General features: G+C 38.0%; 1 protein-coding gene across 1 annotated transcript; it reads left to right on the top strand.

Annotated features, from left to right (window-relative positions):
* Window positions 1-70692: 70692 nt before the first annotated feature.
* SPRED1 (sprouty related EVH1 domain containing 1) lies at window positions 70693-188200 on the top strand (the record flags this gene model as incomplete). The annotated part of the gene is made up of 7 exons (XM_079699539.1): window positions 70693-70724; window positions 120406-120580; window positions 143231-143399; window positions 145766-145815; window positions 161922-162074; window positions 185354-185455; window positions 187550-188200. The coding sequence occupies 7 exons, from the start codon at window positions 70693-70695 to the stop codon at window positions 188198-188200; spliced, it is 1332 nt and encodes a 443-aa protein (XP_079555665.1).
* Window positions 188201-288358: the final 100158 nt, after the last annotated feature.

Genomic DNA, 288358 nt, shown 5'->3' with positions numbered 1-288358 from the left:
TGTGTGTGTATGTGCATCTTTCTGTGTATATTCCTTTTTCATCTGACTTCCTACTAAATGAAGATTTCACATAAGTGACTTTTTCATATAACAAAAACTTACTCCTTCAGGTACTCAAACATTGTTATTTTAATGTAATCACCATTAACAGACTATAGTAAAATACTATAGTCTCTTTAGTAAAATAAATTTAGTAAAATACTATAGATTTTTCTATATTTTTAAACAAAGTATGCTAAACTTTAACATTTGCTTTATGATTCCAGATTATGATTATTAAGGATTGTTCAATATTTGTACAAGGCAACCTAGTGCAACAGAAAGATTATTAGATTAAGAATCACAATGAGGGCTTCCCTGGTGGCGCAGTGGTTGAGAGTCCGCCTGCCGATGCAGGGGACACGGGTTCGTGCCCCGGTCCAGGAAGATCCCACATGCTGCAGAGCGCCTGGGCCCGTGAGCCATGGCCACTGAGCCTGTGCGTCTGGAGCCTGTGCTCTGCAACGGGAGAGGCCACAACAGTGAGAGGCCCGCGTATCGAAAAAACAAAAAAAAACTTCACAATGACTTCATCAAGTTCTTCAACTTCTCTGACACACACTCCTCATCTGTAAAATGGGAACAATATCTTCCCTGGATTTCTCAATGTTTATGATAAATGTTAAATTATATAACATTTGTAAACGTTATCAATCAACTATTGAATAGAAGAATATAGATACTAAAATAAAGGACTTTTTAGACCAAGAAGTATTATGCAACTCTGATTTTGATGTTTTTGTGTTTATTGTATATAAATCATGATCCCCCAAAACAGTTAGATTTTGTTTAAAGTTACAGTAAATAGATTCTAAGTAAATGGACTCTCCTATGGAAAAAAAATTTACTTTTGATCAATGGTTTTTATAATACCCATATTTAGTATATGGAGTTCTCTTTTTGCTTATTTTTTCCTTCTTTGCTCTGTCTCTCTGGTTAGTTGAGTTTGCTAGATGAGGGAACTCTGAATAACTGAAGTTTTATATATATTCTGTATATCTTTTCTTAGCACGAAAGCAAATGTCATGAATGCTTTACTTAATACAATATTCCCATGTTGATTGTCTCTGAAAATATCAGTAGCTGTAAAAATATGGCCAATACTGAGCGACACAGAGTGGTCAGCATGGGCACTGATCATAGCCATCATGGTTAAGTTTCCCAAGTATTTGGGAAAAGTACTACATCAATACCTTTCTAATATTATCATCAGGCTTTACTACACTGATTTCTAAGAAAACATAGTTCAACCAGCCACATTACTAAACAGAGTGGATAGTACTGGGGGCACTCTCTACAGAGCTGTTGTGTAAAGCAATGTCTCTCCTCGAGAGAAGACTTTCAACCTCACCTTCCCAATTCCATCACAGAACAAAAAGAACAACTGAGCTATGGAGGCTACAGGCTCCAAATTTGACAGAGATTTTTTAAAAATAAAATTTATTTTTTAAAAACTTTAGATTTATGGAAAAAATGTGACGATGGTACAGAGAGTTCTCATATACCCACACCCAGTCTCCCCTATTACAGACACTTTACATTACTATGGTATGTTTATTACAATTAGTGAATCAATATGGATATATTATTGTAAGTTCATACCTGATTCCCATCTTTTCAGTTTTTACCCACTGTCCTTTTCCTGTTCTAGGATCTCATCCAGCTCTCCACACTACATTTTGGGGTCATGCCTCTTTGGCCTCTCGTGGCTGTGGCAGTTTGTCAGACGTTCCTTATATTTGATGACCTTGATAGTTTGCTGAGTACTGGTCAAATATTTTGTAGAGTGAGTCTGACAGAGATTTTGAAAGTTATTTCAGGGCAACACCTAAAGTAGTAGTTTCTAAACAGTGAACTGTGGCCCAGGACATCAGAATCAGCTGGAAAACTTATTGCTCATTCTGACCTCATATACTGAAGATGAAATGTAGGTATTTGTACTTTAAACAATACATCCAAGTGGTTTTCCTGAGCAGGTCATTTTTGAGAATCACTGGTCAAAATTGGATGCCTGAGGGTGCCTAGAACTCTGCATTATCTCACTGTTGGTAGAATGTTCCACAGAGAGGCCCAGGATTCTGCCATTCTCCCACCCCAACCTAGAGGGGTGGGATAGGGAGGGTGACAGGGAGATGCAAGAGGGAGGGGATATGGGGATGTATGTATACGAATAGCTGATTCACTTTGTTATACAGCAGAAGCTAACACACCATTGTAAAGCAATTATACTCCAATAAAGATGTTAAAAAAAAAAAAAGAACTAGTGCTCTGATTTTCATCCCTTCAGCAAGTATATACCAAGCTCCTACCACACGCAATGTGGTGGTGCCAGTTTTACAGCAGAATAAAGCAGATATGGCCTCTTACATCACTAAGCTTAAAATCCTGTGGTAAGAGGAGGGGAGGCAGTATATGAAGCAAATAATCGACAGATCTCTATATATCATGGGTGTTATAAAGGAAAACAGGATGTTTGAGACAGTATAACTAGTGCTTCAATATTGATGAGTATGGGAGTGGTCAGAGAAGCCCTCTGTTGAGAAATGACATTCAATTTGAGATTTAAATAATGGGTACCAGTCAGTGGTTTGGGCACTCCAAGAGCTGTTAACAGCGGGTACACGAAACCTACAGAGGCAAGGAGTTTCACTTCTTGGACATGATTGTTCTCAGACTGTAGTTTCAGGTCCACTGAACAGTGTGCCTTAAAGCAGCTTAGGAAAATAACAGTCAAAATCAGGAGGGAGTCCCCATGACTGGTGGGGGTCCATTAGGAGATCCCATTCCTGCTTGTTCATTTATTTATTACCTGTTTTCAATCTGGGGTTCTAGTAATCAGCTTTTACATAGTTTGACCTAAAACAGTGGTTCTCAATCTTGGCGGTACATTGGATCCTCCTGGGGAGCCTAAAAAACAAACAAACAAAAAACCAATGGCTTGGCCTCACTCCTAGAAATTCTGATTTAATTGGTCTGGAGTATAGTCTGAACATGAGGATTTTCTAAAGCTCCCCAGATGATTCTAACATGTAAACAATTTTGAGAATCACTATTTCAAGAAAAAAAAAGCTGAATTGATCAACGAGGAAAGTCAATGAAATAGTTAAAAATAATCTGTGTGTTTTGCATCTCTCTGTTGGAAAACAAAGAACAGCTGGTAAAATCGAACCATAGGTGACTAAGATTAACGATGGCCTCACTGGCTCTCTACTTCACATATAGATGACCCTCTTTGGCACTCGATTTGTTTGTATGATGCAATCCTTTACGCCTAGGGCTTAGTGTGCTGGGCTGAGGAAAAAGATGTAAATGCAGGCTAAGAATATCTTGTCCCTCAGAAAATTTGAAGTCCACTGGAAATATATAACTAATACCACAAAATAATAAAATAGAGTGTAGGAATTAACTGAGACAACAGAAGTTCAAGAGGTGGAAACAAGCTACACTGAGGCTGGGCAGATCGAAAGAGACAAGAGGATGTGGGTCTTAAGTGATCTTGGGAGCATGAAAAGGAGTAAACCCAGGCAAGGAAGAAGGAATAACAATCATAGAAAAAAGAGAATAAGGGGGCTTCCCTGGTGGCGCAGTGGTTAAGAATCCACCTGCCAATGCAGGAGACACAGGTTCGAGCTCTGGTCCAGGAAGATCCCACATGCCACGGAGCAACTAGGCCCGTGTGCTACAACTACTGAAGCCCGCGCACCTAAAGCCTGTGCTTCACAACAAGAGAAGCCACCACAATGAGAAACCCACGCACCGCAACGAAGAGTAGCCCTCGCTCTCCGCAACTAGAGAAAAGCCCATGGGCAGCAATGAAGACCCAATGCAGCGTAAAATAAATAAACAAAATAAAATAAATTTTAAAAAAAATTAAAAAAATAAAAAATAAAAATAAATAAAAAAAGAGAATAAGGAAGAGACCTGCCTTATTGCCCCCAGGGCGGGAGTTGGGAGTAGGAAGAAATCAGCTCTCTCTCTAGTTGAAGTTGGCCAATAACCAGTAGCCATTATTACATCTTGCTTTTCAGAGAACACTTCTTGGGCATCTCCCCTCATAGTGAAGAGGACTGATTCTGTTTTTCCATTTTCCTCCATCAGAAAAGGGACTAATCTTTGATTTCTGAATGCTTTGATGTGAACTGACAGATTTCACAAATTTTAGTTCCTCCCAGGTCCTCCAGTCCTCCTGTCATAGGTAGATAAAATAGCGTTTCATATTTTTTTTTTTTTAGCGTTTCATATTTTAATGGTATATTTTGATCACTCAGGTACAAGTGTACCTACAGAGAAATCAAATCACAGCTATACCGTATTATGTCTTTACTAAGTGCCAGGCACGGTGAGAAGCACTGCACATACAGTATTTTATTTAATTTTCTCAACATTTCATTAGGAAACTATTATCCCCATTTTTTCAGATGAAAATCATAAAGTTCAGAGGAGGTAAGTAATTTGCCCAAGTTCACACAGTAAGTGGTAGAGTCTAGACTTGTGCCATGTCTACCTTATTCTAAAGTTTAACTTGTAGGTACTTCCTTTTACAAAGTTTATAACAGCCAAGAAATTAAGATTCTTGATAATTACTTTACTACACTTAAGACCTCATGATTACCGCGCAGCAGAACCACCTGTGATACTTTTTTTTTTTTTTTTTTTTTTTTGCGGTACACGGGCCTCTCACTGTATGGCCTCTCTCGTGGCGGAGCACAGGCTCCGGACGCGCAGGCTCACGGGCCCAGCTGCTCCACGGCATGTGGGATCTTCCCAGACTGGGGCACGAACCCATGTCCCCTGCATCGGCAGGCGGACTCTCAACCACTGCGCCACCAGGGAAGCCCTGTGATACATTTTTAAACTGTAGAGCTTGGATCCCACCTTGGAACTACTGAATGAGAATATCCAGGGCAGAGCCTGGAAATCTGTAATATTCTCTAAGCCCCACAGGTGTTTATGATGTGCAGCCTGGATGGAGAGCAATGATCCTATTTAGTGGCAAGAGCTGGGAAACGTGTGTGGCCTAGATGCTACTTCCTTTGCTTAAATGCAGGTCTGCATAAGGCTCCTCACCTAGAAATAAGTGTAGCCTCTTTCTATTCAAACCACTAGAAACAACCATAATAAGGAAAACAGTGATGGTGATAATTAATAGAAGCAAGTTTGAGAAGACACTGTACCTTGGAGGAGCTCAACCAATCCCAAATTCAGGGAAATTATGAAATGTCACTATTTTTAGTCAGCAATGGGATTGTTGCATTCTTCCAAAAAATATATTAAAACATACTATACTAGCACTGTTGTTTATGGTTTGCAGATGTGCTTCTGGAGCTGAAGCCTGTTTAAGATGAATACAGTTGCTGGCTTTGGTCATTTCAGCATATATATATATATATATATATATATATATATTTTATATATACACACAGTGGGATTTATTAAGCCAAAAAAAGGAATGGCATTTTGTTACATGCTATAACATGGATGAACCTTGAAAACACTATGTTTAGTGAAATAAGCCAGACATAGAAGGACAAATATTGTAGATTCCACTTACACGAGGTACCTAGAATAGGCAAATTCATAGAGACAGAAAATAGAATAGAGGTTACTAAGGGCTGGTGGGAGGGAAAATGGGGTTGTTACTGTTTGATGTTTACAGAGTTTTTGTTGAGGATGATGAAAAAGTTTTGGTTACAGACAGTAGTGATGGTTACACAACACTGTGACTATTTAATGCCACTGAACTCAGCATATATTTTTTGCAACCTTAGAAATTATTTTATTTAAGTACTAAGAAAGGTCAGATTTGAGCATCATCAAATAATGGCAGTCTTGTTCATCGTGATCTCAATGGCTTTAGATGTTTTTACAACCAGCATGTGGTTACTTTAGGCAGAGGGGTTTTGGATAACCACAGCAGGCTATGAGAACCAAAGTGGAGAGTATTTGGAAATAAAGTGGGATACATAAGTTTGGGTCAATCCTTCATCCTTTCGGGGAGCAACAATTAATATCCATGTTATTCAGAGGACCATTCTGAAATAATTATACTTAAAACTAAATTTTCTTTCTTTGGGGGCAAAAGACTATCACTCAAGTGCTGTCTATTGTGAAATGAGACCTGTAAAAGAAACTCAGCATTCTTTCATCATCCTTAAGAACTGAGGCACAAAGTAGAAGGCAAAAATGAAACTAAGCTTCACAAGATTTATAAAGCATCTATCAGTCATTTGCTTGATTGTGGCATATTTGAAACTCTGTACTAATACGTTGTTTCATAAGCAATTGAAAACTACCAAGAAATGTTTTTGTGTTGAGTTGTTTGACATTCCCTAGGTATAAATGCAAGAGAATATAAGTGATAAGTCAACTTCTGGAGGTAGGAGGTTTACCTATCATTAGATCTTATGTAACAACTTATAACTGCCTAGGCTTTCAAAAATAGACAAGGACATAGCAATTAAAGAGCAGTTTTGGAACACATAAACTCACTCCAAGCAATAAAATTAAGGCCATAAATTTATTCGCCTACCAGCCCCTGCATATTCATTTGTTGTTACAAATGGTTTAATATAAACAGGGAGGACAAACTACATAACATCCCCACATTCTGTGATTCCCTAGGAAGTGGCAATTATCAGTGGAAATTAACAGAGAGAGAAAGTGGAAGAGAGCAATTAACATCATAATTTCTCTTTATCAAATCCGAATTGCAACAGATTTTTTTAGTGGCTAGTTTTATACAATTAGAACCCTCTGCCGTTTGATGAGAACACATTGTTGGAACTTATTCTTAGAGCAATCTTACCTAGCAGAAACATCTCCAAAGCATCAACTGAAAAATAGACTTGTACTTAACAGAGAAAAACCTAGAATAGCAAGGTATGTAGAACAGTTTTACATAAATACCTTTGAAATCATAGGTTTACAGTTATCTACCAAATACTGGTGGCAATTCTGAAAGCACTGCTGCTGGATAGAGGATCCACCGCTTCAAACATCGTTACACCAAGACCCACTCTTCTCAGCAGTGATTCTTTGCTCTGAGTAAATAGAACAGACTCACTTTGCAAAGGTGAAGAAAGGTAAAAGGCCAAATGACATAACCGTTTTTAAAGTGAATTCCCCATTTTACATCTTAGTTCTAGATTTATAGAATCATAAAACGTTCCATCTGGAAAGAACCTTGAAGATCATCCAGCAACCCGTTCATTTTACAGGTGAGGAAACTCAGACCCAGAGGACTTAAGTGGCTAGTTCAAGGCCATATTTCTAGTTCACTGCTGAACCACTAGGTATATCATCAGTGCCCCAGCTTATTAGAGAGAAAGAGACAGATTTCCCTCTCACATTCTACCAACTAGAAATTCTTTGAGGTTAACAACTAGTTCTTTTTTTTTTTTTGGAAGGCACTAAACCCATTGGTCATTCCCATATTAATGTCTTGAGTGCTTTAGACAGGCAACATCTAGATGTTTCCGTGAAAGTGTGAAAGGGAGGTTTGTTTGCACCTATGTGGAGGGGAGCAGAGAGACTCTATCCCACAGGAATGTAGGAGGTTTGCTGAACTTGCCATCATATTTTAAAATGTCTGTCCCTAGGTCCTAACTTACTACTTGTATGACTTTAAGAAAGTTACTTGATGTCCCTATGCCTCAATTTTCTCATTTAACCAGGATAATAACAACTACTTCCAAGGTTGGTATAAAATTAGATTTCAGGTTGTTAATTCTGAAAATACCAAGGAAAATGCCTGGCATTTAGTAGGTGCTCATTAAACATTAGTTCTCTTTATTTTTCTTTTCATTCACCATTACCTCTGCCAGAAAGGTCTAATAAAATCAAAGTGGTTTTTAGATCCCTGGGCTTAAACTTCCTTATCCATAAAATAGAGATAAGATAGCCTACTTCATGGGGTCCTTGTGAAGATAGAACATGATAATGTCTATGAACGTGCTTTGTAAAGTATACGCTATTATACACATAGGGGATTGAGGCTGTAATTGTTATGATCCACACCCCAGTACTCCAGACTCAACACTATGTTTTCCAATCGGCTTCAAACACCTTCATTCATCTCTCCCCTCCAAGTACCTGACCCTCTTCCTCCAATTCCTAACTTGCCTTTTTCTCTTGGTCAAATGAACAGTTGCTCAGTCTTTGCTGTATGCTGGGATGCATAACAAAGCCCAGACTCCCTACTCTACCCAACTCCTTTTCAGTGTATGTGTATTATCTCATTTGGCACTCACCACACATTGTTAGCCATCTTTTTGTACTTATATATTTGGATTCCTCTACTAGATTTCTGTACTCTTCAAGGAAAAATAATACGTTTTTTTGTTTTTGTTTGGGTTTTTTTTTTTTTTGCAGACTCACAAGTCTAGCAGAGTACTTTGATCTGAGAAGGTTTCACAATACCTATCTGTTGAGTGATCAACAGATTACAGTATTGAATTTGGTCAATAACTTTGTTTTAGTTACTCTACTTATATTAAAAATTACCAGAGGAAATTCCCTGTGGTCCAGTGGTTCGGACTCTGCACTCTCACTGCAGGGGCCCAGGTTTGATCCCTGGTGGGGGAACTAAGATCCTGCTAGCTATGTGGTACAGACAAAAATAAAAATAAAAATAGTTTTAAAAAAAACCCCAGAAAACTTAGTGGAGTAAAACAACCATTTATTATGCTTGTGAATTCTGTAGGTCAGGAATTTGGAGAGGGCACAGAGGGAATGGTTCGTCTCTGTTCCTAGGTGGCTGACACTAAAAGGCTTAAAGGCTGGAGGCTATAATCATCTGAAGATTATTTGCTCACAATTAATGGTAGCTGTCCCTGGGAACTTAATAGGAGCCATTGACTGGAACACACATACATGGTCTCTTCACATGAACTGGGCTTCTTCACAATATTGTGCCTGCAAAAAAGAGTCAGGCAGAAGCTGTGTCTTTCATACCACCCAGCTTCAGAAGTCACACAGCATCACTTCTGTCATATTCTACTGGTCAGAGAAGTCACCAGAGCACCTAGGTTCAAGAGGAGGGGAAGGTTCACCTCTAATCGGGTTCTAAAGGAACATGTAAGAGTAGAAATGCCACTGTACCCATTTTGGGGGGAAATGTAATCTGACACAAACGTTTATTTTTCTAATGAACTAACACCAAGTTTTTCTGTGTTTTAAATTTAAGGGGCTGTCTTACTTAAGTCTCTAAATAGATGACCAGAAATCTAGAGGTGATTTGTTTTACAAATTGAGAAAGCAAGGCATGGAAAAGACGTGAGCATAGTGAGCATGGGTCCAAACAGCCCTCTCCATTGCTGATTAACTGGATATTCAGGGCAACAGAATCATTAGTTACTACTTAGGTAATACGTAAGTAGTCCCATATTTGGCATTGGGTTTGAGCTGCTTTTTCTCCCCCAAAAGATGCCTTATCCTTGTTGATACCACAGAGTTGGCTCCCTGATTGATTTCCCTGCCCTGAGAGCTGACTCTTTCCTTGGCTGAAATAACAATCTATTTCTGATGCTGTCATACTCAATAGCTTACCTGTGATTGCATGGCTAAGGAAGAGTAGAAGACTGTTTTTCAAGTTTATATGTTCTTTACTTTTCTATAAGAGGTTCAGGTCTCCCTATTATCAACACTTATCCACCCCTAACCACAAAAAAACAAAGAAAAACAAACAAACATGGATAATGTGGCAAATAAAGGCATTACAGTCCACAGAGTATGAAAAACTAACCTTCAGACATCTATTATCATAACAGTGAAGCAGGCTTCTCTAAGAAAGGTGCACAATAGAAGTTTAGTACAGAAAACTTGTTCTCTTCCAAGACATGCAGCAGGCAAAACTATGAGACAGTAAAGTTTGTATTTTGCCCTTCCTCCCCATGCATTTACACGTGCACACACACACACACACACACACCTCCTGTTAGTTCTCATTCCTACTCTGTCCACACTTAACAGCACAGACTACTATGATAGCTACTCACCCTGTTCTTCTGGTCTGCTAAGAAGGTTTCTTTAATATTCTCCATATAAAAAACTACATGATCTTCTAGGTTGTTCACCCCCCTTCTGAGAGTCCTGAAGCCAATTTGTTCTACTGGTCATGATTAATTGGTTAATTAGTTATTCCTTCCAGTTAAACTATTTGTTATTAAGATCTTCTGGGGAAGATCCTTGGACTGCAAAAAACAGTAACAAGAATCAGCACTACTTAGAAAAAGCCTTAAAAGAGTGAAAATCTTTTGACCTACCAATTAGACTTCTGGGAATATATGCCAGGTAAATAATTGAACCCAAAGATGTGTGTAATGTAGATGTTTACCACCATGTTACTTATCATAATGAAAATTTAGAAATAATCTGAATATCTAAAAGTAGGGGAATGGTTAAATACAGTAGAGCATATCCAATTAGTGAAATAATGGCAAGGAATTCACATAATGGGATAATATACAAATCTTTAAAACAATAAATTAAATATATATTTATTGGTGTGGAAATTCTTTGATAATATATTATGAAATATAAAAAGTAGTTATATAGCATAATATAGAGAGCCATCTGGTCTTTGTAAATATATTTTTCTTATGTATAAAATTTTTCATATGCATATTCTTCCAGGAAAACCCAGGAAGGATATCTACCAAAATGTGTTATAAAGCCTCTGGCAGATGTTTTGGGATTATTTTAATTTTTATTATTTTTGCTTATTTGAATTTTCTACTTTTACCCAATGATGAGTAATACTTATATTTCTTTTACAGTTAAATAAGTTAAAAATTAGAGGTAAGTCAGTAGAAAATGTATTTTAACCAAATAGAGTTTTCCACTTTCGATCAAATATAGCATGTACACATTGGTGTATTTAAAACTGATAACCAACAAGGACCTACTGTGTAGCACAGGGAACTCTGCTCAATATTCTGTAATAGCCTAAATGGGAAAAGAATTTGAAAAAGAATAGATACATGTACACGTATCTGTAACTGAATCACTTTGCTGTACACCTGAAACTAACACAACATTGCTAATCAACTATACTCCAATATAAAATAAAATTTTTAAAAAAATTTTGTCCCATAATCAGCCATCCATTCTGTCCATGGGTAGTCTAAGTTTTAAGGAGCAGTAGGTAATTATTTTATCAAAGTATATCAAGGACACAAATCTTACAGCTCAATACATGTATTACAGTAGGTAATTATCTTAAAATGAAAATGGAGATCAATATCTGTACCTATAACAAAGGATAAATAAGAAGTAGAAATTCAGGTGTCAAGGTGATGTCTCTCCATTCCCCAAGTTCAATCAAAGTCACATGAAGGGACTGCCAGCTAGGGAGTCAACACACTAGGGAGCAATCAACCTTTGCTGCTAAGTAATGAGTGGGAGAACATTGTACTTACAGAAATTTTCTCAGGAAGAGTGAAATATGTGGCTTAAAGAAATACTTGGATAAGGCAAGCACTAGGATGCGGTGTGAGGCCTCCCAAGGGGAATGTTTAAGGCCCATTTTCTAAGGAGGTGGGTCAAGTTAACTTCAGGGTGTCTGATTGCTGAATGGTGTATGTGAATTCAGGAACAGCACTAAAGTGCTTGGACCTTAAAAGAATAGGCCTAGCTCTGCTTCCAGTGGTCTTTCTTCTACGCTTTCCCCCTGTAGTGCTCAGACTCTCCTGCACATAAATATTTAAATATTTAAAGAAAGTTGATTTGTAGGGGTGCCAAAGTTTTAGTCTGCCCGGGACACTCATTTGCTTCATTTCAATTCTGAATCCAGCATATAAATTCTCAGGACTCAAGTCTCACCAACAGTACTGGAACTTCTCCCTCCAAATGGCATCTTCATAGGACTAAATTTATAGCCGTTAAGAGATGTGCTATAAAAACGCCTTAAAGATAAACAACAAGGTCCTACTGTATATAGCTCAGGGAACTATATTCAATATCTTATAATAACCTATAATGGAAAAGAATCTGAAAAATGATATATATATATACACATATATATGTAACTGAATCACTTTACATCTGAAACACTAAATCAACTATACTTCAATAAAAAATAAATAACAACAACAAAACTTTTAAAGAATTCTCATTAATAAGACTTTTGATACCAGAGTGTAAGAGGATATGCTACATTCTCTCATCTTGTATTATATTCTCCCCTCTTGTTTCTTTGAATTGTCCAAATTATATTCCCTTAATATTTTGGTTCTCTATAAATAAAATTTAGGTAATATTATTAGAATTACTAGAAATATTCCCCTTTGGAAATGGTACAGTACTCCGTACATTCATTGGTTGAACATATTCTACATGAGTTCAAAGGAGTTATAGACAAGTCAGTTGATGACAGCCTGTCTGGTAGGTATAGTGGCAGAAAGATACATGGCACATGGAGTGTCGTGGGAAGAGAGGATGACCACCTGAAACACTGGAGAGCGTGCATGCTAAAAGAAGAGGTGACCACTAGACAAAAGAGGAGGAAAGATCATGTCCCACAGCAACATCTACTTGAGCAGTTTCCCAAAGTTTGTTCTATAGAGTAGCAGTTCAAAGGGATGCTAGTAGGTAATCATCAATAAAAGGGTCTGTGAAAAAAACGTTTAAAAAACACTGTGTTAAGCATCAGACCAACCCCAAATGAAGAATGTACTATTAAAAATAAAGGAGAGGGGGCTTCCCTGGTGTCGCAGTGGTTGAGAATCTGCCTGCTAATGCAGGGGACACGGGTTCGAGCCCTGGTCTGGGAGGATCCCACATGCTGTGGAGCGGCTAAGCCCGTGCGCCACAACTACTGAGCCTGCGCATCTGGAGCCTGTGCTCCGCAACAAGAGAGGCCGCGATAGTGAGAGGCCCGCGCACCGCGATGAAGAGTGGCCCCCGCTTGCCACAACTAGAGAAAGCTCTCGCACAGAAACGAAGACCCAACACAGCAACAATAAGTAAATAAATTAATAAACTCCTACCCCCAACATCTTCTTAAAAAAATAATAAATAAAATAAAGGAGAGGGAAGACCACTGGTCAAAAATGTCAATGCCATAAAAGACTAAAAAAGGCAGTCGTGGCAGTCAGAGCGATGTGCCCATCAGATCTCCTGTCAAGAAAGAACCTTCTGCAAGGAATGGAGTTGGCTTCCAGCCTCCAGCGGCCACAGCTCTGAATCAGCCCTAATGTTTATGCTGAGACCACACTCCCTATAGGCTGTTCCCAATAATGACTGAGCAAGGAAGCAGAACTACAGCTGGGCCAGTTCTGCCCAGTGTAGGACTCCTCTAATGGGAAACCTTTGCTCTGGAGCTGCCAATGGACCTTGTGACAGATCTTTTATCTTGTATCTTCTTTTCTTTTTTAGTTTTTTTTTTTATTTATTTTATTCAAGACCAAAAGACAACCCTCAGAATGGGAGACAATATTTGCAAATGAAGCAACTGACAAAGGATTAATCTCCAAAATTTACAAGCAGCTCATGCAGCTCACTAACAGAAAAACAAACAACCCAATCCAAAAATTGGCAGAAGACCTAAATAGACATTTCTCCAAAGAAGATATACAGATTGCCAACAAACGCATGAAAGAATGCTCAACATCATTAATCATTAGAGAAATGCAAATCAAAACTACAATGAGATATCATCTCACACTGGTCAGAATGGCCATCATCAAAAAATCTAGAAACAATAAATGCTGGAGAGGATGTGGAGAAAAGGGAACCCTCTTGCACTGTTGATGGGAATGCAAATTGATACAGCCACTATGGAGAACAGTATGGAGGTTCCTTAAAAAACTAAAAATAGAATTACCATATGACCCAGCAATCCCACTACTGGGCATATACCCTGAAAAAACCATAATTCAAAAAGAGTCACGTACCAAAATATTCATTGCAGCTCTATTTACAATAGCCAGGACATGGAAGCAATCTAAGTGTCCATCAACAGATGAATGGATAAAGAAGATGTGGCACATATATACAATGGAGTAGTACTCAGCCATCAAAAGAAACGAAATTGAGTTATTTGTAGTGAGGTGGATGGACCTAGAGTCTGTCAGACAGAGTGAAGTAAGTCAGAAAGAGAAAAACAAATACCGTATGCTAACATATATATATGGAATCTAAGAAAAAAAAAAAAGGTCATGAAAAACCTAGGGGTAAGATGGGAATAAAGACACAGACCTACTAGAGAATGGACTTGAGGATATGGGGAGGAGGAAGGGTAAGCTGTGACAAAGTGAGAGAGTGGCATGGACATATATACACTACCAAACGTAAAACAGATAGCTAGTGGGAAGCAGCCGCATAGCACAGGGAGAGCAGCTTGGTGGTTTGTGACCACCTAGAGGGGTGGGATAGAGAGGGTGGAAGGGAGGGAGATGCAAGAGGGAAGAGATATGGGAACATATGTATATGTATAACTGATTCACTTTGTTATAAAGCAGAAACTAACACACCATTGTAAAGCAATTATACTCCAATAGAGATGTTAAAAAAATTTTATTGAAGTATAGTTGATTTACAATGTTGTGTTAATTTCTGCTGTACAGCAAAATGATTCAGTTACACATATATATACATTCTTTTTCATATTCTTTTCCAATATGGTTTATCACAGGATATTGAATAGAGTTCCCTGTGCTACACAGTAGGACCTTGTCGTTTATCCATCCAATATATAATAGTTTGTATCTGCTAATCCCAAACTCCCAATCTATCCCTCCCCCACTGCCCTCCCCCTTGGCAACCACCAGTCTATTCTCTATGTCTGTCGGTTTCTGTTTCATAGATAAGTTCGTGTCATATTTTATAATAGATTCCATATATAAGTGTTATCATGTGGTATTTATCTTTCTCTGTCTGACTTACTTTACTTAGTATGATAATCTGTAGGTCCATCCATTATTTCATTCTTTTTTATGGCTTAGTATTCCATTGTATATATTACCACATCTTCTTTATCCATTCATCTGTTGATGGACATTTAGGTTGTTTCCATGTCTTGGCTATTGTGAATAGTGCTGCTGTGAATATTGGGGTCCATGTATCTTTTCAAATTATAGTTTTGTCCAGATATACACCCAGGAGTGGGATTGCTGGATCATATGGCAACTCTATTTTTAGTTTCTTGAGGAATCTCCAGACTGTTTTCCATAGTGGCTGCACCAATTTACATTCCCACCAACAATATAGGAAGGTTCCCTTTTCTCCACACCCTCTCCAGCATTTGTTATTTGTAGATTTTTTAATGATGGCCATTCTGACCAGTGTGTCCTCTTGTATCTTCTGTATCTTGACTATGGTGATGGCTACACCAATCCATACATGTGATAAAATTGTATAGAGCTAAACACACATACACAAATAGGTATATGTGAGACTGGAGAAATCCGAATAAGGTCTGCAGATTGTATCAGTGTCCATTTCCTGGTTGTGCTATTGTGCAGGTTATGGGTGAAGGGTATACAGGATCTCTCTGTATTATTTCTTCCAACTGCATGCAAAACTGCAATTGTCTCAGAATTAAAAGTTCTCGTAGATACACTCTAATCTTTCCTAATGTGTTAACATTTACCTTTCCCAAGGAATAGATATGCATTTTAATGGCATCTAATGGAGGCAATGCCTTTATCCAGAAAAGCAGTTCCAATAGCTGGCTGCCTTTAAGTATCTAGGATAGACCCAGGGGAAAGATATTTTTATGCAGGCAAGTCTTTCGGTAATGTTCACATCTCACGACATCGGTAGCTGCCTACTCCACCTACTCCATCTCCCTTCAGTGGATTGAAACTGAAAGTTCGTTCTTATTCATGAGGAGCTGTGCTTAGCCTTGTTCAACTAGGTAACAATCTACATACATTTCTCTGGGTTATAGCGCAAAACTTAAGAACACTTTTATTCTAACTTTTTCCCTTTTTGAAGGTGAAAGAAGAGGTCTATTCTTGAAATGTATGGCTAGGACCTCAAAGCATGAGAAATTAAAAAGCCAAACTCAAATGGGTATATAAAAGCTTCCTCCCTCACCCTCCTCTCAGCCACTATGGAGGAGTAAAAGCCTTTTTTTTCCCTGTTGACCATCAATCAACAAATATTTACAACCTTTTCAACAAGCTTTTTCAACCATTACTAGATCATTAGAGAAGACTTCAAACTCCCTGGCCCTTTAAAGGCTTTAGGGATTTAGCTGCAGAAAGATGAAACCATACACAGTTAATGGAGCTCCCACTCTGCTCCATACTTCAACCGCAGGTAGCTTTTAAGAATCAATTTGTGGTTCTGGATAAACGGGGCTGCACTAGAATGGGAACCCCGAAAAGAAGCAACTGAAAAAGGAGATAAGCAATTAGAAATTATTTTAACAATTATTGTTAGAATACTACTCAATTATATTAGACCTCTTTAAATGAAAAAAAAAAGGATGTTAAGCTATAAAATAAACATTCTTCACTACTTGTGCTTTGTATTTGAATAATTGAAAATGCTCTGCAATTAGGGCATTTAGTAATTTGCCTTTGTAAATAACCTGTGGGCCAAGATGATAAATGATCTACTTAGAACGCTGATTTTATTCACTTCCCTGCATGTCTTTCAATGCCTCAGCAGGTTAGAAATGTTGTACTTACTTGCAAGATTGCATTTATTCTTTCAGCAAATCATGAATTGCAAAACTGAGCACTTCCAACCTCACAGAGTAGGGGAGGTGGTATATGGCAACTCTCTGTACTAGCTACTCAATTTTCTGTAAACTTAAAACTTTTCTAAAAAATAAAATCTGTTAATTAAAAACAGAACAAAAACCTCATAAGGAACCAGAGTTAAGGTTAAAAATATATCTGAATAATTTCCTTATGTTGTGTACTGATATTCTGGATTCCTCCCCTTTCAAGCAAATGTCACAAAAGCCACCTGCTCCCATCTCCCTTTCCCAAAGGGAAGAAAGGAGGGCAGACCTGCGTGGTTCTTAGGGACCTCACACCTCAGGAGGAGAGCTGGGCGGGAGTAGCTGACGTGGGAGGCAAGAAGAGAAGAGTCCCTAAGAGAGACCCTTGCCCGGAGGGTCAGTCATCCTCCACGCCTTCTGTAGCAGAGAAAATGGCCACATCTGCTGGAAATAAAAAAGAGGAAAGCATTCTGTGTTAGCACGTGGAATGTTTAGGCATGGGAGACGGGGCAGACAAGACTGGCATACAGTCTGTGGCCAGTGGCTGGGTCAGGAAACACTGGTGTTGCGAGACACAGAGAAGAAATGTGTAGGAGAGCCTGCAGGTCCTAGGGCACTCATTCCCCAGGGATTCCCCTCCGCTGTCTGAGCAGAGGGAAGGATGGACTGAGTTGGTAGTTCCCGCAGGGCACGGGCAAGGGGAACAGAAAATCAATTTGCTGCAGTAGGACATCCCAGCTCTATCCCATGACTGGTATGGCTGGAGGGAAATCCCTGTTATGTAAGTAATCTCTGAAATGATTCACTAAATCATGCAGTGTTGTTAAAATGCTGCATCCTTTGTAATAACAATTCCCATTAATTTTTTTTAAAGTACACTTACTTTAAGAGAGTCAGATGATGCCACCCATTTCAGAAAGAGTAAAAAATGGGAAGGCTCTGCCATGTTGCAGTTTCTTCACTTTCCAATCCCAAAAAGACTTTTCAGAAACATCAAACCAATTAGACTTAAAATCCTGAGACTCCTGCCTCTGCTATACACACTTTACATGGCCTTGGGCGAGAAGGTTCACTCCAAAGTCTCCTTTTTAAGTCTATAAAATGAGGATAATGTCTTCCCAGGAGCAGCCACCACATCCAAAGTGACACTGGTGACACTTTATCAACTCTGTCAATACATACAGAATGCTAAACTGCATAGGGTACAACTTAGGATGTGAGATGCCAGGATCTAATACACAACCTCAGACTTTTAGAATGCTTCACATGGACTTCTCAGAAATGTCAGTTAATTCCCTTTCCCCAATCCTAAAAAGCCTAGAGGGGTATATAGCATGGTAATTTCCTATCGTGGGTCAACATGGAGGAAGCAACATCTGGGGGTTTCCACAGCTCTTTTACAGTTCAAGGGCATAGAGATAACACTGGAATTCCCAGCAGCAGCCTCAGTAGTAGAGTTTCAGGATTATAGATGGTGCATGTGCAGAATTGCCATAAACCTTTGAGGTATAAGAAGGGTTTCCAGATCCAGACATAGCAGTGTGGATTGCTAGCCTCTATTGTACTTTCCCAGATAAAGTTAGGATAACAAATAATGCCAAAGTTGTAGACCAAACTCCAGGCTTCACTCTTCTCAGTACTCCCTGCTGTGCCCAAGAGATGGATTATGGCTTCCAAATAGTCTTGTCCTGGTGCCTTTCAATGAACCCCAGCTCACCCACACAAATACATGCTACAGTCACATGGAACACCTGCCAGCCACAGGAATTTGGAATTTGTCTAGACCATTTCCCTTAAAGAGAGGAAGAAATTTCCCCAAGGTCACACAACCAGGAGCAGGCAAAACTGGGATTCAAATTAAGTTTACCAAACTGTAGAGATGGTGATCACTGCTACCCGCGGCTCTAAGTGCTCCTTTAAAGGAAAAACAATGCTGCCAATTTGGTTTGACAGGTGACCTGGTCCAGGGTAAGAGCACTAGTGTTCAAGAGGCTAATAATAAAACACACAAAGAATCTCAGGCTCAGGTGGCTCTGTCAATTTCAAGTGTTGTCATTATTTTATCTGCCAGGATTCATCTCTGCCCACATCTCATATTGTACAGGTTGCCAGTTCTTAAACAGTATTGAAGTCACTTAATGTGTATTTTGCGTTTGCTGTGTTCACTGCAGTTTACTGAGTACTATGTGGAATTAAAAGAGGAATGAAACATCTTTCTGGTCCTCTAGCAACTCAACTGGGGACTGGGGGTGGGAGTGCAGATATGGAGAATAAAACAAAAACGCAAATGTCTGTTATTCAGCCCAAAGTAAGATAAATGCCAAGAAAGAAAAACCAAGTCCTGTGGAAGCACAGGTATTACCAAAATGATTTTTCCTAGAGTACCTGAAGTTCTTTGCCATCAAGTTAACCCTAAGCTCACCTCATAATGTGTCTATCAATTTACTTTGCCTCAGTAGAAGTTGCCTGAAAAAGTCTTAACTTGCTGTTGCCATAAGTCCCTCCTTCTATTTTTATAATAGAGAAGCAAAATTCTCCTCTGTTGTTGGTTTTTTTTTCCCCTGAGCATTCTTAACATGTTAGGACTTAGTTCTGATCTTTTTGAGAACAGCATAATTGGTAGGAATGTGATCAAGGGCCCTATTCACTAGGAATGTACACACAATTTACATGGCCAAATTATGTCGGTTTCGGGGACATGTTCTCTAGTCACGTAGAAGCAGCTTGAAGATTAATGCACACCTAGGGAGGGTGGGAGGGAGGCTCAAGAGGGAGGGGATATGGGGATATATGTATACATATAACTGATCCACTTTGTTATACAGCAGAAATTAACACAACATTGTAAAGCAATTATACTCCAATAAAGATATTAAAAAAAAAGATTAATGCACACCAAAAAAATATTCTTTTTTTTCCCCCTCAGATTGTTGCAGCAATATAGTGAGGCCATTCTCTCTGCCGGGCTTGTGTCAGCACTTCCCATCTAACCCTGTTTTTTCAAGTCTTTCAGACTTGGCTGTGAAACTGCCCTGTGGGTCTGAAATTCAGGAGACAGTATTGTAAGGCCGTTTTGATTAGATTTTTGCAAGTCTCCCTGTCTGAGCTGTCTGCTTATTACATGATAACCAAGGAAGGTTGCACAATTCTTAAGCTGTTGTTTCTAAAATGAAATGGGATTATCTACCTGACAACCAGGACTGAGTTTAGTATTGCTATTCAGGAACCAATTAAAATCAATTGCTTTGATCCTTTAGAATTATATCTAAAACACTTTTGAGTTGTGTAAAAATTTGAGATATGTGATTTTAATCTCCATTTTTATGAAACATGAAGATATTATACTTTTTTTTGTGTGTGTGTGGTACGCGGGCCTCTCACTGTTGTGGCCTCGCCTGTTGTGGAGCACAGGCTCCGGACGCGCAGGCCCAGCGGCCATGGCTCACGGGCCCAGCTGCTCCACAGCATGTGGGATCTTCCCGGCCCGGGGCATGAACCCGTGTCCCCTGCATCGGCAGGCGGACACCCAACCACTGCGCCACCAGGGAAACCCGAAGATACTATACATTTTGTCTGATTCTCTCCTTCTGCGATTTTTATCACCCTCTAAAATCTGGAACTAAAGAAATTCTTCACATGCTTACTCTCACCTTCAAGTGATATGCTTCACTCTGATGCCTGATTATTGAGAGGCAATAGGTACCCCGATTTCCAGACAATTACTCTGTTTGTTTCCAATCTAAAACACACAGATTTCTCATTTCTCTTAGTGGTGTCAAGAATTGGGGTGTGTCAATAGCCCGGAGCTGGAAACAACCTAAGTGTCCATCATCGGATGAATGGATAAAGAAGATGTGGCACATATATACAATGGAATATTACTCAGCCATAAAAAGGAACGAAACTGAGCTATTTGTAATGAGGTGGATAGACCTAGAGTCTGTCATACAGAGTGAAGTAAGTCAGAAAGAGAAAGACAAATACCGTATGCTAACACATATATATGGAATTTAAAAAAAAAAAATGTCATGAAGAACCTAGGGGTAAAACGGGAATAAAGACACAGACCTACTTGAGAATGGACTTGAGGATATGGGGAAGGGGAAGGGTAAGCTGTGACAAAGGGAAAGAGAGGCATGGACATATATACACTACCAAACGTAAGGTAGATAGATAGTGGGAAGCAGCCGCAGAGCACAGGGAGATCAGCTCGGTGCTTTGTGACCGCCTGGAGGGGTGGGATGGGGAGGGTGGGAGGGAGGGAGATGCATGAGGGAGGGGATGTGGGAACAGATGTATATGTATGACTGATTCACTTTGTTATAAAGCAGAAACTAATAAAAAAAAAAAAGACAAAAAAAAAAAAAAGAAAACAAGGGCAAAAAAAAAACAAAAAAAACAAACAAAAAAAGAATTGGGGTGTGTTTCTAGAGATGAAGCAATAAGGGAAGTTCACAGATCGGAGTGTTTCCTTTAAATCATTTTGCCCTTGGTTTCTGCAGGCTGCTGAGAAAGGCAGATTGGTGTGGTGGAAAGTGCAGGAGCTCTGAGTCAACAGACCTAGGGTGGAATATCAGTTTTACCACCGTGTGACCAAGGGCATATTAATGGGCTTTAGTCCCCTCAACTACTAATCTGTGAAAATAACACTCCATTTATAAGGGGTTCAAGTGGTTAGGATTCACTCATGTATTCAATAAATATTGGGGGGGGGGTTTCTATGTGCCAAGCACATAAACATTGGAACTGCAGATACAGTCCCCACCCTGGTGAAGTCTACAGTCAGGTAGACAAGCTTGAATCTGATAATGACCTAAATAAAAGTAAAAATGTAGAATTACCAAATGATAAGTACTACAAAGGAAAGGTACGTGCTGCTTTGAGAGCATATCAACCTCATCCAGGGAACCAGGGAGTCTTCCTTAAATGATTGATGTTGAGTGAAGTCTGAAGGATGAGGAAGCATTAGTTAAGCAGAGTTGGGGGTACTTGGGGGGAGTTGTGTTCCAGGCAGAGAGCTCAACATGTGCAAAGGCCTTGCAACGAGAGAGAGAGAGAGAGAGAGAAAGAGATTTTAAATAATTGGTTCATACAATTGTGGAAGCTTGGCAAATCCAAAATCTGTAGGGAAGGCCCAGAGTAGAGTTGCTGTTTGAGTCCAAAGGCCACCTGTTGACAGAATTCCCTCTTCTTTGGGGAGGTTAGTGTTTTTTTCTATTAAGGCCTTCAACTGATTGGATGAGACCCACCCACATTATGGAGGGTGATCTGCTTTATTCAACATCTACAGACTTAAATGTTGATGTCATCTAAAAAGCATCTTTACAGAAACATCTGAAATAATTTTTGAGCAAATATCTGGGTACCATGGTCTAGTCAAGTTGACACATAAAATTAACCATCAAAAGTGCCTACTGGGACAGGTGAATGAGTGAGGTTTTGATCCTTCTGGTTTTTGAAGAGTAAAATGCTTAATCCTAGTATCCTTGGGATCTACTCCCAAGTGTATTTATTTCCATAGATTCTCATGGCATCTCTGTGCTGGGGTGCCAGCTCAATCGAGACAGTTTCTGAACAGACAAGCAAAGTTTTAGAAGAGACACAATGGGCTTTGTGTTCCCCAGGATTCCCACCTACCACAGGCCCCAAATGTCCCACGTTCCAGAGTGGGGTGGTGAGATGTTCCAGGAAGAGGTATAGCTGAGGGACCTCCCCTCTTAAGAGTCTCCCACCTTGGAAGATTAAGGCAAGAACTGTTTAGCTTGTCAAGGAAATTCCCTAAGGAAAATATTAACTTTAAAACTTCACAGTTTCGACAAGGAAGTTATAAAGACCAACATCTAAGAGCTAAGACTCTTCCCCCACATTCTCATTAAAAAAGAAAAGGAAGGAAAAAAAAAAAAAGACTTCTCATAAGTAGCTTCCCTGTGATACTTTCGTGCTTGTGTGAAGAAATTGGAGTTATGCATTATAGTTTAACCACACTGACTGCGTTTGTGATACCAAGTCATAATTTCCCCATGGCATTAGCATTTGACTTTTTAATTCACAAAACCCCTCCCTTCTGCTCATGAGGAAAAAAACGGCAGGCTCTGTTTTTTTGTTCATATATCCCCTTATTCAAGAAGGTAAACAAGAGGTAAAAGTCAGAGAATTCAGAGGGTATTAGGGACTCTCTGAAGACATTCCATCTAATGCCACACCCATTTTTTGTTTTCTTTTTTTCTTTCTTTGTCTTTTTATCATTCAAAGAGGGGCAGCATATTTAATAAAGGGAAGAGAAAGTCTTCAGTGTTAAGAATCATTCTGCAGACCGGCTGATTTTTAGTTTCACTCTAGATAGAACAAAAGACAATGGGCTTAGACGTAGCCTAAGTGATTGGAGTTATGGGGATCTGTATGATATTGAGAGAAATGCAAACGAAAAGGGGTGTCTGAGACAGATTGTGGACTCTGCTTCCTGAAAAGATCAGAGTGATGATAGACCAGGATTTTCCACACCAGTAATATGAGGACACACCGGTGCATTAAACATCTTATCAGTGTGTCTCAGGAAGGATTTTTGCCTCACATACCCCAGGAGCCAGTGGCCCCAGATCTGTTACTGTTCAGAACCCCCAAACTCTTTCCTTCTTTCTATTACCCTCTCAATTCAAAACACAGCCAGAACTTTGAAGAAACAAAAATGGTTTGAACGGCCTGCTCTGAGGTGTGTCCTCACCCCAACAGCCAGCACCACTAGTATCACTTAGATTTCCTTTCTATAACATACATGATAACAAAACAAAACACAAAGACTCATCTATGTTGACACGTACCATATAACTACACACACCAACTTAAAGATATATATAAATGGCAAATTGTTCTAAATAATGTTCTATAACTTTTTTCTCTATGTGTAAAAATATACTGATTTTCTTTTACCAAACAAAGTGATAAATTGCTCTTTTAGAGAGCTACAGTATTTCCACCAGATTAGTCGGTTATTTAGAAGTTCAGACAACCTGAAATTTGCAGAGTCTTCATCACCAAGTACCATCTTTACTTTAGGAACTAGCTAACGCCAACTTAGACCACTGTAGACAGCAAATCTCTGTTCTTCTATAGAGGTTGAACTAAGCAGAAGCAAAGAAACCAACCAGACTTAAGGGAATAGAAAGGCAAAGGAAGAAAAAAGGGAGGTGAACTACTTATGGGACCACTTTTTTTCAATCCCGTGGTTTATCACAGTAAATACTTGTCAAAGGACAAACATTTCATTCACCCCCATCCCTCCCCCATCACAGCTTTCCTTTTTTTCCTTCCCTTAATGAAACACCGCCAATCAATTTTTATCCATGACTGTCAGCTCTTATTTCCACACCCTCCTCACGTTGTAGAAGTAAACCCTGGCCACTTCAGAAATGTGTAAATTCAACATAGAATGGTTATGTATGATACAGACCACGTCTTACTAGGATGATGTGATGTTGCTCTACCTGAAGTTCGGATAGGATGCTCTAATTGTAAATAATATGTCAAGGTCCTCCTATGTATATAGTTTAAACTGAGTTCGATTTAAAAGGTATTTCCGAATCCTGGCATATTTGTTTTAACAAGTTTACACTTGTTTGTAAGAATTGAGAAAATTTTATTACCTTGTATTATGAAAGAAAAGGACTTTTCTCCTACTACAGAGGGTCCGACTTTTGTTTTTTGACATGATGGATCAGGAATCAATGCTAAGTCCAGGTTCCAAGGGGGAGAGGCTATTATGATCTGAATTGTATCTCCCCCAGACTCATATGTTGAAGCCCTGTGTCTGTAGATAGAGCCTTTAGGGAGGTAATAAAGGTTAAGTGAGGTCCTAGGTATGATGCCCTAATCCTCTGGAATTGGTGCCCTTATAAGAAGAACAGACAACAGAAATCTCTCTCTGTGTGTATGCACGTAAAAAGAGGCCACATGAGCACACAGAAATGGTGACCACCTATAAACCAAGAGAAGAGGCCTCAGAATGAAACCTATCAAGCCAACACCTTGATGTTGGACTTCCCAGCCTCCAGAACTGTGAGATACAAATGTCTGTTGTAGAAGCCGCCCACTCTGTTGAATTTTGTTATGGCAGCCCTTGCAGAAGCAGACAGAGATCACATTCCTGATTGGGAGGACCAGGAGATGGGCCAGGACTCAAAACCTAGTGAGCAATCTGAATAGCTAGAATGCCCCATGGTTGAGAAAACACAAGGGAAGCACCAGTGTACATAGAAATGCGGCCTGCATTAATAGTGAGCTCTGAGAACCAGAGGATCAGCGAGTGCAGAGCTTATTGGTTTAGAGCAGAACAGGATTTGAATCCTGGCTCTCCCCAGCTGTGTGACCTTCAGCGACTTTTTCTGAGTTTCAGTCTTCTCGTTTGTGAAATGAGGATAAAGATGGTAACTATTCATTATGAAGATTAAATAAAGTATATAGGTAAAGAGCTTGGTACAGGACCTGCCTCATAGGAAGCACTTACTTAAATTATCCAAAGCAAGAAAGAGTCAGAGCAGATAGGCCAAGGTTGCCACTTAACAGCTGGCATGGCCAGAGGATGGAGGCAAAGCACAGCTCAGAGTGACAGTTCAACATGGGGGCCTGGGAACCACATCTCCAAAGGGAGAACGACTACCGGAACCCACAGCACTCTAAGATATAACTGTTTGGACCCAGATCAGGGGCTGGCTGCTTGCTATCTGTTCTAAGCAGACTTGCTGTTATGGACAGAGGTAACGTCATCATTTTAGAAGAAAACAAAGAGTGTAAAAGAGTAATTGTAGTCAAGGAAAATCAACAAAGAATGGTGAAGCATCTCTGGGCCAGCAAGAGAAGGACACCACCAGCAACCCTAGGCCAGGGGAGGGAGTGGGTGCTGGATCCCAGTGAGATGTGTATTGTAGGAAAGGGTCCCAACAGGAGTGGTGGCCTTTTCTAGAAGAACATGGCCAATGATAACCAGAGGCCTAGCAGGAAGGATGATGGGGAATAGGTAGGTCCACCTCTCTTTCCTGCTGCCCTCTTCCTCCTTTGCCTGTGCCTCCCATCAGCCAGACCCAGAAGGAAGCCAGAGGCAAGGGAGCCCAGGTGGTTTAGTCCATAGACATCAGACTCACAGGGCTCAGCGTGGAGAAGAGTGGGGTGTAAATGTGAAGGGGCACACAGACTATACAGTGCCAATGACACAGGGATAAAAGGAGTGTACCTTTCCTCTAAATAAGAAGAGGGTCTGAAGACATTGTTCTTAGAATTGAGACTAAGTCCTCTTAGGAAACCGCCTCAGTGTAACCACAGACTCATCAAGGCAGAAAGGAGCTAAGAAATCCCTCTGTCTCCTCAGGGACACGAAGGCACCTTCCTAGCTCCATCATCCAACACACATCTCCTCCTCTGACTATATTCCCTCATGTGTGTTTCAGAATCTTCAACACCTGGTTTCTGCCTGGGTGGCCGCTCTTTTCTCCTTCAGCTTCCTGGAAGCTTAAAATTCTTTCTAGAAATTCTGTTTCCAAGTGAGCTCTGATGACCCTATCCTACTAAACTGGGGGTAAGTTTGACTTCAAATGTTTTAGAATCTGGTGCATATCTGAACACAATTCAGGGGGGAAAATATTTTAATCTTTTGCTTCTTCTTTAACTTGTGTCCTGAATGCTCTTTGTTTTCTATTAGTCATTGAAGACTAATGGGACCTTGATCATTTTCATCTTGGGCTGTATTGCAAAGATGTTGACTTTGGGATCTAGTCCCCTTGCCTCCACCCCACCGGATATGCACTCATATGTCTTGTTGACATTAATGAATAGTTGTGTGTGCACAGTGCGAGGATAAGAGAGACAACCAAGGGGTCAGAGAGGCAATTTCTTTCCTAGAAGCAAGAGCAATAAACTTTGTCCAACCAAGGAACCAGTGGAGTAGCAACACAAGCTATTATTTTTTCTTTATTCTATAGGGAAACATTATAAGTTCTCCTAATTAATAGAATCTTTTGTGCATCACATTCAGAAGAGCTTTTCCCTTTCAAGAAGGAATCTCACAGCACAGAAAACATATGCATTTTTGGCTGCTTTTCAAGCCATATTTATTACCTAAGTGCTAGGGTGGAGGATGGTTTTCTTGCCAACAGGATTCATAGGACACAGCACTTGAAAGCACATCAAGGAATGAACCATTTCTGTGACAAGCACAATCGCTGCCTGTAACTCCAACTGAGCTGGTGCTGTCAGCACTGACCACACAAACCACAGACTAACTGAAGAACTTCAGGCACCTGGGATTAAACACAGTCTCCCAGTATTATGAGGTGCTGGGGCCAATCCCCAGAGCCACTTGAATTTAGAGAAAATAGCAGCTGGTCAGACAGAGACCATTTCCGACTTCTCCCCACCATTTTGGACACAGTGATCTTCCTGGGGCTGAACTCTCCCATATCCTGTTGCTGGAAAGGAGTATCCTATTCACCAGAGGGCCTAGACTACTCCACACACCCTTTGCAAAGCAACATTTCTGGAAGAAATCCAGTGATCTATGAAACTAAAGCAGGGAATCTGCCAGATACTTAAGACACAGGCAGGTTTTCTTTGGTGCCTCCCCCCTCTTCTGCCCACCTTCTCTCTAGTCTCTTCCAACTTCCAAAGTCAGAAATTCTCCTTCCTTCAGAGGCAGCCTGAGAAGATGAGGTTGGAATAAAAGGTAGTTACAGAGTTCATGCAAGGTGACAAAGCTGGCACACACTAAACACTTAGCATTATACAGCCACCCCCTAAGAGTGCTCTAAATCCATCAGTCATCATGGAAAAATTAGAAGCTTTACTGGATTCCTGCCTCTCCAAACAGATCTTCTGAATTTCTTAATGGACTCCATAATTCAGCATTTGAGCATAGAGCTTCAGACCAGCAAGACTGTTTCTGTAACACTCTGTCAGGCAACTTGGAACAGGCAGAGGAGAACAAGTCAAAACAATCAGCTATTTCATTAAGGGGATAAGATTAACCTTGAATAATGCCCAAGGCTGACTCACATTGTCAAATATTATATATGATCTCTGTGAGCAGGCCATTTTCCCAATTCACTGAAACATCTGCACATTTCAATGAGCTAAGCTTTACCCTGTCCACTGCCCTCTGGCTGCTTTTGTTGTGGATTATATAATTTAGTGAATGATGCAATCAGAAGAATACTTTCTACCTGTGCTTTGTACATGAGGTCTGTTGATTACTACAACAGGCTAGATGGCTCGGAACCTTGGATTTCAACACCCTGAATTGCTCTGTGACCTTGGGCCTGTTACCTCCCCTCTCCTGGCGTCCACTGTAAAAATGGGGAGGAGCAAATATTCTTACCTCTCTTACCACTGGATTTGAAAATACATTGTAACTGCCATGAAAATAATCACTAGTGCAAGAGACCAGTGCCCAAAGAAGTCAGACTAAGAATCCTAGAAAGTAGGCAGTAGGCAGAATTTAAAGCAAAAATGTTTTTGCCTTTTTTTGTTTTTTCACCTGTGCTGGCTCTTTGTTGCTGTGCACGGGCTTTCTCTAGTTGTGGCAAGCAGGGGCTACTCTTCATTGTGGTGCGCGGGCTTCTCTTGTTACAGAGCACAGGCTCTAGGCACGTGGGCTTCAGTAGTTGTGGCTTGCGGGCTCAGTAGTTGTGGCTCACGGGCTTAGCTGCTCTGCGGCATGTGGGATCTTTCCAGACCAGGGCTCGAACCCGTGTGCAGTCAGATTCTTAACCACTGCACCACCAGGGAAGTCCTGTTTTTGCCTTTTTAATTTGCCTTTGTGTTTAACTATGTGAGAAGCTCTGTGTTTAAAAGAGGACTGTGAGTATAACTTAGATTTTCATTCAGTGATGTGAATAAGAGAAAGAGAAGTTAGAAAAGTCTAGGAAGTAAAAAGTTTGCTTTGTTAGATGTAAAAAATGCTCATACTTTACCCCAAAATATATTCCACAAGGATCAATAATTTAAATGTAAAAATATGATGCTATGAAAACCCTAGAAGAAAATGAGTGAATATTTTTAGTATATGTGCTGCCGAAGCAAGCACAAAATGCGTGAATATTTTTAGAACTTTGGAGCCTTTCTAAGAATGTCATGAAATCCAGATGCCACAAAGGAAAAAACTGATGGAATTACTACATAAAATTGGAAAACTTCTTTACAGGAAAAAATTAAAGATACAGGGTCAATGTATCAAAGAAGAACAGGAGGCAATGTTTCATTTCACATGTCAGAACAAAGCAAATGTCCTCAACATACCAGGTCCTCTTTAAAAAACCAGTATGAAAATTATGAATACAAAAATGTGCAAAGGAAATGAACAGGCAACTCAGAAAAAAGATTCAAAAGACCAATAAATGTACAGAAAGATGTTCCACCGTGCTCATAACGAAAGAAATATAAACCAAAATTGTACATATATATGTATGTATATATATGTATATATATACATAAATATAATGCATACATTTGGCATTCCACATTCTAGTAGAGTGAAAAGTGATAAAAGGTTGGCAAATTGGCAACATATATTCAAAAAAATTTTTTAATAAATTTGTTTATTTATTTTTGGCTGCATCGGGCCTTTGTTGCTGTGCGCGGGCTTTTCTCTAGTTGCGGCGAGCAAGGGCTACTCTTTATTGCAGTGCGCAGGCTTCTCATTGCAGTGGCTTCTCTTGTTGCAGAGCACAGGCTCAGTGGTTGTGGCTCACGGGCTTAGTTGCTCCACGGCATGTGGGACCTTCCCAGACCAGGGCTCAAACCTGTGTCCCCTGCATTGGTAGGCGGATTCTTAACCACTGCGCCACCAGGGAAGCCCTATATTCAAGTTTTACTTTTGAATTCAAAGTGATTCTTCTTCTAGGAATTTATTCTGCAGATATGCTCCCAAAAGTATACAAAGACTCTGCTTTAGTATTGTTTGTTGTAACAGAAATCTGGAAATAGTCATGTGATGCAATACTCTAGTGAATTGTACTGACAATACAAGTTGTCGAAGATTTATTCTTAAGAAAACAAGCTCTGGAACAATAAACATAGTATACTTCCATGTGAGGTTAAGAAAGGATCTATAGTATTTAGAAATGTGTGTGTGTGTGTGTATGTGTGTGTGTTGCTTAAATGTACTTCCTGTTGTATCAGAATCTGGGCTGAGGTTTCAACATTAATAATAGTAAGCAACATGTTCCCCCATATTTTAAATAGAGATATATTATTACTCATTCAGAACTTGCTAAAAGGTAGACAAAACCTTATACTTCAACTCTTAGCTCATCACCCACCTTCAGTCTCAGAAAGGATGTTAGAGGAAGATCAGAGTGAGGAAGAAAAGGATGTGCCATTGGCCTGATAACATTAAAGTTCCATGGGCTTCCTTCCCTCATGAGGAGGCTGAATGGAGTGCCAAGAAGAGAGAAAGAAAGAGAAAACCTAAGAAAGAATGGGAGGCTTACCAGAGTGAGAAAAAGCATCTCCCCCACCTTATTGCTTGCCAATCTGCAAAAATTCAGAGGGATCCCTCCATGCTGTTCTTGCAACAGAATGCGGTGAGAGGGCTTCCCTGGTGGCGCAGTAGTTGAGAGTCCACCTGCTGATGCAGGGGACACGGGTTCGTGCCCCGGTCCGGGAAGATCCCACATGCCGCAGAGAGGCTGGGCCCATGAGCCATGGCCGCTGAGCCTGTGCGTCCGGAGCCTGTGCTCCACAGCGGGAGAGGCCACAGCAGTGAGAGGCCCGCGTACCGCAAAAAAAAAAAAAAAAAAAAAAAAAAAAGAATGTGGTGAGAGAGCTCTTGGGTGAACTTAATCTGTGTTCCCTGGAACTCAGGGGCACAGAATGGGGTGCCTGCCTCCTGCCTTGAGAAGACTAAAAGCCAGAGGTTGCCTGGAATGACCTGTAATAGCAGAGCAATGACAGCGGGCTGCAGCGGGAGTGGTCATTTTTCCAGGGTTTGGTGGGGCAACAATGCCAAATTTCCCCATGGGCTAAGCCATCTGGAAGTTAGCCAGGCTAGTGCCATCTTGGAAGGATCTTGCCCCAGACCTCTGCCGGCTGGGGCAAGATAACCCCAGCAGAAACCTTCGGAGAAAGGAGAGGAATCGTAAGACTGCTCTTTAAGGAGAGTTGTGAGAGGCGAGGCTGAGAGAGGGCATCTCCCACAACAAGAACAGTTCAGAGAACAGAGAGCAGAGTCCCTGATTGGACAGAGGGAGTCTCTGAAAAACTCACAGAACCACCCCATGTAAAAAAAGCCAGCACTAGGTATCCACCACCCGGAGGGCTTAGATTTCTGATTACAAAGCTTGCGTTGAGCAAGGCCTGTCCTCTTACCTCTGATCCACCTCTGCAGCCCGGTGCTAGAGGGGCCAGGGCAGCAGGGTTCAGTGCCGGATCCAGAGGAGTGGAAAAGCACAGTGCAGGAGGGTGAAAAGCCACATTGAACACTCCTCTTTCTCCCTGCAGGTTTCTGAACCAGGCTCAGGCCTAAGCCCCAGGAAGGGTGAGAGATTTTAAACTAGATATAAGAAGGAACTTTTGATTTTGATCAGATTGCCCTTTTAAGTACATTTAAAAATAACAGACTGTTTTTAACATCTAGACATATTTGGAAAAGCTACAGGATCTGCACACAAGGGCTGTGCAGAAAGATCTGTAGAGTGAGTTTGAAGGGCTTGGCTTAGGGGAAGAAGAAAGCTACTTTTTTTGATTTCACCCCATTTAGTCTAGCCCATTCGATATACCAGTTATCCATGCATTAAACACTCCTGAAAAGATAAACAAGAAACTCCTAGCTGTGCTTACTCAAGGTGTGGGAATAGGGTGTCACACAGGTGGGGGCTGTACTGTCATTCATCTGTACTTTTTGCATTGTTTACAATAAAGACAAGTCACTCTGAAAATTTAAGATGTTTTAAATATGGAGCTAACACACACTTTGAAGCCAGATGAATTTATGACAACTCTCTGCCCCGGGGCATTTATAGTATCTTTCTCAGAATCCTCTCCTTCACCTTTAACACAGTTAACTACTGCCTACTTGGCCTAATCAGCTAGGATTGGGTGGAGTTCCCTGGCCACCTAGTTGGCCCCATAGTGCACCAGAACCTTCTGGCGTCTATCCACGGAAGTGTGCTAGAGAACAAATAGCCCCCAAAAGGAGGCTCCAGACAGCCGATGCTGCTGCCAGTCAGTCTCATGGAACTAGGTGCATCCCCAGGTGAATTCCTTAAGCCTTTAAAGATGCTGTCAGGGCTCCCGATACGTATATAAGGTACCAAAAGGAGTTCCCAGCATGAACAATCTCAGGTCTCGAGAGTTTCACATCTTTCACTGAGATGCTCGTTCATCCACCCATCAAGCATTCATTCAATGTATTCTGACACCTAATATTATGATTGACCACCATGTACCATACTGTGAAGTAGAAAACAAGTTGCTGACAATGCTGAGAAAAGGAAAGAGAAATTTTACTCAGTGGCCCTTTTTCCTAAGAATTATTTTGTTTATATCACAGTAATCCTCTCATGTCAATTCAGTGGTGTATTTGGCCTACATCCTCACAAATACCCAAGAATATGGTAAGGTAGTTTCTTGCCTTCAGATTAAATGGCCTGTGAGTGGGCTGCTCACCTGGTGACTCCATCAAAGAGATAGAAGGAATCTGGGAAAGACCTTGCTCTAGGGCCTGAGCAAGGGCCTCAGGCCTTTGAGTGACAGTAGCAAAAAAAAGACAGCCTATCTCACCTTTGTCTTGCCTTTCCATGGAGGGAAAGTTTGTGTATCTCACTGTATTTACTCTTCCAAAAACTGATTAGAGAGCTAATCCTTTAGGCTCAGGGAGAAACAACCAAGGACCTCTTTCCATTTGCTCTGGAAAATGCTGAGGAGGCAGTGAAGGAAAGGGGCACAGCAGGGGCTGTGCTGCCACCTTGCCCAGCCCCAGACCTGCTGAGTCCTCTTGACATCTGAGCTAATCTGGGGTACCTGCGTATTGGCTCTTCTCAGCAATTGTCACTCATTCCTGTGGGTTACAGAGCAAGAACCTCATAAATCCAAGGCAAGGTGAGAACCATGGATGAGGAGGGTCAGACACTGGGAAGTGAGCAGTGTAGGGAAAGAGGCAAAAATCAGGAATCATTTCTGGTGGTAGAATCCAGACCTGTGGCCATGAGCCAGGATGACGTAGGTACCTGAGGTCAATGCAAAGCAGCAGGAGGAAAAAAGGGGATGAGGGAGGGTAGAGGAAAGAGTATGTCAAGAACTTGATTTTTAAAAAAACAAACCACAGCAACAAAAAAGCAGAGGTGAAGAAACTTGAAGCAGAGGCAAATTCAGTTTAGGACTGGCAGCCCGTTTTCTCTTTCAGTATGTTCTCCTCTGCTGAAGACACGTGATCTGCTGGGCCATGCTACGACCGCTCCCCGTCCCCCGCCTCCCCAGTAGCTGGCTGTACTAGGGAAATAGCTAACAGGATCATTAACCTGGATTTCAGAATCTGAGTATGAAGATAAAGGTAGATCCTAACACAGCTCTCTCTGGCTAGTTATGTATTACGACAAGACTGCTGGGAAAGGAAGTTGCCCAAGGCTGAAATATAACAATTAATTAACAATGCAAAAGAACAGGCTCTGAAAGGTAAGGACAGGAAGCACTCCGTAGTCCTATAAATTATTCCTGCTTATTAAGTGCTAAAAGCACAAGTTCCAGACATATATAAATAATATATTTGTATAAATAATTGAAAACACAAGGAAAATTACATAAGCAAGAACGAAATCTAAATTTAGCAAGGCCCCTGGCTTTAAGAACCCTTATAAACAATGCTTTTCACTAAGCCCCATCACCTCATCCAGGAGAAAATCAAGATGAGAAATATTTTACTGTAGTGTATGGAACTGACCATAGCATTTCCTTTCTTTTTTTCAGTTTTCAGTTTCCACACCTAAAAAAACAAAAAAAAGATGAGTGTGAATAAATGAGCTCTAAAATCCCTTCCAGCTCTGTTACCATATTATTTCCTTTAAAAATTACTATGATACTCATTAATTAGGATCCTGTTTATACTTCTATAGTTCAGGATAATAACTTGTTTCAGGCTTGATTTTCTGTCTTTATTGCAAAATCCCCTATGTAAATCCTAACATCTCTGAGCATCCCAATCATCTCTGAATTTCAGTTTTATAATTTATGGTTTGACTTATCCTTAAACAGCACTTTCTCTAGTAACCTTGGTGTTAATTAAGCTAACAAATTACTCTCTTTGGCTAAAAGTGTATACTGTAACTACAACCTTAGTTCATGAATTGGCTAAATTGTTTCTTTCTCTTTGGGATATTAGCTTGTTGGCTGTTTCCTCCAGAGGAAGACTTTATACCAAAAGCTCTGGTGTAAATTAAATAAATGGGCTTCCTTTTCCAAGTTGTGCAAAAGGAGCATGCACTCCCTGGTCTTCTTTCCTTTAGAAATGGTTACACTTGATTCTAGGGACAAGTTATCAAGTAGCCAACCGGAAGCCCTGGTTAATGAGAAAAGGAAAAGTCAGATGCTCTCTGAGTTAGACAAAGCATTCAGCATTCTTCCTTGATGACTCTGATTAAACTCAGAGATAACAGTTAAATCAAACTGTCATTTATTGAATAGTGACCATGTGGCAGGCACACATTATCTCTAATCTTATGACAATTTGGGAAAGAAGATAATATTATCTATACCATTAGATACTAGTACTATAGATATCAGTAACTATAGATACTTACAGATACTATAGTACTATAGATACTATAGTATAGATATTAGTGAGTATACTACTAACCTTTGAGTCTCAAAGGTTAAATACCTTGTCTGTGGCCACATAAGAGACAGAAATAAGATTTAAGCCTGGGTGTCCTCTGACTCCAGTATTCTCACACTATTTCCTAGACCCTTTTCAAGCAACATACCTCAGGGGTGAATTAAGCCTGTTGGACTTAGAAACAATACCTGGTTTCAAATCCTGGATCTAGAATTTACTAGCTCTGAGGTCTTGCACAAGTTTCTTAGCTTCTTTGAGCCCTTCTTTTCTCATTTGTTGATAGTAATAGTACTGAGTAGGGTTGAATGATGCAATATTGCAGTAATACAATAATGGAAGTACATGCACTTGGCACATTGCTTGGAAGTAATAAGCACTCAGCACATGATGGTGGTTACAGTTGCTATTGTTATATTGGGCTCCCCCAGAAGCAGAATTGATTCTGCTTGGAACAAGTTCTGCAATGGAACAAGGCCCTTGCCACAGTATCCACCAACAGAAGGTCCCTAATAAACGTTTGTTAATGATCTCTGTGGTGGGCTTAATAATGTATTTTTGTCTGAGTAAGGGGTACGTGTGCATTTATTTTACTTTTATTTACATTTCATACACTGGAATGAATATCTTTTTTTTTTACCTTATATGTGTATGTGCACACGTGCATACACATATATATGTGTGTACATGCTATATATGCAGGGTCCCAGTTTGTCACAATGCCACAGAAATGGTTTATTTTAGAGTTTATCATATGGTATGAAAGAGCATATCTGCATCTGAAATTCCTTATTGACTATTTGGTCAATAAGGTACAACACATGTACTTTGAAGAATACCAAAGAATAGGGTTTTTTTTTTCTTTATTTTCTATTTTTTAAAGATGTTATGAAATGTTTATTTATAATTCAAAAAGACACATGCACCCCAATGTTCATTGCAGCACTATTTACAATAGCCAGGTCATGAGGCAACCTAAATGCCCATTGACAGATGAATGGATAAAGATGTGGTACATATATACAATGGAATATTACTCAGCCATAAAAAGGAATGAAATTGGGTCATTTGTAGAGACGTGGATGAATCTAGAGACTGTCATACAGAGTGAAATAAGTCAGAAAGAGAAAAACAAATATCATATATTAATGCATCTATGTGGAACCTAGAAAAATGGTACAGATGAACCGGTCTGCAGGGCAGAAATTGAGACACAGATGTAGAGAACAAACATATGGACACCAGGGGGGGAAGCGGCGGGGTGGGGGGTTGGGGGGGTGATGAATTAGGAGATTGGGATTGACATGTATACACTAATATGTATAAAATGGATAACTAATAAGAGCCTGCTGTATAAAAAAATATAATAGGGCTTCCCTGGTGGCGCAGTGGTTGAAAGTCCGTCTGCCGATGCAGGGGACACGGGTTCATGCCCCAGTATGGGAAGATCCCACATGCCGCAGAGTGGCTGGGCCCGTGAGCCATGGCCGCTGAGCCTGTGCGTCCGGAGCCTGTGCTCCGCAACGGGAGAGGCCGCAACAGTGAGAGGCCCGCGTACCGCAAAAAAAAAAAAAATAACAGTAATATAAAATTCAAAAATTCAAAAAAAAAGAAAAGTTTATTTATATCTCTCATATTTTACCTGGAAGCCACTTATATCTTCAGAGAATAGGTTTTGGAGCAAAATGTAACATAGTGAAAATGTGTGTGTGTGTGTATGTGTGTGTGTGTGTGTGTGCGCCTGTGTGTCTGTGTGTCTGTGCGCCTGTGTGTCTGTGTGTTCCATACCATTCATTTACTATGTAGTTATGATGCTGTCAAATTCATCAGTTCAATTTCTGGGGAGACAACAATTATCCTTACTGTACATTCATCTTATAGTTGATAAATACAGATGGTTAGCAGCAATTGGTCCCTCCCAAGCTGTTTAGTCTAACAGAAAAAAAATTAATACCCGTAATTGAGTTGGTTCCCTATGCTATACATGTTCAAGGAGGCAGGCGAGAGCCATAACATATGGCCAAGACTGGTCATAGTCACTTTCTGAGCCAAAAATCACAGATGTTTGAGGCATTTGGGGTTATGAACCTTGAATAGAAAGCTGGGAAAAGGTGTCTCTCTCTCCCAGTCCCATAAAGTGGAATACAATATACTCTCCAGGAGTAGAATGCCATTCTCCTTGGATAAAGAAGACAGTGAGCCTTGTGAAAATACTGACCCTAGGACCTTTGCACTGACTGTTCCCTCTTCCTAGAAATGCTCTTCCTATAGAAGCTGCGTGTCTGACTCTCACTTCCTTTGAGTCTTTGCTCACATGTTATCTTCTCAATGAGGCCTAGCCTGATCACTCTGTTCAAGATTGCAACACTGGGGCTTCCCTGGTGGTGCAGTGGTTGAGAGTCCGCCTGACGATGCAGGGGACACGGGTTCGTGCCCCGGTCCGGGAGGGTCCCACATGCCGCGGAGCGGCTGGGCCCGTGAGCCATGGCCGCTGGGCCTGGGCGTCCGGAGCCTGTGCTCCGTGGCGGGAGAGGCCACAGCAGTGAGAGGCCCACATACCGCAAAAAAAAAAAAAAAAAGATTGCAACACTGTCCCCCCAACACTCCTGATTCCCTTTACCTTGCTGTATTGCTTTATTTTTCCATACTATACACTTCTTTATCAAGTTTGGTATTTATTGTCAGTCATCTCACACTAAAATGTAAATTCCATGAGGTCAGGCATCTCTATTTTGTTCATCATTGTATCCCAAGACCCAAGAGAAGCACCTAGAACATAATAGGTCCTCAACAAATATTTGTTGAATGACCATTCTGCAGATGATATTGATGACAGTTATTTCCACAGACAGACATTGCTCCATGCAGACAGGTATTTTCCTTAAAAATACAAATTTTCCATATTCAAACAATGACCCATTACAAAAATAAAATTTTGGGGGGAAAGAAAAAGAATAAAAAATAAAATCTATTATTGTATACATTTCTTTCTTTCTTTTAACTGAAGTATAGTTGACTTACAGTGTTGTGTTAACTTCTGCTGTATAGCAAAGTGATTCAGTCATACATATATATATACACATTCCTTTTTATATTCTTTTCCATTATGGTTTATCACAGGATAGTGAATATAGTTCCCTGTGCTATACAGTAGGACCTTGTTGTTTATCCATCTTATATATACTAGTTTGCATCTGCTAATCCCAAACTCCCAATCCTTCCCTCCCCCAGCTTCTCCCCCTTGGTAACCACAAGTCTGTTCTCTATGTCTGTGAGTCTGTTTCTGTTTTGTAGATAGGTTCATTTGTGTCATATTTTAGATTCCACATATATGTGATATCATATGATATTTGTCTTTCTCTTTCTGACTTACTTCACTTAGTGTGGTAATCTCTAGTTGCATCCATGTTGCTTCAAATGGCATTATTTCATTCTTTTTTTTGGCTGAGTAGTATTCCATTGCATATATGTACCACATCTTCTTTACCCATTCATCTGTTGATGGACATTTAGGTTGCTTCCATGTCTTGGCTATTGTGAATAGTGCTGCTATGAACATAAGGATGCATGTATCTTTTTGAATTATGGTTTTATTATTGTATACATTTCTTGAGGTGGGAGATCTGACATAGTGATCCAATCACACATAGTGGATCTATATACGTAGATCTACTCACACATACATCGTGATCCAGACATACAAGTCTGTTCATTTCAGAAATCTGGTCAACTAAATCATACACAGTGGTCTGTCCAATTCTTTCCCCAAGTAATATCTATTCATTTTGGGGTGATGCGGGCTAATCTTCATACAATTACATCTATCTGAAATTGTATCACAATTTCCCAGGCCTTTTTTCAATGGCTTTTGCAATCTGCCTCATACAGAATCCTAGTATTCCATGTTGAGGTGCTGTAAAAGCATTTCACAGCAAGAGCATATCAAGTACAATGTGAAAGAGTTGCTCCCCTACCTCCAATATTTGAAGTTTATGTGAAGGTATAATTTGAGAATCCAGCACCTTTCTCTGTTACTGTTTCCAAGTTATACTCATCCTTACCCTGTAGGACAGCAGTTCTACCCAACCAAAATTAAGGATGATGCCTCTGGTGACACCAGAGTATCTCCACCTTGTATCTCCACCTATATAACTGATATTATAAAAAGAGAAAAAAATAATAAATAATTGTAACCACCACAACTTCCCACCCTTATTTGTCCTTCCTCAATTTTTTACACCTTCCCCTTAAAGTTGACCAATAGTTACAAATTTATATCTTTATTATCATTTGTCATTGACATTTATAATAATTAATAATTAGATTGAGATATAAAAGTTAAATGCTTGATAATTTTTCAACAAACTATACATGTTGTGAATTTCAAAGCATTTGTGAACTTCTGATTTAAGAATTCGCTTCGAAATTAATTCTCTCTTCCCTAGATTGAATTGGATCTAGCCTGGGGTGGATGTTAAAATCAAAGATCTAGGGACTTCCCTGGTGGTCCAGTGGCTAAGACTCCGCACTCCCAATGCAGGGGGCCCGGGTTTGATCCCTGGTCAGGGAACTAGATCCCAAGTGCCACAACTAAGTCCCAGCACAGCCAAATAAATAAATAAATATTTTTTTATAAAGGGGGATCTAATTCAAGTGAGAGTAGGCATATATACCCTTACCAAGCATGGATCTAAAATCACTGGAAATGCTGAATGGTTGTTACAATATTTGGAGCTCTCCCTTAGTATAGAATCACTTGCAGTGTTGAACAGAGTATTACTAGGACAAAAAAATTTTTTAAATCTCATGCAAAAGTAACAGGATTAAATGTGTCTTTGATGAATGATATTTAAAGAAAAAAATTCTTTAACAAAAAAATCTCCACTCTTATAAAACCATCCAATCCCAATTGGCCATCGTCACTGTGATTTCCTGATCTGTGACTTCTTTGTCTCCAACTCCATGCTCTGATTGCAACTGTCACTGAGTCACACAGCCTGCTCTAGGCATGGAGCCAATTTGATTACAACAACTGCTTGTGTGACAGAGAAAGGTGGTTTTCAGGGCCCTAGCAAATGGCTCACCCAAGCTTCTGACTCTGGGGCATAAATTTTGACTGTCATTCACAAGATGGAAAATAAAGATCCGCCTAACCTAGTAAACCAGCAACCTGGAAAATACATATGCACACAGAGTTCTACAACCAGGATACGGTAGGAATGATCAGATTGATCCCACTCTAGCCTTGTAATAAGCACAAAAAAGCACAACCACATTCCTCAAAAGCACAATTTCCATATATACTTAATACGTTTGCAATCATTTTTATTTTCCAAGGTTACAGGTGTGGCTTGCTCATGTTTTAATCCCAGGTGCCTCATACATGGCATATGCATAAAAATAGTTATTTTAATTCTAAGTGACTTGTTATTTCATAATATATAAAATATTAACAAGTCACTTAGAGGCAGATAGGTACCTGCTAGGTAGCCTCATCCACCCCAAAACCTGCTAATTCAGGGGGAGGAACCTAAGTATTCTTTTAATCTTTAAGACTGAACTGAATTGTTCTGTTTTAAATTAATTTTTTTAGTTTCATGGAAACCAAGCCCTGTTTTGTTTTGGTTTTTTTACTTATCAAATAATATGGCATTCTACTAGTATAGTTAATACAATCAAAAATTATTTATGTAGGGAATTCCCGGTCCAGTGGTTAGGACTCTGCACCTCCACTACTAGGGGCCCGGGTTCCATCCCTGGCTGGGGAACTAAGATCCCACAAGCCGTGCAGTGAGGCCAAAAGAAAAATTATTTATGTAAATAAGGTATCTTAACCATGATGACAACTATGAAGGATATCACTTTGTATTTATTTTCATGTCTCTATGTTTCTTTTTCTGGTTTTCTATTTTTTTAATTTATTTTTGGCTGCATTGGGTCTTCGTTGCTGCATGCAGGCTTTCTCTAGTTGTGGCGAGCGGGGGCTACTCTTCGTTGTGGTGCGCAGGCTTCTCATTGCAGTGGCTTCTCTTGTTGCGGAGCACGGGCTCTAGGTGAGCGGGCTTCAGTAGTTGTGGCATGCAGTCTCAGTAGTTGTGGCTCACGGGCTCTATAGCACAGGCTCAGTAGTCGTGGCTCACAGGCTTAGTTGCTCTGCGGCATGTGGGATCTTCCCGGGCCAGTGATCGAACCCGTGTCCCCTGCATTGGCAGGTGGATTCTTAACCACTGCGCCACCGGGGAAGTCCCTTCTGGTTTTCTAGAACATGAAAACTCTTCAAACCCCTGGAAAGAAGTAAGTCTTTTATTATAATATATCTTTTGCCCTGACTAATGGTATATCTTTTTTGTCATTCATATAGTTCACCTGACAAAACCTTCCTAAACTGAGTACTTAGGCATTTGTGGGAGAAAGAAAAATAGACTGAAAAATAATCATTGGAGCTACCATATAATGAATAGTTCTTGGGCTCCACTCCTGTGCTAGTGCTTTACATGTATTATCTCAAACAAACCTACATGGCTGTTACTATTCATATGCCCACTTTCCAAATGAAGAAAGTTAAAGAAGTTAAATAATTTGCCCAAGGTGATCTAATAAGTAGGGAGCTGAAGTTCAACCCAGGGCTCTTTGACCCCAAAGTACAGTTCTTTCCTGTTTACATACAGAGTTAGAACCAAAGGAAAAGATGCATTTTGCTATTCCAACCAGCAATTTGGATGGCAAATGAGACACATGTGCCTGAAACAACTTAAATGATTCTACAGGAATACAAAAGGTAATATAAGATGGTCTACGCAAAGGACCACTTTCTAGTAAAATAAACCAACTATACAAGCAAAGTAGAACTTAGGAAAGTCAATCCCAGACTGGAAAGAATCTGCAATTTTTAGTCATCCCCATTCTTCCTCCCTCTAGAACATTCATCTCCCAGCTCAGCCAGCTTTTTTTGTGCTTTTGTTTTGCAGCTGGGGTGTCCCTCAGGGTACTCAGCTTTCCATAGATTTCTGGCCACAGTAGAAACTTATTCTTCTTTCCTTTTAGCTGAATCAAAGCTGGAAGTTTCCAAAAAGTATTCTACTAAGAAACACAGGGAAAAATGAACAGGGAGGAGAAAGAAGAGGAGAAGAGAAAGTTTAAAAAAAAAAAATGAAGAGAGAAGTAAGAAGAACATTTGAAATTAAAGAAATTAATGTTTACAAATGCCAGATATTTTTAAGTTTTTGCTTTGTTGCTTTGTTTTGTTTTCCATTCCTAAGGAAAGTCTACTCAGAGCTCTGTCTTTTCAATTTAGTTAATTCAAAGATCTCAAGTTTCTTTGTTTGCCTTTCACTGGGGGTGGGGGTAGGTGGCAGCTAAGGTTTCTCTGTGAATAAAGTGCGTCCATTATCTTATTTCACTAGAGGGACCCAATGAATGTGGTATTATCATCAGCTTTTTACAGAATAGGAAACTGAGGTTCAGAAAACTGAAATACCTTTTCCAAGGGAGCAGAATTTCGGACCCTTCTCTCACAGTTCCACTTTACAGCCTTCAGAACTCTCCCTCTTTTTGGCCCTGAGGCACTTTCTCCTACCACTTTGCATTCTCTCCTCCACCCATAGGTTCTCCAGTAGTGGAAGCAAAAGTCAGCCGTAGGTAGTACACCTAAGACTGGGGCTTAGAGGTTGCATGCAAAGACTCTCAGAATGCTTGGGTTCAAAGCCTTGTGGATTATGTGTGTGTGACTGTATGACCTTGGGCAAGTGCCTCCAACATTCCTGGGGTGAGATTTCTTCATCTGTAAAACCGGGATGAATCATGGTGCTACCACCTTACGGGTGAGAACTAAATATGTAAATACCTCGGTGAAGTGATTAGAGCAGTGCCTAGCGCAGATAAGCGTTACATAATTGTAAAATGCTGCTATTAGGGAAGTTGTTGTGTGGGAAGGAATAAGAAATTAGGACTTTAACACTCTTCCTAAAACTATCGGCACTCACTGAGTGATGATGGGTCAGCTGATGGGTCAGCTCCATGGCTTGGAACAATAATGATAAACAGCAAGGAATATCTCCGAAAATAGGAATACCTTGGAATTGCCAGTGTTAATACAATCTATTATATTGATCTTTGAAGTAATGGTTCACAAGGAAAAAAACACATCCTGTTGTTGAAAGATAAACAGAGGCATAGCACATTTTTAAGAGTTTGAGCAAAAACTGATTCAAATCAGGCAGAGACAAACCGGAAGTGGTTAGGAATGCTTCACCAAAAGAACTAGTGGAAGGACTTTTCTAGAGAAAAGACAGAAGCAAAGTAAAGAAATTATTTGATTGGCTGTAACTTAAGTGTTTGCCTTATCTGGGAAAGCCAAGTTGGCTGTTTGTGGTTGGTCGTCCTTAGGTTTCCTTTTCTTAACCTTGAGGCATTTCAGCTTAAGTTTTGGTTTGCTTACAGGAGCTACTAAGGCATTAAAGCCACCTCAGGGACTTCCCTGGCAGTCCAGTGGTTAAGACTCCACGCTTCCACTGCAGGGGCATGGGTTCGATCCCTGGTTGGGGAACTAAGATGCCACATGCACAGTGAGACCAAAAAAGAAAAAAGAAAGACACCTCAGTCTAATGGCCTTGTTTAATTAGTTTAACACTGTTGGCCATTTTCTTACTGTGTGTATTTCTTTGAGCAAAAAAGGAACTACAGATAAACAGTTGTTTATCTTGGGGCTGAAGCAACCTTCAGAGGTGATATTTAAATGCTTTCATACTCAACCACAGCCTTCCAACTACCTTTCATTCCAATACAGATGTTATGAAAACACACACAGAGAAGGCAGATTCAAAGACAGCCCCAGGTATGAAATTCTTCCCCAAATGGACTGTTCCTCTTGAAGGAAAATGTTATTCATTTATTAAAGAGATATCTATCTATCTATCTATCTATCTATCTAGAAAGAGGATTACATAATTTGGAGGACTGGAGAAAAGACATTTTATAGTGATGCCCATTTAAAGAAAACTTCATTGAATGAGATATAGCTTCAAGTCAGGCCTGTTTTCAATGACCTGAAGGATTTAAATGGGTCCTTTAAAAACAGATGTATTATTTGTGCAATAGACTGGTTAAGAAAAGTCTCCAAGTCTTTGACATAAATAATAATACTTTAAGCAAAATTAATATTCCTGCTATAAAACTAACTTCTGTCTTACCTATTGAAGCCTAACTTCTGTCTTACCTATTGAAGTTTCCAGTTATTTTTAGAATAGTTTAGATGGGACCTGGGAAACTTTATTTTTAACAGGTTCCTTGGGCAATTCTGATGCACACCAAAATTTGGAACCCGCTGACATACTTTTTAAAGGCTGCCAAGTAGTATATTATATAGACATATACCATTTATTTCATCAGTCTCCTTGTCTTGTGCATTTAGGTTTAATCTAAGTTTCCACCATTATAAATCATGCTCTGATAACTTTCTTTATAATAACAGCTAACATATATTGCATGTTTCCTATGTATCAGCCACTGCACTACACACTTATTTCCTTAGGACAAATTCTTAAGAGGTAGAGTTACTCAGATAAGTTTTGTGTATTTTTAAGGTTTTTGATGCCCATTGCCAAGATGACACCCCAGAAGGTTTGCTCTGTGGTCACTTTTGAGTGGGAAAACACTGACGGTTATGTTCCATGAAGACTAGTATTCAGCTATCAGCTCAGTAAGCACCCATAAACAGTGGCTCATTCAAGAGACTTAGAAAAGATACAGCACAATGTTCTGACTCGTTCATCATATCTTAGCTGCTATTGTTGCTAAAAGTAGCACTCCTGAGTGGTTGCTTCCAGGAATGCCTATCCAGAATCCGGCCACAGAGACTGTATGCTGTTTCTGGGAACTGGCACATTTCACATGCTGTCCTTTCAGGGCCCATCAAGGCACAGCCATCTCTGGTAGTCAAGGGAATGCAAGGCAGTGTGGAAATGCTGGATCCAAGATCATTTTTTTAAATAGCATTTAATAAGAAAATGTTCTGATATCAGACCAAAAAATATGTACTGACCTATGTGTCCAGGTAATAAAGAAATTAAAGCAGGCCTAAAAAAACTAAGCAGGTAGGCATACTGGAGACATCCAGTGAACAAAAATGAAATGCCTTTCCTCTCCATTGCTCTTTTCTTAGATTTTCATGGAATGAAATGTGTGGAGAACTCTGCGGTATGAATTATATATTCATACCACATCTTAGCCTTCTAACATGGGAAGGGGCAAAAGAAATCATTTGGAGGGATGGTATTTTTCCATGTAACACCAGTGTGAGATGTTTTGGCTACCTAAATAGATATTTTTAAAATCACAGCAGCAATCCATTATAATGCTAGCACTGGGAAACAAAGTCATCTTGTTTTCAAATAAATCTGGCTGATTTAATTAACATAAATTAGATCATTTAGGATCTGTGTAGAAACGGTAAAATGCAAGCACTATTTCACCTTTTCAAAGCAGAGGGAAACCACTTGCTATCGTGAAAGTGTGGAATTTTGAAACTGGAATGGATTTTATTTTTCATTGTCTTCTCCAGTCTTTTTCAGAACATAGTAAGATTAGAAATTATAAATAATTTCAATAGAGATTATCTAGTCCCCGTTCTTATTTTATAAATTGGAAAACTAAGGCACAGAGAAGTTAAGTGAACTTCTGAAGGTCACAGAGCTGGCAAATGGAAAGTTTGATGTCTGACTACAAACCAAGACTCGACGTGCTGTCTATTCCTATATATTCTTTCCCTCTTGGCATTCCCAAAGAATTTGCAATTGTACATATAAATGTTCCTCCCTTGAGGAAAAGTAGTAAATGGGGCATTGTAACTACTAGCTAAAGGTGTTTATTTTTTTCTCTCTACTTACAATGTGCCTGCTATATGATGAAAACATCTACCCCTTTGAAAGCCTTGTGTATGTTAAATATGTATCTTATGACTGGGTGTGTCTCAGAGCAATCACTCTTTGTGTGGATTTTAGAAAAGCTAATACCAGAATCAATTGGCATGTGGGAAAGCAATGACGAGGCAGAAAGAATGGGATATTTTCTTGAGTTTTCAATCAGGAAGATTAGGGGCAGTGATTTAAAAAAACAAAAACAAAAAACTAGGCTCCTTAGAAGAAGGGTGATCAGAAGACAATCTGTTTGATCTAAGAAGCAGTAGAGTGAGGACAAGAACTTCCATGGCTGTTCACTGTTGTAACCACCCTGATCACCTGAAAGCAGCAGTTCTGGCATGTAGTGAATGCTCGGTAAATGTCTGTTGAATAAGAGAACACAAGCCTGGCGCTCAGGAAACCTGGAATCCACTTCTAGCTCTCTTACTAGCCTTGGTCCACCTACTTTTCTGAGCCTCATTTTCATCATCTTACATTTTCATCATGTAAGGCTTGGATTAAAGTATTTCATGGTAGATACAGACACTTTATTCTGCCACATAGCCTCTTCAACTCCATCATCTATATGGTTACAATGGCACCACACTACTAATCACCAAATTCGTAAACTCCAACCCTGCCCATGGATAATGTTGATTGATCCAGTGGGGCCCTTATTAGTTTTTTTCACAAGGAATTTCAGAACTGGAACCAAAAAATTAATATCAGCCTCCTTTTGGTGGCCGAAACTGATCCAATTGAGAGTATACAAATCTACATCTGGTTTGTGGCCACCTTCCTCAATTTTTATACGAGTGGTAGAAATAGCCAATAGACAGAAAAAAGAAGCAGACACAGAAGTACAGCAGAATGACAGAAACAACTTTTAAATCCACGACCCTGAGGCCCAATGCATTCTTGTCCTTTATGTAATTAGATGCCTGAGAATTCTCACATTAAATTCCCCGTTTTAAAAAATTAAATAGGACATGTAGCCATTAAATCATCTATTAATTGAGATGAAAAATTATATCCAGTATATTCTAATATCTCTTTCATTTCTAAAAGTTGAAGATTCTAAGGACTATGACGCCTGCAGCATACATAGCCAGATAGGAACATTATACTTTGACAGGAAGCAATTTAACCAGAGCAGACATGAAAACAAGAAGATGTTCTGCTGATGGGAGATTTCCTGGAGTGGGGATCAAAGGAATATTTTCACTCAGACATCAGGGAATTAAATGAAGTCTTGTCTTGCCTAAATGTGAAGGTAAGTCATGGAGAAACAAGACAGAATGGATATTATTTCCACAATCCCAAGAAAGCTAAAAACCAAACTTCTCTGTGATAATTTAAAACTTTGATGTTTTGTCCACCTGACCTTAATCCCAGGCCTAATACAGAGTCCTTTGTGCACAAAGTGTAGAAGCACTGGTATTGGTGAGAAGTGAAAGTGGAGAAAATAATAGACGCTTTAGTGACACCTTAAGTCAAATTAAATAAAGTAACTAAACGGTATGTTTAGAATTTGCCTTCTTACATATAATTCATGTCCCCAAGATTTCCTTCCTCTGTAGTAGAACAGTTTTACATTTTCACTGAGTGACCCTAGTATGTACTTTATTGAGTGATTACTATGGAAGAAGCACTGGAGAAGAACTATAAGCATATTTCCTTGGGACTCTGAGATAAAGGTCTTCGTTATGAAGTGTTGGGGAGCTTTTGATCCTGTGTGCTGTGGATCTGCTTTGCCATACTCTCTCTCTCTCTCCATATATATATATATATATTTAATTGAAGTACAGTTGATGTACAATATTATATAATTTACAGGTGTACAATATAGTGATTCACAATTTTTAAAGATTATACTCTATTTATAGTTATTATAAAATATGGGTTATATTCCCCACATTGTTCAAAATATCCTTGTAGCTTATTTTATGCCAAATAGTTTGTACCTCTTAGTCCCCTGCTCCTATATTGCCTCTCCCTCCTTCCCTCTCCCCACTGGTATCCACGAGTTTGCTCTCTGTATCTGTGAGCCTGCTTCTTCTTTGTTATATTCACTAGCTTGTTGTATTTTTTAGATTCCACCTATAAGTGCTAACATTCATTATTTGTCTTTCTCTGTCTGACTTATTTCACTGAGCAAAATGCCCTCCCAGTCCATCCATGTTGCCACAAATGGCAAAATTTCATTCCTTTTTTATGGCTAAGTAGTATTCCATTGTGTATATGTGTGTGTGTGTATACATATATATATATGTGTGTATATATATATATATATATATATAAAAATATGACATTTTCTTTATCTGTTGATAGACACTTAGGTTACTTCCATGTCTTGGCTATTGTAAGTAAGCTGCTATGAACACTGGGGTGCATGTATCTTTTCAAATTAGTGTTTTTGTTTTTTTCAGATATATACCCAGGAGTGGAATTGCTGGATCATATTTTTAGTTTTTTGAGAAACCTCCAGACCATTTTCCACAGTGGCTGCACCAATTTACATTTCCACCAACAGTTCACACTGTACTTTTATCTTGGTGATGATAATGGGGCAGAAGTCCCCTTCCCGCCATACTCTTCATGTTCTTCTCTCATGAATGAACGTACTATTTTCCTGTTATTTTCAAGTTGTGTCACTTGGTTTTAAATGTAGATCTGAACTGGGTTTGGTATCTAATATTGATCTGACAAAAAGTCATTTCTAAATGGAGTCTCTGAAGATGCAGTAATAGACCAGGTCTCTTAGTTAACACATATAGCAAAGAAGAACTGACCCCATTGCTCTAGTGGTCTCCAAAGTGGTGAGAAAACCCCAGGAAGTATACAAATGATGATCCATTGGGGTACAGGAATACAATTTTATAACTGTTACTTTCACTTGTTTTTTATCTCATTTATTTTTAAAATTTTATTTTGGAGTGTTTTATAATGAACATAACATACACACACACACACACATATATATATACACACACACACATATATATAATTTTTACATTGATTTATTTGATGCTGTATTTAAACATTACCAATAGGGCTATAGTTCATTCTTTGAATGACCTTGGGAGCAGGGATAATGAGATAAGGAGAATCATGTTGTAAAATAATGCTAGATTTGGTCGGAGTCAGAGAACATGAATTCAAATTCTGATATACTTCTTACTAGCTGTAAGTTTGGGCAGATAAGTTCACCTTTTTGAGACTTCAGTTTCTACATCTGCTAAATGGGTATATGAGGTTTACATGAGACAATGTACATAGGTTTAAGCAGAGTATCTGGTACATAAAATTTTAAATAGCATATAAATCTCAAATATATTATTAAATACTCATTTTCTTAAACTCTCTAAATATATCACATTATCATTAATCAACACATAAAAAGGGACTAATCAAACCTGTAAAGTATGTTATCTTAAGATAAGGAATAGTCATCCAAATATCCTAGTATTGGGGTAACACTAATTACTGAGTAATAATTATTCCTTAGACAGATTCAGTAGAATAAAGGTTTTCCTTTCTTTCCTTCTATTATTATCCCAACAATACCTGCTCAGTTTCATTTAAATCCATGGCTTTATAAAGAAACACCCAAATAACATCATTCACAAAATCCTTCTGCAAAATATTTCATGACCTGAGGTAGAAAACTCTGGCAAGAAATTGCACCCAAATATTTTGGCTTGGACCTTTATACTATTTCTGTTTTGCACCAATTTTTTTTTTTTTTTTTCATGAATGGCCTGGCCTTAGGCCAGACAGGAAGGAGTTGGAAGGAAAAGATAGAGTTTGGCTGGAAAGAAAAGTTCCAATTACCTCTGTATTTTCCTTAGGAGACAAATTCCCATGCCGCCAGAGAGGAATTTTAACCTGACCTGGGTAGTGTTGCCTTACCTACCAGGGGCTTTCAACATTGGTACTGTTGACATTTTGAGCTGGATAGTTCTTCAATGCAAGGGGCTGTTCTTAGTAGCATCCCTGGCCTCTTCCCACTAGATGTCAGTGGTATAATCCCTTCCCCCGCCCCCATCCCAGTTGTGATAACCAAAAATGTGTCTGGACATCCCAAATGTTCTCTGGGTGGGGGGAAAACCTCCCCTAGTTGAGAACCACTGTCAGAGAATAATCCCCATTATCTTTTCTACTGTGCTCAAGATTGAGCCTAATGAATCAGGGAGAACGTGAAATCAAAATCCAAATTTCACAATGTTTTTTCTAGAATTTTTTAAGGGCACACTTTATAAATATTTGGCCACCAGCTTGTGTTACGCCTAAAAACACAAATCATATGATGGACTACAGTCAATCCCATCTTTCTTTATAAGAATCCACATCTCTACAATTTTTGTGAATCTTTGAAGCACAGCAAGGGAGATGCCAGGACAGTGTTCCCAAGATGAAAGAAGTATGTCTGGATGTGGGTGGAAAGAGTGACTGAGCCAACGGCTAGAGAGCATGAGGAACACCCAGCCCACAATGCAGTGCATTTCATTGGTGCTGATGTGAGCCCTGTTTAGTTGGCCACTGGGTTGATGGCATGAGAGGGTCAGAGGGCAATTTTCCCCATTTCTTTCTTTCCTATCTCCTTCTTCTTTTTGTCCTTCAGCTTTATTATTTTTTTTTCTTATCCTCTTACCCCTCACTTCCTTCTTTTCTCTCCTTGTCCATGTCCTTCTTCTTATAGTTCCTTTCCCATGTTACTATTTTAACCAAACACTGTTCATGTAAGCCCAGCAGTGTGGCTGTGAGTAGGGCTCTTGAACCAGTTAGCCTGAGTTTGAATCAAGGCTCTGCCACTTTCTTGCCGTAAGACCTACTCAAGCAAGTTATTTAACTTATGTGGTTTCATTTCCTCATCACTAAAATGGAGATGATAACTACCTATCTCATGATGAAATTTGTATTAACACATGTGAAGCACATGGAACAGAGCCTGGCATGCAGCAAGCACCCAATATATGTTAGCTATTATGATTATCTTCATGTCCTCTACCAAGGAAGAATGTATCACACTTTTTTTTTTAATTGAAGTATAGTTGATTAACAATATTGTGTTAATTTCAGGTGAACAGCAAAGTGATTCAGTTGGTTTTTTTTTTTTAGATTATATTCCAGAATAGGTTATTACAAGATATTGCATATAATTTCCTGTGCTATACAGTAAATCCTTGTTGCTTATCTATTTTATGTATAGTAGTTTTTAATCTGTTAATCCCATATGCCTATTTGTCCCTCCCTCCCTCCCTCTCCCCTTCAGTAACCGTAAGTTTGTTTTCTATGTCTGTGAGTCTGTTTCTGTTTTGTATGTAGAGTCATTTGTATTATTTTTAGATTCCATGTATAAGTGATACCATACAGTATAATAATCTCCAGGTTCATTCATGTTGCTGCAAATGGCAATATTTTATTCTTTTATGGCTGAGTAATATTCCATTGTGTATATATATACATCACATCTTCTTATGCCAGTCACCTGGTTGTTTTTGTTTTTGTTTTTTTAAGTTTATCTTTTGGATAACTTTTTTAAAAATTTATTTATTTTTGGCTGCATTGGGTCTTCGTTGTGGTGCGTGGGCTTCTCATTGCGGTGGCTCCTCTTGTTGCGGAGCACGGGCTCTAGGCGCGCAGGCTTCAGTAGCTGTGGTGCGAAGGCTCAGTAGTTGTGGCTCATGGGTGCTAGAGCACAGGCTCAGTAGTTGTGGTGCACAGGCTTAGTAGTTGTGGTGCACAGGCTTAGTTGCTCCGTGGCATGTGGGATCTTCCTGGACTAGGGCTCGAACCTGTGTCCCCTGCATTGGCAGATGGATTCTCAACAACTGTACCACCAGCGAAGTCCCCAATCACCTGGTGATGGGCACTTGGATTGTTTCCATGTCTTGCTATTATAAATAATGCTGCTATGAACAATGGGGTGCATGTATCTTTTTGAATTAGAGTTTTCATCTTTTCTGGATATATGCCTTGGAGGGGGATTACTGGATCACATGGTAGCTCTATTTTTAGTTTTTTAAGGAACCTCCATACTGTTTTCCATAGGGGCTGCATCAATTTACATTCCCATTAACAGTATAGGAGGGTTCCCTTTCCTCCACACACCCTCTCTAGCATTTATTATTTGTAGACTTTTTTTTTTTTTTTTTTTGCGGTACACGGGCCTCTCACCGCTGTGGCCTCTCCCATTGTGGAGCACAGGCTGTGGACGCGCAGGCCCAGTGGCCATGGCTCACGGGCCCAGCCACTCTGCGGCATGTGGGATCCTCCTGGACCAGGGCACGAACCCGTGTCCCCTGCATTGGCAGGCGGACCCCCAACCACTGCGCCACCAGGGAAGCCCTTTGTAGACTTTTTGATGATGGCCATTCTGACCAATGTGAGGTGATATTTCATTGTGGTTTTGATTTGCATTTCTCTAGTAATTGGTGATGTAATTGAGCATCTGTTCATATGCCTGTTGGCCATGTGTATGTCCTCTTTGGAGAAACGTCTATTTAGGTCTTCTGCCAATTTTTTGATTAGGTTGTTTGTTTGTTTTTATATTGAGTGTATGAGCTGTTTGTATATTTTGGAAATTAAGCCCTTGTTGGTTGCATCATTTGCAAATATTTTTTCTCATTCTGTAGGTTGTCTTTTTGTTGATGATTTCCTTTGCTGTGAAAAAGCTTTTGAGTTTGATTGGGTTCCATTTGTTTATTTTTGCTTTTATTTCTTTTGCCTTGGGAGACTGATCAAAAAAATATTACTACTATTTATGTCCGAGAATGTTTTGCCTATGTTCTCTTCTAGAAGTTTTATGGTGTCATATCTTATATTTAGGTCTTTAAACCATTCTGAGTTTATTTTTGTATATGGTGTGAGAGATTGTTCTAATTTCATTGAATTACATGAGGCTGTCCAGCTTTCCCAACACCACTTGCTTTCTCCATTTTATATTATTGCTTCCTTTGTTATAGATTAATTGACCATAGGTGCATGGGTGCTCTCTATTCTGTTCCATTGATCTCTAAGTCTGTTTTTGTGCCAATACCACAGTGTTTTGATTACTGTAGCTTTGTAATATAGTCTGAAGTCTGGAAGGGTTATGCCCCAGCTTTGTTCTTTTTCCTCAGGATTGCTTTGGCAATTCTGGGCCATATAAATAGTACCACACTTTTATGTAAGATTCCAGGAACATCTGCTCATATGTATTTATTGAGAGGGTTATGCTATATTACCGGTCTAATATAGAGGATAAAGTTAAGTTTCTGTCTCATAACACCTTTTGAAATAATGCTGGTTTTATTTAATATCTTTGTGCAGGGGAAACTGTGCTAGGGGAACACTATGGACAAAGGTACATTTTATAGTAATAGAACATATGTAGTTCCACTGAATTTCTCCCTGAAGTATATGTATTGTTATTGCTAGTTGAAATACAATGTATACAGTGTTGCCATGTGACTGGAGAAAAAGCAAATTTTAAAAGTACATAAACAAAAATAGAATATCAAATACAGGAATGAAAAATTTGAAAAGCCCTAGTTGATCCTTGAACAACACAGGTTTGAACTGTGTCAGTCCACTTATAAGTGGATTTTTTAAAATAATAAATACTACAGTACTACCCAATCAGGTTGATTGAATCTGTGGATGTGGAACTTTCAATATGGAGGCCCGACTGTGAAGTTATACACAGGTTTTCTACTGAGTGGGTTGGTGTCCCTAACCCCAGCGTTTTTCAAGAGTCAGCTGTATTTTTATTTTTTATCTATTATTTTTCTTAGAAAAGATAGTGACCCATGCAGAAGAATGTTTAATAAATGAGTATTTTCATAACAGTTACTTCACAACAATATTCAGCTAAGGGGAACAGCTAAGGAAATTGAGGCATATAGAAATTAATGAGAAACATTTGGATTAGGAAATTCACTGAAGAAACATGAATAAAATTTAACCTAATGATTAGAGAAAGGCAAAATAAAACAGCAATAAGATACCATGTTGGGTGGTACTAGAATGGCAAAAATTAAAAGAGATTTTTTTTTAAACATCTTTATTGGAGTATAACTGCTTTGCAATGTTGTGTCAGTTTCTGCTGTATAACAAAGTGAATCAGCTATATGTATACATATATCACCATATCTGCTCCCTCTTGCGCTTCCCTCCCACCCTCCTTATCCCACCCCTCTAGGTGGTCACAAAGCACTGAGCTAATCTAAAAGAGATTGTTAATATCCACTTTGAGTGAGGGTATAGAGAAAAGGGTACTCTCATACGCTATTGGTGAGAAAATAATTGATTAAAAAAATGGAAGAGCATTTTTGGAAGACAATTTGGTATTATCTCTCATTATTTAAAATATTCGTTCTCTTTGACCTTGTAATTTCATTAATATAAATCTTTCCAAGAGAACTCTTCACTTTTAAACTCAAAGATAAGTGTACAAAGATGCTCATTAAAACATTGTTTCTAGCAGAAAAATCAAAGTCTGCAATGACTGATATCCATTTCTAGAGAGAAACAGATAAAGTATAGTATACTCACATTATAAAATACCACATAATCATTTACAAGAATGAACTCTACTGTCGAAAATGTACTTGGCATGTTAAAAAAGAAGTAAAATAATATGTAAAACTTGTGTTCATTATGTGTGTATGTCTATAAATACATAGAAAAGGATCTGAAATTATATATTCTAAACTGTTAATAGTGGTCACCTTTAGGCAAGCAAGACTGGAGTCCTCCCTTTTACTCTGTACTATTTTTCTACAGAGTTCTAAGTTTTTATAGGAGCACTTGGTTTTTTTTGTTTTTTTTGCAGTACGCGGGCCTCTCACTGTTGTGGCCTCTCCCACTGCAGAGCACAGGCTCCGGACGCGCAGGCTCAGCGCCCATGGCTCACGGGCCCAGCCGCTCCGTGGCATGTGGGATCTTCACAGACCGGGGCACGAACCCGTGTCCCCTGCACCGGCAGGTGGACTCTCAACCACTGTGCCACCAGGGAAGCCCCAGGAGCACTTGTTTTAATTAATTTAAAACTGAACCAAAAAGGCAGTTTAGTAGCACTTGAGGATTACTGTGGTGATATATGGAAAAGGCCATGTAAATGTTCAACTCTGATATATCTGATTTGAGGTAGCTGATTAAGTCTTAGGATTTCTTCATCTTGATATCATTTTGTGCCTTTTAAATTTATAGTTCTGAATTGCACAAGGTGTGTGATGACCCAGCTTCACATGAGCTGCCTTCAGATTTTGGAGAGGCAACGGGTAACTTCTGTCAACACTGTTGAGGGTACAATACTAGACATTTTGAGAAGATAAAAGAAATCTTAGAAAGTAAAGCCCCCATTCCCTTAATGTGATATACAGTAGGAATCTAAGAACATTTTTTGGAATAAAATAAATAAAATAAAAAATATGTCAGTATAGAATTTTTGCATGTGTTCAGAAGAGATGAGAGAAATGGAAGGCTCAGTGAAAACTACCTTGGGGTGGATGACATGAGAAGCAGCCTTGGGCATTTAGTACACAAAAAGCAGCCACAGACAGTTCTTGAGTTGGGAATCAAAACAAAGTGCAGGGCCTCCCTGGTGGCGCAGTGGTTGAGAGTCCGCTTGCCGATGCAGGGGACATGGGTTCGTGCCCCGGTCCAGGAAGATCCCACATGCCACAGAGCGGCTGGGCCCGTGAGCCATGGCTGCATCCGGAGCCTGTGCTCCACAACGGGAGAGGCCACAACAGTGAGAGGCCCACGTACTGCAAAAAAAAAAAAAAAAAGAATCTTCCAACAAACAAAAGCCCAGGACCAGATGGCTTCACAGGTGAATTCTATCAAACATTTAGAGAAGACCTAACACCTATCCTTCTCAAACTCTTCCAAGATATAGCAGAGGGAGGAACACTCCCAAATGCATCCTACGAGGCCACCATCACCCTGATACCAAAACCAGACAAAGATGTCACAAAAAAAGAAAACTATAGGCCAATATCTCTGAAGAACATAGATGCAAAAATCCTCAAGAAAATACTAGCAAACAGAATCCAACAGCACATTAAAAGGATCATACACCATGATCAGGTGGGGTTTATCCCAGAAATGCAAGGATTCTTCAATATATGCAAATCAATCAATGTGATACACCATATTAACAAATTGAAGGATAAAAGCCATATGATCATCTCAATAGATGAAGAAAAAGCTTTCAACAAAATTCAACACCCAATTATGATAAAAACTCTCCAGAAAGTGGGCATATAGGGAACCTACCTCAACATAATAAAGGCCATATATGACAATCCCACAGCCAACATTGTTGTCAATAGTGAAAAACTGAAACCATTTCCTCTAAGATCAGGAACAAGACAAGTTTGCCCACTCTCACCAGTATTATTCAATACAGTTTTGGAAGTTTTAGCCATAGCAATCAGCGAAGAAAAAGAAATAAAAGGAATCAAAATTGGAAAAGAAGAAGTAAAATTGTCACTGTTTGCAGATGGCATGATACTATACTTAGAGAATCCTAAAGATGCTACCAGAAAACTACCAGAGATAATCAATGAATTTGGTAGAGTAGCAGGATACAAAATTAATGCACAGAAATTTCTTGCATTCCTATACACTAATGATGAAAAATCTGAAAGAGAAATTAAGGACATACTCCCATTTACCACTGCAACAAAAAGAATAAAATACCTAGGAATAAACCTGCCTAAGGAGACAACAGACCTGTATGCAGAAAACTATAAGACACTGATGGAAAAAATTAAAGATGATACAAACAGATGGAGAGATATACCATGTTCTTCAATTGGAAGAATCAATATTGTGAAAATGACTATACTACCCAAAGCAATCTACAGATTCAATGCAATCCCTATCAAATTACCAATGGCATTTTTTACAGAACTAGAACAAAAAATCTTAAAATTTGTATGGAGACACAAAAGACCCCGAATAGCCAAAGCAGTCTTGAGGGAAAAAAAGCAGAGCTGGAGGAATCAGACTCCCTGACTTCAGACTATACTACAGAGCTACAGTAATCAAGACAATATGGTACTGGCACAAAAACAGAAATATAGCTCAGTGGAACAAGATAGAAAACCCAGAGATAAACCCATGCACATATGGTCACCTTATCTTTGATAGAGAAAGCAAGAGTACACAGTGGAGAAAAGACAGCCTCTTCAGTAAGTGGTGCTGGGAAAACTGGACAGGTACATGTAAAAGAATGAAATTAGAACACTTCCTAACACCATACAGAAAAATAAACTCAAAATGGAGTAAAGACCTAAATTTAAGGCCAGACACTATAAAACTCTTAGAGGAAAACATAGGCAGAACACTCTATGACACAAATCACAGGAAGATCCTTTTTGACCCACCTCCTAGAGAAATGGAAATAAAAACAAAAATAAACAAATGGGACCTAATGAAACTTAAAGGCTTTTGCACAGCTTAGGAGACCATAAACAAGACGAAAGGACAACCCTCAGAATGGGAGAAAATATTTGCAAACAAAGCAACTGACAAAGGATTAATCTTCAATATATACAAGCAGCTCATGCAGCTCAATATTAAAAAACAAACATCCCAATCCAAAAATGGGCAGAAGACCTAAATAGACATTTCTCCACAGATATACAGACTGCCAACAAACACATGAAAGAATGCTCAACATCTTTAATCATTAGCAAAATGCAAATCAAAACTGCAATGAGGTATCACCTCACACGGGTCAGAATGGCCGTCATCAAAAAGTCTACAAACAGTAAATGCTGGAGAGGGTGTGGAGAAAAGGGAACCCTCTCGCACTGTTGGTGGGAATGTAAATTGATACAGCCACTATGGAGAACAGTATGGAGGTTCCTTAAAAAACTACAAATAGAACTACCATATGACCCAGCAATCCCACTACTGGGCATATACCCTGAGAAAACCATAATTCAGAGAGTCATGTACCACAATGTTCATTGTAGCACTATTTACAATAGCCAGGTCATGGAAGCAACCTAAATGTCCACGGACAGATGAATGGATAAAGAAGATGTGGCACATATATACAATGGAATATTACTCAGCCAAAAAAGAAACAAAATTGAGTTATTTGTAGTGAGGTGGATGGACCTAGAGTCTGTCATACAGAGTGAAGTTAAGTCAGAAAGAGAAAAACAAATACCGTATGCTAATACATATATATGGAATCTAAAAAAATGGTTCTGAAAAACCTAGGGGCAGGACAGGAATAAAGATGCAGACATAGAAAATGGACTTGAGGACATGGGGAGGGGGAAGGGTAAGCTGGGACAAAGTGACAGAGTAACACTGACATATATACACTACCAAATGTAATATAGATAGCTAGTGGGAAGCAGCTGCATGGCACACGGAGATCAGCTGGGTGCTTTGCGACCACCTATAGGGGTGGTATAAGGAGGGTGGGGGGGGCTTACCTGGTGGCGCAGTGGGTAAGAATCTGCCTGCCAATGCAGGGGACATGGGTTCAATCCCTGGTCCAGGAAGATCCCACATGCCACAGAGCAACTAAGCCCATGCGCCACAACTACTTCTCCTGAGCTCTAGAGCCCGCAAGCCACAACTACAGAAGTCCACACGCCTGGAGCCCATGCTCTGCAACAAGAGAAGCCACTGCAATGAGAATCCTGCGCACCGCAAGGAAGAGTAGCCCCTGCTCGCTGCAACTAGAGAAAGCCTGTGTGCAGCAATGAAGACCCAACACAGCCAAAAAAAAAAAAAAAAAAAAAATTAAAATTAAAAGGGAGGGTGGGAGGGAGACACAAGAGGGAAGGGATATGGGGATATATGTATACATATAGCCGATTCACTTTGTTGTATAGCAGAAACTAACACAACATTGTAAAGCAACATTACTCCAATAAAGATGTTGAAAGAAAGAAAGAAAGAAAGGAAACAAGAAAGGAAGGAAGGAAGAAAGAACACTAGGACCATCTCTTGTTCTAGTATTTGTCTTTGACCCCCATCCCTGACACAGAGCTCCTAAAACTCTTGTAAATTCCTAAGTGATAAGAGAGCTGGGAGCATCTTTTGTTCTAATAAGGTGAGTCTGGGTGGGCTTCTGGATGGGGGACAAGCCATGATCAGAAGCTTGGAATTTTTGGCCCCATCCCTTATCTTCCAGAGAGGGGAGAGGGAAGTAGAAACTGAGTTAATAATTGATCATGCCTATGTGAGGAAGCCTCCATAAAATGCCAATAGTAGGGGGTTCAGAGAGCTTCTGGGTTGGTGAACACATGGAATCTCTACCCCTTTCCCCATTCCTTGCCCTACACATTGCTTCTATCTAGAGGTTCATCTTTATCCTTTATCATATCCTTTTATAATAAACTGGTAAACATGAATAAATACTTCCCTAATTTGGTGAGCCACTCTAGCAAATTAAACCTGAGGAGGGGCCTTTGGAACCTCCCATCTATAGCCTATTGGTCAGAAGCCTAGGTGATAACCTGGGCTTGTAACTGGCATATGAAGTTGGGGGGCAGTCTTATGGGACTGAGGCCTTAACCTATGAAATTTGATGCTACCTCCAGGTAGATGGTGGCAGAATTGAGTTAAATTGTAGGACATGCATCTGGCATCGCTTGGTGTGGGGGGGGAAAAACCTCTACATGTTTGGTAATCAAAGTGAAGTGTTCTGTGTAAAAGTAACAGAGACACATGGAGAAAACATAGTAGTGAAGAACTGATTTTTCCCCCCTAAGTACTCACCTACTGTCAATCCTCTATTTTAAGTGAAGCAAACCAGTTGTTCCTGTAGCACTTTATTTGTAACTCTTATAGCACTTACCATGGTGATTTACCAACTTACATCTTCACCAGACATGAGTTCTTTGAAATCAAGTGCTGCTTTAATTTCATCTCTAGTACTTTGCCTGGCATATAAAATAATCAATTAATTAATACTTCTGGTATAGATAGCTTTTGTGTGTTTATTAAAGATGGATCTTCTGAGAGGTGGACATAACACCACTCTCCAATGAATTCTGATCATAGTTTTTCTGAAGCTTCTCTCTATCCTTTACTGAGTACTTTTGGTTTTATAAAAGAAGATCAATATCAGAAGTGAAGGTGATGAAAAAGAATAAAAAACCAAGAAATAATTATTGTTAGAATTAAATGAGTTACATTTCAAGTGATTTCCAAGGAAATTTGACATTGTAGATATATGAAAAGTATAAAATAAACTGGAATCATATATAAATATAGAATTTATGAATTTGAGTGAAAGCTTGGCATAATCTCTAATATCATTTATATATTTGAATGGATAGGAGCTCCAGAGACATCTGTCTGACCTATCAGAGAGCTCACTTTATAAGTTATTATACAAAAGTAATTTGATACACATGAATACTGAGGTTTTATAAAAACTTGGAAATGATGAATAACTAAATATAGACATTAAACAAATACGTAATTAACAATAATGTCTTGGAAACAATGAATAACTAAATATAGACATGAAACAAATACATAATTAACAATAATATCATGGGACTGTCAAGAGTAACTCATTTCTAAGATGTAGACTAGACCAAATAGTGTAGGACTGTAGAAAACAATTTCATTTTACCAAATCAATTCTAAAAGCTCTATGGAAACTAGCAGGGAATGTACTTCAAATAAGCCGGGACAATAAGTTAGCAAAGAGAAACTGTTCAAAGTACTTGGCACAGCTTGGCAGGGTACCCAGAAGGAAGACTGGGATGATCCAACCAAGGAAGCCAACTTGAAATAAACAAAGATTGGCTAAGACCCAGAAGATAATAAGGGTGTGAAGTGTTTTAGGGCTTCCTGATAAAGAGCTTTAGAGCTGAGGGTGGCATTCTCTAGTATGAAGGAAAGTCTGTGTCTTCTTAGGATTTTAAATCTTATGGAGAATGAAAGCATCTCTTTCTGGTGATGTAAGGACTGGCCAGATGTCACTGGAACTGAAGTTTTCAGTATCTAATAATTTTTAAACACAGCACATGGTGTATACTTTAGATTTTATCATACAAAGATACTAAAGATATTATCATAGGATTCCAAAAGGGATATATTTGGGGATGCTAATATGATTATTGTCATTAGAGGGAAACAACAGCAGTTATTTTTACTACTTGCCACGACATTTATTCATATAACATCTTGTATTTTCTAAATGCTTCCATTTGGTTTTCCATGTCTTCCTAGCTAGACTGTAAGTTTCTGAAAAGCAGGTTCGCTCCCAGAACCTAAAGTAGTCCCGAATATTCTGTAACCAACATGTATTGCTATTTGTATCCATTCTCTTCTCTCTAGCCCCTGACCAGTGCCCTAATTTTTTTCTTATGTAGACCATAGCAACAGCCTTTTTACTGCTCTCCAAAATCTCACAATATATCTAGGAAGACATGGAAAACCAAAAGGAAACACTTAGGTAACACAAGATGTCATACACAGCAGATAACAAAAATAACTGCTATCTTTTCCCTCTAAGACTGACATTTCCTCTATAGCTCTCCTTCCTTCTATCACTATCGCCTAAACTTCTATATTCTTTGAATTATAACTATTAAGCTATATATTATATATATGTGTACACATACACACACACACACACACATTGCCAACATAGATGGAGGGCTGGAAGGGCCAATGTTATATGTAAACACAGGGTCTTAAGTTTGTTTTTAGGTTATAGTAGAGCAAATAGAAGTTAGGACAATGCAAAGTTTTAAGACTCCCTGAGTGGGCTGTGTAGAACCAGCAGGGTTCATACATGCCTAATAAAGTGTAGTGTAATGAATTCCAATTAAAGTGTGATGTTGCACAGTGGGGAAAGGAGGGAACCTTCAGCTTAGAAACAGAGAGTACCCCAACTTGCCTAAAAAAAGAATGTTTTTTAGGAAAGTAGGAAGATTTGAGAGAAAAGAGGGAAACAGGGAGGGGGGGAGGAAAGGGGCGGACCTCAAGGGCACAGTCAGTCCTCTGGCAGAGTCCCAGGACTGCAATGGGCTCAGAGTGCACAGTAGGCTTAATCCAGATAGAAGCGGAGATAAGGTGCTGGGCGGTCTAAACCCCAGGCCACAAAGAAGAGGCTAAAAGAAAACAGGAACAAAAATTCTCTTTGGGGGACCAGATAAAAGGGCTGGAAATAATGGGAATATTTTACTTTTATAAAAGGAATATTTTACTTTTATACAAAATCCTGAAGAACAACAGACCTAGTCAAGGTTAGGAAAGTCCCATAATTAGAAAGAAATCTTCAGCAGGACTTCTTAAGCTTTAGTGTGCAGATGAGTTACCTGGGGATCTTGTTAAAATGCAAATTAGAATTCAGTAGGGCTGGGGTGGAGCCCAAGAGTCTGCATTTCTAACAAGTTCCCAGGTGGAGCTATGCTGCTTTGAGTAGCAAGGATTTATGGTATCAAACATGAGCATTTAAAGCATTTTTATAAAAGAAATAGATCAATGAATCAGTATAGAGATCTTCCCAATATAGAGAGATCCCAATATAGAGATCTTCTGTGGGTTTATCAAAGACTTTAATTATGAAATTATCTTCCCTTTTACCTTTAGTTGAGGGCAATGAAGACTTTTTTTTTATTGGAGTATAATTGCTTTACAATGTGTTAGTTTCTGCTGTAAATGAAGACATACTAAGATGAAAAGAGGGAATACAGTGCCTCAGTTCAAACCAATAATAACATATTTGAGAACGTAATTATTGCTAGATGTCTATATTAATAACAAGATAACTACCTGTGTTGGTTACAGGTAGTATATCTGCATGTTAAAGTGCCCCAAAGAACTTTCTGTGATGACAGAAATGTTCTCTATCTGAACTGTCCAATATAGTAGCCACTAACCATCTGTGGCTATTGATTACTTGAAATGTAGCTAGTGTAACTGAGGAGTAAATTTTTAATCTTATTGAATTTAATTAATTTAAATTGAAACAGCCACGTATGGCTAGTAGCTTCCATGATCATCAAAGCTGCTGGGATCACCAAAAGACAATCAGATGTTTTTGACTTCTGATGGAAGTAGTCTTCCTATCAAGGCTCTAGAATTAGCTACCAATCTGCAAAGGAGACCCCAGAAGTGTTCAGATCACATTCTGAGAACTGATAGTATAAGAGAATTTACTACCTGACGCCCACAGAAGGCAGCTGATAAAACAGCCAGGGAATTCAATACTCCCTTTATCTAAAGGAGAGTTCTCCTGCCAAGTCATCATCTACAGTAATACTGACTTGAAATAGAAAGAATATCCCACGAAGGATTCTGCCCTTGAAAAGTTCCATATAATACACACAAACACACACATATGCGGGCTTTTGAAGGAGAAATTTTTTTTTTTTTTAAGTTTTTGGCCATGCCAGATGGCATGTGGGATCTCAGTTCCCCGTTGATGGAACCCGCATCCCCTGCATTGGAAGCGCAGAGTCTTAACCACTGAACGTCCAGAGAAGTCCCATGAAGGAGAAAATTTGAGTTTCACCTAGCTACATCCTCACTAACGTGTGACCTCTGGCAAGTCACCTAACCTCTCTGATCTTCAGTTCTAATTCTCTCTGTAAATTGGAGTTGATAATACCTAGTGGGCTAGGGTGTTAGGAAGCTAAGTTCCTGAAGGACACTGTAAGTTTTAAAGTCCTATGCAATGGCTAATTATTTATTACTCACTAAAAGGGAAGTGAAATGCCATATTTAAAACAGAATCCAAGGAACTGCTCAGACTCTTTTGTTGTACTGAACTTGTGTTGCATGCACATGACCTTGGAAATGTTATGTAATGCATATTCAGTCCTTCATTTTTGTTGTAACGGTGTATAACCTTCAAGGAACGGGCATTCCAAAGCCATTTGGGAGAATGATGGTAAGGGAGGAGTGCTTTATTTAGTAGTGTGGGGCCTGGTAAGCATCCTCCCTGCTAAGATTATACTGAAAAGAAAGGAAATCGCAGACAGCTCATTTCCCTTGTACTGGTTGTAATCTTGTGGAAACTTCCTGTAAAAGGCAGTTATAGCATTAAACGTAAACTGATTTCACACTCGCCGGATACTACCAGGGCAACAATTGCGGTCCTTCGGGAGAAAAATAAAATAGCATACTTATCCTTTATACTTTGTATTAGTTTGGAAGAACATAGAAACCCTAGTGATGGAGAAACAGACTCATGCCAGAGGCAAGGAAACTATTTAGAAACATGGTTACCATTTAGTAATTCCATTGAGAGGCAGAGCTCATTAGCCAAGAGACTGGTTACACTAAAACACACACACACACATAAAAACACAAAAAACAAACCCCCCCCAAAACATTCATTAAACAAAGTACAACATGAAGAAAGAGTCCCCTTTGATCTAGGTACACATTAACTACAGTTTTAAAATACAAAATACAAAATTTTAATAACATCTGCTAAGGGGTGATGTTAAGAGTAAGTTTAGAAATGGAAATGTGTACATATATTTTATGTACTGTTAGAACCTCAAATGTTGGCATGGCTGTCTCCTTTTGGCTTTCCAAGAATACAAATATCTGCTGAGAGCTTATTAGTGCAAGGGACAGAGTATGTGAAATGCTGAACTGCAGCAGTGTTGAAGTCACAATAGGAAGCCAGAAGGGACTCCTCATTTCCATCACAGTGTCAGTCAACACAGCATCATTTTCATACATACATAAGGCCTTTGCATAATATTTGAAAAGCCTCCATTACTTGAAACCACTGCTAAAGAGAACAGCAAAAAATATGAAATGCAGCCTCTGCCTTCAAGCCACTTAAAAGAAACATGAACTCAAAAAAGTTGATTAGGAAGAGAGAGAGAGAGAAAGAGAGTATTATCAATACAAGTATAAAACAGTGAAGGCAAAAAAAAAAAATGAATTTGTTGAAGACAAATTCTGAGTACATAAGAAAGATAATCAGTATGGACCAAGTGGTCTGGAAAGAGGGAGAAAGCCTTGGAGTGCTACATGCTGTCTGTCAGTGCCTCCATGAAAACAGGCTACCTTTGCTATGCTTATGAACCCTGGTCTGACACACACATGGAACCCAGAACACACTTGTACCTTAATTTTCATGGCATCCTATACTGGCAACTAGTTGGCAATTGTTCTGTTGGTTCATGCATGCTTTTGATAATTAATCATCTATAACAGGTTAAATGGCTGTGGCTAATTCCTAAAGCTGAGGACAATAGTACTGAGAGCCACCTGTGAGCACCAGCAATTGTGACCAGCCTCTTTCCTAAGACCCACCTGAGAAAACACAACTGAGCAAATACAAGTGGCCTGTGCCCTGCTGACCCCTGACATGGCCATAGAATCCTTCTTGACTAGTGCTCACTGGTAGCTATACCAGCTGAATGAAGTTGGAACTTGGGTGAAATTGTGATCTATATCTTCTCACGTGTCTTATCAAGTCTTACTGGATCTACCTTCCCTAGCTAAACCAGCCCTTTGGCCTTGACCAGTACCTACCTTAGTCTGTGATATACTTTGGACCGCACTTTTTTGTGTTCTGCTGGAATGAGCGAGCTCTCAGGGATGTGTTCAGAGATGGGATGACATAAATAGTTGCAAGGAAAGAGGGAGAAGCCTGTGAAGGGCTAAGAGGGGTCTAGTACCTAGCATGCTTCTGAAAAAGCAGATTTCTTGGTCCCATTGCTGATCTGCTGATCACAATCTCTGGAGTGGTGCCTAGGAATCTGCATTAAAGCAGTACTTACAGTGTACTTAAAAAACCTTTTTATTATGGAAACTTTTAAATATATAAAACAGTACAGAATAACCAATCTTGTTTCATCTAAATCCCTACCTACTTCTCTCCACTCCTGACCCCACTGGATTATTTTGAAGCAAATCTTAGATATTATGTCATTCATTTGTAAATATTTCAGTATATATTTCTGAAAGATAAGGACTTTCACAACACCACAACACCAATTCTTTATAATCATCAATTTCCACTTAGTGTTTGTTTCTCCAATTATCTCAAATTTTATTTTTTTTTAAAGGAGTAAGATAGATTTTTTTTCCTTTTTTTCTTTTTTTTTTTTTAAATTGGGGTATAGTTGTTTTACAATGTTGTGTTAGTTTCTACTGTACAGCAAAGTGAAGTAGAGTTTCCTGTGCTATACAGCAGGTTCTTATTAGTTATCTATTTTATACATATTAGTGTATATATGTCGATCCCAATCTCCCAATTCATCCCACCTCCTCCCACCCCACTTTCCCCCCGTGGTATCCATATGTTTTTTCTCTACATCTGTGTCTCTATTTCTGCCTTGCAAATTGGTTCATCTGTACAAATTTTCTAAATTCCACATATATGTGTTAATATATGATATTTGTTTTTCTCTTTCTTTTTACTTATTTTTCTCTTTACTTTTTACTTCACTCTATATAACAGTCTCTAGGTCCATCCATGTCTCTACAAATGACCCAGTTTTGTTCCTTTTTATGGCTGAGAAATATTCCATTGTATATATATACCACATCTTCTTTATCCATTCGTCTGTCAATGGGCATTTAGGTTGCTTCCATGACCTGGCTATTGTAAATAGTTCTGCAATGAACATTGGGGTGCATGTGTCTTTTTGAATTATGGTTTTCTCTGAGTATATGCCCAGTAGAGGGATTGCTGGGTCATATGGTAATTCCATTTTTCGTTTTTTAAGGAAACTCCATACTGTTCTTCATAGTGGCTGTACCAATTTACATTCCCACCAACAATGCAAGAGGGTTCCCTTTTCTCCACACCCTCTCCAGCATTTATTTGTAGATTTTCTGATGATGCCCATTCTAACTGGTGTGACGTGATACCTCATTGTAGTTTTGCTTTGCATTTCTCTAATAACTAGTGATGTTGAGCACCTTTTCATGTGCCTCTTGGCCATATGTATGTCTTCTTTGGAGAAATGTCTATTTAGGTCTTCTGCCCATTTTTTGATGGGGTTCTTTTTTTGATATTGAGCTGTATGAACTGTTTATATATTTTGGAGATTAATCCTTTGTCCATTGATTTGTGTGCAAATATTTTCTCCCATTCTGAGGGTTGCCTTTTCTTCTTGTTTATAGTTTCCTTTGCTGTGCAAAAGCTTTTAAGTTTCATTAGGTCCCATTTATTTATTTTTGTTTTTATTTCCATTACCCTAGGAGGTGGGTCAAAAAAGATCTTGCGGTGATTTATGTCAAAGAGTGTTCTTCCTATGTTTTCCTCTAAGAGTTTTATAGTGTACGGTCTTACATTTAGGTCTTTAATCCATTTTGAGTTTATTTTTGTGTATGGTGTTAGGGAGTATTCTAATTTCATTCTTTTACATGTAGCTGTCCAGTTTTCCCAGCACCACTCATTGAAGAGAGTGTCTTTTCTCCATTGTATATCCTTGCCTCCTTTGTCATAGATTAGTTGACCATAGGTGCGTGGGTTTATCTCTAGGCTTTCTATCCTGTTCCATTGATCTATATTTCTGTTTTTGTGCCAGTACCATATTGTCTTGATGACTGTAGCTTTGTAGTATAGTCTGAAGTCAGGGAGTCTGATTCCTCCTCAAATTTAAAAATACTTGTTTAAATCAGGATCCAAATAAGACATAACACACATTGCATTGTTGTTATGTCTCTTGTACCTCTTAAGGTCCAGACACTGGGATAGACCAGGGAAGCTGCTGATAGAAAGTCAGACTAGAAGACCCCTGGGCTCTGAGCTTCATTGTAGGACCATTTCTGATGGTTTCAGGGTAGAAGACTAAGAGCTCTGGCCATTCAAAGACAATTTTTCTTTTAAAGTTGGTAAGATCTTCAACAACTGAGTGAGAGGAGAGAGCTACAAATTCACCCTTTAAAGAAGGGCACAAAATTGTCCTGAGAGTGGCCTGGGGAACACCAAAGGCAGTGAATGGATGGTGACTGTGTCTTGGTCATGGGACTGGGAGCAATTTGGAAAGCATAAATTCGAGCTGTTGATCATACCTTGTCCCTTTAGGTAAGCAACGTGTGTACAAGTAGCCAGCACAGTGCCTTGCACACGACAGTCAAGATGGTTTTCATATCTTCTCTCAAAATTTGTAATTGATACTTTTCCTGATGCACTTGAACCTCAAACAGATATGAATTTTCTTCAAAAGAAAAGGAGGCTTTGCAAGTGACCCAACTTTCCTTGTACTTACTTACCCATAATAACTCTGAGAGCTATGATTTATTGATGGCTTACTAGGGACCAGGCCATGTGTCTAGCAAAAGTGGTACATGGAAGAAAACTGACAGTTATTTGTTGAATGGATGAACAAGGCTACTGAATGCTTTACATTGAACTTTCAGAGCAACTGCCACCACCTTGTCATGGAGTTTATTATTATCTCCGTTTTACCAAATCATGGTAAGAGCGAGACGTTGAGCTCCTAGTCTGTTTTAAGTGCTTTCTGTATATTATCACCTCATTAATCAGTACAGCAGTTCTAGGAGTTAGGTACTATTATCCCCATTTACACAGGCACAGAGTTTAAGTAACTTGCCTGGAACACAAATTGTCTAGAACACAAATTACAACTGATGGAACTTGATTCAAATCTGAGCAGGCAAAGTGGTGAGTACTGGAAGGAGAGCAGGGTAGAACCAACACTCCCAGTTACAAGATCTTTGCAGGAACAAGACCAAAAACGCAGGTTCAGAGGTAACAGAGGTAACCTCTGACTATGGAGGATCCCCTTACCTCTTCCTTTCACCAACACTGCCCCTTCCTTGCTCTCAAAAAGGATAATTCTGCTGTGAGGCAGGAAGCAAGAGTTACATAAAGAAACCTTGCAAATCAACGGGATGGATTTTTGGGCAGACTGACTAAATTCCTTCACTTATTCCTCAAACATTCATTAAACACCTACTATGTCCAAAACACTGTTAACAAGCAAGTGTAGAGCTCCCGAGAACAGCAATCCTGAAACTTTCTGGAGATGGCAAAAGAGGAGTGCTGGCTTGTTCGGGAGTTCTCCCACTTTCTTCTTCCTCAGGAATTGTTCTACCCCTCAAGGTGGCAGGAGCAGGAACCCTCATTCTCAGGTCTCACAAACCTGAGAATGAAGAGAAAGCACTGCACACAGAGCTAGACTGATATCTCGGGAGATGCGTCAGAAACCTGGGACTCAGTCCGCCAGGCCTGATGATGTATAGGCTGGCTTTCTAGGTAGAGAAGAGATAAGATAATAGAATTTGCAGAGACAGGAGCTCTGAGTCTTCTGGTCCCGTAGACCCTAGACTCCGGCCTGCAACCCCAGCAGGTTTCTGTACAAAAACCTTTTGAACTGAATGCATACATTGTCCTCTAACAATGCAAACGCAGCAGCTGCCTATTGAATAATCGTCCCGCCTCCGTTTAGAGCAGTTCGTGCGTGCCACAGAGGCATCTTCTGCGCTATAGTTATGCAACCTCACTCGCAGCGGGAGTTATTTCCTGTGCTTCTGGCTGCGCCAGATTCATGTAACACGCCTACCCAGGGCTCAATGGAAGTCGTTCTCCATTAACAACCAGTCTAGCTTTCAGAGATGAATGCCCCGCACAGCATACCCCTTGCGCGGTAATCATCCAAGGTATTAAAACTCTTTCTCGCTCTCCAACACACACACACACACGCACTCTCTCTCCCTCTCTCTGTGTGCACGCAGCTAGGAGACTGCAGCAGTGCAACCAGAGGGACAGCAGGCGGAGCTCTCTTTGTACAGTCCCTCTCTCCAACCCCCACCAACTAAAGATGAACTCATGCCAGTTCCATTCTTTGCAAGGAAAACACACACACACACACACACACACACACACACACACACCCAGCCAGAACAGAGCAGACTCCAGTTTCGTCCTGGAGCACACTGTCATTCTAGCCTCTCCGTTCAAACAACCCGGATATTCCAAAGCGAGTAACGGGGAGCATCGCGCCGCAACAATGCAACCTTCCGAGCTGCTCCCCGTGCAGCTCCCACCCCCGCCCCCTTTCGCGGCGTGCCAAGAGTTTGGAGCGCGCGCACGCACATGAGCGCGGTGCCTGCGTATCCCTCCGCCTCCCTCCGCCTCTCCCCGCTCCGAGGCTCGACAACGATTTGGGAAATGAAGGGAGGAGGGAACTACTTTCCTGAAACTTGCTATGCTGCACACGACTTCGAGTTGCAGTGATTCGCCCGGAGGCCGAAGCTTTTAGTCCTCCTACCCACACGCCCTCTCAGTCCGGGCACCCCGCTCGGCAAGCCCAGCCCGTACCCGCTCTGGCCGTCCGGGAAGCCGGCGTCCCGGAGAAATCACCAGGGACTACTTCGCCTCCTTCTCCCGCGGGCGCCCCCCGGTTCGGGCAGCGGCGGCGGCGGCGGCGGAAGGAGCGGGCGGCGTGAGCGCTTCCGCCGCCCCCCTAGCGGCTCCCCTCTGGCGAGCGTGAGGAGCTGGCCCGCCGAGCTGCTGGTGGGCACTGGCTGGTGGGGGGCTCGCGGTCGCTCTCCCGCCTCTTCTCGGGACCCTGCCCCTCGGGCGCGCCTCTCTTCTCTGGCCCGGGTGCGGACGATTGGTTCGCTCGCCCCTGCCTCACACGCGCCCCGCCGCCCCCTCCTCCCCCCTCTGGAGTCGTTCGGGCCGGAGCGTGTCTGGAGGAATCCGCCGCCGTGAGGCCCCTCGCCCGCTTCTGCTAGTCCCGAAGGACCGGCCCGGTCGCCGCCGGGGGCTGAGCGGGCAGCCGGCGGCGAGGCGGGAGATGGTGGGGTGGGCTCCGGCAGGACCGCGCCGCCGCCGCCCGGAGCCTGGGCTCGGCACCCCCCCCGCCGGCCCCCACCGAGCGGAGCCCTGCTTCCTCCTCGCCGCATCCCTGAGGGAAGCGCCGCCTCTGCTCCCGGGTTCTCCGCCCGCCCGCCCGCTCGCTCCTTCCTGGCCGGACCCCGCCGCGCTCCACCCCAGTGGCCGGAGGAGCCGCTCTCCAGTCTGCCTTCACAGCCCCCTTCCTTTTTTCCTTCGCTCCCAATCCTCCCCGGCCTCATCGGATCTCTGGTTGGGCGCTGAGGTGGGGGAAGAGGCTGGGGTCGCCACGGCGGAGGCTGTCGCCGCCACCCCCCTGCGGGGGTGGCCGGGGTTCCCGGCTGGGGGGGCACCGTTCCGGGTGAGGCATCCACCATGGTGAGGCCCCTGAGCCGCTGCCCCCGCGCCCCCCCGGCCGCCGCTGCCTCCTGCCCCTCGGTGCTGCTGCTGCTCCTCCGCCTGCTGTTGCTCCTCCATCTCCAGATCGGATCACGGTGAGGGAAAGATGAGCGAGGAGACGGCGACTTCTGACAACGAGTAAGCACCTCACAAATCTAGATTACTTCCCCCCCACCCCCCATTCTTCCTCGGCACCTCCCCAGACCCCCTCGGAGACTTGGGTGCTTGCAGTCCTGGAGAGTTGAGTGCATTCTGTTCTGGAGAAAACATTTGATTTCCTTAGCCATTTTATTTAATGGCAGCAACCCCCGACCCCCACCCCCACCCCCACCCCCAGTATTTAGTTGCTTTCTTCTGGGAGAAGGTATTGAATGTTGGGCTGGAGTTGGGCTGGAATGGCAATTGTATGTCCATGAGATGGAATAATGTAGATGGATGGAGTCGGGGTCGAAATTACCCCAGTGCCTGGAAGACCTCTGACCTGTCCTTTTTCACTTTAGCACACCAGTCAACATACCTTGAATATCCGTCCAGACTCCTTTATAGCTATTTCACTTGGAAACTAATGTGTGGGAGCACCTCCTGCAGCAAACTGCTCTTGAATCTTAATTCGATGAGTCAGTGGCTCTTAAATACCGATTAAGCCTCCCCCTCCCCCCCACCCTTTTTAAACTTATGACCTGTAAGATTCTTGTAAAAAATGGGGCGAGGGAAACATTTTTATAATTTAATAGCATTAAGGACACCTGGAGTGTGGGAGATGTTGAACTATTCTATTTTGCCTTTGCGAATACTGGATTTGTCTTTATCAGGAGCATAAAAGAATTTTGTAGGCTAATTTTTATCTTTCAGCTATATTGAAACACACCGTTTACGTTGATTTAACACTGTTTACATTGCTGAACATGTTGATGACTTCATTCATTAACTTGTAGAGCGTCCCGGCTTAAGTTTTTGTTTATTTGGGCTGTCCTTAGGTTTTCCAAACGAAATACTTTGCCTTTTAAATATTTTGCTTTAACATAACAGCTGAATGGAGGAATAATGATGCGGCAACAGTTTCCTATTGAGACGGGGTTTAATTCCATGCGAATATTTGTGTCCGTTTTCTTGTAATTAAATTCAAGTTTTATCTTCGGAGGGTTGGAAATAGTTAAGTGAGTTAGGACTAGTCCTAGGACGCATTCCTTTAAGTAAAGTGCATTCCTCGAATCAGACCTTTCTGAGAAAACTTTAAAGTCCAAGGCCTAGGCTTGTTTAACATAAAATAGCTTGAGAAATGCCAAGCAGCGTCCCCCCACCCCTCAACACACTCTTCTGATGAGCGGGGGTGGGAGAAGGTGGATTGCTGCAGTGTCAGTGCAGTCTAGAAGCAGAAGTGGCCGCCATGTTCTCTCTCTTTTTGTGAATCGCCCTCATTTGCATAGCACACTCTTCATTCATAAAAAAATAATTAAACATCCATCACCTTGGACATCTTGAAAGGATTTCCCAAGAAAAAAATTCGAAGCTCAACTGTCTGTCTTCATGTAGATTTTTGAGTTCAGAAAGTAAGGAGAAGTCTAAGTTATAGGTTAAATTCAAAAATAGACGCCCACACAAACAACTACCCCTGTTCTCAGAATGTTGACACACTTATGTGGGAAATATCAGTTCGGGGAGGTGCTGGGATCACGTGATCGCCTCCATTCATAAAATACCTGGCTGTCCATTCACAGTGCAGTACACTGTCTCACTGCCTTCCGCAGATTAGACCTACTTTGAGAGAGATCAAGAAGTATCTCAGCGCTTAGTTAGGAGAAAAGCTGCTAAAAATCCGAACAGAATGACAATAATTTTTGCTGCCGTCTTCTTTTAAGAAAGTAGCCTGGATTAAAATGTCAAGTTCTGTTTTGGAGATGGGAGAAGACTAATTACTATATTTAAAGTAAAATATTGAATACCTCCTTTTTGGGTGCAGCTAATTAGAAACGCTAATATGGGAATGTGAATTGAAACACCTGTGAAATACAGTTTTTAAGTGAGCTCTTTTTCAAATACTTGTCATGGACAAATTGAGAGTACAGGTTTTTTGGTGTAGTGATTATCAGTGGATGATACCACTTTTACACTAAAAATGAATAAATATTCCCGGTGGTCTAAGTCCAAAGATTTTGATATTTGAAACACCTAAGGGCAATATTTACTGGTAGGATTGCCTTTAAAAAAATTTTTTTTAAATGTATTTAGTATGGGACAATTTGGAAATTATCTCACTCACCCAGACTTTTAGAATTCTGTTTTCACAAATTTATCCTGGTTTATTAGTAAAATTTTCCCTACTAAGGGCTTTGTTACGTTAATTTTCGTAGGTCAAGAATAATATGTTTTAGCGTATAATTTTTTGTTAACTCTTCATGGGGACAAACTTTTGGAGGTGTTACTTTAAATTTTTTTTTATTTTAGAAAGTGATGTGTTCATCTGATAATCAGTTTTATTATAGCCTGCGTTGTTTGTGTAAAAGCTAAACCACAAAGAGTGAACTTCTTCGGAATGTAGACTTCATCCCGATAACTTACATATTTCATCTTTCATATATATAGTAATGTTTTGAAATGGCAATTTATTATATACAATCATACATATTATGAAGAAACAAGAGATATATTATTGTAGGTGCCCTTAAAGCCTTAGCATAGTTTAAAACTGCCCTGTAATATGGATTTTATTTGGGCCTTATGTTTATTTTTTCCTTTTGCTTTTCTCTCTTTTTTTAAATCCACAATCAATAGGTATTTACTTAAAGTAGAGACTGTTCTTAACACTCGAATGTTTTTCCACCTGATTTCGACTTTTAAAAAGAGTGAAAATCACCAATATCTTGGCAAACTGTTAACCTTTTCTAGATAGCCATTGTGGTAAAATCCAGTAAGGCCTTTAGAGGCCTCATTTTGAAATCCTCTAGTACATGCTTATTTGAAATTAGAGTTCTGTGTAGAGAGAGAAATAGTTCTCAGAGGTTGACTGTGGGTATATAATTAATCAAGAATTACTGAAGGATCATATTATAAGTCTATAACACTTTGTCTTATGCAGTGCCTAACTTGGGGAAGGGTTGGTGAAAGTCTGCTTTTCTTCTCTAACCTTCAGTAGGAACTGGAACTGCATTAAAAGTGCCATTAAAAAAAAAAAATCCCTCCATGCAGGAGTAATAGTTCATTTCAAATAATGTACAAAATGGTCTTTAAAGTGAGTAAGTAATAATTTATTTATTAAACAAATTTTTATTTATTTAATAAGTCTTAACATTTGATATATAATCAAACTTTACTTTTTCTCTGTTGTTGATGATGAATCATATTCATTTATTGGATTTTTACTATGTGCCGAGAATAAAAATATGTGATAAATGCTTTACACATGTATTATGTAATTTATGTATATACATGTAGCTTCAACAGAGTAGAATTGCATAGTAGGTACTATCATACCTTAATATATTGTGAACATTTTCCTGTGTCATTAAATATTTCCTAAAACATAATTTTTAATGCCTACATTATATTCACTGTATAACATATATTAGTTTTAATCAGTCTACTATATCTCTTATTTCTGAACAATGCTGCATTTGATCTTGAGTTCTGTCTTCATCCAGATTTATTACTTTTTCCTTGAAATAGTCTAGCAGTGGAGTAAAAGATGCAAATTTTAAGTTGTTTTATTTTTTCTGCTAAATTGCCCTCTAGAAAAGAAAGTGTGTGAGTGCTTATGCCTTGAAATGTCTGTCCAGTTCTCTTTGAAAAAAATTTTGCCAATTTTGAAGGTGGAAGTGAGATCATGTTCCTACTTTTAAAATGTGATGGATAATAAAATAAAATTGAGTTTTCAAAAAACTTGTTAGGTTGTTTTGGGGCAGTTGGACTGTTTTTAAATATAAGCAGAATTAAAATGATCATACAAAAGGCATCTGCAGATAATTTAACTCTTACCAACCTTTATGCAGTATGGTATAATATAAAGAACATTGGACTTGGAATTGGGAGATGCATTTCTGTCCTCACTGTCACTAATTTATTCTATGATTCTGGGCAAGTGACAGCCTTTGTGGCCCTCAGTTTGCTCACTTGTAAATCAAGGAATTTGAACTAAGCATCATTATGGGCCCTTCTTGTGCTAAATTACCCTAAAGTAATACAGTGATAGACACATTGCAAGTCACTAGACTTGTAACATACATATTTGTTAATTGGTCAATTTTATTAGATTGTTGATTTTGACATATTTAAGCAAACGAAAGACTTCCAGTAGAGATCTTGTAGTATTATGAAGTAGAAGCATGAATTTTGAAGAAACAAGATAAATTTGGAAACAGTGGTGCATTCATAATCTTTTAAGACTTTCTCATTTTGAGCTTAATTTAATAGCCATGTGTCTTTGATAATATATATACATTACAGATGGAGAACTTTGTAGTGCTCTTTTTTTTTTTCTTTTAAATAAATATGGTCTCTGGATGAATAAGTAAACAAAAGGCTATTGGGCTTAAACATCAACTTGAGTAGTTCTGAGAGGAATATATTTTTTTTTTTTTTTTTTTTTTTTTTTTTTGCGGTTAGGCGGGCCTCTCACTGTTGTGGCCTCTCCCCCTGCGGAGCACAGGCTCCGGAGCACAGGCTCAGTGGCCATGGCTCACGGGCCCAGCCGCTCCGCGGCATGTGGGATCCTCCCAGACCGGGGCACGAACCCGTGTCCCCTGCATCGGCAGGCGGACTCTCAACCACTGCGCCACCAGGGAAGCCCTTGAGAGGAATATATTAACAAGATACCAGCCCTCATGCTTTACTTACTGGCCTAGAAGTGTCAAAAGTAAATCTTCTCATTTGGTTATTCATACAAATCATGTTAATCTAATACTAAAGGATAATTTCACATTTATTCAGTGTAACAAATTAACTCAGACAATGAATTTTTTCATTCTTTAACATTTAAGTTTAATTTGCTGTTTATCTCAAGTTGTATGTCATAGCTGCATCTCATTTTAGAGTCCAGTACCAAAGTTATTACAAATCCCCAAGATGTTGTTTTTGTGGCACTCAGAATGGTTTGAAATGGAAAACAAACAAACAAACAAACCTATTGGTGTATTTTTGTTTAAACATAGTTCATTATTTTTTTTTTTTTTTATTTTTTTTTTTTTATTTTTTATTTTTTTGCAGTACGCGGGACTCTTACTGTTGTGGCCTCTCCCATTGCAGAGCACAGGCTCCGGACGCACAGGCTCAGTGGCCATGGCTTACGGGCCCAGCCGCTCCACAGCATGTGGGATCTTCCCGGACCGGGTCACGAACCCATGTCCCCTGCATCGGCAAGCGGACTCTCAACCACTGTGCCACCAGGGAAGCCCCATAGTTCATTATTTTTGCTAAAACATAGTTCATTAGTAGTGGATCTCAGACTGAGGTGTTAAATTGATTTAGACATAGAGTCTTAGAATTCAGAGTGTTTTTACTAATCTCTAACTGAAACTTGTTTACCTTCATAATTGAAGAAAATACCAGCAAAGCATAGCAGCATCAGAGGTACTTGTGACAGCAACTGTATTAGTTTCCTAGGACTGCCGTAACAAAGTACCACGTGTGTGTCATGCCCATCTTCTCATAAGGACACTATGGGATTAGGAGCACACTCAACTCCAGTATGATCTTCTCTTAACTAATTACATCTGCAGTGACCCTCTTTCCAAATAAGGTCACATTCTGTGGTACTGGGGGTTAGGGCCCAACATCTTTTTTGGAGAGATTCAATTCAACCCATAACACCAATAGAAATCAGATTTTTTTTTTTTCTTACAGTACAATTGCTGTTCAGTTGTTACAGATATCTTGAAATAGCACTTACGGTCATCACTAGTTTGAAATTATTATAGTTATTAAGCCATTGCTAGAGCTTGTATTTTAATATGTTAGTACAAAAACATTACTATATCAAAATTAATATTTTAGTATATGTGCTGCCAAAGCAAGCACCAAAATTAAAAATATTTTGATAATTATTTCAATATAATTGATTTCTTTTGTAATTTTATGTATTTTGTTTTAAGCCTTTAATATTCTGAGAAAGGGGGCCATTGGCTTCACCAGACTGCCGAAGAGGTCCATGGCACAGAAAGCTAAAGTCTCCTGCTATGACTGAGGCCCTAAAGACTGAACCCAAAGATAGAGATTATAAAATAGGAAGATTAAGAAACATGGACGATAAGATGAACAAGTCCAAGTTACAGCTAACAGTTGCAAAAGAAGAGGTAATGGGGGAGAGGAAATATTGAGAGATACTGGCTGAGAATTTTCAAAAAGTAGCAAATTAAACTCAATTCAGTGAACTAAAAACAAAGCCTCACAGTAAAACCGAGTTTATCGTGAGATTGCAAAAATGTCAACATGAGAAAATCAGTGTAGTTTATCACAGTTGAAGATTAAGGAAGAGAAATGATACAATCTTAAATGCCAGATTGTCATTCAGTCTCTGCTTATAATATGGAAGTGAATGTCCATAATTTATAGATTTATAATTGTTCATAAATATGGATTTATATTATTTTTCTGCTTCCTAGAAGATTTAGACTTTTAATTTTTCTGATTTAAAATGAGAGTGTTGGGTTTGATCAACTTTCAGTGTTGCTTTTAGTTCAAGAATCCTAAGTGATTTTCTTTGTACTTCTGAAGTCCACATTTAATCATTCATGTAGCTCATAAATACAGGATTGACTACATAAATTACTTTGTATCTGAAATTTTAAAATTACCTTGGAAGGCGTTTTCTTTCTATATTTAGAGTATGAAGAATAAGCTTTGGTAAATTTAAGAGTAATTGGAAATTAAATTTTAATCTAATATCAGTTTTATCATTTTATTTCTAAATGTTATGTGTAAAACAGGGAGTATAGTTTAGATAAAGGCCATTATGACTTGGAATGCAGAATGTAATTGTTCTCCTGGTGGTATATAATGGTACTGTTTCTTAGACACATTTTGTTTGTCTATTCCCTTGGTTAGAGATTACTTTCACAAATACACCGTATTAATGTGTTGGTATCCAGTAGTTGCATTACCGAAATTTAGATGGAATTTAGTGAAATGTGACTTTGATGCCGCTTTTTCAAAGTTATTGTAACTTTTACCACATCAGAATGTTAATGATTAACTTTGGCATAAAATCACCAAACATTTTTTACTGTTCTGTTGTGAATTACATTGATATTTTGAGATTGGGATTAGGGATCAATTCTGGGTTTGCCCCCTTAGTAATATGTAAAAACATTTCAGAATTTTAGTTGCTGAATTATGTATATGGATTTCTTAGTCTTTCTGGATTTTCTTCAAGAATTTCAGTTCAGTGACATTTGAGTGCCTACTGGGCACTTGACTTTTCTTTAGCCCCGGAGATACAAAGGTAAGTAAAACCTGATAACTGCTTTCACTATCCAGCAAGGGAACTAGATCCCTCTGAAGTGTGGTGAGTGCTCTGCTTATGGAGTTCTTCAAGGATTAAGAAGAAAGTAATTCTACCTTTGGTGGATGGCAGAGTGGGAGTTGTGTGAAGGAAGCCTTCAGAAAAGAGATGGCATTTAGGAGTCAGCCAGAGAAGAGGGCAAATGGAAAGAGGAAGGGCATTCCAAGAAGATGGGAAAAAACCCCAAATAAGCATAAAAGTTATTTCAGTGGTCTAAACCAAACCTGCAATATCTCCCAAGTATGCCTGTAGTTGAAGTGGAAAATTGACCAAGGAGAGTATTAAATAGTAATGGAAAAATGAATAGGGAGAATCAGGAGTGTTTTTAAGGGAGAGTGAGAAGAGACAACAAAAGAAAAGTCTTGAGAGGTAGGAGAGAAAGTATTGAAGACAAAATGGGAAGTGATGAAGTGGAGACAGCAAAAAGTAAGATTACATAAATTTAGGGGGAAGTGTTAATAGTTGAGATTATTTGTTGGATGAGATGATGTCAGTAATGGAGAGGAAGAGAAAAAAAGATTTAAGGAAAGGTGGGTAATTGGGAGAGCAAGGCCCAGGAAAGAGGAGTCTTGCAACTGTTTTACTGCTTGTGTCAGATACTGTCCTAGATTTAATCCTTCTAATGACCACGTGAGCTAAGTGTTATCCATAGTTTACAGATGAGATAACTGAGACTTAAGAGAGGTTTAGTAACTTGCCCACAGCCACGCAAGGGAGTAAGTGTTAGAACTGAGATTCAAATTGCACTGTATTTATTATACTACGCTATATCTCATATATTTAATGGCCAGACTGGATTTTGAAGAAAAGAACTAAGTTTGAAGTGATAGGTAGACAAGTAGAAGTGACAGCTGTTTTGAGGGACTACAAGTTTTGGTAAAGTTAAAGAGCATGTAGAGTGGAAGTGGGGAAAATCGAAAGATAGATTTTGATCAAAGAACACAGACTCCAGAGTGATGACATATGAGGGAAGATTAAAGTAGAAACAGGTTGTTAGAAGTAGAGGAACCAGGATCTGTTAGGATATTTAAAAAGGTCACCACTGTGGCTGTTCAAGTTGCTGGGTTGGTATCAGAAGTTGAGGTGGAGAGGAATCCTGAGCCAGCGCCAGTGTATTTTATAAGTGTGTAGGATGAGCTGCTTAGAGTGGGAGTATGAATATTGACATCTGCCCCTGCAATTTAAAGAGACAGGAGTAAGGGTTTTGGGATTGGCAATTGAAAAGGAGTATGTCAAGGGGAGGAGGATAAGAAAAGGGAAGGGCTTAGCCTGGAGGAGTTGAGAGTATTGGAAATGAATAGGATCTCATGTAATAATGGTCCTACCAAGAATGAGGGGTGTTGGGAATTAGGAAATAGAGAGGAAGACAGACATATGAATAAATTATCCAGATTTGGATTTTATTAAGAACTTTGTTTTGAGAGGCTGATCAAGATGTTGACTGATTTTGTAGGGCTTTATCCAAATAAATTATATTGTCTTTGACAGAATGTTTTGTATTTTTTGTGTACTCCAATCCTAATGTGGTTAGAAAGGCCTTTTCAAAACAAAATTCACTAATTAAATTTCTACAGTTAACATGGTGTTCATAATTAACATGATCCTGTGGTTACTACTGACTGTCCCATTGAGACTTTGGCAAATCATGTAACCTGTCTTTGTGCTTGATTCTCCATCTGTAAAACCAGGATAACATGGCCCTACTTCAGAGCCATGTTAAGCTAACACGTAACCTCCCCTCCCCTCCCAATAACATTTTTTGATTAGAGATAAGAGAATATTAAAAATAACTTTTAGTTCTTGAGAAGAAAGGTACTATGTTCATGCAATAATCAGTGCTCATTTTCATTTAGCCTGAAGGTAGGGTTACTTTTTAAAAAGGATTATTGATCTGCTGGAAAAATTGTATTTCAGTTTAAATGTTAAAAAGCTGCTTTTCAGAGAAACTTAAAATTTAAACATTCCAACAAGCAAAAAAATAATTTAAATCCATATTGTGAACATTTTTAAAGCAATTTTAATACCTGAGCACATTTTGGAAGTACATATGAGTAGATTTGATGTTTCTCCATCAATTTCAGGGAAAAGCCATCTTTCTCAGAGTCGAATGAAGGAGCTTACAAATTATATGGAGGGAAAAAAAATCTACTTTCATGGGAGAAGGGCAGAGGAATTTTTTTTCAGGTTATTAAAGATTTAGACATTTAATTTTTTGCAACTATAATCAACTAGGATCCCTGTTAATAGGTGAGATAGGCTAGATCTGCTAGCTAGAAGTTCATTGCTTGTGGTTTAGTGCCGACTTTAATTTGGACAGCTAAAGGTCTGTAAGCTTATGTTTAGTTCATTTTATAGTCATCAACAGCTAAAGGAAAAATTTGTTTATATTTTGATTTAGCCTGATGTTTAGCATTATTATTCTGAAACTGTATCATTTGTTAATTCAAAAATAATAGCCTTAGATAAGTAATTACTGAAACTTGGTTTATGAATGAATTTTAAGTTATCTACAAATCAAGATCTTGAATGAATGTAAATCAGGAACTTAAAAATACGATGATGAGGGCTTCCCTGGTGGCGCAGTGGTTGAGAGTCCGCCTGCCGATGCAGGGGACACGAGTTCGTGCCCCGGTCCGTAAAGATCCCACATGCCGCGGAGCGGCTAGGCCCGTGAGCCATGGCCCCTAAGCCTGCGCGTCTGGGAGCCTGTGCTCCGCAACGGGAGAGGCCACAACAGTGAGAGGCCCGCGTACCGCAAAAAAAAAAAAAAAAAAACGATGATGAAAAATGCTTTTTCTCTTGAGAATTATTTGATCTTAAAAACCAAACTTAACTTAGTAAAGGTTAAGAAAATATAGCAAATAACTTTAATAAGTAGCATATCAAATTAAGATATTCTTCAACTCTTCATTATGATTTTTTCAAAAAGGAAGGGGAGAGACAGGAGATGAATGAATAAGACAAGGTGGCCTCTCTAATCATCTTAGTTTTCCTTAGCAATTTTTCATCTTGATACTTCTGGAGAGAGCCAAACTTAGCTTCTAAGTGAGCCAAAAGAAAAAGAATGTATCTGATGTTATATAGACCCTATTATTGTTGAGTCTGAAACTGTGTAATGTGTACTAGGCCCCAGCATACATCAAATAAAAGTCGTTTGATTATGGCTAACTTCTAGTCCCATTTTTGCATTTACGCCATTTCAGATAGATTTAGCTAGGTACTTAGGAGGAGGAAAACTGAGCTGAATCCTTTTAACTGACTCTTATTGTCTGAATGTTTGTTTCCCCACCAAACTCATATGTTGAAATCCTAACCTCCAAAGACAATGGTATAATGAGGTGGGGCCTTTAGGATGTGCATAAATCATGAGGATGGAGGTTCCACAGAGATCCCTAGCCCCTTGCACCATGTGAAAAATCCCTAGCTATGAACCAGGAAGAAGGCCCGTACCCAGCCATGCTGGCACCTCGATCTTGAACTTGTCAGCCTCCAGAACTGTTAAAAATAAACTTCTGTTGTTTATTAGCTACCCAGTCTGTCGTATTTTGTTATTGCAACCTGAATGAACTAAGATGCTGACTTTTCTTTGTTTTGGGGAGGACAAGGAGCAATAATTACATCAAAGAAAGAACAAAATCAATTAAAAACCCAACATAGGTTTCAGTTGCTTCTAGTTCCATACAAATATATTTTACTTGTTTTAATAGTGTACGTATGAATATTATTTATTTTCACTGGATATACTTAAAGAATTTCTATGCTTATACATAGTTTTTTTTTTTTTTTTTTTTTTTTTTGTGGTATGTGGGCCTCTCACTGTTGTGGCCTTTCCCGTTGCGGAGCACAGGCTCCGGACGCGCAGGCTCAGCGGCCATAGCTCACGGGCCCAGCCGCTCCGCGGCACGTGGGATCCTCCCAGACCGGGGCACGAACCCGCGTCCCCTGCATCGGCAGGCGGACTCTCAACCTCTGCGCCACCAGGGAAGCCCTACATAGTTTTTTAGTAATCATTTTAATGCCTATAATAAGTTCATCAAGTTGTACCATAAGTTTACATAGCTGTTTTCTTCTTAATGAACACTTCAGGTGTCCAGCTCTTATAAGTAACGTTGTAATGGGCATCTTTTCTGCATATAATTGTTTTTTTCTGTTCAATTAATTTCTTAGGATGAATTTACAGGAGTGAAATAATTATGTCAAAGAATATAAGTGGCTTTTAAAAAATTCTGGTTATGAAATGCTGCTTCCAAAAATTTGTATTTTTTCTGTTGTGGATTATTTATAAATGACATTCTCATATTTCTTAGATTCCATTTTTGTTCTTTAGTACCTTGCGGGTTTTTTTACATAGCTCCCAGTATGTAATTAAATGATAGATAATATTTGAGTTATTACCAGCATTATCTTAAAATCATTTGATAGATTTAGTCTTCATAACAACTATTTTAAATGTTATTACTATTATTGCCACCATTTACAAAGATGAGGAAGCTGGGGCTTAGGAAAGTTGAATAACTTGGCAAAGATTACATAGCTGGTGAAGACTCCAAAGCCTGTACCCTAAAACAGTAGCTTTTAAACTCCCGACTGTAACAGTAACAGATACTTTATACTGTTTGACACAGTGTACATACATACATACATGCATTCATACACACAGACACACAAAACCTTTTGTAGAACAACTTAGACTTACTGTGATGACACAGGCTGACTTCTGTATTCTATAGACTAGAATTATATTACAGAATATTTTATTCTGTGTAAGAAGTTAATGCTGGTAAAGACCCTTGTAGTTAAAAGTACCCAGTTCTGAACTACAGTGCATTATATGGGATATTGTCCTCTAAGGATGTATCTCCTTATTGGTACTAAAGATTTACATTTATGTTCAGCTTATTATTTCATGAAAGAGATGATATGAAAAGGTATAGGATTCTCGGGGGAGTGCATTTCAAGGTTGAGTTGTGAGGCATTGTAGGGGAATTCAGATTTGAATTGCTCTAACTAGATTATAGTTAATAAGCCTTACGTCAATTGCTTCTCAGATTTCTTTCACTGAAGTGCCCCGAATGTTAAGGGAGTGTATCCCAAAGCAGCCTGTAAGATTGTATAATTATTTTGAAATCTAGTAAACTATCACAAAGATATCATGTGAATATTGCATTTTAATCAATAATAGAGTTGTATTTTCAATATGAAATGTTTTTAGTCATTTATATTAGGGAAAAAAGAAGAACTCTTAACCATGCAGTCTTTATGTATTTATATCCTATGGCATTATATGTCTCTAACTTGTATGACACATTCCTGGGAGAATGTGTACTCTGGTGAGAGGCAGCATTTGGGGTACATTAGGGTGTTGCTCAAGGGTAAGTCATGATTGTGCACTGTAATTATAGCAGCTGCCATTTTCAAACAAAAAGTAGGAATGTATGAATCCAGCAAACATTAATAGAAACTTTTTGAAGTACAAAAACAATATAATCACATTGTAGGAAACAGGGAGGACAACTGGAAATTACCCATAGAAGAAATTTTCTTTTTTGCACTCTTATTAAAAGTTTTATAAAAGGCAAGAAATATATAGGAAGGATTTGAAATTTAAAATTTGTTGTTTCTCTAAGAACTTCATGTAGATCATACGATTTATATAGATAGTGAATTACCTGGGTCAGAAAGAATAGAATTATGCTAATTGGCACACTAAGAAATCTGCAAAGCTGTGTAGAAAAGAAAGAAAAACTCACGTTCTAGTCTCAGTTTTGCCATTTACTTATGTGACTTAGAGCAAATCTTTTAGTGTCTGAGCATCTGTGCTAATGAAGACAGTAATCTTTTCTCATCCATAAATTACTTTTTGCCTGAAAATTGTATAAAAATGGATTTATGTATGTATGAGTTTTGATTTACTCACAGGGAAAGGTAGTGTTTTCTAGAGGATTGGGGGGAAAAAAAGACAGGTAAGGCAGAAGGCAGAAAAAGAAAAGGTTCTCGCAAAACCTTAGGGAGAGGAGGAAAGCTGAGGAAAATGAACCTAAACCTTAGAATTGAAATGTCTGGGCCTGTTTGGGGAACTAAAGGGGATTGTACATATAAGGAATATAGCTAGGTTAAAGATTATATAACCTACATATTGAGAAGTAATGCAAAATATCTACATAGGTTATGTAACCTACATATCGAGAAGCTTTGTGAAATATCTACATAGTTAAAATCAAACTGTGTATTAAATGCACTGGAAAATGCCCTTTTAAAATATTGTTTTCAATAAAAGAAGTTCACAAGAATGTTGAGAACCTGAAGTGGGATGGGGGAGATCCTAAACGCTTTAAAGTGATCAGGGGATGGTAAATGAGAATTCGTTATACAAGACCCACTATTTTTGAAAGATAGTTACTGTTAATATTCTGTCCATTATTTGAGCATGCTTTCCTTATTTCTTTATTAATGAAGGTAAGGTAATTATAAGAGTTTTCATAAGCTCATATATTAAAGCAGTGTTTGGTACACAGTAAGCACTGTTTGCCAGTATGCCTTCAGATATGACTGCAATCTCTTACCTTATTTTCTTTCTAAGTATTTAAATCTTTTCCTCAGTTGCAGTAATAACCTTACCATCTTAGTTGGGGAGGGATTCCTGCCTGCTTTTGTACATCTCCAGCCTTTGAAATCATTATAAAGCAATTGTAGAAAATATATTTTTACCACTGGGTTTTAATTCACTGTCTCTCAGTTCTTTCCAAATGTTTCTATTACTTTATTGAAATACTTTTTTTTTCCTTTGCTGAAATTTTCCTTATTTCCATTTGCTACCATTTGGGCCTTATCGGAGTTCTTTGAGAATCTAAAGCAGTGTTTCCAATAGAAGTTTCTGTGGTGAAGGAAATGTTCTGTTTGTGCTATCCAGTATGATGCTCCTGTGTGGCTGTTGGGCTTTTGAGTACTTGAAGTGTGGCTTGAAGGACTGAGGAACTAAAATTTTAATTTAAATCGCCACATGCTAATGATTCCTTTATCAGATAGTGCAGATCCTGAGTGTTTCTAACCCTTCAGTCCCAGCAAATTTTTGAAACCAATGACATGGTCTCTATTCAATCTTAGCCAGTTTGTTGAAGAAAATTCTAATCTTTTAAATAGAGGGATAGCTAGAGGAAGTGCAGCATTTTCCAAAGTATGGAACTTGCCCCTGGTATGTAAGGTAATTTCAGTTGTTTCACAGATGTGGCATTAAATTGACAAGTTACTCCTTTCTCAATACTTTTTGCATCTTAATTAAATTAAAATTTATTTTTTGTATGTTTGTTGTTTTTTGTTTGCGGTACGCGGGCCTCTCACTGCTGTGGCCTCTCCCGTTGCAGAGCACAGGCTCCGGACGCGCAGGCTCAGCAGCCATGGCTAACGGGCCCAGCCGCTCTGTGGCATGTGGGATCTTCCCGGACTGGGGCACGAACCCGTGTCCCCTGCACCGGCAGGCAGACTCTCAACCACTGCGCCACCAGGGAAGCCCTGTTGTTGTTTTTTAATAAGGAAAGAGTGATGTCAACCTCAGTCTCTGGTAGAAAAGCCAATACTCTTTGGCTTTTACTATATTAAATTTTATGGTTACCATCTATTTATGGCTTGTGATAGTTTTTTTTTTTTTAATGGGCTGTTGTGATTAAAACCTTTCCTTTTAGGAACAGCATTTTTTGGATAATATGTATGGTACACATATAAAGCAAAAAAGTAATGAAGGTCATGACTATCAAAACAAAATTGAGTTTGTGACATACTGATCTAGTGGAAGGAGAATTGGATTGGTAGGGAATCAGGAACCCTGTTGTGCCACTAGTTTGCTGAGCAGGTCTCTGTCTTTTTTAGGGATGGTTTCTGCTTTAGGAGGTGGGAAAGAGGTTGGTTTAGAGTGAGAAGAGGTTTTAAATCTTAAAATGTATTCTGTAATAAATCATACCATTTTAGATAGTAGCTAATGTGTATTAAGCATTTTGCTGCGTGTCAGACATGAATTATGTCATTTGACCCTTCATTCCAAAGCAGGTTACAATTAACTCTCAATTCTTTTTTAAAAAACCTTTGGTGCACAGAATTAGACTAATCATTATCTTGGTTCATACTGTCATCATTGGTCTATATATGGACCTCTGTAGTCTACTATTTTTACTTTTTTATTTAATTGACAAATACCCACTCACAGTACAATCCAAGAATCAGGACAGTGATGATTACTAAAATCTACCTAATGTGCTTCTATTATATTCCTTTTATCTCTTCTTAGAGGTTACTGTATCCTGAGTTGCGTATTTACCATTTATTTACTATTAAAAAAATTTTATCATATATATTTGAACTCTATAAAAGGAATATACTTATGGAAAAATCAACTCCTGAACTTGATTTTTTTTTACACTCAGCAATAGTAAGATGTGTCCATTCTTTTTGCTATAGTTTTTTGTTCATTTGCCCTGACATATAATATTCCATTGTGTGATATTGCCACAATATAGACAATCTGTTGTCTAAGGATATTTGAGTTATTTTCCGTTATTTCCTATCACGAACATTACCACTGTGAACATTTTTGTAATATGCTTCTGATGCATATATGCTAAAGGTTCTCTTTAATATATGTTTAGGAGTAAAATAGTTGGATTTAAGTTATGTTGTAAATTTTCAAGTTTATAAGGTAATGCCAAACTGTGTCCCCGCATAGTTCCAATTTGTACTCCTACTGGCAATGTAAGAGAATGGGTATAAAAACTGCATTTTTATAGCAGATAATGATATTTGCTAAAATTTTTTGATTGCTTACTATGTGCCAGACACCGTTCTCAGTGCTTATATGAATTAATAAATTCTTAAAATCCCACAACCACTCTATTGGGTACTGTTACATCCATTTTATAGATGAGGAAATTGAGGCATGATGAGGTTAGTTAGTAAATGACTGTTAGGATTCAAGCTTGGTTAGGTTGGGCTGCAGAGTCCAGCCTCTGAAATGTTGTGATATTTTACCTCTCCAAATGCATATCTGTGCATTCACCTTCTTTCCTTTTTCCCCTATCCCCATCAATTTCTTGGCCTTTATGTGCTTGTGATAGTGAGTGTTGGTTATTCTTTCCTTATATTATTGTGTGTTAGCATTGTCCATTGTATAGTCTTCCTTTAAAAAGCAATTTCTTAGAAAACCTGAGTTTCCTAGAACAAGTAAGATGGCTCAGATGATATCTAGCATTTTTGGCTCTAGTATTTTGTAATTTGACATAATCTCCTACATATTTCATAATTTCAGGGTAATCTTATTCACATTTTCTCTTTTTAAATATTAAAGTGTGAAACAGTTTAGTGTACTTTATTTCATTGTATAATTTTATTTAAAGTTAATTCTTTATTTTTTAATAGAATCTTTTTAATCTATTAAGTAGTTAAAAAAATTCTGGCGTGGACATGAATGTATACTCATCTCCTCATAGGCTTTTGTATGTACATCTCTTGAACTGAATGAAATTTTTTCCTTTAACATTTGTAGGTATTGTTCTTGAGGTAGTTTATTTGTTAAGCCAATCATCCTTGTTATCTGCTAGATGCTTGGTAGATGTTTTGTTTTTTGTTTTACCTTTTAGGTACTGAGTTAAGATGAAGTGTTATTTTAAAATTCTAATTGTAGTGATAGATGAGAATTTATTTGCTTAATGTTGAATGACAAAATTCTAGACCCAATAATATACACCTAATTATCCATATATCTTGCCAAAGTAGGGTATTATCTAAACCTCAGATGTTAAAGTGTTTAGGTTCTGTAAAAATAGTATTTAGAACTGTTTCAGTAAAGAAAAGTCTGTTAAGTCAAATCTGTTATGTGTGTGCTGCACATTTAGTGGTAGTTAAATGTTTTCAGTGCAGTGGGCCCTAAAGGATCAATCACACGTGTGTTGGAGTGGTAGGTTGATAGAAGCAGCCTAACAGATGGAGATCAGGATGTTGCAGCATTTCTTATTAGTCAAATTTAGTCCTTCTTCTGGATTTTACATTGCTCTTAGGTTTGGCACAGTCATTAGTGTTGATACTGAATGAAGCAGCTACAATAAACGTTTATTGAGCCTTTCTTATATGCCAGAGAAAGGATTGGAAACTAACATTTTTGAGATTCCAGGTGTTAAGCCTATAGGCTTTGGGGATGTAGATGAGTAAAATCTGGGTCTTTGCCTTCACAGAGTTCTCAGTCTGCTTTTAGAAATACATGATTGATTCTTTGGTAATGAAGGACTTGATTCTCTGATAGGGGAAAATACAGTTGTCCCAGAAGAGTGAGGAAAAACATTGAAAGTAAAAATTACTTCATTTTGAAGAGACATGTTTACATGTTTAACATGTTTAACATAACATGTTTACATGTTATGTGTAACTTTGTGTATAGTTCAGTAGTCTTGTGATCTGACAAAGTAGCTATAGTCTTGTCTTTCAGTTCACTTTGAAGTAGGATAGATTGTGTAAGAAAGGCAAAAGATTTAGTGTCTTAACAACTTAGAGCTTAGGGTAGATGATTACTGTGAACTCAGTCTTTTTATAACTTTAGACTTTATGTATTATAAAGTCCTGTATATTAATGTTTATTTATAGGATGTGAATGACTTTAGTCTTTTCTTTTTAAAAAATCATGTCTGACTAGCAAGAGCTTTGAAATGAGTAATTTGTAATTGTTTAGCCCAGTTGGGTCAGGCTTTAGTGTAAGAGCATGAGATATGTCGTTCAAAGACAGATAAATGGTTCAGACAGCCTAAATTTCTGATAGGAAGACTAAGGGGCATTTTAGGTGAAGTACACAGTTGTGGTTCCAAACTCCTCACATAACTTGTCACGAGCCTATTGAACCTACTGTAATTTTTCTCTGTTTCCTCTTAATTATTTGTATTAAAAATTGGAGATTTTATGGGCAGAGATGTCAAGGTAGAAGCGCTGAAGGGATTACATGAATACGTAGGTCTGTCATTGCCTCTTACCAGCCTACATAATCTTGAGAATTTTTTCACTAAAGAGCTGCTCAAAGATATGTGGCAGGGCTTCCCTGGTGGCGCAGTGGTTGAGAGTCCGCCTGCCGATGCAGGGGACACAGGTTCGTGCCCCGGTCCAGGAGGATCCCACATGCCGCGGAGCGGCTGGGCCCGTGAGCCATGGCCGCTGAGCCTGCGCGTCCGGAGCCTGTGCTCCACAACGGGAGAGGCCGCAGCAGTGAGAGGCCCGCGTACCGCAAAAAAAAAAAAAAAAAAAAAAGATATGTGGCAGTTATTGGTAAAACAAGTATAAGCTAGTCTTCCTCACATTGCTGTGTTTCTTCAGAAATTCATGTGTGTTTATATAATCTCACTTTGAAATAATTTTAGACCTACAAAAAAGTAGGAAAAAATATACAAAGAGTATCCATATATTCTTCAACTGGCTTCCCAAAACTTATTATCTTACATAGCCAAATCAGGAAACTAACATCGATGTAATATTATCTACTGACCTTATTTCAAAGTTTCATCAGTTCCATAATGTCCTTTTTCTAGTTCAGGATACAATCCAACATTGCATATTGTATTAAGTATTCATGTCTCCTTAGCCTCCTTTAATCTGGAATAGCTCTTCGGTGTTTCTTTCATAATTTTGAAACTTTTTTGAAGAGTACTGGGCAGGTATTTTGTGGAATGTTCTTCAGTTTGCGTTTGATGCTCAGTCTTGATTAAATTGAAGTTAAACATTTTGGGCAACAATACTATAGAGTGAAGGTGTCTTCATGCTTTAGGAGGTCTGTGATGGTCATATATCCCATACTGATTATATGAACTTTGATCATTTGGTTAAGATGATGCCTGCCAGTTTCTCAAATGGTAGATCCTTTGTGTAATAAGCATCTTCTGGGGGGTGATACTTTGAGATTATGTAAATATCCTGTTTCCTATCATACATTTGCTCACTGTTTTTTTTTTTTTTTTTGCGGTACGCGGGCCTCTCACTGCTGTGGCCTCTCCCGCTGCGGAGCACAGGCTCTGGACACGCAGGCCCAGCGGCCATGGCCCACGGGCCCAGCCGCTCCGTGGCACATAGGATCCTCCCGGACCGGGACACGAACCCGTGTCCCCTGCATCGGCAGGCGGACTCTCAACCACTGCGCCACCAGGGAAGCCCTGCTCACTATTTTTAATGTCTGTTTATGAGTCTTGTCTGTAACAAATATTGTGATGTTTGCCAAATTGGTGATTTTGTTTCCATTATTCCTTTCACCTTTATTAATTGGAATTCTATAGACAAGCTTTCTCTTCTCCCCACCATTTATTTATTTATTATTTATTTCTATTAGTATGGATAATAGTCCATTGCTGTCATTATTTTGATGCTCTGTTGTCCCAGATTTGGCCATTGGGAGCCCCATCAAGTTGGCTTCTGTGCCTTTTGACATGTTCCTTCATTTTTTGAGCACTTCCTTTTTGTTTTCTTTTGTTTGTTTGTTTGAAAAATTTTTTTTGTTTTTTGACAGGGAAGTAGGATTTATTGGTGGGCATGAGCAAGGAGGGAACACTGTTAAGGCTGTCATGAATGCAGGGCCCACCATTTGTCCAGGGGCCACAATTAGGCATGTATTTGACCCCACACCCATCCAGGATGAGCCACTTTTCTGCTACCCTGTTTTCAAATTCATCTGCATTCAACTTAGTAAATACCCACTTCTTGGAGATATGGATCTTCTGGCAGCCAGGGAACTTGAACTTGGCCCTGCAGAAGGCCTCAATCACATGCTCCTTGCTGTGCAGCTTGGTGTGGATGGACACGATGACTTGGCCAATGTGGACCCTGGCCACTGTGCCCTGGGGCTTTCCAAAGGCACCATGAGCACCTGTCTGGAGCATAGATTGGGACAGCATGCCAGTCATGGATGGGCACTGGAAAGGGCTGTCTCCAAGGTTCTTTAGGGCAACCCATAGAGGCACTAGGCTGCATACACTACTGAGGAGGCTGCTGTTTGCAGTCATTGTACACGGGGGCCCCATGGGGAAAAGGGCGCGGTCGGCTTAATTGACTGCAGATGAGCACTTCCTTTTTGGCTTCACAAGATGTTCTAGGCTCATTTCGTATTTTCCCTGCCACAGCTGTAGAGTCATCCTATTCAAGGAACTCTGGTTTCTTTTATTGGAGAATTATATTTAGAAACTATTATCTGAGCGGTAGGTGTGCTTATTGGCATTAGGGTGATGCTGGTGGTACTAACCCCATTTTACAGATGAAGAAAACTAAGCTGAAAGTTAAAAGTCTTGTTCATAACAGCCAGGTAAAAGTGATACAGTTGGGACATAAACTCAGGCCTTCTCTGTTCAAAGTCTGGGTTCTTTCTACTTACTCTCCTATATCACTGTAATTCCTTTCTTACACTTGTCTTTGCCATTAATTCTGTTATTTGTCTTTCCTGGCACGGACAGGGCACACTTTAGTTCGTAATATTCAAGAAAATTATTAAACATTATAATAGGTATAGCTGTTTCAAAACAGAAAATAGTCATTACAGTCCCAAAAATATTATATTCTTGCGATGGTTAAAGCAGTATGCTAGACGTTGGTAGTATTTGAGTATATGTTTTGGGAGGACATTGTGCTGAGAATGTTTGTTTACTATGTGGCATTTTTTTTTCCCCTCAATAGTTAAGGGGTTGAGGTAGGTGGTATGGCTATTGTAAATTGATTCATTATCCGTGGCTCTTGGCCTTAGCGCCATCTTCTGAGAAACCTCTGCCCCATGAGAGCGAAGTGGAGGAAGAAACGCATGTGCAGGCTGAAGTGCAAAAGAAGAAAGGTGAGGCAGAGGTCCAAGTAAACTCGTAGCCGTGGAGGCCACGGGAGCAGAAACAAAGGGCAGCCAGGGGCCAGGCAAGCTGGTGCAAATTGTCAGACTGCCTGCCTCCTGTCTAGAAGTTGTCTCAACGAATCTGGAACATCCATGGCTATTACGATCACCTCAGCCACCTTCAAGAGACCCACCTTGCTCGTATCAAAACGGTCCCCTTTGGTCCTTTACCCTGGACCTGTGATATTCTGGACTAGTTCTGTTCTCAGTTTTGGCTGAGAATGTAACATGTGTACAATAAATCATCTCTTTTGCTGTCTTAGCTGAAGAAAAATAAAATAAGCTGATGCATTATCCATGAATCCAAATGACTTAGAGATTTATATATTATATATAAATTATGCTAAATGAATATATAGTATTTAGATTAATATACAATATGTGCCTCCTTTTAATACATTGCCACTTAATCTAGTAATATTATGCAACCATATATGATATCTGTCTGCTAAGCACACTTACATAAGCACTTTATGTTGTTGCTTTAATTCTTACAGTAGCTTCTTGTGTTTATACTATTTTTCCCATATTCCATGTGAGCAAAGAGATTTAAGTCTCTTAAGTCCCATATTCCATGTGAGCAAAGAGACTTAAGATTTGCCTAAGATCATAAAGTTTAATAAATATCATAAAGTGGTTTTAAATCCAAGTTTTATACTGCCTACTGTGTGAAGTACTGTTTCTGTTATATATGTATTCACGCTTTCAGGGTGTCTGTTAGTTGTCATGTTGAGGGTTTGATGAACAAGTTTATTCTGTATACCTCCATGGGGGATTTTGAGTTCATTCTGCCAAGGTTGGAAACCCAGTTCTGTCACTTACCAGTTTTGTGATCTTGGACTTTTGTAAATCATGTCTGTAAAATGAGGATAATAATTATATGTTTTGGAAGACTGTTGTGAGGATTAAATGTAATCCATGTAAAACACTGAACTGTGTAAATAGCAAGTACTGAAGTGTTAGCTATTAATAGTAGTAGTAGTAGAAGTAACTAATTCGTTGCAAAGAAACTTTAAAAGTTCATACTGTAGAATAAATACTAAGTATTAATTGACAAATATTTATGATGGACTACCTGGGATAGTTTTACAAGTCTTGGATAGTTCATGGAATCAAAGAAATTTAGAATGAGAAAGGATTTCGATTAAGTAGCATCTTGTCTCTTTAAGTGTTTTGGATGAGGGTATTAAGGCCTGGAATGATAAAATAATTTGCCCAAAATGTTACAGTTGCATTTTATCAGTCTCAGTGGAAACTTTGATTTTTGACTGTTAATTCTGTGTTTTTTCCACTGTAGATTTTTTCCCCAGTATCTGTTAAGGGAAATAATTTATTTAGGGATGTCATCCTCTTCTTTAGTTTTAGGAATCATTGATACCAGTAATCAACAATAATGCCTAAAATATAGCTAATGTAAGTTGGAAGAGAAATATCTGATTTGCCTTTTTAAAGGGATTTTAAAGGGATTTTAATCAGAATCCCTTCATTAATAGGAACAACAGGTAAACGAAAAAGCATCTCTGAAAGCACAGTTCAGATCCTCATGCTAGTCAGCAGGATCTTGGCAAGAAATAGTTTATTTAGCTTGTGGGTGAGTTGTTTATTTAATTTTTAGAAAAGTAAAAGATGCAAAGAAGGTAACGGTCATGTAGATTATTATCCAAAGTTAATCACTGTTAATCAACTGTCCCAGGTTTTTAAAAAAATCCATTATTGTTTTTGTGATGGTAATTATAATTGAGTTAGGCTACTAAATCTATTTTATCTAAAAATAGATGAGATGAAAAATGTGATATTTTAGCCTCAGTTATTTAGGACATTTGGTTGGGCACTGTATTCAGGAAGTTAATGAGTCTGTATGTGGACCAGCAAACTACATTTTCTTTTGTAAGCAAAACCAGCTGTTTGCAAAACCAAATGAGACCGAGTAAGTGCAAATTATTTAGCATCTCTTACAACTAAAAGGACTACTTAGAATGTGAACTCTTGACCATCATTCAGGAATGTGGCTGTAAAATGGATGGCACATTGAAGGAGAAAGCAGTGAACTGCTTTGCCTAGTGAGTGAGCTTAACCCATCACCTAACATCCATATCTAAAAAGTTGTTATTTATTCTTTTCCCCCACACACTTAGCCATTGTGACAAATTCATAATCTACCAGTATGATGAGATATTTCGAAACTAGGTTAGATGAGGAAGAGTCATAGGAACTTGTCATGTTGAGCTTGGGAAGAGTTGATCAGCAAAAAATGTTAGCTATCTCCAGATAGTTAAAAACCTCATAAAATATTTGGAGTAAACTTAGATTCTCTTATTCCTGAGAATAAAACCAGATGGAGGTTAAAGGGTGGGGATGTAAATTTTTGTTTTATGAAAAAGACAACTTCCTAATGATGTGAGTTGGCTAATAATGGAATGGACTGTCTCGTGTAGTTGGGAGTTTCTCAACTTGTTATTTTCAAACTGAGTTAAAAAGAATTATGATCATCGGTGTGGATCTTTTCAAAACGGATCTTTTCTTTAACCTATGTTGTGTGTTGCATTAGTCTATGTCTTTCAGGTTCCTTATAACTGCTTAAGTTCTATGCTTTTTAATTTTTATACACTTAGTACACCACTCTGATTTTTTTTTTTTTTTGCGATACGCGGGCCTCTCACTGTTGCGGCCTCTCCCGTTGCCGAGCACAGACTCCGGACGCGCAGGCTCAGCGGCCATGGCTAATGGGCCCATCCGCTCCGTGGCATGTGGAACCTTCCCAGACTGGGGCACGAACTCGTGTCCCCTGCATTGGCAGGCAGACTCTCAACCACTGCCACCAGGGAAGCTCCACCACTCTGATTTGAAGTTTCCACCTTCTGAAAAATGCACATTTTTCTGTATAACAATAAAATGCATACATTTGGAGAAGTACCTCACAGTTTGAGATGTATGGATGAAGAAGAAATCATCTGTTAATCTTTTGGTTTAAAGGAAAGCACACATATTCAATTCATGTTCACTTATAGGAAGTTCCTGAAAATTTTGAATGTAAAGTTCCTACCCATTTCAACATACCTTCCTCTGTAGTAGATGCTATGAGCTCTTATAGGGCAAAGAAAGTATGTTTTTGTGGCTGTTTTAAATTTATCTGTGGAATATCTATATGAATTTTATCTGTGGAATGAAAAAGCTTTCACTCCTTGATGCTTTCTCCAGCATTACTGAGATCATACATGTTCCCATGTATACATCTTTTTGGAAATAAGTGTGATTTTACTATGTGTTCATTAAGCATTCCTTATTCTGCTCAAGAAACCATGGATGGTATGTTTGATTCATTCCAGCTGTGTCTGATACAAAAGCTGCTGACCTAGACAGATAAGTGGTATTAGACTGGTTTGAGTTTTTGGATATTAGAAACACTTGAAAATTGTTATCTATGCCTATTTTCTAATACTAATGGGAAATATATTCTCTATATCTTAACTATAATCTTTTACTTATTACAGATTTTAAAATGAAAGTTTATAGATTATAATTTGATGATTAAAATTTGGCGATGGTTGTTTAACTTGACGATTAAAGTTTGGCGATGGTTGTTTTATTTCACCATTCCCTGTTTTTAATTTCACATGAGGACCGTGGCTTGTAGGTTAGTAGAAGCCTTACTGGCATGCTGTTTTTTGTTTTTTAAACTACTGTGTATGAGGACCACGATGCTGATTTAAATCCAATGTTGCTCATAATTGAAAAGCATCTCCTAAGTTTTAGTGGATTTCCATGAGGAATACTAGGTTGCTGAACATTTTTGGGGTCAGGGGATGGAGTGGTATTGGGCTTTATATAAAGGGTATGTTGTCAGGGTGGACATGTTTACTTTGTGAAATTAGGATTACAGATTTGAGACTTTTTTTTTTTTTTTTTTTTTTTGTGGTATGCGGGCCTCTCACTGTTGTGGCCTCTCCCGTTGTGGAGCACAGGCTCCGGATGCGCAGGCTCAGCAGCCATGGCTCACGGGCCCAGCCGCTCCACGGCATATGGGATCCTCCCAGACCGGGGCACGAACCCGTATCCCCTGCATCGGCAGGCGGACTCTCAACCACTGCGCCACCAGGGAGGCCCAGTTTAGTAATTTTATATATTTTTATTGTAGGTTGGCTCTTTTTGTATTGTAATTTCTTAATTCACTGGTAAATAAGAAAGCCAGTTAATTTTTTAATTATTTCTTATATCCAACTGCTACACTGCACTTTTTTTTTTTAACAGACTTTATTTTTGTAGAGAAGTTTTAGGTTCACAGCAAAATTGAGTGGAAGGTACAGATTTCCCACATACTGCCTGTGCAAACAAACACATGCCTATCTGCTACCATTGTCAACATCCCCCACTAGAATGGTACATTTGTTACAATTGATGAATCTATGTTGATACATCATTATTACTCAGAGTCCATAGTTTACATTAGGGATTACTCTTGATGGTGTAGTGTATTAATCACAGTTGTTTTAAATTCTTGGTTTGATAATGCCAACATCTCTGTCATATCTGAGTCTGGTTCTGATGCTCTGTCTCTTTAAATTGTGTTTGTTACCTTTTAGTATGCCTTGTAATTTTTTCTTGATAGCTGGACATGATGTATTTATTGGCTGAAAGGAACTGCTGTAAATAGGCCTTTAATAATGCAGTGGTAAAATGTGAGGGGGGTAGGGAAGTGTTTTATAGTTCTATTATTAGGTCATCTTTTCCTCCAGCATTAATGAGTTATAATTGACAAATAAAAATTGGTTATACTTAAGATGTACAGTTTGGTGGTTTTTTTTTTGTTTTTTTTTTAATTTTATTTATTTATTTATGGCTGTGTTGGGTCTTCGTTTCTGTGCGAGGGCTTTCTCTAGCTGTGGCAAGTGGGGGCCACTCCTCATCGCGGTGTGCGGGCCTCTCACTATCGCGGCCTCTCTTGTTGTGGAGCACAGGCTCCAGACACGCAGGCTCAGTAATTGTGGCTCACGGGGCCAGTTGCTCCGTGGCATGTGGGATCTTCCCAGACCAGGGCTCGAACCTGTGTGTCCTGCATTGGCAGGCGGACTCTTAACCACTGCGCCACCAGGGAAGCCCCTGGTGTTTTGATATTCATATATATTATGAAATAATCACCACAGTCAGTATAATTAACATATTTATCACAGCATATAGTTATCTTTTTTATTTTTCTTTCTTTTTTCTTTTTGGTGGTAAAAACAGTTAAGATGTACCCTGTTAGCAAACTTCAAGTATATAATACAGTATTGTGAATTACAGTAACATTGCTGAACATTTGGTCTCCAGAACGTAGTCTTTTGTGATCCTGTGTCTCTGGACTGTGAACTTCTCAAATGCTTCTTTGTTTCTCCCTCACCCCTCTTAGGTAGGACAAGATGGCTGGAGTGGGCTGTAGCTGGGTATTTATTTACCTTCTCTTAGGTCAGTTAGGTTCTGCTACAACTTTAGGAGGTTTGACTCTGGTTAAATAATTTCTCCCGAGGGCAAACTTTGTTAAGAACAGTGTACTCCATGTATTTCAAAATGCTTCCTTTCCCCCTTCTAGAAATATGAGGGGATTTTTCTCTGATATTCACTGTGAGGACTTGGTAGAGTGCCAAGAGGTAAAACTCACAAAAGTGGGGGACATTTCGATGACTGGGTCCCCTTGGAGTTTTTAATCTCAGAATTGTCCACACTGAGCCTCCAGCAATTCATCAATTATACCTCAGGTTCCCCTACCCCAGCACTGTTTCCCAAAGAGCTCTCTGCTCTTGCGTTTCTGTTCCAATAAATTGTCATTCTCTGTATTCATCTGCCTAGCTTTCCAAGTTTGGGGGCAGTGGTTTGCCCTGTGATCTCACTTCTCTTATGGATCTAAGAACTGTTGTTGGTTTTTAAGTTTGTTCAGCTTTTTACTTGTTGTTAGCATAGATTGGTGGCTTCCAAGCTTCTTATGGGCTGGTCTGGAAACAGAAAGTCTTCCTTATTTTTCTAATAAATTTGCTTGTTTTTTTGGAGGGGTGGGCTGTGTCGGGTCTTATTTGCGACACGTGAGATCTTCATTGTGGCATGCGGGATCTTTCATTGTGGCATGCGAGCTCTTCGTTGTAGTGTGCTGGCTTCTCTGTAGTTGTGGCGCTCAGGCTTCTCTCTAGTTGTGGCATGTGGGCTCTGTAGTTTGCAGCACGTGGGCTCTCTAGTTGTGCTGCGTGGGCTTAGTTGCCCCGCAGCATGTGGAATCTTAGTTCCCCGACCAGGGATCGAACCCACATCCCCTGCACTGGAAGGTGGATTCTTTACCACTGGACCACCAGGGAAGTCCCTGCTTGTGTTTTTTTTTAGATAAGCAATCATATAATCTACAAATAAGGATAATTTTTAAATCAATATTTGTATTTCATTTCTCTTTTCCTTCCTCACTCCTCTTTTTTTTTTTTTTTTGCGGTACGCGGGCCTCTCACTGTTGTGGCCTCTCCCGTTGCGGAGCACAGGCTCCGGAGGCGCAGGCTCAGCAGCCATGGCTCACGGGCCCAGCCGCTCCATGGCATGTGGGATCTTCCCGGACCGGGGTATGAACCCGTGTCCCCTGCATCAGCAGGCGGACTCTCAACCACTGCGCCACCAGGGAAGCCCACTCCTCTTTAATCATATAACTGCAATATTAATTTTTTTAACTTCCTCAGTAATGTCCTATAACTGGCTATAATAGAAGCGTCTCAGGTGTTTCACTTAGAGGTATGTAATAATCATTGAGTTTTTAATAGCTTTTACTATGTTAGGGAAGTATTTTTCTAATATTTCTTTACCAAGAATATTTTCAAGAATTAATGTTGAATTAAAAAAAAATTTTTTAAAGCATCGTTCAAGGTAGTAAAGTTTTTCTGAAACAGTGTTTCTTCATTCCCAGATGAGTTCCCTTTTCAGCATTTGGATCTTGGGCTGCAAACTATGTAAAAATCGTATCGTCCTACTTTATTAAATTTATCAAATTTATATTTAAAACTCTGCTCCTGCTCTGTTTCTATGTATTTTTATTTATAGTGTACATTATTATGTTGCTATTGTATTGTCTATCATGCTATTTAATAATGCAATTTAGATGGTGAACTCCTTGAAGAAAAAAGTGCCCTTTGCATAAAGTAGTCTTCTATCAGGAAAACCACTCTATCCCTTCCTTCCCTGTTCCCCTTCTTTCTAATTTACCTCTGTTCATCCTTCAGCTCTCATTGGATCCAGATTGTACTTATTTCCTGGGTAGACAAATCACTCTGAGATCTGAGGTAGTCTTCCCTGAATGACACATAGTTGAGACAAATTTTATATCTATTGGGTTTTGCTAGGATTGTAAGAATGTACTTGTTTGCAACTCTCAGTGTCATTAGAGTTGGTTTCGGAGGCTCTTAGGCTTACCTGCCCCAAGTCAAAATTACTTGACCACAAGGGTACAGGGGAATGACTGTTTCTGGAGGAAGGGAGCTTAGAGGAGGAAGGTAGAGGAAGCTAGGGGAAATTTCCTATTTTAATCTTGCTTAGTACTAAAAATTGTATAAAACATTTTATTGTCTTCATAGAGGTTTATCAATGTGCACATTTAAGTTAGAAGTAAAATTGGGGGGGTTTGCATGTTTTTCTGTTCATTTATTCAACAATTACCTACATATTGAGCACTTACTATATCTCAGATAACATTCTAGTGAACAAGGAAAGCAGTGTCCCTGCTCACATGGAACATAAGTCCTATTAATAGGAGGCAGAAAATAAATACCTAAAGAAATAAGTAAATAAGGGACTTCCCTGGCAGTCCAGTGGTTAAGACTTTGCCTTCCAATGCAGGGGGTTCGGGTTCGATCCCTGGTCACGGAGCTAAGATTCCACATCCCTCGGGGCCAAAAAACCAAAACATAAAACAGAAGCAATATGTAACAAATTCAGTAAAGACTTTAAAAATGGTCCACTTGAGAAAAAAATCTTTTAAAAAAAAGAAAGAAGTAAATAAGATAATTTCAGATAGTCATAAGCATTATGAGGAAAAGAAAACCAGGAAAAGAAATAGAGTGTAATAGATAAGGGTGGAGGGAAGCTGGATGCTGGGGCTAGTTTAGATTGGGTGAATCTAATTTGAGGAGGATTCATGTTATCTAATGCTTAAGGAGGAAGCCAATAGAATATCTCAGGGGAGTCTCCAAGTAAGTGCAGAGGACCTGGGGTAGAGGGAGACTGTTTAAAGCGTGGAAAGAATGCTGTTATGGTTGGAGAGAGGTAGTCAGAGAGGTGTTGTTTTGTAAGTCATGCTAAGGAGCTATTAAAGGACTTTAGATTGCCAAGATATTTTAACTCAGTATTTTAGTTCTGATTGTTGAATTCTTGAGTTAGTGCTTTCCTTTGGAACTTTAATTTTTAAGATTATCTAAGGCCTAATACTAGAGTAACCTGTCTGACTATATTGCCTGAAGTGATAGGAAATAAATTATTCTAAGTAGAATTTATACTGACAGATTTTCAGTTCTGATGTATTCAAAATTAAGATTAGTTTTATAGTTTATTAATATTCTGAATAAGTAGTTATTCCTAAATATAGCTACACATCAGGACTTTAAGAAATTTAAAATACAGCTTTCCTAAGCCTCATCCTTTAGGAATCAAGGGAGTAGACCAGTAGACCTTGGCAGCCTGTGTTTTTTTAAAGTTCTCCAGATAATACTCACAGAATGAGCCAACCCTTGGACATGAGTTTAGGAACCTCTGAACCAGTGGAATTTTTATCTGGAGCAAGTTTGGCTATGATTCCTGCTCACTCATGTGGTCATTATTAAATGAATTTGTTGGGATTTTACATGTTTTGTGTTTCATGTTTAACAGCAAAGTGTATTCAGCACTTTGAAATGAAAAAATGTGTTAAAGTGACATTTAGTTTAGGGAATTAAGGATAAAGTACTAATTGGTTAATTGCTGTTTCTTATTTCTCGCATAGTGTAGGAGACACCAAATGCTATGTTTATTGCATAGTGTTTTAGTTAAAAAGAGATGAATGCAGTGGTTAAAGTGGATAAAAACAATTTTTATTTTGGTTGAACTAAAGATTCATTATTTATTTAAAACAGAAGATGAAAACTGCAGGTGAAACCAGTCCACATATAAATGAGCCAGTATTTAAGAAGTCAGGAGACTTCATATAGGCAGGATTTCCAGGTTCTCTAAAAAGATCAAAACATTCTCGTAATACTGAGCTTGCATTCCTGCAAGGCAGCTGCTAGAATGGAGTGTTACATATTCCCTTTAGATGGCCACAGTCCCCACCACTACAAGTATTATAAGCACTTTACTATTTTTGTTCATTTATGTTTGTTTTTGGCCTTTGCGTTAAGACCTAAGATACTATTAGAGGTATCTTTATAGGCTGAATCTGAGTCTTCTGTGAAATGAGAAGAGAGAGAAAATTCAAACATTGATTTATAGCTATTAATTCCTTTCTAACAGACAGTCTTACTTAAAATGATTTGTTTAACAAAAAGATACTAACAGAATCTGAATTATTACTTTATTCTCTATTGCTGGAGAAATGCGTGTTCTACATTTATTGTATCAATCCATTAGTACTTTTGCTTTCAAATCATGTTTCCAATAAACTAGGCTTCTCTTTTGCATTTTAAGACAAACCATTGTCTTGGTTTTCATTACGCTGTAGTCCTCAAATTTTCCCACCGATCTTAAGTACTCTGACCCCTATCACTGACTCCTCTCTTCCTCCTTAAAAGGAGGAGTATTTCTCCCAAAGCTCAGTCTCAGTATATTCTACTTTTCTTTTTTTACAGGCTTCTGTTTCATTTTTGAAGCTTCCATTACCAGAATTAATGGTAATTTAAAAAAATTATTGCCCTTATTACTTATTCAAGTTAGTTGTATTGTGATTTCTTTGAGAACAGGGACTGTGTCTTATTCATCTTTGGATACTTTCTGTTTAATATGATATTTGGCTTGTAAAAGACATCCAATCCATTCATCCATATATCTGATTTTTTTATCAAATATCTATTATGTGCTAGGGACTGTTGAATTACTTATGCTCCCCATGGCTTTTTAGTTAATTCCTTTGAGTGTTCTTACCACAATCGATGACAACTCTTATTCTAGATAACGACAGATTCTTTTCTGCGTCATTTACACTCTGTGTACTACCACTGGACTGAATCTTTACAAGCTTACAGTATTGAAGGTTATCTTGGACTACTGTATTCTTTGTATCCTCTCCTTATTTTCATATTATTTGTTCTGTTTGTGCGTTTTGTTTAAAAGAATAGATTGAGGATTCTACCTTGAACTTCTATCTGTAAAGATACTGCTGCTTTCCCAGGTTTCATTATTGAAATAGCATTTGGATTCAAATAACATCTTCCTAGCTGCCTTTCTCGCTCTGCTTCCTGAATATTCCAAGGTTTCCTGATCCTATTTTTCAATATAATTACTCTTGGATATCAATTTAATTACATCCTCCCTACACAGAAGCTTAGAATATTCCCTTTTGAATACGCAAGGCCTTCACCAGTAGGATTCCTCTTTAGTGTAATTCATTTTTGTTGTCTTCAGTAATCTTCCAACTAAAGCAAGAATAACTTTTATTGCATACTTGTATGTCCTCTTTCATGATGTGTAGCCCATTTTGATTAATTTTTTACCTTATCTTGAATTCAAGCCCATGTTACCTTCTTCAATATTGTAATGGTCATCTATTGTTTTAGTATGCCAAGTATACCTTGATTATTCTTCTGTTAAAAGGTGCAAGTAAAAAGTACCAAGGGAAGGTACTTTTCTTGGGGGAAGTCACTCCTTCACTTCTAGGCCTTTTGGTTTGAGTGGGTTGACCCTCTATGGGTGTGATTAGTTAAGGGCAGACAAATCAGAGACCTGAGACTCAATTCCACGACTTTTGAACTATGAGAAGAGGCATTCTCTGCTGCAACTATAAGGATTTTGCATACCTAGAGCTAATTGGGTTGGGGGAGATAAATAAGGAACCTTAACCAGAGTCACCTTTAAAATGAAGTCAGTTTTGTTTAAAATTAAAACCCTTTCAGTTTGAAGCCTTGTCAGTACACTTCAAACAACTCAATAACAGGGATCCTGCTAAATTTACCACATTGACATTTGTATGTCATGTCCACATGCGGGCAGGGGTGTGTGTGTGTGTGTGTGCGCGCACGCGCGCGTGTGCATGTACACATGCAAGAGATTACTTTTTAACTTACTCTACAAGAATCCAACAGCTTCTTGGAACTGTGGAGAAAGATTAAAAATTTTTATTTTTGAGTAAATGAATACATATAAACGTGAATACCAGAATATCAGTGAGTTATATCAACCATGCATTTGCTTGGTTGTAACAGTGATAAAAAGCATAGGCTTTCTATTCAGACCTTTGTTTGAATCTTTGCTCTGTCACTTACCATCTATGTAATTGGGTATGGAAAAATTGAGGAGTTAAAGAAATCTCACTGTAAGAAAAAAAAAAACTAGTTCTGAAATTGAATCTTAGTTATTTTAGTCTAACTGGAGAAATGTTATCAAGAGAATGTCTTTGTTTTGATCCCCAAAGGGATCCCTTTTCCTTTGGTTAATTGGCAGCTGCCAGACTTTGTTCTCAGAAGGCTTGATTCGGAGGAGCATATGTCCTGTCTTCCCACTTTTAAAATCTACTCTGCCAGCACAAATTGGCTGGCAGTTCTCATAAACTTCCTCACCTGCTCTCTGTCCCCACAACTCCGGATACATATCTGATGCTATTTCTAAATGTTCTGTCACAGTCCACTTTTTAAATAAGGTGTGACTAGAATATTTTTCTGCCTCTGTCAGTGACATTTTAGTTGAGATGTTGTTGGAGGATATTTTACTTGTTGAAAGCAGCAATGTTTTCATATTTACAACTCATTATTAAAAATACATACATAAGAAACTTTAGTCTTAAACAGAATATTATTACAATGAATAAGTTACATGTAATTAGGTAATATCCATATTCTGATTGTTGATATTAATAAACTGAATTACATTGAGCGAGCACCTCCTTATGTATGTATGTAAATGTGTCCCCATCTACTTAGCAGTTACTCTGTTTTACATAATAAAGACCTAACCAACTCTATTCTTCTTTATGGAAAATGACTTTGGGTTAAGCTCTGGTCGTCTGGAATCCTGATGAAGATAGAATGTCAGTTGTGTTAGTAGGCAACATTGCTGATTGGTAAACGGCATCTGCATGGGGAGGATTGTGAATGAACTAAATATATATACCTGGTGGAAAGCCAGAACTTTGCTCTGCCCTGAACGTGGCGTATTTGTTTACTTGGGTATATCCCTTGCCAGGAGTTCAAGGAGCTATGTCCATGGACTGTTTGTTACGAGATATTTTGACTCTTGTATGGAATGTGGGGCTTTTAAGCCAGGAGTGTTTCCATGCATTCATGATTTCATACGCATGGGGTTTCATCCCCTCATAACTTAACTATCAATTAAGGAGCTAAAGAATAGCCCCTGAATTGCTACGAGGATGTTGCAGGTGTCCTTTTGGTATCATCATTACCTGCATATGAAATATTGTTTATTAGTTGTAGTAGGGAGAGAGTTATGATGGAACAGGAAAATGTTGAATGTTAAGTTCTTGCTGTATACGAGGCACTACATACAGGTGGGCAGGGAAGTTTAAGATGTGATAAATTGGAGAATTGGAAGTTAAATAATAGAAGATAATGTCAGAGGAATCATAAGGGTAATAACTGCCTGAAAGATACGTGATGAATACATTGAATTCACCAGAAGGAGAAGCCTTTATAGTCTCTAAAGGACAAGATGAGAGTTAAGTGGTGGTCTTTTACCTAGCTGTAAAGACCATTCCAGGGGAGAAAATATGGTCGAAGGTAGGATTATGCATATATTTATTTCTTTGGTGGCTACTTCAATTTATAAAAAAGAGAAAGTACTGGAAATTACCTACAAGTCTTGTAAGATAGAAAGTAAGTATTCCAGATTTTAAGAATGTCTTCTTTCAATATATGCTCACCTGACAACTTATTTTTGTAATCTTTTAATAAGATTCCCTGGCCAGTATGGTAGCTGTTAGCTACATACGACTATTGAGCACTAATCAGAATTGACATATGCTATATTTGTAAAATGTGCACCAAATTTCAAAGACTTAGTATGAAAAAAATATAAAATACCTCATTGATTATTTTGTATTATCTATTTAAATATGTTGGATATAATGGATTAAAGTATACTATTAACATTAATTCCACCTGCATTCACTTTTTAAAAATTGAGATGCAATTCACATATAATATAAATTTAACCATTTAAAGTGTACAACATAGTGGCATTTAGTACATTCATATTGCTGTGCAACCCCCATCTCTGTGTAGTTCCAAAACTTTTTATCACCCTAAAAAAACCCCACAAACCCATGGGAATTCCCTGGCTGTCCAGTGGTTAGGACTCTGCTTTCACTGCTGAAAGCCCTGGTTCAATCCCTGGTCAGGGAATTAAGATCCTGCAAGCTGTGTAGCCCCCCACCCCGCCAAAAAAACAACCAAACCCATATCCATTAAGCAGTTTTTCTCTTTTACCATACCCCTAATCCCCTGGCAACCACCAATCTATTTTCTGTCTATAGATTTGCCTATTTTAGGTATTTCATATAAATGAAATCATGCAGTATGTGACCTTTTGTGTATGGCTTTTTTTTTTCCATTTAGCATATTTGTGAGGTACCATGTTGCAGCATATCAGTACTTTATTCTTTTTTTATTAGATGATGTTGTATTCATTATTAAAAGTATGGTAGGTATTAAAGTCTCCAACTATTACTGTAGGTCAGTTTCTCCCTTCAGTCTTGTCAGTGTTTACTTCATATAGTTTGGGACTCTGCTGTTTGGTGCATATATGTTTATAAGTGTTACATCTTCTTCATGAATTGACCCTTTTATCAATATATAATGACCTCTGTTGTGTTTTTTTTTTTGCGGTACGCGGGCCTCTCACTGTTGTGGCCTCTCCAGTTGCGGAGCACCCGCTCCGGATGCGCAGGCTCAGCAGCCATAGCTCACGGGCCCAGCCGCTCCGCGGCATGTGGGATCCTCCCGGACCCAGGCACGAACCTGCATCCCCTGCATTGGCAGGCTGACTCTCAACCACTGCGCCACCAGGGAAGCCCTGACCTCTGTTTCTTATAATAATATTAATATATTCACCCCAGCTCTCTTGTTTTATGGAATACTGTTCTCATCTTTTCATTTTCAACCTGTTTGTAGTTTTGGATGTAAAGTCAGTGTCTTATAGACCGTATATAAGTTGATATAGTTTAAATTGGTACTAGCTTAGCTTTAATAGCCTATAAAAGCTCTGCTTCTGTTCATCTCCACTCCCTTTTATGTTGTTATTGTCACAGTTTACATCTTTATGCATTAATGGGCCCATTAATATAGATTTATAATTACTGTAGACAAAAAGAGAAGTTAAAAACCAAAAATACAATGATAATAGCTTTATATTTACCTATGTAATAACCCTTACCAGAGTTCTTTATTTCTTCATATGGCTTTGAGTTACTATCTAGCGTCCTTTCATTTCATCCCAAAGTATAGAGGCAAACTCCCTCAGCCCTTCAGTTATCTGAGAATGTCTTAATTTCTCTTTCATTTTTGAAGGGTACTCTGCTACGTACAGATTGGTTGACATTTTTTTTTTCTTTCAGCACCTGAAATATGTCATCCCACTGCCTCTGGCCTCCATTGTTTGCTATAAGTCAGCTGTTAATCTTATTGAGATTCCCTTGTATATGACGAGTAGCTTTTCTTTCACTGCTTTCAAGATTCTTTGTCTTTCAACCACTCCAGTTTCTATCCCTTTGTTTATCCATTTTGGAGTTTGACTTCTTCGATGTGTAGATTTATTATATCTTTATCAAATTTGGAAAGTTTTCTGGCCACTTCAGATAGTCTTTCTGCCCCTTTCTCTTCTCTCCTGAGCCTCCCCATTATACATACATTGGTACATTTGATAGCATCCCACAGATTTCTTAGGCTCTGCTCATTTTTTCTCATTCATTTTTCTTTCTGCACCTCAGATTGGGTCATTTCAGTTGACATATCTTTAAGCTCACTGATTCTTCTGCTTGCTCAAATCTGCTATTGAAACTTTTTAACGAAGTTTTCATTTCAGGTACTGTACTTACCAGCTCCCAAATTTCTATTTGGCTACTATTTTTTTTTGAATTTTATTTTATTTTATTTTTTATATAGCAGGTTCTTATTAGTTATCCATTTTATACACATCAGTGTATACATGTCAATCCCAATCTCCCGATTCATCACACCACCACCACCACCGCCCCCGCTTTCCCCCTTTGGTGTCCATACGTTTGTTCTCTACATCTGTGTCTATTTCTGCCTTGCAGACTGGTTCATCTGTACCATTTTTCTAGATTCCACATATATGCGTTAATATACAATATTTGTTTTTCTCTTTCTGACTTACTTCACTCTGTATGACAGTCTCTAGGTCCATCCACATCTCTACAAATGACCCAATTTCGTTCCTTTTTACGGCTGAGTAATATTGGCTCCTTTTTGTAATTTCTGTTTCTTTATTGATATTTTCTCTTTGCTCATACATTGTTTTCCTGGTTTCCTTTACCTTTTTGAGTATATTTAAGACAGTTAACTTAAAGTGTTTGTGTACTAAGTCCAGTATCTCTGCTTCATCAGGGATAGCTTCCATTAACTTCATCTGTGAATGGGCCATACTTTCATGTTTCTTTTCATATTTCATAAATTTTTGTTGAAAATTGAGCAGTTTGAATATTTTAATGTGATAACTCTGGAACTTGTATTCTTCCCATTCTTCAGGGTTTGTTTTGTTGCTGGCTGTGGGCTGTGGTTGTTTGGTTGTTTTTCTAAACTGTTTTTGTAAAGTCTTTATTTCTTGCCATGTGTGGTCTCTGAAGTCTCTGTTCTTGTTGCCTGTGATCCTTTTGTGTTTTGACAAAGATTTTCTTTAACACCAGGAGTTTAAAAAAAGAGAGAGGGAGGGAGGGAGGAAGGAAGGAAAACTCTCCCATTCTTTGCAGATTATCTCTGTATCATGGCACTCCTTTAATGCTTAGACAAGCCGTTTACAACTTTGCCTTACCCATTACTTCCTGCTTGTGCTGAGGCTAGATGAAAACTTCGGGTCTTCCCAGATCTTTTCTGAACATGTGTTCTGCCCTGGGTATGCATATGGCTTCTTAATTCCCAAGAAAAACTGTCTCCCCAGCTTTTCCTCTCAGGCTTTTGGTACATCTATTGTTGGCCTCATTGTGATATTTTGCCCCCAGCAGCAGCTGGTTGTTCATTTGTCTTACGATGTGTTTGAGGAATGCAAATGCCTTGTGTCAGTCCTTCACATAGCTCCAGACAGAATTCTTTGAGACTAAGGTCTGCTGTGCTCCCTCTGGAACCAGGGACCAGGATCCCATACTGAGAATGCAGACTGTCATCTTTAAGACCATTGCTGATGGAACTTCCCTGGTGGTGCAGTGGTGAAGAATTTGCCTGCCAATGCAGGGGACATGGGTTTGAGCCCTGGTCTGGGAAGATCCCACATGCTGCAGAGCAGCTAAGCCCGTGTGCCACAGCTGCTGAGCTTGCGTGCCACAACTACTGAAGCCTGTGCGCCTAGACCCTGTGCTCCACAAGAGAAGCCACTGCAGTGAGAAGCCTACACACTGCAACGAAGAGTAGCCCCTGCTCACCGCAACTAGAGAAAGCCCCCGTGCAGCGACGAAGACCCAACACAGCCAAAAATAAATAAATAAATAAATTTATTTATTTAAAAAAAAAAAAAGACCACTGCTGAGGCAGGGGTGGGAAGTGAGGTTAGACCACTGGCAAATAAAAGTGCCACAAAGCTTTCCTACCATTTTAAAGTTGCCTTTTGATTTAGCATTTGCTTCATCACTGTAAACCTTTGACTGTTTTCTAGAGTTCTGACAAAGTTGCCTGGCAATTTTTGTTCTTTTCTTAGTATTTGTGTTGTGCGATGGGCTCTTAGAGCTCCTTTTTCTACCATTTTCATGGCCATCCTCCTCTTTACTTTTTTACTCTAACTACTGGAAAGTTGAAGATTATGTATTTGGCTTGCATTGTATTTCGATTGGACAGCACTGCTGTAGGGTATTAAATTTTCAGTGAAAATTGAGTCCATTTATGTTGAATTTGGAAGGAAAAAAATGTTCAAAGGTCCCACAATTGCACAATTAGGATTAGCTATTTACCATTGTACTTTCTATTCCCAGACTAATGTGGCATTTTCAGAGGAACTCTATAAACTTCCTTCTGTAGGATAGTGTTAATTAACATTGTGTATTTATGTACCTCCATCACTGAAGGCTCCTAAATTTTGACTCGATTATCATTTGATTAAGTGTTCAAGCCACCTCGTGCTGTCTACTTCTCTCTTGATAGGTATTGTAAGAACCACTGAACACTCTTGATAGGTATTTATAAGAAGAGCTGAGAAGTTTTCATGCTGCTTCATTGGATTTTATTTTTTATTTCTGGATTCAGTTGTACACATATTTATTAAATGCCTATTTTATGGAGGTACTCATAGGACTTATCTTCAAGTGTTAGCCATAACCCGTACTCTCAGATGTTGGTGATTTTTAATATTGAATGTGGAGATACTTCCTTTTTCTCAGGAGATTATTTTGCTGATTAATTTGGGTCCCTGCCACTGATTCCATATCTTTAGCATCCTCAGCTTGTGGCCTGACCCCTGAAGAATTGGCATCCTAGATTTGCAGGGTTGGCAGCTTACCCCTGTTATTCCTCTGTTCCTTGCCATTAAATGCCAAGATGTTATATGCATTCTTAGCATGGGCAAAGCTGCACACTAAATACTTGCAGGCAGGTGCATTTGAAAAAGTGAGTGCCCTTCACCTCTGCTAAAAATAAGGTAACATGTACAGAACCATATAAAAGGAGTTGGCAACATATTCAGAAGTTGTGGATATTAAAGGTAAGGGATTCTTTTGGCTTCATTAGCGAAAGCCATCTTATATTGACAGTGAAAGAATTCCCTCTTCAGTACTGTCAGTTGAATTTCCCTGAGTCTGTTCCCTGACCAGAGAGAGCAGTGATCTCTCACTGAATGTTCTTGCCATTGCCCTGATACAGTCAAAAGATTATTACTTCATCTCAGGCATAAACCTACAGTTTTTTCATTAATATCTCTGGTGGCACAGATAAAATCAGGCAGTATAAATTTACTAAAGACCCTGAGAAACTAGAGTAATAAACTACTGTGCCTTCCTCCTACTTGGTAAAAAGGAACTTCTCATATAACTACATAACAATACTCATGAGGATATAATGTACCTAACCTAAATCAGAAAAAGAGAGCACTGTTTCCTTTTTGCTTTAAATAAGAATTATCAACCACAGCTAACCATCAAATATCAATTATTTGAGTCTCCTGCTCACACTTTACATGATGGAAGCATTTACAAAAGATATCTAGCCCAATGATAGGCATCAGGAAAGACTTTCTGGAGAGTAATAAATAAAACTAGATAATTGTTATAATTTAGAGATTGTCATGTTCACCTTGGCATCTGTAGGAATACCTCTCTGCTAAACATGTCTGCTTTCAAAGGTAGAAATCATTTTTCTCCTACCACCCAGGAACCCCTAAAGCACACCTTTCCTTCTTGAAACCTTGTTCTGAGGTGTGAGAGGACTCTGGAATCCTTTCTCCTGACTGTCCGCCTTCTGAGTTTGTATTTCCTCTCTTAGGACATGCCTATTTTTTGTATATCCAATATGAGAATATCCAGCTTTCTTCAGGTAAGACCTTATTTGCTTTCTGCCCTTATACAGAGCAACTACTTTTAGTAAAATGAGCCCAACATCTTTCAAAGGAATACATGCATATGATATGATTTGTGGGATGTTCTTAGAGGTATGTGGAGAGAGCTGGGATGCCAGTCCTTATGTTTGAACAAGTGTGTGTGTATGACTGGAGAGAGCTATAAATTGTAAACAGGTGGAAACAGAGCAGAGTTATTGCCTCTCTCAGGTTGATGGGAGGGGTGCAGGGTGCAGCAGGTTTTGACATCAGGGAGGGGAACAAGGCTGTTCAGATCAATCTGCATTCTGCAAAATAGTCATTATTGTACTGTTATGGCACGTGCTAGCTCCTGTTAGACAAATACTGTTTTGAGATCATAGCCCTTCAGGGAGTGTGTGTGTATGTATAAGAGTTCAATAAATGTATTTTTGAATGGGTAATACATACACATGGTACAAAATTCAAAAAATATAAAAGGTTATTTAATGAAAGGAAAATTACCCTTGTACCTCTGTCTCATTTCCCCTTGCTAGAGAAACAGTTACCAGTTTTATTATGTAAAGATTCTATTCATATACAAGCATATGTGTGAATGTGTTTTTTGCATACTAAATGGTTGCATACTAAACATACATACGTACCTTAAAAAAAAAACTTAATAGAACTTAGAGATCAGCTTACTTTGACAATGTAAAGAGCTTCCTTATTTTTGTCATGGCTACATAATATTGCATTGAATAGGTGTTCCATAATTTTACTAGATTCCTATTGAGTCTTCTTTAGGTTGCTTTCATCCTTTTTTTCTGTTAAAAACAACATTTTTCTTTAAACTTTGCTTATAAAGGTATAATTTCATACATGTAAAAGAAAATGGGTAGAAGTAGCATTTGCTGAGTCACAAAATATGTACATCTTAAGTTTTGATAGATATTTCCAAATAACCTTCCAAACATACTTCCGTACTCCTCACCAACTTCTGGGTTAACTAATTTCTTGGTATTTGCCAATCTGATAAATGAATAATGGTCTTTAATTTGCAGTCCTCTTCTTTTGAATAAAGTTAGGGGTTTTTGATTTATGTATTTCATGGCACCTATATTTTTCTTCTCTGAATTTTGTTCATGAACTTTGCCTATTTTATTCTGGGTTGTTGATTTTTTTTTCTTATTGTTTTTGAAGTTATTTTTAAGGAAATACTGTGCTTGTTTTCTGTTAAAACGGAACAGTGTGTTGATCCTCCTCCCCCAAACACCCATACCTCAAAGATGTCCTTGCCCTCATCCTCAGAACCTGTGAATATGTTAGGACTTTGCAGAGGTGATTAAGGTTATGAGCTTTCATATGGGGTGATTATCCTGGATTATCTGGATGGGCCCAATTGAATCACAGAAATCCTTAAAATTGGAGAACCTTTCCTGACTGTGTGACTGCAGTCAGAGAGAGATGTGACTATAGCAGAAGAGTCAGAGAGAAGAAAATATTCCTGGCTTTGAAGATGGAGGAAGGCCACAAACCAGGGAATGTGGATGACTTGTAGGATTTGGAAAAGACAAGGAAACCCATTCTCTTCTATGGCCTCCTAAAAGGAATGCAGCAGTGCCAGCACCTTGATTTTAGCCTTGTGAAGCCCTTTGGACTTCCAACTCATAGAACTGTAAATTTGTGTTGTTTTATGCCACTAAGTTTTCAGTAATTTGTTATAGCAGCAATAGAAGGCTAATACATATTGCTGTACATTTTTTCTCAATGTGTTACCTTTTTTTTTTAACTTTATGGTGTTTTTTTACTGTGCAGGAATGTGTTTTGTATAGTTGAATTTATCTTTTTATTTTTTAATGGCCTCTGGATCTTAAGCCGTTTCCTACTACAACATTATTCTAAAACTTACCATATTTTATTCTAACGTTTTTATCTCATTATGAACTCTAGTATTAATGTTGGTTCCCTGTCTTCTACATTCTGATCTCTTACTGACAGTGAATACTTTTATTTATATCAGCTCTTCTGACATAGACTAGAAAACTTCATAAGATCGGTGCTGGTAGTCAAGGAGTTGGGGGACATACTAAGACATGGACAGTAGTCATGCCAGAAGGCAGGGACATACTAAGTGCTAGAATTTTAAACTACTTTGGCAGGTTGATGATACTGTTTAGCAGAACCTAGAATGGTTGATTTTAAAGGAATATTTTGTGAATACCTCTTTATTCTTCAGATTTTAGTTTTATGTTTTCATTCTTGTGGGAGACTTCCCAGATGCCTGTGACTTGGTTCGATGTAAATGTTTCCATCATGTAAGCAGTATGTGGAATATTTAGATAACTGATGCTGATACTTAGCTGTGGTTAAAAATTTTTACTAAAAGTGAAAAGTTCTGAAGGGGGGCTGTCTCCTCAGTTTGTTATATAAAACTATCATAAATACAGAATGAGGCGAATTTAGGCCATTTCAGAATGCAGATATTGTAACATCATAGAGTTAGTTTATTATATCAAGTCTATATAGTGGTAACATTTATTGAGTACCTAACTGTGAGCCAGGTACAGTGCTAAGCACTTTGCATAATTTCCTCATTTAGTTCTCAAACCCTGCAGTAGATGCAGTTATTATCCCCATTTTACAAATCAGGAAAATGAGGGTACAGAGAGTTTAATTTGCTCAAGATTGTAACTTTTAAATGATTCAACTGCCTTTGGAATCTAGGAAATCTGACTTGCTATTAAACACAATGTTATTGACTGCCATGTGGTGCTTTAGATTGATGATTACTACATGGAAAATAATAAGTGTTATTTTTTTAAAAGTTGCCAGTACAGGGACTTCCTGGCGGCACAGTGGTTAAGAATCTGCCTGCCAATGCAGGGGACATGAGTTCGAGCCCTGGTCTGGGAAGATCCCACATGACACAGAGCAACTAAGCCCGTGCGCCACAACTACTGAACCTGCACTCTAGAGCTGGCGAGCCACAACTACTGAGCCCAGTGACACAACTACTGAAGTCTGTGTGCTGCAACTACTGAGCCCGTGTGCTGCAACTACTGAAGCCTGCGTGCCTAGAGCCCGTGCTATGCAACAAGAGAATCCACCGCAATGAGAAGAAGCCTGCACACCCCAACAAAGAGTAGCCCCCGCTCGCCACAACTAGAGAAAGCCCATGCACAGCAATGAAGACCCACCTCAGCCAAAAAGAAAAGTTGTCAATACAGAAGGCGTATTTCAAGACCTTTATCTTTCTAATTAAACTAATTCCTTAATTTCCATATCTGTAAAATGAAGAAATAACCCATCTCATTGGGATTGATGCAGTAAAGTTCTGTTAAAACACAAATCAGAGTATTCTACTCCCTTGCTTTTGTCACCCTGTGGTCTCTTTATTGTGATAAATTAGAGTACTAACTTTGTTCATGGTGTGCAAGGCTTGATACAGTAAGGTCCAGTAAGTTAAGTATTATTTCATTTCTTACCCTTCTTCTGCTTATGCCTGCCATCCTCTCTTGAACTTAATACTCATCCTTAAACATGACATACTTGTGTAATGCTCCCTCCATGAAGTGTCCTTTGCCTTTTTCTACCTGATATACTGCTATTCAAAATCCACATCAAATATGAATATTAGTCATTTCCTCTCCAGTACTCCCAATTTGTGTTAATATATCTTTGCCCACTAACTTATGAGCTTCTATAGAGAAGAACCATAACTTTAAAATTTTGTTTATGTGTGAAGCATATAAATAAATGCTTACTGGATAAGTGAATAGTCCTAATGTGGCTATCTTCTAAATATCATCTGCTTAGAAAGCAAGTAAGTACTTACACTGTGAAGTGCTATATCATAAATTACTTCTATCAAATGCTTCCTTTTTTTATACCCAGTCTCTGTAATAATGTTTAATATTTTGGATGGTAATGTTTACTTAAAATATACTGTAGAGAACATAGGATGTTTTGTCACTGTAAATATCCCTCTATGGGAAAATATCATAAATTCTCATTGTACTGAACAAATCTTAAGGAATTCTAAGTATCTTCTCTTTTTTGTTGTTGTTCTTTGAGGGTATTTTGGGCTATTTTGTTTTGGTACAGTTGTAGTTAGAAATGGAAAATAGTTATCTTACCTCCTGTATATGGATTGCTTTCATATCCTCAAGAAGGTTTTTCCCTCATCTTTTGTATTGTTTCCTGTTGCTACTGTAACAAATCACTACAAACTTAGTGGCTTAAAATAATACAAATTTATTATATTGTAGGCTGAAGGTCAGAAGTCCAAATGGATCTCAATGGGCTAAAATCAAGTTATTCGTAGAGCTGCATTCTTTTTGGAAAATCTAGGGAAGAATTCATTTCCCTGCCTTTTCCAGCTTCTAGAAGCCCGTATTCTTGTCTCACGACCCCTTCTTCCGTCTTCAAAGCCAAGTAGTGTAGCATTTTCAACTCCCTGATTCTGACCTCCTCTTCTGCCTCTCTTTTCTACTTTAATTGCTCTAATTTTGGTTTCATTTTCATTTTCTGAATATTATTTAACATATTTCATTCACTTGGAAGTATAATTTTGTGGTCTACTTAAGAGAATGTGTTGTAACTCTTCTTAACCAGCATTCAGATAACACATTTGTAAGGAATTATCATCTTGATAAATCTGTAAATTATAGGACCTAAAAACCTGTTGCAGAGCAACTTTACCCTAGGGATTAAATGTTCTTAATCTCAGGTTTGTGAACCTCTTGGAAGGGAGTGTGAATCCCCAGAATTGTGTTCAAATGTAAGTTTTTAGCCATATATGTATTTTCTTCATAGGAGGTAGTCTGGGCTTTAATCACAGTTTCAGTAGCATCTAAAATACCTTTCCTTTGTTTTTCTTCCCTTTTCTCTCTGTTCTTCTTTCTCTTATATATATATATATATATATATATATATATATATATATATACACACACACACACACACACTATAAATATATACTACATCTTCTTAATCCAGTCATATGTTGACAGGCACACTTGGGTTGCTTCTGTGTCTTGGCTATTGTAAATAGTGCTGCTATGAACATTGGGCTGCATGTATCTTTTCGAATAAGTGTTTTCATTTTTTCCAGGTATATACCCAGGAGTGGAATTGCTGGATTATATGGTAGTTCTATGTTTAGTTTTTTGAGGAACCTGCATACTGTTTTCAATCGTGGCTGTACCAGTTTACATCCCTACCAACAGTATACAAGGGTTCCCTTTTCTCCACATCGTCTTCAACTTTTTAGATAAATTACTGGGAACAAGTGCCTTTCAGCTATTTTAAAGAAGACCAAGAATGAAATGCTGAGTTTTTGACAATAAGAGTACATTGTCATTATACATAGCTGTTGTCTCAGAGACTAATAGATTGCAAACATGATACCCAGAGAGAGTAAAAAATCCTACAAATTCTTAAATTTTAATTCCATGATGGCAAATACTATTTTTCTTTATTTTCCACATTTACTAGAATGGGCATCTATTGTTCACATGATCAGGAAAAAACATTTGTTGTTATTTTAAGTAGGAGACTATGATTTCGTTCCTTGCTCTTAAGTCATTTTTTATCTAAGTAGGGGATTACAATTACAGATTTTAATAATGCTACAAAGCAGAGTATAACAAAGTTTATAAGAGCTGCCACTAATGTCTTTGGGAGTGATTGCATGTTTTTAGACAAGAGTTACTGTTTTTATTTGGGGAAAGAAGACATTTGAAGGCAAGGAAGTTATGAGATTAAAAGCACAGGTGAAAAGTTTAACCTTGGCAAGAAGGAAGGTCTTTCAAAAAAAAAACAAACCCCACATTAAACAACTTGAAAATTTTTGTGTTAAGTATTCTAGTCTTAGAGCTTAAAGTTGAAAGCTGAGTTGTTAAATTCTAAACTAATGAAGGCTGTGGTATAGGGAATACAAATTTATTTACATAAGCTTCTAGAATACCTTAAAGTTTAAAGGATCGACTTGAATAGTTAAGGGAAACAGTTATATATTTGGTATGGTTGAAAACACGAGATTCAAAAAACAGTTTATATAAATTATTGGCCAGCTTTAAAACCTCTTTTGTTGTATTAAGGTGAACAATGAATCAGGCAACCTTATTCTTCCAGTAAGGAAATCAGTTTTCCTAAAAGGGCAACACATCTCTTCTAGGTGGTACTTTCATAAAACAGAAAAAAAGAAACTGGAGTGGTGAGGAGAATTACATTAGGGATACTTTTGTTTAAAACATATTCCTTCACTGTTAAAAGTAACATTCTAAAATTTCTACAGTATTTTGAGTAAAGCCAAGATATAGTTAAAATGTAAGTTTTTAATTTATTTAAATTTTAATTTATAAATATTAATTATAAAATAATTTTTGGAGAAACTGAAAAATGAAGGGAAAATATTCTAATATCACCATCATAAGATAACTTTTAAAATTACTAGGGTTTTCGTGTATTTTCTAATACTCTTGCTTAAGCACAGTTTTATATTTTTAAAATACAAAATATGCCTAAGAAGCATTATACAAATTGTAAATGAGAATTAGTAATATTCAAAGATGATAAAATAAGAGTCCATATGCTCTGAAGAGGATAACTGCTGCTGCACTCTGAAGTTAAAATATACACTGAGCTTCTAAATGGGGTTATTTTACTCCTTGAGTCTCCCCAGTCTTGTAGAATCTAGTATAAAATTCTTAAATTTTCTAGTTTACTACCTAATTAGGTGAGAAGGAAGAGTCAGGATCCTAGAGTAAAATAAACACTTAAATAATTATGGGGAACTTGAATTTTGGTTTTGACCGAAGTTCTACCTTATGACTTCATAACTTCACTGAACTTCAAATGTGCTGAGCTTTACGTGCATGAGTTCAATTCACACATATTTAATCTGAACCTAGTATGTCTAAGTTATGTGCCATGTTTCTGGTATATCCTTAGACTTAAATTCTTAATAAACCAAATAACCTTCATTTGCTATTACTTGTTTCCCTCCAAGATGGTTTCCACTGTAATAAGCTTCTCCAGCTTCTTGGGATGCATGTCATGTTTGTTTATAGTAGAGGTACTTGTTCCAGCTCCTCCCAGAAGGAGGATTCCAATTTGATATCTACCTCAGCCCAGTTTTTATGCACCCATAACTCCTCTGGTCAGTTCTCTGAACTGAAGATTGGTAAGAATTGGCCCCAGGCAAGAATCAGAGCCTCTAAACAACTGAATAATAAAAAGCTTAGACAGAATAATCGTCTGTAAATCTAAAGACTTTCAGAACTTCTATACAAAGAATTATTTTGACCCTATTAATAGAGAATTTTGTTGGACCTTGTAAATTTTAATTTTTCCCAGCTCCTCCCTGGCTTTGAATTACCAGTATGACAACTACTTCAATTTTAAATTCTTTGTTATAGTAATAATTAACTTATAATAACACTTATATAGTGTTTATGTGTCAGGCATTGTTTACATTTATTAAAGGTAGGTATTGTAACTTTCTCAAGGACATGTAGGTACGTTGCTGAGCTAGGATCCAACTTAATAAAGTTTGACTTTAGACTCCTTACTCAACCAGCAACACAGTGCAGCTTTAAAAGTATACAACTCTCTGGCAGAATACTTGTGTCGAGACTGTATGAAGAACTTCTAAAAATCAATAATAAAAGACAGCACAATAAAAAATAAAAGACTGGGACTTCCCTGGCGGTACGATGGTTAAGACTCTGCACTTCCACTGCAGGGAGCATGGGTTTGATCCCTGGTTGGGGAACTAAGATCCCGTGTGCCATGCGGTATGGCAGAGAAAAAAAGAAAAAAAAGACTTAAAAAGAAGGCATATAAATGTGACCAATCAGCATATGAAAAAAATGCACAACATCATGCATCCATCATGGAAAATGGATATAAAAATCACAATGGGTTACTACTTATATACTTAGTACAATGAGTAAAGTTTAAAAAACTGAAAACAAGTGTTGGCGCAGATGAGGAGTAACTGAAACTATCATACATTGTTGGTGGGAACGTATAATGGTCCAATCACTTTGGAAAACAGTTTGTTAGTTTCTTATATAGTTAAACCTACTACCCTATGACTCATCAATTCCATTCCTAGGTAATTATTAAAGAGAAATGAAAACATACGTCTACAAAAGACTTATACAAGAATGTTTATAACAGCTTTATTCGTAATAGCCAACAGCTAGGAACATTTCAAATGCCCATCAACATAAGAAAGAATAAATGAATTGTGATATATTTATTCAGCGAGAGGACTCTACTTAGTGGTAAAAAAGAATGAAGTACTAATACAACAGCGTAATGAGTGAAAGAAGTGAGACAAAAAGGGTACAAGTCGTGATTCTGTTTGATTCCATTTATGTGAAGGCCCATAACAGGCAAAACTAATGTATATATTAGAAACCGGGGATAGCAGTGTTACCTAGGTTACCTATTTGATGGGAGGGAGGCTTCAGGGAATTTTCTGGAGTTCTGTATCTTGATCATCATGTTGGTTGTACATATGTGTAATTTGTCAGAATTTGTTGAACTTTATATTAAATATCAATATGCCTTATTATGTGTAGAGTAAAGTAGAAAAAAAGCAAGGGGCAGATCTCACACAAGCACTCTGACAACAGAAATGACAACTGGCAACCTAACACTTAGAACGTGCAGAGACACTAAGTAGCACATAACTGTTACATTGAACCTCAGTTGATAGTAGTAATAACCAAGACATGTTTAAGTTATATTCAGTGTAATTTTCTAAGAAGTCAGCAAGGTATACCACTTTTAGAAAGGATTTCATTAATAATTATTATATTAAAAGTTTTATAACTAAAATTCTGAGATATCAGTTATCTAGAACATTAGTATATGAAACATTACTTAGATTTTATGTAAAAAATAGTTGTGGCTAATACTGGGAAATGATTCTAAGTGGAACTGGAATATGGTCTCTCTTAAGAATAGTCTGCCAAAAAGAGGGCATGAAAGACCAATTTACGTGATAACTTACTAAAATAAAACGTGTATATATATTTGTGATTTAGATTCCCAGGTGTTAGAAAAAATCAAAAATGTGTCTGAGTTAATAAGCATGTTTGTTTCAGCATTTTACTTATATTTCAAAAATGTTAGAAACATACAGATGTCACAATTAAATGTGCTAAGGTACAGCAGTAATTTGTCCTGGTTATATTGTAGGAGGTGGACATATATTAGATAACTGTGATGGCAGACTATGTAGTTTGACCGTGTTTGTCTCTGGGATCCTTTGTTACATGTTCCATGGCAATCAGATGTGCTTGAACTACTCAAATGATGAATTGAAATAAGAGATCTGTAGTCTTTTATTGTGAGATTGGTCTTCAAAATAAGTTAACCTTTAAGTCAGTTACTCTGTGGTTTTTGATCTTTTTCAGTCAGGTTACTGTCTGTGGACTGTCATGGAAGTAGTAAACACTTTAGTTACTACACGTTAATTGATGTGGTCTTTGCTTTCTCAAGCAAGACTGACACCTTGGCTGTTTTTTGTTTATGGAAAAGCTAACTTCTAATCTTTGCATCTATTTTAGTAATAGTTATGCACGAGTGCGAGCTGTGGTGATGACCCGGGATGACTCAAGTGGTGGATGGTTACCACTTGGAGGGAGTGGACTAAGCTGCGTCACTGTCTTCAAAGTCCCTCACCAGGAAGAGAATGGCTGTGCTGACTTTTTTATCCGTGGAGAGCGACTCAGGGACAAAATGGTAATGAATATTGCTATTATTTTAAAATTCTATAGAATGAATTTTCTGTTTAAAATTATGATTAGTATACTATTATTTATTATTTATTATATACTATTATTTATTATATACTATTATTTATGAAAATTATTTTTGTCCAGGATCAATGATTGTTTCTGTAGCTCTTTTAAAGTTAAAGACAGCAAAATATGCCTGTTTCTTTGCAGCTGGGACTGACATTAATGTGCATGTGTTGGAGGAGAGCTGCTTTTCTGTTAGGTTTAATGCAAGAACATTCATGAATAGTCCCCCTAGTTATTAACCCAGGTGCACCATCTTCCCCTTCTCCCCACTGTTCCCTAGACGGGAGGTTGGCACTATAGTCCACAGGCCACATCCAGGCCTGTCATGTGTTTTTGTATAGCCCATGAGTTAAGAATGGTTTTTACATTTTTAAATGACTGGAAAAAATCAAAGAGTAATAATTCTATGAACATGAAAATTATATGAAATTCAAATTTCTATGTCCATAAGTAAAGTTTTATTGGCACGTAGCCAACCTGATCTGTTTACATTTTGTCTCTGGCTGCTTTCACACTGCAGTGACAGAGTTGAGTAGTTGCAACAGAGACTGTAAATATCTGGCTCCTTACAGAAACATTTTGCTGGCCCCTATCCTAGACTCTTGTGTTCTCAGATTGTTTCTCTTCATCCCCTATCAATCTAGGCTCATCATATGACTACCTGGTGCCCATCCTAGGTTTTAACTCTACTATCTTCCACCCAGACAAGTGTTTTCTTATATTCATACATTTAAAAATTTGAATCTAACCTTTGATAATGTTAGACGTCTACTCTCTCTTAATTAGTGTAGAAAATTCTTTCTCTTTTATTTCATTCGTGAGCCAAAAAATAATCATATCTAAAAAGCTGAGTAATGTTAATGTCATTCCTGCATTAAGCAGAGAGCGTACAACTTAGAAGCAAAAAGAGAATAAAGTGCCCCAAATTTCCAAGACTCTTGAACATAACTGTTATTCCCTTTAACTATATATCTGTGGATTAGTTTGTGAGCTCATTCAGCATCTATAATATTATTTCTATTGAAAATGTGTTTTAAGTGTTGAATAATTCTTTCATACATGAACATTTTGAATAAACCTACTTTTAATTTTGGTTCTTGGTTTCTGGATATTTTTTACTATTGAATTATTTCAGTAATTTTAAAAGTTGCCTAACTTGTCTGTGCTCCAGTTTCTGTCTCAGTTAACTGGAGAGTTTTCCTAAATCGTCTTGAAAGCCTTCTAACTCTAATTTTTTGTAAGTTTAGGATTTACTACTGTGTATCTCAATTAACCAGAATGTGGTTTTAGGACTAGGAAACCCCATTTGAAGTCAGAAGTATATATGATGAATTTAACATGTCATCTCTAAAAGTTTAAATATTTAAATGTGCTTCTGGCCTTGGATAACATGGTGGCTAGCATATACTGATGCTTATTTAAAATATGGCTTGTAGACTTCTAAGAGAGAGCCTATTGTGACCTGTCCTGGAATGTAGTGCGTTTTGTCTGAGCTGTTGATAATTGGGGAGTGTTGTTGGAGAAGAAGTTGTAGGTTTTAGAAACTGAGTAAAATAGTGATAATCTAAGGCATTTTTTTTTTTTTTTTTTTTTTTTTTTTTGTGGTACGTGAGCCTCTCACTGTTGTGGCCTCTCCCGTTGTGGAGCACAGGCTCCGGATGCGCAGGCTCAGCGGCCATGGCTCACGGGCCCAGCCGCTCCGCGGCACGTGGGATCCTCCCAGACCGGGGCACGAACCCGCGTCCCCTGCACCAGCAGGCGGACTCTCAATCACTGCGCCACGAGGGAAGCCCTCTAAGGCATTTTTTTAATAGTAAAGACGGAAAAAGAGAAGAAAGAAGTCAAAGGTGGAGAAAGGGAGAAAAAAAAGCTTGCTAGAAAAAAGCATAAGAACAAGGAAAAGATGACCTAGATGTGAAAAAGAGGGAAAAAAAATATCAGAATGAAACAGAGCACAGTCGACCCTCCATATCCATGGGTTTCACATCTCTGGATTCAACCAACCACAGATGGAAAATATTTGGAAAAGAAATTACAGAAAGTTCCAAAAAGCAAAACCTGAATTCTCCTTGTGCTGCCAACTATTTACATAGCATTTACTTTGTATTAGGTATTATAAATAATTTAGAGATGACTTAAAGTATATGGGAGGGAGGATGCGTGGGTTATATGCAGATACTATGCCATTTTATATAAGGACTTGAGCATCTGCAGATTTTAGTATCAGTGGGGGCTGGGGGGCGGGTCCTGGAACCAATCCCCTGTGGATACCAAGGGACTACTCTATTGGCTATATTGATGAGCATGAACAGTTTACTTGAGGAAAATTAAATAAGGAACCAAATCTGTATCACTCGGAGTGAGGATGGTCAGAGATAAGCTCAGATTAATGTTTTAGGTGGTTGCTCAGAGTGTGGCTTTGACATAAGCTTAGAGAGAGTAAGCCTGGGATTTGGACATAATACAAACTTATTTCCTAATGTGGGACATAAAAAGGAGCCCTTAACTTAATCCTAAGGTGTAGAATCATAATAGACTAACAAGAAAATAGGTTCTTTTGATAGAAGCACTGACCTGGGAATCAAAATGGTTGTTTCACTTAACCACTTCTCCTTGAGGAAGCTTGTTATTTGTGAAACAGGAATGATAAGTATATCTCAGTGTAGACATAAAGGAAACATTACTTTCAATTGGAGGATTGTCTTAATTCTTATAGGGAATAGTTATAATAAAGCATTTTAGGTTATGGGGAATTGTATGATCAAAGGCAGAGGCAATAATGCATGGCCATAAATTGAAAATAGCAGTCTTGTGAAGTCTCAAGATAAATGGGACAGTGACATTGAAATAAGCAGATTAATTGGCCCCTTCTGCTGCATAATACACTTCTAAGATACTTCTGAAGCAATTACAGAATTGAAGTATTATTCTTTTACATTATCACCACATTTTGGGGTCATTAATGTTCATTTCTATAGATATTTTTATTGATTGGCTTTATTTTAATCCATTTTTCTGGGTTCTAGTAATATAAAAAAGGTGTACACTGTGACTGTTGAATCTATAAGTTTACAAAGTTAATGATGGTTTTCTGTAATACCCTTCTTGATGAGTAAACTGAACTTTAATATTGTTCCTATGTAATAGTTAATCATGTAAAAGATAGTGCTACAAACTGTTCTCTACTCATTTTGTCTGTGGGTCACATCTTAGAGTCCTCTACCTTGGATGAATTCTAGAAATGAAGTGAGATACCTACCCCTCATACCTCAGGAAAAAACTTGTGTCCTTTAAGAAAGAATAGATAATTAGTAATGAGGTACCTATAGCCACTTGTGTAGCTAATAAAGAAATACTAGATAATATTTTAAAGAGGGCTTATAATAGTCAAAATACTAGTTACAGTAGTGAAGATGAAAGATAGCTTTTCTGAAGAGTGAACGAAGCATTTAGTAGATTTTTCCAGTCGTAGATTTACAAGTACTTGTCCTAAAAATGTCTTGTTACACTTCCCAGAGGGTTATATTTCACTCTTTTTTTCTTTTTTCTTTTTTTTGATAAGAAAGGGAGCACAAATCAAGAGCAGGCTGATGAGGATTTTTCAAGAAGGTGGCATTTTGTATAATTTGCTCAGTATTCATTCATTCAGAGTGACCTGAAATTATTTCCTATGATGCTTACCTATAACTTGCTTGTTTTTGTGATACTTACAAAGATAGAGTTTATTTCCCAAGTTGCTAATCTAAATTAGAGCTTCCCAGGCTGTGGGATTAACAGATAAAAGTGGCTGGAGCCTCCAAGTCTCTTTGCCTCTTAACCACTAGGCTCCTTCTCTTTTCTGGTTGCCTTATAATTGTTATTTTTCTGAGTATGCCTGAGAAATAAGTTGGAAAGCACTGCTTTATGTAATTGGCTTTCATACTTTATTGATAATTCAGGAGAAATTGAAAAAACACCAGGCTTTGGTGTTGTAGCCCAAGATAATGAAAGTACTTTCTCCCAGATACTTAGGGATGTATGGAATGGTCTTTGACAAGGATAGCTTCTCAGAACCCCTTTTGTTGATATGTATGAATTGTATCCTCCATTTCCTTCTAAATCTTTATAGCTTTGATTTCTCCCTTTAATTCTTTAATATAAATTAGTGTTATCTTGGATCACATTTTTTTAAATGCTAACTAAAACTTAACTGTTAATTTGTATAGATAATCTTTACTGTAGAGCTTCAGATCCCCATGATAGAAACTTTCTCTTTTGCATTCATTTTTCTATAGTGGCTCTTCTCTATTGGTGTGACATTGCTATTTTATAGGTAAACATTTTATCAGCTTACCATATGTATATGTTAAATTATTTGATCATTTTTAGTTGAATTGTATGTGATAGGAAAATCTAAATTACTGAACTATAATACACTTTTAAAGTCTTTATAAGTACCTGAATAAACTTTCAATAATGATTAAATTTTTGCTAAAATATTTACTACTAAACAAAGTTTTTAATAACTGTGGGGATCTAAATTAGCCATTCTTAAGCTTTTATTGTAGGACAATAAAATACTGTAAATTTACCAATTAATGTTATTGTGCTTTTTAAAGCATATTGTGGGCTAAGAGATGACAAAAATTGAGTGGGCTACATAGAAAGATACAGTAAGACTTACAACCTCTGTACTTAAGATGTTCTATGGAAAATAGAAAAAGGCACTGTTCAATGTCAAAGCAAACTTATAGCTATCATTATAAACTTAGAGTTTATAATAAGTATAATAATTGAAACGAAGAAAGGAAAAAGCAGGAGATATCAAGTTTAGGAAGTTGCCAAAGAGATTAAGGAATTGTTGTTTTGGATTAATAAGTAATTAGGTTGTGGATAAAAGTGGTTTATAAAAATTAAAATGCCTATGAGATAATAGTTCTGTTGTTTAAAAAGATACGTTTCTAAAATGGAGTTTCTTTACAGTTATTAGAGCCTAAAGCAAAATTAGAGTATTTTTAACGAAGAAAATAAGATGATTATAACATAGCAGTAGCTTTATTAAAAATGGGACTCATCCTCCTTTCCACCATGGGAAACCCCAAAAGACCAGGGAAATATCTTTCTGCCTTGGATTGAACTTTATAAAGTACAGAATGACAATTTTCTGCTTAGCTTTTCCCACTGTGCCTCTGTGAATTATTCCATTGTGAAACATCAGTCCTTCTACAGTACTCTTCCTCCACTAAAAAACCAATTCTGTTAACTGGCATTCCCCTTAGGACTCAGCAGCTCTGTCTCTTGAAAGATACTGGTTTTCCTATTCACCATAATATCACAGAGTTGGGAAATAAGTGGAAGTGGGAGTAGAGATAGTGTCAGCATTTTTGTTGTTCCTTATTCCCCTCACAGAATGTTACTATATAAGCCACATATAGACATTTTTTTACTGATACTCTGTACCATTCAGAACACCGCCCTTTAGCTTTTATTTTCATCTACTGATCTTAGCAATTCCTTCTAAATGCCAACATTTCCACATCTGAGCCTCATCATCATTCTTGGCTACTTTTCTTTGCATGCTCTGACCTTCTGGTCTTCATTTCAGCAGGCTACTTTCCTGGATCTGGTTGTTACCAGAACTTTTCCATTTGAGGAGTTTTACAATTTCCTGTCATTTCTATTTTATTTCCCATCCCTTGCTGTACAGTTTGATGCTTACTCTATTATCTGTGCCTCTCATTTCACTAGATTCCTTCTGGCTTCAGTATCTTTTATTTTCTTTTTAAATCCAATCTGAATTTTCCTTGTCAGTCATTTAAACCACTCTTTCATTGATATTTCAGTGGAAACTATGTTGCTGAGTTGTTTTTTTTTTAATTTATTTGTTTTATTTATTTATTTTTGGCTGCATTGGATCTTCGTTGCTGCGCACGGACTTTCTCTAGTTGTGGCGAGTGGGGGCTACTCTTTGTTGCAGTGCACGGGCTTCTCATTGTGGTGGCTTCTCTTGCTGCGGAGCATGGGCTCTAGACGCATGGATTTCAGTAGTTGTGGCATGTGGGCTCAGTAGTTGTGGCGCATGGGCTTAGTTGCTCTGTGGCATGTGGGATCTTCCCAGACCAGGGATTGAACCTGTGTCCCCTGCATTGGCAGGCGGATTCTTAACCACTTCGCCACCAGGGAAGCCCCTGTTGCTGAGTTTTAATCTTACCTTACACTAAAGGAACTTTGTTGAATACACATTATTAAAAGGGAAAATTCAGTATTTAAAGGTGAGTCTTTCATGCAACAAATATTTATTGAGCATCTACTATTTGCTAGGTACTTGCTGTTCTAGGCACTGGGGATATGTAAATGAACAAAGACAGAAATCCCCATTCCCAAGGGAACATACATTGTGGTGAGGGCCAGAGGAATACTACCGTAAATAAATAAGTAAATGAATATTATGCTAGACATAATATTAGACAGTATTAAGTGCCGGGGAAAAAGGAGTGTAGGGGATTTTTTGTGGGGAGGTTAGTTTAAGTTTTACATAGAATAACCAAGGAAGGCCTTACTGAGAAGATCTAGGTAACATTTGAATAAAGATTTCTATTATGAACAAGGCCTTATATTTTAGTTTATATGTTCAGATTTTTAAATCTTGAGTATTCTTAAAGTAGGATAAATCTATATTCTTACTCAAATCTTATGCTACACTGTATAAGATCTTGGGCTTTTCATAGATTTGGTGAATCATATCAAAGTATGCATCAATAATAGTCATAGGGCTTCCCTGGTAGCACAGTGGTTAAGAATCCGATTGCCTGCCACTGCAGCGGACATGGGTTTGAGCCCTGGTCTCGGAAGATCCCACATGCCATGGAGCAACTAAGCCCATGTGCCACAACTACTGAACTTCCGCTCTGGAGCCCGTGAACCACAACTGCTGAAGCCCGTGTGCCGCAACTCCTGAAGCCTGCGCACTTAGAGCCTGTGCTCCACAAGAGAAGCCACCGCAATGAGAAGCCTGCGCACCGAAACAAAGACTAGCCCCTGCTCACCACAACTAGAGAAAGCCCGCGCACAGCAACGAAGACCCAACGCAGTCATAAATAGATAGATAGATAGATAGATAGATAGATAGACAGACAGGTAGATAGATAGAAAAAAATTGTCATAAACCTAGGTATTAGTGATTCCTCCATTTATTCAATCAGGTCTTCTTTATTCTTGATTCTGTTTCATCCTTTTCATCTCGACCCCTCTTCAGTCTTGTCTGTATTATTGCAGATAAGGTTTCTAATATTTTTTCAAGGCCCAGTTTCACCTCTCTCTAACTTTTATATTGCTTACAATACTGCACTTTCTAAAGCTTGGGTCTCGTATTCCTTTAGTAGTTCCCCCAAAATTCCTAGATAAAATATCATCTCCTTAATTTCACCACAATAAACTCGTATAATCTGACCCTTACTTCCTTGAATCTATCTACCTGTTTCCCAAAGACAACACTTCCATGATGTTGCCTTACTGAGTTACTCATGGTTCACTAAAAGCATGCATTGAACTTAGGGAAATGCTATCCCCTCTTTTACATTAACTAAATACTATAAAAATAGTATGTGGAATAGAGGATGTCTACATACAGCTTGCTAGTCCTGAGGAAATAATAATGGCAGAAACAATTTCCCTTTTATTGTCACAGGTAACACAGATGGACAAATAGGAAAATTGAGTTAGAGGAAGCACCTTGGGCAAACCGGTTTTGCTGTGAAGGACTGTAATTGAAAGAAATGCTAATAATAATAACATTCATCTAGTTTAGAATAACCTGTTCATTTTAGGGTCAATCCATTGAAAAGATAATAAATCATACTATTAATTACTTTTCTGTACAACCATGAATTTTGTGACTTTCTCCCAGCAGTTTTAAAATAGTTCATTCTTTAATACTACTAATATTCCTTGAAGGGGAAAAAACCTGCCTGCTGCATTTCTATTCTCTTTCTTTTGGAGCAAAAAATAGCTCTGTGTGTGTGTGGGGGGGGACGTTAGTGGTTTCCTGTGTTTGTGTGTGTGTGAGCGGTTCCCTGAAAATTAAGATTTAGAATGTAACCCATATTACCTTCCTGGTTGCTATTATTTCCTCTTTTTAGAAAATGTCAGCTTAATACTTATTATTCAGTTGTTTTGAACTAACATTTCATTCTTTAGTTATTGATTTATACTGGTTGATCTAGTCTATCAGGTTCATCATGATTATCTTGGCTTCATCTTTCCCTTTTATACCTGATTGTGATATATTTCACAACCTTTCCATTACATTCCCATTGCCATTAAACTATTATAATGGATAATAGCCTCTCTAATAGCTAAAGCCCAAAATCTTTGATCTCAAATTATTGACCTTACTTAATAGTTTTCTAAATATTTCCTTACTAAATTATAATCTGAATGTAGCATGCTTTTAGTTGATTGGTTGATTGATATTATTCTTTTAATTAGTCAACAGCTGTTTGAGAGCTTCTGTGTACTAGGCTTCTTTTTTTTTAAGTTTAAGGTGTACACTGTGATGGTATGATTTAGACTTCTTGTATCAGTCTGCTCAGGCTGCCATAACAAAACACAACAGACTGGCTGATTTAAAGAGCAGAAATTTATTTTCTCACAGTTCTGGAGACTTGAAGTCCTAGATCTGGGTGCTGACTTTTCTCTGGGATAGATGACCAAGCGTACAGTTGCTGGGTTGTATGGTAGTTTTATGCTGAGTTTCATAAGAAACTGCTAGACTTTCTTCCTGGGTGGCTGTACCATGTTAAATTTCCACCAGCTGTGTATGAGCAATCCAGTTTCCAGGGATTCTTGCCTGCATTTGTGTAGTCAGTATTTTTTATTTTAGTCGTGTTGATAGGTGTGTAGTGGTAGCTCGTTGTAGTTTTTTTTTTTTTTTTTGCGGTACGCGGGCCTCTCACTGTTGTGGCCTCTCCCGCTGCGGAGCACAGGCTCCGGACGCACAGGCCCAGCGGCCGTGGCTCACGGGCCCAGCCTCTCCGCGGCATGTGGGATCTTCCCAGACCTGGGCACGAACCCGTATCCCCTGCATCGGCAGGCGGACTCTCAACCACTACGCCACCAGGGAGGCCCAGCTCGTTGTAGTTTTAATTTCCATTTCCCTAATGGCTATGGTTGAATATCTTTTTATATGCTTATTTGTATCTTCTTTGGTGAAATAACTCTTTGTGTCCTTTTCCTGTTTTCTCATTAGATTGTTAGTTTTTTTTACTGTTGAGTTTTGAAGGTTTTTTTTTTTTATTCTAGATACTAGTCCTTTTCAGGATATATGGTTTCTAAATATTTTCTCCCAGTCTACAGATTGTCTTTTTAACCTTCACGGGATATTTTGCAGAGCAGAGTTTTAAATTGATGAAGTTCACTTTATCAGTTTTTCCTTTCATGGATCACGTTTTAGGTGTCAAGTTCGTGAACGCTTTCCCTAATCCTGTGTCTTGAAGATTTATCCTATTTTAAGTTTTATAGTTTTACATTTTATATTTAAGTCTGTGGTCCATTTTAAATAATTTTTGTATAAGGTGTGATACTTAGGTCAAGGTTCAGTCCTTTTGCCTACAGATGTCCAATTTTTTCCAGAACCACTTGTTGAAAAAGTTGTTGTTTCATTAAATTACTTTTGTACTCTTAAAAAATCAGTTACGCATTTTTATGTAGGTTCTCCATTTTGTTCCATTGCTCTGTCTATCCCACCATAGGTATCACATACTGTTTTACTGTAGGTGTATTGTAAGTCCTAATAGTGGGTAAAGTGATTTCTCCCATTTTATTCTTCTTTTTCAATATTTTGTCAGCTATTCTAGGGTTTGTGCCTTTCCATATAAATTTTAGAATGATCTTGTCTATGTCTACAAAAATCTTTACTGGACTGTGACAAGAATTGTATTAAACCTGTTGGTCAATTTGGGGAGAATTGACATATTTACTGTGTTGAATCTTCCAGTCCATGAATGTGGTATGTCTCCAGTTTAGGTCTTTGAATTCTTTCATTAGCATTTTATAATTTTCAATGTATAGATCCTAAAGATATGTTTTGTTAAGCATATACCTAAGTGTTTAATTTTTCTTGGAGCAATTATAGATAGTATTGTGTTTATAATTTTGGTTAGTGCATGCTCATTGTATGTGTATAGAAATTCAATTAATTTTCGTGTGTTGATCTTGCATCCTGTAACCTTGCTGAACTGTGAGGTTTTGTGGTAGATTCCCTGGGATTTTTTAATGTAGACAATCATGTCATCTACAAATATGAACAGCTTTATTTCTTCCTTTTCAATCTGTATACCTTTTATTTCTTTTTATTTCCTTATTGCAGTGGCTAGAACTTTAAGTTCTGTGTTGAGTAAGAATGGTCATAGTGGACCTCCTTGCCTCATTCAGATTTTAACGGAAACATATTCAGTCTTTCACCCTTGAGTATGATGTTAACTATAGAGTTTTTTATAGATGATTTTTTTGTTTGTATTTTGGCTGCGTTGAGTCTTCATTGTTGTGCTCAGGCTTTCTCTAGTTGCGGCGAGCGAGGGCTACTCTTCATTGCAGTGCGCAGGCTTTTCATTGCGGTGGCTTCTCTTGTTGCAGAGCATGGGCCCTAGGTGTGTGGACTTCAGTAGGTGTGCAGGCTTCAGTAGTTGTGGCTCGTGGGCTCTAGAGCGCAGGCTCAGTAGTTGTAGCACACAGGCTTAGCTGCTTCACGGCATGTGGGATCTTTTCGTACCAGGGATTGAACCCGTTTCCCCTGCATTGGCAGGTGGATTCTTAATCACTGTGCCACCAGGGAAGTCCCTATAGATGATTTTTATTGAGTTGCTGATAATTTTTTATTATGAATGGGTGTTGGAATTTGTCAAAGGTTTTTTCTGTGTCAATTGATATGATCACATCTTTAGCTTGTTGATATCATAGATTACACTGATTGATTTTTTTAATGTTGACCCAGCCTTGTATCCCTGGAATAAGTCCCACTTGGTCATGGTGTGTAATGTTTTTGTATATTGTTGGGTTTGATATGCTACTATTTTTGGAGAAGTTTTGTGTTTAAGTTCATGAGAGATACTGGTCTGTAGTTTTCTCTTTTTTTTGGTACTGTCTCTGTATGGTGTTGGTATCAAGATATTGGTGGCTTCGTAAAATGAATTGGGTAGTATTCCCTCCTCTTCTGTTTTCTGAAAGAGTTTGTGTAAAATTGATGTTAGTTCCTCTGAAAATATTTGGTAGAATTCTCCAATGAAACCATCTCAGTATATAGATCTCTCTCTCTCTCTCTCTCTTTTTTCTTTTTTGGCCACGCCCTGCAGCTTGTGGAGTCTTAGTTCCCTGACCAGGGATCAAACACCGGGCCCTTGGCAGTGAAAGTGTGGAGTCTTAACCGCTGGACTGCCAGGGAATTCCCAAGAGTGATCTCTTTTTGAAAGCTTTTAAATTACAAAATCAGCGTCTTTAATGGTTATAGAACTATTTAGGTTTATCTATTTTATCTTGGTTGAGTTTTGATAATAATGTGATTTTCAAAGAATTGGTCCGTTTCTTCTAAGCTGTCTAATTTGAGTGTAAAGTTGTTTTTAGTATCTCAAGTACTGTTTTAAAGGCTACAAGGATCTTTAGTAATATCCCATCTCATTCCTAAAATTGGTGATTTGTGTATTCTTTTTTTTTTTTTTTTTTTTTTGCGGTACGCGGGCCTCTCACTGTTGTGGCCTCTCCCTTTGCGGAGCACAGGCTCTGGACGTGCAGGCTCAGCGGCCATGGCTCACGGGCCCAGCCGCTCCACGGCATGTGGGATCCTCCCGGACCGGGGCACGAACCCATGTGCCCTGCATCGGCAGACAGACTCTCAACCACTGCGCCACCAGGGAAGCCCTGTGTATTCATTTTTAATTTGTCAGTCTTACTAGAGATTTATCAATTTTATTGCTTTTTTTTAAGACCAGCTTTTTGTTTCATTGAGTTTCCCCCCCATCTATTTTCAATTTCTATTTCTATTGATTTCTATTATTTGATATTTTCTTCCTTCATCATGCTTTGGGTTTATTTTGCTCTCCTTTTTCTAGTTTCTTGACGTAGGAACTTCAATTATTGATTTGAGATCCTTCCTTGTTCCAACATCCATAACCTTTTGAAAGACTTCAATTCACTATAATATAAAGGTTTGAATTCATAAAGTTTAACCTTATTTATTAAATTATTCAAATCTTATGTATCCTTTTTGTGTGTGTGTTTGCTTCAATTTAAAGGCTGAAGATCTACAACTATCATTATGTTTTTGGATATTCTTGTGTTTCTAAATGGTTTTTTGTTACATAAATATTGCTGTGTAAGTCAGTTAATAAAGGTTCATGGCTGTTAAATTCTTAGATCACTGAGATTGATTCCATCAGAATTGTACGGGCCCCTCTCCAAATTATGCAGACCCAGTTGAGGGTGAAGAGAATTGTTTAAGCTTATTTAGTTTTATTCTAGCAATTCAGAGTTCTGACAGCCTGTGGGGACTTGGGAAAGAGCCAAGAAAAGAAGCAGGGACGTATTGCCTGTGCCTAAGAATTTGCCACCAGGAGTTAGAGCAGTATCCTAATTGTGACAGTTCCCTCCTCTGTTTTGTATCTCATCTCCTGTTCCCTCATCTTGTCGCCGTTCACTATCATTTTCTACTGATTCAGTTTCTTTAATGGATACAGGTTTCTGATGGTTTTCTATTTTCAGTCAGTTTTGGTAAGTTATAATTTTTCTAGGAAATTGCTATTTCACTTAGATTTTCAAATTTGAGGTCATAAAACCTTACATTGTATTGTATTCTTCGTTTTTTAATATTTATTTATTTATTTATTTATTTATTTTGTCTGTTCCGGGTCTTAGTTGTGGTATGTGGGATCTTCATTGTGGCATGTGGACTCTTACTTGCAGCATGCAGACTTCTTAGTTGCGGAATGTGAACTCTTAGTTGCAGCATGCATGTGGGATCTAGTTCCCCGACCAGGGATCGAACCCGGGCTCCCTGCATTGGGAGCACAGAGTCTTACCCACTGGACCACCAGGGAAGTCCCACACTGTACTCTTTATTACTTCCTAAATCTTTGCTCTGCCTTCAGTTTTGATTATGTAGTCACAGTATAATTATCCTATTTAGGAAATTTAACATAAATGTAGTACTTTAGTCTTTAGTCCATACTCCAGTTTCACCAGCTGTTCTAATAATGTTCTTACAACATTTTTGTTCTCTCAGTACAAGATCATGTAACGTTTAGCTGTCATGTGTCCTTATGCTCCTTTAATCTGGAGCAGCTCCTCAGTCTTTCTTTCATGACATAGACATATTTTTAAACTATTGTCTCCCTCCCTTCCTTTTGTGGTAGCTGAACTGTTATTATTTGAGAAGAAACACTACCACTGTTCCTTCTGTTACTTTTAAAATTTTTTCTAAAATCTTATTCATCTCAGAATCCAGCTTTGAACACAAATTTTTATTACTAGATAATTAGTAAAAATGTGTTATTTGATAACAATATAGTTTCATATTTCATAGAATGCACTGGTGTCCTTTATAAAGGATACTAGTTTTTATGTCATCCAGAAAACTAAAGTTCATAATACAAGGCAACTATTTGAGATACCAATTATTGATTTTGGTTATCAAGTAATTTAACTTGAATATGGAGTTTTTATTTCAAAAATGAAATGTTTTTTCCTTGATTCAAAGGTATTTCAGAAGTTACTAAAAAAATTTGTCTAGTTACCACCTATTACTACATCTTAGATAATACTTTTTGTAAACATGTAATTATCTACTTGTAAGGTAGCATCTATAATAAAGTTACATAGTAGTTTGAAAGTACATTTTTAACTTTGCTCTCCCAAATTATTAGTTGTTATTAGTGAAACAGAAATGTACTTATACCCATTTTTGGCTTGGTCTATTTTAAATTCTTCTGGCAAACAGTCCAGTAATTTGCTCTATATTTCCCAGAATAACTTGGAATATATCTTCAGAAGTTTTAGTTATTTAATGACTGTGGTGTCCCCTCCCCCACTTTTTTTCTCTGTAATATATCCTAGAATTTCTTTCAGAAGAAGGGAAAGCATTGGAGATTATGTTTTCACTGTCTTTAGAATCAATTAACTTAAGCTTCACGGAATCTATTCACAAGCTCTTTGAGGTCCTGAGTACCTTTATTTATCATTCAAACTCCTCCCCCTCCCATACTCAAAAAAGTAAATACTGACCTCTCAGGCTTTCATAGCAACTGTACTATTACGGGCTAGTGGCATCACCTTGTGACCAAAATCACCACTGCTACTAGTATGTATTGAAGATCTACTCTGTTGTCAGATGCTATTTGAGTTCTCTGTGTGTATTGCCTTATTTAATTCTCAAGTCAGATGGGTAATGAGTGGTGGAGAGTAGATGGGACCCAGCTATTCTAAGCTGTAGAACCCACAAGCTTAATTAATTTCTATACCAAAATTCCTCTTACGCTTTAATAACATTTTTCTTCTTAGGAAGTGTATGTGTACTGTTCCCGTTCCTTCTGTTATTCATATCTTAATTATTTTATTTTGGAAATTTTTTACTCATGTGAAGAATATCCATTCTCATTAACCATCTTTCTTCTTTTCCTTTCTCTTTTAACTCTTAGCTTGGTACTATAAGGAAACCACTTCTCTTCCCTGACTCCCTTCATCTATATAGATTTTAATATATTTATGCTAATAGTAGTTTTGCTTTCCTTAAATTCAGAGTTCACCTGTGCATCTGTTTGTTCTTTCATAGTATCTATTTAACCTTTATAGAAGAAAGATAAAGAATATTCGTTCTTTTTGTTACCACTATCTCAAAAGACTTCAAGATCTTATTAAAATATTCATGGTTCCAAAAGTATTTATCTAGCTAGAAAAGACTTGTATGTTTTAAGCAACTTAGACCTATTTAGAGTCTATAATACTAAAATGCAAAGCTGTTCTGCCAAATACCCCTTAATATTCTCCCTTCGGTATAGTCCCCTTCCTAAAGGTGGTTCCAGTCAGTCTGTTTGCAGTGACTATATTCTACTCAAACCTAGTCAGGTATATCGGTATGTAAAAGTCTGAAATTTTTTCTTTTAGAGGTGGTCACTATAAAAACATTTAAGTGCTGTTGAATTTGTTGTTGCTTTTTCTAGTTAAATTTTTTTCCATTATACTTTTTTATAGTTTATAATAAATAGTGATTCTTTTCTAATCCCAGTATACTTGTAGATGATCCAAAAGTTCAGAATATTCTAGTTCTGATTCTAAAACATGACCCTTTAATTTCTTCTTCGTTAACTAGCCACGTGCTTAGTGGATCCATTAGGGGTTATTGATGTCAAGTTACTTTGGCAGCATATTCTTTTGTAGTTATTCTTGTTGGGTCACTCTTACACTTAATATTCACTTTATAGTTGTTATTTACACTCAATATCTTTTCTGCTTATTAATTTAATATATAACCTGTCTTCTTTAGGGTAGAAATAAGGGCAGGGTCACTAATCTACTTTCAAATTTATCTTTCTCTAATTTATACATGTCCTTCATGGTTACTATGGAGGTCTGATGAAATTCACATCACTCCCTAACCCCAGAAAGAAGTACAGTCAGTTAATAATTAGAATTAGCTAGAGATGTATTTCAAGTTTGACAACTGTTTACAGACTATTTTTACGGTTATACTTTTTTTTTTTTTTTGCTGTACGCGGGCCTCTCACTGTTGTGGCCTCTCCCATTGCGGAGCACAGGCTCCGGACGCGCAGGCTCAGCGGCCATGGCTCACGGGCCCAGCCGCTCTGCGGCATGTGGGATCTTCCTGGACCCCGGCACGAACCCGTGTCCCCTGCATCGGCAGGCGGACTCTCATCCACTGCACCACCAGGCAAGCCCTACGGTTATACTTTTAATGGTTTCTGGCAGTTGCTTTTAGCGTAGTCTTAACAGAACTTAAAATTATTCATTTCATTTTGTACTAGATCATCTCTTGTAAAAAATTTCTAAGAGTGAGTGCAGGTCGTGTATTCTGGGAGAGATGTAACCACTTCAGGCCTGTAGAACACCTGTTACTTTACTTTATTGGTAATTAATAGATATAACTCCCTATTGGCCAGAAGTAATTTATCAGGGTACCTTATTTTTCCAACAGCATAAATAATTCACCTGGCAGTGCTGGATTGGTTGAGTGTAATCTCTTGGCAAAAATGTAATTGCCATTTTCTACAGTTTGTTTGCTAGTTATTCCAATCACAAATATGGTAAACTTTGAATCTGCTTCCTGTATGCCTGTTACTGTTAATATTACTGTGATCTTAAGATATAGAATTAATACAGTGAAAACTGCAGTGAACTAAAGTCAGAGCTCATTGTTCTGATATAGTTGAGAAGAGGCAGTGGAAGTGGGAGGCAGCATAATTCACTAACTTTTAAGAATCCTTCTAACTCTTAAAATTATTTTAGTTTTTTCTGGAATGCAGATTTAGTATGGATCACATGGTAGATAGAAGCCTTTTGAGACATTCTTTTAACTACTTTTTTTTTTAAACACCTTTTTAATCTCATTGATCTTTTTTAAAAATTTGAGAGGGACAGTTGTTATCCCTATTACTTAATAAAGGTGTGATTTATATTGTCCTTAGTGTGATGAGAGTGCATTTATTTTTTAAATGCTACTTAAAGTCAGAAGCAAAACAACTTTTTAATATATTGTGTGACTTAGATGAGAAATTGTTATGCCTTAGATATGGAGGCTTTGATAATTATGTAAATGCTGAGTGATGCAGAATGTTCTAGGAAGCATGGTTTTTAAATTATCTACAAAGATGGTGAGTGGTTATGTCAGTAGATTACCTGCACTTTTCTTTCTCATTACCTATTCCTAAATTCAGAATAGCTACTGCCATAGTAACCTTTTCCTAAATGATAATTATTTTTATGGTACGCTAAATACATACCATGAACAGTAAGATATATTTTATTTCCTAATGTTACTTTGTAGATAAAAGTTAATGACATAAATTGACATCTACTTCATAATTAGGCGGCATTTTGTTTTTGTACCAACATGATGTGTATGATGTGCAACCTCAGTATTTATATGACTTTTAGGTGGAACACATTCTTGCATAGGTACTTGTATGAGTCAAAGAACTAGTTCAGGACTTCCCTGGTGGCTCAGTGGTTGAGAGTCCGCCTGCCGATGCAGGGGACACGGGTTCGTTCCCCAGTCTGGGAAGATCCCACATGCCGCGGAGCGGCTAGGCCTGTGAGCCATGGCTGCTGAGCCTGCACGTCCGGAGCCTGTGCTCCACAATGGGAGAGGCCACAACAGTGAGAGGCCCGTGTACCGCAAAAAAAAAAAAAAGAACTAGTTCATTATCCTTACCATTTCCTCAGTGTATTTTAAAGCTCATTTTAAAAATGTATTTTTCTATGTGTTTGTGGAGCCTCTATAAAAAAAATAGATGGCCATTTGTAAATAAGTGGTATAGATGAGTATAGATCACGTTGAAATTTTATTTGTCTAACAGATAATAGTTGGAAAACAACTTTGGGAAGTTTCAGAGAGGAGCTAATTCAGCAATATTTTCACGTATTAAAGATTAATTTAGTGACATTTTCATGTAATAATGACTGTAGGACCAAACTCCGTTTTTTATGTCCTTCTCTTTTTTAACAGTTGCAATTTAGCAGTTTTCTAAAATACATCTCTCTTTCCCACTGTTTATGAATACAGTAAATAATGTTGCAGTAATCCATAATGCCAATTTTAACTTATTGAATTCCCAAACCTAATTTAATTATGAATTTTATTATTATTATTGCTAAATGGTTGTTGCAACAGATAGTTAAATCTTTGTCAAATGCCAAGTGCTAACACACTTTGCCTGTAAGCAAGCAGGACATTATTTTGTTACCTTCTTTGTTACTTATTGCAGAATAACAAGACTTAACTATCACAGATATTCAGTGACAGGCTGGTAAAATTTAACAATCAGCTTTTGGTGGGGGAGGGCGGGGGGATTAGAGAGAGGAAATGCTTTATAGCTTAACATACTCCCACCATGGCTGTTTTCAGTCAATATAATGTCATTGCATGTGGAGTTGGGAAGAAGTGATTAGTAGTGCACCATTATTTTTTCTTTTGTTACCTGTGCCTTTGGTGTCATATCCAAGAAAACATTGCCAAATCCAATGTCATGAAATGACATTGACATTGACATATGACATTTTTTGTCCTATGTTTTCTTCTAGGAGTTTTATTGTTTTAGGTCTTCTTAGGGTCCTTGATACATTTTGAGTTAATTATTGCATGTGGTGTTAGATAAGGGTCCAACTTCATTCTTTTGCCTGTGCACATCCAGTTTCCCAGTACCATTTGTTGAAAAGACTTTCCTTTCTTCCACTGAATGGTCTTGGCACTGTTGTCAAATATGTTGAGGTAGTTTCCTTCTAGTTGTTGTTTGTTAGGTATTTTTATCATGAAAAGATGTTGAATTTTGTTAAATGCTTTTTCTGCATCAATTGAGATGATCATGTGGATTTTTTTCCCCTTTATTCTGTTCAAGTAGGATATTACATTGATCAATTTTCATGTGTTGAACTATCCTTGCGTTCATTTGTTGAGGATTTTTTGCATCAGTATTCATAAAGGACATTGATACATAGTTTTCTTGTAATGTCTTTGGCTTTGGTATCAGCACAATGCTGTCCTCATAGAATGAGTTAGGAAGTGTTTACTCCTTCAATCTTCTGGGAAAGTTTGAAGTATTGGTATTCTTTCTTTAAATGTTTGATATAATTCACCAGTGAAGCCATCAGGTCCAGGGTTTTTCTTTATTGAGAGACATTTAATTACTGATCCAATCTACTTACCAGCTATATATCTATTCAAATTTTCTATTTATTTCTGATTTAGTCTTGGTCTGTTTTATGTTTCTAGTAATTTGTCGTTAAATCTAGGTTATCTGACTTGTTGGTGTACAATTGTTCATAGTACTCTCTTATCATGCTTTTTATTTCTGTAGAATTGATGGTCTCCACTTTCATTTCTGATTTTTATCATTTGTGTCAATTTGCATCTTCTCTCTTTTTCTTCTTAGTCCTTCTAGCTGAAGGACTTATTAAAATCTTTCTGAAGAACCAACTGTTGGATTCATTGATTTTCTCTATTATTTTTCTGTTCTCTAATTTGTTTCTGCCCTCATCATTATTATTTCCTTTCTTCTGCTAGGTTTGAGTTTAGTTTGTTCTTCTAGTTCCTTAAATTGTAAAGTTATGTTGTTGATTTAAGATTTTTCATTCTTTTTTTTTAAATGCAGGTGTTTGTACATTTTCCCCTTGTACTGCTTTCACTGTGTGCTGTAAGTTTTGGTATGTTGTGTTGTTTTCGCTCTCTAAGTATTTTGTAATTTTCCTCATGATTTCTTCTTTGATCAGTGGGTTAATTCCCAAAATTTTTTTAATTTTCCAGTTTTCCTTTTGTTATTGATTTTTAATTTCATGTTATTGTGGCCAAAGATACTTTGTATGATATCCATATTTTTTATTATATTGAGATTAATTTGTGGCCTAACATATGGTCTGTCCTGAAAAATATCCCATGTGCACTTCAGAAAAATGTGTGTTCTGTTGCTGAGTAGAGTGTTTTGTATACGTCTGTTTGGTCTAGTTGGTTTACTATGTTAAATTCTCTGTTTATTTGTATTCTGTCTGGTTCTTCTGTTGATTATGTGAGTGAGGTATTGACGTCTCCAACTATTACTGTAGAACTGTGTTTCTCCCTTCAGTTGTGTCAGTTTTTGCTTTATGTATTTTGATGGTCTGTTACTAGGTACCTAAATGTTTATTGTTGTATCTTTTTGCCCTATTGAACCGTTTATTAATATATAATATTTTTATTATAATGTCCTTTTTGATTTAAAGTATATTTTGTCTGATATTAGTATAGCCACCCCTGCTCTCTTTTGGTTGCTCTTTGCATTGAATGTCTTTTTCCATCCTTTCACTTTCAACCTGTTTGTGTCTTTGGTTGTGCTTTTATTTGTTCTGCCAATCTCTGTCATTTGGTTGGACAGTTAAATCCATTTACATTTAAAGTAATTGCTGATAAGGAGGGACTTCTGTCATTTTGCTGTTTTTGTAAGTCCCTAATAGCCTTTTCTCCCTCATTTCCTGCATTCCTATCTTCCTTTGTGTTTAGTTGATCGTAACAAAATGTTTAAATTCCTTTCTCATTTCCTTTTCTTTATATTCTATAGCTATTTTCTTTGTGGTTACCATGGAGGTTGCATTTAACATCCTAAAGTTATAACACTCTAATTGTGATTTAAACTAGCTTAACTTCAATGACATACAAAAACTGTTTCTTTACAGCTTTGATCCCACCCCTTTCATTTGTTGATAAATTACATCTTTATACACTGTTTGCCCAGAAACATAAATTAATGCTTCTTTTAAATGTATTAGTCTCTCAAATTTTGTAGAAAACAGTATTTGGAGTTATACACCACAGTTACAGCAATACTTAGCTTTTACACTAATAATTCATTGTTTTCTTTAAATGTAATAGTCTCTCTTAAATTTTATAGAAAACATAAAGTGGAGTTTCAAACCAATGTTAAAAATATTGCTTTTATAATTGCTCTTGTATTTACCTTTATTTCTTTATATGGCTTCAATTTACTTTCTTATGTCATTTTATTTCACCTTGTAGGTATCCCTTGTGCATTTTTTGCAGGGCAGATCTAGTGGAAACAAACTCCCTTAGCTTTTGTTTATCTGGAAATGGCTTAATTTCTTTGTTACTTTTGAAGGATATTTTTGCCAAATATAGAATTCTTGGTTGACAGTTTTTTCTTTCAGCACTTTGAATATGTCCACCCACTATCTTCTAGCCTCCAAAGTTTCTGAAGAGAAATCTGCTGACGTTCTCATTGAGGATTCCTTGTATGTGACTATTCACTTCTCTCTTGCTACTTTGAAGAATCTCTATGTCTCTATGTGGCCTGTTGAGTTCATCTTATTCAAAGTTTGTTGAGCTTCTTGGATGTTTATGTTCATGACTTTCATAAAATTTGGGGAGTTTTCAACCATTCTTTCTTCACATATTCTCTCTGCCCCTTTCTTCTTTTTCTAGTTCCCACGATGTGTATGTTGGTCCTCTTGATGCTGCCCGTAGGTCTCTTAGACTCTGTTTGCGTTTCTTCAACATTTTTCCTTTCTGCTCCTCAGACTCTAATTTCTGTTGTCCTCTCTTCCAGTTCACTGTTAATTTTTTGTGCCTACTCAAATCTGCTTTTGAATCCCTCTAGTTGGAGTTTTCATTTTAGTTATTTACTTTTCAGCTTCAGAATTTTTTAGTTTCTTTTTAGGTTTTCTATCTCTTTATCGTTATTTCCATTTTGTTCATACATTGTTTTATGTCATACTTTGCTATATGACCTACTGAGAGAAACAAAAAGAAATCAATAGAAAATGTCTGAAAAAAGACCCAATGGCAGATCATTAGACAAAGACTTATTTAAAAAACTGTTGTAAAGATGCTCAAAGAACTAAATAAGATATGGAGAATCTTTGAATACTTTGGGATTTTTCTATTGAACACTGGACATTTAAATCATAATATGGTAGCTTGGAATATGGTAATATGGAAATCAGATTATTCCCTTCCTTGGAGTTTCCTAATTTTTGTTATTGTTTTTGTTTTTGTTTTTTTGATTGTTGTAGGTTGTCTCTGTGCCAGGGATCAGCCTGAGGTGTAAATTTAAGATTTTTTCATGTCTTTTCTGAGCCTTTCCCTGGATATGCATAGTCACTTTCTAATTCTTCCTGTATATGTAGTTATTTTTGAATGTCCTAGTCTTCAATGTCTGGCTCCCATCATGGGAAAAAGTGATAAATGACAGATAAAAAAGGGAGCTGGCTTTTTAAATACCTTGGAAGTCACTTCATTCTGATGCAGAGGAACTTGCAACAATGAGGGAAGATACAACAGCGGCAAATGGCTACCCTCCTCTTTGTCTGCACCTCTGTGATCAGAAGCAGCAATTAGTGATGAGAGCACCGATCCCTGATACTTGGAGGATAAGGTCTTTTTTACCTACCGTGGCTTCGGTAATTTGCATGTGCACGGCTCCCTGCCCTATGGCTGGGAGTTGGGATGAAGGAGGTGCTGCTACTGTGCTAAAACCTGAAATAGACAAAATTAACTGCAATTTACTGTCCATGTCTTCCCTGGAAGTTACAAGCTTTCAACAGACTCTATAGAGTTCTAACATAGTCACAGCAGACAGATTCTGCCAGTCAGTTTTGTCTAGGTAGGGAGACAGATTCCTGGTGCTTCTTGCCTCCTGCCATCTTCCCAGAATCTTCTTTAATCCCATCTTAATTTCTGTATTGAGTGACTTTGTGAGTAGATTAAGTAGCAAGACCTCTGTATTAATGGGTTGGGGGTGCTTTTATTAAAATATAGCAGCTCTTTTCTCACCTACCTCTGTATTTAAGAGCTACATTAGATGCATTTGATATATGTATAGTAATTTTGGCATTTAACTTTTGGCAGGTGGTTTTGGAATGTATGCTTAAAAAAGACCTCATTTACAATAAGGTCACTCCAACATTTCACCACTGGAAGATTGATGACAAGAAATTTGGTCTTACCTTTCAAAGTCCTGCTGATGCTAGGGCTTTTGATAGAGGCATTCGAAGAGCTATAGAGGATATTTCTCAAGGTAGGTTATTTTGGCTGTTTTCTTAATTTGTTTATCAGTTATATATAGTAGAAGTGACTTCAAGTCAGCTTTTGTGATATGAGATTAAGCTTTGAAAGCTGACTGTAGGTGAAGATAAAATAATGGACTCCTTAATCTGTTTTATGTTTGTCACATCACAGTATATACCAATTACATGTATTACCTTGAAGAGCCATCAACAGCATACTTCAGATAATTTGAAAGTTTTAAAAATAACAGCTCAAAGAAGAGGGCAGCAGTCAGGTAGAACTTTGAAAATCCCCCGTGAGTATGTTACTCATATACTTGTTTCGGTAATTATAAAGAGAAAATTTGTAATAATCAAATATATGTCAACTCCAGTTATTCTATGGCAAAAACCTTCCTTACTGCTTTATCTGATTTCATTAATAAGGATTGGCAGAGACCTCAACCCAATCTATCCCTTTGTATATCTTACCAATCTGTTAAGATCATTAACTCTAAAGCTTGCAGGTTTTAAAGGGAGGAAGAATATTTACACGTAAGACTGGCCTCTGCTTAATTAAACAAAAAGAAATCATGTTAAAACCCATTTCTTTCCCCCAAAGAAGTCATAACTAAGATTTGATTTGTTTTTCTAATTAAGAAGAAACATTATCTCTGTTAGTAGAAATAACCTTCTTATACAACATAAGTGAATGAAATGTGTTGACAACATTGTGGCTCATATATTTTGAAGATGGCATTTTAGTAGGAAAATCAGAAGAAATAAACTAATTATGAGACAAACCATAGGCAAGAACATGGAAATGCTTAGTACAAATATGTATTGCTAAGTGTGTGAAACTGAAGTTAAATAATGTATTTAGCTACTTTAAAAGACTAGAATTTGGTAAACAAACAATCTTTGATTTCTGATTCAGAAAAAAATTCCATGAAATGATAGCACTCATTTTTAGTACAAGAACCCATAAATTCTTCCTATATCAGGGTTCTCATTGTTCGCTGCACATTTGAATCACCTGGGAGCCTTTTGAAAAATAGCATAATTGGTCCCCACTCCAGCCCGCTTGAATCAGACTGCCTGGGGAGTGGTGCTGAGGCATTCCTTTTTTTTTTTTTAAGTTCCTGTGCATTTCAAATGTGGTGAGGAATTGTCAAATGATTATATATCATGAATTTAGGGAGGGGCAAGATGAATATGGATCTTCAGATTCTCCAGTAGTAGTTGTGGTTCTCAAACCACTGCAAGAAACTTAAAAATAAAAAAATTTATGATGCCCAATGCCTCACCCCTCAGAGATTCTGACATTATTGGTTTGAGACTGTATTCTGGCATCAGTATAATTTTTTTAAAGTTTCCCAGTTAATTCTGATATTTTGTTAGTGTTGAAGAACCAGTGCTTTAAAAAGAAAATCATTATCCATGGTTGCTGGAATATTTAGTTTTGAATACTTTTATGCCCACATTCATACCCCCATAGGAACATACTTCTTTCACTAGGATCAGATAGATTGGGTTTAACCTTTTAAAAGAAAATTAATAAGGAGAAGCTTACAAACACCTAGCCAGGTAGAATAGACTACAGTACTCAGCCTGTCTCATTGTTTTTGGACATTTTTGAAAACATACTGATTAGCATTATTATCAGCCACTGTATAGGTTTGCAACAATCCCATTTTCTTACTTAGCCTACCATGACAGTAAGAGTAAACTATGCACCCTTTCCATAGGGCAGCTTTCTCTTCATCTCCATGCTAGCTATGTCTCAAGGGTAACATAAACTCAGAATACTTTGCTAAGGTAAATCCTTCCTTATTAATTTATTGGAACTAAAGGCACTCTTGAACGCCATGAAAACTTATATAGAGGCATTGGTGTGCAAAAGTCAATAGCAACAATTGGCTATTGACTATCAACAGTGGATTAAGGCTCATTTTTTTTCCTTACTAAAGCTACTAAAATCCTCGTTGGGGGTACTAAATACTGTTTCCTGGGTCAGAGTACGTAGAAAAATTGAGTAAATCATGTAGGCATTACCTAAACACCAGAAGAGTGTGGTTAATATACTCTTCCTGGCAGTTTCAGTATTTGAGAGAAATCAGAGGCAGGGCTTGCCAGAGATAGCGTACTTTCACAGAAAACACCTCTTTAAGTAAGTAACTGGAAATTTACCTGTAGAAGAGGAAAACAATCGCTTTATTCTCTGTTTGTCTAACAGAGGGGCAAGTATGAGTGACCAACATCTGACTGGTTGCCAGGCAGTCCAGAATGATCTCTGATAAGTCTTCTACAGTATCATAGTGATATTATCAATGAGTCAGCAATACTAAAATCTAAAACAAAAATTCTGTGCTTAATTAACTTTTACCCATTTTCTTAGGATGCCCAGCACTTAAGAGTGAAACTGAAGGAGCAGAAGACAACTTACAAGTAAGTAGTTTGGATTAAAAGGAATTTCTAGACATAAAGGATGTGGAGGAAATCACTAGCCTTAATAAATAAACAATTCATATAAATTCTTAAGAAATTTCTGGACACTATATTTGTCAGGAAATATAGGGAAACAGAAACCAATAGAATGTGTGTATGTATATATATATACATATATATGTATGTATTTATTAATATGCGTAAAGAGGACTTGGTTTTGTTCGGTTTGTTTGTTTAAGGAATTGGCTCATGTGACTGTGGGAACTGGCCAGTCCGAAATTCACAGGGTAAGCAGGTAGGCAGGCATCCCAGAAGTTCTGGCAGGAGTTGATGTTTTGCTCTTGAGTCAGAAGGCAGTCTCAAGGCAGACTTCCTTCCTCCTTGGGGACCTCAAGTCTTTCCAGAATGAGTCCACCCACTTTATGGAGGATAATCTCCTTTACTCTGAGTCTACTGATTTAGATGTTAGTCACATATGAAAATTACCTTCACAGTACTTAGACTGGTGTTTGACCAAACCACTTGCCACCATCGCCTAGCCAAGTTGACAGATAAAATTAACCATCACAGATACCCCACCACATAGGCAAGGTACTTATATTAAAAATTCGTAGAAAAGTAATTTCAAATTATTAATAAGCATATGGACACCCTTCTGTTTTATATCACTAGTAATCAGCAGGTAGTATAAATTAACATTTATTAGTTATGAAATTATCAAAGATTTAAAAATTAATATTACCCCAGACTGTGTCTTTCCATGAGGTTGACAGATTGACGCTGTGCTAGAGAAAATATAGATTGGTAGATTATTTTTAGAAAGCAGTTTGGTAATACTGTATTTAAAAGCCTTAAAAATAGAAACAGGACTTCCCTGGTGGTCCAGTGGTTAAGACTTCCCCCTCCAATGTTTCAGGTTCGATCCCTGATCGGGGAGCTAAGATCCCACATAGCTTGTGGCCAAAAAGCCAAAACATAAAGCAGAAGCAGTATGGTAACAAATTCAATAAAGGCTTTAAAATTGGTCCACATTTTTTTTAAAAATCTTAAAAAAAAAAAAGAAATATTCATACCTGTTGATCCAGTGAATCAATTTAAGGAAATAGAGATACACAAAAAATTTGTATACACAGATTTTTGGGTGTGTGTGTTTATGACATATTGATAATAAAAAATAAGCTATCTAAATGGAATGGAAATGGTTGAATTAATTAAGGTATCTTTATCATGTGACCACTAAAAATTTTATTATTAATTTACTTGGAGTGTATTGAGTAGTAAAAACAGATAATTGTATGGTGTTATCCATTGTTACTCAGCTAAAATGTTAAATAATTTTGTTACTTTTGGATTGTGGGATTCTGAGCTATATAGCTTTCTTTTTAGTACTTTTAATTTCCTAAAGTGTTAATACTTTTAGGAGAATAGTGAAAGAACCCAAATTTATATGTATACCTTGTATTAATAATCAGTTATTCATATTATTGTAAAAATAGTCATCACCTAAAGGACATGGCAAAATGTTTTATGTACATTTATAATCAGAAAATAAAAATGGTTTTTATTTCTGAAAATTTGAGAAATATAGCACAGTTCAAAAAATAAAACATAGATATGCTACCATCCATGATAACCATCATACATATTTTAAAAAATGTTTTTAATTTATTTGGCTGCTCCAGGTCTTAGCTGCGGCACGCAAGATCTTTGTTGCCGCGTGTAGGATCTTCGTTGCTGCATGCAGGATCTTTAGTTGCGGCACATGGGATCTTTAGTTGCAGCATGCAAACTCTTACTTGTAGCATGTGGGATCTAGTTCCCCGACCAGGGATCGAACCCGGGCCCCCTGCATTGGGAGCACAGAGTCTTAGCCACTGGACCACCAGGGAAGTCCCATATGTATTTTTAAATATAGCCTGTGAGCTTTTTTCTGGACAAATAAATGGGTACACATGTGTTATTATGATATCATTATTCTGTAGCTTTTTTTTTCTTCACTTAAATACATAATGATATTTTGTGACCTTAAATATTTTTTCAAGTTTACAATTTTTAATCTTTTTTGTATTTATCTAATTTGTTTTCAATAGATGTATCTTAACCCATTATCCTTATTGTACATTTAAGAGTTCTTATTTGTGTTTTAATATATGAATCTGTTTATTTTATTGATGGTTAATTATTATTTTAAAAACTGAGTTTCAGTTAATTAGGTATAAGAAATAAGTAATAAAATGCAAAATAAGTATACTTTTTATAGTTAAGTGTTTCCTAAAGTTCTGTTCTGGTATCAATGAGAATATGGAGCTGGAAATGGGGAAACATTTTCTGAATTGCTCCTGTGAAGAGAGTAAATTTGGTTAAAATTCAACTTTAAAAAGAATTTTTTAGCATTCTGCTTTGGTTTTACTTCATTTCTATATATAGCACTGTATAGAGGAAAAACTTTTACAGGACTTAATTGTTTGCAAGACTTTGTACGTATTGCCATCAATGGCTAGTAAAGAGAATTACTGTATAACCAAAACAACAAGAGTAGTTAATCTGTTGTTAGCTCCTTGGGATCTCTGCTTCATAGTAAGGTCTCTCCACTGCCCCAAGTCCAACAGGTTACACACACACACACACACACACACACACACACACACACACACACACACACACACACACACACACACACACACACGCTCTCCCCCCCACACACACACACCTAAAAGAGTTATTTATATTTTAGCTTCATTATACACTGAAGCACTTGCTTGGTTTTTATTTTCATAATAGAAAATGTGCATTGTCACTAGAGACTCTAAAATAGGCTTCCATGTAAGTGTAATTTCACTAAGAGCAATTTTTTTTTTTTTTTTTTTTGCCGTACGCGGGCCTCTCACTGCTGTGGCCTCTCCTGTTGCGGAGCACAGACTCCGGACGCGCAGGCTCAGCGGCCATGGCTCACGGGTCCAGCCGCTGCGCGGCATGTGGGATCTTCCCGGACCGGGGCACGAACCCGCGTCCCCTGCATCGGCAGGCGGACTCTCAACCACTGCGCCACCAGGGAAGCCCTGAGCAATTTTTATATCAAGTTTTAGTTCTTGGTTTTCACTTACTGTGGTGTTTTTAAAATAGATTCTTAAATTATATTCCTTTTGGTGGAATCTTATTCTCCTCCCCTTGAGTGGGCGCTATACTTACTGGGTTGTTTCTTTTTTTTTTTTTTTTTTTTTTTTTTTTTTTTTTTTTTTTTTTTTTTTTTTTTTTTTGTGGTATGCGGGCCTCTCACTGTTGTGGCCTCTCCCGCTGCGGAGCACAGGCTCCGGACGCGCAGGCCCAGCAGCCACGGCCCACGGGCCCAGCCGCTCCGCGGCACATGGGATCCTCCCAGACCGGGGCACGAACCCGTATCCCCTGCATCGGCAGGCGGACTCTCAACCACTGCGCCACCAGGGAGGCCCGGGTTGTTTCTTAATAAGGAGCATATGGTAGAAATGACAAGAGTATGACTTCCAAAGGTAGGCCATAAAAGATATTGCAGCTTCTTTCTGGCTCTCTTAGATCCCTGTACTGGAGGATGCCAACTGCCATGTCATGGGGACACTCAAGCAACTCTATGGAGATGTCCTTGTGGCGAGGAACTGAAGTTTTGTGACAATAAACATGTTAATGAGCCATCTTGGATGCAGGTCATTCACCCCCAAATGAGCCATCAGATGACTGCAGTCATGGTTGATGTCTTAACTGTAACTTTCCTAGGGACTGTGAGCTGGAACCACCTCGTTAAGCTGTTCCTGAATTCATGACCTACAGAAACTGTAAAATAACAAATGTTATTTTAAGCCTCTAGGTTTGGGGTAATTGGTTACTAACAGAGATTTTGCTACCCATAATGCGGTGCTGCCATAACAAATACTTCAAAATGTGGCATATAATTTGAGCTTGGGGACAGTAGATGGAAGCTTAAAGTTAAGCCTTTGAGGAGACTACCGATGAGGTCTTAAATGAAAATGAAGAACACCATATTGGAAACTGAAAGAAAGGAAATCACTGTTATATAGTAGCAGAAAGTTTAGCAACACAGTCACCTGTAGTAATAAGTGAAGTAGAAAATGTCCTACTTCTGGTTATGGTAAAGCAGTGGATGGGAGAAATAGGCTCAGGAAGGGATCCTAAACAAACAAAAAGAACCGGGACTTGCTGGTTTTGAAAATTCTCATCCTCTCAATATGTCAAACTATGCTAAAGTTAGGAAATGGCTTCCAGGCAAAGATCATATCCTGGGCAGTCTCAGAATAGGTTTGTCTAAAGATGAAGCCAGTGGTGTGACTATAAAATCCTTTGTTAAAACCTCAGAAAGATGTAATGTGAGCCTCAGAGAACCTTTCAATCAAAGTAAGAGGGCTTAAAGCAGATTAAGGGTGTCCTCAGCAGAAATTTAAAGTAGAGAAGAGTTTGTCTCAGAATTGTGACTGTGCTTTTTGTCTAACAGAGTGAATCCCAGTAAGATTCCCAAGAGACCCACAAAGTTTTCAAAATAGTTAATTGGTAGAAATATTACCAGTCTGAGGAGTGGCCCCTTGGATCCCCAAAATTTTACTGGCAGGAAGCAGGTTGAAAAACATTTTACATGTAAACATAGACTTCCTTTCATAAAACGGAAAGATAACTCAGAAATAGAACCAAAATCTCAAAGGTCAGAGCCAAGAGCTATGGAGAATTATTCCCATATTCAAGGAACTTCTAACCTGTTCCCACCTTGATTACAGAATTACTTTGGATCAGTGACTCCATTTTCTCTTATTCTGAACCAGAAGTTTTATAACAGTTATCCTCTGCCTGTCCTACCATTGTATTTTGGTTGTGTGTGGGGCAGATAATTTGTCTGTTTAGTTCATGGGTCCTCACAACGAGAGGAACTGTACTTAAGGAACACCATTCAGCTAAGTTGCTCCCAAATTTCTTACTCAAAGAAACTATGAGAGAGTAAATGTTCTTTGAAGCTGCAGTTTTGTGGTAATTTGTTATGCACCAACAGCTAACCAATACATAAGCAGAAAAGGAAGATGAGTAGAATGAAAGCTAACATTTATAATCATGTTCATTTTATCTTGCTCCCATTCTTAACTTTTTTAGATGATACATCTAGCTTAGGTTAAATTCCATTTTTCAATAGAAGATTGTATTATATCTTGGTTTCATAGCCCCTTTACAACTAAAAGTATGTTCAGGTAGAAAAAAACACAATTCGTATTAGTTTTAAAAATTCTGAGCCCGATTATGTATGTATAATATATTAACCTTAATTATACCAAAAGGGGCTGGGAGATACTGAGATGCTAGCAAAATGTGAAATTTTTTAAAAAAGAATCAACTTACAGAATTAAACTGCCAAAGAAAACTCTTAAGTTTACTTTAGTACCATTTATTTCATGATATGCTAAAGTTTTCACATACATCATTCTTATTTTGGAATGTATTGGAGGTTATAAAGTATTCTAATTCAGTTAACCACCTTATTAGGAACAAAGTACATTATTGTTTTGTAATCCACCTATGGGCTTGACATACATAAACATTTTGAAATTATTTTGAGTGCAAGTTGACTGTAGTTTATGATAGTGGTTATGTCAGGTTTACTTTATTAGTGATTATTTGCAAAGACAACTAAAATGGCTTTAAAAGAATAACCCATTCTCTAATTATTTTAACCCCAAGGAAGTAATGACTGTTAGTTAGATCATAAATGTCTTTAAGACTTTAAATATCAGAGTGGAAATCCTCTCCATTTTGAGTACTTGTTAATTCATTCAGTAAATATTTGAGTACCTGTTCTGTTCCAGTAACTATGCTAAACATTTGATTATTTGCTGGTAGACAACTTTCAGCTTTCAGCAATTCAGTATCTTTATCAGTATCATAAATCATCAGAAAGATATTTACCTTTCTATTTCATACATGTCTTTGAAAGGTTTCATAACATCATTATTTAGATTTAAAATCATATTTTGCTCATCTTTTATCCCTGATGTTTAGTAAAGTTTTGACCATATACATAGTTGGTAGGAAAGGTTTTTTGAAGAAAAATCTTCAAAATTAAGGAGTTAAAAAAAAAAACAAAACCCCAAGCAGCAGTAAGGTATGAATGTTCTTTTCATTTGGTTTCTTTATTTAACTATTTTAATGAGCCGGTTAGGTGGGGTTTTTTGGTCTTCTTTTAATGTTAGCTTACATTTGCTTTAAGATTATTTTTACAGTGTTTTTCCAACCAGAGTTTTTAGTCGTAACAGTTCTTATTGTTCAGATAGGCTAGATTGCTAACAAAACCCATAAAACTCACCTCACGATTGGTTTGTGATTATAAGAGGAAAAGATCTCAGATTCCATGCTTTGGGGCAGAAGAAAGGTGACACCTAATTGATCTGAAGTGAAAAGGTATCATATTTTCTCTTCGCCACAGAGAAATACTTGACTAACTTACTCTTTTTTATAATTAAGGTCATTTTTGAGCCAAATGATTAAAAGGATTGTGATTTACATTTATTGTTCAAAGTCATTTGCTTTAGTCAAGGGGGATATGAATTGTTCATGTACTCATTTTCAGAGGTAGTAACATTTTAATAAGGCTCTATATCTGAAAACTAAGTTAATGGATAGAAATTTATTTAGCTAGTAAAAGGGATTTTATATTACTGTGATCTCCCACCATCCTACCTTATAGTTAAGTTCCTGTAACCTTTATATATTTTAGATTGAGTTTAATTATCTAATAAGGGAGTAAAAAAAACTCTATATAATCTTTTTGCATAATATTTTGTCACTATTTAATTTTTCCTTGACTTTTTTTTTAAATTTTTTTTTTTTTTTTTGGCTGTGTTGGGTCTTTGTTTCTGTGCAAGGGCTTTCTCTAGTTGTGGCAAGTGGGGGCCACTCTTCATCACGGTGCGCGGGTCTCTCGCTGTTGCGGCCTCTCTTGTTGCGGAGCACAAGCTCCAGACGCGCAGGCTCAGTAGTTGTGGCTCACGGCCCTAGTTGCTCCGCTGCATGTGGGATCTTCCCAGCCCAGGGCTCGAACCCGTGTCCCCTGCATTGTCAGGCAGATTCTCAACCACTGCACCACCAGGGAAGCCCTTTCCTTGACTTTTAAACTAACCTTCATGTAGAATATTTGGTTAGTTAGAAAATTATAAAGAAGAAATCAGGAATCATTTATCCCTACCTAGTGGTAATTGCTATTAAGATTTTGGGTTCTTCTGCTTAAGTTTTCCTTTGTTCTTACATGTTATATTCAAATACATACTTCTTTTTAAAAGTACCATCAGAATCAGTCTCTTCTCCATTTTGATTGTGGTTTTGATAGGATTTTTGTTTGTATTGGTAATGGTAGTGATAGTGGTGGTTGGAATTTAAGTAGTACAAATCATAAAATTTGAACCCACACAGTCTGATTTCAGAGTCTTTGAATTTTGCCATTATATTGTGTAACTATACTACAGTTTATTTAACCATTCATGTTTCGTTGAACATTTACTTTATTTTCCACAGTCTTGTACATTAATTTTTGTTGGTACTTCTGAATGTGACCTTAGGATAAAATCCTAGAAATAGATTTACCAATTAAAGGATTGTCTAAAGATTTATATAGTTAGCAGGAACTATGCAACTATTGCCTGCCTATTAACTGAAAAACAGATTTACAGACAATAAACAATCCCTGAAAACCTAATACCACATTTAAGCCAAACTAACTTTTCATTTAAAGGGTAGTTTCTGTTGATTAATAAGGTGGAGGACTTGTTTTTCTTTTTTGTTTTTGTTGGACATTATATGTTGGTACTTTTCTCATATGCCTTCCATATTATTTCATCACTGATTACTGTGTTCAGGTTGCCTAAACAAAATACTATATATGCTATTAGTATTTTTAGACAAAGCTCATAGACATGCAAAATTGAAAATTCAAGGTTTAGTTTATTCTTAAACTAATAAAAAGTAACTAAAGAAATCTAGCAAACAGAATAGGAAACATTGGTGGTCAAATATAAAATGCATTGCTACTGGCTGCTACATCAAAGTGTAAATAGTGATTTTGTTGGGCTTGTAGAATTGTTAGTAATTTTTTTTCTTTTCTGTGCTTTCCGAGTTTGCATAATTTGTATAGTTTTAAATACCAAAAGAATAGCTTTGATAGCATTTTTAACATATGCAATACTAAAATATAAGATTTCTTTATCAAAAAACATCTAAAATTTTTTCATCATGCTAAAGTAAACTAATAATATAATTATTTAAAACTGCTCTTGTTGAATATGACCCAGTCACACGTTCAAACCTGTGATTCGTGATATACAACTACAAGAATGAAAGTTTGGAGCAACTGATAGACTGTGATATCACTTTTTTTTGCACTATATTGTTTATTGGGAATCATACATTTTATTTATTTATTTATTTATTTATTTTTGGGGTGGTACGCGGGCCCCTCACTGCTGTGGCCTCTCCCGTTGCAGAGCGCAGGCTCAGTGGCCATGGCTCATGAGCCCAGCCACTCCGCGGCATGTGGGATCCTCGTGGACTGGGGCACGAACCCGCGTCCCCTGCATTGGCAGGCGGACTCTCAACCACTGCGCCACCAGGGAAGCCCGGAAATCATACATTTTAAAAAGTTTACAGAACAACGCTGTTTTCTCTGCCTCAGAATTAATATAGAGAGAAGGGACAAAGGAAGGAGAAAAGCAAAATCTGTATTTATTTTCTCTACAGCTGTCATCTAGACTTATGTTCTGAAAGAAAACTACAGCTAGAATTATTTTATTACTTTATACTGCATCCTTTTGCCTCTACACACAAAATTGCTGTAATAGTCTTGGAGAAATAAAAAGCTAAACAATCTCTGAGCAACCATAGAAGAATAATTATTATACCAGCCTCTGAGAGTGGAACAGATTTCCACTGTACGTGAAATATTGGCATAGTTTACTTTTTAGGTAATACAGATGAGCCAATGCCAGCACAGTACTAAAAGCATTGAATGTGGATGTATATTACTGCTATAGACAACTTTTTAAAAGCTGGAGCTCATGCAAATGTATGTACATCCTTTGTGCATATCATACATTAGATTTTCTGCTCTTGTGGAAGATTTTTTGGCATTTTCCACCACCTAACGAGATTACACCCCCTTTCTCATAGTAATTGTTACATTTAAAGAGTTGTAATCCAGTAAAAAAAACATTCAAGTTTGACTAAGCCAGAATACTTTTTACTCAGTCTGATCCAAGTTTTAAAAAATGTTTTGGCTACTATTAATTTTAATAATGGAAATGGTACAAATAATCTTTTTTATAAAATAACAATTAAATTTTTTTTCTTATATGAGTTTGGCAGAGATAGTTAAATGATAAGACCCGGTGTGGGTAGAGATGTGAGGAAATAGTCTTTCTTGAGAGGTTTTCAAAGGGCACATAAGTTTGCTAGAGGGTAGCTTATACTCTCTAGTATTAATGGGAATTAATCCTAAGGAAATAATACTACCAGTGCACCAAGATGTATTTATAAGGACGTGCGTTGCAATGTATATGACCAAAAAATTGGAAGCTATTTAAATGCCCCTAATTCGAGTTCAATACAAATATTGAACTTCTTTGCAACCATTTTAAAGCACAGGGTACATCTTTATATATTGACACAGGGAGAGGTTCATGGTATATTTTGTGGTAAAAGAAAGCACTACATGGATAGACCTAAATATATAAATGGAATCAAATTATACATAGACTATAAACATATATATATGTATTAAGTCTAGAAAGATATATGTCAAATAATAATAGGTGCTAGGGGGGTGTGAAGAATTTTTTGTGTAATTTGAACTTTTAACAGTTATTAAAATTATTTCTTTTGTGGGTGAAGACTTTTCATTGTTGTTTAAGGAGTTCTTTTGCTACATTTTTTTCTATTGCCAAATTTACTCCCAAGGGTCTATATTAATATAATGTGATCTGACTTGTGGTTATTTGCATATCACTGATTATTTATAGGGTACTCACTATATGTCAGGTATAGTTCTAAGCTCTAGGAATAAAACAGAGGGAAAGTCTGTCATTACTGGCTCATGGGAAAAATACAAATAAAAGAACACTTAGAATATAGGGTGATATAAGTATTTTTGAGGAAGTTCAAAGGAGGGAGTAACTTTGGAGTGGATTAACAGACTTTTTGAGGAGTTTATGGATGATGTTAAGGAGTTCTTTATTTTATTTTTATTTTATATTGGAGTATGGTTGATCTACGTTGTGTTAGTTTCAGGTGTACAGCAAAGTGATTCAGTTATACATATACATACATTCATTCTTTTTCAGATTCTTTTCCCATATAGGTTATTACAGAATATTGAGTAGAGTTCCCTGTGCTATATAGTAGGTCCTTGTTGATTATTTTATATATAGTAGTGTGTATATGTTAATCCCAAACTCTAAAAAGGAGTTTTTCTAGTGGAAAAATTGAAGATAGTCTTTGTGGGCAGAGGAAATGACATGTACAAAGAATCAGAAGTGTGAAATGTTAGACAGTACTGGAGAGAAACAGTACATCTGAAGCAAAAAGAGATGATGAAACAGTAGAGTAGGAGCCATGGTAAAGTAACAAACCTATGCATTCATTTGTTACTTCTTTTGTTCATTCTCAAAATTTCTTGTTCATGAAAAGAAAACACTATGTAATTTTTAGTAAGACTAGTCCATTATCATAGAAATTAAATAGAATATCCATAAATAAGAGTGAAAGTTGTGATAATGCCTAGTCTTAGTGAGAATATAGAACATTGCTTGTGGATATGTGAATTGTTAAAACCACCTTGGAAAATAATTTTTATTTTATAAATCAGAGCATACGTGTATCTTATAATCTAGCATTTCCACCCCTGGATATGTACCAGAAAAATTCTTGTATATATGTATCATGAGGCCTGTAGAAGAATGTTCTTAGCACCCTTGTTTGAAATAGCAAAAAATTAAGTGTTTTATCTTAGGCAAGTTACATAATGTCTTTGAGCTTTAGTTCCTTCCTGTGGAATAGAGAGATAATAATGCTAACTAGCTCGAAGGGTTGTTGTGAGGATTAAATGAGTTAACCCATGTAAAGTACTTGAGACAATGTCTGCTACATAGAAAATGTTTAATAGGTGTTAGCTATCATCACTACAAAGAAGTGAAGGGCTTCCCTGGTGGCGCAGTGGTTGAGAGCCCGCCTGCCAATGCAGGGGACACGGGTTCGTGCCCCGGTCTGGGAAGATCCCACATGCCGCGGAGCGGCTGGGCCCGTGAGCCATGGCCGCTGAGCCTGCGCGTCCAGAGCCTGTGCTCCGCAACGGGAGAGGCCACAACAGCGCGAGGCCCACATACCGCAAAAAAAAAAAAAAAAAAAGAAGTGAAAATGAGTGAGCTATTGCTACATATATCAACATGAATAAGTTTCATGAAAAAAAATGAGCAAAAAAAGCAAGTTCCAAAATGTCCCAAATAGCATGATATCAGTCAAATAAAATTCAGAAGCATCTAGAACTAAATATTGTTTAGGAATAATACTTATGTGGTAAAACTGTAAAGAACAGTAAGAAATTGTAAAATAAACAATTACTTCAAGATAATATTCACCTATCCAAGTGGTAGAGGTGGGGGATGCTATTATTTGTTGTCTTGATAATATAATATTTGTTGTCTTGGTTATTTCTCTTTCTTAAGTTGGGTGATAAGTATACATATATTCACTTTATTACCTTTATATTATTATGTCTATAGTCCTTTATATAAAATATTTCCTAAGGGAAATATCAGTGGTTTGGTGTATATCCTTCCTTAAACTGATAAAATTTTAAAATACCTATTCATCCATCCTATCAATTTGACAGATAGGATCATGTCATACTGACAGTTCTGTCCCTAGCTTTTTTTCATTTAGCAATATCTTGTGAGTACTGCATACACATCTTTTTAATGGCTTTTAGAATTCTATCATATATGTATACCATAATTTTTTAACCAGTCCTGTGCTGATACAGCCATAGGATGTTTTCTCCTTTTCTTTTTTTGTTAAAAAGAGTGCTACCATGATTATTTGTGTGTGTATGTATCTGTATATACGATCACTTTCTCAAAGAAGAAATGCAGTCCCACCAACAGTGCAGAATATCCTATTTCTCCATACCCTTGCCAGTGTTGAGTATTATTATATTTCCATCTTTTCTAGTCTGTATAAAAAATTGGCATCACATTTTTAAGTCCTTAATTGAAGTCCATCATCTTCTTTTCATGTATTTATTATCTGTTTCTTTTTCCTGTGAAATAAAATTGGACTTTGTCTTGTACCTCAGTGCTTCTGGGGTGAGAGAGCCCATTTCTATGGATTGTGTAAATTATGTATCTTGAAAACATTCCTCAGACAATAATGATTCTCGGCCCTCTGTTCTCCAGTGTGTACAGGGTTCCCCAATAGAGCTTTGATAATTGGATACCTTAGAAGGGTTCTGAGTAGAAAAACCAACAGATTTGCATGCCTAGCCTTTCACAAGACTGGAAACAAGGAGATCACTTAGAAACCTACTAAAATAAGAGAGGCAAAAAAGGATAATGAGAGCTTGCATTAAGAGAGTAGGTAAGTGGATATGGAGAAGAGAAAATGGATTTGAAAGACAACCAGAAAAGTAGCTTGTTTAGAAATTATTTTATTTTACTGACCAAAAGAGATATTCTGCATGAATCCAGAAGGGTTTAGGGCAAGGGTTGAACAATGTCTCAGTTTATTATCTCAAATACAGAGTGGCAGGGGGTGGAGGGAGGAATCTACTTATGCCAAAAAGCAAGTGACTGGTTCATTAGTCAGTTGAATTACTTGACTATTTTGATAGAATATAATTGTATTGTATTTTTAAATATTATGACTATATATCAAAAGAAAGGGGAAAATATATACCTAGATTTTAAAAGAAATCGCCCTTATAAAAGTAAATAAGCTCTAGAAAAATTGGAAAATCATTCATAATCATACCATCAAGGAATAATATTAACATTCATTTTATATCCTTTTATTTAACCTTTCATCTTTTTATGGTTATAATACTATAAATAAAATTTTATATACTGATTTTTTTAACGTTAAACAGTTCTCCACAAAGTAGGTATTATTCATAAACCTAATTTCAAATGACCACTCATTCCATTAAGTGGACATACCATAATTTACATAACCATTCCTTTAATTTGGGACATTAAGGTTATTTCTTCATTTTTACTATTAAAAAAATTCCGAGAAAAATATTTTGTGCCTAAAGCTCTTTCCATTTAGTACATTTTTTTATTTACTAGATTGAATAAGTGGTCAAAATGTGTGAATGTTTTAAAAGCTTTTGATACATTTTACTAAAATTGTTTTTCAGAAATGGTTGGTCCAGATTTTCCTCCTGTGTATAGAATAAGCAGTGAATGAGAATGACCATTTTCCTTATCACCACTTGTTTTAATACTTTGTCAACTTAATATACACCTAAATTTAAACTTGCTGAAAGAGACATAGTTAGGTAGTAGGAAAATGCTCTTTTCCTGTTTAGGATTCTCTAAAAATGTTAGTTTCTCACAATTCATGGATAATATGTCCCTTATTGTAGATTGTAGACTCTACATTTTCAAACAGTGAGGGTTGGTTTGTTTATTTTTACCATATCAGACACCTGAAAGATATTTTAGTTATTTTATTAGCTGAGACACATTTAGGTGTATAGTTATAAATTCACTGTGTAGTATGAAATATTTCTTTTTTAAAAAAATATTTATTTATTTAGTTGATGGCACCAGGTCTTAGTTGTGGCTCATGGGCTCCTTCTTTGTGGCATGGGAACTCTTAGTTGCAGCATGCATGTAGGATCTAGATTGAACCCGGACCCTTTGCATTGGGAGTGCAGAGTCTTTTCCACTGTGCCACCAGGGAAGTCCCAGTATTTCTAATTAATAGGTTAATTCCAGGTATTTTGGTAAGCATTTTTAAGTTGAACTAAATCATTTATTAGCCAAATACTGTATATATTTTATTTGTTTAATAATGAAACAATACTTTTGATATTTCCCTTTAAAAAATAATGTATTTATTTTTAATCAAAATGAAATTTATTACTGTTTAATGTAAGTAGGATTAACCTAAGTCAGTACAGTAAAACACTGGGTCATGTAAACATTTTGTATTTGTTCAGATACAGATTTTTAAGTAAGCTTTATTATATTTTACAATTCTTAAATGACTTCTCAGTTAGATTAGAATACAGTAAAGACAACCTGATCAAAATAGTTGTCACCATTAAAAGCATAATTACTTTATGATCACTACTAATACAGTTTATGCTTGTTTATAGTTTTTAATCTCTTGAGTACCTCAACTAACCCTGAGATTTTTAATACAAATACTATACCCAGTTTATAATAAAAAGGAGCTGTGATTTAGAGAAGTTAATTGCTTAAATTTCATATCCAAGTTGTATAAGACAAGGTTCCAACCTAGGCCCTTTCTCTAAACCTTTTTGTTGTTATTGTTGTTTTCTTCTATTCAGTTTGCTTATGATTGTTGACAATTACTTGGGTCATTTATTTTGAAAACTTCCTGGAACAAATAAATATGTTTCCTGAATTCTTTTTACTCTTCCCAATTTTGATCATTAATTTTGAAAGAATGTTTGCTGAATACCATTATTTAGCCACCTCCTTTCCAATAACTTAGCACTAACTGTCATAACACATTGATACAACTATTAGGAAAATTAGCTAAAAATAACAATTTACTGGTTTTGACATAGGTAGTTTTAAGTGACAGTAGACTCTCAGATACATTTTTTAAAGTTTAATTGCTTCCTGATAAAATAACAGCTTTTAGTTTTCAGAGCATTTTCACGTATATTATCATCTCACTAAATCCTTAATGGCAATCCATGTCATAAAACAGTATAGGTATTATAATTATTTAATTGAAAAAACTGAGTTCCAGAAAAATTAAATGTCACAAAGCTTCTTTGTTTTGGAGGAAGGACCAGAACATGCATTTATAAATTTATAATATCTTAGCCATAACTTTTTTGAACTTTATTGCTTGATATTAGAAGTAATACCAAATTTTAATAACTTTTATGAACTTTATTGCTTAATATTAGAAGTAATACCAAATTTTAATGTTTTTTATTTTCATAAAAAAGCTTGTGTTTCTACCTTTAAAATTATTAGCCCTATAATGATTACTCTAAATTACTTTAGAATGAGCCAGTAAAGGTATTTCTGTCATTTTAGTTGGCTGTCACTTTTTCTTCGCAAATAATTATATACCAACGGGAAAAATAACAGCAAAGAGTTATCTCATTTCTTAAAAAAAAAAAAAAAGAAACAAAACCTTTTCAGGACTTTCTGTTTTGTAATGTGCTAAGTTTCACTTATTCAACATTTATTTCACAGAAATATTGTTTATGAAATTCCAAGAGCATTTTGTTAGTGACTGTCGTTGATTGAGCATATCTCCTTCACTGAGTCTTGTATATGATTTGAATCCTTCTAAATAATCAGCAAGTTTAGCCTAATTAATTAATTCACTCATTCAATTACTTTTAAAATTACGTAGACTACTGTCTTCCTTCTTCGATCCCTCATATCACACAGCACAGTCCTTGGTGCTGTGTAAAAAGAAAAAAGTTCTTTAAAAAAAAACTTGCAAAGTAACAATTTTATTGACTTGTATTTTCTTCCTCATAATTTCTTCACTTTCTGTCTACATATATCACTTTTAGTTATAATTAACAGCTTTATTGTAATTAGATATCTTTCTCACTTGGCATGGATAGCCTTCTAATTCTTCCTATGTTATTTTTTTTAAGAAAGTCCATTTTTCTTATAAAGTTGATTTTTTTTAATTCATATTATTTTATTTTGACATGGCTTCCTAACGCACATTTGAGTTTGGGGAATTGCCATACACACTGATGGTGGTGGTACATACTTACTGATTTGCTAAATTCTTGTTAGAGTGAAGGTATCTTATTTTGTTGTTGTTTTTTACATTCTGGTAACTAATGAGTTGGGGATTGTTCCCATTAGGCAACTGAAGAAGATACTTCCAGTTCTCTAGTGAAAGATCATCTTTTCCAGCAAGAGACAGTTATAACCAGTGAGCCTTACAGAAGCTCAAGACCTTCTCCCTTTGAAGATCTGAATGCCAGAAGAGTCTACCTGCAAAGCCAAGCCAATCAGGTGAGAAAATAAATATTTTTCAATATATTATTCATATTTATAGAAATTGGATGTGTTAGATGAGAACATTAGGACCGTCTGCCCTTTACCAGTCAAAGAACAACAGAAACGCAGGAGAATAAGATTTATAATGAATCAAATCCAGAATGAGACAATACATACATGTCATAATGTCCTATACAGGTGTAATAATTGAGTCATAAATTTGACTTTAAATTTTTTGATGATAAAGGGGAAAAGGTGTTAGTTACATTTTCATTATCCAGTAGAGGGATACAAAGGAACATAAACCATAGTCTCTGTTCTAAAAGAGTTTATGATGGCATAATAGATATGTGCTCATAGTGATATGGAAGCACAGGATAGGGGTGTTGAAGCCGTTGTGGAAGATGAGAGTTTGTGTTTTTTCTTAAGATACACCTGAACTTTTCAAGGGTGAGAAAAATTGTTAACTAATTGAAGAGGGTGGGGCTGGTGATGAAAATTGAGGGGGAAAACATAGGAGGAGCGAGGGGATGAATGTTTTAAACAGAGGGAATTTTAGTCAGCATAGTCTGCCATAACAAAATACCATAAACTGGGTGGATTAAATAACAGGTTTTTTTTCCTCACAGTTCTGAAGGCTTGGAAGTCCCAAGGTTAGGGTGCCAGCATGGTTGATTCCTAGTGAGGGCTCTCTTCTTGGATTACAGACAGCCGCTTTGTCTCAGTGCCAGAGAATGCCCAAGTGAGCAAGCTCTCTGGTGTCTCTTATAAAGGGCACTAATCCTATCATACCAGGACCACACCCTTCATGACCTAGTTACCTCCTGAAGGCCCCATCTCCAAATAGCATCACATTGGGGGGTTTGGGTTTCATATAATTTGGGGGGGTGCAGGGGTGACACAAACATTTAGTCCATAGCAGGGAACAGTATGAGTAGAGGTATGCATGATCTAGGGGGAAAACAACATGGAGGGTGAAAAAGAGAGGCAAAGAGAACAAGAGCCAGACTGTCGGGGTTTTATGTCCTGCAAACCACCTTGGACTTAAATCTTGTTTGTTGCTTCACAAACCTGGGCACACATTCATGTGCCAGAAGACACAAGAAACCACAGGTTAAACACAGTACGTTTTTATGGAGTGTCACTTTTACTTAAAAACAAAAAAATCCAAAGTGGTGTACCAGGTTTACATTCCCACTAGTCGTGGGAATTTTCCTGAATACTGGTATTGCGCCCCTCCCTTTCCCCTCCCCCCCTTTTTTTCCAATTTAGTCACTTAGTGGAAGTAAAGTACTATTTTATTCTGATTTTAGTTTATACTTTCCTGATTACTACTGCTGTTGAGCACCTTTTTTTTTATGCTTATTGACCATTTAGAAATTCTCTTTTGTAAAGTACCTACTCAAGTATTTTGCACATCTAATATTGAGTTGTCTTTTTCTTATTGATTTATAGGCATTTTCTTTTTGTTTATTTTAGAAATAAGTCCTTTGTTGGATATATATATTGCAGATATCTTCTCTCTGGTGGTCTGTCTTTTCACTCTCTTAATAATGTCTTTTGCTGAATAAGAGTTCTTAATTTTAATAGAAGAGTGATTTAGTGATTGTTCCCTCTGTGGTTAGTGCTTTTTGTGTCATGTATGAGAAATCTTTGAGTATCCTCACCAAACCATGAAGATATTTTATGTTGTCTTTCAGAAACTTTATTATTTTTTCTTTCATGTTTGATTTTTGTAAGTGGTATAAGATTAGGAGGTCAAGGGTTCCCTCCCTGCACCACAACCCCCAAATCTGGATAGCCAGTGATCCAGCACCATATAGTAAAAAAATCTATGCTTTCTGAAACAAGTACATTGCATTTTCAGCTTTGTCATGTGACTGTATGTGTGTGGATCTATTTCTATTCTCTGTTCTGTTCCCTTAGCCTATTTGTCTATTTTTATACCGGTACCACACTTTTAAAATAACAGTAGCTATATAATATTTCTGGGATCTGGGAGTTATGTCCCCCAGCTTTGTCCTTTAAGATCTTGTTGTTCTTGACCTATGTAAATTTTAGAGTCAGCTTATCAATTTCCACAAAACTCCTAGAATTTTGATTGACATTGTATTGCATTCATAAATTAATTTGGAGAAAGTTAACATCTTGACAATACTGAATCTTCTAATCCATGAAATGGTAAATTCATTCATTTATCTTTTGTTAGATTTATTCTTAGGTATTTAATTTTTGTAAGTTTATTTAGGTATTTAATTATTATAAGTATATTTTGTAAATTGATCTTATATCCAGAGACATTGTTAAATTAATTTATTAACTCTGTACTTAAAATCTGTAAATTTTTTAAATGTCTGTTTCTTGTCATACTGGCTAGGACTTCTAGTGCAGGGGGGATTGACTTTCTTATTTTGTTCCTTATCTCAGGGGAAAGCTTTCTATATTCATTGCATTCATCATTAACTATGATATTTACTGTATGTTTTCATAGATCCTTTTAACAGATTAAGGTATCTATTATTCCCACATTACTAAGTTTTTTATGACATGCTGCTTCTGCAGTAATTGAGATGATTCTAATTTTTTTCCTTGTTGATCCTGTTGATTGGTAAATTGTAATAATTGGTTTGCAACCTTGCAGTCTTGGAATAAACCCATCTTGGTTGCCGTATAATACTCATTATACATACACATATAAACATATGCATACATAAAATTGGGTTTAATAATATTTTATCTAGGATTCTTATGTCTGTGTTCATGAAAGAGGTTGGCATATAATTTTCTTTGCCCATAAAATCCCAGGCAGGTGTTGTAATCAAGATATGCTAACTCCATGAAACAAACTGGGCAGTGTTTCTTTTTTGCAGTTTGTGGAAAAGTTTAAAATTTGTTGTTTTTCTTAAATGTTTGGTAGAATTTCCTGGTGAAGCCATCTGAGCCCAGAATTTTCTTTATCAGATGATTTTTGAGCTACAGATCGATTTCTTTAACAGATACAGGACTATGCTGATTTTCTAATTCTTTTTAGAAAGGCTTTTTACAGGATTTTGGTTTTTATTCCTTTTTTATGGAAAATTTCAAACATACTAGAAGTTGAATGAATAGTGCAGTCAATTGCTGTGTACTACCCTGCTTCTGACATTAGTCATTGGCAAAATGATGATATGCCATATTTTCATTATTATTCAGAAATGGATTGATTTTTAAACATTTGGGGTTTTCTACTTTTCTTTTTATTGCAGATATTCTAAGAATATACTCTGAATGATTTCATTCGTTAACATTTGTTGAGGCTTATTTAATGGCTCAACATAAGGTCCGCGTGCCATGTGCACTTGAAAAGACTTCATATTCTTAGATGTTGTTTGCAGTGTTCTTTCTATATATTAGGTCAGGTTTGTTATCCTTATTAACTTAAAAAAAAATCTGCTTGTCAGTAACCGAGCAAGGTATGTTTAAAAATCTCCAACTTTGATTGTAGAATCATCTTGTTTTAATTCCATCAGTTACTTACTTTATATATTTTGAGGCTATTATATATTGCTTGTAATTTTATAATTGTCATACCTTTATGTTGAATTGACTCTCTTGTCATTATGAAATATCCTTCCTTATCTCTGGTAATACTTTTTGCCTAAAAGTCTACTATGTCTGATATTAGTATGGTTACATCAATTTTCTTTTGGCTAACGTTTACACAGTGTGTGTTTTCCCATCCTTGTACTTTCAACATTTATGTGTCATATATAAGATGTCTCTTTTAAACCATACGCAGTTGGGTTTTGTTTTTTTCTCAGGGTGTTTTTGTCTTTTAGAGTATTTTGTGTACTTACTTTTACTGCAATTATTGATATAGTATAAATCTAACATCTTACTTGTTTTCTGTTTGCCCCATTTTTCTCTGTTCATTATTTCCTCCACTTGGCTTATTCAGGTATATTTAACTACTTAATTTTTCTTTTTTATTAGATAATTAATAATACAGTTCAGTGCTTTTATTGTAATCCTAGAGATCACACTACTCATTGTTAACTCCTTAGAATCTACCCTAAATTGATTTTTTTAAAAACTACTTCTGGAAAATGCATGGATCCTACAATACCTTAATGCCATTTATCTCTTCTTCATTTACCGTTTGTGTTGTTGTTCTCATGAAATTCATTCTGTGTGTATGTATTTATAACCTCCCAAAATAATATTTTAAACAGTCAACATTGATTTCAGTTTATCCATCTACTTATGCTTTTGGCTGTTCTTTAATCCCTTGTTTATTACCATACTACCATGTAGGATCATTGGCTGCTTATTGCTGTTGGTGAATCTTTGTTGTCGTTTTTCTGGAAACATCTTTTATTTCCTCCATATTTGAAAGATGTTTTGCTGACTGTCACATTCTAAGTTATCATTTATTTTCTTTCACCACTTTAAAAGATGTCACACCACTGTCTATACTTTTCCATCATTGCTATTAAGAAATACTGTCTGTCTTTGGCTTTTTGCTGTTTTATTATGCTATGCCTAGGTACTAGGTTTTTTTATTGGGTTTATAGAGCTTTTTTTTTTTTTTTTTTTTTTTTTTGCGGTATGTGGGCCTCTCATTGTTGTGGCTTCTCCCGTTGCGAAGCACAGGCTCCGGACGCACAGGCTCAGCAGCCATGGCTCACGAGCCCAGCCGCTCCGCGGCATGTGGGTTCTTCCCAGACCGGGGCACGAACCCGTGTCCCCTGCATCGGCAGGCAGACTCTCAACCACTGCGCCACCAGGGAAGCCCTATAGAGCTTTTTGAATCTGGCTGATATCTTTGAACAGATTTAGAAATTTCTCCACCGTTGTCTCTTCAAATATTGTTTCTAAATCGGAGGCTCAAGGAGAGATATGGACTGAACTTAAAGTTGGGAGTCATTATCTAACGATGGAAATTAAAACTATGAGAGAAGTTTGAATTACTTTGTAAGAGAATAGTATTCAAAGCTGGAACACTGAGGATCACTAAATGTTAAAAGACAGGGTGTTGAAGAAGAACAGTCACACAGATAGGAGAACTAGGAAAGGGCAATAATGTCTCAGAAGCCTGAGAAGGAGAGTTAAAAAGGTAAGTGATGGAGTAGTTAATTAATGTATTGCAATTACATGGTCCAATAAAGGACCTGGATGGATGAATCCTGGAGTCATCTCTGTAAAGGTAATTGATACCCCTAGCATAGTTTCAGTGGGATTAGGAGGCATTCATGACAGGAGAAGAAACAACCTTTTTTTTTTTTTTTTTTTTTGCCTGAGCTCCTTTCAAAAGTTTGACTACAGAGGCCTTCCTTTAGAGAGCAGGTGGAGCTAGAAGGTGGAGGGCCAAGGAAATAAATATGTTTAAAATTTAAAGGGATAAAGAAAGTGAGAGGTTAAAGATTTGGGACAGAGAGAATAATTGATAAAGACCCAAAGGAGACTTATCAAGGACACAGGAATTACACTGAAGGAGGAATTACTTCATTTTTCTAGACTGAAGAGAAGTTTAGGTAGAACTACAGATTTATTAAAAAGGAGGTAGAAGGTTAATGAAATTCAGACTTGATCAATTCAGTAGTGTGTGCCCTTGCATTCTTAGATAAACCTAAAATTTAACTGTTATTTTTATCTTAAAAACTTGAATATGGGGGCAGGGGGTAAAGAGAAAATAAAAAACCTTCTGGATCATCTGGGAATTTTTCTTCCAGCAAGTCCCAATACAGCCATACCACAGCAAATAAATATAACTTGAAATATTCAAGTTAGACACAGATTGTGAATGGTTCCCTGCCAATAGATCTGATTAATTAGGTTACTTAAGGTCGCAAGAAACATATATTCTCAGGCTATGTACGTGACCTGGGCAAGTAAGTACCAGGCTAATAGCATGTATTCATACAACCTCTCTGGTCCTCCCAAAATTGGAACTTCAGTTAGGATTATCCCCCTTCCTCCACTCTAATTAAGTCTAATGCCAATGTTTCCTATATAAGTAAATGGTATATCACTTATACATTTGCTCAGGGCAGAAACTTGAAGCCATCCTGACTCATTCCTCTCTCAATCTCATACTGTAGATATCAGCAGTCAATCAGCAATCCTGTAAGCACTACATTCAAAGTATGTTTCTCAGACCGTCATCGTTTCTTACTGCTATAATCTTCTAATTTCCCTACTTCCACTCTTATCCTTCCCATCCACTCTAATAATCAGTTCACACAGTAACCAAAGTGATCCTTTAAAAAGATACAAATCAAATGTGTTCGAAACTTTATAAAAGTCTAACATCCTATTTAGAACAACATACAGAGGTTTTACAGAGCTGTGCATGATTTTGTTCGTGGCGTCTCCAGATTTATTTTCTATTCTTTGTCACTCACTAGCTCCTTAATACCTCGACCTCCTACGTTTTAAATATATTAATAATATCTATGCCTCAAGGGCTTTGCATCTGCTCTTCCTTTTATCTGGAACACTCTTCCTCCAGATGTTCCCAGAGCTTGCTCCTTACTTCAGGTCCCTCTTCTGTGAAGCCTTCCCTGAGCACTCTAAATGAAATACCAACACTTCCATCACTGTATCCTTATGCTATTTTATTTTTCTTAATAACACTTATTTCCTGATTACAATTTGTCTCCTATTTGTACTTTTTTTGTTTGTTCACTGATACGTTCAGGAATCTAGAAGTTCCTAAGATAGAGTAAGCACCCAGTAAATAATTGTTGAATGAAAGAATAGATGAATAAATGCTAACAGCATCACCTTGGAAGCATCCTACATCAGAGGAATAACCTTGCCAAAAGGACTAGACTACTTCCTTGCTGTCAAGAAATATGAAGAGTGTGAGATTTAACCCTAGCTAGCAAGTTATATGAATGCTGCCAGAAGACATAAGACTGCTAGGTCAGAGACAAAGGACTGTTACTCACAGCACAATAAAGTAGCATGAGCTTCATGTTTGTGTCTGTTCCCCTTGCTTCCCAAGTCCCATGGGGGTGGTGCTAAGCTGCTCAGGTGAATATTGCACACTCAGTGGGTTTGCATCCCAATATTGGAACCCTGAGTTTTGGGGAACCCCAGTCTTTTATAATGGGCAATAATCCTGCCTGACTTTTGCCAGGGAGGGACACAGTGTCTTTGTTATACTCGTTAACTAAACAAACCTAACTTCAAAGGAGAAATACTCTATCTTTCAAGGGTTCCCTATTCACACATCTTTGAAAAGATAGTCTGAAGCAAAGGCAGATAGTACCTCTACTCACTGTATCTGCAGAAGTGAGACCCATGGAGAATTGTCACCTAACACTAGTTTAGGTTTTTCCCTCTAGCAGTGCTTAAACAGGTATTGTCAGTGTTTGTCTTTGGCTCATTTTCTATGCTTCCATGGACTACTTAAATCCTGTTGATGGATTAGGTACCTTCTTTCAAACTGCTAGTGCTCTCAGTCAGGTTTTAGTTAAATCTAATAGGGCTGGAGGCCATTATAGTCCTTTTACTCAATTTTGCTTACTTTCAAGTTCCTGGAGGTCATTTCACTGTAGATGGATAAGACCACATGTATTATGGTCTTACGATCAAAGGTTTATGATGTATTTAATACATAGAAAATAATACATGTAATGAATACCTGAGAAACCAAAAAACTTTTTAAAAAGAGCACCCCCAATCCTGTTTCCTTGCCTTCATCCTAGAGGTGACCTTTACCTTGGACTGTGTTTGCTTATTAGCATTCTTATGCTTTTCTTGGTAATTCTACCACTTCTTTTTCTTCTGCCAGTAGATATTTTAGTTGTTTCCATATTTTTGTTATTAGGCATACTGCTAGTACAAACTTTCTTGCCCCTCAGCTATTCTTGTGCAAGAGTTTCTTTAGGGTGTACAGAAATGGACCTTTGATATTGATGTGCTATAAAAAGGCTCTTGGGCAAATTAGTCTATAGGATTCATGTGTTCTGTGACTATAAGAGATATATTTTGAGTATTTGAGAGGTTAGAGAAATAACGCTGAATATTCCGTTACAAACTAATTTTAACCATATACTCTTATATAACTTGTTATTGAGTAATAAAATTTTCAGTGACACTTCTTTTTGAATTTTATTTGTGGCCAGTATCTCCTAGCTTATGGTGGGTTTTCACTCTTTTTATGGTGTTTTGGTGAACAGATGTTCCAAAATTTAATACAGTTGAATTTATCATTCTTTTCGTGGTGGTGTTTTTAAAAACTCCTCTCCATCCTTATCTCAAAGATTTTTCTCTTGATTTTATTCTAAAAGTTTTGCAGTTTTGTCCGTAAAACAAACTGATTTTTGTTCCACTTTTATTTTTTCCATATGGATTACTGATCGTTAACAGCACCACTTACTGTATTCTTCCCCCTACTGATAGGCAGTGCCATATCTGTCATATATCAAGTTTCTATTTCTGGTCTCTCTTATCTGTTGGTCTGTTTGTCCTGGCACCAGTGCTACATTGTCTTCTTTACTATAGGATGTTTTAACTCTATAGCAAGTCTTAATATCTGTAGAGCAAGTGCATCTACCACTTTTTTTCTTCTTCTCTTTTTTGTTGGTGGGTGGGGGAGCTGTTTATTCTTCCACAGAATTTAGAATTAGCTTGAGACTTCCCCAGTGATCCAGTGGTTAAGACTCCACCTTCCAATGCAGGGGGTGTGGGTTCAATCCCTGGTAGGGGAACTAGGATCCCACATGCCGTGGGGTGCGGCCAAAAAAAAAAATTAGAATTAGCTTCTCAAGTTTGTTGAAAAATCCATTTGCAGTCTGTATTTGAATTGCACTGAATCTGTATATTAGTTTGGGGAAGAATTTAGCCTTCTTTTCCATGAATATATAATACATCCTTCTATTTGGCTCATCTGTAGTGCTCAATAAAGCTTTGCATTTTCTTCATGAAAAGATATCATATATCTTTTAAAAGAGTGGATATATGGGGCTTCCGTGGTGGCACAGTGGTTAAGAATCCGCTTGCCAATGCAGGGAACACAGGTTCGAGCCCTGGTCCAGGAAGATCCCACATGCCTCAGAGCAGCTAATCCTGGGCGCCACAACCACTGAGCCTGCGCTCTAGAGCTTGCGAGCCACAACTACTGAGCCACAGGCCACAACTACTGAAGCCTGCGCGCTCAGAGCCCATGCTCCGTAGCAAGAGAGGCCACCGCGGTGAGAAACGCACACACTGCGACTAAGAGCGGCCCCTGCTCGCCACAACTAGAGAGAGCCTGCGTGCAGCAACAAAGACCCAAAATGAGTCAAAAATAAATTTTAAAAAAAGAGTGGATATATGTATATGTATAACTGATTCACTTTGCTGTACATGTGAAACTAACACACATTGTAAGTCAACTATACTCCAATAAAAATTAAAAAAAAAAACATTGGAGAGGTTGTAATCATGCAAAAGTAATCCAGCCTGTGCCCTAGAGCCCATGAGCCACAGCTACTGAAGCCTGAGTGCCTAGAGCCTGTGCTCCACAACAGGAGAAGCCACCACAATGAGAAGCCCGCTCACCGCAACGAAGAGTAGCACAAGCTTGCCGCAACTAGAGAAAGCCTGCATGCAGCAATGAAGACCCAATGCAGCCAAAAATAAAGATCTTAAAAAAAAAAAAAAGTAATCCAGAAATCTTACTTCATCGCACATCAGTCCTTTAGTCCTACAACATAATTAAAATTGAAATACTTCTGTTTCTCTTTATGTTCCTACCATGTGATTAAAGTGCTAATGAAAGTAAAATTCAAAACTGCAGGCAACAAGGCCAGGAATGAGATAACCCCTTCAGTCATTAACTATTTTTATTAAACTTCCTTTCCTGTTTAAGACACTACTAATACTGAGTAGGTGGTTCGAGTTGGATATATCCATTTAAATTGCTTTTTGAATTGAAGCATACAAACTTCTTACGTTTAGCAATTTCTGATACAGGTATACTTGGACATGTGTATTAAAGACAAATATGTATAAGGATAATTTATGCAATATTGTTTGTAACAGCAAAAGGTGGGGAAAAGCCTATATATATATAAATCAGACTAGTTAAATTAAGTCATCCATTCAATGGAATATTAAGCTGCTATTAAAAGAATTAGGTAAAGCTATATGTATAAACACATATACACACTTGCATGTGTGTGTAAATTAAATATGTGGCCAAAAAGTGGTAAGTACCACCTGAGTGGTACATTTGTTACAATTGGTGAACCTACACTGATACATCATATAATCACCCAAAGTGCATAGTTTACAGTAGGGTTCATTCTTGGTGGTGTGCATTCTGTGGATTTGGACAAATATATAATGATATGTATCCATCATTATAGTATCATATAGACTTTTTTCACTGACCTAAAAATCCTCTGTTCTCTTCCTGTTCTTCTCTCCTTGCCTCTCCCTTCTCCCAAACACAGATCCTGGCAACCACTGATCTTTTTACTGTCTCCATAGTTCTACCTTTACCAGAATGTCATATAGTTGGAATCATACAGTATGTAGCCTTTCACTTAGTAATATGCACGTAAGGTTTTTTCATGTCTTTTTTTTTCAATACTGAGTAATATTCCATTGTCTGGATATACCACTGTTTGTGTATCCATTGAGCCTACTGAATAGATAAACAAACTTAGTTTCTTCCAAGTTTTAGCAATTATGAATGAGGCTGCTGTAAACATTTGTGTGTAGGTTTTTGTGTGGACATGTTTTTGAATCCCTTGGGTAAATACCAAGGAGTACAATTGCTGGATCATATGGGAAGAGTATGCTTAGTTTTATAAGAAACTGCCAAATTGTCTTCCAAAGTGGCTGTACCATTTTGCATTCCCATCAGTAATGAATGAGGGTTCCTGTTGCTCTGTGTCCTCCCCAGCATTTGGTGTTGTCAGTGTTCTGGATATTGGCCATGCTACTGGGTGTGTTAGTGGTATCTCGTATTTTTAACTTGCATTTCCCTGGTGACTTACGGCGTGGAGCATCTTTTAATATGCTGATTTGCCATCTGTATATCTTCCTTGGGGAAGTGTCTTTTGAAGTCCTTGGCACATTTTTTAATCAGGTTGTTTATTTTCTTATTGTTGATTTTTTAATAGTTCTTTGTACATTTTATCTAAAGAAGAAAGCTATTAATGAAAAATATGACACATATAAAGAAAAGAGAGGTTTTTGTACATTATAGGTATCAGTCCTTTATCAGGTATCTTTTACAATATTTTCTCTTACTCTGTGACTTGTCTTCTCATTCTCTTGACATTTTATTTTTCAGAGTAGATGTTTTAATTTTAATGAGGCCCAGCTTATCAATGCTTTCTTTCATGAACCTTTGATATATCTTAAAAGTCACTGCCATAACCAAAGTCATCTATTCTGTTCTATTGACCTATTTTTTTTTTGCTGGTACCACACCGTCTTTCTTAGTGTAGCTTTATAAAAGATCTTGAAGTCAGGTAATGTCAGTCCTCTTAACTTTTATTCTCCCTCAGTACTGTGTTGGGTATTCTGGGTCTTTTGCTTCTCTATGTAAACTTTAGAACCACTTTGTTAATATCCAAAAAATAACTGGCTGGGATATTAATTGGGATTGCATTGAATCTATAGGCCAGCTGGGGAAAAACTGACATGTTGACAGCCTTGAATCTTCCAATTTACAAACATGGAATATCTATATTTATTTCTTTGATTTCATTCATCACAGTTTGATAGTTTTCCTCATACAGATCTTGTACGTATTTTGTTACATTTATGCATTAAGTGTTTCATTTTGGGGGATGCTAACATAAATGGTTTTTAATTTCAAATTCCACTTCTGGTTGGTTTGTTTGTTTTTGCCGCACCGCACAGCATGTGGAATCTTAGTTCCCTGACCAGGGATCAAACCTTTGCCCCCTGCAGTGGAAGCACGAAGTCTTAACCCCTGGACCACCAGGGAAGTCCCTTGTTCATTGCTGGTTTATAGAAAAGTGATTGTCTTTTGTATATAAGCCTTGTATCCTGCAACTTTACTATAAATCATTTATTAGATGCAGGAGTTATTTTGATTTTTTCAAATTTTCTATGTAGATGATCATGTCATCTGTGAACATGGACAGCTTTATTTCTTTCTTCTCAGTCTGTATACTGTTTATGTTTTTTCTTGTCTTACTGCATTAGCTAGAAATTCCAGTATGATGTTGAAAAGGAATGGTGAGAGAAGGGACCTCCTTGCCTCCTTGTACCTGATTTTAGTGGGAAAACTTAAAGTTTCTCACCATTAATTATATTAGTTTCAAGGTTTCTGTAGATATTCTTTATAAGTTGAAGAAGTTCTCCACTGTTTCCAATTTACAGAGTTTTTATCATGAATGGGTGTTGGATTTTGTCAAATACTTTTTCTCAATATATCGATAAGATCATGTGATTTGATGTGTTACATTAATAGATCTTTTAATGTTAAACCAGCCTTGCATAGTGGGGTTGAATCCACTTGGTCATGATGTATAATTCTTTCTATACATTGTTGGATTCAATGAGCTAATATTTTGTTGAGGATTTTTGCATCAGTGTTTATTTGAGATGTCTGTATTTTTGTTTGTTTTCCTTTTTGGTAATGTTTTTGTCTGGTTTTAGGATTAAGATAATGCTGACCTCTTGGAATGAGTGAGGAAGTATTTTGTTTTCTGTCTTCTGAAAGAGATTGGAGAGAATTCGTATAATTTCTTCCTTAAATGTTTTGTGTTATTCACCAGTAAACCCCAGCTGGATCTGTGTGCTTTCTATTTTGGAAGGTTATTATCAGTTCAACTTCTTTAATAGATATAGACCTATTCAGATTGTTTTCTTCTTCTTGTGTGAGTTTTGGCATATTGTGCCTTTCAAGGAATAGATCCATTTCATCTAGGTTATCAGATTAGTGGATGTAGAGTTGTTCATAACATTCCTTTATTATCCTTTTAAATGTTCATGAAATCTGTAGTGATACCTCCTCTTTCATTTCTGATAGTTAGTGATTTGTGTCCTCTTAAATTTTCTCTTAGTTGTCCCAACTAGAGGCTTATCAGTTTTGTGGATCTTTTTAAAGAACCAACTTTTGGTTTAATTAATGTTCTCTGTTGATTTCCTGCTTTCAGTTTCATTGATTTCTACTCTAATTCTTATTATTTCTTTTCCTTGCTGTGGAATGAATCTTTTCCTAGTTTTCTAAGGTAGAAACTTATATTATTGATTTTAGATCTTCTTTCCTAATATATCTAATGCTATAAATTTCCCTCTATGCACTACTATTGCTGTATCCCACAACATTTGATAAGTTGTGTTTTCATTTCTATTTAGTTCAAAATAATTTTTAATTTCTCTTGAGATTTTTTTCTTTCACCCATGCATTATTTAGAAGTGTGTTGTTTAACCTCCACTTATTTGGTGATTTTACAGATATCCTTCTGTTACTGACTTATATGTTAATTCCTTCGTAGTCTGAGAACGGACATTGTATGATTTCTACTCTTTTAAATTTGTTAAGGTTTGTTTTATGTTCAGGAATGTGGTCTATCTTGCTTAAGGTTCCATGTAAGCTTGCAAAAATATGTATTCTGCTGTTGTTGGGTGAAGTAGTCTTCAGATGTCAATTATATCCACTTGATTGAAGGTGTTGTTTAGTTCACCTGTGTCCTTACTGATTCTCTGCCTGCTGAATCTGTTCATTTCTTTATTGTTTTTTAGCATCTTTATTGGAGTATAATTGCTTTACAATGTTGTGTTAGCTTCTGCTGTATAACAAAATGAATCAGTTATATGTATACATATATCCACATATCCCCTCCCTCTTACACCTCCCTCCCACCCTCCCTATCCCACACCTCTAGGTGGTCACAGAGCACTGAGCTGATCTCCCTATGCTATGCAGCTGCTTCCTACTAGCTTTCTATTTTACATTTGGTAGTGTATATATGTCAGTGCTATTCTCGCTTCATCCCAGCTTACCTTACCCACTCCCCGTGTCCTCAAGTCCATTCTCTACGTCTGTGTCTTTATTCCTGTCCTGCCCCTATGTTCATCAAAAGCACTTTTCTTTTTAGGTTCCATATATATGTGTTAGCATACGGTATTTGTTTTTCTCTTTCTGACTTACTTCACTACTCTGTATGACAGACTCTAGGTCCATCCCCCTCACTGCAAATAATTCAATTTCGTTTCTTTTTATAGCCAAGTAATACTCCATTATATATATGTGCCACATCTTCTTTATCCATTCATCTGTCGACGGACACTTAGGTTGCTTCCATTTCCTGGCTGTTGTAAATAGTGCTGCAATGAACATTGTGGTACATGTCTCCTTTGAATTATGGTTTTCTCAGGGTATATGCCCAGTAGTGGGATTGCTGGGTCATATGATAATTCTATTTTTAGTTTTTTAAGGAACCTCCAAACTGTTCTCTAGTGGCTATATCAATTTACATTCCCACCAACAGTGCAAGAGGGTTCCCTTTTCTCCACACCCTCTCCAGCATTTATTGTTTGGAGATTTTTGGATGATGGCCATTCTCACCAGTATGAGGTGATACCTCATTGTAGTTTTGATTTGCATTTCTCTAATGATTAGTGATGTTGAGCATCCTTTCATGTATTTGTTGGCAATCTGTATATCTTCTTTGGAGAAATGTCTATTTAGGTCTCCTGCCCATTTTTGGATTGGGTTGTTTGTTTTTTTGATACTGAACTGCATGAGCTGCTTGTATATTTTGGAGATTAATCCTTTGTCAGTTGCTTCATTTGCAAATATTTTCTCCCATTCTGAGGGTTGTCTTTTCATCTTGTTTATGGTTTCCTTTGCTGTGCAAAAGCTTTTAAGTTTCATTAGGTCCCATTTGATCATTTTTGTTTTTATTTCCATTTCTCTAGGAGGTGGGTCAAAAAGGATCTTGCTGTGACTTATGTCATAGAGTGTTCTGCCTATGTTTTCCTCTAAGAGTTTTATAGTGTCTGGCCTTACATTTAGGTCTTTAATCCATTTTGAGTTTATTTTTGTGTATGGTGTTAGGGAGTATTCTAATTTCATTCTTTTACATGTAGCTGTCCAGTTTTCCCAGCACCACTTATTGAAGAGGCTGTCTTTTCTCCAGTGTATATCCTTGCCTCCTTTCTCAAAGATGAGGTGACCATGTGTGCATGGGTTTCTCTGGGCTTTCTGTCCTGTTCCATTGATCTATATTTCTGTTTTTGAGCCAGTACCAACCATACTGTCTTTATTACTGTACCTTTGTAGTATAGTGTGAAGTCAGGGAGCCTGATTCCTCCAGCTCCATTTTTCTTTCTCAGGATTGCTTTGACTATTCAGGGTCTTTTGTGTTTCCATACATACTGTAAAATTTTTTGTTCTAGTTCTGTGAAAAATGCCATTGGTAGCTTGCTAGGGATTACACTGAATCTGTAGATTGCTTTGGGTAGTAGTATAGTCATTTTTACAATATTGATTCTTCCAATTGAAGAACATGGTATATCTCTCCATCTGTTTGTATCATCTTTAATTTCTTTCATCAGTGTCTTACAGTTTTCTGCATACAGGTCTTTTGTCTCCTTAGGTAGGTTTATTCCTAGGTATTTTACTCTCTTTGTTGCAATGGTAAATGGGATTGTTTCCTTAATTTCTTTTTCAGATTTTTCATCATTAGTGTATGGGAATGCAAGAGATTTCTGTGCATTAATTTTGTATCCTGCTACTTTACCAAATTCATTGATTATCTCTGGTAGTTTTCTGGTAGCATCTTTAGGATTCTGTATGTATAGTATCATGTCATCTGCAAACAGTGACAGTTTTACTTCTTCTTTTCCAATTTTTATTCCTTTTATTTCTTTTTCTTCTCTGATTGCTGTGGCTAAAACTTCCAAAACCATGTTGAATAATAGTGGTGAGAGTAGGCAACCTTGTCTTCTTCCTGATCTTAGAGGAAATGGGTTCAGTTTTTCACCATTGAGAACGATGTTGGCTGTGGGTTTGTCATATATGGCCTTTATTATGTTGAGGTAGGTTCCCTCTGTGCCCACTTTCTGGAGAGTTTTTATCATAAATGGGTGTTGAATTTTGTCAAAAGCTTTTTCTGCATCTATTGAGATGATCATACGGTTTTTATCCTTCAGTTTGTTAATATGGTGTATCACATTGATTGATTTGCGTATATTGAAGAACCCTTGCATTCCTGTGATAAACCCCACTTGATCATGGTGTATGGTCCTTTTAACATGCTGTTGGATTCTGTTTGCTAGTATTTTGTTGAGGATTTTTGCATCTATGTTCATCAGTGATATTGGTCTGTAGTTTTCTTTCTTTGTGACATCTTTGTCTGGTTTTGGTATCAGGGTGATGGTGGCCTTGTAGGATGAATTTGGGAGTGTTCCCCCCTCTGCTATATCTTGGAAGAGTGTCAGAAGGGTGGGTGTTAGCTCTTCTCTAAATGTTTAATAGAATTCACCTGTGAAGCCCTCTGGTCCTTGGCTTTTGTTTTTTGGAAGATTCTTAATCAGTTTCAGTTTCAGTACTTGTGATTGGTCTCTTCATATTTTCTGTTTCTTCCTGGTTCAGTTTCAGAAGGTTATGCTTTTCTAAGAATTTGTCCATTTCTTCCAGGTTGTCCATTTTATTGGCATATAGTTGCTTGTAGTAGTCTCTCATGATCCTTTGTATTTCTGCAGTTTCAGTTGTTACTTCTCCTTTTGCATTTCTAATTCTGTTGATGTGAGTTTTCTCCCTTTTTTTCTTGATGAGTCTGGCTAATGGTTTATCAGTTTTGTTTATCTTCTCAAAGAACCAGCTTTTTTAGTTTTATTGATCTTTGCTATTGTTTCCTTCATTTCTTTTTCATTTATTTCTGATCTGATCTTTATGATTTCTTTCCTTCTGCTAACTTTGGGGGTGTTTTTTTTTTTTTTTTTTTTTTTTTTTTTTGCGGTACGCGGGCCTCTCACTGCTGTGACCTCTCCCGCTGCGGAGCACAGGCTCCGGACGCGCAGGCTCAGCAGCCATGGCTCACGGGCCCAGCCACTCCGCGGCATGCGGGATCTTCCCAGACCGGGGCACGAACCCGTGTCCCCTGCATCGGCAGGCGGACTCTCAACCACTGCGCCACCAGGGAAGCCCTTTGGGGGTGTTTTTTGTTCTTCTTTCTCTAATTGCTTTAGGTGTAAGTTTAGGTTGTTTATTTGAGATTTTTATTGTTTCTTGAGGTAGGATTGTATTGTTATAAACTTCTGTCTTAGAACTGCTTTTGCTGCATCCCATAGGTTTTGGGCCATCTTGTTTTCATTGTCATTTGTTTCTAGGTATTTTTTGATTTCCTCTTTGATTTCTTCAGTGATCTCTTGGTTATTTAGTAGAATATTGTTTAGCCTCCATGTGTTTATATTTTTTACAGTTTTTTTCCTGTAATTGATATCTCGTCTCATAACATTGTGGTCGGAAAAGATACTTGTTACTATTTCAGTTTTTTTTAAATTTACCGAGGCTTGATTTGTGACCCAAGATATGATATATCCTGGAGAATGTTCCATGAGCACTTAAGTAGAAAGTGTATTCTGTTGTTTTTGGATGGAATGTCCTATAAATATCAATTAAGTCTATCTAGTCTAATGTGTCTTTTAAAGCTTGTGTTTCCTTTTTTATTTTCATTTTGGATCTGTCCTTTGGTGAAAGTGGGGTGGGTGTTAAAGTCCCCTACTATTATTGTTACTGTTGATTCCCCCTTTTATGGCTGTTAGCGTTTGCCTTATGTATTGAGGTGCTCCTATATTGGGTACATAAATATTTACAATTGTTATAGCTTCTTCTTGGATTGATCCCTTGATCATTATGTAGTGTCCTTCTTCGTCTCTTGTAATAGTCTTTATTTTAAAGTCTGTTTTGTCTGATATGTGTGTTGCTACTCCAGCTTTCTTTTGATTTCCATTTGCATGGAACATCTTTTTCCACCCCCTTACTTTCAGTCTGTATGTGTCCCTAGGTCTGAAGTGGTCTCTTGTAGACAGCATACATGCGGGTCTTATTTTTGTATGCATTCAGCCAGTCTGTGTCTTTTGGTGGGAACATTTAATCCATATACATTGAAGTTAATTATCGATATGTATGTTCCTATTACCATTTTCTTAATTGTTTTGGGTTTGTTTTTGTAGGTCTTTTCCTTCTCTTGTGTTTCCTGCCTAGAGAAGTTCCTTTAGCATTTGTTTTAAAGCTGTTTTAGTGGTGCTGAATTCTCTTAACTTTTGCTTGTCTGTAAAGGTTTTAATTTCTTTGTCGAATCTGAATGAGATCCTTGCCGTGTAGAGTAATCTTGGTTGTAGGTTCTTCCCTTTCATCACTTTAATATGTCCTACCACTCCCTTCTGGCTTGGAGAGTTTCTGCTGAAAGATCAGCTGTTAATCTTATGGGGATTCCCTTGTATGTTATTTGTTGCTTTTCCCTTGCTGCTTTTAATATTTTATCTTTGAATTTATTTTTTGATAGTTTGATTAATATGTGTCTTGTCATGTTTCTCCTTGGCTTTGTGCTGTATGGGACTCTCTGCACTTTCTGTACTTGATTGACTATTTCCTTTCCCATGTTGGGGAAGTTTTCAACTATAATCTTTTCAAATATTTTCTCAGGCCCTTTCTTTTTCTCTTCTTCTTCTGAGATCCCTATAATCAAATGTTGGTTCATTTACTGTTGTCCCAGAGGTCTCTGAGACTGTCCTCAATTCTTTTCATTCTTTTTTCTTTATTCTGCTCTGTGGTAGTTATTTCCACTATTTTATCTTCCAGGTCACTTATCCGTTCTTCTCCCTCAGTTATTCTGGTATTGATTCCTTCTAGAGAATTTTAAATTTTACTTATTGTGTTGTTCATTATTCTTTGTTTGCTTTTTAGTTCTTCTGGGTCCTTGTTAAACATTTTTTGTATTTTCTCTATTCTATTTCCAAGATTTTGGATCATCTTTACTATCATTACTTTGAATTCTTTTTCAGGTAGACTGCCTATTTCCTCTTCAGTTGTTTGGTCTGGTGGGTTTTTACCTTGCTCCTTCATCTGCTGCTTATTTCTCTGTTTACTCATTTTGTTTAACTTATTGTATTTGGGGTCTCCTTTTCGCAGGCTGCAGGTTCATATTTCCTGTTATTTTTGGTGTCTGCCCCCAGTGGGTGAGTTTGGTTCAGTGGCTTGTGTAGGCTTCCTGGTGGAGGGGAGTGGTGCCTGTGTTCTGGTGGGTAGAGCTGTTTCTTATCCTTCTGGTGGGCAGGGCTTCAGCTGGTGGTGTGTTTTGGAGTGTCCATGAACTTAGTATGACTTTAGGCAACCTCTCTGCTCATGGGTGGGTTTGTGTTCCTGTCTTGCTAGTTGTTTGTCATGGGGCATCCAGCACTGAAGCTTGCTGGGCGTTGGGTGGAGCTGGGTCTTAGTATTGAGATGAAGATCTCTGAGAGAGCTGTTGCTGATTGATATTATGTGGGGCTGGGAGGTTTCTGGTGGTCCAGTGTCCTGGACTCAGTAATCCCACCATGGAGGCTCAGGCCCGACACCCAGCCGGAGTACCAAGACCCTCCCAGCCACATAACTCAGAAAAAAAAGGAAGAAAGAAAAACAACAACCACCAAAAAAATGAACAGAGAGAACCCTAGGACACATGGTAAAAGCAAACCCCTGGTGAAATTTTAGACCCACAGAAAATTGGGTCTGCTTCATTCGGAAGATCCAGTAGTGAGCCTAAAGAAGCCAAGAAGGATGGATTCCAGGTATGCAGAGATTGTAAAGTTACTTTTGGTCCTCAAGACATCAGCCTGTTCATTTCTGATAGAGAGGGATGTTGAAGTCTCCAGCTATGATAATGGGTGTATCCGTTTCCTTCAGGTTCTATCAGTTTTTTCCTCACGTAATTTGATGCTGTGTTGTTAAACACATACACAATGAGGATTGTTATGTCTTCTTGGGGAATTAACCCCTTTATCATTATATAATGCCTTCTTTATCACTGATAACTTTCCTTGTTTTGAAGTCTGCTCTGTCTGAAATTAATATAGGAACTCCTGCTTTCTTTTGGTTAGTATTAGCGTCGTGTATTATTCTCCAGCCATTTACTTTTACGCTAACAACACTAAACCACTTTACAGTGAGTGGGAGTACTTTATAATAACCATAATCCTAATTCCTCCTTCCACCCCTTTCATCATTGCTGTCAGTCATCTTATTTTATATACATATATATGCATATGTATGTAAATATGTGCATAATCATACATGATCAAATACACTGTTGCTGTTTGTTTTTGGTTTTGGCCATGCTGCTTGGCATGCAGGACCTTAGTTCCCTGACCAGGGATTGAATCCATGCCCCTTGGGGTGGAAGCATGGATTCTTAACCACTGGACCACCAGGGAGGTCCCCTACTGTTGCTTTTTTTTTTTTTTTTTTTTTGCGGTACGCGGGCCTCTCACTGTTGTGGCCTCTTCCGTTGCGGAGCACAGGCTCCAGGCGCGAAGGCTCAGCAGCCATGGCTCACAGGCCCAGCCGCTCCGCAGCATGTGGGATCTTCCCAGACCAGGGCACGAACCCATGTCCCCTGCATCGACAGGCGGACTCTCAACCACTGCGCCACCAGGGAAGCACTGTTGCTATTTTTTGAACAAACTTCTGTTAGCTCAGTTAAGAATGAGAAAATTAAAAGTTTTATTTTATTTTCACTTATTTCTTCTTAAATGCTCTTCCATTCTCATGTAGATCGAAGTTTCTGACCTATATTATTTTCCTTCTCTCTAAAGAACCTCTGTTAACATTTCTTATAAGGCAGGTCTAACAGCAGCAAATTTCCTCCATTTTTTTTTTTTTGCTTAAGGAAGTCTTTATGTCTCTTTCACATTTTTTAATGTTTATTTTTAAATTTAATTTTTCTTTTACATGATAGCTTGTCTCTCTCTTAATCCCCTACCCCCATGTTGCCCCTCCCCTCTTCCCTCTACCCACTGATAACCACTAATTTGTTCTCTGTATCTGAGAGTCTGTTTCCTTTTTGTTATATTCAACAGTTTGTTGTATTTTTTAGATTTCACATGCAAGTGGTATCATAGAGTATTTTTCTTTCTCTGTCTGACTTACTTCACTTAGTGAAATACCCTCCAAGTCCATCTGTATTGTTGGAAATGTCAAGATTTCATTCTTTTTTTATGGATGAGTAATATTCCATTGTGTGTGTGTGTGTGTGTATACACACCACGTCTTATCCATTCATCTGTTGATGGACACTTAAGTTGCTTCCATATCTTGGCAATTGTAAATAATGCTGCTATAAACATTGGGGTGCATGTATCTTTTCAAATTAGTGTTCATGTTTCTTTCAGATATATACCCAGAAGTGGAATTGCTGGGTCATATGGTAGTTCTGTTTTTAGTTTTTTGAGAAACCTCCATACTCTTTTCCACAGTGGTTGCACCAATACATTCCCACCAGTCTCCTTCACTTCTGAAGGATAATTTTGCAGGGTACATAATTCTAGGTTGGCGGACTTTTTCTCTTACCACTTTAACTATTACACTTCACTCTTCTTGCTTGCATGGTTTCTGCAAAGAAGTCAGATGTAATTACTCTTTATAAGTAAAATATTTTTTCCTCTGGCATCTTTCAGGATTTTTTTCTTTATCTTTGATTTTTTATAGTTTGAAAATGATATGCTTAGGTGCTTTTTTTTTTTTTTTTTTCCTTTTTCCTTCCCTCCATTTTCCTGCTTGCTGTTCTCTGAGCTTCTTGGATATGTGATTGGACATCTGACATTAATTTGGGTAAATTCTCAGTCATTATTATTTCATATATTTCTTTTGTTCCTTTCGCTCTTTCTTCATCTGTTCTTTCTGTTTGTGTATGTTACACCTTTTGTAGTTGTCCCACAGTTCTTGAATAGTCTTTTTTTTTTTTTCAGTCTTTTTTATCTTTCCTTTCAATTTTGGAGAGATTTCTGTTGCTTAATCCTCAAGCTCAGAGATTTTTTTCCTCAGCTGTGTCCAGTCTACTAAGCTCATCACAGGTATTCTTAGCACTTTTGATCTCTAGATTTTTTTGGGGGGGGCAGTATTTATTAGGATTTCTATTTCTCTGCTTGTATTGCTCTTTTGTTCTTGTATGCTATCTACTTTAAACATTGGAGTCTTAGCATATTAATCATAGTTGTTTTAAATTCCTAGTCTGCTGATTCCAATATCCCTGCCATATCTGGTTCTGATGCTTGTTCTGTCATTTCAAAATGTATTTTTGTCTTTTGGTATGTTTTTTCTCATTTTTCTTGATTGCTAGACATGATGTGCTGGGTAAGAGGAACTGCTGTAAATAAGCCTTTAGTGATGTAGTGGTAAAGTGTATAGGAAGAGGAAGTATTCTATGGTTGTGATTAGGTCACAGTCTTTTAGTCTGAGCCTTTCCCTCAGGATTGTGAATATCACAATTATTTATCAGTTTTTTCTCTCCCTTTAGGTACGTCACATGGTTAGAGTTGACTAGTGTTGGGTATATCCCCTCCTCCAGATCAAATAGACTCTGATAATACCACAGTAGGTCAGACCCTCCTTAACTAGTTTCTCCTGAGGACAGGCCTTGTTAAGAACAGAGTGTTCTGGCACATTTCATAATGGTTCCTTCTCCACTCCCCTGCTGGAAGCATGTACGGACTTTTCTGATACTTATTGTGGGAACCTGGTTGATCTCCTAGAGGTAAACTCACAAGAGTTTGGGGGCTTCACAATGACTGTCCCCACCCCTAACCAGGAGTTTTTTTTTTAACTCTCAGAGTTGTCCATCCTGAGCCTCCAGCAATTTGTCAATTACAGTTGAAATTTTTTTTTTCTCCCTACCCTGGCACTGGTTTCCATGGTGATTTTCACTCAGGAGTCTCTGCTCTGGTAAGCAGTGACTCCCTTTTTTTTGCTCTCTCTCTGCAGTCTTAGGGGTGGGGTTTGCCCTGTGTCCTCCTCTCTCATGGATCTAAGAGGAGTTGTCGATATTTTTTGTTGTTGTTCCACTTTTTTACCTGTTGTTACAACAGAATGGCAGCTTCCAAGCTCCTTATATGCCAAAACAGAAACCAGAAGTCTGTATTACTTTTTAAATTAAATTTTAAATGTATAAGGAAAGACCTAAGTTTAAATAATAAATAGGATGACTCAAGTAATGCTTTTTGTTAGAACCATTTTGAAAACCCTTACTGCTAATAGATTATGAAGTTTTGGAATACACATTATATATAGTTTTATTAAAAATAAAGAATGCATTCTTTTGTCACTTAAGTAGAAATTGTTTGTATTTTAGATAATGTTCAGTCATCCAGGCCTAGACATTCAGGGCAGAAGTATAGAATATGTACAGCGGCAAATACCCAAGGAATGTGGAAGCCTAAAGTCCCAAAATAAGGTAAGTAATCTTAGTTTTATCTTCTGATTTGGAATGTAACTAATTAACATACAAGTGAAAATTTCCAGTCTTTCTAATTCTCCATATAGTTGAGTTGCACTAGAATTGTTTTTTAGTGTATAAATTTTCTGTTTGTTTATATATGCTTCTAAACCCCATTACTTAAATTCCCTCCAAATTTCTGGTTTGAGTCTGGGGGATTGTCAGTATATTTATCACCAATAGGAATCGTATGTTGTAATTTAATGGTCTGCATCCATCACTCCACCTTTAGTCCAGACGTGGAATTTTTTTAGCCACAGTTCCAAATACATGGGGAATAGAAGTCTGCCCCAACGTGGATCCATGTGCTTACTTATAGAGTAGTCACTGTGTCCAGGGACTGGCACTAGAGGATATAAATGTGACTACTAGAAGCCCACTTATATGGGTGAAGGGAAGTGTCATTTTGATTTATGCCTGAAAGATTTACTTTTCTCCCTGGCCTCAAGGAAACAGCCTACCCAGAAGGATGAGAGAGTGTGATGTGTTTTAAGTCACTTTCAGAGACTTGTATAGCCAACCTGTGAACACGTATGTCTTTGTATTAGTTTGCCAGGGCTGTCATAATAAAATACCACAGACAGAGTGGCTTGAACAACAAAAATTTATTTGCTCACAGTTCTGGAAACTGGAAGTCCCAGTTCAAGGTGTTGATGCATTTGGTTTCTTCTGTGGCCTTTCTCCTTGGCTTGCCAATGGTCACCTTCTGGCTGTGTTTTTTTTCCTCTGTGCACCCACATCTCTGGTCTCTCTCTCTCTCTTTCTGTCCAAATTTCTTCTTCTTATAAGGATACCAATCAAATTGGATTAAGGCCTACCTTAAGGGCCTTATATTTTAATCACCTTTTTAAAAGCCCCTATTTCCAAATGTAGTCACATTCTGACATACTGGGGATTGGGACATCAACATATGGATTTGGGGGGACACAATTCAGCCCATAACGTTCCACCCTCTGGTCCCTCTTCTAACGTGCAAAATACATTCACCCCCATCACAACACCCCAAAAACTTAACCCATTCTAGCATCACCTCTAGGTCCCAAATCTCATCTAAGTCAAGTGTAAGTGAACTCAAAGTTTGATTCATCCTGAGGCAGAATTCCTCTGGGCTCATGAGGGAGATGGCCCCACCCCCTTGGCCATCAGTGATAGCATCTTCCTGAGAATTTTCTTGCTCTTCAAATTCTGGTTCATTTTTGTTTTAAAAATTACTATTTCAATTAATCACTTTCTTCTCACATTGTAGTATAAGCAGCAAGGAGGAACTAGGCTGCACCCTCAGCACTTTGCTTGTAAATTTCTGCTAAATATCCAAGTCCATCACTCACAAATTCTACCTTCCACAAGAGACTAGAATACAATTCACCCGCATTCTTTGCTACTTTATAACAAGGATGTCAACAGTATGTTCCTCATTTCCATCCAAGCCCTCACCAGAAGCACCTTTAATGTTCTTATTTCTACCAAGTCTCTTCAAAGCTACCTAGCCTTTTTATAACATGCACCTCAAAACTCTTTCAGCCCCTACCCATTACCCAGTTCCAAAGGCACTCACATTTTTAGATGTTTGTTAGCACAACATCCTACACCTTGGTACTAAACTCTGTATGAGTCAGGGTTCTCCAGAGAAACAGAACGAACAAGAGAGATACATATATAAAGAGAAAGAGACTTATTTTAAGGAATTGGCTCATGTGATGGTAGAGGTACATATTCAAAATCTGCAGGGTAGGCTGTCAGGCTTGAGGCCCAGGGAAGAGCTGTAGTCTGTATCCAAAGGCAGACTGCTGGTAGAATTCCTTCTTGCTCCAGCAAGGTCAGTCTTTGTACTATTAAAGCCTTCAACTGATTGGATGAAAGCCACCTACGTCATGGAGGATAATCTGCTACACTTATGGTCTACCCATTGAAATGTTTATCTCGTCCAAGAAACATCTTCACTTAAACATGTAAAATAATTGCCAAATATCTGGGCACTGTGGCCCAGCCAAGTTGGTACATAAAGTTAACCTTCACAGTCATTATTGCAATTTTCATCTCTTTCCTTTTTAGGTCCCTTTGAAATCAATCCGACATGTCAGCTTTCAAGATGAGGATGAGATTGTCAGAATAAACCCTCGCGATATCTTAATACGTCGCTATGCAGACTACAGACATCCTGACATGTGGAAAAGTGACTTGGAGAGAGATGATATTGACTCCAGTATTCAGTTTTCTAAACCAGACAGTAAAAAATCAGACTATCTGTACTCTTGCGGGGATGAGACTAAGTTAAGTTCACTCAAAGACTCTGTGGTATTTAAGACACAGCCTTCCTCATTAAAATTTAAGAAGTCAAAACGAAGAAAAGAAGATGGTGAACGTTCTCGCTGCGTATACTGCCAAGAAAGGTTTAATCATGAAGAAAATGGCAGGGGAAAATGTCAGGATGCTCCAGACCCTATTAAAAGATGCATATATCAAGTTAGTTGCATGCTCTGTGCAGAGAGCATGTTGTATCATTGTATGTCAGACTCAGAGGGAGATTTTTCTGATCCCTGTTCATGTGACACTAGCGATGACAAGTTCTGCTTACGATGGTTAGCCCTAGTAGCTTTGTCTTTCATTGTACCATGTATGTGCTGCTACGTCCCTTTGAGAATGTGCCATCGTTGTGGTGAGGCGTGTGGGTGCTGTGGTGGGAAACATAAAGCTGCTGGATGAAAGCATCCAGTGCCAAAATGAGCTTAAAATCTTTGTGTCCAGGAATTAGCTAACTTGGATTTGTGGAAGCTTTTGGCAAGCATTATGAAGTCTTGCCTGCTATCATTGGGGCCACACGTGGAGGAAGCAGAACTCATCAGTTCTTGGCATTTCACAAATGCTAGCCATGCCTAACTTTTTCCCTGGAGTGCATGGCATGTTTTGTTGCAGGTTCTAAAGAATATTTGCAAAAGGAAACCATTTCTGGTTATTGGCTATATAAAGTGAGCATAAATATGATCCAACTAAAAGGAGTTAATTTTTTGGCATTTTTGTGTATTTATGCATTAGGTGATGGGACTTTTAAAGGTTTGAATTCATTAAGATATAAACTTAAAGTGCACTAGGGGACAGTTGATTTCAATCTAGAAAAAGTTAACACTTGGGAACTGTAAGAAGTAAAACAAGTGCAACTAAATCATTTATTAGTTGTTTTTTGAAAGCAGTTTTATGTATAAATAACAAATGTTTATATTTAACTAAATATAAGGTACGAATTATTACATATTAAACTTTTCCTCCCCTTCCTAGTTCTGAAGTAGATGTACATATATCTACTGTCACATTCCATTATACTTTGAATATTTTACTTATCTAGTTATTAACATTTTTGTTCCATGTGAATGATTTGATATTTTCATTGTCATTTCCCTTTGGCTACAGTTTATATTGAGTTATATCTGTACATTCTGGTAATCTAAAATCCTTAAAAAATATTCTAATAGCCTTGAGTGACCAACTTTTTTTTAAAGCACAGATGTAATTGTCTAATGTTATGATGGGAACATAACACTTATTTTTATATAAAAAGAGACTGAGTAAACATTATAGAAAAAAGTAAGGTTTTGGGTTGTTTTGTTTTTTGTGGTATTTAACCAGCAAGTTGTTTTCTTTCAGAGTTTCCTCCTTCAAAAAATTATATTGCATTTACAAATGTTTTACAAGGTGAAAAGTGTAACTGGATAGTTAGAGTAGGTAAAACAGTTTCCTTCTGAGATTTCCACTTATCATTCTGCTAAACCAGAATATGTTCAGCTGTGTTACTAACTTTTTAGCTTAATTCTCAGTGCTTATTATCACATAACAATGATAACTTTTCTCAGTTGCATTTTATTTTATTTAAACTGGCCAAAAGCAAAATTATTTTATGTAAAGGATGTGCTAAACTCTCCCAAGAAAGTATTTAATCCAGTATTGTGAATGAAATATCTTGTACGTTTAAATTTATTTCTTTTGCAGAGCATTGTCTTACTGGATGTTTTATTTACAAAGTAGTTGGATAAATGTTCTAGCAAATTGTTTGAAGTACTTTGGGGTCAAATTGTCTTTTTTTTTTTTAAGTGTTACATTAAAACTCTAACCAAGTAAGGGGTTCCTTAAGAACATTCCCTTAAAGGGAAAAGTTGAGAAGTGTGCCTTTCTTTAATGGCTTGAAGTTTCAGAAGTGATAAAAATTAAAATCACACTACTGTTAGAAGCTCATTTTCTATGCAGGTTTTTAAATGTCATTTATGTAATCATTCTTTTTACATATCACACTTAAGCTTGTGTTAGCTTTCTTCTTTTGCCCCAGATCAAACTGAACAATGTATATAACACTATCTGTCTGTAAAATACTTTTTTTAAAAAAGCATTTATATTTATATGACAGCTTGAACTGACAACATTGTGTATATAGATCATCTTAAAGTATTATTTCACATTGAAAAGAAGAAAAATATATTGATAACTATAGATGTTATGAAGAAGAGGTTATTTCTAGTTTTGTACTAAAAATTAATTGGATGAACTAAGTCCAAAACATGATACCGTAGCAGCAGTTTTAAGTCTTATTTTTACTGTTTATATATTTGGAAGCTGCTACACCAGATGATCTTCATCCCTGAAGTTTTCAGCTAAACTTGGTTTCCTAGAATAGACTGTTAACTTTCAAAATTACTTTTTATTGGTAAAATGGAAATACTGGTTTTCCTTGTGAATGAATTTTCATATTTGTAAGTGCTGAGTTTATAATTCAGGTTTGATCAGGTGTGAACAACTGAAGAAAATAACTTGCTGGCTATATAGGAAAATGCTGTGGAAATGAACTGTGTATATACTTCTGGGAAGAACAAATTTAATCATTTCTTCTGTTGAGCACTAATCAGTATAGTGCAACTCCTGGTCCTGTACTGTATTTTATATGCAACATATATGCTTTAATATTTTAATGTTTGTGCATTAATATTTTCAATTTGTTTAACCACTTTGCTGCTAAGATTTTTCCGTCCCATCCCCTTTTTTTCCTTTACAGTTTTAAACAAGTTTCTTCATTAAAAACTATGGTCATGAAATGGTTTTTATTTTACCTTGGATCTTTATGGTTTAACACACCCAGGTTCCAAATCAGTCTAGAAGACTAACTGATAATATAATGTTACCTGAATCCCTATGTGGAAATTTTCTCTTGAGTAAATTAGAATTCTTATATGAATTCTTAGGTTAAATTTCTTAAACATGTATAGGTATATTCAGGAACATTTTCTCATTCTGCATACAGATTTGGCACTGCCAATTGGCTTGTCCTCTAAAACCTTTCTCTTTGGTTTTAATCTGGTAGTAGAAGCAAATGGCTAAACAAAGCTGCTTAAGTAATAGTAAATATTGAAAATGAAATCATCTAGATGGCATGACAAGAAAGACTTTTCGTCTGATGGCTTGTTCAGAATTGATAATCCTTAAATGATTTGTCTCCTGACTTGACAGGGGAATCATTTGATTTCGGAAGAAATATGAGGTATGTAACTTCAGCACCACCTACTGGATGATTTATAGACGATACGTGAGGTGGCAATTGGGATCTGACAGGGTTCATCATTACTACCAGTAAAGGGCTATTTAAGTGGTGGCCACCTCCAAATGGAGAAAGCAGGAATAAGAAATATCTCAAAGGAACTGTAAAACCAATCTTTTCCCTAATGTGTCTTGTTGAAAGATTTTAAGCACTTTTTTCTTACATATCCTGTTTTAAAATATTTATCAATATTTGGAACTGGCAATCAAACTTAATGTGCCGAAGCATTTATAGAACCAATTCTTTCAACTTGCAAAAGCCATTACCAAAATGGTATTCTTACTTTTCCTCCCATTGCCAGTCAGGGAGAATTTTTTAGAAAAAATAAACATCACTGTATTTCATCATGACAACTTCAGAGAGTGTGTGTGTCTCTGGGATGATGTTGGGCAGGGGTTAAAATTTAAAGGGGGAAACTTAAAACTACCTTTTTTCATTGGTTATTCAGCAGTGCCTAAAATGAACTTTTGAAGTAATACAAATGCACTTTGAATTCATGTGTATAGTGCCATCTGATATCTTGGGTAAGTCTTGTCTTTTCTTTTTCTCTCCCCAGCCCCCCCTTAAATGAACACTACAGAGATGTTTCTTAATACCTATATGTCTCCGAAATACAGGAAATATGTACTTTTCTCCAGATTTAAAGAATCTTAAGGATGTTTGTTTTGTTGAAATTTACTTTAGGTTTTGTGATACACTTTGGAATCTGTGTTTAAGATTGGGTTTTTTATTTTAGCCTAAAGATATATTAAACAAGTGTAACATTTTTCTTCATGAAACTTTGAAAACTTTAGTTACCTGGAAAACATAGATTCTTAACTAAATATTCTTAATTTGATTTCCAAGATCACATTTCTAAGTATAAGGGGAAGCACTAGAAAATTGCATCATTGTTACACTAAAAAAAAAAAAAAAAATTGGTCTATACTCCACAATAATAGCACCATAAGTTGTTTTGCAGTAAGTCAAAACAAAGAAATCACAACCTGAGATAATTTATATAAACCAAAAAATAAGGTGGGGGGGGCTTTAAGTTATTAAGGTACTGTTTGCCTAGCAGCCAGGTGGTTATAAAACTTTATATGCTTTGAAACACTGATGTTAGCCATTGTTCCTGAAAGCTCCTTAAATTGCATAAGTTGCTAGTTTTGAAATTTTTCAAGAATAATCTAGTTGAAAAGCCTTTGTATTAAAGATACACATAGAGATTTTTGTGAACATTGCCAGTATGTAGTATCATTTGCTTTCTATTTTTGACCTCAAAAGTGCCTCACTTGTATATTATTTCCATTAAAAGCTTGACTGCATTCTTTCCAATAAGCAATGAAAAATTGTTTAACTCATGTCATAATGTATCTCCTTAGATATAGTTGACTAGCTTGATAGTTTTGGATATATAATGTAAATACGCATATATAAGTTTGTAACTGTTTTTGTTACATCATACCCATGTAATTGGACATATCAGATGATATCATAAGAATTTGTTTTAATTACTGATTAAACCTATCATGAAATATAAAAGGACTTTTTCTTACTCTTCTAGAGATAACAAACTATCACATAAGAGATAATAATTACTAAAGGAGAAAGCAGTAGTAGAAGTGGAAGCTTTTGATCATAATTTTTAAGGTGTATTTTTAACCAAAAGGTCATGTATAGTTCATTTTTTTTTTTTTTTTTTTTTTTTTTTTTTTTTGCGGTACGCGGGCCTCTCACTGTTGTGGCCACTCCCGTTGCAGAGCACAGGCTCCGGACGCGCAGGCTCAGCGGCCATGGCTCACGGGCCCAGCCGCTCCGCGGCATGTGGGATCTTCCCAGACCGGGGCACGAACCTGTATCCCCTGCATCGGCAGGCGGACTCTCAACCACTGCGCCACCAGGGAAGCCCCATGTATAGTTCATTTTAATGACTTATTTATTCACCCTTGATTGTATCCAGATTTTTTTTTATAGTTTGTTACCTGATACATTATTTGGTTTGGGAACGTGTTACAACTAAGTCTGGATTAACCGCCTTAAATGATGTGTGGGAAATTTTTAACCCACTACTCTTACTCTTTTTTTTTTTTTTTTTTTTTGTATCATAGTTTCAGAGTTTCACTTAACTTGTAATATAAGCAAAATTAATCTAAATGAAAAATTATTAGGACAGTACTCAAAAATCATAATGTATTTCAACACCAGAATAACTTTTGAATTACTTATATTACAGTTGTATTTATTTGAAAAATCAAGAATTAACTGTTCATACCTTTGCCATGAATTATGAAATGTTAGTCTTATGTGTTTATTTACAGGTTTTCAGAAATTTACTTTATGTTCTTCACATCAAGTTAATACCCACAAGTAAGTAGAATAGTTTTTACACGAGAGAAATTGAAACTAGAGTTTCTGCTTGGCTGTCAGTATAGTGTCATGCACACAGTAGTCCTTAAAAAACATCAGCATTAATAATATGGAAATTGGAGTCAACTTTAAAATCAACTACTCTAAGATTTGCAGTTTTAGAGGGATCCTTAAAATAATGGCTAAAATAATGTATAATAAAAGTCTAACAAAATCATAGTTGAAGTGGTGTTTTCTTTTGTCTAGCAGTCTTTATGTTTTTAAATGATCACTTATAGTCCTCAAATAACCATATGATGTAAGTATTATCCTCATTTTACTAAAGAAGAGGTTTAGGTTTCAAGAGGTTAAAAAATATCCCCAAGATCACATTAGAGGTACCGGGATTGAACCAAATTGTCTTACTCCAAAGCCCATGCTTTTAGTCACAATGCAGTTTTGTGTTTCGTTGTAAGAGTCACAGATGTACTTCATAGAATAATCATATTGTTCTGTTAAAATGAAATTTAAGTTGAACAATATGATTATTCTGTGAAGTACAAAGCCTTTAAAGACAAAGCCTGTCTTTAAACCAGAGTTGCATTTAGTATCAGGGCTACTACTTACACACGTGTCAGAATGATGAGTTTACTGTCCCCTCTTCCCTCAATTTTAACTTAGAAATAATACAATAACCAAGAGTCTGTGTACAATTTGGAAAGAAGTAGGACAGGAAGAATTCCAGAATTTCTAATACTGAAATAAGATTCTTTCTGGATGATAAAACTTGAGACCTGTTTAGCTTTCATTTCCATTACTTATTAATTTTGCATTGTCAAATTGCAAGATACTTTCTTTTAAAAATGTGATACAGGAGATCTTATGGATATTACTTGTCAAACAAACCCCTTTTGTGCTCTCAATATTTTTTTCTCCCCTGTTATAGGAATAATGTCTCCAACTTCTCCAAATCTATGAAGGGAAGAATTCATGGAGAAGAAATTTCAATAGTGTATTATAATTCATTTTTAAATTCTTGTATTCTTACCAAGAATGACCAGCAAGCTTAAATGTGTGTCTTTCCCAGTAGAGGAATCCACAGCATTTCACTCTCTCTCAAAATTTAAGAGAAAACAAGGTTGTATGAATGTATAAGCTCCCAGCTAGTTAATAGTTCTTGTTAAATTATCAAAGTAAAATATACAGATAGTATGAAACCCCAAAGTTCTAAGAAAGAAATAGGGATCCAAACCAAATTATTTAAGATTACTGAAAAAATTGAGTTCACTGACATTTTAGGACTGAAAGGCTCTTTAGAGATCAGTATAACACCCTTATTTTCCAAATGTAGAAACAGGTCCAAAGAGGTTAAGATATTAGTGTATGGTCATTAACTTATATAGAAACACAGCCTGTACTTTAAACCCATACATCCAACTTCCTACAGTGCACCTCTTGCATGCATCTCAAATTCAGTAAGTCCAAAACTTACTTCCGCCATTCCTTAAACCTTTTTTCTCTTCTCTGCCTTGTTAGATGGTGATACCATTGTACATCCAGTAGTCTAAGCCAGCAACCTGGTTATTATCCTTAGTTTCTCATTTTCCCTTAAGTCATCTCACACTACTGATGTTGAGGCTTAGTCATTGAATCACTTGAACATCTTTATTTTTAACAAAAGATGGTAAATATGACTGGAAGGTGAAAGTAGACTGCAACAAAATGGTGATAAATTGAGATCTTCAGGTTGAGATAGCCCCAGATTTAGACAAAAGAAGTGGTTTGTGTGGGATTGAGGAATCGAATGATGGTGACTTGAAAGAATACTTCAGCACCTAGAACCAACTAAGGAGTTAAGAGCAACTTGAACTATCGAGTGCAAACATAGAGAAATGATAAATTTTAAACTATATTCCCCTTTCCTTACACCCATTCCCTTTTTTTTCAGTAATATAAGATTGTTGTCTATTGTTTCTTGTGATGGTTGTTTTCTGAGAGTTTGGGCGAAAGAAAAGTCTGTTACTGGAAACCTTTGGAATCTTATTGCTGATAATATAAGTAAAAGCTCCATAATCAGGTGAGCCCATAGTCAAAAGGTTTTCTTTTTACAACTCATTTTTCCCTAAAGCAATGTCAGAAATAGCCATCGTGGTACAGATTTCTTCCTCTTTTGAATGTTACATCTCCAGGCAATGCCAACTATTTAAAGGATGTTTGGGAGGTGCCATTTCATGTGGAGTAGGAAGGGGAGGCCATGTAAATTTTAAGTAGGAAAAGAACTATCCAGGTTGAAGGAAGAGCAAATGCAAAGGGTCTGAAGAGGAAGGAGTTTGGCTTGTTGAACAGCAAGGAGGCTAGTTTGACTAGAGGTGGCAGAGTGAGGAAGCTCATGAAAGGAGGGAAAGTCACAGAGACCAGGCACCAGATCTCAGGGCCTTGTAAGGCAGGGGGAGGAGATCAGATTTTATTCTGAGGGTGATAAAAATCCACTGGAAGGTTTTGAACAGAGACATTTCATGATCTGGCTGCTATGTGGCCTATTTTTTAAATGATTAATAGATTTATTTATTGCTTTATATCTACGATTCCTCTCTTCAAATGAGAATTTTTATTGTAATTAGCCCATTCTTGCTTCAGCATTGTATATTGGATGTGTTGGAGGGAGGGGCAGATCAACTGACTATTAGATATATGAAGAAGAAACATGTCTCAAAGAAGAGAAATATATAGGTCATTTGGAGATCCAGGACATTAAGCTGGATACAACACTAAGAAGGTACTTTATGTTGTCTCACTTGGGAATGGATTGATTGTGTTCTTAGTGTGGACAGAAAGGATCAAAGGAATAACTGATGACCTGATTAAAGCAGAGATTGTTAGCGCTGATCCAATATCCATGTGCTTCTCTACATTTCCAAGCTTCCCCTGGGGATAGGTTGAGGCCATAAGACTAATTCTAGCCAGATGATTTGAGGGATAGTGAAGTGTTGGGGCAAGGCAATTAAGAACCAGTGTGCCTCCTTTGTCTCTTGCCCTGCTAAGGATTTCTTGGAAGTCATGTGTAGCTAGTGTAACATGATGGAGGAGGACCACCTGAACTTCTCTGGACTTTACCCAAGTAAGGAATAAACCTTTAAGTCCATGGTGCTTTGGGATTTTTTGTTTTGTTTTATTTTGTTTCAGCAACATAATTTAGTATTTAACTAAATGATAAGCATAATTTAGCTAAGTGATAAGCATTTTCCTGAATCATTTTAGAGTGTTGATTCAACTTTAGCCAGTGAAAGCAATTACAAAGTGAATCACTTTCTATGTACAGTTTGTATCAGTAGACCATTAATCTGTCCCCATCCATACTAAATAAATCCTAAACTTTAAAAGAGTGTCTATCTGAAGAAGCAGAACTTTGTTAGCTGTCTTAGGTTGTTTATGTGACTTTGTCTAACACTGAGTACAGGAAAGAGTCACGCCAAGATATGAAGCTGAAGTTCTAAGCTTACTGCCATATCCCCAGTGGCAGTCCCAGACATTATATTATGAAGACTCATATCTCTTACCAGAAAGTTTAAACTTTATCCTGATGATTATAAAAGTCCATTAACGGGAAGAGGATGCCATGATCAGATTTACATTTTTGAGTAATTATTAAATTACTCAACAAATATTTATTAAGGCAATTCCAGGATGAGCAAGACAGACAAGTTACCAGCTTTCATGGAGGCTATATTCTAGGTCGGAGAGAGTGTATTCAATGAACAAACAACTAAATCAGAGAGTTGAAAGTTATATACCTGGGTGGCCAATGACAGCCTAAGAAAGTGGCTTTTGAGGTGAAATCCAAGTGTCAATAGGGAGCCAGCCATGTGAAAATTAGAGGAAAGTGCATCCCAGGAAGAGGGAACAGTCCTGTGGTAGAGACTTTGGTATTCATATCTGACTTGTTTCTTCTTGGCCCACAGGAGTACACACTTCCCCACTATCTTGCAGATGGGTGGGATTATGGACAAGTTCTGGAAAACAGACTGTGAGATGAAGTGATATAAATAATTTCCAGGCTGATAGAAGACTCTCTAGTACCCTCTTCCTCTACCATAACAATCATGGGTAAGGCCACATATTGAGATGGTAGAACCTCAAGGCTGAGGCAGCCTGAATTATTGAGTCTTCTCATGGACAACAGTTGTCTTAGAGAGAGAATGACCTAGCCCCTCGGGTTACTTTGTGTGATTTGGGGATTGTGTCTTACAGTAGCATAACCTATCCCCATCCTGTCTAATGCAGGCCCTGAGCTGGGAACAAGCTTTATGGGTTACAGGATGAGCTAGAAGAGCAGAACAGGAACAGAGTGAGCATGGGGAGAATGTCAGAAGCCAGATCACATAGGCTTTTTAAACCAAGGTAAGGAGTTTTTATTTTATTTTAAGTATGAGAGGAAATAATTGAAGGGTTTTAAGTGGGGGATGACATTTTATAATTTACAATTCTAAAAGATTACTCTGAGAACTGTACGGAGAACTGATTGGGGAGAAGGGAGGCAAAACAGAAAGGAGAAAGGCCAACTGGGAGACTGTTAGTCTTTGTGAGTTACTTTTGTTTGAATCAGGGTGGAGGTAGCAAGGATGAAAAGAAGTGGACAAAATTTACATATGTTTTGGAGGAGACATCAAAAGGATTTCCTAATAGATTAAATGGGGTGGGTGGGAGAAGGGAATCAGTAGAAGAGAATAATTTGGGGGCTTATATCTGGAGAAATGTTGATATAGACAAGCCTGGGAAAGGAACAAGTCTTGGGGGTGGGGAGGCTGTATCACATTTGCAGTGGAGAAGTTGACTAGGGACTTAAATATATGAATATAGTTTTGAGGAGCAATCAGGTTTAGAGACGTAAAATTGGTATCTAAATTATTTTGCCCTGACCTTTTATGGGGCTCATAGGATTAATTATATAATAAATAATCTTCATCTAATGAATACATATTGTACCCCCAAATTGCAGAACATACTTTGTTTTCAAACACATTTAGAAAATTTATAAAAATTGACTATATATTAGGCCAGAAAACAAATTTGGTCAAAAACAGATCTCTGATGTCAATGAAGTTAGGAAACAGAAAGATTATTAGAAAAAATATATATAAGGAACATTAGAATCACACTTCTAAATAGCTTGTGGTTACTTAAAATAAAAATTTAAGATTCTTTAGACCAGAACAAAAATAAAAATAACAAATATCAAAGCATGAAAGATGCAGCTAAAGCAATAGAAATTTATAGCTTTAATTCTAATATTAGAAAAGAAGAAAGTTTTAAAACTAATGAGCTACTAAAAAGCCAATATGAAAAGTTAGAAAAATAGTATAATAAAGATGAAAAAGTTTATAAAGGAAGAAAATAAGAAGAGTTGACCTGAGATAAATAGACTACCAGATATTTCTCCATCAAAAATGAGTTTATTTGGGATCGGCCGAGAATTGTAATTCAGGGTCTGGAACCATGGTTGGCCACATGCATGTCCTGCATGGCAAGGGAAGGAGAACGATGTTACAGAGAGGAAAAGGAAGTTGAGAGAGGTAGAGTCCATGCCTTTTCATTGGCTGAGTCCTTGCTCGGAAAGAAGAGGGTTCATTCTTCTTGTTGGGCTCTTCTCTCACCACAGGACATGAGAGTGCCCCCTTCTGGTCTCCTGACTCTTTAACTGAGGTTTCTGTTTATTAAAATTTTTACAGAAGGTAAGGTTGGAATTTAATAAACTAGAAAACATGCAATATAGAAGATCAATAGAGCCAAAAGTTACGTTTTGAAAAAGCTAATAAAGTCGATAAACTTTTGGCAAAATTGGATCAAATAAACAAAGGACAAATAAACAAGATCAGCATTCTATATCCAACAAAAATATATTTCAAAAGCAAAGCTGAAATAAAGATGGTTCAGTTATATGAAAGCTGAAAGAATTCATTACTAGCAGACCTACACTGTAATAAATGCAAAAAGTCTTTCAGCCAGAATGAAAATGATACCAGATGGAAATCTGGGTATAAACAAAGGAATGAAGAGCACCAGAAGTAGTAACTACATGATCAAATAAATGCTTTACTCATATTTAATTCTTTTTACAAGAATATTGACGGTGTAACTAATAATAAAAACAATGTAGTGTGTGGTATATAACAGATGTAGAAATAAAATGTATGACAATAGCACAAAAGCTAGGAGGAGAGAAATGGAATTACAAAGTCCTTAGATTATATGTGAAATGTTATCACATGAAGACAGACTGATAAATATTTATACTACAAATTCTAAGGTAACCTCTGAAATAGCAGAACAGAATTATGCAAAGATTTCCCCTATCCTTCAAGGAGATAGCCATACATTATTAGACTGGAAACTATAGTTCTCCACACTGGGCCCCAGGGCCTAATTTGCAAAACAGAAACACTCATTAAGTTGTTTTCTTAAATAAAGGTGCCAACCTCCTGATCCTTGGCTGTCGGCACCACAAGCAAAGGGCTTTGAAATTACAGTTTCCTTAGGCTGGGCTTCTAGCTTCACTAATCTCAAAGGAAGGGGGGGGTCAATAGAAAATTTTATGTTTGCAATCCAGAGCCATCCTTTCAAGCACATGTGGAATCTTCACTAACAAAGTATAATTTCCACTGGGCAAAGACTGAATGCTATTTAAATGTTGTTTATACTTCAGCCCCACAGAGTACTCTTCATTTTGACTTGTATCTCTGCTTAGAAGTTCGCTCAGTATTTGCTAAGTAAATGAATGATTGGCTATGTGGAAACTGTATAAATGAATCACAGAAAGGTCCCTGAGGGTCCCCCCACCAACCCACATGTTCCCACCTCACCACGGTTAGAAATCTGTCCTCTTAGAGCTTGTCATGTGATTGGGCTGCTTTTGCCTTGCTTCTTTTGAGCTGCATCATGACAGTGCTACTTCTGCTTTTCTGTCACTTTTAACCTGGCCTCAATTCACAAAATTATCTGAACTCACTTCTAATACCTTGCTCATCAAATATTATTGCATGTCCTGCACAGACCTTTCATGTGCCAAGAGATCTATCATTCCCCGCCTCCCCAACATTGAATAAAAAATGCATTCATTACTTAAGTGATTTACCCAGGGTTAGGGTCTCTTCTCTGAAGAAATTCTAAACAGATTCTTGAAAGACTAAAGAAGTGGAGAAAATGTAGTTAAGCAACTTTCAGTCTCTTTCCAAAAGACTTCAATTTAGTGCCTCCTTTAGAGAAATTTATTTTCCTTCTCAGTAAGATGCAGATAATAATGTTTTCAAATATTAAACCCATATGGTTAAATTTGTTGGTCTGTTTCTCGGGCCTCTCACTGTTGTGGCCTCTCCCGTTGCGGAGCACAGGCTCCGGACGCGCAGGCTCAGCAGCCATGGCTCATGGGCCCAGCCGCTCCGCGACATGTGGGATCTTCCTGGACCGGGGCACGAACCCGTGTCCCCTGCATCGGCAGGCAGACTCTAAACCAGTGCGCCACCAGGGAAGCCCAGGTCTGTTTCTCTATTTGGTAAATTATTATGGTTCATAAAAATCTATTATGCCAGCTTTCTTTAAGAAAATCTTTAAAATGCAGTAATGCCACCTAGTATTTAAATGACGTATGATTTCACAAATAAAGTTATTTTGTTTTGTGCATGAATGAATGGACGGAAAGGAGGGTGAAAAAATCTCCAATTTCAAGTGTTATATGCCTTGTTCTCTACCTCTAACTTTGAGAGTAGTGCCTGGGGGTGGGGATTAGGGTTGGGAAAAGGGAAGGGAGGTGAGGACAAGAAGATTGAAATTTAGAGTGGAGGTAAAAGGTGAAATGGGGTCTGGGCTTTGGTCCTCCTCTGGCCTTTCTTCATTGTCTCCTCAAATCACCCCTTGATTGCTGTAGTCCCAAAGATTCCACCCTGAGATAATTTGACTTCCCACTCAGTGCCCATTTCTGGGGAAATCCCATTGGTGGGGGGCTTCAGCTGCCACCCTTGTGCAGGTGACACCCAACTCTATAACTCTGGCTCAGACATTTCTCATGAGTATAAAACTTGTGTTTCCGACTGCCAGTGGACATACCCAGCTGGATATCTCTCTGGTAGAGCAGGGGTTGGTAAACCATAGCCTGTGCAAGTCTGCCCTGACGCCTGTTCTTACACAACCTGCAACTAAGCGTGTTCTTTACATTTTTAAATGGTTGAAAAAAAATTAAGAGAATAATATTTCACAACACGTGAAAATTATGTGAAATTCAGATTTCATTGTCCATAAATTAAGTGTTCTTGGAACATAGCCATGCTCATTTAATTGACTGTAGCTGCTTTCATGCTACAATGGCCAAGTTGAGTGGTTATGAGTAGTTGTGGCAGAGACCGTATGGCTCACAAAGCCTAAAACATTTACTCTCTGGGCCTTTATAGAGAAAGTTTGTTGGTCTCTACTCTGGTGTGATTCCCCAAGCTAGATCAAAAAAGATGATGCAGTTTTTGCACTATTGACTGGAATACTCAACTTTGAAGCCTTCAGTTATCATATACGCAGTCTGGGTGCCCTGGAGTCACCATGTTGTGAGAATGCACAAACCAACTGACATGGAGAGTCCATGGGAGAGCGCAGATCCAGTCTCCCGTCCCAACCATCCCTCCGTCCCCAAACTCCCATTGCAAGTGCATTATAAACTCCCAAACCAGAACCATCCAGCTGAGCCCTTCTTGAATTCTAGACCCACAGAAACCATGAGCAATACTAAAATGACTGTTGCGGCTAAACCACTACATTTGGGGATGATTTGTTATGCAGCAGTGGGTAACTGAACCACTGCCATTACTTTTTATTACTACAATAGCCTCTTCTTTGCTCCCTCTCAATCATTGTGGTATCATTTCCAATCATCTGTTCCCTCCCCTGGAACAGAATTTTACATCATCATCCTTGTTATTGCCTTCCTATTGGCTGAGTATACTTCCCCATTCCTTTGTTTGGCTTGGCCACCTGGCTTGCTTGGGCTAATGGAGATGTGAATGTGAGTTCTAAACAGAAGCTTTTAGAGATATGCCCTCTGCCATGAGAATAGTGCACCTCCTAGAGGGGCTGCTGGTCTACCTGAGTCCTGGAATGGGGAGATGTGGAGTTTGCACACAGTCCACCTGCAACCTGGTGTAGAACCTCAGAGCCACAGAGCTGCTGAACCCCAGCTGGTTAATTGCTGATATGTAACATGAATGACAAATCACCTTCATTGTTGCAAACCACTGAGAATTTGAAGTTTCTTGTTCCTCAGTGTGACTGTAGCAAAATGAGCTTCTACTATGTGCCAAGACCCTGAGCATATATAGACTATATTGCAGTGGATTGCTTCTGGTCCCTTATCTCCTGCCATCACCTGACAATTTCTCCCTAGCGCTTCCATGTTTCTATGCCCTTTGCACACTCTATTTCCTCTTCCTGGAATGTCCTTGGCTGCCTTTCAAATTATATGTACTCCTCAAAACTTCATGTCATCTCCTTTGTGATGGTTCCCCCAACATTCCCCAACAATCTTTCCTAGTACTTTCTCCAGCACTTATCTTTGTATGGTGATATCTATTTCTGAGTCTTTGTCCCCTGCTAGACTGCCATCCCCTTAAGCACAGGGAGAGTATCTTTTCCATGTTTGTATCAAGTCCGCAGACCCTCGCACAGTGCCTAGCACTGAGAGTTCTTAAGGGACGTTTGTTGAAGAGTGACCCAAGACAGAGGCAGGCAGTCCTGAGGGTGAGGGACTGGATTTAAGTTTGGGACAAAACCTCTGTTTGGAAATCTCATTTCTTGCCTCCAGCATTTTCCTGCAGAACAAATCAGATTCAAATAAACATCAAGAGCAAGCTTGAAGGGTAAAAGAGTCACAGAAAAGTTTGGGGGTTGATTTTATGTATGTGAAGCTTGGTTTGTTTGCTGGTTTGTTTATTTTAGTACCACCACACCACTCATCATCTCCTCTCCCTTTAGCAGTCTTCTTGTCCTCAAATCCCCCAACCAGTGAGTTCCAGGCAACCACCCAACTGACAATACCCTAGTGCGCCTTCAAAGAACTACCCTGGGCCTCTGCTAGAGCAGGCATTTCTGATTCACTGTCTCCCACCTTGGGGGCTTCTATCAGAGCTGGGGCAGCTTTCTGAGAGAAGGCATTTGAGAAAGTCTATCACATAGTATGGAGCACGACACCTTTCGCTGATTGATGAGGACTGCTTGTCAGCAAAACTGGGCTGTCCCGCGAGCTTGATGAGGACACATTTAGGTGAGTCTTGAGTTTTCCATGTATAAAAACCCTATAAGAAAGTAATAATGTAACTATCAGTGATTGGGAGTATTACTTGTTTTGTGTTTGTTTTATTTTGACTATAACCCTGACTCTGCCTCTAGCTAGCTCTTTGAGCCTCAGCAAAATGAGTGGTTTAGAAGTAACTGAGAGCTAATGTTCCCTTAAACCTCTGAGATTCTAAGATTTCATAATGGATTTAGCAGCTGCAGGTTTTTGATGATGTGCCCAGAAATACACACCACAATTGGATCAAGATTGTGAAAGCGCCGATCTTTAAATAAGGATGAGTAGGGGAACTGATGAGATTTTGGTGAGGATAAAATAAAATGCTGGATGTGAATGTGCTTTGGAAATGTCTATGCATTTTGTGAGAAGTGCGGCCCACATTGAAGAGTGAAACACTGCATTCAGTAGCTTGCTATCTCCTTAACAGAATTGGTGATTATTTCATACTAATGATAGTCCACAAAGGAGAGAAATGGCTGAAAGCAGGTTCTATTGAGAGATGGTATAAAGAACAGAATGATCCTCACATTGTTTATGATCTTCTGCCCTTTCTTTGCTTCATGAATCAGTGATCATCATCACCATCTGACCAATCTGCAAGCTAGAAACTCAGTGCTCTTCTGGACCCACCCTCTCCTGCATTCCCACTACCCAGGGCCGCTGCTCAACACCACCTCCTTGGTCCAAGCTGCCATTGCCTCTTGTCACCATTAGTCTGTCCCACCCATATCCATCTGTGCCCTGGCTCATCTCCCTCAGTCCCTTCCCTACTCTTCAAATCAGATGGAGGGCCTCCCCTGCTCAGATCCCTTCCATGGCTCCCCATTGGCCCTAGGACAAAAGCACAGCCCCTTAATACTGCCATGTGCACTCTACAGCCCCCTTGGCCTCTAGGGCTCCAGACATTCAGGCTTTCTTTCAGTCCAAGCTCCCTCTCACCACAAGGCCTTTGCTCAGGCATTCCTAAACCTGACAGCTCCCACAAGTCTCCTCCCCTGATGAATTCCTATTCATCTTTCAAGAAGCCCTGGCATCATTTCCTCAGGAAAGCTTTTCCCGGACTCCCTGACTGGTTACGCTCTCTCGTGGCTTCCTGCACGCACTTGACGTTTATTTGTGCGATTGTTTGATAAATCATAAACTGTAATTCCCATGAGATCGGGAGCTGTGTTTATTTTTGTTCATCATTTGAATTTCTAGCACCTAGCAAAGTGAGAGCTCAATAAATATTTTTGAAATAAATGAATAGTATTAAGCATTGCCCTCTTCCCCTGGTCCTCCCCTGAGGCCCAAGTACCCCCAGACCAGAACACTCCAAGTTATTAGATCTGTTTTCCTTGTAGACAATAACTAGGTTGAGGGGCACTGAGATCATTTCATACTTGGCATTGCAGGTAACTCGAGTGCAGAGTGAACACTGGGAGGGGAAATGAGAAGTGCTGTAGATGAGATAAGACACACCTGTGTCCCCTGGTGCCCAGGAGTGGTTCTGCATGTTTGTGTACAGAGGTCCTACATGGACAGAGGGCATCCACCCATTGGTCCCTGAGCTCTAAGGGCCCTTCCAGGTCTGAAAACCAACAGAAAGAAAATTCAGGAATCCATGAATAAGTCATTAATCTGAGAGTGACCAGAAAAATCATGGGCCTGGCTTAAATTGCATCTATGTTGGTGAAGCAAAATCAGCCCACTCAAAAGAATTATCAAGGTAACTGTGAGAAAGAGATTAAAGTTTGTTTTTGCTGTACCTTTAAAGTCCTGCTTATTCAACAGAATGATTACACTTGTGCTTGGTATTTCTTGTCCTTTTATCTCTACACGAAAGAGACTCCTTCTCAACCTCTCAGCTTCATTCAGGACACTAGACCGACCCTTCCTTTTTTCTTGAAACTTTTTTCCTTTAGCTCTAGGAATACTCCTTTCTGGTTATTGCAGAAAGGAGTAGACTCTTGGTTCTCCTTTTCAGGCTCCTTTGCTAGCTCCTCCTCCTCTGCTAAGCGACTAAATTGTGTCCCTGGGCTTGGACCTTGGCCCTTTTATCTTCTCTGAGTGATCTCAGCCGGAAACATGGCTCTAATTACCATCTGTTAACTGAAGGGCTCCCAAATTTGTATCTCTGATTTCAACCTCTCCCCTAACTCCCAGACTTGCATAACCAAAAAAAAAAAAAAAAAAAAAAAAAAAATGTTCTTAACCTCTCCATTTGGATGTGGTGCTGGATATTTTCCATTTCCCCTTCCAGCTTCACTCTCCTCCCATCTGTACTGAGCCCTGCAAGGCTGACCATTATGCGCAGCACCACCAAGCTGTCTTTCCCAATGGGAGGCATCAGTGATAGATAGGAAGGAGAGGAGGTGGGGCAGGCATTGCCTTGTCTTCCTCTTTGCCTGCTCACCAGCTACCACTATCTTTTCTGGCTTCTGATAAGCCCGCCCTTCCTCCCCTTGTCCTGTTAGTCCTGGAGCTGGTCACAGTCACTGTTCGGTGCTGTGGCTTGTCCAGGGAGCTTCCCCACCACTTGTTGGTCTCCTTGCCCCTGCTCTTATAATAGTCCCTTTAGTCAACTCTCCTCCGTGCTCCAGTTTGAGTGTGTGTCTGCTTTTTGCCTGACTGATGGAAATGGACATCTACTAGACATCTCAAACTTAACACAGCCCAAATAAGACTCCTCTCCCTCCTAAACTTCACAGTTCTCCCATCACAGTACAGTGCATGGCACCAGCATGCATCCCCTTGCTCCAGTCATGACCCTGAGACTCAATGCTACTAAAAATGCTGGCATTTTGCTCGGTCCTCATGATTTCTATATGAAGGTTGTTCATCTGTGACTCTCCGTCTTTAACAACTACAATTGTAGTGGTAACACTTCAAAGTCTGGGGCTTGTCCTGAATGCTGTTTAGTCCATTTGCAAAGAGAATTTCCTACCATTTCCCACTACCTTGTGAACCCTTCAATGACATAACCTTATTCATCTTTGTGTCATCACCTGGAACAGTATTTGAACTATAGTAGATGACCGAAATATGTATGTTGGATTTTTGAGTTAATTAATGTTTGCTAGATGTTGGCCTAGTTAAAGGGACACTTTTTGTTCTTGTATATTTAAACTTTTAAATAAAAGTGTAAAACTTTTTTCTGATTAGTAAGGTCTTAACTTACCTGACGTAGTTCTTTCTCAGCCTTAGTATTCTATGACTTTTAGTTTGAATTATTCTAAAGTCCAAGGGATGTGGATTAAGCAGGAATGTTTTTGGCTTTTGGGTTGTTTTTGAGCCGAATAAAGTCCACAGAACTGGGAGGCTTTTACATGAACAGATGTTATGTGACCCTGTAGAAGGAAATGTGCATTTGAAAAAAAAGACAGTATAAACAGTAAACATGCTGGGAGGTCAAACTGAGAATGGGAAGAGGAAGACTGGGAATAGGAGGGCTGAGACAAGGGACTATTTCACACCAGCTCGGAAAGAGCTAAGCATTTTTCCTGATGTCTTTAAAAAAAGTTTTAGCCGTTTTTGGAGAAGAGCTGATTGTGGCTATTTATGAACATCACGTTGCTAGGTGACAACATGGGATGAGCACCACGCTAACCTATCACTGATTTCCAGAACTAGCAATGAAGGGATATACACGGGGGGCGGGGTGGGGGGCAGAATCCAGGAAGGAATGCAGAGGCATCAGGACAAGAAGGGTCTGGAGTACGTGAATCGGCTTTAGAAAAACCTTCATTTTTCTCTCTCCATTCCGGTAAAATGATCTGTGCAGGATCTTAGGTCCAACCTTTCCCCTGCTCTCTCATTCGGGGGCCCCTTTGTTGCCAGCAGCCTTTTCCTCTCTTATGACATTTGGCCTCCTCTGGGAGAAAAGCAGCTCTGCTTCCTGCAGAAGCCAAGTCGGGAAACCACCAGGGAGGAAACCCAGGAGTCAGGCTCCCCATGCGGCTCGTCTGAGAACCGGCATTTCTTCTCTCTGTGCACGCGCGGCGTGGGAATGTGTGGGAGGCCGAGGGCTGTGCTTGAGTGGAAGCGGGGGCGGCGAGAAGGATGCTGCGTGTGCTGCAACGTGATGAGGCTGCCTTCCAAGCAGCCGATCACCTGCAATTTAAATACATTTTTTAGCCATTGAAATCATAGTGACTGAAGCAAAGCCAATCACCATTTTGAAAGAGACTCCTCATGTTTAGTTGCCTAATAACCTCGGGATATACAGGTTCACACAGCTGGCCAGATCAATGAATAGTCACCAGTGGGATATTAGCCAGCATCCTGGGACTGTAAGAATTTATGAGTGCTTTGGGGCAGGGTAGTGTGTGCGCTTGTGTTCTGTAGGCCTGTGTACCCTGAGGCTACCCGCACCTTAGGGACACAGGCTTGAAGATAATTGCAAGGTGGATGCTTTGAGCCTCATCCAAAGCACTTACTGGAACTAAATGCCTTTTATCTCCTCCTGTCACTGAAGCTGCAGTGAGCCTTCTGCACCTCCTAGTGGCCATGAGTTTGTGCAAACTAGGTCCCCTTTTCCTCCTGATGCAGCTGCTGCTGCTTGGAAAAATTGGGTTGGTGCTGTTCTCTCTCACCTGGTTTTCCCTGCTTCTGCTGGTGGTATCTGAGCTGCTCTTATAGCTCCATTGCAGTTCTCCAAATTAGAGGTTATGCTCAGTGATCCTAGCTCTTGAATGCAACCCCCGACAAGAGCCCTCTGATAGTCGCCTTTATGCAAATTTTTAAAAGGATGATTTCTTGGGACTTCCCTGGTGGTCCAGTGGTTAATAAGACTTTGCCCTTCCAATGCAGGGGGTGCCTGTTAGATCCCTGGTTGGGGAACTAAGATCCCACATGTGGTGCAGTGCGACCAAAAAATAAAAATAAAAAAAGATGATTTCTCATTATGAATACAAAATGGCTTCTAAGTGAAACATTAAAAAAATACACGTTCCTTCTTCCTGCTGATACCCCTGCCCTCCAAGGCAAATGGCTTGGCAAGAAAGGCCAGGGCTGGACTTCTGTCCCCATTTGTCCTCTTAGCCTGGTCGGTACCCCATGAACAGCATATGTGGAGGCCTTGTATTTGAGACAGCATGCTAATTTTGAAAAAGAAGTTTTCTTATGAAAAATTTCAAACCTATACAAAGTAGATGGAATAAGAAGAATAAGATAAACATTCAATATACAAAATACCCATCTTCAACAATTTTCAGCTCAGAGCTAATCTTACCTATATATACCTTAACTTTCTCCCCCACATCAAGTATTCTAAAGAAAATTCTAAAAGGATTGGGCTGAATCTGTATCATTTCATCTGTAAACATTTCAGTATGTGTCTCTAAAAGATAAGGACTCCTATAAAAATATAAGTAATACTATTATCACAAACAGTTAAAAACTGTTAATAGTAATTCCTTAATACCAACAAATATCCAAGTTGATGTTCATATCTTCTTGTTTGTCTCATAATTTTAAGTTTGCTTGTTTGAATCAGGACCCAAATAAAGCCCATGTGTTGTGATTAGTTGATATGTCTCTAAAGTCTCTTTTAATTTCTTTTCTTTTTTCTGCCTTGCAATTTTTTGTTGAAGAAATGTTGTTTTGTAGTTTTCCACAGTCTGGATTTTACTGATCACATATCTGTGGTGATATAACATCTCCCAGTATATATTATTCTTGGTATTTTCTGTAAATTGGAAATTGAGTCAAGAGTCTTGGTCAGATGCAGGGTTTTGTTTTGCTGTTTGTTTTTGGTGAGATGACTTCATGGGTGGTGGGTTATGCTTCTGCTAGGAGATGTGTAATGTGTGGTTGTTTTTCTTTCCTTTTTGTGATATTATCAGCCAACAGTGTTCTATCTGGTACCATTAATTCATTAGGGGGCTGCAAAATGATGCTTTTCTAACTCCTTTGTTCCTTCTTCATTTATGAAGTGAGATTCTCCATAAAAGGGAAGTTCTCTCAGCAACTATTTGGTAGCTAGGTCATACAGGACAGGCAAGATAAATGCTTGATTCTTTCATTTCACTTATCAGTTTTCAAAATAGTGAGGTGGTTTCTAGAATCCTTCAGAAGCAGTCAATGAGATTTTTTTGAGTATTTTTTAAATCCAGGGACTCCTGGATTTAACATATTTGACATGTTTTAATCCTTTACACATCATTATCTTTATTGATGTTCCCATTGTCCTGTTCTTGGTCAGTAGAAACTCAAGTAGTTTGGCTTCCCCAATATTGTCCTTCTGTTGTTGTTGTTGGTGGTGGTGGTGGTATACTACCATTTATTTATTCATTCATCAAAGTCATCGGACTTTCCCCCACTGGTTTTAACATCCCTTTCTACATTGTTGACATTCCACCGTAAGGTGAAGCTTTCTCTTCCCCACATTTGTTTATTATTTATTTCATTATGTTTAGTGTGGACTCATGGTTTTTCAAAGAGTTATGACACCTTATCATCATTTATTTTGATACTCTATTGTCCCAAATTTGGCCAGTGTGAGCCCTTTCACACTACCTTCTGTGCCTTTGACATGTCCCCATCAATTTTTGAGCACTGTTTTACTTTCTGGCACAACAGATGTTCCAGGCTCATCTTGTACTTTCCCTGTAACCTGCCATTTCTCCACTAAGCTGTAGTACCTATCAGTGGAGGATGGTACTTAGAGATCAAGATCTGGGCAGTAAGTGCTTCACTGTTATTGAGGTGTTGCTCACAGACCTTCTCAGTGGACAACCTCAGGAATATATGTATCTATATGCATACGGAGATATACATTTACATCTATATTTCTGTGTCTGGTTATCTATCTATCTACCAGGGCTCCTTCTCTGATTTTGTTTCCCTAGTCCTGTAAATCTGTTAAAAGCTTATTTAGGCTTTCAGCCATTATTTTTTAGACTGGCAATTGCCTAGAGGGGAAAGGCAGCTCTAAATGCTGGGCTTACCTCTCTGGGCTCACCTCTCTCTTGGATCTTGGTCCACAATTTCCCACCAACTTAGTAGCTCTCTAATACTTTCAAACACATTTTTAAAAATTGAAGTATAGTTGATTTAAAATGTTGTGTTAATTTCTGCTGTACAACAAAGTGATTCAGTTATATATAATACATTCTTTTTTGTAATATTCTTTTCCATTATGGTTTATCATAGGATACTGAATATAGTTCTCCATGCTATATAGTAGGACCTTGTTGTTGTTTATCCCTTTTATATATAAGAGCTTACATCTGCTAACCCTAACCTCCCACTCCATCCCTCCACCAACCTCTTTCCCCTTGGCAACCACAAGTCTGTTCTCTATGACCGTGAGTCTGTTTCTGTTTTGTAGATAGGTTCCTTTGTGTCATATTTTAGATTCCACATATAAGTGATATCATATGGTATTTGTCTTTCTCTTTCTGACTTACTTCACTTAGTATGATAATTTCTAGTTGCATCCATGTTGCTGCAAATGGCATTATTTTGTACTTTTTTATGGCTGAGTTGTATTCCATTGTATATATGTACCACATCTTCTTTATCCATTCATCTGTCTATGGATATAGTCTTGGCTATTGTGAATAGTGCTGCTATGAACATGGGGGTGCATTTATCTTTTTGGATTAGAGTTTTGTCTGGATATATGCCCAGAAGTGGGATTGCTGGGTCATATGGTAGTTTTATTTTTAGTTTTCTGAGGAACCTCCATGCTGTTTTCCATAGTGGCTGCACCAACTTACATTCCCACCAACAGTGTAGCAAACACATTTAAAAATTTTTTTGTTTTATTTTTCGAGTTGTATAAATGGGGAAGTAGTTCTGAAACAACCTAGTCCACCAAAACTGGAAGCAGAATTCCATTGAAAGGGAAATATGAAGTATGAGATTTGTTTTATGAAAGATGAAGTGTATCAAATTTGCTGATGTTTTCTCTGATGCCATATAGTTATTGGTAGCATGCTCGCTGGCATATTTTTTTTTAAAATTAGCATCCTTGATCTATTCCTACAAGGTAAAAGGTGATATTTAACAGTAAGCAAAGAACCACTTTTCAAAAGAAATTTGTGCTATGGAGGATTTTGAAAAGGAATGTTTGAAAACTATTTCCATCATCTCAAGATTTTGTTGTTGCAAATGATATCAGGTCAACACTTCTAAAATCTCACATTTGCACAGCCATTAAAAACTAGAACTCTTATGGTTTTCTAACCTATTAAAATTTTTCTCACTAAAAAAAAATTTTCAGTGAGTCTTGAAGTCATTTGTTAAAAATACAAAAATACAACATTTTCCAATTGTTTGCCCAACAGCAGGAGAAATGGAAATTTACTAATCAGATTTCCCTCCTCTCCCCCAAAAAAACCCTTTTGTAAACTGGTAGATGAAGTTTAAATAATACAAACCATAGTTTAATAAACATAGCCAATAATGTACTCCTTTCATTTGGATTTACATATATTTGTAAATTTTTTCTAAATATAGCTTCTGTTAAATCAAGTATAAAAGCTGACTTTAGGATCAGATATTCAAAGCGGATTCAGTACCATTGCTCACATTAATAATGTCTTAATGAAATACAAAATGATTTTGTATTGTTTTAATAAATGTTATTTTAAGATATTATTTCATGTTTTTTTAAGATGTTATTTAGAATGCACACAATATATAAATATTGTAGTATATATAACTTATAAATAAACTTAACATATATTATTAGGGGCAATGCTCAAAATATTTGCTGATGGGTGTGTGAACAAAAAAGCTCGAATGCTATTGCTCTAGGGAATATATCAGAGGCAGTGCACATACTAAAAAATTCAGTGTTTATATTTCAAAGACAAAACAAACTGTTAAAAAGAAAAACAAACAGCTGGGTTAGCATTCCCTTGAATTGCAGAGCCAGGAGGAAGTTGGAATTTCTGCTTCAAATTACTTCTCCTCTTTGCTTTTAGACAGGCAACATTGTTTCCACAAAGCTCTCCTGCAGTTGGAGAGATTCTCAGCCATTGTTGTGTGGTTTTTAGCAGCACAAGTTTTGAGTCCTGGTAAAATTGCATGAACTCAAAGAAGTTGTAGAAACTGTGCTCAACTAGTTATCTGCAGGAGGGGCTAACAATAGTATTTTATTTAATTATTTTTGCCACCTGACATCTGACCACCTCTCCTGTTTACAGTTGCCCCCCTGCCCATCCTGGGAATCTCTATGGCAGCCAAAGGAGCAGGTAGACATGAGTGTCTGTGGCAGAACTGAACACCCAGTGCTACCAGAGACTTCTATAGTATCACTTTTCCAGTCCTTGTTCTTTGCCCTTCCTGTTAATTCTGTGAGCCAATCAATAGTCTTCAAATTTAACCCTTTTCTGCCTAAGTTAGCGTGAGTCAATTCTGACACATCTAAGAAATGTGAGAGGCACACTGTCTCACTGTGATTTACTTTGTTGTTGTTGGTTCTATTTTTTAAATTATCATGCAAAATTGTTTTTTGTTGTTGTCGGCTTTCTTTTTGGTGTACAGTGTTATGAATGTTAATACTGCCACAGATTTGTGTTACCACCACAATCAGGATACAGAACAGTTCCATAATGGGAAAAACTCCCTCCTGCTATTTCTTTATAGGCAGGCCTGCCCACTTGCCGGCATGTGCACCACCTAGTAGTCAGTCTGCAACCTGGGCAGTGGTCTATTGTTAGTTCAGTTTTCCAAGCTCTTGGTATGCCCATTAGGATCAGAACCCCGTAAGCACAAGAAGGTGAGCCCGGTAGTTCACAAAAAACCTTTATGGGTTCACTTTCCTGAGCTTATTCCTCTCTGCAATTTTCCTGTAGTTTTTGGTTCCCTGGGCTCCCCTCTTTGGTCCTCTGGCCAGAATGCTGTGGCTTTAGTTGCCCCACTGTGTTGTCCATAGGGCCACGTGGTGGAAGATTGGAGAGAGAGATAAAAACACAGGCCACCAGGTTTGCCCCACTGTCTTGGGATCACAGCTCCACCCACTGGACAGGAAGGCTCCCTTCTCTCAAAGTCTGGCTCCAGTTGAATTGCAGCCTCTGCGGTGCTGCCGCGGGATTGCAGACATAGGAAAATAGAGAGAAGGGAAGTAGAAGGAGGGGGACCTCTGCATCCTCTCTGAGCTTTAGGAGTTCCCTTTCTGCTCCGGAGCCAGATCTAGAGGTCTGTTCCTGGAACTCTGTTCACACCAGTGTCCACTTCTGAGTTCCAGGCTGCCTTGAGTTCAGGCCCTGGGGATACCAGAGAGGGAAAAAAGTGGTAAACATCACCAGTATGGTGGTCATTTTAATCTAGTTTTCTTCCTCAACCCACCTGCTACCATTTACCTGCCAGAGTCCTCAAATAGCTGCTCCATACATTCTGGGAGACTGAGATTTTGCCAAGACTCAATATGATATTACATGTTGTATCAGGATGCCTGCCTGGAACTTAAGGCTCATGAAATGTTAGATATTATTATCTTTACTAACTTTTATTTATATTGGTCGATTAATGTACTAACCAAGATTAATTGGAACATCAAATTTCTTCTGAAGTATGTAAAACCAAAAGACTTAAAAACAATTCTGTCCAGGACAATGTGTGATAATGTCTTCTTTTGAAAAGAGTTTCCGAATTCATGGAAAAGACTCTGACAAGTGCAGGTTTCTGGTAACTGACTATACTGCTGAACTGAATGAATAAGCATTTTCAGAACTCTAATGGAAAATTGATGAATTCATAAAAGTGCTAACAAAAGATCGAGATGAAAAAAATTAATTACATGGGACTGAGTGAACTGATGAGGATATTATAATTTTTGTGACTTTCTGTTTGAATTAAAAAAAAAAAAACAGAAAAGAAAAGAGTTTCCGAGAAACATCTTTCCTTCCTCCCCCTACCCCCTTTTCAACTTGACTTAGAGGTCATGTGTATTTACAGTTAGGATGTGCTATGTTAATGGTATCTATGTCACAGGACAGAATGATCTGAAGACACCATCCCTATCATTTGTAGATCCAGATGGAGATGGATGGGGCAGGGAGGCTCTGGTTCATGGATGGTGCATTTCTTCCTATTGAATCCCATTTTTGAGCACAAGCCAATTAGTGTGGAGACTTCCAGAGTTCATTTTTTTTTCTTTATTTGTAACTTAGCCCAGAGAACAGAGGACAGGATTTAGAGTATAGAGAATTCAGTTCTTCTAGACCAGAGGTTGGCAAACTATAGCTTGTAAGCCAAACAAATCAGGTCCACCCACCACCTGTAAATACATACATACATAAAGTAATAAATAATGTAGTAAGTAAATAAAATTTTATTGGAACAGAGGCATGTTTGTTTCTTTACATATTGTCTACGGCTACCTTCCTTTTTATCCAGTTTTATTGAGAAATACTTGACATAGATCACTGTATAAGTTTAAGGTGTACAGCATGGTGGTTGGGTTTGCATATATGTTGAAATGTAGAGGTTGTCAATCCAGGACAGTTTGGGCACTGCACAGTGTCCTGGACTCCTTCTGTTCTGTTGCTCCACTATGCATGCTTTCCATTCTCAATGGTCCTATGGCCCTAACTGATTGCTAAAACTGTAATCACTGCATCGGAATTCTGAATTTTAGGATTATTTGTTCTAGTTCTGTGAAAAATGTCATGGGTAATTTGGTAGGGATTGCATTAAATCTGTAGATTGCTTTGGGTAGTATTGCCTTCTTAACAATATTAATTCTTCCAATCTAAGAGCATGGGATATCTTTTCTGGTCACTACTTTTAAAGAATATAACATGAGTTTGTAACCCTATATTTATCACTTGATTTTACTTATTTTGGACCATTTTTCTTGGGTTTTGAGGGATCAAATTTAATACTTAGCTTCACCCTGTCACCCTATTCTAGAAGGCTTTATTATCCTTCAGGCTTTGGGAGGAAAAATGAACTATTCAACTGATTACTTCTCAAAGTCAGTGTCTCAATAAGACCTTACCAGTTCTGCATTAATATTAAAACTAAGAAGCAGAGATAATAGCAATTAAGAGACAATAAAAGACCATGGAATCCATTAGTGTTTTTAGCCAATTGAAAATGATTCCAAGGTCAAGGACAAAACAAGATTAAACTTCCCAAGGTGGATGCTGATGAGTTGCAAAATAGCCTCAAGTCTACCACTCTTCACATGCTTGGGGTCAACCTATTCCTTTTTTTTTTAATCATGGTAAAATAGACATAACATAAAATTTACCATCTTAACCATTTTAAAGGGTATAATTCAGTGGCATTAAGTCCATTCACATTATTGTGCAACCATCAGCACTCTCCATCTCCAGAACTCTTTTCATCTTGCAAAACTGAAACTCTGTATCCATTAAAGAATAACTCCCCATTTGCCTTTGCCTCCAGCCTCTGGCAACCTCATTCTACTTTCTGTGTGTATGAATTTGTCTACTCTAGGTACCTCATGTAAGTGAAATTAGACAGTAATTGTCCCCTTTGTGGATGGTTTATTTCACTTAGCATGATGTCCTCAAGTTCATCTGTGTTGTAGCATTCCATTGTAAGTGTATATATACCATATTTTGTTTATCTATTTATCTGTCAATGGATACTTGGGGTTGCTTCCACCATTTGGCTTCTGTGAATAATGCAGCTATAAACATTGATGTACAAATATCTTTTCAAGACTCTGTAATTTTTTGGATATATATCCAGAAATAGAATGGCTAGATTACATGGTAATTCTATGTTTAATTTCTTGAGGAATTGCCATATTGTTTTATATCAATTTATGCCTCTTAACTTAAAATGAAATCTCGGGACTTCCCTGGTGGTCCAGTGGATAAGACACCACGCTTCCACGGCAGAGGGCACAAGTTTGATCCCTGGTGGGGGAACTAAGATTGCGCATGCTGCATGGCATGGCCAAAAAAAAAAAAAAAAGTAAATTAAAAAAGAAATCTCATGCCAGGGAGCAACTCACCCTGGATGGATTGGGGTTTGCTTTTGAAGGACTACAGAAAACAAAGTCTAGAAGCTAGTAAGTAATTTAATGGTAGCCCCAAGTTGGAAAAACTGTATCACAGTTGCAACCAACCTAGCAAAGCAAAAGGGGAATAGAGCATATGAAATAAATAACAAACAATGGATTTGGATATAATTATTCTTTCCCTACTTGGAACTGTGCTGTGTATAATGCTCACTATTTTCTATTTCAGGTGTCCCTGAAGAGGCTCTGGGTGATTAGCACTTGGCAGAGGCTGGGATGCTCTTTTCAGAGAAATACTTCCATGGGAGTGAGATAGAAACAGTTTAGAGTCTATTCACCATGGTTTGGTATCCTGTGGATTTCACTGGACTGAATCACTAAACTGGGCTTCCAGAATGTTACCCTGAGGAAAGTGGGCAAAACTCTCTTTGAATTAAAAGCAAGGGTCTGGAAAACATCTTGTGTTCCCCTGCCAGGCAGAAGGCTGTCTGTGGAGGAGGTTGAATCTGCAGGATGGTGGGCTTTCTTCCCACAGCTGCTAGGGGCCTTTTCTGGGAAATGAGAGAACATATTTGTAACTTTTCATAGGCTAGGTTAGGCCTGAGGTTGCCTCTTTTCAGGTTCTAGGCTAGTTTTTATTGACAAAATATAAATTCCAGCTTTAGAAGTTGGGGCTAGGGGTGGGAAAGAATGCTTTTAGAGGTTTATATTCAAAAAAGCAAGAAGGAGAAAGCACATCAAGCTTCTTAGACATCAAATGGCTCTAATAAAACTACATTTTGATGGGTTAAGTGTAAATGATCCCAAAACATGTGGATTAAATTTTCCAAGAAGCACACATGGATTTAAAAATCAGAAGGAAGGAGATCTTGGCAATGTTAGTTTGGGGCCTTCCCAGACTCGCAGTGCTTTCCTGTTCTTGGTGCCTGGTGGGTTTCCATAATCACACTCATTTTTTGTGATGGTGACTCACAGGATGGTTGACTGAATAGTTGTCTGAGAAATGAGGCATTGTCAATGGCCAAATTGAGCATTTCAGACTGAAAAATCTACTTGAGCTCTTATCATTCACGTTGGCTCTCTGTATCCCCAGATTCACCAGTGACTCAGCCATTCCCATCCTCTTTATCACTGGGCACATCCATGTAAGGAGCACCAACAATTCTGCCACTACCCTCACCTCCCCACTCAAAGGACACTACCTGTGTGGGAGCACCCTCACCTACCTCCTGCTTCACTCAGGTGAAATGGTGAAGGATATGGTATGGAACAGAAAAAGAACACAGGCATTGGGTTCAAATCTCAGTGCCACCACTTCCTTGTTCTTCCTTCAACTCTGCATCCTCATTCTTACCGTAGTATTGTGAGCATAAAAAGAGGGGATGCAGATGAAGTGTTATAGAGTGCTGGGTACACAGGAGGTGACTAATAAATGGCGTTCGGCGCTGGGAGGCGCTCCTGTTTCAGTTTTTTTTTCCTTTTTGTTGTGCCATGCCCTGCTTCCAGAGGCTTCCTTAACAACTTTTTCCCTAGTGGTCTTGACATCTGCTCCATTCCCCAGACCAGAGTTAGAAAATGCAAGGGTGCATAAAAATTGCCTTGGGTGCTTTTTAAAAATGCAGATCCCAGGAGCTCCAGATTCTCAGGGCTGGAGTGGGAATCGGTGTCTCAAATAAGCGTGATGCTGGTGCAGGGCTGAGGACTGCACTTGGCACACAGGCGGCCTCTAGACATGGGCCACGTGTCCTGTGAGCCACACACATGTGGTCACATACAATAATGGCTTAAATTCAGGTCTCTCTGGAAACGTATTAGCACTTGATTAATCAACAGGATGTCAATTTTGAAACTGGTGTCTGTGTGGAAAAGGGGCTGGCTGGCAGCCCCAGAAGACGGAATTCCTGACCGGGTCCTGCCATACCAGTGACTGCTCCCATTCATGGGGTTCCATTCTTCTTCATTAAATACGCTTGAATGGAGGACTTTACTCTGGGACTTTGAAATAATCAATGAGAGCAGTGATCCTTAAAGGGTGGTCTCAGACCAGCAGGATCAGCAACACTAAGGAACTTGTTAAAATGCAAAATATTGGGCCCCTCCCCAGAACTTAGTGAGTCAGAAACTGGGGGTAGCACCAGCAGTCTGTGTTTTAATAAACCTGGCAGGTGATTCTGATACATGTTAAAGTTTGAAAATCACAAATTTAGAAGGACGTAATCATTATTCTTGAAAGCAAATGTCTATGTTAAAGTTTGACAACCACAAATTTAGAAGGACATAATCATTATTCTTGAAAGCAAATATCTAATAATAACAACATGTGAATAACAACATGTGAATACATGTATAGAATGTTTGGAATACATGTATAGTGTTTAGAACTGTCTGTTCCAAAATGTGTTAAAATAATTATATGTAGTGCATACACACACATGCTGGCCCATGCAGAAATATATTCTGGAAGGATGCATAGAACTTATTATAGGAGCTCTGAGAAGTGAGACTGGGAATGGGGGTGAAGAGAGAGAGAACTGAACTTTTCATATTACACCTTTCTGAACTGTTTGGTACATTTTCTTTAAATATGTGCATATATTATTTTTATTTTAAAATGTTAACATAATAACACCCACTGAAGAAATTAAAAATAACTGAAAGAAAATACATATAATATTTATCTGATTATGAGAGGGAAGAGTAATCACAGAGAAAGAAAGATAGATTTACATAACAGAATAAAATTTTTGTAAATCAGTACACTACCAATACAAACACACACATGTAAAAGCAAAGAGACTAAGAAAATGGATAGTCTCCTGGCAATCAAGGGAAAAAGAGAGATATCACAAGTTACTAATGGTAGGAATGAAAAAAAGGAACATCAATACATGTAAATTACATGTAAAAAGATAAAAGAGGGTATTATAAATGTTTTTCTGGCAGACAATTTGAAATTTTAGATGAAGTGCACAAATTGCTAGAAAAACATAATTTACCAAAACTGATAAAAAAGAATGAGAAGATCTAAAAATCTATATCTAGTGAAGAAATTGAATCCATATTTATAAATATTTCCACAAAGAAAACTACAGGTCAATATAACATCACCAGTGAATTATACTAAACATTTAATAAAGAAATATATTTCTTCATAGATAAAGAAATACTGATAAAGGATTAAAATGCTTATTAAATAAAGAGTTCCCTTAAAAGTCAGTGAAAAAAATGCTTCATTAAAAAACTTGAGAATCACAAGTCGGTAACAAATAGAAAAAAGGAAAAAAACTTAAATTACCAATAAACTTATTAAAATGTTCCTTCTCACTAATAATTACATTTAAAAAGTTATCATTTTTGTGCTATTGAAGGTGGTACAAACTGGCAGATGCTGTGAACTTTGTAGCAGGCAATTTGACAATATGTAAGAAACATCATTTGACCTAACACTTCCACTTCCAGGAATTTATTTAAGAAAATGAACATAGATGAAGAGAAAAAGTTTATTTATTAGAATGTCCATCTCTGTGTTGATAGTAATAAAATAATTTTCAGAATTCTAAATGTCCAATGATAGGTTAAATAAAATAAATTTTGACATATCCATACAATGGCATATTATGCAGCCATCAGAAGTAATGTCAGAGAATAGTTTGCAACATGGAGAATGTTTGTGGAAAACAGTGAAAGAATAGGTTAGAAAATAGTATTAGCTTGCTTTTCTTCACATACACCCATACCTCCCCCAACCACACACTCATGGTAAGGAAATGGAAAAAACATGCAAAATGTCCAGGTGGCTCTTCTGGATGGTAGGAGTCTAGGTGATTTAATTTTGTTTTTCTTTTTGCTTGACAATATTTTCCAAATGTTATAAAATGAATACTCAATAATTACATAATAAAAAAATTATTGTTAATACCTATGCAGATAAAAATGAAAACTTAAAATAGCACTAAAAACAATAGTGCTAGTAGTATCTGCATTTACTCTATGACAGATGCTTAACCCAATTATTTCTGACAACATACTGATAGAGTGGATACTATATCATCCCCATTTTACAGATGAGGATAGCAGGCTTGGAGATACAAAGCATCTTTCCAAAGGTCAAAGAGCTGGTGAGTAGAGAAGCCGGGGGCAGACAGAAGCCTTTCTGACTCTAGAAGCCTTCTTTGAAAACCATCCCCAAACACTGGTTGACCACTAGTCAACCCAGGGCCAGAATCTGAAAGATTTTTACAACAATTATAAAGCCCAAGAAGCTGATTTGGAAAAAATGACTGGTGATCTATTCCGTGCTGTCCCAACCAGAACAAACATGGGTGGACCCACCTTTTTGTCTGTCATTCAGAATTAGAAGATTTGAACCAAATGAAAAAACATGGAGTCTTCCCTCTCCTGTGTTGGCACTTTCCCTTGAAGCAGCCAGTGTTGTCCCAGTTTCCCATCTGTACCTCTTTTTTTCTGTATTCAGCAGAATAAAACACTTTCAGGAAACAACTGGGCAGGAAGTAAGAGAGGACCAAATTTCATCCTGGGAGGTTTGATTCCCACAAGTAAAGTGCTGCGGTGGGAGCAGTCAGGAAGCATTGTCGGCGCATGGGGACTGTCGTGCTTTATAAACTCCATCTGTTCAGAGCATATGAGAGTCATGCAATGGGGCAGGGCAAGAGCCTGTTTCATTCCAGCATATCCCTATTAGATGAAATCTAAAATGAATGCTAGAAACTGGGAACTAGCTGAAAACTGTGTGCATCAACTCATACACGGACATCAGATCTGAGAAGGTGACTCAAACCATCCCACTTGGAGCGGGGTCAGGTGGAAAGCATGCATTCTATGTATGTATTAGCCAACACAAGATCTGAATGGAGCTCACCTCACTCTAGGATGAGAAGAGAGAGTAACATGTGGGCTCATGGAGAAAAGTATTGCCAAGTATCGATAAAAGGAAGAAAGCATCATTCTCAAGATTCAGAGAAAGGACAAACCTCTGAAAAATTGTTTATCATACGAACCAGGAGAAAATCATTTGGTGTGCCCCTAGACTGCAGAAAGACATGCCTCTATGAAATGGGGACAAAAAACTAGAGAGAGAATGTAGCTGACATGAAAAAACACTGGCACTAAATGAAAAGAAGTACATGAAAGGAGAAAAGAGAACAAACAGAAAAAGTAAAAATTCCATAGTAATCATTCGTTATTTACTCAGGAAACATTTACTGTTCACATATGTGCCAAGCACAAAAATAGAAGCAGGATAGAGCAGGGTTAACATGGTAAAAATTGAATCAGAGACATGGAAAACAAATTTGAGAAGATTCTTGAAAATGCAGGGAGGACAAAGAGATGAAAATGAGAGAGAAGATGATTGACGGGACAGGAGTAGAGATCTATTCCTGCAGTAATAGAGGCTTCTGGTCACAAAACAAAAACAAAGATTAAAAAACAAGGACAATTGGAGTACAAACTTGATCAAAGATAAATTTCCTAAGCTTAAAAATTAAAAACAAATAAATATGATATGTACATGGAACTAGTTTACCACATTCCAGGCAAAATCAGTGAAAAGAGAATCATCTTTAGGCATAACCTGAATTTTAAAAAAAACTAACAATGCGGAACTTCCCTGGCAGTCCAGTGATTAAGACTTCGCCTTCCAATGCAGGGGGTCCGGGTTCGATCCCTGGTCAGGGAGCTAAGATCCCACATGCCTTGCGGCCAAAAAGCCAAAACATAAAACAGAAGCAATATTGTAACAAACCCAATAAAGACTTTAAAATTGATCCACATTAAAAAAAACTCTTAAAAAACTTAACAATGATTTTTAAAAATGATTTTAAAATGTTTATGCAGGGGAAAAATTACCTACAGAGAAACAGCACCCAGGCTGGCCGCAGAATTTTCACTTGTAAAACAAAATACCCGATGAAAATATAGCAAAACTGCCAACATTTTGAAGCTAAATTGTTGTAAATGAGTAAGCTTATACAAAGCACAACTGTATATAAAAGTGCAAAAATAGTTTTAAGTATGTTAGAGTTTGGAAAATATCATGAAAATTCCTATAACTATTCCAGCTTATTGAGGGTTTGGGGTAAATAGCACACATCATATCTGCCCAAGTTCTGCACTGATTTAGAAATAATCAGAACTTGGTGATGGGCCAAAATATTCCCTTATGCTGTTGCTACAGTTCATATTGGAGGATGTGCCTTATCTCTATGGACTACTGTCTTTCCTAACTGAACCCTAGGACTAGATAGCTGTACCCACAGATGTCTCCCCGACATCGGTATCTGTCTTGTAAACATCCAGCATGGAGGAGCAGAACAGACGCTTCCTGAAGGCAGGTTTGGCTCATAAATGATGAGACAATCCCAAACATGACTGGTTTTTAGGCTCAACTTGCTGAACAGATAAGTCACTGCTCCACTCACCTGGGGGAAGTGAGTGAAGGGATGGGAAAGGAGCCAGGAGTGTTCCACCTGTGACATCAGGAGTAAGGGAGAGGCATCCGCCCTCCCCATTACATCAGTCCAGACCTCTCCTTCCTGCATACCCCCCCCACCCCGACAACAAATGCAGCTGTCTGAGAAATAAGTGAAAACAAAAAACCTGCATATTGGGGAAGTTGTGATATAAATGGTCTGACATGTATGCTCTCTATTGGGATCTATATTAAGGAAAAAAAGGCTAAAATTTATGTTATTACAGCATTATCTACTATATAAAAATAGCTCTGTACTATTCATAATAGTAAAATATTATAAATAACTTAAATGATTATCTTTAGGAAGTGGAAAACTTACTCTGTCTTAAAACTAATGTTTTAAAAATGTTTTTAACAACCTGGCGAAATGTAGGAGTCATAAGGATAAATAGTATAGAAATTGTATGTAGTTTTGTTTGTTTGTTTGTTTTGTTTTTTTGCGGTACGCGGGCCTCTCACTGTTGTGGCCTCTTCTGTTGCGGAGCACAGCCTTCGGACGCACAGGCTCAGCGGCCATGGCTCACAGGCCTAGCTGCTCCGAGGCATGTGGGATCTTCCTGGACCGGGGCACCGACCCGTGTCCCCTGCATCGGCAGGCGGACTCCCAACCACTGCATCACCAGGGAAGCCCAAAATTGTATGTAGTTTTATGCTGTGTGTCAACTTGAATTGATTGTGAGTGGCTGTTTTGTTTTTGTTTTTGTTTTTGTGGGTTTTTTCCTGATAAACTTTGAGGCCACATCTGGGCTGAGTGGAAAAGAATGGTGTGAACAAAAGTGGACATGGGATGTTGTTGTTTGGGGTGGGATGGGGGTCAGGGTAGGGAATGGTGTGATACCTGCCAAATATTTACCGTCCATTTTATGGTATAATTTCAACTGTGTCAGAAGAAAAATGCAAATTAAAAAAAAAGATGAGAGGAAAATACACCAAAATGTAAGTAGATGTGGCCTCAGGGAGTCAGGATCACGAGTGGTGTTTTCCCTGCTTCCTCTAAGTATTGTTATTGTGGATCTAGAGCTGGTTTCCCTGGGATTGAAGCCCAGCTCTGCCACTTGCTAGCACATGTCAACCTCTCTGTGCCTCAGTTTCCTTTTCCAAAGAAATGATGATAATAACTGCACCTACCTCATAAGGTCAGGACTCAGGCAGATGGGCCAAAATTCAATGCATTAAAATATATAATGTGTGTAGGACAGTGTCTGGCACACAGGAAGTCCCATACAAGTTTTAGCCATTATTATTAATGGTAGTAGTAGTAGTAGTACAGTGAGCAAATATTATTTTTATAATGAGATAAGAAAAAACAGGAAAGACAATGCAGAAATATGAGAAAAATATATGACAAAATTGTAAGTGGCCAGAGCCTTAATTATGATTTTACATTTAATTTGAATGCAATTATATAAAACTATGTATGTTACTGAACCAAATTTAGGTCTGCTCACCTGCACACAGTAAAGTCAACCTACTGACACCAGGTTGTGGTGAAGGAAAGTACAGCATTTATTGCAAGACCAAGCAAAGAGTAAGGGCGGCTCAGGCTCAAAAGACCAGAACTCCCCAGTGGCTTTCAGGGAAAGGTTTTTCATGACAGGGTTAAGGGAGAGGGTTGCAGCGTTCGTGATCAGCTCGTGGACATTCTTCTGACTGGTTAGAGGTGAGGTAATCAGGAGTCAACGTAATCAACCTTCTGGTTCCAGCTGGTCTGGGAGTCTACGTGCTTGTGTTAACTTCTTCCACTTGGTGGAGGTTTCAGTATCTGCAAAACAGCTCAAGGTATGGCTCAGAATATCATCTATAGCCCTTGAGGAGGAACTAAAGGTCCTTGACGTTGTTTAATGGCTAAACTATTATTGTTTTGTCTTGCTTGACTGTTTTCCTTTGTTTTGGCACTTTCTCACTTCTTTGATAAATTTGCTCTTTGGGACTTGGGGAAGACCTAGGAGGTTAAAGCTTTTCTACAAACAAGAAGCAGGCAGAGGACATGGGACCGACTGTCCTGGGAAGGCCCCATGGGGTCCTGCTCAGTTACATTTATACATGTGGGAAAATATTTGAAAGAAATATAAAAAAAGAAAGACTTTTAAGAGATTGAAATTATGGGCTTTAAAAACCATTTCCTTTTATGTCCACATTAAGTAATTTAGAAATATCACGTGATTAAAAAGATTCCACCCCCCATATCCTTACAAGCAAATAGCTTATCTACAGTAGATGTCTATAATTGTGTTATTTTAGCATCTTTCTGCCCTTGTTCTGAGAAAAATAGCCCCCTTTTGCTGGGTGTCATCCTCCTTGGCAGCCACGGGGTTTGTACAAAATCTCTTATAGCTGATTGACCCAAGGGAGGGCACTTGACCCAAGTTGAGCCAATTAGAATCCTTCCTTGGAGAATTTTGAATTTGGAACTGGGAGTATGAATCCACACCTGACTCTGGTGCTGAGAGTCATGATTTGAGAACACTGGCAGCCGTGTTACCCAGAAAAGGGAGTGAGTCTTTCCTAGTGCGAAAGGGTAATACTGCACACAGAGGGAAGGAGAGATGAATGGAAGTTTTAATATACATGTATATATACATATGTGTGTATATATGTACATGTATATGTTTGTGTGGACATATACATGTACATTCTATATCTATCAATGGTGTCCTGATTACAGTTATGTCCTTGGTCCCAGTTATTCCCCTAATCCTGCCTTTTCTGCAGTTTCATTGTTTAACCCTTATGTTATTTATGGAGAAACTCCAGTATCATTCCAATAAATTTCCCTTTTTGCCTGAGGTAGTTTTGAGTTGGTTGCAACCAAGAACAGTGACTAATTCATATAACAGCTTTACTAACAACAACAACAACAAAAAAATAGGGAACAATCTTAATCAACAATTTTAGGGAGTGGTTAAATAAATTATGCTGCATCCATACTATGGAAAATCATAGTCATTAAAACAAAATCTTCAAAGAATATTTGAGAACTCATTTGGGATATTATTAAATATGAACAGGAGAGTACCTGACATTGGCAGAGGGATGGAGATTGAGAGCAATCCAGGAAGAAGGACCAGCAGAGGCCTTGAGGGACGATGAACTTGGCTTGTAAAGGTACTGACGGGAGGCTACTGTACCTGGAACAAAGAAAGCAAGCAGGGAAATGGAATGAGGCGAAGATGGCAGGATCGGTGCTGTGGGCCACTGGGAGGCATTCACATTTTATCTCAGAGCAACGAAAAGTCATTGAAGGGTTTTCTAAAAGAGGAGTAACAGGAACGATTTACATTTTTTAGCTTCTGGGAAGAGAACCTACTGGAGCTGGGCAAGAGCGGAGGCAGGGAAAATGGTCAGGAGGCAATTACGGGGGAAACCACATAATTCAAAATCTGGACGATTTTGAGAGTGAAAGGGAGACTTCTTATCATTACGGCAGGACCACAGGTTCAAGCCAGGACTTCCCTGGCCAAATCTGGATGGGTGCCATTATAGTAGTCCAGACAGTGGTGACTTGAACGAGGGTGGGGAGATTGATAAGCATTCTGGCCATGGGGTGGGGGTGGGGGGGCAGCTTAAGGATGAATCTCAGTTCCTGATTGGCTACATTTGGTATCATCTTCTCTTGATGTTCCTTGCTTTGCCTTACTATGTTCGATAGGTAGCTTTTCCTGGTGATTTCAATGCCTCTGTATCGATGGTTCTCAAAATTTAGTGTGCATCAAAACATTGTGGGCTTGCTAAGGCACAGATTCTTGGCCCTCACTCCTAGAGCCTGTGATTCAGTAGGTCTGAGGTGGAGTCTGGGAATTTGCATTTGCAACAAGCTCCCAGGTATTTCTGGTGCTGCTGGGCTGGGTACCATACTTGGAGAACCATTGCTTTAGATGTATGCTGATTGAGAAGCTGACTCAGGATCTCTCTGTACTGGCTCTATCCAGTTTCCATTATATATGTTTTTAGACCTTTTCTGATGCAGGTTTTTTTGTTTTTGTTTTTTAAATCTCTAATGTATCTCTGTTTTGTTGCATTCATACAGTCATGAATTGCTGTATCCAACTGAATGGGGTATCTCTGGATCTAGTCAGGAAAACTATGATTATTCTTTTTACCTCTTGTACTTTGTTCTAGAATTGCACTGGGCTTAGTTTTTCTTTGATGGTGGTTGCTTTAGAGTTTCTCACCTCTAAACCATTCCTTACCCTTTTTTTTTTTTTTGGTAATGCTGCAGTTTTCCTGCACTGGTCAATTGCTGACTAAGCTCACATGCTGCTCTTTGTAGCTTGAAGCTACACTCTTTATTCAGCCACAGTTCTTTTTGTCTTCAGCCCTCTCACATCTCAGGAACCTCATCCTTACCTTCCTGGCTGCTAACTCAGCAACCTCTCTGTTCCCAACTTCTTGCAGATCTCTGTGGACCACGGGGCTGCACTAACCACGAGAGGCACCCACTGCAGTACACCGTCTGTCTGTCACATCTCTCTGGCCTGCCGTGACTCTCTGCTTTGTCTCAAATCTCTCCTGGTCTCTGCTGACTTAGGGTCTTGTGAATCCTCTGGATTCATCACTCATGAATCCCGATAAGTCCACGTAGGAAGGCACAGCTTCTGAGAACAGTGTTGCCAGGGAGACTTCAGCCTAGAAATAGCAGCCACTTTTCTCAATAGTCTTTTCCTGTTCCCGCTTTCAAAATCATTCCCCTTTTTCACAGCTTCAGGGTTAGAGACAAAACAGCTGTGCTTTATGTTTGAAAACTGCAACTCACATTCAAAATGCTACAATCCTGGCAGAAAGCCTGTTTTCAGCACTTTTTTTTTTTTTTGGAGAAGTAGGCAAAGCTTATTCTTTTATTTTAATATAAATTTGTGTGTATTTTAATTACACAAGTAATACTTTTTCATTGTTGAAAATTTGGAAGATGCAGAAAGCAAAAATAGGAAAATAACCACTGATGATCCAAAAAAAAAAAACTTTTAAATCCTCTTATCCATATTTTTTAGCAGCAAAAACTTTCCTTCAAATACAATCATATTCAGAAGCCCAATATGTAAACAGATGAAGCTGCTTGGGTTGGAGAGGAGGCGGGAGACTTGGGGCCCAGCTGCTCAACTTGACCCTCGCTGCCCACGATAGACCAGCAGTCCCATCTGCTGGATGCTTAGCCTGTGTGAAGATGCTTCTCTAGGTCATTCCTGTGCAAAGCTTGGACCCTACAGATTCTCTGCCAAAGGCATTCTCTGCTTGGCACTCTGGCTGCCTGGGGCCACGAGGAACAGATGCTATTTGGGGGGTGATGGGCCCTTCAACTTCCATATATTTCATCTTTTCTCAGAGTCCGTGTCACCTCCAGTCTAAAGCAGAGATTGTTAACCCGGGTCTCAAACATTCCCTGAAAAGTGTATATCCATAGCTTTAATTAGTGCAGGGTTCATGCAAATTCTTTTTTCCTTTATAAATGATATTTTTAAAGATCTCAGCAATTTCCACTTCAGCAATACAATCGAAATCTTTGCATTTCAACAGCTAAATGGTTGAAGTGCTAAATATTTAGGAACAAAGGAGAAAACAGTTTGAGTAGAAATTTTGTTCCCATTGCTTTTAAGTCTGACCTTAACGTGTCCATCATATTTTTTAAACAACTGATTGGCATTTTCCTCCTTAAATTTAAATTGTCTTATATCTCATATTTGAATACCACCATTATGAGATAATAACATAGCACATAAAACTAAACTTAGAATAAAAATTAATGGTAATGGCACTGATTTCTTATAAAGATAATGCTTTTTTTCCCCATTACTAGGATAATTCAGTATGCCATAAGGTATGTGAAAGGTATGCTTTAAAATTTTTGTAATTTCACCTATTTTAAATGCACTAAGATTTCTTTCAGATGAAATCCCACAACAAGGTCATCCTTTTAAAAGGTGATAGTGCTTTTGTAATGTTAGCGCTTTTACAATGTGACTAGAGGTCTGTATTTTGTTGTTTTATAGGTTCCGCCTGATCTCACATTTATTTTGAATTTTCTAAAAGTTGGGTCCATTGTGTATTGGGTGTCCTCGGCTAAGTACTTGTCCCACACAGGAGAGGCAGGTCTCATTCTTGGACTGATGGAGATGCAGCTAATAGAAACAGCTCTCAGCTCTAAACATTCCCTTGGCCAGGCTGAGGAGTTTGCTGCATTTAAGGCATCTTCTGGGCGGGGCGGGGAAGCAGGGCTGGGCAGTGACTGCCTCCACCATGATCCCGTCACCCCGCCTGAGCGTCTCCACCCCCTAACGACATGCAGAATAGCCTATGCCCCATTTATCTCTTACTTCGTGCTCATGGGAAATTATGACAATTAAAAGGACAGATTGAGATGAGACCCTAAACTTCCTCCCTTCACAGAGGCCTCAATTAGCTCATTTCATTTAATATCCTTTTATTTTCAATGACTGTTTCTAATGTATAAACGCAGCACCAAGTGCTCTCCTGTTAGTGGATGTTCAAGAGAAGAGGCAGAAATCCGTGGTTAAAATTTTTAAAGGACAAAATTAAGGCAAGAGGCAACATCGCTGTGGCTTCCTCGAGTGTGCGGGAGTCTCTCTCTGCTCCCTGGAGCTGAGGTCCCCCCTAGCGGCTCCGCAGCGATTTCTGCTTCTTGTTCAGCTAGGCTGCGCCACGTGCCAGCTGGTGGCTCCCAAGTGTTTGTCTGAGTTAGAGAATCACAGCAAGTTCTGCCTCTCTTTGAAATCAGTTGCATTCAGGGCTTTTTGTTCCATGTTGCATGGCTTTACATGAAAAAGGGTCCCTGAAACATGGAAACAGTAGGTAATTGACATTCTTCATTTTCTTTTATGCTAGTTGCCTGCTCTCTTTAGATTAATCCTTCCCATGTTCTGCCCAAAAAAACACAAGTGCGGTCAGATGAACAGAGACATTAAAGGTGTGGATTCAGGGCACACGGTCCACTTCAGTGGTCCACTCCTGAGAATCCCAGCTCTTTCTGAGCACACCTCTGTTGATCTGTGCTCCAAGGCCCTTATGCTGCAAGAGGACTAAGGATTTCTTTTCACCTCTTGAGGCAATTTGGACGTATCTTAGAGGCCCCGGGGCCCTAGAAATTTTTCCGACTTGTAGACTAGCCCCCGAGTGCTGGACCCCTTTGTCTCTGAGCATAGAGTCTTGCACATCGTATGTGCTTCATATGTGTTGATTGAATAAAATAATGAATAGGTACTTCTGTGTATATGACACCCTGTCTCAACTCTGGTTTCAAAGGGAAAATATATATTTCCCCTGGCATACTCTCCCTTCAGAATCATTGAATACTTGAAAATCATCCCTGAAGAGCTAAACACTGTGTCTAATGACAAAGCATTTCTGTTTTTCACCCCTTCTTGGGGGATAAATCTGTAGGTATAGACCATGCCTGCTCCTAGACTGTAACACTGTTTCAATCTAGAGGGCAGACCTGTGATTAGTAGTGATGTGGGTACATGGAGTCCATCCATTTGGAGTTGTATAGAGAGCCTACTAGCCTGACAATTTGATCTAACAATCAAAATGTGCTGCTATTTGAGGGAGTGACTTCCAAGGAGGGGCCATGTGAGCCTCTGTCAGGGATGGTATAAAGAAAAGTTTAACACAGGAAGTCAGTGGAGAATAGGTAAACTCTAATGTCCCTGCCAGCTCTGCTATAGGAGTCTGTGATTCTTCTTCTAAATTTTAAAATATTCTGGTCTTATGAGACAATCATCTTAGCTTTTGTTTTAAAAAAAAAAAAATTAAATGGAGGACTATGAATCATTACAACTAAGCAGTAGTCTCTGGCCCAGTCTCACTGAGGAAATGGTTCCCTTCTTGAGCTAGGATATCTCAGGCAGGCTCCTACATATCCAGCATCCTCCTACCACCTCTTGGGTTTCTTTCCTCTTCTAGTCCATCATGTGGCTCTCAGATCATTGCCAGGCACTGCTTTTCCTAGACAAGATGCCCCAGGCCTAGGTTGGCACGATTCCCCAAGACCCCCGCCTCCTGCACCCACCATCTGTTATCCTGCATTGTCCTGATCTTCTGTTCCACTCTGATTGCTACCTTGCCAAAGAGGGAGGAGAGTGGTGACAATAGAAAGCAGATCCCCTACTATCTAGTAAACTCTGTCACCAGGTTGTAACACAGCCCTCCCTGAGTCTGTCTTCTGATACAGTTCTCTCATTTGGCCAGATAATGTAGATTGTTGTTGCTCCTCAAAAACTGGGAAGCAGACTGAATTAGAAAGCAAAGCCCCAGGAAAGAAGGTGGAACAATTGACATAAGAAGACCAGCATCTCCTGGGGTGAAAGGAACTGATAGCTTAAACTCTATAGCCTGAAAGAGTCAAAGTTAGGGAGCCCTGTTGAGATGAACCCTGGCTAAGGGTCCTTTGAAATAAAGTTGCCCTAAAGCATCAGGAGGGTGGACTTAGTGGACAAGTCTGACACTGATTTAGGACTGACATGATCCAGGGCTTTGAGATGGTCCCAGCCCTCCTGGGAGTGGCCAAGTTGTGATCTGAAAGGGCTGATCTCAAAGAGGCCTGTGAGAGTCTGAGCTTTCTCCATGGAGCAGAATGCTGGGAGGATCTTCCTCTTTCAAAGAGCCCTTATGAAATAATCAGGAGTGTGGTGTGGACTTCTGCAGCCGGAGTCTCTGCAGCATAGCATGTGACTGAGCTAGGATTAAAACCACACCAAGTTCCTAAACCGTTATGAATCCCAGAGCTGAGTGGCATCTGTGTTTTAATGACTGACCCAGGATGTCTGGTGGGACTCCAGAAATCAGCAAATGGGTGAGGATGATTTCGGGTGGGGGGCTGGAATAATGGGGTCTGCCTCGTGCTTCCAAAATCTACACAGGTAATCAGCAATTTAACATTCTCTGCTGGTGAAAAATTGAGCTTGACAGAGTCTGTATATAACAAGACTGAAAAACCTCTCCCAAATTTTTCTGTGATCTCACACCCACGTCCTTTCAATGCTTCTGCATCTTATTTCTAACTCCTGCTTTGCAGCAAACAACATCCTACGACCTCATCGTTCCAAGCAATAGGGCCAACATCTATCTCATCATTTCAAGAAAATATAATCCTTGAAAATTTGTCACAAATTGTACAAAAAGAAGGGACTAAGGAGACACCTGTGACATACTTATGCTTTTGCTTATTTCAGGTATAAAAGATACTAATTCTGTTTTGAGAGATTACTTCATTTCCAACAGTACTAAATGTTATCTAATTTTTTTTAGCAAGCACTTTAGAATGACATGAAAATTACTTGGTTCTTAAAAAATAGCTTTACATAATAATTTATTAGAGCAAGGAATAATTTGATACTATGTCTTTGGGGAAAGAAAAAAGTATATCTTTAAATATCACATACAGACTTCAGATAAAATTAACCTACTTTCAGAAATTTTTATTATGTTCCCTTCTAGTTTAATGATCATTAGATTTGTCTTGTAATCAATTTGAAATAAACCACAAAACACTAGTGAATAGAACTGGCTATAATTTAGGAAAAACCTGGCGTCCCAAGTTAATAATAATAGGATTTATGAGAATGGGATGAAAAATGAGTCCTGCTGTCAACAGTATGATTTCCATAAAACTTGGGCTATAGGGTATTAGAAGTCATAGGTAGGAGCTAAAGGACTCATGATAAGGGCATTCTTTCCTTTTAAATGCAGCTAAATATTATTCTATAACATATACTCCTAAATTTAATGTTGATTTTATTACAGATTTTAGTTTCAGATAAATATTTATGGAGTGATGTTTCCATTTGCTTTGGTTGGTTGCAAGCAGCAGAAACTAACTTAAGCTAAAAATAAATTATTAGAGAATTGGGGATAGTCCATGGAATTGAAGGAAAAGCTGAAATACTATGCTGAAGTTTTAAGGGTCGTATATAATACCCCATTCTTTCTCTTCAGAGTTTGGGAACAGGTGAGAGGTATATATAGGATTTATTAAAATGAAGACTGAAAAATCACCTTTATTTCCTAATAAAGCTGATTGCAGCTTTAAATCTGTAGCTAATCATGACCAACTATCAGTTATACTGTAATCTGATTCATGTCTTAGTTCTAGAGTTTGATTAGTATGTATCTTTATAACTTACTCTAAATTCTATCAGACCTTTCCCATCACTAGCACAGGCTCCAAATATTTTTTATCTAGCCTGAAACTTAAAAAAAAAAATCCTTGCGGGCTTCCCTGGTGGTGCAGTGGTTAAGAATCCACCTGCCAATGCAGGGGACACGGGTTCAAGCCCCGGTCCGGGAAGATCCCACATGCCGTGGAGCAACTAAGTCCGTGTGCCACAACTACTAAGCTTGTGCTCTAGAGCCTGCAAGCCACAACTACGAAGCCTGCGTGCCTAGAGCCCGTGCTCCACAACAAGAGAAGCCACCACAATGAGAAGCCTGCGCACTGCGACTAGAGAAAGCCTGCGCGTAACAACGAAGACCCAATGCAGCCATAAATAAATAAATATTTTTTTAAAAAATCCTTGCACTTTTCTTCTCTTTCAATTCAGTGGCTATTTCAATTGAGGGAGGCAAATTGTATATTTATTGCTAAAGTCAATCTTTTCTTCTGCATCTCACTAAATGGATAAGAAATATTTGTTTAGATATGTTAAGCCTCCAAGAACACAAAAATTCCCTTAATGATATCTTTCCAATCAGAAGTTTCACTTTGCTCTATAAAGTGTGAAACATTCTTCCTCCCAAAAGGTATTTTCAGAAGTTACTGCTGGCTGGGCAGAATTTAAATCGATACATGATAGCATTTACTTGTCTTTGTTTTTGTTTTTAAGCAATACTTTGAACTCAGACACTGCCGGCTTTACAGTTACAGATTAGAACTATCCAGTGAAATTTAAACAAAGTGCTTTTAATCAATTTGAATTGAGTTCACATGATTCCTAACTCAGGGTAGGAAACCTCATAACTCAAATCCCTCTTTCCTCACAAACCTACCTATAGGAAGGTCTTATCACTTATTTTATGCATGGGGAAATAAATTTTAACTGATGCACTTATTCACGGCTTAGATGTTTGCAGGGCTTCATTGATATCAGTGTGAAGAAATGTATTTCAAATTGTAAAATTGATGTTTTGTCTCGATTTGTTTCAAAGTCTTCCAAAGGAATAAGGTTTATTTCCTTTAATATCATTCACCTGGAAGGGTCACACCACTGTTTAGAAAAGCAAGGCAGGCTATTGAAAATAGCACTTAAGTGGCTGTTCCCAATCTGGCTGATCATCTGCAACACCTGAGTAGCCTATAAAAGCCGGGCTCACGCGGGCGGAGTCCCTGGCTTGGGAGGCAAGGATGAGGCTCCATGATGGCGTGGTTGCTGGAACAGTGGCTCAGACTGGAAGAAAACAGAAGAGGCAAAGGACTGGAGACATGACAGACACCTGCCCTGTGAATAGTGGCTTACAGGAACAGTGGATGTTAGAAGTTACACGTGATGACCAATTGGTAAGAGAAGGATTTATACATGCACATTTTGAGGAGAACTGAAAAAAACCGACGCATAATGCAAGGTACTTCACTGAATCTCCTTACCTTCCCCTCCTCCCCTCACACTTTTGGAATATATTTAAAATTTTTATTAATATTTTTAAAAGTACAACTGAAAAGGGGAAGTTAACTGGTTTATGCTATTGTTTAAATTCAAAATATACATAAATATTTAGTACAAGAGTGGTTTCCAAACCTTACTCTTCAGTAGAATCATCTGAAAACCTTGAAAAAAATATGTATATATATATTTCTAGGTCCCACCTCTTGCTGGATCAGAATCTCTGAGGATGGAGTCTGGATATGTCTTTGGGGAGCAAGCTCTCCACATGGTTCTGAGTGGCAGGCTTCCCTGCTTCTGGGCCAACACAGGTGAATTAAGTCAAATACTTGTGTTTTCATATTTTTAATCGTAGAATACAGAAAAGCTAGGAACCAAAATGCAGCTGGAATGATGCCTCGCAGTAGTAGTTCTCAAAAAATGTTTAAGTTAGAAATCTTTGTTCAAAGAAATGTTAGCTTGGTCTGTAAACTGTGAGAACAGCAAGTAGTTAAGCTGGAATTACTCCAGCTGGTGGTGGTATAAGGGCAGAGGTGGCTGAGATTAGCTGCATTCTCCCCTTGGCTTAAAGGGGACTGGCAGGGACCCCCAGGGCTCTTAAGGGAGCCTATACAAATTTGGCTTTCATTTTATTTCTTTCCCTCTGCCTTGCCCACTGGAAATTTCCCAGTTTTTGTTAATATCACCATCCTTCTTGTTCTCAGGAGTCAGAAGCCCAGGAGTCAGGAGGCTGCCTATTAGGGGACCCCTACAGTCTCTACCTTTTCTCCTGCATTGTTTCTCAGGATATAAAGCCCGTGGTGCTCTAGACATTGTCTTTGTTCCCAGACAACAGGCCCCAGCTTGGATTTTTTTTTTTTTTTTTTTTTTTTGCGGTACGCGGGCCTCTCACTGTTGTGGCCTCTCCGGTTGCGGAGCACAGGCTCAGCGGCCATGGCTCACGGGCCCAGCCGCTCCGCGGCATGTGGGATCTTCCCGGACCGGGACATGAACCCGTGTCCCCTGCATCGGCAGGCGTACTCCCAACCACTGCGCCACCAGGGAAGCCCCCACCCCCTCAGCTTGGATTTTTAACTCCTGATCTTTCCTGGTGAATGAAGCTGGACAAGCTAGAAGGCAGGTTGATGGTTGAAGCCTCCCAGGCGTCATCCTCTTCAAAGGCGCTTCTGAATGTCTTTTCTTCAAGCAGATGTCTCAGAGGGCCCAATCCTACCAGTTCTCGGATATTTATAGTCCCTTCACTCCTCCCATTAGAGGCTCCACTCCCTAATACCCCGATGGTTTTATCTTAGAGGTAGGGGTGGAGTGGTTAGATAGAACTTCCTGCATCCTCCCCTCCTCCCTGGGCTATTAGCTCATCTACTCTTAGTGTATCAGTGATTATTATCCATACTGCTGTGCTCTGGGGCCTTCTTGGCCTTCTCCATCACTCTGGCCTATGGCAGAGGACACCATGATCACCATGGTGATCACCATGTCTTCACCCAGAGGAGGTGGGAGCAAGGAGGAGAGGCTTGGATTTTGTGGCAGCTGCTCAGCTCTGGTAGTGACTGGAATCGCACATGAGACTGGGCAAGTCACTCAACTGCTCTGGGACTGACAGGTCACCTGTAAAATGTATGTAATTAGGTCATCCCAAGGTCTCTTTAGTTTAAGAAAATGTTATGACTTGATCTGTGATTCTTCTTTCTTCCTTTTCCTCATATTTTATCAGCGGTAAGAGCATCTTTTCCCCCCTTTCAGTAAGTACACTAGCTGTCCCTGACCTTCATTCCTTCTGCCCCAAGGCTCATTCACAGCTTTATCAACTTATGTCTAGACAACAGCAACAGCATCCAGTGTTCCCCGTTCTCTTCCCCAGCCAAAAACATCTTCCCTTTAGAAGCTTATTCCTTTACCATCCTGTTTATCAAACTAACTTAGAAGCTTAAAATATTTCATCATTTTTATGGATTCTATGGGTGAAGAATTCAGAGGGAATTCCCTGGCAGTCCAGTAGTTAGGACTCCATGCTTTTACTGCTGAGGGCCCGGGTTCGATCCTTGGTTGGGGAACTAAGATCCCACAAGCCATAGCATGGCCAAAAAAAAAGAATTCAGAAAGAATATAGTCGGGGTGGTTTATCTCTGCTTATAATATTTGGGGCCTCAGCTGGGCCATCAGAAGCTGGGAGTTGATGCTGGCTGTCTGCTGGGATATCTGCTGAGGCTTGGGGCCAGAACACCCACAAGGGCCTCTTCAGGTAGACTATGCTTTCTCATAGCATGGTGGCCTTCAACTTTTTACATGGCAGACCACAGAACCAAAGGCCACTGTCAAATAAAAAAGTCATGAATTGTGTGGCCTTTGATCTAGCCTAAATTATAACATCACTTCCACTGTGCACTACTGGTCTAGCAGTCACACACCCTCCCACATGCCAGGGAAAGGTATAGCCTCCACCTCTCTGTGGAAGTGGTGTCAAAGAATTTGTGGGCAAGTTTTTTTTTGTTTGTTATGTTTTGTTTTGTTTTTGTTTTTGCGGTACGTGGGCCCCTCACCGCTGTGGCCTCTCCCGCTGCAGAGCACAGGCTCCGGAAGCGCAGACTCAGCGGCCATGGCTCACGGGCCCAGCTGCTCCGTGGCATGTGGGATCCTCCCGGACCGGGGCACGAACCCATGTCCCCCGCATTGGCAGGCAGACTCTCAACCACTGCACCACCAGGGAAGCCCTGTGGGCAAGTTTTTAAACCACCACAATTAATGACTCAGATAATTCTCTTCTGCCCCCACCCCCATGTCTTTATATGCATCCCAGTGATATCTACCACGTTAAATACACTATATAAATTATAATGGTGTAGTGATGTCTCTCCAGGAATTTTTCTCTGGAACCCATTTCTCTCTCTTGGACATACAACTATATTTGTGGATGTTTTTACATTTGGATAATTTTAAACTTGATAAGACAGAAAAATATTCTGTCAAAGAGTTGAGTTTAATTTATACTAGTTTAACTGGGGATTGAAAACAGAGTTGTGTCCTATAGAGCAATTTGAGTAATGGTGTTATCTTCTGTTGTGAGAGAGAAGAGGAAAGTCTATCTTTGCTGTTAGAAAAGCACTAATTAATGAGAAAAGGCACTTACCTATCAGTAACTGTGTTTGAATCTCCGGACAGTGGGAGAAGATTATTCAAAAGTGGGGTTTCAGGCTCTGATCACATAAGAAATAAAAGAACAGTAACTAGATCCTTTTTTTAAATTTAATTTTTATTTTATGTTGGAGTATAGTTGATTTACAATGTTGTGTTAGTTTCAGGTGTATAGCTAAGTGACTCAGTTATACATATATCCATTCTTTTTCAGACTCTTTTCCCATATAGGTTATTATAGAATATTGAGTAGAGTTCCCTGTGCTATACAACAGGTCCTTGTTGATTATCTGTGTTACATATAGTAGTGTGTGTATGTTAATCCAACTCCTAATTTATCCCTCCCCTCATGTTTCTCCTTTGGTAACCATACATTTGTTTACAAAGTCTGTGAGTCTGTTTCTGTTTTGTAAATAAGTTCATTTGTATCATTTTTTAGCTCCCATATATGAGTGATATCATATGATATTTGCCTTAGTCTGACTTACTTCACTTAGTATGATAATCTCTAGGTCCATCCATGTTGCTACAAATGACGTTATTTCATTCTTGTTTTATGGCTGAGTAATATTCCATTGTATATATGTACCAAACCTTCTTTATCCACTCCTCTCTCAATGGAGGTATAGGTTGCTTCCATGTCTTGACTATTGTAAATAGAGCTGCAATGAACATTGGGGTGCATGTATCTTTTCGAATTATGTTTTTCTCCAGATATATGCCCAGGAGTGGGATTGCTGGATCATATGGTAGTTCTATATTTAGTTTTTAAAGGGACTTGCATACTGTTCTCCATAGTAGTTGTACCAATTTACATTCCCACCAACAGTGCAGGAGGGTTCCCTGTTCCCCACACCCTCTCCAGCATTTATCGTTTGTATGCTTTCTGATGATGGCCATTCTGACCAATGTGAGGTGATACCTCATTATAGTTTTGATTTGCATTTCTCTAATAATTAGTGATGTTGAGCATCTTTGCATGTGCTTTTTGCCCATCTGTATGTCTGCATTGGAGAAATGTCTATTTAGATCTTCTGCACATTTTTTGATTGGATTTTTTTTCTTCACTATATATATAGAGAGAGAGCTAATGAGTTGTTTGTATATTTTGGAGATTAATCCCTTGTCAGTCACTTTATTTGCAAATACTTTCTCCCATTCTGTTGATTGCCTTTTCATTTTGTTTATGGTTTCCTTTGCTGTGCAAAAGCTTTTAAGTTTAATTAGGTCCTATTTGTTTGTTTTTATTTTCATTACTCTAGGAGGTGGATCATAAAAGATATTGCTGTGATTTATGTCAAAGAGTGTTCTACCTATGTTTTCCTCTAAGAGTTTTATACTATCTGGTCTTACATTTAGGTCTTTAATCCATTTTGAGTTTACTTTTGTGTATGGTGTTAAAGAATGTTCTAATTTCATTTTTTTTACTTATAGCTGTCCAGTTTTCTCAGCACTATTTATTGAAGAGCCTGTCTCTCCTCCATTGTACAGTCTTGCCTCCTTTGTTGTAAAATAATTGACCATAAATGCATGGGTTTATTTCTGGGTTTTCTATCCTGTTCCATTGATCTATATTTCTGTATTCGTGCCACGATCATACTGTTTTGATTATTGTAGCTTTGTAGTATTGTCTGAAGTCAGGGAACCTGATTCCTCAAGCTCCATTTTTCTTTCTCAGAATTGCTTTGGCTATTTGGGGTCTTTTGTGTTTCCATACAAATTAAATTTTTTTTTGTTCTAGTTCTGCGAAAAATGCCATTGGTAATTTGATAGGGATTGCATTGAATCTGTAGATTGCCTTGGGTAGTATAGTCATTTTGACAATATTGATTCTTCCAAGCCAAGAACATAGTACATCTTTCCATCTGTTTGTTATCTTCAATTTCTTTCATCAACATCTTGCAGTTTTCAGAGCACAGGTCTTTTGCCTCCTTAGGTAGGTTTATTCCTAGGTATTTTATTCTTTTTGATGAGATGGTAAATGTGATTGCTTCCTTAATTTCTCTTTCTGATCTTTCATTTTAGTGTATAGAAATGCAAGAGATTTCTGTGTGTTAATTTTGGGGGGGGATTTAAAAAAATACATTTATTTATTTATTTTTGGCTGTGTTGGGTCCTCATTGCTGCATGGGCTTTCTCTAGTTGCAGCAAGTGGGGGCTACTCTTTGCAGTGCACAGACTTTTCATTGTGGTGGCTTCTCTTGTTGTGGAGCACAGGCCTTAGGCGCACGGGCTTCAGTAGTTGTGGCTCGTGGGCTCTAGAGTGCAGGCTCAGTAGTTGTGGCACAAGAGCTTAGTTGCTCCACAGCATGTGGGATCTTCTGGACCAGGGATCAGACCTGGTCCCCTGCATTGGCAGGTGGATTCTTAACCACTGCACCACCAGGGAAGTCCCTGTGTATTAAATTTATATCCTGCAACTTTACCAAATTCATTGATGAGCTCTAGTAGTTTTCTGGTAGCATCTTTAGGATTGTCTATATATAGTATCATGTCATCTGCAAACAGTGACAGTTTTACTTCTTTTTTTCCAATCTGGATTTCTTTTTTTTTTTTTTTAAAGAATAATTCTTTATTTTATTTATTTATTTTTGGCTGTGTTGGGTCTTCGTTTCTGTGCGAGGGCTTTCTCCAGTTGCGGCAAGCAGGGGCCACTCTTCATCACTGTGTGCGGGCCTCTTCACTATCACAGCCTCTCGTTGTGGAGCATAGGCTCCAGATGCACAGGCTCAGTAGTTGTGGCTCATGGGACTAGCTGCTCCATGGCATGTGGGATCTTCCCAGACCAGGGCTCGAACCCATGTCCCCTGCTTTGACAGGCAGATTCTCAACGACTGTGCCACCAGGGAAGCCCTGGATTTCTTTTATTTCTTTTTTTTCTCTGATTGCCATGGCTAGGACTTCCAAAACTATGTTGAATAAAAGTGGCAAGAGTGGACATCCTTGTCTTGTTCCTGATCTTAGAGGAAAGGCTTTCAGTTTTTCATCATTGAGAATGATGTTTGCTGTGGGTTTGTCATACATGGCCTTTATTATGTTGAGGTAGGTTCCCTCTATGCCCACTTTCTGGAGAGTTTTTATCATAACTGGGTGTTGAATTTTGTCAAAAGCTTTTCCTGCATCTATTGAGATGATCATATGGTTTTTATTCTTCAGTTTGTTAATGTGATGTATCACATTGATTGATTTGCAGATATTGAAGAATACTTGCATCCCTGGGATAAATCCTACCTGACCATGGTGTATAATCCTTTTAATATATTGTTGGATTTGGTTTACTAGTATTTTGCTGAGTATTTTTTTACGTCTATGTTCATCAGTGATATTGGCCTGTAATTTTCTTTTTTTGTGGTATCTTTGTCTGGTTTTGATATCAGGGTGCTGGTGGCCTTATAGAATGAGTTTTGGGAGTGTTCCTTCTTCTGCAATTTTTAGGAAGACTTTCAGAAGGATAGGTGTTAACTCTTCTCTAAATGTTTGATAGAATTTGCCTGTGAAGCCATCTGGCCTTGGCCTTCTGTTTGTTGGAAGTTTTAAAATCACAGTTTCAATTTCAGTACCTGTGATTGGTCTGTTCATATTTTCTATTTCTTCCTGGTTCAGTCTTGGAAGGTTGTACCTCTCTAAGAATTTGTCCATTTCTTCTAGATTGTCCATTTAATTGGCATATAGTTCCTTGTAGTAGTCTCTTTTGATCCTTTTTATTTCTGTGGTGTCAGTTGTAACTTCTATTTCATTTCTAATTTTATTGATTTCAGACTATTTTTTCTTGATGAGTCTGGCTAAAGGTTTATCAATTTTGTTTATCTTTTCAAAGGACCAGCTTTTAGTTTCATTGATCTTTTCTATTGTTTTCTTCATCTCTAATTCATTTATTTCTGCCTTGATCTTTATGATTTCTTTCCTTCTACTAACTTTGGGTTTTGTTTGTTCTTTTTTCCCTAGTTGCTCTAGGTGTAAGGTTAGGTTGTTTATTTGAGATTTTTCTTGTTTCCTGAGGTAAGATTGTATTGCTATAAACTTCCCTCTTAGAAATGCTTTTGCTGTGTCCCATAGGTTTTGGATTGTCATGTTTTCTTTGTCATTTGTCTCTAGGTTTTTAAAAATTTCCTCTTTGATTTCTTCATGATCCATTTGTTGTTTAGTAACATATTGTTTAGCCTCCACTTGTTTGTGTTTTTCTTGTGAATGATTTCTAATCTCATAGCGTTGTTGTTGGAAAAGATGTTTGATATGATTTCAATTTTCCTAAATTTACCAGGGCTTGCTTTGTGACCCAGCATGTGATCTATCATGGTGAATGTTCCATGTGCACTTGAGAAGAATGTGTATTCTGATTCTGCTGCTTTCGGATGGAATGTTCTATAAGATAAATAAAATAAATAAAATAAATATCAGTTAATAAAATATCAGTTATCAATAAAATATCAGTTAAGTCTATCTGGTCTAACCAATTTAAAGCTTGTGTTTCCTAATTGATTTTCTGTCTGGATGATTTGTTTATTGGTGTAAGTGGGGTGTTAATGTCCCACACTAACAGTAACTAGATTCCAGCACTGATAAATCACATTAATTCATTCTAGTATTCTAAGTTTATTTATAATGTCAGTAGATTTTCTTTTAAAGAAAGGGACATATAGTGAGCCTCCCAGCAAGTTTTCTTCAGGGAGAATCCACTTTAGTGTCAAAGGAATTTTTATTGGTTTTCATCCAAAACCTTTGAAAGCAAGCAAGGCTTTTGGATCCTTAGGATAAGGCTGAGAAGTTTGGAGGAGGGAAAAATGACAGACTTTTGTTTTCACAAAGACAACCAAATCATTTCCTCTGGGAAAACAGACTTTATTAGGTATAATATTTCATTTTTAAAAATTTCTTATATATATATATATTTGGCTGCATTGGGTCTTCGTTGCTGCACACGGGCTTTCTCTGGTTGTGGTGAGTGGGGGCTACTCTTTGTTGCATTGCCCGGGTTTCTCATTGCAGTGGTTTCTCTTGTGGATCATGGGCTCTAGGCATTCAGGCTTCAGTAGTTGCAGCGTGCAGGCTCAGTAGTTGTGGCATGGAGGCCGTAGAGTATATGGGCTTCAGTAGTTGCATGTGGACTCAGTAGTTGTGGCTTGTGAGCTTTAGAGCTCAGGCTCAGTAGTTGTGACTTGTGGGCTTTAGAGTTCAGGCTCAGTAGTTGTGGCTCACAGGCTTAGTTGCTGTCCAGGGATGAAGTAGCCAAAGCAAGATCCCATGTGGGATCTTCCCAGGCCAGGGATGGACCTCCTATTCCCTGCATTGGCAGGTGGATTATTAACCACTGTTATAATATTTCCAAATTTGTTTTCCTTTCTGATTGCTTGTTAGTGTTTCTCATAAAATAGAGATCACAATTCACCAAAGTCCCTAGTGGTATGGCAGTCACAAAACATTGTCTATGAAGGTTTTCTACAGTTGAACCAACACAGGATAGAATACTATCCTCCATAAAAGGCAGCATTGAGTATTGGAACCCAAAAAGTTTATGTGCAGTAGGGTACAAAATATGCTGCAGGTGCTTGTACTTCATGATCATGATCATAATCTTCATCATCATAAATGCTTGAAATTGAAAATGTAAAGTCAAACTTAATCAATTAGGTATCTGATTTGGCATTTTGTAGCTGTAGGTTACCATGTCTACCATTTAAAATAAGTTCCTAGCATTATGTACGCATCAAGAAAAGAGAGTGTTTTTAGTTTGAACTGGATAAAAATTACCAGTTAATAACTTACTACTATGTTAAATAAATAAGACATTCCAGGGGAATGTCTACTTCTAACTTTATGATAATTTTTTGTAATACTTTTTTTATACTTCAAAGAAATTCAAGATAATGTCATTAATAATTGTCTATATTTTCACTGAAAACTATGATATTGATGAGAGAAATTGAAGAAGGCATCAATAAATGGAAAGATATTCTGTGCTCATGGATTGGAAGAATTTATATTGTGAGAATGTCCATTCCACCAAAAGCAATCTGAAGATTAAGTGCAATCCCTATCAAAATTCCCATGGCATTTTTTACAGAAATAGAACAAATAATCCTAAAATTAGTGTGGAACAAAAGAGCTGAAGTAGCCAAAGCAATATTGAGAAAGAAAAGCAAAGATGGAGGCATCATGCTTCCTGATTTCAAACTTTATTACAAAGCTATAACAATCAAAACACTATGGTATTGGCATAAAAACAGATGCATAGGTCAATAAAACAGAATAGAGACCCCAGAAATAAACCCATGCATATATGTCAATTAATTTTCAAAAGAAGAGCCAAGAATATGGGGCTTCCCTGGTGGCTCAGTGGTTGAGAGTCTGCCTGCCGATGCAGGGGACATGGGTTTGTGCCCAGGTCTGGGAAGGTCCCACATGCCGCGGAGTGGCTAGGCCCATGAGCCATGGCCGCTGAGCCTGCATATCCGGAGCCTGTGCTCCACAACAGGAGAGGCCACAACAGTGAGAGGACTGTGTACCACCAAAAAAAAAAAAAAAAAAAAAAAGAACCAAGAATATACAATAGGGATAGGATAGTCTCAATAACTGCTGTTGGGAAAACTGGACCCTGTCTTACACTATAAACTAATATCAAATCAAAAGGGATTAAAGACTTGAATGTACAGCCTGACACCATAAAACTCCTAGAAGAAAATATAGATGGAAGCTCCTTGACATCAATTTTGGCAATGATTTTTTTGGATTTGACACAAAAAGCAAAGGCAACAAAAGCAAAAATAAACAAGTGGAACTACATCAAACTAAAAAGTTCTGCATAGCAAAGGAAACCAACAAAATGAAAAGACAACCTACAGAATGAGATGAAATATTCTGAAATCACGTATCTGATAAGTGGTCAATATCTGAAACATAAAGAACTCATAAAATGTAATAGCAAAAAACCTGAAAAAACAAACAAAAACGCCTCCAAACAATTTGATTAAAAAAATTTTTTTTTAAGATTTATTATTTATTTATTTACTTTTATTTTTGGCTGCATTGGGTCCTAGTTGTGGCACGTGGGATCTGTGTTGAGGCATGTGGGATCTTTCGTTGCAGCGCGTGGGCTTCTCTCTAGTTGTGGCAGCGGGTTTTCTCTCTCTAGCTGTGGTGTGTGGCCTCCAGAGCGCATAGGCCCTGTAGTTTGCGGCACAGGGGCTCTAGTTGAGGTGCGCGAGTTCAGTAGTTGTGACACGCAGGCCCAGTTGCCCTGTGGCATGTGGGATCTTAGTTCCCTGACCAGGTATTGAACCCATGTCCCCTGCATTGTAAGGTGTGTTCTTTACCACTGGACCATCAGGGAAGTCCCAAAACAATTTGATTTTAAAATGGGCAGAGGAACTGAATAGACATTTTTCCAAAAAAGACATACAAATGGCCAAGCGGTCCATGAAAAAATGCTCAACATCACTAATCATCAGGGAAATGCAAATCAAAACCACAATGAGGTTGGAATGGCTGTTATTAAAAGGCAAGAGATATACACCAATAAAAAATTTTAAATATATTAGAAAAGAAGAATACAAGAGATAAGTGTTGGAGAGGATATGGAGAAAAGGGACCCTTTGTGTACTGTTGGTGGTGAGGTAAAATGATGCAGCCATTGTGGAAAGTAATGTGCATGTTCCTCCAAAAATATAAAATACAGGGGTGAGGTGTTAGTAAAATGGGTGGAGGTAGTCAAAAGGTATGAGCTTCTAGTGATTTTTTGTTTTTGTTTTTGCGGTACGCAGGCCTCTCACTGCTGTGGCCTCTCCCGTTGCGGAGCACAGGCTCCGGACACACAGGTTCAGCGGCCATGGCTCACAGGCCCAGCCACTCCATGGCATGTGGGATCTTCCCAGACCGGGGCACGAACCTGTGTCCCCTGCCTCGGCAGACGGACTCTCAACCACTGTGCCACCGGGGAAGCCCAAGCTCCTAGTTTTAAGAAAATAAATCCTGGGGATGAAATGTACAGCATGGTGACTACAGTTAATAATACTGTATTGTACATTTGAAAGTTACTAAGATATTTTCCCCCCCAGTTTTATTGAGATATAATTGACATACAGCATTGTATAAGTTTAAGGTGTACAGCATGATAACTTGACCTACATATATCATGAAATGATTACCACAATCAGTTTAACATCCATCGTCTCATATAGATACAAAAATGAAGAACAAGAATGTTTTCTTACTTGTGTTGAGAACTGATAGAACTTAGTCTCTTATCAACTTTCAAATATACCATACAGCAGTGTTAACTATAATATTCAGGTTGTATATTACATCCCCAGTACTTATTTCTCTTTTGACTGGAAATTTGTACCTTTTGACTATCCAGTCCCTGCCCCACACCCCCCACCTCTGGTAACCACAAATCTGATTTCTATACGTTTAGAGGTTTTGTTTGTTTGTTTTCAGATTCCACAAATAAGTGAGCTCATAGAGTATTTTTTTTTCTCTGTCTGACTTATTTCACTTAGCATAATGCTTTCTAGGTCCATCCATGTTGTCACAACCACAAGATTTCCTTCTTTTTTATGCCTAAATAGTACATATATGGATAATTGTATATACATAAATTATATCATCTTTTATCCATTTATCCATTGATGGACACTTAAGTTTTTTCCATGTGTTGGATATTGTAAATAATGCTGCAATGAACAAGGCAGTGCAGATATGTTTTCGAGTTAGTGTTTTTGTTTCCTTTGGATATATTCCCAGAAGTAGAATTGCTGGATCATGTGGTATTGCTATTTTTAATTTTTTTGAGGAAACTCCATACTGTTTTCTATAGTGACTGTATCAATTTAAAATCCTACCAACAGTACAGAAAAGGGTTCCCTTTTCTTCACATTCATACCAGCATTTGTTATCTCTTGTGTTTTTGATGATTGCCATTATAACAGGTGTGAGGTGATATCTCTTTGTGGTTTTGAGTTGAATTTCCCAGATGATTTGTGATGTTGAACACTTTTTCATGTACCAGTTGACTTTTTGTAAATCTTCTTTGGAAAAATGTCTTTTCAGGTCTGTTGCCCATTTTTAATTGGATTATTATTATAATTGTTGTTGTTATTATTATTTGCTATTTTTAAGTTGTATGGGTACAACTTATATATTTTGAATAATAACCCCTTATCAGCTGCATGGTTTGCAAATATTTTTTCCCATTCCATGGGTTTTGTTTGTTTGCTGTACAGAAGCTTTTTAGTTTGATGTAGCCACACTTGTTTAGTTTTGATTTTCTTTCCTGTTCTTTAGGTGTCATATCCAAAAAATCATCGTCAAGACTCATGTCAAGGAGCTTTTCCCCTGTGTTTTCTTCTAGTAGTTTCATGGTTTCTATTCTTACATTTAGGTCTTTAATTCATTTTGAGTTAATTTTTGTGAGTGGTGTAAAAATAAGAGTAGTTCCATTCCTTTACATGTGAATACCCAATTTTTCCTGGCACCATTTATTGAAGAGATTGTCTTTCTCCATTGAGTATTCTTGGCTCCCTTGTCAAATATTATCTGACTGCACATGAATAGGTTTAATACTGGACTCTCAATTCTGGTTTTTGGTCTATGTGTCTGTTTTCATGCCAATACTGTATTATTTTGATTACTATAGCTTTATAATATAGCTTGAAATCAGGAAGTGTGATGCCTCCTGCTTTGTTCTTCTTTTTCAGGATTACTTTGGCTATTCAGCATATTTTGCTGTTCCATATAAATTTTAGGAGTGTTTTTTCTACTTCTGCAAGAAAATGCCATTGGAATCTTGATAGGTATTGCACTGAATTTATAGATGGCTTTGGGTAGTATGGCTATTTTAACAGTATTAATTCTTCCAATTCACATGGGATAACTTTCCAATTATTTATGTCTTCTTTGATTTTTTTCATGAATGTTTTGTAGTTTTCAGTGTACAGATCATTTACATCCTTGGTTAAATTTATTTCTAAGTATTTTATTGTTTTGATGCTATTTTAAATAAAATAATTTAAAAATTTTTCAGGTTATTTGTTGTTCATTTATACTTAAACTAATGATTTTTGTATGTTAAATTTGCATCCTGCAACTTTACTGTATTCACTGTTTACATTTAACAGTCTTTTGGTTGAGTCTTTAGGGTTAGTTATGTCATTTGCAAATAGCAAGAATTTTACCTCTTCCTTCCCAATTCTGGTGCATTTTATTTCTTTTTTCTTGCCTGATTTCTCTGGCTAGGACTTCCAATACTATGTTGAATAGGAGTGGTGAGAGTGGGCGCATTTGTCTTGGTCCTAATATTAGAGGAAAACCTTTCAGCCTTTTGCTATCAACTATGATGTTATCTGTGGACTTGTCTTATAAGGCCTATATTATGTTGAGGTATGTTCCTTCTATACATAATTTGTTAAGGGTTTTTTATCATGAATAGATGCTGAATTTTGTCAAATGCTTTTTCTACATCCATTAAGATGATTATATGTTTTTTTCTTTCATTCTATTAATGTGATGTATCACATTTATTGATTTTCATATATTGAACCATCCTTGCATCCTAGGGATAAATCCCACTTGACCTTAGTGTATGATCCTTTTAATGGGCTGCTGAATTGTTTGCTAGTACCAAATTTTCCATCTGTATTCATTAGGAATATTGGCCTATGGTCTTCTATTCTTGCGGTGTTTTTATCCCCCCCGACTTTGCTGGGTTTGGAAGTGTTCTCTCCTCTTCCATTTTTTGTAAGAGTTTGAGACAGATTATCATTAATTTTTCTTTAAATGTTTGGTAAAATTCACCAGTGAAACCATCTGGTCCTGGGCCTTTCTTTGTTGGGGGATTTTGGTTACTGATTCAATCTTCTTACCAGTAATTGGTTTTTTAGATTTTCTATTTTTTCTTGATTCAGTCTTGCTGGATTGTATATTTTTAAGAATTTTTTCAAGTACCTTGCCCCAGAGGCCATCCAAGAGGCCAAAGGCTTATTGCAGCAAAGTGGGCTTCTGGAGCTGAACGTGAGGCCTCAATCTGACAAATGCCAAGGGCATTTTCCTGGCTTGTTCAGCACTTCAGATCAGTCAGTGCAAAAAGCTCTGAATGAATACTAAGACTTTGAGACATTGAATGACCTGCCCAAGATCAGTTCGACTCACCCAAGCCGTGTGGCTGACAGGGTCTTGGTTCTCTGGCCGGGTGTCAGGCCTGTAACTCTGAGGTGGAAGACCTGAGTTCAGGACATTGGTTCACCAGAGACCCCCCGGCTCCACGTACTACCAAACGGCAAAAGCTCTCCCGGAGATATCCATCCCAATGCTAAGACCCAGCTCCACTCAATGACCAGCAAGCTACAGTTCTGGACACCCTATGCCAAACAGCTAGCAAGACAGGAACACAACCCCACCCATTAGCAGAGAGGCTGCCTAAAATCATAATAAGGTCACAGACACTTGAAAACACACCACAAGACGTGGACCTGCCCACCAGAGAGACAAGATCCAGCCTCAACTACCAGAACACAGGCACGAGTCCCCTCCACCAGGAAGCCTACACAACGCACTGAACCAACCTTAGCCACTGGGGTCAGAAACCAAAAACAACGGGAACTACAAACCTGCAGCCTGTGAAAAGGAGACCCCAAACACAGTAAGTTAAGCAAAATGAGAAGAAAGAGAAACACACAGCAGATGAAGGAGCAAGGTAAAACCCCACCAGACCAAAAAATGAAGAGGAAATAGGCAGTCTACCTGAAAAAGAATTCAGAATAATGATAGTAAAGATGATACAAAATCTTGGAAATAGAATGGAGAAAATACAAGAAACATTTAACAAGGACCTAGAAGAACTAAAGAGCAAACAAACAATGGTGAACAACACAATAAATGAAATTTAAAAATCTCTAGAAGGAATCAATACCAGAATAACTGAGGCAGAACGGATAAGTGACCTGGAAGTTAAAATAGTGGAAATAACTACTGCAGAGCAGAATAAAGAAAACAGAATGAAAAGAATTTAGGACAGTCTCAGAGACCTCTGGGACAACAGTAAATCTACCAACATTCAAATTATAGGGGTCCCAGAAGAAGAAGAGAAAAAGAAAGGGACTGAGAAAATATTTGAAGAGATTATAGTTGAAAGCTTCCCTAATATGGGAAAGGAAATAGTTAATCAAGTCCAGGAAGCACAGAGAGTCCCATACAGGATAAATCTTAAGGAGAAATATGCCCAGACACATATTATCAAACTATCAAAAATTAAACGCAAAGAAAAAATATTAAAAGCAGCAAGGGAAAAGCAACAAATAACATACAAGGGAATCCCCATAAAGGTTAACAGCTGATCTTTCAGCAGAAACTCTCCAAGCCAGAAGGGAGTGGCAGGCCATATTTAAAGTGATGAAAGAGAAAAACCTACAACCACGATTACTCTACCCAGCAAGAATCTCATTCAGATTCGATGGAGAAATTAAAACCTTTACAAACAAGCAAAAGCTAAGAGAATTCAGCACCACCAAAGCAGCTTTACAACAAATGCTAAAGGAACTTCTCTAGGCAGGAAACACAACAGAAGGAAAAGATCTACAATAACAAACCCAAAACAATTAAGAAAATGGTAATAGGAACATACATATCAATAACTACCTTAAATGTAAAAGGATTAAATGCTCCCATCAAAAGACATAGACTGGCTGAATGGATACAAAAACAAGACCCATATATACGCTGTCTACAAGAGACCCACTTCAGACCTAGGGACACATACAGACTGAAAGTAAGGGGATGGAAAAAGATATTCCATGCAAATGGAAATCAAAAGAAAGTTGGAGTAACAATTCTCATATCAGACAAAATAGACTTTAAAACAAAGACTACTACTAGAGACAAAGAAGGACACTACATAATGATCAAGGGATCAATTCAAGAAGAAGATATAACAATTGTAAATATTTATGCACCCAACATAGGAGCACCTCAATACATAAGGCAAATGCTAACATCCATAAAAGGGGAAATCGACAGTAACACAATCATAGTAGGGGACTTTAACACCCCACTTTCACCAATGGACAGATCATCCAAAATGAAAATAAATAAGGAAACACAAGCTTTAAATGATACATTAAACAAGATGGACTTAATTGATATTTATAGGACATTCTACCCAAATGCAACAGAATACACTTTCTTCTCAAGTGCTCATGGAACATTCTCCAGGATAGATCATATGTTGGGTCACAAATCAAGCCTTAGTAAATTTAAGAAAATTGAAATTGTATCAGATATCTTTTCTGACCACAATACTATAAGACTAGATTACAATTACAGGAAAAAATATGTAGAAAAATACAAACACATGGAAGCTAAACAATACACTACCTAATAACCAAGAGATTACTGAAGAAATCAAAGAGGAAATCAAAAAATACCTAGAAACAAATCACAATGAAAACACGATGACCCAAAACCTATGGGATGCAGCAAAAGCAGTTCTAAGAGGGAAGTTTATAACAATACATTCTTACCTTAAGAAACAAGAAACACCTCAAATAAAGAACCTAACCTTACACCTAAAGCAATTAGAGAAAGAAGAATTTTAAAAAAACCAAAGTTAGCAGAAGGAAACAAATCATAAAGATCAGATCTGAAATAAATGAGAAAGAAATGAAGGAAACAGTAGCAAAGATCACTAAAACTAAAAGCTGGTTCTTTGAGAAGATAAAATTGATAAACCATTAGCCAGATTCACCAAGAAATAAAGAGATAAGACTCAAATCAACAGAATTAGAAATGAAAAAGAAGTAACAACTGATACTGCAGAAATACAAAGGATCATGGGAGATCACTAAAAGCAACTCTTTGCCAGTGAAATGGACAACCTGGAAGAAATGGACAAATTCTTCGAAAAGCACAATCTTCCAAGACTGAACCTGGAAGAAATAGAAAATATAGACAGACCAATCACAGGCACTGAAATTGAGACTGTGATTAAACATCTTCCAACAAACAACAACACAGGACCAGATGGCAATTTCTATCAAACGTTTAGAGAAGAGCTAACACCTATCCTTCTCAAATTCTTCCAAAATATAGCAGAGGGAGGAACACTCCCAAACTCATTCTATGAGACCACCATCACCCTGATACCAAAACCAGACAGAGATGTCACAAAGAAAGAAAGCTACAGGCCAATATCACTGATGAACATAGATGCAAAAATCCTCAACAAAATACTAGGAAACAGAAAAGGATCATACACAATGATCCACCATGATCAAGTGGGGTTTATCCCAGGAATGCAAGGATTCTTCAATATATGCAAATCAATCAGTGGGATAGACCATATTAACAAATTGGAGGATAAAAACCATATGATCATCTCAATAAATGCAGAAACAGCTTTCAACAAAATTCAACACCCATTTATGATAAAAACCCTCCAGAAAGTTGGCATAGAGGGAACTTACCTCAACATAATAAAGGCCATATATGACAAACCCACAGCCAACATTGTTGTCAATGGTGAAAAACTGAAACCATTTCCACTAACATCAGGAACAAGACAAGGTTTCCCACTCTCACCACTATTATTCAACATAGTCTTGGAAGTTTTAGGCACAGCAATCAGAGAAGCAAAAGAAATAAAAGGAATCCAAATAAGAAAAGAAGAAATAAAGCTGTCACTGTTTGCAGATGTCGTGATACTATACATAGAGAATCCTAAAGACTCTACCAGAAAACTACTAGAGCTAATTAATGAGCTTGGTAAAGTAGTTGGATACAAAATTAATGCACAGAAATTCCTTGCATTCCTACACATTAATGATGAAAAACCTGAAAGAGAAATTAAGGAAACACTCCCATTTACCACTGCAACAAAAATAATAAAATACCTAAGAATAAACCTACCTAAGGGGACAAAAGACCTGTATGCAGAAAACTATAAGACACTGATGAAAGAAATTAAATATGATATAAACAGATGGAGACATATACCATGTTCTTGGATTGGAAGAATCATTATTGTGAAAATGACTCTACTACCCAAAGCAATCTACATATTCAATGCAATCCCTATCAAACTACCAATGGCATTTTTCACAGAACTAGAGCAAAAATTTTCACAATTTGTATGGAAACACCAAAGACCCTGAATAGCCAAAGCAGTCTTGAGAAAGAAAAACGGAGGTGGAGGAATCAGGCTCTCTGACTTCAGACTACACTACAAAGCTACAGTCATCAAGACAGTATGGTACTGGCACAAAAACAGAAATATAGATCAATGGAACAGGATAGAAAGCCCAGAGATAAACCCACACCCATATGGTCACCTTATTTTTGATAAAGGAGGCAAGAATATACAATGGAGAAAAGACAGCCTCTTCAATAAGTGGTGCTGGGAAAACTGGACAGCTACATGTAAAAGAATGAAATTAGAACACTGCCTAACACCATACAGAAAACAAACTCAAAATGGATTAAAGACCTAAATGTAAGGCCAGACACTATCAAACTCTTAGAGGAAAACATAGGCAGAACACTCTAGGACAAAAATCACAGCAAGATCCTTTTTGACCCACCTCCTAGAGAAATGGAAATAAAGACAAAAATAAACACATGGGACCTAATGAAACTTAAAAACTTTTGCACAACAAAGGAAACCATAAACAAGATGAAAAGACAACCCTCAGAATGGGAGAAAATATTTACAAATGAAGCAACTGACAAAGGATTAATCTCCAAAATTTACAAGCAGCTCATGCAGCTCAATATCAAAAAAACCAAACAACCCTGGGCTTCCCTGGTGGCGCAGTGGTTGAGAGTCTGGCTGCCGATGCAGGGGACATGGGTTCATGCCCCAGTCCAGGAAGATCTCACATGCTGTGGAGTGGCTAGGCCCGTGAGCCATGGCCGCTGAGCCTGCAAGTCTGGAGCCTGTGCTCTGCAACGGAAGAGGCCACAGCAGTGAGAAGCCTGCATACCACAAAAACAACAACAACAACAAAACCACCAAACAACCCAATACAAAAATGGGCAGAAGACCTAAATAGACATTTCTCCATAGAGATATACAGACTGCCAACAAACACGTGAAAGAATGCTCAACACCATTAATCATTAGAGAAATGCAAATCAAAATTACAATGAGGTATCACTTCACAGTGGTCAGAATGGCCTTCATCAAAAAATCTACAAACAATAAATGGTGGAGAGGGTGTGGAGAAAAGGGAACCCTCTTGCACTGTTGGGAATGTAAATTGATACAGCCACTATGGAGAACAGTATGGAGGTTCCTTAAAAAACTAAAAATAGAACTACCATACCACCCAGCAACCCCACTACTGGGCATATACCTGAGGAAACCATACTTCAAAAAGAGTCATGTACCACAGTGTTCATTGCAGCTCTATTTATAATAGCCAGGACATGGAAGCAACCTAAGTGTCCATCAACATATGAATGGAGAAAGAAGATGTGGCACATATATACAATGGGATATTACTTGGCCATAAAAAGAAACGATTGAGTTATTTGTAGTGAGGTGGATGGACCTAGAGTCAGTCATACAGAGTGAAGTAAGTCAGAAAGAGAAAAACAAATACCATATGCTAACACATACATATGGAATTTAAAAAATGGTACTGAAGAACCTAGGGGCAAGACAGGAATAAAGACGCTTCGTAGAGAATGGACTTGAGGACTTGGAGGGGGGACAGGTTAGCTGGGATGAAGTGAGAGTGTGGCATGGACTTATATATACTACCAAATGTAAAATAGATAGCTAGTCAGAAGCAACTGCTTAGCACAGAGAGATCAGCTCAGTGCTTTGTGACCACCTAGAGGGGTGGGATAGGGAGTGGGGAAGGGAGACACAAGAGGGAGGAGATATGGGGATATACGTATATGTATAGCTGATTCACTTTGTTATAAAGCAGAAACTAACACACCATTGTAATGAATTATACTTCAATAAAGATGTTAAAAAAAAGAATTTTTTCATTTCTTCTAGGTTACCCAGTTGGTGTATAGTTGTTCATAATAACTTTGTATGTTTTTTTGTTTATCTGTGGTATGACTTGTCTCCTCTTTCATTTTAATTTTGTCAATTTGGGTCCTCTGTCTTTTTTCCTTGGTTAGTCTAGTTAAAGATTTGTCTTTTCAAAGAACTAATTCTTAGTTTTGTTAATCTTTTCTATTTTCTTATTATCAATTTTGTTTATTTCTGCTCTAATCTTTATTATTTCCTTCCTTCTGCTAACTTTCAGCTTGATTTTTTCTTCTTTTTCTAGTCCCTTGAGTCATAGTGTTACGTTGTTTGAGATATTTCTTGTATCTTGATATAGAAGTTATTTCTCTGAACTTCCCTCTTTTGCTGCATCCTACCAGTTTTGGTATGTTGTTTTTCCATTTTCATTTGTCTCAAGACACTTTTTAATTTCCCCTTTAATTTATTCCCTGATCCATTGGTTGTTCAAGGAAATGTTGCTTAACTTCCATGTATTTGAGTTTTCCAGTTTTCCTCCTGTTATTGATTCCTAGTGTCATACCGCTGTGGTCACAGAAGATACTTGGTATGATTTCAGTCCTCTTGAATTTGCTTAGACTTGCTTTGTGACCTAACATAGGGTCTATCTTAGAAAATGTTCCATGTGCACTTGAGAATGTGTATTCTGCTGTTGTTAGATGAAATGTTCCATATGTCTGCTAGGTCCATTTGGTCACTATTGTTCAATTCTGCTGTTTCCTTATTGATTCTCTGTCTGAATGATCTATTTATTGTTAAGACTGAGGTTTTAAAGTCCCCAACTACTATTGTCTTGTTGTTTATTTCATGTTGTAGCTCTACTAATTTTGGCTTTATATATTTAGGTGCTCCAATGTTGGGTGTATAAATATTTATAATAGTTTTATATCTTGATGGAGTGTCCCTTTTATCATTATATAATGCCTTTCTTTTTCTGTTTTTACCTTTTTTACTTTAAAGGTTATTTTGTCTGATATAAATATAGGTACCCCTCCTTTTTTGTTGTTGTTACCATTTGCTTGAAATATCTTCTTTCACCCCTTCATTCTTAGTCTATTTGTATCTTTAAGACTAAAGTGAGTCTCTCGTAGACAGCATATTTTTGGATCTTGTTTTGTTTTGTTTTATTTAATCCATTCAGCCTTCTATTTTTTGATTGGAGAATTTAATCCATTTACATTTAAAGTAATTATTGATAAGTACGGACTTACTATTACCATTTTGTTAATTGTTTTCTTGGTGTTTTGTTCCTTATTATTCTGAGGTTTGGGGGTTGTTATTTTTTTTAATGTCTTTTGGTATCAGTATGCTTTGATTTTTTTTATCATGTTCTTTTGTGTAAGTGCTACAAGTTTTTCTCTTCTGGTTACCATGAGGCTTACATACAGTATCTCAAAATTTAACGCCATATTTTCAACAGATGATAACTTCAATAGCATGCCTAAACTTTACACTTTTATTTATCCTTCCCCCTACATTTTAGGTTATTGACATTACAGATTACATATTTTAATATTATGGATCCAATAACAGATTATTATAGTTATGGTTACTTTTACTACATTTGTCTTCTAACTTTTAAATTAGAGATTAAATATTTTATATTACCATATTATAAAATCTAACTTTGACTATTTTATATATCTATATACACATATACAGTTACATTACATATATGTAATTACTAGTGAGTTTTATACTACCTTTTTATGTTTTTGTGATGTTCATTAGTGTTCTTTAACTTCCACTCAAATAACTCCCTTTAGCATTTTTTTTTTTTTTTCTTTTTTTGGTACGCGGGCCACTCACTGCTGTGGCCTCTCCTGTTGCGGGGCACAGGCTCCGGACGTGCAGGCTCAGCGGCCATGGCTCACGGGCCCAGCCGCTCCGCAGCATGTGGGATCTTCCTGGACCAGGGCACGAACCCGTGTCCCCTGCATCGGCAGGCGGACTCTCAACCACTGCGCCACCAGGGAAGCCCCCTTTAGCATTTTTTGTAAGGCAGATCTAGTAGTGATGAACTCCCTCAACTTTTGTTTACTTGGGAACGTCTCTCTGCCTCCTTCATTTCTGAAAGATAGCTTTTTTGCATATAGAATTCTTGGCAGACACATTTTTTTCAATATTTTGTATATATCATCCCCCTGTTTCCTGGCCTGAAAAGTTTCTGTTGAGAATTCACTGATACAAGCAGCTTCTCAGGAGTCCCTAGTCAGGGTCTGTGGTCAAATGATGTCAGGAGTGGACAGGGATATGAATTAGCACACCTGCCTGGAGAGAGTAGGGGAACTGGCTCCAAGCTTGGCCAGGCTCTTTGTTTGTGGTCTTGATGGAAGCTGACCCATTCTCCAAGTTCCCTGGCTGAACAGTGCCATTGCCTTTGCTCTGCAGATGATCAGCTCTGCCTGCAGGGCTTTGTAGCTTCCAGATGTTCTGACCAGACTTCCTGGTCAGGCCAGTCTCTAACTCAGCTCCCTTGCCCGGGCAGGTTGTTGTGGGGAACACCAGGCTCCAGGACCAGCAAGGCTCTCTGTTTGAGATCCCAAATCAGGCAGACCTGCACCCTGCTGAGTTCCCTAGTCAGACTGTGCCACTGTCTTGGCTTTGCAGATGAGCAAAGCTGCTGGCTGGGACTACTGCTGGCCCACCAAGATCCAAGTGTTTGCTGGTTGTTGCAAGCCCCATCCCCTTTCTTCATCACAATCAGATTCCCCATAGTCAAGCCCTGCGGATTCCCCTGCAATCCCCGTGAAGGGAGACTGGAGCGGGACTCCCAAGAAGTGACTTACGATGCTGGGGAAGGTGGATGTCCACCTTGGGCTCTCTTTTCTCCCGGGAGGCTCAATGGAGACCTCTTGGGGAGTGCTGCAGGAGGGGCAATGAGGTCCTTGTGTAGCTGCTCCTTTTACTCCTCTAATACAGTCTGTCTTGGTCTCTGTGGTGCAGGGGGTGCTTTCATGTTCTAGGATTTTTCTCAGTGGTGTCTAGTCCATGAATAGTTTTTAGTTGTTCTTCCTGTGAGGGGTAGTGAAGTTGGGAATGACCTCTGTCACTATCTTGGTGATGTCACCTCTGAGAGTAGATCTTAAATGTTCTTACCACAAAGAAAAAACAGTAATTAGGAGATGTGATGCAGGCATTTATTAAAGCTGTGTTGGTCATTATTTTTCAATATCTAAGTGTACTAAATCAACACATTGTATACCTTAAATGTTACACCTTGTACAATGTTATATGTCAATTATATCTCACTAAAGCTGGGGGAAAATCCACAATTGCTTTCATGATATTACTCATGTAGTGCTGACCTTCATGTATTAATATATGTATCCTATATTTGCAATATAATTTAACATAAAACAGTAAATATGGCACCATTAAGGTGAATCTTTGCTGTTTGGTTTGCCCAACATTTATTTGCCTTCCTCTAACACTTCCCCAGTTGTTGTTTGGGTACCCCTTTCTACCTCCACAAAGCCCATGTGCTCAAAGGATGCTCACCTTACTGTCAGCTTCAGGGCTGGGTTCTGATAAGCTTAACTCAGCACATCCTCTTCATCTGGCCTCACGGATTAGTACACAAATGGGCACAGAACCCAATTTGGGTGGATGAGAAGCAAGGAGATATGGCTGAGAGGTTCTCTTTCCCAGGTACTTTCCCTTTTCTGAGAGCATCACGGAAAGAAATCCTCCTTTGTAGTTCAAAGAAGCAAAAAAACCCAAAAAACAAACAAACAAAAAAACAACCCAAATACAAAAAACCAGACTGAGGACAAAGCCACATCTGAGGGAGTAGAGATGAGAGAATTGTAGAGAAATAGAGCCAAGGCCTTGTTAACATTATGAAGCCTCTGGTTAAAACCATTCCCAAAATCTTCAACTATAACTTTACTTTAGCCAACACATCTCCATTTTAGCTTAAGCCAGTTTGGATTGGGGTTTCTGTTTCTTGCAGCACAGAGTTCTAAATGTGACATAGGCTAAACTATTCCATAAAAGGAAGAGCAAACTATTTAGCTGAATTGATCATCTTACTTACATATAAAGCTTCATAAGAGAATTTGTAATATTACATAAGTAACTTTTCTTTCTCCCATCTCACCTGCCCTGTTTCTTCTGATAGTCTGACAGAGCTCAGAAAAGGAACAATGTTAAGAAGAATGATGAGATCTAGACTAGGCTTAGAAGAGTGGGTGATTGTCCATATTATAAAAGTCTACAGGTGCACAAGGGAGGGGGTGATGACTGTAATGCTATACCTGTGTCACTTAAATTCATTTTTAAAAACAGTTTTATTGGTGTATAGTTGACATATAACAAACAGCACATATTTAAGGTGTAAAATTTAATCAGTGTTGACCTATGTGAAACCAACATCGCAGTCAAGGCAACAAACATCTATAACCTTTAAATATTTCCTTTTGATCCTTTGTAATCTTCCATCTCACCCCACCCTAATACCCTTACCAGTCGCCAGGCAACCACTCATATGCTTTTTGTCACTATAGATTACATTTCATTTTCTAGAATTTCATGGAATAATATACTATGTATTTCTTTTTTGTCTGGCTTCTTTTACTCTTCATAATTATTTTGAGATTCATCCATATTGTTGTGTGTATTAGTGGTCCATTTGTTTTATTGTTGAATAGTATTCTATTTTATGGAAATACCACAGTGCATTTATCCATTCCATTGAAATGTTGACAGACATTTGGATTATTTCCAGTTTGGGACTATTACAAATAATTAGCATACAAATATTAGCATGTTTGTCAGTACATATGCTTGCTTTTCTCTTGAATAAATGCCTAGTTGTGGAATGGAGGATCAGATGGCGGGTATATATTTAACATTTTAAGAAGCTGTCACACTGTAGTCCAAAGTGATTGTAACAATTTTACATTTCTAATGGTGGTATGTGAGATTTCTAGTTGCTCCACATCTTCCCCACATTTGGTATGGTCAGTCTTTTTAATATTAGCCATTCTAATAGGTATGTAGTGGTATTTCATTGTGATTTTAATTTGCATTTATGACAAATGATATTGAGCATAGTTTTATGTACTTATTTGCAGTCCATATATCTTCTTTGGTGAGGTATCTGTTCAAATCTTTTGTCTATTTTTAAAAATAGGGGGACTTCCCTGGTGGTCCATTGGTTAGAACTTGGCTCTTCCACTGCTGGGGACCTGGGTTCAATCCCTGGTCGGGGAACTATGATTCCGCAAGGCATGCAGTGTGGCCCTCCCCACAAAAAAATGTGTTTTTTTTTGAGTTGAATTCTTTACATATTCTGGATTCCTTTATTACATGTATGACTTTAAAATATTTTCTCAGAGTCTGTGGCTTGCTTTTCATTCTCTTAATGGTGTGTTTTGAAGAGCAAAATTTTTCATTTTGATGAAGTGCAATTTATCAAATTTTCCCTTTTTGGATTATGTATTTGACATCATATCTCAGAAATCTTGGCCTAAACTAAAGTCATGAAGATTTTCTCCTATGTTTACTTCTAAAGCTTTATATTGTTAGGATTTATATTTAGACCTCTGATCCATTTTAAGGTAAATTTTGTATATGATAAAAGATATAGATCAGTTATTTTTTTCTTTTTCATATGATTATTTAAAATTTCCAGCACCATTTGTAAAACCAATCTATCCTTTCTCCACTGAATTGCCTTTGTACCTCAGTCAAAAGACAAATGCCCATATGTGTTTAGGTTTATTTATGTACACTCTTCTCTGTTCTACTGATATATCTGTCTGTCTTTACAATAAAACCATGCTGTCTTCATAAAAGAAAGCAAAATTGAGTTCTTTGTAGTGAGGTGGATGGACCTAGAGTCTGTCATACAGAGTGAAGTGAGAAAGAGAAAAATACCATATATTAACATATATATATGGAATCTAAAAAAAAAGAAAAAATGTTCTGAAGAACCTAGGGGCAGGACAAAATAAAGATGCAGATGTAGAGAATGGGCTTGAGGACACGGGGAGGGGGAAGCATAAGCTGGGAGGAAGTGAGAGAGTAACATTGACATATATATGCTACCAAGTGTAAAATAGATAGCTAGTGGGAAGCAGCCACATAGCACAGGGAGATCAGCTCGGTGCTTTGTGACCACCTAGAGGGATGGGATAGGGAGGGTGAGAGGGAGGCGCAAGAGGGAAGGGATATTGTGATATATATATACATGTAGCTGATTCACTTTGTCATACAGCAGAAACTGGCACACCATTGTAAAGCAATTATACTCCAATAAAAATGTTAAAGAAATGCTGTCTTAATTAGTTTACCTTTATGGAAAATCTTGAAATAAAGTAGTGTTAATTCTTCAACTCTGTTCTTCTTAATTTTCCAGTTTTATTTATATAATTGACATATATTACCATATAGGTTTAAGGTAGACAACATGATGGTTTGATTTACATGCACTGTGAACTGATTACCACAGTAGGTTTAGTTAACATCCATCATCTCATATAGATACAATAAAAAGAAAAGAAAAAAAATTCTTGTGAGGAAAGCTCTGAGGATTTACTCTCCTAACAACTTTCCTGTATATCATACGTCAGTATTGTAGTTATCATGTTGTACATTGCATACCTAGTGCTTATCTATCTTAAACTGGAAGTCTGTATCTTTTGACCACCTTCCTCCAGTTCCCCCAACCCACCCCCTGCCTCTAGTAATTACAAATCAGATCTATTTTTCTCTCAGTTTGGTGGGGTTTTGTTGTTGTTTTAGATTCCACATATAAGTGAGATGATACAGTATTTGTCTTTCTCTCTCTGACTTATTTCACTTAACATGATGACTTCAAGATCCAACCATGTTGTTGCAAGATATATATCTCACAACTTCTTCATCTTTTCATCCATCGATTGACACTTATGTTGTTTCCATGTCTAGGCTATTGTAAATAATGTTGTTATGAACATGAGGGGGCAGGGTACAGATATTTTTTCTAGTTAGTATTTTTGTTTTCTTTGTAAGTACCCAGAAGTGGAATTGTTGGATCATATGGTAGTTCTATTTTTAATATTTGAAGAACCTCCAAACTGTTTTCTACAGTGGCCGTACCAATTTACAGTCCCACTAGCAGTGCACAAAGGTTCCCTTTTCTCCACATCCTTACCAACACTTGTTATTGCTTGTCTTTTTAATGACAATCATTCTAGTAGGTGAGGTGATAATCTCACTGTGGTTTTGATTTGCACTTCTCTGATGATTAGTGATGTTTAGCACCTTTTCATGTGCCTGTTGGCCATCTGTATATCTTATTTGAAAAATATCTATTCAGATCCTCTGCCCATTTTTTAAATTGGATTGTTTTTTGCTACTGAGTTGTAAGAGTTCTTTATATATATATGTGTGTGTGTGCGTGTGTGTGTATATATATATATATATATATATAGGATATTAACCCCTTATTAGTTATACAATTTGTAAATATTTTCTCCCATTCCATAGGTTGCCTTTTCATTTTGTTGATGGTTTGCTTTGCTATGCAGAAGCTTTTAAGTTTGATGTAGTCCTGTTGTTTATTTTTGCTTTTGTTGCTCTTGCTTTTTGTGTCAAGATAGATACAATAAAAAGTATCTATCTATATATAGTATTGCCAAGATGTCAAGGACATTAAGGAGCTTACTGTCTATTTTTTCTTCTAGGATTTTTATGGTTTCAGGTTTTATGTTAAAGTTCTTGTTCCATTTTGTGTTGATATTTGTGTATGGTGTAAGTTAATAGTCCATTTTTATGCTTTTGCATGTGGCTGTCCAGTTTTTCCAACAACAGTTATTGAAGAGACCATCCTTTCCCCATTGTGTATTCTTGGTTCCTTTGTCAAAAATTAATTGATGATAGCTGTGTGGGTTCATATGTGGGGTATCTATTTTGTTACATTAATCTATGTGTTTGTTTTTATGCCAATACCATACTGTTTTGATTAATATACCTTTGTAATAAAGTTTGAAATCAGAAAGTGTGACGAATTTAGCTTTGTTTTTCTTTCTCAAGATTGCTTTACCTATTTGGGATCTTTTGTGGTTCCATACAAATCTTAGGATTGTTCTGTTTTCGTGAAAAATGTCATTGGAATTTTGGAAGAGATTGTATTGACTCTGTAGATTGATTTAGGTAATATGGACATTTTCACAATATTAATTCTTCCAATCCATGAGCACAGAATATCTTTCCATTATTGACACCTTCTTCAATTTCTTTCATCAATGTCTTATAGTTTTCAGTGTACACGTTTTTCATCTTCTTGATTAAATTTATTCTCAAGTATTTTTTTCTTTTTAATGCAGTTGTAAATGGGATTGTTTTCTTAATTTCTCTTACTGCCAGTTTGTTATTAGTGTATAGAAACACAACAGACTTTTGTATATAGATTTTGTATCCTGTAAGTTTACTGAATCCATTTATTAGTTCTAACAGTTTTCTTTTCTTTTTTTTTTTTTTGTAGAGTCTTTGAAGCTTTCTGCATATATTATCAAGTCATCTGTAAATAGAGACAGTTTTACTTCTTTGTTTCTGATTTGGATACCTTTTATTTCTTTTGCCTAAGTGCTCTGGCTAGGACTTGCAATACTTTGTTGAAAAAAAGGGGTGAGAATGGGCAACCTTGTCTTATTTCTGATCTTAGAGGAAAAGCTTTCAGCTTTTCACTGTTGAGTGTGATGTCAACTGTGGACTTGTCTTATATGGTCTTTATTATGTTGAGGTATATTCCAGCTATATCCACTTTATTGAGTTTTTTAAAATCATAAATAGATATTGAAATATGTCAAATGCTTTTTCTGTATCTATTGAAATTATTATATGATTTTTATCCTTCATTTTGTTAATGTGGTGTATCACATTGATTGATTTGCAGGTATTAAACAAGCCTTGCATTCCTGCAATAAATCCCACTTGATTGTGGTAGAGTATTCTTTTAAAGTATTGCTGATTTAGGTTTGCTAATACCTTGTTGAGATTTTTGCATTTCTGTTCAACAGGGATATTGGCCTGTTTTCCCTTTTGGTAGTGTCCTTGTTTGGTTTTGGTATCAGGGTAATGATGGTCTTGTAAAATGAGTTTGGAAGTGTTCCTTCCTCTTCTATTTTTTGGAAGAGTTTGGGAAGGATTGGTATTAATTCCTCTTCAAATATTTGGTTGAATTCACCAGTGTAGCCATCTGATCCTGAACTTTTGTTTGTTCAGAGGTTTTTGAGTACTGGTTCAGTTTCATCACTAGTAATCAGTCTATTCAGATTTTATATTCCTTCATAATTCAGTATTGGTAGGTTGTATATTTCTAGGAGTTTATCCATTTCTTCTAGGTTGTCCAATTTGTTGGCACATAATTAAAATTGTTCATAGTAGTCTCTTATGTACCTTTGTATTTCTGTAGTGTCAGTTGTAGTTTCTCCTCTTTCATTTCTGATTTTATTTGAGTCCTCTCTTTTCTTCTTGGTGAGTCTAGCTAAATTTTGTTTATCTTTTCAAAAAATAAGCTCTTAGTTTCTTTGATCTTTTCTGTTGTTTTTTAGTCTCTGTTTCATTGATCTCTTCTGATCTTTATTATTTCCTTCCTTTGACTAAATTTGGGCTTCATTTTTTCTTCTTTTTTTAGCTTCTTGAGGTATAAAGTTAGATTGTTTATTTGAGACCTACGTTGTTTCTTAATTTAGACATTTACCACTATGCGTTTCCCTCTCAGAACTGTTTTTGCTGTATCCCTTAAGTTTTGGCATGTTGCATTTCCATCTTCCTTTGTCTCAAGGTATTCTTTGATTTCTCTTTTGAGTTCTTCTCTGACCCATTGATGTTCAGTACCATGTTATTTTATCTCCACGTACCTGTGAGTTTTTTTAGTTTTCTTCTTGTAAGTGATTTCTAGCTTCATACCATTGTGATTGGAAATGATGCTTGATATGATTTCAATCTTTTAAATTTATTAAGACTTGTTTTATGGCCTAGCATATGATTTATCCTGGAGAATGTTCCATGTGTGCTTGAGCAAAATGTGTTTTCTGTTGCTTTTGGATGGAATGTCCTATACATGTCTGTTAACATGTCTGGTCTAATGTGTCATTTAAGGCCAAAGTTTCCTTATTGATTTTCTGTTTGGATGACCTATCAATTGATAAAATTGGTATATTAAAATTCCCTAATGTTATTATATGCTGTCTATTTCTCCCTTTAGGATTGTTAACATTTGCTTATCTACTTAGGTGCTTCTATATTGGGTGCATAAATATTTACAAATGTCATATCCTCTTGTTGGATAGATCCCCCCTGCTGTGTCTTATTGATGAATTTAGGTCACATTTTTATTCTCACAAGGAGAATGTGATAAAATTAGACCAAATAACCCTGCCTCTGGACCAAGGCTGTAACCAGCTAACTTTAAAGAGTATGGTTGCATGGGGAAGGCTTTGCATGTCTACTGAGTTGAAGTTTTGTTAGGAAGGGTGAATGGAAAATGGATGTCAGGGAGGCAACCATCTCTAATATACCTGATTAATTGGAGGATGACCAATCAGATGAAGTTCTAGTTTTATTTCCAGTAGTGTTGGGAAGCAAGTATTTCTTTGCCTTTGAATGTAAATGAAGAAGTATGTAGTTTTGATTGCTACTGGCACCCATCTTGTGACCATGAGGGGAGTCTTCTCGAGGATGAAGCCAACCATGGGGCCAGAGCTCAGGGATTCATAGAGAAATAGATAAGTAGATCTGGAGCCCTGACTACACTATGTGTTTGGCCTGGATTTTGGACTTTTTAGGTACATAAACCAATGAATTTTGTACCTAATTATTAGTTAAGCTAAACTGAGTTGAGTTTTTGTTGCTGATTTATTTTTATTTTTATTTTGTTTTTAGTACATTTCTAAACAACAGAATTCTGAGACCTAGAGGGTGATGCAAAGCAAAGGCCAGTATTACAGTCTCCAATGCTAGAAAAAATAGAACTTTCAGACAAGAGACAATAATGAGAGAGTTATGTCTAGCCAGCAAGTGGGATCAAGGGGATTCAGATACTCCCTGCCAGATGCTCCTAACTGGAGTAATAAGTCTTTTAGAAGAATATTGTGATAGAAAAAATTCAGTGGCTTCATCAACCATTTATTTTTTCTTCTCTGCACTTGGGAAGACTATATTTCCCAGCTTCCCTGAAGATAGGTTGGGGTTAATGTGACTGAATTTTAATCTGTCCAATGTGGGCAGAAAGTGGTGAGCTTTCTTCTAGATCTTACCATAAAACTCTTTGTATAAGCTACCATTCTCTCAGTTTCCTTTTTATGCTACATTTCAAAAATAGCAGAGTCATGAGAATACTGTGACATGGAAGAATATTTTTCTGATTACCAACTGCTGCATAAGAAACAACCTCAAAACTTAGTGGCTTAAACAACAGTGTATAATATGATTCTTATGATTCTGTGAGTTTTCTGGGCTCAGCTAGTTGTTCTTACTTGAGATCTCTCATGCAGTTGCAGGCAATTGTTGGCTAGGACTGCAGTCATCTGATGAATCAACTGATGGACCAAGAGGGTCCATTCACACTGGCAGCTGATGCAGGCTATCTTTTGGAAACCCAACTGAGGCTGTCACCTGGCATGCCTCCATGTGGCATCTCCACGTAGCTTGAGTTTCTCTTAGCCTGGTGCCTGAGTTCCAATAGGAAGCATCCCATAAGTATGCATTCTAAGAGGCAGGACGTAGAAGGAGCCAGATAGTTAAGGACTACACCTGGACTGGCACAGCATCATTTTCACAATATTCTATTGATGGAAGTTACCAGGCCTGCCTCGATTCAATGGAGAAATAAATTCTACCTCTTGATGGGAGAGTGGCAAAGTCACTTTGCCAAAGAGCATATGGTATTGATAATATTGTCATGATCATCTTTGGAAACACAATATGCCATACTCTCCCACCAAACACCTCTTGGACTATGACATGAACTAGATATACACTTATATTATCTTAATCCACTGAGATTTTGGGATTGTTATAGTGGTTACTTTGTCCTGAGTACCATACATAGTACTGTATCAACTGAGGGAACCACCCTCTTGTCTCTCAGATTCACAGTAATGCCTCTTCCCAGCTTGCATAAGGAACCTTATCTTACAAATGAGGATATCATCATTTCAAGCAGAATATTTAGTCCCAGGTGCAAGGAGGTACCTGTTATGTTTACTCACATGGCCATTTGGGTGCACCAAGTTCCAGCTGCCAAGTCAAAGGTCTGGCTCAAGTTCTACTGGGAAATAATCACATTACAGGCAGAGTCATGGAACAAGCACAACTGCCCACCTCCATACATCTGGTTGGTTCAGGTCAGGCATCCATCTCAAATAGTAGGTTCTAGTCTGCAAATCCAAGTATCTTATTTCAATTGCCAAGGTATTTTCCAAATGAACTTACCCCTAATTCCAAGGATATGTTCAAATGAATTTTACATATTGCATTATTTGTAAGCATTCTTCAAGAGATTCTTAGGGTCCTTGCTATACACCTCTTTGTGTAGGGCCTACTCCAAATCATTTGCCTGGTAACTACATATTGGTCAAAGGTATAGTCTTACATTTTTACTTTCCAAGAGTCTTGTTTATCTTGCTCAGGGGCCCAAAGAGCTGATAAAAAAAAAAAGAGTGTATGGCTACTGATTGTTTTTTTCCAGTTTGTATGATGCCAGTAGAAACTCGCCTTGGATTTCCTACACATGTAATATAGTCTGGGAGGGCCCACCCATTCTTGGCAACTAGTAAGATAGAGGTAGTTCCCTTAGTCAAGAAGGTAAGTTTGAACACAGACCATTTTATGAATATATCAGTATGCACTGAGACCAGTCAGACAGGTTCTTGGGGTTGATGCAGAAGAGTACAGTTTTGCTGTACAGCCTCTGATAGTTCAATACTAGAATTCATAAACTCCTCTGCCTTTTGGTGAGTTCAGGAGGGCCAGCTTCATGGGCATGTGACCTGTGCAGTTGCACTGAACCTACTTTTAGCAGAGCTCCATGCTTGGTTTAATGCCACGCTACACAGCTTGTGGGATCTTTGTTCCCCAACCAGGGATTGAACCCGGGCCTTCGGCAGTGAGAGCATAGAGTCCTAACCTCTGGACCACCAGGGAATTCCCACCATCTTGAAAATTTTCGTATTTTTTTAACTTTTTCATTTTGCACTGGGACATGCACATTATGTAGTTGGCCCTGGGTAAAGGACCATCATTCCTCTAATCAAACCAATCTGTCTAATGTTGTTCCTGCACTATTACTGATGTCTTGAAGGTAAAATTAACCTGAATGAAATCTAGGAATTGCCACAGAAGTTAATACCTCCTGATAATAGATGATATTAAGACCAGACATTTTACAATATTCACAGAATCCAAAACAATGTATCTGTGGATACCGTGGTTCGGTTCTATTCTGTTCTATTCTCTTCTTTCTATTCCACAAATGGTTACTGAGTACACTCTGGGAATGAGGGATGCAGCTCAACAGAGAAAGTGATCAGAGGCCAGCGAAGTGAACAACATAGAGAGGTAAGCAAGAGCCAGATCAGGCATGGGCTTTTAGGCCATGTGTATGTTGGACACATTTTATGTGCCTTCTTGGCTTTCCTCCTGGACTAGTAGCTGCTTGCTTTACCTCAGCTACCACTGCATCTGCCTGACTCTTCTTGGGCCTCTGTCTGAGGCCAACTAGTTTCTTGCCCTTAGAGTTCTAGGTTCTCTTTCTTTGCCATTGTCATGTTTCTTGGCCAACCAGCCATGAACATCTGGAGTTTCTGGCTCCTTCTGTACTTCTGCACTTGGAGGAAACCCAGACCACAGGACATGGGATTTGGCACCTAGATAGAGTGTCAAAGGGGAAAAATGATGCAACCTTAAGTGCAGGAAATTTGGGGCCAGTGGGAAAGATATAGAAGGAGATGAGCTGGTAAATACCCTCCTTTTCCTCTAGCTCAGGGACTGTCTTAGAACAGTTTTTCCTTGCAGTCCAGCATGTTGGAGGTATGGGTATTGACTCCTGGGAAAGCAAATGTCTTGACTGGAAAATTAGGGATAAAGGAGGTCTGGGGGAGAGATAATGTTTAGATCTAAGGGAGTGGGCCCAATGGAAATGGATCTTTGTGTCTCATCTTAAGGTTGATAGGAACATGTCTAGCACAAAAGATACACTCAACAATCAGGAGGACAGGATGTTCCATCCCATGGATGTCAGCCAGACCCTATCCTCAGCCACTGCAGTGCTTTCCTAAAGAGCCCATGAATGGAGCAGCCCTGGTAGCAAGGATGTGTTATGTATTGACCCAACAACTTGGGTTTCCCTTCATCAAGGCTGAGGAACTCAGTACTTGATTGTGTATGTGTTTTGCTTTTAATTTCTTTTAAAAGTTTACTTTAAAAATTAGTAAATTGGTAAAGTGTTTAAAACAGTGGCAGGTACATAGGAAGCACTTAATGCTATCAGTTGTCTTAGTGTGGATTCCCTAGAAAACACAGCTAGAGGCAAAAGCTTATGTACTAACATGTTATTAGTAAGTTCAATCCTAGGGAAGCAAGAATAACTGAAGAGGAAGGTAAGGCAGAAAAGGAGAGAAGATATATAGAGTACCTTATTGCACTACTGAATGCTAACATGCAGGAAGCTAAGGCCTGAAGATGGTTTTTTCCTTAGGGATCCCACCCAGGCACCTGGTGGAAGGTTGGTTATATTCCATCTTAGAGAGGGTTTTGTTTCTGGATCAGACTTTGCCTTTTCTGGCTACAGTTTCTCTGCTATCATCACCAATTGAGGGCTCACAGAATGTTTTACCGATGACAATATTGTCTTGAAATAAGTTATCCATTTTATGACAAAGATGGTGAGACAATGGATGAAACACAAAAATGTTTAGAGGTGCTACCTACCATGTGCCATCTGAGAAACAGCTGTCCTGATAGAATGCTGAAATGGCCTATTGGATACTCAGGTTTGCTGATCATTTTAAAGTCTTCTGAGGAGGTTACAGAGTCTACCACCTTGACAGATTAGTCTTGTATCTTTCCTGTCAAGGAAGAAGGGAGGATATTTAATACATTACAAGTGAGTGCAAGTGGCTCTGAGTGAAGCAAGGGCTGAAATGGACTTAGTTTAGGCATCACCCAGAGCCATGCATGTACATTGTGCTCTGGCCAGAGTGGCCCTTACAATAGCTTGTGCTGTTAAGTGGCCTCCCTTGCTCCTACAGACTGAAGGCCTCATTGCCTTGCCTGCTCTGAAATCTTCAGGCCACTTGTGGGCAAACTGTAGTGTTATTTCCATGTCATGTGCCTGGCATTTTTCTGCCCTGGGGACTCAATATAGCTGCTGAGGTGCATATGGAACCTGGATGTGTGGGGGAGTCATCCTCCTCTTGGAGCAAACTTTGACAGACAGAAACATGAGCTAGCTGATAAATTCTTCATCTTTTACCCAGAGGGATGATTGAGAAATTCAGTAGCTTCATAACACATCAGTGAAAAGGCAGAGCAATGCAATTGTTGTTACCAAGCTGTAGCCAGCTTGGTGATGCACTACCATATATTTGCTCCACTTTCCTGCCTCGCTTGCTTCTTCTATCCTTCTTGATTCTCTAGGGTTGGAGCTACCAATAACGTCTTACCACCTAAGCTTTTCCACAGACTCTGTTTTCTACTGAACCCAAGCTAATTGATAGAATTTATTATGTGCTTACTGTGTACAGACACTATTTTGAGTACTTTACATTATTCATTTTTTATTGTGACAATATAAATATATAGCATAAAAAATTTACCATTTTTAAGTGTACATTATTTATTTCTTAAGTAAACTTAAAAAAATAAAGTAAAACATAGATACAGACAAGAACAGAATTCCTAAGTATACAGCTCAATGAATGTCTGTAAATTGAACACATCTGCTCAAGATACAGAACATTACCAACACCAGAGAGCCCCTCCCTCGTACCTCTGCCAGTCATTATTCCTTCCCAAAGAAGATCACAATTTTGACTTCTATCACCATTTGTCTGCTTTGAAGTCTTTTTTTTTTTTTTTTTTTTTTTTTGCTGTACGCGGGCCTCTCACTGCTGTGGCCTCTCCCGTTGCAGAGCACAGGCTCCGGACACACAGGCTCCGCGGCCATGGCTCGCGGGCCCAGCCGCTCCGCGGCACGCGGGATCCTCCGGGATCGGGGCACGAACCCATGTCCCCTGCATCGGCAGGCGGACCCTCAACCACTGCGCCACCAGGGAAGCCCTGAAGTCTTTTTAAAAGATTTAAAGAACACTTGCAGTAGAAAGAACTCTTTTATGCCTGGATGCTTTTGCTTAATGTTGTGTTTCTATGGTTCATTAATGTTGTATGTGGCAGTGGTTTGTCCATTTTCATTGCATATAACATTCCATTGCATGATTACTCCTTAATTTATTTATCCATTCTACTGTAAACAGACACTTGGATTCTTTCCAGTCTTTGGCTGATATGAATAATGCTGCTGTAAACATTCTTGTACATGGCTTTTGGTGCTGAGCCATAGGGATTGTATAGGTTCAGCTTTAATTAACACTGCTTAATTTTTCCCCCTAAATTTATGTTCCCATTGATAGTGTGTAAGAGTTCTAGTTTTACATTCTTGCTGACATTAGATATTGCGTTCTTTTGTAATTTTAGCCATTCTCTATGTGTGTGTGTGTGTGTGTGTGTCTATATATATATATATATATAGTGGTATCTCAGTATTATTATTATTATTATTATTTATTTTTGGCTGTGTTGGGTCTTCCTTGCTGCATGTGGGCTTTCTCTAGTTGTGGTGAGCAGGGGCTACTCTTTGCTGTGGTGTGCAGGCTTCTCACTGTGGTGGCTTTTCTTGTTGTGGAGCATGGGCTCTAGACACGCAGGCTTCAATGGTTGTGACACATGGGCTCAGTAGTTGTGGCTCGCGGGCTCTAGAGGGCAGGCTCAGTAGTTGTGGCGCATGGGCTTAGTTGCTCTGCAGCATGTTGGATCTTCCTGGACCAGGGATCAAACCCATGTCCCCTGCATGGGTAGGCGGATTCTTAACCACTGTGCCACCAGGGAAGTCCTCAGTATTATTTTAATTTGCATTTCTCTAATGGCAGTGAGGTTGAACACTTTCATACAGTTATTTACCATTTGAATACTCTCTTTTGTGAAGTGGTTATTTAAGTCTTTTGGCTAGTTTTTCCCCCTTTGACTTGTTTGACTTTTTCTTATGGATTTGAAGGATTTCTTTACATAATCTGAATATGAACCCTTGTCAGATACATGTATTGTAGATATTTTCTCTCACTTGTTTAGCCTGCCTTCTCAATTTCTTAATGGGATCTTTTTATGAACTTAATTTTAATAAAGACCAAGTTGTCAATATAATATAAAGTATCTATATGTCCTGTGGAATAGGCAAAATTTTCTTAAATAGGACAGAAAAGCCCTAACTAATAGACTAAGTAATATCTGCCTATCCCGGTTTCATGAATATATTTTATATTATCTTCTAGAAAGTTTGTTTAATCTTGTAATTTACATCTACGGTCCCTCTGGAATTGATTTTTGTGTATAGTGATGATGTATTTAAGATCAATTAAAAATTAAAATGGAGTAACTGGGGTTCAGACATCCAAAATGGAGCCTGGGGGCCATTGTGGATGTGGTTTCAGACATGTTCCTGCATGACTGAGAACGTAAATTTTCTGAACTGTATCAAACTCAAGGATACCACCATTCATTTTCAAAACAGTATCTGCCAGAGGCTGCCAGCTGCAACCTTATGGTCTCAAGGTCTCCCATTGTAATGTGCAACCATTTTGGACATCAACTAACCTTGCTTAACAAGCATCCTTACTTCTTGCCAGCCCCAACCCTAGTTCTTGACAAACAACTTTTATAACTTTGTGGGTTTTCCTATATAAGCCTCCCCCGTTTTGTAGTCAGGCGGAATACAATTTAAGTGCTTCTTGAATCTGTGTCTCCCAGGCTATAGTCCTCAGCCTGGCTCACACAAAGCTGTCTTCTATTCCGTGATATAGATTGTTAATTATTTGCATCAGTATTGCTTGGTGTAGTCTGCAGGATATTAGAGAAACCCACCTGAGTTTACCTGAAATCTACTTTGAACTGGCATATGGTACCAAGCCTGGGCCCCTGGGCCCCTTGGCTTTACAGAACTCTTCATGTGATTCGGTGAGTTCCTTCCCTGATATCAGGACCTCCTTATTTTAAGTTGTTGGCCCTGACTTTTATTCAAGCTGTTAAGATCTTAAGATTAGGTGTCTTAAGGGGTCAGGGTTACTGGTACATTTCCTAGGTGAAAGGGACCTAGAGGGAATTTCCTAGGCAACGAAAGCCTAGGGGGAATTTTGGAATGAACTGGGTTGGCTGACCTCTTTTTAATTTGGATTAAAATTGGAAAGATTTATCTATATCTATATCTATATTGTCTTAACAAACTGTTTGACAGCAAAATGAGAGACTGAGTTCATTCAGCTTCAAAGAGAAGGGACACTAGCTCCTTCCAGCCTCAAGGTGTTCTTAGGTGACTGAGAACCTAGGAGAAGAGTCTGAGGATTGATTTTTGTGATGTGTAGTGGTCCCATAGGGAACCCCATCATGACACCTTAAGTAATTGATGGCTTACCATAAGGATTGGTCATCCAGTGCTTCAAGCCCGCATGGTGGCTTTAGACTGTCAGCAGGAAAAACCAAGACACAAAAGAGGTGAACCAAAGGTGCCACCTTGAGAAGGTAAGCTTACAAGCAGCACACTTCTGACCCAATACACTGTCCTTAGAAATTGTTCAGACTTTGTAGTAAAATGAAACTAAAACAAAATGCAAAGTTGGGCTTTTAAAGCCTATTAGCTCCAAGATGGGCAAGCACTCACTGGAACTCTGGCTGGTTTTATGTACAACATGTAGGGAGCCAATAATTGCAAATACTTGACAAATGAGAAGATTTAAGAAAAAATAACTTAGATCTTAAATGGCCAAAATGGGGCTCTTTTGACAATCCAAAATTGGTTTTTTGCATACACAGTGAGAAAGCCAGCTTGATGAAATGTCTTTTCAAAATTCTGACCCTAAGGGAACAAAAGTCCTTCTAGAGAAAGCTTACATTTTCTTTCTTTCTTCCTTAAAGTTATAAATCTTATGTCTTTGAAATGTAAACACAGCCCACATTGCCTGACACTACAACCTTGGCTCAATCAGAGGAACCTAAAACTAAAAGGAAAAAAACAAAAAGAGGAAGTGAAGCCTTTTTAAACTGAAATGAGTAAAGTTAACTTATTCCATCTGTTATATATAGACTAGTGAGTTTTATATTGTAATACCTGATTCATGACCAAGTCTTAAAACGAAAACTGAGACCTCTGTCTGTGTCTGTCTGGATGTATGTATGTCTATGTATGTATATTATAAATATATGTTTCTACCTTCAGATGGCATTACCAAAGTTAACTTGTAAAAGGGCTATATTTAATTGGCTTAAAGAAAATTAAACACTTGTATAAATTGTCTCAGAAATATAATGGAAACTACCCAAAGGAATTTCAGGTTCACATGATCTGGGAAGTATTCAATATTATATTAATATTGATTTTACTTTGACTTTTTATTGAAATATAGTTGATTTACAATGTTGTCCTAATTTCTGCTGTACTGCAAAGTGACTCATTTATACACATATATACATTCTTTTTTAATATTCTTTTCCATTATGGTTTATCCCAGGAGAATGGATATATTTCCCTGTGCTATACAGTAGGACCTTTTGTTTATCCATTCTAGATGTAATAGTTTGCATCTACTAACCCCAAACTCCTACTCCGTCCCTCTCCCTCCCCCCATCCTTGGCAACCACAAGTCTGTTCTCTACGTCTGCGAGTCTGTTTCTGTTTTGTAGATAGGTTCATTTGTACCATATGTTAGATTCCACGTATAAGTGATATGATATTTGCCTTTCTCTTTCTGACTTACTTCACTTAGTATGATAATGTCTAGGTCTATCCATGTCACTGCAAATGGCATTATTTCATTCTTTTTTATGGCTGAGTAGTATTCCATTGTATATATGTACCACATCTTCTTTATCCATTCATCTGTAGATGGACATTTAGGTAGTTTCCATGTCTTGGCTACTGTGAATAGTGCTGCTGTGAACATAGGGGTGCATGTATCTTTTTGAATTGTAGTTTTGTCCAGATAAATGCCCAGGAATGGGACTGCTGGATCCTATGGCAACTCTATTTTTAGTTTTTTGAGGAACCTCCATACTGTTCTCCATAGTGGCAGTACCAATTTACATTCCCACCAGAAGTGTAGGAGGGTTCCCTTTTCTCTACACACTCTCCAGCATTTGTTACTTGTAGACTTTTTAAAAGTTATTTATTTATTTGTTTATTTATCTTGGTTGCGTTGGGTCTTTGTAGCTGCATGGGGGCTTTCTCTAGTTGCGGCAAGCAGGGGCTACTCTTCATTGTGGTGTGTGGGCTTCTCATTGCGGTGGTTTCTCTTGCTGTGGAGCATGGGCTCTAGGCACGTGGGCTTCAGTAGTTGTGACATGTGGGCTCAGTAGTTGTGGTACATGGGCTTAGTTGCTCCACGGCATGTGGGATCTTCCCGGACCAGGGCACGAACCCATGTTCCCTGCATCGGCGGGCGGACTCTCAACCACTGTGCCACCAGGGAAGCCCTGTCTTTTAATTTTTCTTTAATGGTTCCTTTGCTGTGCAAAAGCTTGTAAGTTTGATTAGGTCCCATTTGTTTAGTTTTGTTTTTATTTCTATTGCCTTGGGAGACCTAAGAAAACATTGGTATGATTTATGTCAGAGAATGTTTTGCCTGTGCTCTCTTCTAGAAGTTTTATGGTGCCATGTCTTATATTTAAGTCTTTAAGCCTTTTTGAGTTTATTTTTGTGCGTGGTGGGAGGTGTGTTCAAATTTCATTGATTTACATTCAGCTGTCCAACTTTCCCAGCACCACTTGTTGAAGAGACTTTTTCTGATTTTATTGTTTTGCCTCCTTTATCAAACATTAATTGACCATAATTGTGTGGGTTTACTTCTGGGCTCATTATTCTGTTCCATTGATCTGTATATCTGTTTTTGTACCAATACCATGCTGTTTTGATTACTGTAGATTTTGTAGTATTGTCTGAAGCCTGGGAGAGTTATGCCTCCTGCTTTGTTTTTTCCATCAGGATTGCTTTGGCAATTCTGGGTGTTTTATGGTTCCATATAAATTTTTGGATTATTTGTTCTAGTTCTGTGAAAAATGTCATGGGTAATTTGATAGGGATTGCATTAAATCTGTAGATTGCTTTGGGTAGTATTGGCATTTTAACAATATGAATTATTCCAATCTAAGATCATGAGATATCTTTCCATTTCTTTGCATACTCTTCAATTTCCCTTATTAATGTTTTATAGTTCTCAGTGTATAAGTCTTTCACCTCCTTGGCCAGATTTGTTCCTAGGTATTTTTTTTTTTGGTGTGATTTTAAAAGGGATTGTTTGTTTACATTTCCTTACTGTTATTTCATTGTTAGTGTAAAGAAATGAAACTGGTTTCTGAATGTTGATTTTGTATCCTGCTACTTTGCTGAATTCATTTATTAGATCTAGTAGTTTTGTGTGGAGTCCTTAGGGTTTTCTATATATATCAGTAGTATCATGTCATCTGCATATAGAGTTTTACCTCTTCCCTTACAATTTGGATACTTTTATTTCTTTTTCTTGTCTGATTGCTGGAGCTAGGACTTCCAGTGGTATGTTGAATAGAAGTGCCGAGAGTGGGCATCCTTGTCTTATTCCAGATTTTAGTGGGAACGCTTTTAGCTTTTCACCGCTGAGTATTATATTGGCTATGGGTTTGTCACAAATGTCTTTTATTCTGTTGAGGTATGTTCCCTCTATACCCACTGTGGTAAGAATTTTTATCATGAATGGATGTCACATTTTGTCAAATGCTTTTTCTGCATCTATTGAGAGGATCATGTGATTTTTGACTTTTCTTTGTTGATGTGGTGTATTGCATTGATTGATTTGCATATGTTGAACCATCCTTGTGAACTTGGGATGAATCTCACTTGGTCATTGTGTATGATCTTTTTTTATGTGTTGTTGGATTCGGTTTGCTAATATTTTGTTGAGAATTTTTGCATCTATATTCATCAAAGATATTGGCCTGTAATTTTCTTTTTTTGATGGTGTCTTTGTCTGGTTTTGGTATCAGGGTGATGGTGGCTTCATAGAATGTCTTTGGGAGTGTTCCCTCCTCTTCAGTCTTTGGAAAGAGTTTGAGAAGGATCAGTATAGGTTCTTCTTTGTATGTTTGGTAGAATTTGCCTGTGAAGTCATCTGGTCCTGGACTTTTGTTTGCAGGGAGTTTTTTTTTAATTACAGATTATATTTCCCTTCTAGTGATCAAGGTGTTCAAATTATCTATTTCTTCTTGATTCAGTTTTGGTGGGCTGTATGTTTCTAGAAAGTTGTCCATTTCTTCTAGGTTGTCAAAATTTTTGGCATATAGTTGTTCATAGTATTCTCTTATGGTTTTTAAGTATTGCTGTGGTATTGGTTGAGATTTCTCCTTTTTCATTTCTTATTTTGTTTGTTTGGGTTCCCTCTCTTTTCTTTTCTTCTTGGTGAGCCTGGCCAGAGGTTTGTCAATTTTGTTTAACCTTTCAAAGAACCAGCTCTCGGTTTTATTGATTTTCTTTCTATTGTTTTCTAATCTCTATTTTATATATTTCCTCCCTGATCTTTATTATTATTTTTTCCTTTTTCTGACTTTAGGTTTTGTTTGTTCTTCTTTTTGTAATTCTTTTAGGTGGTATGTTAGGTTGTTTATTTGAGATTTTTCTTGTTTTTTGAGGAAGGCCTGTATTGCTATGAACATCCCTCGAAGACCTGCTTTTGCTGTATCCCATAGATTTTGTATGGTTGTGTCTTCATTGTCATTTTTATCAAGGTATTTTTAAATTTTCATTTTGATTTCCTTGTTGACCCATCATTCTTTTAGTAGCATGTCGTTTAGGCTCCATGTCATCATTTTTTTCTCATTTCTTTTCCTGTGGTTGATTTCTAGTTTCATGCCATTGTGGTCAGAGAAGATGCTTGAAATAATTTTTATACTCTTAAATTTGTTGAGGTTAGTCTTGTGCCCTAGTATGTGGTCAATCCTAGAGAATGTTCCATGTGCACTTGAAAAGAATGTGTATTCTGGGTGTTTTGGATGTAATGTCCTGAAAATATCAATTAAGTCTAACTGTTCCACTGTATCATTTAGGATCTTTTGCCTTACTGATTTTCTGTCTAGAAGATCTATCCACTGACGTGAGTGGGGTGCTAAAGTTTCCTACTATTATTGTATTCCCATCCATTTCTCCCTTTATGTCTGTTAGCATTTGTTTTATGTATTTGGGTGCTCCTATATTAGGTGCATATATGTTGATGGGTGTAAAATACTCTTATATTGAGCCTTTTACCATTACATAGTGTCCTTCTTTATCTTTCTTTATGGCCTTTGTTTTAAAGTCTATTTTTGTCTGATATGAGTGCTGCAACTCTTGCTTTCTTGTCATTTCCGTTTGCATGAAATGTCTTTTTCCATCCCCTCACTTTCAATCTATGTGTGTCCTTTGCCCTAAGATGGATCTCTTGTAGGCAACATATTGTAGGCTCTTGATTTTTTTTATCCTGGCTGGCACTCTATGTCTTCTTTTAAAATATATAAATTTATTTATTTTATGTTTGGCTGCGTTGGGTCTTCGTTGCTGCATGCGGTCTTTTCTCTGGTTGCAGTGAGCGGGGGCTACTCTTCGTTGCAGTGCATAGGCTTCTCATTGTGGTGGCTTCTCTTGTTGGAAGCATGGGATCTAGGTGCGTGGGCTTCAGTTGTTGTGACATGTGGGCTCAGTAGTTGTGGCTCATGGGCTCTAGAGCACAGGATCAGTAGTTGTGGCACACGGGCTTAGTTGTTCTGTGGCATGTGGGATCTTCCCAGACCAGGGCTCGAACCTGTGTCTCCTGCATTGGCTGGCGGATTCTTAACCACTGCCCCACTAGGGAAGTCCCCACTCTATGTCTTTTGATTGGAGTATTCAGTCCATTGACATTTAAGGTAATTATTAATACGTATGTATCTATTGCCATTTTAACCCTTGTTTTCCAGATGATTTGATGTTTCTTCTTTGTTCCTTTTTTTTTTGTTTTTCTTTTTGTGATTTGATGATTTCCTTCTATTTTATGGTTGTATTCTCTTATTTTTGGTCTTTGTGAATCTACTGTATGTTTTTGATTTGTGGTTGCCCTGTTTTTCAAGTATGTTAACCCCTTCCTATATCTGCTTGCTTTAGACTGATAGTAATATAGGCTCAGGTACATTCTAAAAAAAACATTCTACATTTTCTTGCTCTCCTTCCCCACCCTTTATGATTTTGATGTCCTATTTCACTTCTTCATGTTTGTCCTTTTGCTGTTCCTTATGTTTATCATCACTTTCATAAATAGTTTTTTTTTCTTTCTTCCTGATCTGTTTACTAGCTAAGTTAAGTGATTTACTTTCCAATTATGATTTCCTCCTTGCTTCTTTACTATTTAGAGAACACTTTCAATATTTCTTTTAGGATAGGTTTAGTATTGCTGTATTCTTTTCATTTTTGCTTGTCTGAGAAATTCTTTATTTCTCCTCCTATTTAAATGGTAATCTTGCTGGGTAGAGTATTCTAGGTTGAAGTTTTTTTTCCTTTCAAAACTTTTAGTATATTTTGCCGTTCCCTTCTTGCCTGTAGAGAAATCAGCTGATAGCTTTATGGGGGTTCCTTTGTAATTAACTCTTTGTTTTTCTCTTGCTGCGTTCAGAATCCTCTTTAACTTCTGCCATTTTTATTATAATGTGTCTTGGTGTAGGTCTGTTTGGGTTCATCTTGTTTGGGACCCTTTGTGCCTCCTGTATCTGGATATCTGTTTCCTTCTTTAGGTTTGGGAAGTTATCAGCCATAATTTCTTCAAATACATTTTCAGTCCTCTTTTCTCTTTCTTCTCCTTCTGGAATCCCTATTATGCATAGATTGACCCAGTTTATATTAGCCCATAGGTCTTTTATATTGCTTTCATTTTTTAAATTTGGTTTTCTGTCTGCCATTTTGACTGGGTAATTTCCATTATTCTTTCTTCCAGATCACTTATTCTTTCTTCTGCATTATTCATTCTACTATTCACTGCCTTTAGCTCAGTTATTGTCTTGGCAAATTAACTTTCTAATTTTTCTTGACTCCTTAAAATTTCTAATTCCTTTTTACAGTAATCTGCTTTTCTGTTGATAGCCTTTCTTAATTCCTTCAGTATTTTCATTACCTCCATTTGAACACAGTGTCTATTAGACTGAAGAGGTATGTTTCACTGTTTGTTCCTTCAGGGGAATTCTGTCGGTCTTTTAACTGGGAGTGGTTCCTCTGCTTCTTCACTTTGCTTATATTTCTCTAAGGAAAAACAATTATCTACTGTAGTCTTGGAGGGCTATTTAAATGTGGGAGTGGCCCTGTGTAGCTTGTGTGGATATAATATGTTTTTGGTGTGAAGGCTGTTTTTGGTTTGAATGCTTGCCATCTCTTTCCTCAGTGTGTGCTGGCCGTTATCCCCTTGATAGGGTGTATGCAGGTGTGCAGCCCACACACACTCCCAGGAAACCAGGGGCAGTGCTTGGCACACTTTTGTGGGACCCTCAGTGGTGGCAGCGGTCTGCGCCCACCTCCGGAGTCTGAGATGGTAGTGGCAGCTGATGTCTGCCCCTGAAGTTCATGTAGGCAGTGCCCTGCCACCTGAGAGCTTGAGCGGAGCGAGAAGTTCCAATGGCAATCCCTCCCCTCTTTTCACCCCCCCCAACAATGGCACCTTGCCTTTTTGGCGGGCCCAGTCTTCTTCCTGTATTTCCTGGGTTAGGGTACACCACACCCTTGCCCCCTCAGGCTGTCTCCACACAGCTAACCCCAGTCCTTTCCCCAGGTCTGACCTCTGAAGCCTGAGCCTCAGCACCTAGCCCCCGCCCATCCCAGTGGAGGGGCATTTCAGGTTGGGGAGTGCCAGGTGGTGGCACCAATTGTGCAGGTCTCTCTGTGCTTTGCCCTCCACAAAGCAAACCAGTTGCTGTGCTCTCCTCTGAGGCTCCAAAGTTTCCCGTTTGTCTTGGCTATCTCCCTGCCAGTGAGGGGACTTACAGTGTGTGGAAACCTTTCCTCATCTTATTTCTGTTACAAAATTTTGTCAACAAGAAAAATGACTTGGTATGATAAAATTTTTATAAGTAATGAAATAAATATAAATGATATGAGAGTTTTTAGCTAAAAGAAAAATTATGTTTTTGGGTATGTCTACTTAAAAATAGTTTCCTCAAAACTTTTGGTAACTTAAACCTTAGAGTTTTGCTAAGTTAACTTAAATAATGGGAATTCATTGAATGTCTAGATAATTTTTTTTTTAAGATGTTGGGGGTAGGAGTTTATTAATTTATTTATTTTTGCTGTGTTGGGTCTTCGTTTCTGTGCGAGGGCTTTCTCTAGCTATGGCAAGCGGGGGCCACTGTTCATCGCAGTGCACGGGCCTCTCACTATCGCGGCCTCTCGTTGCGGAGCACAGGCTCCAGACGCGCAGGCTCAGTAGTTGTGGCTCACGGGCCCAGTTGCTCCGCGGCATGTGGGATCCTCCCAGCCCAGGGCTCGAACTCGTGTCCCCTGCATTAGCAGGCAGACTCCCAACCACTGCGCCACCAGGGAAGCCCTCTAGATAATTTTTAAATGAGATAAATACTGAAACATTAATTGCTTAAGAAGTCTATTTTTATCTACTTTTGACCCCTTATTATAGAGACTAAATATGTTTGAGACTATTAATAAATATATTTTGTGCTTTATTTAAATATTATACTAAAATTATTAGAAATAATAAGATTAAAAAATGACTGTATGTGTAAAGTAGGATATATGTTGTCAGTAAGAGAAAGTATAAGGAATGGAAATGCATCTTGTTAAAGGAAAAGAAAATAATTTTGTCCTAAGAGAGGCAGAAAAAAAAAAAGACAAAGAGGGAAAGCATAGGACAAAATCTGAAGGTAAAAAAAGAAGTTATAGAAAGTTTGTGGAAAAGAAACCTTAAGAAAAGAATTGTGTATGTGATCAGGACTGGCTAAGATTGGAATGAATTTAATTAAGTAAATGAGTTTTAATATTAAATGTAAGGGTGGTACAAAACTAGAATCTGATTTTCTCTGTCTATTAAGAAGACAAAGTCTTCTTGGAATAATTATCTGATTTTGATAAAAGATTGTAAAGTTTCTTTAACCTTTTAAGGAATCTGTTGCAACTTTCTGTATTTGCCTTTGAAACCGTTTTCATTACCTTGGTTTGGAGAATAAGTATTGTTTCGCAGTGACCTATGACCCCATTTGAGTAAGTGTTTTAAGACCTTTTTGGTATTTTTGACAAACTTCCTCCAAATCAAATTCTAATAAAGTCTTTTGACTTACAACTTTGGATGTCCTCTCTCCTTACAAAAAGAGAGATATTTAACTAATCATGTATATTTGATATGTTAAATTACATAAGAAGCATTATCAGATAAGCAATATTAAGCCTTCTTTATGTTGTGTCTGTACAGATATAAATGTTCCAGAATATTATGTGAAATTTCTAGAAGCCTTTTATGTCCTGAGGTAAAATGTTATCTGTCATCAAAATTGAAGCTCACACTAAGAGGACTGAACCCAAGTATCAGGGAAATACCCAAACTGACTTTCATACAAAGGCAGAAACAATAAAAGAATCTGTAAAGATTGTGACACATGTGGATAAAGCCCATTCCGCTTCTGCAAAAATTTGATCTGTCATTGCCAGACTTTTGCCATCCTGATGTCTTTGTAACATGGCAACAGTCTGCTCCTGAATCAGAGAATTTAAGATGAGTAAACAGCAGCTATAAAGGAAACAAACAGTCAGCGCAGTGGGAAACCCAAGATGGTCGCTTGGTTCTTCCCAGCTCCCTGGCAAACCTCCTTTTTCATGTGATGTGTGAAAGCCTCCTCTTGCCATGAGGCTGATGCCCTCACAATAGCAAAGAAACTGTTTAAAAAATGTGTTTTCCACTTGGGGTATACCTTTCACAATGTCTAGTGATGAAGGCACCCACTTCACAAGGCAAATCGTGAAAGTGTTAAGAAAAACCTTGTGGAGACATCCCTGGTGGTCCAGTGGTTAGGACTCTGCGCTTCCACTGCAGGGGGCATGGGTTTGTTCTGTGGTCAGGGAATTAAGATCCCACATGCCATGCGGTGTGGCCAAAAGAGAAAAAAAGAGAAAAAGAAACCTTGCAAACCTCTTGAAATTATCACTGTCCCTATCACCTTCAATCATCAGGCAAGGTCAATGGAACTAATGGAAAAACTGGACTCAAGCAGAACAAGAATTAATTACATGGGGGACTTCCCTGGTGGTCCAGTGGTTAAGATTCCCCGCTCCCAATGCAGGGGGCCCAGGGTTCGTTCCCTGGTCAGGGAACTAGATCCCGCATGCCACAGCTAAAGATGCTGCATGCCGCAACTAAAGACCCACATGCTGCAGTGAAGATCCTGCATGCTGCAACTAAGACCCGGTGCAGCCAAACAAACAAACAAATATTTTAAAACAAACAAAAAAATCCTTTAAAAAAGAATTAATTACATGGCGGGGGGCTGGTGGTGGTGGGATGAATTGGGAGATTGGGATTGACGTATATACGCTAATATGTATAAAATAGATAACTAATAACCTGCTGTATAAAAAATAAATAAAATTCAAAAATAAAATGAAAAAAGGATTCATAGGATTGAATGAACTGATAAATATGATTATAATTTTTTTATCGTTTTGTCTAAAATACTACTGATTTTTTGTTTTTGTTTTTGTTTTTGTTTTTTTTGCGGTACGTGGGCCTCTCACTGTTGTGGCCTCTCCCGTTGCGGAGCACAGGCTCCGGACGCGCAGGCTCAGTGGCCATGGCTCAGGGGCCCAGCCGCTCCGCGGCATGTGGGATCTTCCCGGACCCGGGCACGAACCCATGTCCCGAACCCGTGTCCCCTGCATCGGCAGGCGGACTCAACCACTGCGCTACCAGGGAAGCCCAATACTACTGATTTTTAATCATTTGTTTTCCAGATAAAAGGAAAAGATTTTAAAGACTTAAAACAATTCGGTAAATTAAACATTTTTAAGCAGAATTGAAACACTTATCTTTTTCTCCCTATCTGATTTCTCCAGAATTCTCAAACTAAGCCCTTTTCCTGAAGCTAAATGACTTGATACAAACTTCAGAGAAATTGCTACAACAGCTCATATTTAAATAATCCTCATGTTTGTTTCTGTATGAGCCACTCAGAAAGTTTACTTGAACACCTGATGACATCATTAGAGACATTTCAAACTGCAAAAGGTACTTTGACCCTGATATCTAGAAATCTTGATTGACTGCCTCTTGGGCCCAGAAACTGGTTTATAAGTTGCTCTAATTATTAACCTTTGTTTTTCTTTCATTTCTATGAAAGTCCTCTTATTAAATACCTGATTGTTTGCCCCATAGTCCCAGCTTTGGGAATACACCTGTATCACCACCTCTTAAAATGAGATATAACTATTGAACTAAACTGAGCTGTTTTCAGAACTAAAAACTGGTTCAAAGAAGTGGAAGATTCTACTAACCCATTCCCTTCACAGTTACCAGCTCAGCTTTTAATACGTGAAACTTCCAAAGATGTTTCAGAAGAGGAAACTATTGGGGCCCTAGGTAGGTCACCACAAAATATGCCTCAGTGGCATATTGATTATTTTGAATTAAAGTTACTTAAGAAAGAGCCAATGCAAGGGGGACACTCTAACCCTCCTTTCTGTCTCCCTGAAAGCAGGAAATATATCTCCCATGCGAAAAGTGCACCCCCTGCATCTGGAAGTAGAAGGACACCCTTATCACCAGAGATAGGAAATTCAGGCCAAGAATCCTATATAAACAAATATTATTATATCTTTAAGTTACTATACCAAGCCCAAAGTCTGTTAAATTAAAAGTAACTAAATTAAATATAATCAGGTGTAATTCTGGTTATTGTAACCAAGTTTCTTTATTGATTACTCTGTAACCAGATATTTAACCATGCCTTTTAAGTCTTATTTATAGACAGTTATTATTGTACTCCGATGCTGTTGCAAAAGTGCTTCATCTTCAAGACGATTCATAAGAAGCCTATGGAAGCAGTTAACAACAGCTCCACATCAAGAGGATGGCTGTGCGAGGATTCCAGCCCACACTGACTTAAAACAAGGAGCTGTCCTGCAGCTAGAGCCCCTAAATAAGGCATCCAGATATTTTTACTCCCTGACAGGCAGGGTCAATGCCCCTACTCAACACTGAAGCTGCTACAGGAGACAGACCATCTATCGCCCCTCTGCTTCCCATACAATTATAGGAGTAAAATCTCTGAAGGGGGAATGAGGGTGTGTGGGGGGAAGGGGCAGGGCACAACCATGAAAAGAATGACACAGCTGTTGAGGATATGACAAAAATTGGTTAGAGCCAATTAGGCCCAACTTGGAGGAAGATTCGACTTCCAGTAGACCTTGAGCCTCATTTTATGCTCATTGTAATATAAATATGGGCATCTAAATGACACACCCAGAGGTGCCATGACAGTTCTGAGGCCAACCATAAAAGGCCAAAAAGTGGGTGGTGGCCCAATTCCTGGAAATCCCTGCCCCTTCCCCAAAGTATTTGGAATAATCCTCCCAATTATGAGCCTATGAAATTACCCACCCTATAAAAACTAACCACCGCCACACCTTTGAGAGGGCCCGCACTCTGTCTATGGAGTGTGTATCTCCCAGGGCTGCTTTCCACTTTTGAGACAGACATATATGGAATGTGTATCTCTCTAAATAAACCTGCTTTCCCACTTAGAGCTCCCTTGCCTGTCCACTTGTATCCTTCACAAGCATCCTATATTAATCTACTTCTTGCCTGTCTTCTTTGCCTCTTGCAGAATTCCTTCTGTGCTGAGATATAAAGAACCTGAGCTTCATTAAGTCCTAAGACCAGGTATGTGATTTCAGCTGGGAGGTTGTGGGTTTGAGTCCCCTTCTAAGCCAGAGATTGTGGATTCAAGTCCCATCTGAAGTGCAGATGGGTTCGAGTCCCAATCTGAGGTGTGCAGTTTCAATTATATCCCTGAGGGATCAACTAACCTCGATTGTAATCAAAACGTGACTTGCCTGAGACCATACCCCTGAAGTCTATCTGGGCTCAAATGTGACCCAAGCGTGTAACATACTCTTCTTTTTCCTCCTCGCAATGTGAATTTCCTGGGGCAAATCTACCCCAGCTCTGAGGAACTCAATGGATCTGGAGCAGGTTATTAGCCATTCCGGCAATGAAAGGGACATGAGACCAAAATTGATCATCAGTGCTTTCTAAAGGAAAGATTTCAATGATGACATATTTAAGATCAATTAAAAATTAAAATGGAGTAACTGGGGTTCAGACATCCAAAATGGAGCCTGGTGGCCATTGTGGATATGGTTTCAGACATGTTTCTGCATCCCTGAGAACTTGAATTTTCTGAGCTGTATCAAACTCAAGGATACCACCATTCCTTTACAAACCAATATCTGCCAGAGGCTGCCAGCTGCAACCTTATGGTCTCAAGGTCTCCCTCTGTAACTGTGCAACTATTTTGGACATCAACTAACCTTGCTGAACGAGCATCCTTACTTCTTGCCAGCTCCAATCCTATTTCTTGACAAACAACTTCTATAACTTTGTGGTTTTTGCCTATATAAGCCTCCCCCATTTTGCAGTCAGGCAGAACACAGTTCAAGGGCTTCTTGAATCTGTGCTCCCTGGCTATTGTCCTCAGCTTGGCTTGAATAAAACTCTCTTCTATTCCTTAATATAGATTGTTTATTGATTATTTGTGTTGATAAGAGCATGAGGTAGCACGATTTGGATATCCCATTGACCCAGAACCATGTATTGTAAAGACCTGAACTACAATGGTGACTTTGTCATACTCAAGTGACTGTGTAAGTGCAGCTATCTGTTCATGAGAGGAATTGGTCAATAAATTCTTTTTAATAATGTCCTTATTGATGTTCGTTTTAAGGTACTGTCCTCTTAAAAAGCATTGCAAACTACCACATGTTTTTCTAGTTTCTGGAAATGTTTGTATAAGATTGGTGTTATTTCTTTCTTAAGGGTTTGGGGAAATTCATCAGGAAAACACTTTGGGCTTGGAGTGTTCTTTGTGGGTGATTTCTAATTTGTCATTCAATTTCTTTAATAGATGTAGAACTTTTCATATTTTAAATTTTCCTTGTATCATTTTTGTTAAATTGTGTTTCTCAAGGAATTTATCAATTTCATCTAAATTTTCAAATTTATTGGCATAAAATTATTCATAACATCCTCTTACTGTCTAATATCTGATGACCAGTACCAATATCCCCCTTTTCATTCCTCATATTGGTTATTTGCTTCTTCTTTTGTACTTATTTTTTCTTGATCAGTTTGGATAAAGGTTTGTCAATACTATTTAGTCCTTGCAAAAAGACTCAAATTTGGCTTAATTTCTTCATTGTATTTTCCCTCATTTCGTTGTTGTCTACTCTATTATTTCTATCTTTTTGTTTCTTTGAATTTAATTGATTTGCTTTTTGGCTTCTTGAGATTGATACTTAGATAATTAATTTTCAATCTTTTATCATTTCTAATATTTGCATTTAATGCTATATATTTTCTTTTAAGAATGGGTCTACCTGCATCCTTCACATGTTGATGTATTTTTTATCACCATTCAGTTCAAAAATATTTTCTTATATCCATTTGTTGTTTAGTTTAATTCTAGTTTAATCTGATTATTTAGAAGTTCATTGCTTAAATTCCAAACATCAAATATTTGGGGACTTCTTTAGTTTTCTTTTTTTCTTATTGATTTCCTTGTTTAATTGTAATGTGGTCAGAGAACATACTTTTTATGATTTCAGTCTTTGAAATATAGTATAAAGTCAATTTTATAAATTACATATATGAACTTGAAAAAATTCATATTCTGAAGGTTTGGGGAGCAGTGATTCTTTTTTTTTTTTTTTTTTTTTGTGGTACGTGGGCCTCTCACTGCTGTGGCCTCTCCCGTTGTGGAGCACAGGCTCTGGACGTGCAGGCTCAGTGGCCATGGCTCACAGGCCCAGCTGCTCCATGGCATGTGGGATCTTCCCGGACTGGGGCACAAACCCGTGTCCCCTGCATCGGCAGGCGGACTCTCAACCACTGTGCCACCAGGGAAGCCCAGGGAGCAGTGATTCTTATATCACATTTGTAAATCATGTTTTCCAAGTCTTGTGTATGTCTACTGATTTT

The sequence above is a fragment of the Hyperoodon ampullatus genome (assembly GCF_949752795.1).
Source record: "Hyperoodon ampullatus genome assembly, chromosome: 3".
Classification (NCBI taxonomy): domain Eukaryota; kingdom Metazoa; phylum Chordata; class Mammalia; order Artiodactyla; family Ziphiidae; genus Hyperoodon; species Hyperoodon ampullatus.
This window is presented reverse-complemented; position numbering and strand designations above follow the sequence as displayed.